Source organism: Somniosus microcephalus, unplaced genomic scaffold (assembly GCF_052327205.1).
Source record: "Somniosus microcephalus isolate GS21.2 unplaced genomic scaffold, FLI_Smic_1.0 unresolved_chr3, whole genome shotgun sequence".
Lineage (NCBI taxonomy): Eukaryota > Metazoa > Chordata > Chondrichthyes > Squaliformes > Somniosidae > Somniosus > Somniosus microcephalus.
The window spans coordinates 41,351,883-41,638,365 of NW_028225181.1; the positions used below are offsets into that span (position 1 = coordinate 41,351,883).

General features: G+C 52.5%; 2 protein-coding genes and 3 pseudogenes across 2 annotated transcripts; 2 read left to right on the forward strand and 3 right to left on the reverse strand.

Annotated features, from left to right (window-relative positions):
- Nucleotides 1–7,978: 7,978 nt before the first annotated feature.
- On the reverse strand, nt 7,979–52,709 carry LOC147091382 (putative G protein-coupled receptor 139). The gene is made up of 2 exons (XM_085976583.1): nt 52,457–52,709; nt 7,979–8,880 (listed from the first exon to the last, which is right to left on the reverse strand). The coding sequence occupies exons 1-2, from the start codon at nt 52,551–52,553 to the stop codon at nt 7,979–7,981; spliced, it is 999 nt and encodes a 332-aa protein (XP_085832709.1). The 5' UTR covers nt 52,554–52,709.
- Nucleotides 52,710–53,209: 500 nt separating this feature from the next.
- LOC147091383 (uncharacterized) lies at nt 53,210–57,666 on the reverse strand. The gene is made up of 3 exons (XM_085976584.1): nt 57,376–57,666; nt 56,689–56,874; nt 53,210–53,227 (listed from the first exon to the last, which is right to left on the reverse strand). Exons 1-3 carry the CDS (start codon nt 57,619–57,621, stop codon nt 53,210–53,212), a joined length of 450 nt encoding a protein of 149 aa, XP_085832710.1. The 5' UTR covers nt 57,622–57,666.
- A 37,498-nt stretch (nt 57,667–95,164) lies between these two features.
- LOC147091384 (uncharacterized) lies at nt 95,165–208,101 on the reverse strand (annotated as a pseudogene).
- On the forward strand, nt 207,819–207,972 carry LOC147091385 (5.8S ribosomal RNA; annotated as a pseudogene).
- A 720-nt stretch (nt 208,102–208,821) lies between the features above and the next one.
- Nucleotides 208,822–210,311, forward strand: LOC147091386 (28S ribosomal RNA; annotated as a pseudogene).
- The last annotated feature ends 76,172 nt before the right edge of the window (nt 210,312–286,483 follow it).

The window sequence follows — 286,483 nt, forward strand, 5'->3', positions numbered from 1 at the left end:
AGAAATTTACAGCACGGATGTTGGCCATTTCAACCCATCGTTTCAGCGCCAGCCAACAAAGAGCTATCCAGCCTATTCCCACTTCCCAGCTCTTGGTCCCTGCAGGTTAGAGCATCCCAAGTGCACATCCAAGTACTTTTTAAATAAGGTTAGTGTTCCTGCCGCTTCCACCCTTTCAGGCAGTGAGTTCCAACACCACAACCCTCTGGCTGAAGAAATTGTACCTCAAAAACCCTCTAAACCTTGCCCCAATTATGTTAAATCTGTGCCCCATGGTTTTTGACCACTCTGCGAAAGGAAATAAGTCATATCTATTAAATTTTTCTAAGCCCCTCATAATGTTATACACCTCAATAATACCTCCCCTCAGCCCCCTCTGCTCCAAGGAAAACAGACGCAGCATATCCTGTCTTAATAATAATCAACTTTATTGTCATTGTTAGTGCACAAGTGCAGTGCAACGAAATGTAAGTTTGCAGCTCCCGAGAGTGTACATTTTGATTAAGACATTTAACATACATTTGGCTTGTAACATAAACATAAATATAATAAAGTGCATTGACAGATGTGCAGGCTTTAGAGTTTATTAGCAGAGTTCAGTAGGATGACAGCCCTGGGAAAGAATCTGTTCCTAAATCTGGTCGTGCGAGTGCGAATGCATCTGTAGCGTCTCCCAGATGGCGGGGGGTGAACAAACTGTAGCTGGGGTGGGTGATATACCTATCAATTCAGTCCATGAAAAGCGACGAGTTAAGATAGTAACTATAGGTTTTTATTGGCTAAATAACAGAGCCCACCCTCGTGGGCTATCGGTTCCAACAAGGGAGAATACTAGCCAAGCGGTCACCTTTATACCTGGGCAAGCAGGCGGAGCCATGGGCGGAGTCAGCTGAGGTAAGCCCAGGTATAGCAGTGTGCATGGCAAGAGGTCACCTTGTGTATCGATAACAACAGTGTAAACAGTGATAACAACAGTGTAACAATAGTGAACGGTTGTGAACGGTAACAGTGGTTTACCACATTCACCCCTTGTTTAAAATTGAGTCCGGCGGGGTGAAGTGTACTACCAGTTCGTGTAGGTCAGTCTCTCAGGAGGCCTCGTAAGCCTTTCTGATCGGCGCAGCAGCGGCAGCGGTGGTGCAGGAACCGATGGTAATGCTGGTGTCTGCGTGGTCGACGAAGGCTCCTGGGGTTCTGGCATGCCGTCTACAGGAGCTGGATTTGGGGGAGTGGTGGGGGGTATCGGTGGTATCTCGGGGGTGCCCGAGGGTGCGAGGTCTCGCAAGGAGACAGTGTCCTCCCGCCCGTCTGGGTAAGCCACATAGGCGTACTGGGGGTTGGCGTGCAGGAGGTCCACTCTCTCGACCAGGGGGTCCATTTTATGGGCCCTCACATGCTTCCGCAGCAAGACGGGCCCCGGAGAAGTCAGCCATGTTGGTAGCGAGGTTCCCGTAGTCGACTTCCTGGGGAAAACAAACATTCGTTCATGGGGGGTGGCGTTAATGGCAGTGCAAAGCAGTGACTGGATGGAATGGACTGCTGCCGGGAGGACTTCCTGCCAGCGAGAGATTGGAAGGCCCTTAGACTTTAGGGCTAAGAGGACGGCCTTCCAAACTGTCGCATTTTCTCTTTCCACCTGGCCGTTCCCCCGGGGGTTGTAGCTGGTGGTCCTGCTCGCAGCAATACCTCTCGCGAGCAGGAACTGGCGAAGTTCCTCGCTCATGAAGTGTGCGCCCCGGTCGCTATGTATATAGTTCGGGAACACGAACAAGGCGAACAGGTCGTTCAGGCATTTGATGACCGTGGTACTGGTCATGTCTGGGCAGGGGATGGCAAAGGGGAAACGGGAGTACTCGTCAATAATGTTGAGGAAGTACACATCACGGTCAGAGGACGGGAGGGGCCCCTTAAAATCGATGCTCAAGCGCTCGAAGGGGCGGGTGGCCTTGATCAGGCTTGCTCTGTCCGGCCTATAGAAATGCGGTTTGCATTCGGCACAGGTTTGGCAGTTCCTGGTTATGGTCCTGACCTCCTCGATGGAGTAGGGCAGGTTGCCGGCCTTAATGAAGTGGTAAAGTCTGGTGACCCCGGGGTGGCAGAGGTCGTTGTGGAGGGTCCGTAGTCTATCAACTTGCGCGTTTGCGCAAGTACTTAGTGATAGAGCATCCGGGGGGTCGTTGAGTTAACCAGGCCGGTACAAGATATCGTAATCGTAGGTGGAGAGCTCAATTCTCCACCTCAAGATCTTGTCGTTCTTGATTTTGCCCTTCAGCTTGTTATTAAACATAAAAGCAACCGAACGCTGGTCGGTGAGGAGGGTAAATCGTTTGCCTGCCAGGTAATGACTCCAGCGTCGTACCGCCTCCACAACCACCTGGGCCTCCTTCTCGACAGACGCGTGTCGGATCTCAGGGCCCTGGAGGGTCCTTGAGAAGAAGGCAACAGGTCTCCCCGCCTGGTTAAGGGTTGCCGCTAGGGCGAAGTCGGAGGCATCGCTCTCCACTAGGAAAGGGATGGACTCATCCACAGCATGCATTGTGGCCTTCACAATGTCTCCTTTTATGAGGGAGTAGGCTGCGCCTGCTTCTGCTGTCAGCGGGAAGGAGGTGGACTTCATGAGGGGTCTGGCTTTGTCTGCATAATTCGGCACCCATTGGGCATAGTAAGCGAAGAGCCCCAGGGTTCTCTTCAGCGTCTTTGGACAGTGGGGGAGGGGAAGCTCCATGAGGGGGCGCATTCTTTCGGGGTCGGGGCCGATGACTCCGTTCTCTACTACGCAGCCAAGGATGGCCAGGCGCGCGGTATTAAACACACATTTATCCTTATTGTAAGTGAGATTCAGCCGTTGGGCCGTACGGAGGAATTTCTGCAGATTAACATCATGGTCCTGCTGGTCGCGGCCGCAGATGGTGACGTTATCTACATAAGGGAACGTGGCCTGAAGCGCGTTCTGGTCGACCATCCGGTCCATCTCCCTTTGGAAGACCGAGACTCCATTGGTGACGCCGAAGGGAACCCTAAGGAAGTGGTAGAGGCGGCCGTTCGCCTTGAAGGCGGTATACTGGCGGTCCTCAGGGCGGATAGGGAGTTGGTGATAGGCTGACTTGAGGTCGATGGTGGAGAATACCCGGTACTGTGCAATCTGGTTGACCATATCAGATATGCGGGGAAGGGGGTATGCGTCCAGTTGGGTGTACCGGTTAATGGTTTGGCTGTAGTCGATGACCAGGCGGTGTTTATCACCGGTCTTAACGACTATGACCTGGGCACGCCAGTGGCTGGTGCTCCCCTCGATGATGCCCTCCTTCAGGAGTCGCTGCACCTCAGAGCTAATAAAAGCTCTGTCCCCGGCGCTGTACCGCCTGCTCTTGGTAGCGACAGGTTTACAGTCACGGGTGACGTTAGCGAACAAGGAGGGGGCGGGACTTTGAGGGAGGAGAGGCCGCAGGTGGTACGTGGTGGGCGGTTTACAATTTGCTGGTTGTAGACTGTGAGTGGGGGGAGGGGTCCACCGTACGCCAAAGTGACACTTTGAAGGTGGCATTGGAAATCCAGCCCTAGTAGGATGGCAGCGCAGAGCTGGGGCAGGACGAGAAGTTTAAAATTTTTATATTCCGTGCCCCTAACCAACAGGGTCACTACACAGTAGCCGCTAATGTCTGTTGAATGGGACTTCGCCGCCATCGAGATCCGCTGGCGCGCTGGCCGGACAGTGAGGGAATAGCAGCTCACCATGTCTGGATGAATAAAACTCTCCGTGCTTCCGCTGTCGAACAGGCAGAACGTGGCGTGGCCGTTTACTTCGATGTCCATCATGGACTTGGGCAGATGATGCGGGAGAGCTTGGTCAAGCGTGACGGAGGCCAGTGTATGGCTGAGCGAGCTGCTGTAGTCTGCAGGCGAGGCGGTGATCGGGTCTGGAGACAGAACGGCGGCCGAGTGTGGCGAACAAAATGGCGGCGCCCATGACGCGGGTACCCACGAAGTTGGACAAAATGGCGGAGAAGATGGCCGCCCCCACAACTCACATGAGGCAATGCTGGCGTCTGTGGCCTTGATCAAAGATGGCTGCCCCCACGACCCACCTGAGGCAATGCTGGCGTCTGTGGCCTTGATCAACGATGGCCGCCCGCACAACTCACATGAGGCAATGCTGGCGTCTGTGGCTTTCCCCCTGCAGGCGTTTACAAAGTGGCCTTTCTTTTTACAGCTGGAGCAGGTCGCGTTCCTTGCAGGGCAGCGCGCCCTTTGGTGTCTCGCCTGGCCACAGAAGAAGCAGCTGGCGGCCCGATCGCGGAGGTCCGCTGCCACAGCGGGTCCCGGGGGTGGCGGTCCCGATCGATTCCGGGACACCGACGCCGTGGTGGGTCCCAGGGGTGGCAGTGCGAGGGGAATTGCGGCCGGAGTCGGGCCCGAGTCCCAGGGTCGCGCAGCACAGTACCTGGAGTACGCCTCGAGGTCCCGATGGGCCACTTCCAGAGAGCGAGCGAGGGCTGCAGTTCTATTCAAGTCGAGGTCCTTTGATTCGAGCAGTCTTTGCCGTGAGCAGTCGGACCGAAGGCCTTTCACGAAGGCATCGCGGATGTTCCCTTCAGTATTTTCTGCAGCCGTTACAGCTTTAAAGCCACAGTCCCTGCCGAGTGTTTGTAGCGCCCGTAAAAATTCATCTACAGACTCTCCTGGCTGTTGCGAGTGGGATCTTAGGAGACGTCTGGCATACATAGAATTTACAGGGCTCTGGTACTGCTCTTTCAGCAGGTGGAGGGCGTCCTCGTATGTAGCACGGTCCCGGATGAATGCAAATACTTTAGGGCTCACCTGGGCGGTCAGAACTCTTAGTTTGGATCCCGGAGGCACGCCAGATTCTCCCAGGTAGGATTCGAAACAGCTCAGCCAGTGTTCGAAGTCGAGGGCTGAGTTCGCTACCTGTGGGTTTAGATCCAGGTACGGCGGTCGGAGGGCTCGCAGTCAGGCCGGCTGCTGTGGCTGTTGTAGCTGGCCGTTTGGCTGGTCATTTGGCTGCTCCGATCCACTCATTTCAAAATTTAGCCAATAAAACTGATATACCTATCAATTCATCCAATGAAAAGCGACGTTAAGATAGTAACTATAGGTTTTTATTGGCTAAATAACAGAGCCCACCCTCGTGGGCGATCGGTTCCAATAAGGGAGAATACTAGCCAAGCGGTCACCTTTATACCTGGGCAAGCAGGCGGAGCCATGGGCGGAGTCAGCTGAGGTAAGCCCAGGTATAGCAGTGTGCATGGCAAGAGGTAACCTTGTGTATCGATAACAACAGTGTAAACAGTGATAACAACAGTGTAACAATAGTGAACGGTTGTGAACGGTAACAGTGGTTTACCACAGTGGGTACGGTCTTTGATGATGGTCAGTGACCTCCGTAGACAGCGCTTCTGGTAGATGTTCTCAATGGTCGGTAGCTGGGTGCCGGTAATGCGTTAAGCAGTTTTGACTACCCGCTGCAGGGTTTTCCATTCATAGGAGGTACAGCTGCTATACCACACTGTGATACCGTTCGTCAGGATGCTCTCTATTGTGCAGCAGTAAAAGTTAGAGAGGATCCGGCGTGACAGGTTGCTTCCCTTCAGCCTCCTTAGGAAATATAGGCTAAGAACCTCTACTCTCGGCAAAATCCTTGTAAATCTCCTTTGAATCCTCTCTAGTGCAGTCACATATTTCCTGAAAAGTGGTGACCAGAACAAATGCAGTACTCTAGCTGAGGCCTAACTCGTGTTTTATACAGTTGAAGCATAAACCCCTGCTCTTGTATTCTATGCCACGGCTAATACAGGCAAGCATTCTGTATGCCTTCTTAGCAACCTTATCTACCTGGCCTGCTCCCTTCAGGGATCTGGCGACATATACTCCAAGGTCCCTTTGTTCCACTACATTACACAGTGTCCTACCATTTAATATATATTCCCTGTCCTTGTTAGCCTTCCCCAAATGCATTACTCACACTTCTCCGGATAGAATTCCATTTGCCACTGTTCTGCCCCCCTGACCAATGTATTAAAATCTTGCTGCAGTCCACAGCTTCCTACTTCAGTATCAACCACAAAGCCGATTTTAATATCATCTCCAAACTTCTTAAGCATAACCCTTATATTCAAGTCAACATCGTTGATATATACCACAAAAAACAAGGGACGTAGTAATGAGACCTGCGGAACCCCACTGGAAACAGCCTTGCAGTCACAATAACATGCATCAGCCATTACCCTCTGGTCTCCGAGCCAGTTTTGGATCGCATGGACTTTTAACTTCCTGGCCAGTCTGCCATCTGGAAAATTATCAAAAGCCTTGCTAAAGTCTCTATACACTAAATCAAACAAACTACACTCATTTACCCTCCTTGTTACCTCCTCAAAAAATTCAATCATTTTTGTCAGACACGACCATCCCTTAACAAATCCGTGCTGAATATCGTTGATTAACCCATGCCTTTCTAAATGTTGATTTATCCTGTCCTTCAGAATTCTTTCCAATAATTTTCCCACCACTTAGGCTGACTGGCCTGTAATTACTCCATCTTTCCTTTTCTTCCATTTAAAATAAAACATTAGCAGGCCTGCAGTCCTCCGGCACCACAACTGAAGCCAGAGAGGATTGAAAAATGATTGTTAAGGCCACAACTATTTACTCTTTGGCTTCGTTTAACAGCCTGGGATCATTTTCATCCGTGCCTCGGGATTTATCCACTTTTAAATCTGCTAAGCCCCTTAATACATCCTCTCTCACTTTGCTTAGTTCATCTAATATTTCACACTCCTCCCCCGCCATAGCAATGTCTGCTTCGCCCCTCTCGTTTGTGAAAACAGACGCAAAGTATTCATTAAGAGCCATACCAACACACAGATTACCGTCATGATCCCTAATAGGCCATTCCCTTTTTTTGGTTATCCACTTACTCTTAATATATTTATATAATATCTTTGTGTTTTCCTTGATTTTACTTGCCAATAATTTTTCATGCTCGCTCTTGGCTGTCCAAATATTATTTTCAATAGCACTCCTGCAATTTCTGTATTCCTCCAAAGATTCTGGAGCATTTCGCCATTGGTATATGTCATACGCTTCCCTTTTTTTCGATATCCTATCCTGCATATCTCTAGACATCCAGGGGACGCTACATTTGTTATTCCCTCCTTTTTTCTTTAATGGCACATGTTTGCTCTGAACCCATCGGATGTTGTCCTTGAATGGCTCCCACTGCTCTGACACTGATTTACCTTCAAGTAGCTATTTGCAGTCCACTATGGCTAAATCTTTCTGTGGGGCGCGGGTGCCCCAATATTTGTGCTGTACCCCAGTGGAGTCATCTTTTTGCGGAGTGCGGCTGCCGCCACCTTTGATCGGTTCCACGGAGCTGCCATCTTTGTGCTGGCCACGGGTGCCGCCATCTGTGTGCCGGGCGCGGCTGTCACCATATTTGTGTCTGGCCTCGGAGCCGCCAACTATGTGCGGGGCCCCGGCGCCACCATCTTTGTACTGGGCGCAGTGCCGCCATCTTTGTGTTGGACCTGGGTGTCGCTATCTTTGTATGGACCCTGGAGCCACCAGCTTTGTGCCGGGCCCCGTAACCGCAATTTTTGTGCAGTTCCCGGACACACCAAATTTGTGCTGGGCGCAGGTGTCGCCTTCTTTGTGCTTGCTGCAGGGGCCACCATCTTTATGCGGGGCACCGGAGCCGCCATCTTTGTACGGGACGCCGGAGCCGCCATCATTGTGCGGAGACCCAGAGCATACATTTTTCTGCGGTGCACCTCAGCTGCCAATTTTATGCTGTGCCGCAGAGCCGACATATTTGTAAGGGGCGTGGGTGCCACCATCTTTGTGGGTGCCACGCATCCACCATCTTTCTGCGGCGCCACGGAGCCGCCATCTTTTTGATGGGCACCACAATATCAGGCCCAGTGAATTCTCAACTCTCGGGCTACAAAATCTCCGTTTCTTCTCATCCTTTAATGAATTTTACAATCAGAGTAAAGGGATATTTTCCCACATTCTTCAACTGCTCTCTGAACTTAGTCTGGGTCACGGCATAAATTCCCGTGTTTGTGCAGCAACTCAGCAGCTGCAGCATGAACCCCAGTTCCTGTACATAATTAGGTAGAATTACAGATTGATACCCCATCCAGAACATCCGGTACCATATAGAATACACCATAAACATTGCCCATAACAGGATGAAATTACTGGAGATAACAAGCAGTAAAATGATGGATTTCCTGCGGCTCTCCATCTCTGGGTCTCTGGGACTCTCCCCACTGCTGGGACCCCGGAGTCTCCTGCGGGCTCTGCTGGCCACTAAAATGTGTCTGACGGTGACAGCATTCAGCAGCAGAATCACCACAAATGGGACCCCCGGTGTGAGAATATAATGAAGGAACTCGATTGTTCCCCAGACCCGTGAAAACAGAACATCACCTGTGACATCACAAAACCAGGGGCTGTTCGCAAGCAAATACCGACCTGTGTACATAAAATACCAGAAAATGTTCTTTAAACCGCTCATCACAGTCACTGTTCCCAGAACCACAGCCGCCGTTTTCTCGGTGCAATATTTAGTTTTCAGCTTCTGGCAACAAATGGCCAGAAATCGATCAAAGGTGAAAGTGACGGTGAACCAGACAGAACAGTCTGTGGCTGCAAACAGCAGGACGGCGTGGATATTACACAAGGGTATGGACCCCACGAAATTAAACTCTTCCCAATATACAATCGGAATGTGCCTCAATATCAGGTCAATGATAACGACCAGTAGATCCGCCGCTGCCATGGCCACCAGGTAGCGAGTCACACATTTGGAGAGACCGCACTTTCCCCGAGACAGTACCACAATGGTCACTAAGTTAACTGTGAGGAATGGAAATAAACAGAAGTTGTACATCAGGCTGGGAGCAAAATCAGCAGTTTGATGGAATTCGGGCTGAAATCTGCAACTCATTACCGACATTCAATGATATAACCTAATTATTTGACCTGTGGAGCTGAATACAGCGTTTAATGTAAGTATAATTGGAAAAATTTGTTGACTCAAATGGGAATAAATACAACATAAAAGTAACAGATGTTTGATCAAGGAGAGCTAACATGATCAATCTAAATTTAGCCCAGCAGACAAAAGCACCGCCCGAGGTACCAGGGACACAAAGGGCCAGAACCTCTCAGGAAGCCTTTGTGTCCCGGGATCAGTCAGCATTTGGAGTTTTGCAATTCGCTTATGTGCCCCCATGTTAGGGGACCGCAAAATCCCGCTTGGATTCCTGCTCCTGGTTAGAATATCCATTATATTGAGAACTGAAAATGAATGCAAATGTAAAATACAGAAACTGCAAACTTGCCATTCAATAATTACAGGCAATTGTATGTAAAATGTACGGATGTAATATGACATTGCTAAGATAATACATACAAGTACAGTGCAGTTATATAATGATATAAATGGGCTGTCAGATGTGTTTTGAAGATTGAGATTACTGCATTTTTGTTCACAATTGTAGCTCATTGAAAGGAAGATTTACCAATTAACTTTGCAAATAATGGATTCTGAATTGAAGTAAACAGTGATGATTGACCAGGTAAATTCCCACTAAATGCATTTATCAGCATCCGAATCAGGCAGCTTATCCCTCAGACAAAGTGCCACCGAATGCTTTTGCAAAATATCTGAACCAAAAATGGAAGAGAATTTTCCTTGTACTTATTCAACTGTTGTTTCCAACTTGTGCATACAATATTAGACAAGAAGACATCAAAGGATGTTCTTATGCTCAGACTTTCAGTTACAATCAGCTGGAATTGTTTATCCTGAAGTGCAGCAAGAATAGAAAATAACTCTGGGTCACACTGAGAAATCCACTGGACCGTGCCAGACGGGCATGGGATCCAATGGTGAATTCAACTCAATGATTGGAAATAAATGTATTGAAATCGGGCTGAATGAACATTTTATGAGAGTATAAATTATCCGTGTAACCCTACTTTAACCTTCAGAAGCAGTGCCACTAATGCAGAACTGGAGAGGGTGGGAAAGGAGACATTGACTGGAACTGAGTGATTAACGGATATTTCAGGCATTTAAAGATGTGGATGTGATCTGCCAAGATTTGTTCCTGTGAATCTGTAAGCAACAATACCGAGCATTAGGTGAAAACAAAGGCAAAATACTGCGGTTACTGGAAAGCAGAAATTAAAAGAGAAATTTATGGAAATAATCAGCAGGTCAGGCAACATCTGTGGAGAGAGAGAAACAGCTTTAGTTTCAGGTCATTAACATTTCAACATTAGGTGAAAAGTCTCCTAAGCCAAGACAGCATTCTTCTGATCTGATGCAAATATTCAGTGTAGATAGTCGACTGAAATTCGTTAAATAAAGTGGCAACTCCAATAAATTTGCTGGAGTTGAATATAGAAAATGTGAAACTTGGTAACACGATATCAACTTCAGAATCAACAGCTGACAGCGGATGGGATCGGTAATGACAAAGAGAGAAACACAGTTAAACATGCAGGGGAAAAGTGGGTTGGTTAGCACCTCCCATTAGTGCCTTCTGGGGGCGCCAACTTGACGCTGGATACATAGCGCCCGAGCGCGGCTACTTTAGCGCCGCTCATGAAAATGGCCAGTTGTTTTGCAACGGCACTAAAGACTACCGCCACCATCTCCTGCACCCGCAGATCATTATATCATGCCCCAGACCGGATATTGAGTTGTGTCCCGTGCCTTTCCGCCTGCCACTGGGAACGACAGGTAGAGCAGAATGCTATTTAAAGGCTGCTGCTCCCTGCCTTTTCTTGTCGGCCAAATTTTTGGTACACTCAGATTGAGAGGGAGAGAGACGTCCAGAGAGTTTCGATGCTGACGGAAGGAGTTTTGGGTCCTGAACCACTTTGCAGGTTCATTTTTATTTCACCTTCCTTCTAACGATATTTTGAAGCTTCGATGGTGCTGCACTAATTTGGGGGGTCGTCGTTCAGCTTCATCTCCTGAGGCAGCAGAGGCTCAGAGAGACAGTGGCAAACGTGGCCAGAAGGAGGAGGGCCAACAGGCCTCTGCACAGGAGATCACACCCTCCCAGTGTATTCAGCGAGCAATTCTCCTCCTATATCCATTTGTCTGAGGAGCAGTGTTTCCAAAGGCTGCGCTCCAGCAAGGAGGTGGTCACTGAGCTCTGCCACCTGCTGCAACCAGATCTGCAGCCTCAGCTCAAACCAGGACGTTACTTTCGGTGGCAGTGAAGGTGACAGTTGCTCTGAATTTCAATCCAGCGGTTATTTTCAGGCTTCTACTGGGGACTTCGTGAATACGTCCCAGTTCACTCTTCGTTGTTGCACCTGGGAGGTGACAAAAGCTTTGTAGAAATGGAGACGCCAGTACATCTCTCCCCATGGCACAGGACAAACAGCATGAATGCGCATGTGGCTTTGGTAGGATCAAGGGCTTCCCCATGGTTCAGGGCGCCATTGACTGCACGTCTGTGGCATTATGGACACCTCATGGAAATGCAGAGGTCTTCTGAAAAAACAAGGGCTTCCACTCTCTGAATGTCCACAGACTGCTCATATTCGCCAGCAGTGCATGCTATCCTGGAAGCAGCCACAATGCTTATATCCTGTGGAGACCGGTGGTGCAGACCTTTTCCAACCACCGCATCAAACTATTGGATATATCCTCGTGGACAAGTGTTATGCACTCTGCACCTGGCTGATGGCGCCGCTCTATAACACCAACACGCCAGCCGTGCTGCAATACAATGAGAGCCATAGCGCCACCAGAAACCTCATAGAGCAGATGATCTTGCAACAATGGTTCCGGTGTCTCCCTCTTCATTGTTGTGAGCTGCATGCTTCATAACATTGCACTCATGAGGATCAAGCCATTGTTACCAGGGATTGGTGCAACATTGGAGGAGGATGAGGATGAAGAGGAGGTTCAGCAGCACCAATGTTGGAGGGAGGCGCAAAATGTTGCCACTGCAAGGGCCGTCCGTGAATGGCTCATACAACACCGATTCTAACCCTTACTGAGAAGATGGCTTCTGGAATGAAGAAGCACATTATTGAAAGCATCCCGCACCCGCTATTTCCGGGCAAAGCTGCAATAAGTCAAATCAGGAAAGATGTAAATTAACAATAAAAAATATTTATGTTAAGAACTCTGTCATTTATGCAGGACCGACAATTAGAAACAAACCCATCAATTCATGATCTAACAAAACTCGTACTCACAACATGGAGATTAACGGCAAAACAGTAAAAAAATATAATATCAACAACCTCGAAATTTCTCCACAAACATTCCACCGATTTATTAACACATTCTACCTTTGGGCCTTCGAGGGTGACCTGCATTCTCTGCATACTTCCTCCCTTCCCACTTTACTGCTCCTCCTAATGTGGCACCAGTGGCCACAGCAAGGCTGGCAGAAGGTGATGAAAGCTGGATCCAGAGTTTGCCTTGGAGGACGTCTCCGACCACCTCTGGGTCTGGAAGGCCCGGCTGCAGACTGCACCAAATCTGCATGGGCAGCAGCAGACTGGGCTGCCTGTGTTGCAGGCCTTGACAAGTGCAATGGGGCAGTGGCAGTGGTGGGAGGAGGAATGCTGCCAACCTGAGAGGGGACAGCACCATCCTGCTCGACCATCACACTGCCACTCCCCCAGGGCAGAACCGTAGCAGCCAGAGCAATCTGCTGGAGCACAGTGGACTGTGGGTGACCCAGTGAGGATGGCAGCAGTCAGCGATTGCATGACATCTATCTGAGACTGCATGAGACCAGTCTGAGAATGGATGGCACCAAGCAATGACACAGTTGCAGCACTAAGCCATTGCATTGAATCAGTCTATGCTGCAATGCATCCTGCCTCCTCACCCATTGCACATGACATGGCCTCTGGTTCCGCACGTTCGCCCTGCAGTTCAACCATCTTCTTCAACGAGGCAAGGATGGGTTTAAGGGTTTGCACAAGGATGACAGCTGTGCTAGCTGCGGACTCCTGCACACTCCTAGCCAGATCATCCATGCTGCCTGCCACCCTAGCCATTGCACCCATCAGATCAGTGTGTATGCTCAATGACTGTGTATTCATGGCCGTTATATCGAAGTCCTCATCTGAGTCCTGTAGCACATAACTATTGCCGCTACTCACCCACCGTTGAGATGGCTCCTGAGCTTCCCTACACCCATGACGTTGCTGCCGACCACTGGGTCCAGGAGCTTCACCCTCATCAGAGCCTAACATTCTGCTCCCTCCAGGCATGGACTGGCCCCAGTTGCTGATGTGTCATCCTCGGGACACACAGGCGGTGAGGAGCCGGCATGCTCTTCCTCCTAGACTGGCGCGGCGCTGCCACTGGCCGGCTGAGGGACAGGCTGGTCAGCTGGTGGTTCACAACCGGTCCTCCTCCGGTGCATTGCCACTCCCTTCTGTTATGAGAGAGCTTAGCCTGCAAGAAAAAGGACAGCGTGTGACTGAGTTTGCTGCCATGTGTTGGCAGATGTGCCTATCATATTTGAATAGACGTTATTGTGTGCAGCCATGGGTGTGGCAGATGTGCCTACCGTAGCTGAATAGCCGTTACTGTGTGCAGCCATGTGATTAGCAAATGAGCCTACCACAGTTGAATAGCTGTTGAAGCGTGCAGCCATGGGTTTGGCAGATGTGCCTACCATAGTTGAATAGACGTTATTATGTGCAGGCAAGATATTGGCTGATTTGCATACCATTGTTTGTTTAGCCGTTACTGTCTGCAGCCATGTGTTTAGCAGATGTGCCTACCATCGTTGAAGAGCCTTTATTGTGTGCAGCCATGAGTTTACCAGATGTGACTACCACAGGTGAATAGTCAGTATTGTGTGCAGCCATTTGTTTGGCAGATGTGTCTCCCGTAGTTGAATAGCCGTTTTTTGTGTGCAAGGTGTGGGATGTGAATGTATGTTTTATGAAGTGGCCATAGGCCTTGGGTGAGTGTTGGGCATTTGGGTTTGTGTTCCCTCTGGACACAGAGTTTACTTGAAATGGAGGGATGTAGATGTATTGAAAAGGAGGTACTCACCCTGACCACCCGAGTGAGGTCATTGAACTTCTTCAGACATTGGGTGTGGGTCCTCGGCACCAAGGCCCTCGAGGAGACGTGCTGAGCCACCTCCCTCCACACCCTTCTAACCTCCCGGGGCAATGGCCTCCTGCCACTCTAAGGGAACAGCATTGCCCATCACATTTCCACTGAGCCAAGGAGAGACACCAATGCCTCCTCACTGAAGGTCTTTCTCTGGACCTCTCCATTACTTAGAATTAATAACTGGACATAAACCCTTACTAGGAACACCAACAGCGGTGAGATGGGGATAGTACATATTTTGTTCATCATAACATATTCCTAATATCCTAAACACATCATCCCAATCCATGCCTTCCCTACTGTGAGTGACTGGTGGTCTTTTTGCTGGAGGCAGCGCACTGACTGTGTGAGGTGACACTGTGAAGGGAGCACCTTATTTAGAGCAGAAGGAAATCCCCGAGTGATGTCATTGGGCCTCACTGTAACTGATATTAATCATCATCACTGAACAAACAGACTCATGCAACCACTATCACCACAACACCTTACTGCAACACAATCTAGCTCACCTTAATGTAAACAGTTTTAAATTAAAAGTGAGCGAATACGCAATATTTCACCCGCCCATATACCTAAGAATATGAGAATTAGGAGCAGGAGTAGGCCATATGGCCCTTCAAGCCCTTCACTGAATAACATCATGGCTGATCGTCGACCTCAAATCCACATTGGCCCCAAAGCCGCTCCATCCTCATCTTCATATCCCTTGATTCCTGTAGAGGCCAAATACACTGAGAATAGAATAGAGAAGAGAAAGTTTCTCTTCCTGTATTGTTCTAAAGCTGAGAACAAAAGACGAGAAAGTGACAGAAGGAAGGAAGGAATAACGTGCTAGCTGTGGCTCAGTGGGTAGCACACTCGCCTCTGGCTTCATGAAAGTTTGTGTTCAAGTCCCACTGCAGGGACTTGTAGCACATAAATCTAGGCTGACACTCCAGTGCAGTGCTGAGGGAGTGCTGTAATGTCAGAGGTGCCATCTTTCGGATGAGACATTAAGTCAAGGCCCTGTATGTGCTCTCAGGTGGATGTAAAAGATCCCATGGCACTATTTCTAAGAGGAGTAGGTTTGTTGTCCCCGGTAGCATGGTCAATATTTATCCCACAATCAATATAACAGGAACAGCTTATCTGGTCATTGTCACATTGCTGTTTATGGGAGCTTGCTGTGCACTAACTGGCTGGCGCGTTATGTACACTGCAACAGTGATTAAAAATAAAAAAGTACTTCATTTGCTGTAAAGTGTTTTGAGATTTCAGATGGTCGTGAAAGTTGCTATATAAATACAAGTCTTTCTTTCTTAAAAGATAGAATAGTTACAACGCAGAAGGAGACAATTTGGCCCGTCGAGCACATGCCGGCTCTCTACAAGTACACTTCAGCAAGTCCCACTCCCACGCTCATTCCCCGTAGCATTGCAATATTTTTCCTGCAGGTACTTATCCAATTCCCTTTTGAAAGCCAAGATTGAATCTGCCTCCTCCACCCTTTAAGGCAGTGCATTCCAGATCCTAACCACTCGCTGCGTTAAAAAAGGTTTTTTCTTATGTCCCCTTTGGTTATTCTGCCAATCACCTTGAATCTGTGTCCCCTGATTCTTGTCCTTTCCACCAATGGGAACAGTTTATGTCTATCTACTCTGTCCAGACCCCTCATAATTTTGAACAGCTCTATCACATCTCCTCTCAAACTTCTCTGCTCTAACGATAACAACCCCATCTTCTCCCATCTATCCACGTAACTGAAGTCCCTAATCCCTGGAATCATTCTTGTAAATCTTTTCTGCTCCGTCTCTAATGCACTCAAATCCTTCGTAAGGTTCGGTGCCCAGAATTGGACACAATACTCCAGTAGAGGCAGAAACAATATTTTATACAGCTGAATCACAACTTCTTTGTTTCTGTACTCTATGCCTCTATTTATGAAGCCCATGATCCTGTATGCTTTTCTAACCACTTTCTCAACCTGCGCAACAAAATTCAACGATTTTTGCACATACACCCCCAGGTCTCTCTGCTAATGCAGCCCTTTTATAACTGTTTACTAGACATCCAAGATTTGTGTCAGCTGCAAATTTCGAAATTTTGCCCTGTACACCCAAGTCCAAGTCATTAAAATATATCAGGAAAGCAGTGGTCCTACTACGGAGAAACACCACTGTATAACTTCCTTAAATCTGGAAAACAATCGTTCAGCACAACTCTCTGTTTCCTGTCACGTAGCCAATTTCATATCCATGCTGCCACTGTCACTGTTATTCCATGGGCTTCAACTTAAAAAAACAAGTCTGAAGGCTTTCTGTTGTAATGCGAGGAGCATTCGTAATAAGGTTATTGAATTAGCTGCGCAAATAGATGTAAACGGATGTGATATAATTAGGATTATGGAGATATGGCTCCAGGGTGACCAAGACTGGGAATTCAACCTCCAGGAGTATTAAATATTCAGGAAGGACAGGCAAAAAGGAAAAGGACATGGGGAAATACTGCTGCTTAAAGAGGAGATTATCACAATAGTAAGGAAGGATATTAGCTCTGCTGATATGGAATCTGTATGGGTAGAGCTGAGAAAAACCAAGCGGCAGAAAAAGTTATTGGGAGATGCACACAGGCCCCCAAACAGTAATGCTGATGTAGAGGGTGGCATTAAACGGGAAAGTAGAGGCACGTGCAATAAGGGCACAGCAGTTTTCTACGGTGACTTTAATTTGAATATAAATTGGAATAAACAAAATAATAACAATAACGTGGAGGAGGAATTCCTATTGTGTATACGGGATGGTTTCCGGGACCCATATGTCGAGGAACCAACTAGAGATCAGGCCATCTTAGACGGGGAATTATATAATGAGAAATGATTGATTAACAATCTTGTTGTGCCAGGCCCCTTGGGGAGCAGCGTTTATAATATGATAGAATGCTTCATTACGATGGAGAGTGAAGTAGTTGACTCAGAGACTAGGGTCCTGAATTTAAATAAAGGAAAGTACGATAGTATGAGGCGCGATTTGGCTAGGATGGATTGGGGAACGTTACTTAAATGGTTGGCGGTGCATAGGCAATGGCAAACATTTAAAGATCGCATGGATGAACTACAGCATTTCTTCATGCCTGTTTGGCATAGAAATGAAACCAAAAAGGTGACTCAACAGTGGCTAACAAGGGAAATTAGGGATAGCATAATATCCAAGGAGAGGACATAGAAATTGGCAAGAAAAAGCAGCAAACCTGAGGATTGGGTGCAGTTTAGGATTCAGCAAAGGAGGACAAAGGGATTTAATAAGAGGGGGGAGAGTAATCTTGCAGTGAACATAAAAACTGACTGTAAATGCTTCTATAGATATGTGAAGAGTAAACGATTGGTGAAGTCAAGCTTAGGTCCTTTGCAGTCAGAATCAAGGGAATTTATAATGGGGAACAAAGAAATGGCTGACCAATTAAATATGTACGATGCTTGTGTCTTCACAAAGGAGTACACAAATAACCTCCCAGAGATGTTGGGGAACATAGGGTCTAATGAGAGGGAGGAACTGAATTAAATCAATATTTGTAGGGAAATGGTGTTAGGGACATTGACGGGATTGTTGGCCGACAAATCCCCAGGGCCTGATAATCTAGATTCTACGGTACTTAAGGAAGTGACCCTAGAAATAATAGATACATTGCTGGTCATCTTGCAAAATTCTATAGACACTGGAACAGTTCCCATGGATTGGAGTGTAGCTAGTGTAACCACACTAATTGAAAAAGGTGGTAGAGAGAAAACGGGGAATTATAGTAAACCGGTTAGCCTGACATCGGTAATGGGGAAGATGCTACAGTCCATTATAAAAGATGTAATAGCAGAGCACTTGGATAACAACGACAGGATCGGACAAAGTAACCATGGATTTACAAAAGGTATGTTCCTGCTGACTAATCTACTGTAAATTTTTCAGGATGTGACTGGTAGAGTAGATAATGGAGATCCAGTGGATATCATGTATTTGGACTTGCAGAAGGCTTTCGATAAGGTCCCGCATAACAGATTAGCATGCAAAGTTAAAGTACATGGGATTCGGGGTAAGGTACTGACGTGGAGAGAGAACTGGTTGGCAGACAGGAAGCAAAGATTTGGAATAAACGGGTGTTTTTTCGAGTGGCAGGCACTAACTAGTGGGGTACCGTAAGGATCGGTGCTAGAACCCCAGCTATTCACAATATATATTCATGATCTTGACTAGGGAACTAGATGTAATATCTCCAAGTTTGCAGATGACACAAAGCTGGGTGGGCACGCGTGCTGTGAGGAGGATGCAGAGAAACGCCAATATGATTGACAGATTGTGTGATTGGGCAGATGCATGGCAGATGCAGTATAATGTGCATAAATGCGAGGTTATATATTTTTGTGGCCAAAACAAGAAGGCAGATTATTATTTGAACGGCAATAGATTGGGAAAAGGGGAAGTGCAACGAATCTTGTGTGTCTTGTGCACCAGTCACTGAACGCAAGCATGCAGGTGCAGCAGACGGTTAAGAAGGCAATTGGTATGTTGGTCTTCATAGTGAGAGGATTTGTGTGCAGGAGCAATGATGTCTTGCTGCAGTTGTGCAGAGCCTTGGTTTGACCACACCTTGAGTATTGTGTGCAGTTTGGGTCGCCTTATCTGAGGAAGGATGTTCTTGCCCTGGAGGGAGTGCAGCGAAGATTCACCAGAATGAAACCTCGGATGGCAGGACTGACGTATCAAGAGAGATTGCGTCGATTAGGCTTATATTCGCTAGTGCTTAGAAGAATGAGAGGGGATCTCATTGAATCTTGTAAAATTCTAAAAGGGCGAGACAGTCTAGATGCAGGAAGTATGTTCCCGATGGCGGGAGAGTCCAGAACCAGGGATCACAGGCTAAGGATAAGGGGTAAGACATTTAGGACTGAGATGAGGATGAATTTCTTGATGGATGCATTTAGTGATGAACCTGTGAAATTCGCTACCACAGAAGGCAGCTGAGGCCAATTCAATAAATATATTTAAGAAGTAGTTAGATATATTTCTTAAGGCTAAAGGGATCAAGGGATTTGGGGAGAAAGCAGGGACAGGGTACGGAATTTGGATGATCAGCCATGGTCTCAGTAAATGGCAGAGCAGGCTCGAGGGGCCGAATGGCATACTCCTGCTCCTATCTTCTGTGTTTCGATGTTTGCTCGCAAGACATTTATGTGGCACTTTATCCACGTCTTTTTGAACTCCATGTACACGACATCAACTGCATTGCCCTCATCAACCCTCTCTGTTGAATCCTCAAAAGCCAGGATCAAGTTTGTCAAAACACGATTTGCTTTTGACAAAACAGTGCTGGATTTCTTTAATTAATCAACACTTGTCCAAGTGCCTGGTCATTTTGTTCCAGATTATTCTTTCTAAATGCTTTCCAACCATCAAGGTTAAACTGGCTGGATTATAGATGCCGGGTTTATGCTGACACCTGTTTGGAACACGGGTGTAACATTTGCAATTCTCCACACTGTACGTAAGGAAGTTTGGAAGATAATGGCCAGTACCGTCGCGGTTTCCACAATTACTTCCCGCAGCATCTGAGGATGCATCCCATCCGCTCCTGGAGACTTATTTACTTTAAGTACAGCCAGCCTTTCTATTACCTCGTCTCAATCAATTTTGATCCCATCCAGTATCTCAACTACCTCCTCTTTCCCTATGACTTTGGCAGCAGCTTCTTCCTTGGTAATGACAGAGGCAATGCATTCATTTAGTATCTCAGACATGTCCTCTGCCTCCATTCGTAGTACTCCTTTTTGGCCCTTATTCGGCCCGTTTATGCCATAAGAATACTTTTGGATTCCATTTTATATGTCAGCTGCCAATCTATTCTAATACCCGCTCTTTGTCCCTCTTATTTCATTTTTCATTTCCTCTCTGAACTTTCTATATGCAGCCTGGTTCTCACTTGTATTCTGAACTTGACATCTGTCATACGACCCATTTTTCTGCTTCCTCTTATGATCTATCTATTTCGTCATCCAGGGAGCTCTGGCTTTGGTTGCCCTACCTTTTCTCGTAGTGTGAATGTACATCGATTGTACCTGACTCATCTCTTCTTTAAAGGCAGCCAATCTTTGATTCAAATTCACACAAGCCAGTTCCGTTCTCAACCCACTGAAATTGGCCCTCCCCAATTAAGTTGTTTTACTCTAGATTGCTCCCTGTCCTTTTCCATAGTTAATCTAGACTTTATGATACTAGGATCAACGTTCTCTAAATGTTCCCTTACTGACACTTGCTTCACTTCACCTACCTCATTCCCCAGAATCAGATCCAGCAATGTCACCTCCCTCTTTGGCTGGAAATGCACCAATCAAGAAAGTTCTCTTGAACACACCTCGGAAATTCTCCCCCTCTCTGCCTTTTATAATATGAATATCCCAGTCTATATTAGGATATCTCAAGTCCTCCATTATTACTACTCTATATTTCTTCCACCTCTCCATCATTTCCCTGCAAATTTGCTCCTCTTTATACTTCCCATTCGTTGGTGGCCTATAGAATACACCCAGCTGTGTAATGGTACCTCAATTCGGATCCCAACACGTGATTACATACGGGGTACTCATGCGTAGGCCCAAAGGAAGTGCTGGTTTCGTGCATGCACTGCATATGCGCAGGAAACTGGCAATTCCGTTACGCTGGAAGAAGGGGTTAAGAGATGGAATGTGTGCGCAGGAGAGGCAGCGCATACGTATTGAACTTATGTTTCTTTTTCCAGGTTTTTCTGGGAGGTTAAGTCTGCAGGAGTTACACATTTAAAAAGCAGTTGCACGGCCTGCATTTAGAAAGGTAAGTGGTGAAATAATTAAAATTAAAACACTTTTTCTACAGGTTCATTATTTTTAATTATTTTAAAGAAAGTTAAGTTTATTTTTAGCACCGTTAGAAAATGTAATTAAGCTTTTCAAAAATGTAAATTGTTGTTTAAAATAGTTTTTCATGCAATTCATAGTTTGTTACAAAATGTGATTTTTAAAAAATTCATTTGAGGTTTTAGTGATGTTTTGGGGCGTATAGTATTCATAGGTTTGACAGCTCTTCCTTTCCAACTTATGAATGAAGCTTTCCCTGCTACCATTGGCACTCCATGGCCCACGTGATCACAGGGGAAGCATCAAACTAACTGCGCCCTTGGGATACGCAAGCACTGTGCTCCGGCAGTTGGAGGAGGCCCAGGATCGGAATCCCACGCGGGCCCACATCTCAATGGCCAGTGCGCTAGTTAATTGCAGGTCGGGGGCTTGCACCCTCGGGAAGCCTCTGACCCGAATTTCTGGGACATTGTACCTTAACTCTAACCTAATAGATTGTCTTTGACCCCTCCAGGGCATCCTCTCACTCCAGCACTAATATTCTCCTTAATCAATATGGATACCCCACTTCCTTTCTTTCCTACCCTATCTTGGCCGAACATCTTGGCCCAGAAATCCGGGTCGGGGGCTTCCCGCGGGTGCAAGCCCCCGACCTGCACTTAGCTTGCACGCTGGCCATTGAGCTGCAGGGCCCTGTGGAATTCTGATCCGGGACCTGGTCCAGCTACCAGCGCGCAGTGCTTTCGCATCACAGGGGTGCAGTTTGTTCGATGCATCCCCTGGGATCACGTGGGCCATGGCCAGCCAATCAGAGCAGGGAATGCGCCATTCTTAATTCTTCACAGGAAGTGCTGTCAAGGCTTATAAATACTACGGCCCCAAGATAGCACTAAACCTTCAAATAAATTTAAAAAAAACATCACATTTTGAAAATAAACTATAAATTACATTAAATAACTATTTAAACAATGATTTATATTTTTGAATAAAGTAATTTTATATTCTAACGGGGATAAAAATAAACTTACCTTGCTTTAAAGTATTTAAAAATAATAAACATGTGGAAAAAATGTTTTAATTTTAATTAATTCACCACTTACCTTATAAAAAGCAGGCCCTACGCCTGCTTTTTACATTTCTAAATCCTGCAGGCTTACCCTCGCTTGAAAACATGTAAAAAAAATCCTAAATTAGATGCGCACGTGCAGCCTCCCCCGCGCATGCGTTCGACCTCTCAACCTCTTCGTTCAGAGGAATGGAAATGCCGGATTCCCACACATGCGCAGTGCATGCAGGAAACTGGCACTTCCACTGGGCCCACGGGTTTGTACCCCATGCGTACTCACCCGTGGAGACCCGAATTTGTGGGCCAAGCTTATATCCAGGAATATTTAGTACCCAATCCTGCCATTTTTGAGCCAGGCCTTTGATATATCACGACATCATTTTCATATCTGGTGATTTGAGCCTGCAGCCCACCAAACTTATTTACCAGGCTTCGTGCATTTACACACATGCACTTTCACCCTATCTGACAGTGTCAGTTGTGGATCAGTAGGTAGCACACCCGCCTCTCAGTCAGATGGTTGTGGGTTCTAAGTCCCATCCAGGGACTTGAGTCCAACAACCTACGCTTAACCAGCAGTTATTTTCAGGCTTCTACTGGGGACTTAGTGAATACGTCCCAGTTCACTCTTCGTTGTTGCATCTGGGAGGTGACGAAAGCTTTGTAGAAATGGAGACGCCAGTACATCTCTCCCCATGGCACAGGATAAACAGCATGAACGCGCATGTGGCTTTGGTAGGATCAAGGGCTTCCCCATGGTTCAGGGCGCCATTGACTGCACGCCTGTGGCATTATGGACACCTCATGGAAATGCAGAGGTCTTCTGAAAAAACAAGGGCTTGCACCCTCTGAATGTCCACAGACTGCTCATACTTGCCAGCAGTGCATGCTATCCTGGAAGCAGCCACAATTCTTATATCCTGTGGAGACCGGTGGTGCAGACCTTTTCCAACCACCGCATCAAACTACTGGATGTCTCCTGGTGGACAAGTGTTATGCACTCTGCACCTGGCTGATGGCGCCGCTCTATAACACCAACACCCCAGCCGTGCTGCATTACAATGAGAGCCATAGCGCCACCAGGAACCTCATAGAGCAGATGATCTTGCAACAACGGTTCCGGTGTCTGGATCACTTAGGTGGTGCCCGAAATTACTCTCCCGTGCGAGTCTCCCTCTTCATTGTTGTGAGCTGCATGCTTCATAACATTGCACTCATGAGGATCAAGCCATTGCTACCATGGATTGGTGCAACATCGGAGGAGGAGGAGAAAGTGGGAGAGGAGGATGAGGATGAAGAGGAGGATCAGCAGCACCAATGTTGGAGGGAGGCGCAAAATGTTGCCACTGCAAGGGCCGTCCGTGAATGGCTCATAAATCACCGATTCTAACCCTTACTGAGAAGATGGCTTCTGGGATGAAGAAGCACATTATTGAAAGCATCCCGCACCCGCTATTTCCGGGCAAAGCTGCAATAAGTCAAATCAGGAAAGATGTAAATTAACAATAAAAAATATTTATGTTAAGAATTCTGTCATTTATGCAGGACCGACAATTAGAAACAAACCCATCAATTCATGATCTAACAAAACTCGTTCTCACAACATGGAGATTAACGGCAAGACAGTAAACACATATAATATCAACAACCTCGAAATTTCTCCACAAACATTCCACTGATTTATTAACACTTTCTACCTTTGGGCCTTCGAGGGTGACCTGCATTCCCTGCATACTTCCTCCCTTCCCACTTTACTGCTCCTCCTAATGTGGCACCAGTGGCGACAGCAAGGCTGGCTGAAGGTGATGAAAGCTGGATCCAGAGTTTGCCTTGAAGGACGTCTCCGACCATCTCTGGGTCTGGAAGGCCCGGCTGCAGACTGCACCAAATCTGCATGGGCAGCAGCAGACTGGGCTGCCTGTGTTGCAGGCCTTGACAAGTGCAATGGGGCAGTGGCAGTGGTGGGAGGAGGAATGCTGCCAACCTGAGAGGGGACAGGAGCATCCTGCTCAACCATCACACTGCCACTCCCCCAGGGCAGAACCGTAGCATCCAGAGCAATCTGCTGGAGCACAGTTTGCTGGACTGCTGCAGTACTGTGAGATGCCTGAGGGACTGTGGGTGACCCAGTGAGGATGGCAGCAGTCAGCGATTACGTGACATCTATCTGAGACTGCAGGAGACCAGTCTGAGAATGGATGGCACCAAGCAATAAAACCATTGCAGCTCTAAGCCATTGCATTGAATCAGCCTATGCTGCAATGAATCCTGCCTCCTCACCCATTGCACGTGACATGGCCTCTGGTTCCGCATGTTGGCCCTGCAGTTCAACCATCTTCTTCAACGAGGCAAGGATGGGTTTAAGGGTTTGCACAAGGATGACAGCTGTGCTAGCTGCGGACTCCTGCACACTCCTAGCCAGATCATCCATACTGCCTGGCACCCTAGCCATTGCACCCATCAGATCAGTGTGTATGCTCAATGACTGTGTATTCATGGCCGTTATATCGAAGTCCTCATCCGAGTCCTGTAGCACATAACTATTGCCCCTACTCACCCACCGTTGAGATGGCTCCTGAGCTTCCCTACACCCATGACGTTGCTGCCGACCACTGGGTCCAGGAGCTTCACCCTCATCAGAGCCTAACATTCTGCTCCCTCCAGGCATGGACTGGCCCCAGTTGCTGATGTGTCATCCTCGGGACACACAGGCGGTGAGGAGCCGGCATGCTCTTCCTCCTAGACTGGCACGGTGCTGCCACTGGCCGGCTGAGGGACAGGCTGGTCAGCTGGTGGTTCACAGCCTGTCCTCCTCCGGTGCATTGCCACTCCCGTCTGTTATGAGAGAGCTTAGCCTGCAAGAAAAAGGACAGCGTGTGACTGAGTTTGCTGCCATGTGTTGGCAGATGTGCCTACCATATTTGAATAGACGTTATTGTGTGCAGCCATGGGTGTGGCAGATGTGCCTACCGTAGCTGAATAGCCGTTACTGTGTGCAGCCATGTGATTAGCAAATGAGCCTACCACAGTTGAATAGCTGTTGAAGTGTGCAGCCATGGGTTTGGCAGATGTGCCTACCATCGTTGAATAGACGTTATTATGTGCAGGCATGATATTTGCTGATTTGCATACCATTGTTTGTTTAGCCGTTACTGTCTGCAGCCATGTGTTTAGCAGATGTGCCTACCATCGTTGAAGAGCCTTTATTGTGTGCAGTCATGAGTTTACCAGATGTGACTACCACAGGTGAATAGACAGTATTGTGTGCAGCCATTTGTTTGGCAGATGTGTCTCCCATAGTTGAATAGCCGTTTTTTGTGTGCAAGGTGTGGGATGTGAATGTATGTTTTATGAGGTGGCCATAGGTCTTGGATGAGTGTTGGGCATTTGGGTTTGTGTTCCCTCTGGACACAGAGTTTACTTCAAATGGAGGGATGTAGATGTATTGAAAAGGAGGTACTCACCCTAACCACCCGAGTGAGGTCATTGATCTTCTTCAGGCATTGGGTGTGGGTCCTCGGCACCAAGGCCCTCGAGGAGACGTGCTGAGCCACCTCCTTCCACACCCTTCTAACCTCCCGGGGCAATGGCCTCCTGCCACTCTAAGGGAACAGCATTGCCCATCACATTTCCACTGAGCCAAGGAGTGACACCAATGCCTCCTCACTGAAGCGCCCAGCTCTTTCTCTTGACCTCTCCATTACTTAGAATTAATAACTGGACATAAATCCTTACTAGGAACACCAACACCGGTGAGATGGGGATAGTACATATTTTGTTCATCATAACATATTCCTAATATCCTAAACACTCGTTCCCAATCCATGCCTTCCCTACTGTGAGTCGCTGGTGGTCCTTTTGCTGGAGGCAGCGCACTGACTGTGTGAGGTGACACAGTGAAGGGAGCTCCTTATATAGAGCAGAAGGAAATCCCCGAGTGATGTCATTGGGCCTCACTGTAACTGATATTAATCACTGTCATTGAACAAACAGACTCATGCAACCACTATCACCACAACACCTTACTGCAACACAATCTAGCTCACCTTATTGTAAACAGTTTTAAATTAAAAGTGAGCGAATACGCAATATTTCACCCGCCCATATACCTAAGAATATACGAATTAGGAGCAGGAGTAGGCCATACGGCCCTTCAAGCCCTTCACTGAATAACATCATGGCTGATCGTCGACCTCAAATCCACATTGGCCCCAAAGCCGCTCCATCCTCATCTTCATATCCCTTGATTCGTGTAGAGGCCAAACACACTGAGAATAGAATAGAGAAGAGAAAGTTTCTCTTCCTGTATTGTTCTAAAGCTGAGAACAAAAGACGAGAAAGTGACAGAAGGAAGGAAGGAATAACGTGTTAGCTGTGGCTCAGTGGTTAGCACACTCGCCTCTGGCTTCATGAAAGTTTGTGTTCAAGTCCCACTGCAGGGACTTGTAGCACATAAATTCTAGGCTGACACTCCAGTGCAGTGCTGAGGGAGTGCTGTAATGTCAGAGGTGCCATCTTTCGGATGAGACATTAAGTCAAGGCCCTGTATGTGCTCTCAGGTGGATGTAAAAGATCCCATGGCACTATTTCTAAGAGGAGTAGGTTAGTTATCCCCGGTAGCATGGTCAATATTTATCCCACAATCAATATAACAGGAACAGCTTATCTGGTCATTGTCACATTGCTGTTTATGGGAGCTTGCTGTGCACTAACTGGCTGGCGCGTTATGTACACTGCAACAGTGATTAAAAATACAAAAGTACTTCATTTGCTGTAAAGTGTTTTGAGATTTCAGATGGTCGTGAAAGTTGCTATATAAATACAAGTCTTTCTTTCTTAAAAGATAGAATAGTTACAACGCAGAAGGAGACAATTTGGCCCGTCGAGCACATGCCGGCTCTCTGCAAGTACACTTCAGCAAGTCCCACTCCCACGCTCATTCCCCGTAGCATTGCAATATTTTTCCTGCAGGTACTTATCCAATTCCCTTTTGAAAGCCAAGATTGAATCTGCCTCCTCCACCCTTTAAGGCAGTGCATTCCAGATCCTAACCACTCGCTGCGTTAAAAAAGGTTTTTTCTTATGTCCCCTTTGGTTATTCTGCCAATCACCTTGAATCTGTGTCCCCTGATTCTTGTCCTTTCCACCAATGGGAACAGTTTATGTCTATCTACTCTGTCCAGACCCCTCATAATTTTGAACAGCTCTATCACATCTCCTCTCAAACTTCTCTGCTCTAACGATAATAACCCCATCTTCTCCCATCTATCCACGTAACTGAAGTCCCTAATCCCTGGAATCATTCTTGTAAATCGTTTCTGCTCCGTCTCTAATGCACTCAAATCCTTCCTAAGGTTCGGTGCCCAGAATTGGACACAATACTCCAATAGAGGCAGAAACAATATTTTATACAGGTTAATCACAACTTCTTTGTTTCTGTACTCTATGCCTCTATTTATGAAGCCCATGATCCTGTATGCTTTTCTAACCACTTTCTCAAACTGCGCTACAAAATTCAACGATTTTTGCACATACACCCCCAGGTCTCTCTGCTAATGCAGCCCTTTAATAACTGTTTACTAGACATCCAAGATTTGTGTCAGCTGCAAATTTCGAAATTTTGCCCTGTACACCCAAGTCCAAGTCATTAAAATATATCAAGAAGCAATGGTCCTACTACGGAGAAACACCACTGTATAACTTCCTTAAATCTGGAAAACAATCGTTCAGCACAACTCTCTGTTTCCTGTCACGTAGCCAATTTCGTATCCATGCTGCCACTGTCACTTTTATTCCATGGGCTTCAACTTAAAAAAACAAGTCTGAAGGCTTTCTGTTGTAATGCGAGGAGCATTCGTAATAAGGTTATTGAATTAGCTGCGCAAATAGATGTAAACGGATGTGATATAATTAGAATTATGAAGATATGGCTCCAGGGTGACCAAGACTGGGAATTCAACCTCCAGGGGTATTAAATATTCAGGAAGGACAGGCAAAAAGGAAAAGGACATGGGGAAATACTGCTGCTTAAAGAGGAGATTATCACAATAGTAAGGAAGGATATTAGCTCTGCTGATATGGAATCTGTATGGGTAGAGCTGAGAAAAACCAAGCGGCAGAAAAAGTTATTGGGAGATGCATACAGGCCCCCAAACAGTAATGCTGATGTAGAGGGTGGTATTAAACGGGAAAGTAGAGGCACGTGCAATAAGGGCACAGCAGTTTTCCAGGGTGACTTTAATTTGAATATAAATTGGAATAAACAAAATAATAACAATAACGTGGAGGAGGAATTCCTATAGTGTATACGGGATGGTTTCCGGGACCCATATGTCGAGGAACCAACTAGAGATCAGGCCATCTTAGACGGGGAATTATATAATGAGAAATGATTGATTAACAATCTTGTTGTGCCAGGCCCCTTGGGGAGCAGCGTTTATAATATGATAGAATGCTTCATTACGATGGAGAGTGAAGTAGTTGACTCAGAGACTAGGGTCCTGAATTTAAATAAAGGAAAGTACGACGTTACTTAAATGGTTGGCGGTGCATAGGCAATGGCAAACATTTAAAGATCGCATGGATGAACTACAGCATTTCTTCATGCCTGTTTGGCATAGAAATGAAACCAAAAAGGTGACTCAACAGTGGCTAACAAGGGAAATTAGGGATAGCATAATATCCAAGGAGAGGACATAGAAATTGGCAAGAAAAAGCAGCAAACCTGAGGATTGGGTGCAGTTTAGGATTCAGCAAAGGAGGACAAAGGGATTTAATAAGAGGGGGGAGAGTAATCTTGCAGTGAACATAAAAACTGACTGTAAATGCTTCTATAGATATGTGAAGAGTAAACGATTGGTGAAGTCAAGCTTAGGTCCTTTGCAGTCAGAATCAAGGGAATTTATAATGGGGAACAAAGAAATGGCTGACCAATTAAATATGTACGATGCTTGTGTCTTCACAAAGGAGTACACCAATAACCTCCCAGAGATGTTGGGGAACATAGGGTCTAATGAGAGGGAGGAACTGAATTAAATCAATATTTGTAGGGAAATGGTGTTAGGGACATTGACGGGATTGTTGGCCGACAAATCCCCAGGGCCTGATAATCTACATCCTACGGTACTTAAGGAAGTGACCCTAGAAATAATAGATACATTGCTGGTAATCTTGCAAAACTCTATAGACACTGGAACAGTTCCCATGGATTGGAGTGTAGCTAGTGTAACCTCACTAATTGAAAAAGGTGGTAGAGAGAAAACGGGGAGTTATAGTAAACCGGTTAGCCTGACATCGGTAATGGGGAAGATGCTACAGTCCATTATAAAAGATGTAATAGCAGAGCACTTGGATGACAACGACAGGATCGGACAAAGTCACCATGGATTTACAAAAGGTATGTTCCTGCTGACTAATCTAATGTAAATTTTTCAGGATGTGACTGGTAGAGTAGATAATGGAGATCCAGTGGATATCATGTATTTGGACTTGCAGAAGGCTTTCGATAAGGTCCCGCATAACAGATTAGCGTGCAAAGTTAAAGTACATGGGATTCGGGGTAAGGTACTGATGTGGAGAGAGAACTGGTTGGCAGACAGGAAGCAAAGATTTGGAATAAACGGATGTTTTTTCGAGTGGCAGGCACTAACTAGTGGGGTACCGTAAGGATCGGTGCTAGAACCCCAGCTATTCACAATATATATTCATGATCTTGACTAGGGAACTAGATGTAATATCTCCAAGTTTGCAGATGACACAAAGCTGGGTGGGCACGCGTGCTGTGAGGAGGATGCAGAGAAACGCCAGTATGATTGACAGATTGTGTGATTGGGCAGATGCATGGCAGATGCAGTATAATGTGCATAAATGCGAGGTTTTACATTTTTGTGGCCAAAACAAGAAGGCAGATTATTATCTGAACGGCAATAGATTGGGAAAAGGGGAAGTGCAACGAATCTTGTGTGTCTTGTGCACCAGTCACTGAACGCAAGCATGCAGGTGCAGCAGACGGTTAAGAAGGCAATTAGTATGTTGGTCTTCATAGCGAGAGGATTTGTGTGCAGGAGCAATGATGTCTTGCTGCAGTTGTGCAGGGCCTTGGTTTGACCACACCTTGAGTATTGTGTGCAGTTTGGGTCGCCTTATCTGAGGAAGGATGTTCTTGCCCCGGAGGGAGTGCAGCGAAGATTCACCAGAATGAAACCTCGGATGGCAGGACTGACGTATCAAGAGAGATTGGGTCGATTACGCTTATATTCGCTAGTGCTTAGAAGTATGAGAGGGGATTTCATTGAATCTTTTAAAATTCTAACAGGACGAGACAGTCTAGATGCAGGAAGTATGTTCCCGATGGCGGGAGAGTCCAGAACCAGGGATCACAGGCTAAGGATAAGGGGTAAGACATTGAGGACTGAGATGAGGATGAATTTCTTGATTGGTGCATTTAGTGATGAACCTGTGAAATTCGCTACCACAGAAGGCAGCTGAGGCCAATTCAATAAATATAATTAAGAAGTAGTTGGATATATTTCTTAAGGCTAAAGGAGTCAAGGGATTTGGGGAGAAAGCAGGGACAGGGTACTGAATTTGGATGATCAGCCACGGTCTCAGTAAATGGCAGAGCAGGCTCGAGGGTCCGAATGGCCTACTCCTGCTCCTATCTTCTATGTTTGCACGCAACACATTTATGTGGCACTTTATCCACGTCTTTTTGAAGTCCATGTACACGACATCAACTGCATTGCCCTCATCAACCCTCTCTGTTGAATCATGAAAAACCTTGATCAAGTTAGTCAAAACACGATTTGATTTTGACAAAACAGTGCTGGATTTCTTTAATTAATCAACACTTGTCCAAGTGCCTGGTCATTATGTTCCAGATTATTCTTTCTAAATGCTTCCCAACCATCAAGGTTAAACTGGCTGGATTATAGATGCCGGGTTTATGCTGACAAACTGTTTGGAACACGGGTGTAACATTTGCAATTCTCCACACTGTACCTAAGGAAGTTTGGAAGATAATGGCCAGTACCTTCGCGGTTTCCACAATTACCTCCCGCATCATCTGAGGATGCATCCCATCCGCTCCTGGTGACTTATTTACTTTAAGTACAGCCAGCCTTTCTATTACCTCGTCTTAATCAATTTTGATCCCATCCAGTATCTCAACTACCTCCTCTTTCCCTATGACTTTGGCAGTAGCTTCTTCCTTGGTAATGACAGAGGCAATGTATTCATTTAGTATCTGCCTCCATTCGTAGTACTCCTTTTTGGCCCTTATTCGGCCCGTTTATGCCATAAGAATACTTTTGGATTCCATTTTATGTCAGCTGCCAATCTATTCTAATACCCGCTCTTTGTCCCTCTTATTTCATTTTTCATTTCCTCTCTGAACTTTCTATATGCAGCCTGGTTCTCACTTGTATCCTGAACTTGACATCTGTCATACGACCCATTTTTCTGCTTCCTCTTACGATCTATCTATTTTGTCATCCAGGGAGCTCTGGCTTTGGTTGCCCTACCTTTTCTCGTCGTGTGAATGTACATCGATTGTACCTGACTCATCTCTTCTGTAAAGGCAGCCGATCTTTGATTCAAATTCACACAAGCCAGTTCCGTTCTCAACCCATTGAAATTGGCCCTCCCCAATTAAGTTGTTTTACTCCAGATTGCTCCCTGTCCTTTTGCATAGTTAATCTAGACTTTATGATACTAGGATCAACGTTCTCTAAATGTTCCCTTACTGACACTTGCTTCACTTCACCTACATCATTCCCCAGAATCAGATCCAGCAATGTCACCTTCCTCTTTGGCTGGAAATGCACCAATCAAGAAAGTTCTCTTGAACACACCTCGGAAATTCTCCCCCTCTCTGCCTTTTATAATATGAATATCCCAGTCTATATTAGGATATCTCAAGTCCTCCATTATTACTACTCTATATTTCTTCCACCTCTCCATCATTTCCCTGCAAATTTGCTCCTCTTTATACTTCCCATCCGTTGGTGGCCTATAGAATACACCCAGCAATGTAATGATACCTCAATTCGGATCCCAACACGTGATTACATACGGGGTACTCATGCGTAGGCCCAAAGTAAGTGCTGGTTTCGTGCATGCACTGCACATGCGCAGGAAACTGGCAATTCCGTTACGCTGAAAGAAGGGGTTAAGAGATGGAATGTGTGCGCAGGAGAGGCAGCGCATACGTATTGAACTTACACTTTTTTTTCCAGGTTTTTCTGGGAGGCTAAGTCTCCAGGAGTTACACTTTTACAAAGCAGTTGCAAGGCCTGCATTTAGAAAGGTAAGTGGTGAAATAATTAAAATTAAAACATTTTTTCTACAGGTTCATTATTTTTAATTAATTTAAAGAAAGTTAAGTTTATTTTTAGCAACGTTAGAAAATGTAATTAAGCTTTTCAAAAATGTAAATTATTGCTTAAAATAGTTTTTCATGCAATTCATAGTTTGTTACAAAATGTGATTTTTAAAAAAATTATTTGAGGTTTTAGTGATGTTTTGGGGCTTATAGTATTTTTGGTTTGACAGCTCTTCCTGTCCAACTTATGAATGAAGCTTTCCCTGCTACCATTGGCACTCCATGGCCCACGTGATCCCAGGGGAAGCATCAAACTATCTGCGCCCTTGGGATACGCAAGCACTGCGCGCCGGCAGTTGGAGGAGGCCCAGGATCGGAATCCCACGCAGGCCCACATCTCAATGGCCAGTGCGCTAGTTAATTGCAGGTCGGGGGCTTGCACCCTCGGGAAGCCTCTGACCCGAATTTCTGGGACATTGTACATTAACTCTAACCTAATAGATTGTCTTTGACCCCTCCAGGGCATCCTCTCTCTCCAGCAGTAATATTCTCCTTAATCAATACGGATACCCCACTTCCTTTCTTTCCTACCCTATCTTGGCCGAACATCTTGGCCCAGAAATCCGGGTCGGGGGCTTCCCGCGGGTGCAAGCCCCCGACCTGCACTTAGCTTGCACGCTGGCCATTGAGCTGTAGGGCCCTGTGGAATTCTGATCCGGGACCTGGTCCAGCTACCAGCGTGCAGTGCTTTCGCATCACAGGGGTGCAGTTTGTTCAATGCATCCCCTGGGATCATGTGGGCCATGGCCAGCCAATCAGTGCAGGGAATGCGCCATTCTTAATTCTTCACAGGAAGTGCTGTCAAGACTTAAAAATACTACGGCCCCAAGATAGCACTAAACCTTCAAATAAATTTAAAAAAAACATCACATTTTGAAAATAAACTATAAATTACATTAAATAACTATTTAAACAATGATTTACATTTTTGAATAAAGTAATTTTACATTCTAACGGGGATAAAAATAAACTTACCTTGCTTTAAAGTATTTAAAAATAATAAACATGTGGAAAAAATGTTTTAATTTTAATTAATTCACCACTTACCTTGTAAAAAGCAGGCCCTACGCCTGCTTTTTACATTTCTAAATCCTGCAGGCTTACCCTCACTTGAAAACATGTAAAAAAAATCCTAAGTTAGATGCGCACGTGCAGCCTCCCCCGTGCATGCGTTCGACCTCTCAACCTCTTCGTTCAGTGTAATGGAAATGCCGGTTTCCCACACATGCGCAGTGCATGCAGGAAACTGGCACTTCCACTGGGCCCACGGGTTTGTACCCCCTGCGTACTCACCCGTGGAGACCCGAATTTGTGGGCCAAGCTTATATCCAGGAAAATTTAGTACCCAATCCTGCCATTTTTGAGCCAGACCTTTGATATATCACGACATCATTTTCATATCTGGTTATTTGAGCCTGCAGCCCACCAAACTTATTTACCAGGCTTCGTGCATTTACACACATGCACTTTCACCCTATCTGACAGTGTCAGTTGTGGATCAGTAGGTAGCACACCCGCCTCTCAGTCATATGGTTGTGGGTTCTAAGTCCCACCCAGGGACTTGAGTGCAACAATCTACGCTTACACTCCAGTGTAGTACTGAGGGAGTGCTGCACTGTTGGAGGTGCTGTCTTTCAGATGAGATGTTAAACTGAGTCCCCGTCTGCTCTCCCAAGTGGTCGTAAAAGATCCCATGGCACTAGTTCAACGAAGATTAGCGGAGATATCCCCGGTGTCCTGGCCAATATTTATCCCTCAATCAACAAAACAAAAACAGCTTATCTGATCATTATCTTATTGCTGTTTGTGGGAGCTTGCTGTGCACAAGTTGCCTGCTGCATTTGTTACGTTACAATGGTGACTACACTCCAAATGTATTCATTGGCTGCAAAACGCTTAGAGGCGTCCGTTGGTCGTGAAAGGCGTTATATAAATGTAAGTCTTTCTTATTCTATTATCTTGGACCTTACAATAGCAAAATATGCGGATTCTGGAAATCTGGAATAACAACAGAAAATGCTGGTCAGGCAGCATCTGTGGCGAGAGAAACAGAGTAATCGTTTCAGGTCTGTGACCCTTCGTCAGAACTGGAAAAATGTTAGAGATATAACAGGCTTTAAGCAGTAGTAGAGGCATGGAAACAGGGTAGGGGAGGAAATAGCTAAAGGGACGGGCTTGGGAGGCAGGAGTTGTTAAATGTTGCAAATTGGAATGGTATAATCACCAACAGCTGCCGCCTGAAAAAATAGGGGCAGAGGATATGGTCTGAAACTGTTGAACTCAAAGTTGAGTCCAGAAGGCTGCAAAATGCCTAATAGAAAGATGCGGAGCTGTTCCTCGATCTTACGTTGTAAGGGGCCCAGGGCAGAATACAGAGTGGGAGCGGAGCGCTTGTCCCTTTAATTCTCCGCTCCACGCCCACTGTGACTGCAGCTCAGGCGGCAGCTGTTGATGATTCTGCCATCCCCATTTGCAACATTTAACCACTCCTGCCTCACATCCTATCACAGACCGTCCCTTTATTATTGCCTCCCCTCCCCGCTTTCCCTGCCCCTGCTTACAATCTGTTACATCTCTAACTTTTTCCGGTTCTGATGAAGGTTCACCGACCTGAAAGGTTAACTCTGTTCCTCTCTCAACGGATGCTGCCCGACATGCTGAGTGTTTCCCTCATTTTCTGTTTCAATCTTAGGCCCTCTTGGATTCTCTTTTATGCTGACCCCACCTAACACGGTACTTTTCCTTAATCAATGGCTATCTATCTCGTCCAATCCTAGTGCACCTTGTTTCTCCTTTCTAATGCCACATCCTGGTGCCCACCCCCTGGCAGCTTATTTTAAACCCACCCCAACAGCACTAGCAAACTTCTCTGCCCCCATGAGGATATTGGACCCAGCTCTGTCTTTTCCCCTAACTATCGAATATCCTATCACTGTTGTTTGCCCGATCTTCCTCCTCCCCCATGTACAGCAGAGTCCCCAGTGGTGCCGTGGACTTGGCGCTGGATGTACTGCCCAAAGGAGCCATCGAATACTATTTAGAGAGTGAGTTGCACACAGGGGACTCCTGCATTACCTGCCTGGTCATCCTTGTCTGTCTGGCGGTCACCCATTCCCGCTTTGCCTGCACACTCTTATGCTGTGGGGTGACCACAACATGAAACGTACTATCCACGGAGCTCTCAGCCTCACGGATGCATTGCATTGATGCCAGCTGCTGCTCAAGCTCAGAAACACTTGGGAAGTGTCCTGGAGTTCCCACGTTGCACAAGATGTGCATTCCACGGGATTCAGTCGTCCTGCCATGCCGCTATTTAATAGACTATTAACTAACATAACGGAATTAAGCTCAAGGCTTTTCAACGACTTCCCTTGTGCTGACATCACTTACCTCACTCCTTGCTCTCCGGGTTCTCTGGCCTAACTTTATCTCCGGCCGCTCCTCTCGCTCTCTCCTCCTTCCCCCTCTGCTCCTATTTCATACTCTCAGCAAATTCGCAACCATAGCACTCTGCTTAGAAAGACTCCTTTCAGGATCAATCTGCGCAGACCACTGAAAAAAATGATATTCCCCACACTTATTCTCTGATTTCTTCCATACCAGTCCATCAGGATAAATAAAATAACAATAAATAAATGATCCTAAACGGCAGGATCAGTGAGATGATCCCAGTGATGGAAATAAATAACTCACCTACATGACATTTCTCCAGCCTCAATCCAGGAATTTCATTCCCAGGGCTGGCTAGGTCACACTATTCTCGCCTCAGTCTAGGAAATTCAATCCCAATTAATTCCTCTATTGCCTGAAACTAGAACAGGAACCCGAACTACATATTTCTAAAGATTGACCTTACCCAGAGAGACATGTCGTGGTGTTTGACCGAGGGGAAGAATAATTAAATGGAGCAAAGGGTTGATACCAAGGAATCAAAGGAAAATGCTTAAAATATTAACCGATGAGATAAATACCTGTAAGCACCTCAATACCCCACGAACATGCTGGAAACATTGAATTCCCTCATATTCATACTCACAGAATCATACCTATCAGTCAACATTCCCGAATCCTCCATCAGCATCCCAGGGTCTGCAGAGACACACCACAGGTAGGGCCACAGTGATACACAGTCGCGTGGGTGAGACCCTGCGAGTCCTCAACATTGCCTAATGATATAATGAAATCTCGTGGATTCCAGTCAGACAAGGGCAAGGTAACTTTCTGCTGATTACCACTAACTGTCCCTCTCTCAGCTGTTGAATCGGCAGATCTTCATGCTAAACACCAGTTGTTGGGAGCACCGAGAGAAGGAAGCGCCCAAATTATACTCTGGGTCCGAAGGGGAAAATCTCACTGTCCATCACCAAGAGCGGCGCAGAAGTAATCAAGCCCTGAAGAACACAGCTGCCAGAAGGGGATTGCGGCAGGTGTTGGGAGAATAATCATGAGAGAATAGCCTGCTTGACCTCGTCCTAGAGTCACAGTATCATACAGCACAGTAAGAGGCCCTTTGGCCCATCGCGTCCGCGCTGGCCATCAAGCCCTGTCTAATCTAATCCCATTTTCCAGCATTTGGTCCGTAGCCTTGTATGCTATGGCATTTCAATTGCTCATCCAAATGCTTCTTGAATGTTGTGAGGGTTCCTGCCTCTACCACCCTTTCAGGCAGTGAGTTCCAGATTCCAACCACCCTCTGGGTAAAAAAGCTTTTCCTCAAATCCCCTCTAAACATCCTGCCCCTTACCTTGAATCTATGCACCCTTGTTATTGACCCCTCTACTAAGGGGACAAGTTCCTTTCTATCCACCCTATCTATGGCCCTCATAATTTTGTATACCTCAATCAGGTTCCCCCCTCAGCCTTCTCTGCTCCAAGGAAAACAACCCCAGCCTGTCCAGTCTTTCTTCATAGCTGAAGCGCTCCAGCGTAGGTAACATCCTGGTAAATCTCCTCTGCACCCTCTCCAAAGCAATCGCGTCCTTCCTATAGTTTGGCGACCAGAACTGCACACAGTACTCCAGCTGTGGCCTTACCAGCGTTTTGTACAGCTCCATCATAACATCCCTGCTCTTATATTCTATGCCTCGGCTAATGAAGGCAAGAATCCCATATGCCTTTTTAACCACATTATCCACCTGCTCTGCTGCCTTCAGGGATCTATGTACATGCACACCAAGGTCCCTCTGATCCTTTGTCTTTCCTAGGGTCTTACCATTCATTGTGTATTCCCTTGCCTTGTTAGTCCGTTCAAAATGCATCACCTCACACTTTTCATGGTTAAATTCCATTTGCCACTGTTCCGCCCATCTGACCAACCCATCTATAGCATCGTGTAGCCCGAGGCTACCCGCCTCGCTATTTACCACCCCACCAATTATTGTGTCATCTGCGAACTTACTGATCATACCTTTTACATTCACATCCAAATCATTAATGTAGACCACAAACAGCAAGGGAACCAGCACCGATACCCTGCGGCACCCCACTGGACACAGGCGTCCGGTCACAAAAACAACCTTCCACCATCACCCTCTGCCTTCTGCCACTAAGCCAGTTTTGGATGCAATGTGCCAAGGCACCCTGGATCCCATGGGCACTTACCTTCCTGACCAGTCTCCTATGCGGGACTTTATCAAAAGCCTTACTGAAATCCATGTAAACCACATCCACTGCACTACCCTCATCCACACACATAGTCACCCCCTCGAAAAATTCAATCAAATTGGTCAGACATGATCTTCCCTTGACAAAGCCATGCTGGCTAGCCCGAATTAATCCCTGCCTCTCCAAGTGGTGACCAATTCTGTCCCTCAGAATTTTTTCCAATAATTTCCCAACCAGTGATGTTAGGCTCACTGGCTTGTAATTCCCTGGTTTATCCCTACTACCCTTCCTGAATAATGGTACTACGTTAGCTGTTCTCCTGTCCTCTGGCACATCCCCTGTGGCCAGAGAGGTTCTGAAAATTTGTGTCAGAGCCCCTGCAATCTCCTCCTTTGCCTCAGATAGTAGCCTGGGATACATCTCCTCCGGGCCTGGGGATTTATCCACTTTTAAGCCTGCTAAAACCGCTAATACCTCCTCCCTCTAGATGCTAATATGTTCAAGTATATCACAGTCCCCCTGCCTGATTTTTATGTCCACATCATCCTTCTCCATAGTGAACACAGATGCAAAAAATTCATTTAAAACCCCACCTACATCCTCTGGCTCTACACAAGGTTTGCCACTTTGGACCCTAATGGGCCCTACTCTTTCCCTAGTTATCCTCTTGCCCTTAATATACTTATAAAACACCTTAGGATTTTCCTTTATTTTGCTCGCCAGTGTTATTTCATGGCCCCTTCTCGCTCTCCAAATTTTTATTTTAAGTATACCCCTGCACTTTTTATACTCCACTAGGGCTTCCTCTGTCTTTAGTTCTTTGTATCTGCCAAAAGCCCCCCTTTCTTTCCTAATCCATTCTCGTATATCCCTTGAAATCCAAGGTTCCCTGGGCTTGTTGGTCACACACTTGACCTTTACGGGAACATGTTGCCATTGTACTCTTTCAATTTCCTTTCTGAAAGACTCCCATTGCTCCGATGTGGATTTTCCGTCAAGTAGCTGATCCCAGTCCACATTGGCCAGATCCTGCCTTATCATATTAAAATCTGCCTTCCCCCAATTTAGAACCCTTATGTCCGGTCCATCCTTGTCCTTTTCCATGACTACATTAAATCTCACTGAATTATGGTCACTGTCACCAAAGTGCTCACCTACTATCACTTCTACCACTTGCCCAGCCACATTCCCTAGAATTAGGTCCAGTACCGCCCCCTCTCCTGTAGGACTTTCTACATGCTGGCACAAAAAGCTCTCCTGGGTGCACTTTAAGAATTCTGCACCCTCTAAGCCTTTCACACTCTGACTGTCCCAATTAATATTGGGGAAGTTGAAATCCCCCACTATAATTACCCTAATATTTGCACACTTCTCTGAGATTTGCCTAGATATCTGTTCCTCTATCTCCCCCTGGCTGTTTGGGGGCCTATAGTACACTCCCAGCAAAGTGCTAGCCCCCTTTTTGTTTATAGGTTCAACCCATCGAAACATAGAAGATAGGAGCAGGAGTACATCATTCGGCCCCTCGAGCCTGCTCTGCACTTCAATGCGATCATGGCTGATCATCCAAACTCAGTACCCGGTCCCTGCTTTCTCCCCATACCCCTTGATCGTTTTAGCCTTAAGAAATATATCCAACTCCTTCTTGAATATATTTAATGTATTGGCCTCTACTGCCTTCTGCGGTAGAGAATTCCACAGTTTCACCACTCTCTGGGTGAAGAAATTCCTCCTAATTTCTGCCCTAAATGGCCTACCCCTTATCCTTAGTCTATGACCCCTGGTTCTCGACCCCACGACCATCGGGAACATCCTTCCTGCATCTAGTCTGTCCAGTCCTGTCAGAATTTGATAAGTTTCAATGAGATCCCCTCTCATTCTTCTAAACTCCAGCAAGTACAATCCCAATCGCCCCAATCTCTCCTCATACTTCATTCCTGCCATCCCAGGTATTAGCCTGGTGAATCTTCGCTGAACTCCTTCCATGGCAAGAACATCCTTCCTCAGATAAGGCGACCAAAACTGCACACAATACTCAAGATGTGGTCTCACCAAGGCCATTATTACTGCAGCAAGACATCCTTGTTCCTGTACTCAAATCCTCTCGCCACGGAGGCCAACATACCATTTGACTTCTTAACTGCCTGCTGCACCTGCATGCTTACTTTCAGTACTGGTGCACAAGGACACCCAGATCTCGTTGCACTTCCCCTTCTCCCAATCTATTGCCATTCAGATAATAATCTGCCTTCCTCTTTTTGCCACCAAAGTGGATAACCTCACAATTTTCCACGTTATATTGCATCTGCTATGTTTTTGCCCAATCACCAACCTGTGCAAATCATCCTGGAGTTTCTCACCATCCTCCTCACAGCAGACACGCCACGCAGCTTTGTGACATCTGCAAATTTGGAGATATTACATCTAGTTCCCTTGTCTATATCATTAATATATATTGTGAATAGCTGGACCGATCCCTGCGGCACCCCACTAGTCACTGCCTGCCACTTGGAAAAAGACCCGTTTATTCCAACTCTTTGCATTCTGTCTGCCAGCCAGTTCTCTATCCAAGTCAATACCTTTCCTCCAATCCCATTTGCCTTAACTTTACATGCTAATCTCTTATGCGGGACCTTATCAAAAGCCTTCTGAAAATCCAAATTCACCACATGCACTGGTTCTCCCTTATCTATTTTATGAGTTCCATCCTCCTCACAGCACACACGCCAACCTATGTATTTCATATGCATCTGTTCGTGATGATATTGGTATGACTGATCACTGCACAATATTTGTAGAGAATAATTCTAGCCTGCACCCTTAGGCCACCCTCCATCGTATCCTGTATCACTACAATGTTGATCAATGCGATGAAATTAGACAGAGTCAGGCGATTCCAAAACTAACAGATCAGACTATCTCAAATCTTCATATCCTGTCGTGAATGATAGTGAACAATTAAACAGTTTCCCCATAGCCCTGAAAATGTCTTCTTTTCAATTGTATATCCAATCACCTTTTGGAAGTTACAATTAAGAAAGAAAGAATTGCATTGATATAGCGCTTTTCATGATGCTGTGATGCACCAAAGCGCAAAACAGCCAAAGAAGTACGTTTGAAGTGTAATCACTGTTGTACTGTAGGAAACAAGGCAGCGAATTTGCGCACAGCAAGTTCCCACAAAAAGCAATGTGATAATGACCAGATAAACTGCTTTAGTGATGTTGATTGCGATAAATATTGTCCAGAACACCGGGGTTAACTAATCTGCTCTTCTTCGACATAATTCCATGGCATTTTTACGTTCAAATAAGAGTCAAATTGGTTTAACACCTCTTCCAAAAGACCTCGTCTCGGAAGGCAGCGTGCTCCCTCAGTACTGCCCCTCCAACACTGCAGCACTTCCTCAGTACTGCACTGCAGTCATAGCCGAGATTTGTGCACTCAAGTCGCTGGACTGGAACTTGAACCTACAAACTTCTTACTGAGAGCCGAGAGCTATGACCTGAGACTACTGAATCTGCTTCCACCAGAAGTTCAGAGTTCATTGCAGATCATAAAAACTCACTCTGCGACCTAGATTCTACTCATCTAGCCCCCGTTTCTTTTACCAGGTAACTTTTATCTGTGCCTTTTTGGTAATGACAAGGCAAGGAGTGGAAACAGTGTCTTCTTTCTTATTGTATCAAAACACCTCATCCTTTTGAACACTTCTATTCAGTCTCCCCCTCACCTTTTCTGCTATAAGGAGGAAAATCCCAGCTTCTCTCATCTTTCCACATAACTGAAATCCCTCATCCCTGGTGTCATTATGGTACATTCCCACCAGACAAGTGGCAGACGATGACCAACTCCAACAAGAGTCATAGAGTCATAGAGTCATAGGCCTAGAAATTGGGTTTTGGCGCAGCAACGGCTTTAGCGCCGGAATTAGTGCCGGAGCTAAGTCGCGCTGGTCGGGCCAAAAATTCACTACTTCTGCGCCCAAACGGCTGCCGGCGCTGCTGAAAGCTGTTAGCGCCTGAAAACTGGCGCTATGCGCTGAAATTCGGCGCTATTCCGGCGCTGCGGCGCCCGCTGCGGTGCGGCAGGTTCGGGAAGTGCAGGCCTCCTCCTTCCCTTAAGGAGGACCTGCCTGCACCCGGCCGCGGCCCGCGATAATCTTATTAAAAATGAGCCCGGCACCTCGGACAAGTGCCGGGCTTGCTTCTGTTCCGGGGGGGGGGAAGTCCGGGGAGGGAGCTGCGGCCAGGCGGGCGGCGGGAAAGCGGCCGGCCGCCGCGGGGCCTTTAATGCGCCGGCGCAAACTTGTGCAAGGCACCTCTGCCAGAACGTTGCTTGCGGCTGCCACGGGCGAGGCAGCCGCAAGTCAATTTCCCAGTTCGGGCGGGTTACTATGGCAACCGGGACGCTGCGCACACCGATGACGTCATCGGTGCCGGCGCAGCGCTACCGGTCTACCGCGGCGGAAGGGCCCCAGGCAATTTAGGCGCCGGCGCCAATTGCAGCGCTAGGCCCTCTAGCGCCGCAAAATCGGCGCTAAGGGCACTGAATTTCTAGGCCATAGAGTTTTACAGCACAGAAAGAGGCCCTTCGGCCCATCGTGTCTGCGCCGCCCATCCATCCCTGTCCAGTCTTGTCCCATTTTCCAGCATTTGGTCCATAGCCTTGTATGCAATGGCATTTCAAGTGCTCATCCAAATGCTTCTTGAATGTTGTGAGGGTTCCTGCCTCCACCACCCTTTCAGGCATTGAGTTCCACATTCCAACCACACTCTGGGTGAAAAAGTTCCTCCTCAATTCCCCTCTAAATCTCCTGCCCCTTACACTGAATCTATGCCCCCTTGTTATTGACCCCCACACTAAGGGGAAAAGTTCCTCTTCCACTTTACAGTCAATGGCATTTCCATCACTGAACCCTCCACTACTAAATGCTAGTGGTCGCCATTGAGCTGAAACTCAAATGGACCAGCCACAAAAATGCCGTGGCTACTACAGCAGGTCAGACGCTGGGTGTTCTGCTGTGAGTAACTCACGTTCTGACTCCCCAAAGCAGCTCCAAACCTACAAGGCACAAGGCACATGTTATAGATTACTGTCTGTAGACAGAAGGATGACATGTGACATGTACAAATATTAAAATTGAATGCCTGCAAAATAAGCAGCTTCTATGCAGTCATATTCACGACAAGATTAGAATCTGTGAGCGAACATTAATGGACTGATTATCTGTAAGGACAGATATGAGGGCCGAGAATATCCACGCGGAATTTCAGATCTGACACTGCCCACTTTGTGCCACTGCCAAAGAGGAATTTCTAGGTTTCTTTGTTGCAGCGTATTGTCTCTTTAAAAAGTCTCTGTCTGTCTGGTCCTGTCTCTTTACATAGCCTATGTGTCTGGTCCTGTCTCTTTACATAGCCTGTGTGTCTGGTCCTGTCTCGTTACAAAGTCTGTGTGTCTAGTCCTGTCTCTTTAAAAAACATGTGTGACCTGTCCTGCCTCCTTAAAATGTCTGTGAGTCTGGTCCTGTCTCTTTAAAAAGCCAATGTGTCTGATCCTGTCTCTTTATGAAACCTGTGTGTCTGGTCCTGCCTCGTTAAAAAGTATGTGTGTCTCGTCCTGTCTCTTTAAAAAGCCTGTGTGACTGGTCGCCTCACTTAAAAAAAACTGGTGTGAGTGGTCTTGTCTCTTTAAAAAGCTTGTGTGACTGGTTCTGTCTCTTTTAAAACACTGTGTGACTAGTCTTGTCTCTTTAAAAAGTCTGTGTGTCTGATCCTGTCTCTTTAAAAAGCGTGTGTGACTGGTCATGTCTGATTAAAAAGCCTGTGTGACCTGTCTTTTCTCTTTAAGAAGACTGTGTAACTAGCCCTGCCTCTCTAAAAGACAGTGGCCTAGATATTCGGCGGGATAGCGCCCAATTAGAGGCGTTAGAGGGCCTTGCGTCGGAATTGTAGCCGCGATCGAAATTGCGTTGGGCCCTACCATCGGCATTAGCCGGTAGCGTTGCGCCGGCACCGATGACGTCATCGGTGTGCGCAGCGTCCCGGTTGCCGTGGTAACATGGCCGGACGCCCAAATTCAGTTGCGGCCGCCTCGCCCGTGGCAGACGCAACCAACGATTGTTCAATCACAGAATCACAGAATCACAGAAACCCCACAGTGCAGATAGAGGCCATTTCGGCCCATCGAGCCTGCACCGACACATATCCCACCCGATCCTTCAATGGGATGTTGCAGCATGTAGCGCCTGCGCATTAAGGTGGAGCGGCGGCCGGCCGCTTTCCCGGTGGCCGACTGCCCGCACCTCCCTCCCCGGACTCCTCCACCACCCCCCTGCGGCACTGATGTGTGTGGCCCGCGAGCCCGGCACTTCTCCGAGGTGCCGGGCTCATTTGTCGGGCGAATCGACCGGTCAGCGGTCGGCTGCAGGCAGCTCCTCCTTAACAGAAGGAGGAGGCCTGCAGTACCCCAGACTGCCGCACCGCATCGGGTGCCACAGCGGGGGATTAGCGCCGCAAACCTGCATTCAGCGCCCATAGCGTGGCGCTGAAACCCTCCATTAGCGCCCGCAGCCGTCTGGGCGCGGGGCAGCTGAATTTTTGGCGGGCGCAGCGGCAATTATCGCGGGCGCAAAATTTCGGGCGCAAAAGCCCTGGCGGAGGCAAACCTAATTTCTAGGCCAGTGTGTCTAGTCCTGCCTTTTTATAAAGGCTGTGGCCTAGAAATTCGGTCGGCTTAGCGCCGCTTTTCAGGCACTAGAGGGCCTAGCGCCGGAGTCATGGCCAGTTTGGAAATTGAGTGGGTCCCTAAATCGGCGTTAGGCCGTTAGCGCTGCGCCGGCACCGATGACGTCATCGGTGTGCACAGCATCCCGGTTGCCATGGTAACCCGCCCGAACTCCGAAATTGACTTGCGGCCGCCTCGCCCGTGGCAGCCGCAAGCAACGTTCTGGCAGAGGTGCCTTACTGAACTTTGCGCCGGCGCATTAAAGGCCCCGCGGCGGCCGGCCGCTTTCCCGCCGGCCGCCTGGCCGCAGCTCCCTCCCCGGACTTCTCCCCCCCCCGCCGAGACAGATGCAAGCCCGGCACTTGTCCGAGGTGCCGGGCTCATTTTTAAGCAGATTTGCGCGGGCCGCGGCCGGGTGCAGGCAGCTCCTCCTTAATGGAAGGAGGAGGCCTGCACTTCCCCAGCCTGCCGCACCGCATCGGGTGCCGCAGCGCCGGAATTGCGGCGCGAAACGGCAGTTAGCGCCCTTTTCCAGGCGCTAAGACACTTCAGTAGCGCAGGCAGCCGTTTGGGCGCGGCGCCACTTAATTTTTGGCGCGCGCAGGGGACTTAGCGCCGGCACTAACTTCCGGCGCTAAAGCCCTGGCTAAGCCAAAACCCAATTTCTAGGCCTGTGTAACTAGCTCTGCCTCTTTAAAAGACAGTGGCCTAGAAATTGAGTGCCCTTAACGCCGATTTTGCGGCGCTAGTGGGCCTAGCGCTGCATTTGGCGCCGGCGACGAAATTGCCTGGGGCCCTTACGCCGCGGTAGACCGGTAGCGCTGTGCCGGCACCGATGACGTCATCGGTGTGCGCAGCGTCCCGGTTGCCATGCCGACGGGCCCCAGCGCCTCGCCCGTGACAGCCGCAACTAAGACTCTGGCAACAGAGTCTTACGAGTCTTTGCGCCAGCGCATTAAAGGCCCCGCGGCGGCCGGCCGCTTTCCCGCCGGCCGCCTGGCCGCAGCTCCCTCCCCGGACTTCCCCCCCCCCCCGGAACAGAAGCAAGCCCGGCACTTGTCCGAGGTGCCGGGCTCATTTTTTAAAAAATTTTCGCGTGCCGCGATCGGGTGCAGGCAGCTCCTCCTTAAGGGAAGGAGGAGGTCTGCACTTCCCAAGCCTGCCGCACCACATCGGGTGCCGCAGCGCCGGAATTGCGGCGCGAAACGGCAGTTAGCGCCGATTTACCGCCGCAAAGACCCTTCAGTCACGCCGGCAGCCGTTTGGGCGCGGCTCTGCTGAATTTTTGGCGCGCGCAGGAGGACTTAGTGCCGGCACTATCTTCCACCGCTAAAGCCCTGGCTAAGCCAAAACTCAATTTCTAGGCCAGTGGCCTAGAAATTGGGGCCTAGAAATTCAGTTGCCTTAGCGCCGCTTTTGAGGCGCTAGAGAGACTAGCGCCAGAGTTATGGCCAGTTTAAAAATTCCCTGGGGCCCTAAATCGGCGTTGCACCGGTAGCGCTGCGCCGGCACCGATGACGTCATCGGTGTGCGCAGCGTCCCGGTTGCCGTGGGAACCAGCCCGAACGCCGAAATTGAGTTGCGGCCGCCTCGCCCGTGGCAGCCGCAAGCAACGTTCTTTCAGAGGTGCCTTACTCCAGTTTGCATTGAAGGCCCCGCAGCGGCCGGCCACTTTCCCGCCGGCCGCCTGCCCGCAGCTCGGACAAGTGCCGGGCTTGCATCTGTTCCGGGGGGGGGGGGAATTCCGGGGAGGGAGCTGCGGGCAGGCGGCCGGCGGGAAAGCGGCCGGCCGCCGCGGGGCCTTTAATGCGCCGGCGCTAACTGCAGTAAGGCACCTCTGACAAAACGCTGGTTGCGGCTGCCATGGGCGAGGCGGCCGCAACTCAATTTCGGAGTTCGGGCGGGTTACCATGGCAACCGGGACGCTGCGCACACCGATGACGTCATCGGTGCCGGCGCAGCGCTACCGGAGCAACGCCGATTTAGGGCCCCAGGGAATTTCACTACTGGCCATAACTCCGGCGCAAGGCCCTCCAGCGTCCAAAGATGTGCAGGTTAGGTTGATTGGCTATGATAAATTGACCCTTAGTGTTAGGAGGATTAAATACGTGGGGTTACAGGATAGGGTGGGATATGTGTTGGTGTAGGGGTTACTGGGATCGGGTGGGATATGTGTCGGTGCAGGCTCGATGGGCCGAAATGGCCTCTATCTGCACTGTGGGGTTTCTGTGATTTCTGTGATTCTGTGAAATGAGGCGATAAGGCTACTGAATTTTCAGCCCAGTGTGTCTAGTCCTGCCTTTTTATAAAGACTGTAGGGCCTAGAAATTGGGTTTTGGCGCAGCGACGGCTTTAGCGCCGGAAGTTAGTGCCGGAGCTAAGTCGCGCTGGGTGGGCCAAAAATTCACTGCTTCTGCGCCCAAACGGCTGCCGGCGTTGCTGAAAGCTGTTAGCGGCTGAAAACTGGCGCTATGCGCTGAATTTCGGCGCTATTCCGGCGCTGCGGCGCCCGCTGCGGTGCGGCAGGTTCGGGAAGTGCAGGCCTCCTCCTTCCCTTAAGGAGGAGCTGCCTGCACCCGGCCGCGGCCCGCGATAATCTTTTTAAAAATGAGCCCGGCACCTCGGACAAGTGCCGGGCTTGCTTCTGTTCCGGGGGCGGTGGGGGGAAGTCCGGGGAGGGAGCTGCGGCCAGGCGGGTGGCGGCAAAGCGGCCGGCCGCCACGGGGCCTTTAATGCGCCGGCGCAACGTTCTGTAAGGCACCTCTGCCAGAACGTTGCTTGCGGCTGCCACGGGCGAGGCGGCCGCAACTCAATTTCCGAGTTCGGGCGGGTTACCATGGCAACCGGGACGCTGCGCACACCGATGACGTCATCGGTGCCGGCGCAGCGCTACCGGCCTAACGCCGATTTAGGGCCCCTGTCAATTACAAAACTGGCCATAACTTCGCCGCTAGGCCCTCTAGCGCCTCAAAAGCGGCGCTAAGGCCAGTGAATTTCTAGGCCTATGACTAGTCCTGCCTCTTTAAGAGACAGTGGGCTAGATTTTCAGTATAGACAGTTTTGGGGCGCTAACCTTAGCGCCCGCCCAAAGTTAGCGCCCGCCCCAAAGTAGCGCCCCGTTGCCGGAAATTCAGTGGCTTCGCCCTAAGAGGTTGGTGGAGCGCTAAAAGAGGCGTTCCACTACTATCTTTAGGCGCTAAGCCGGCGGTGCAGAGCGCAGCGCCCGAGCTCGGGCGCAGCGCACGGCAGACACTCTGGTGCCAGTGAGCTCTTAAAGGGGAAGGGCGCATGTGTTTTTTTAGGAGGAGGAGGAGGAGGAGGAGGAGGAGGAGGAGCAGGAGGAGGAGGAGGAGGAGGAGGAGGAGGCCGGGAACATAAATACACCGTTCACAACAACACACTGGATCCTTCCACACAACACATGCAGACTGCCGTTTAAAGTGCAGGAGGAGTGCTCTTTAATTTGCGCTCCACAGGGTGTGTTGCGTTCCATTTTACAAACGCTCTGGATGCCAGCCGCAGAATGGGGCGGTCCGACTGAAGTTTGGATTCGGGGCGGCCAAAGGGCGTTGCACGAGGATGGGACGTCATTTTCTGCTAGCGCATCTGGGCGGCCGCTAAACTTTGCGCCGGCGATAACGGGCAACTTAATTTGGGGCGGGGCGCAAACTGCGCTGCACCCGGGCGCTACATGAATAGCACCCGAAAATCACTTCTCTTAAGGCGCTAACTGCTGGCGCAAGCAACTGAAAATCTAGCCCAGTGTGTCTAGACCTGCCTTTTTATAAAGACTGTGGCCCAGAAATTCACTAGCCTTAGCGTCGCTTTTGAGGCGCTAGAGGGACTTGCGCCAGAGTTATGGCAAGTTCAAAAATTCCCTGGGGCCCTAAAGCGGCGTTGCACCGGTAGCGCTGCGCCGGCACCGATGACGTCATCGGTGTGCGCAGCGTCCCGGTTGCCATGCCGACGGGCCCCAGCGCCGAAATTCAGTTGCGGCCGCCTCGCCCGTGGCAGCCGCAACTAAGACTCTGGCAACAGAGTCCAACATGTGTTTGCGCCGGCGCATTAAAGGCCCCGCGGCGGCCGGCCACTTTCCCGCCGGCCGCCTGCCCGCAGCTCCCTCCCCAGACTTCTCCACCCCCCCCCGGAACAGATGCAAGCCCGGCACTTGTCCGAGGTGCCGGGCTCATTTTTGAAGAGATTTGCGCGGGCCGCGGCCGGGTGCAGGCAGCTCCTCCTTAACGGAAGGAGGAGGCCTGCACTTCCCGAGCCTGCCGCACCGCAGCGGGCGCCGCAGCGCCGGAATAGCGCCGCAATGCGGCGCGTTGCGCCAGTTTTCAGGCGCTAAAACCCTTCAGTAGCGCCGGCAGCCGTTTGGGCGCGGCGCTACTGAATTTTTGGCGCGCGCAAAGGGACTTAGCGCCGGCGCTAACTTCCGGCGCTAATGCCCTGGTGCAGCGCAAACTCAATTTCTAGGCCTGTATGACTAGTCCTGCCTCTTTAAAAAGCCTGGTGAATTTTTCTAGTCACTGGCTGTGGCTCCGTCCTGTTGTTAAAGTGTTCATTGCATGTAATACAATTACGAGCCAGAATGGAGCTGTTTTTTAAACAGGGGACCATGGATTTTGGGACCACAAGTGTGTTGATGGTGCAGGGTTACTGAGACTAGCTCTTTGTCACTGAAGTGAATTCACTGAGTTACGGAGAAACCTGGAAAAGTAGCGTTAAGTATTGACGCCCTCAGCCTAGAATTCCGTCATTGACTGCAGTGGAACTGAATATCAGGCGCTGCGCGTAACGGGCACACAATCCGATCCCGCCCATTTAGCACTACCGCCAGAGACGAATTTCTCGGACCTTGTCTGCAAAATCAGCAGATATCAAATGTGCTGAAGTATTCGACTAAGACGTTGTCTCTCAAATGCTTGGCTTGAACCCATTCAGAGTCATTTGTTATCATCTGAGGCAGATTGCTCCGGGGGTGGGGCGGGAGTTATAAGAGTTATATCTGGAGTTAAGTACAAGCATTTCAGTCGCATCCAAAACTCTGCTGTCCGTGCCCTAAATCGCACCAAGTCCCGTTCACCCATCATTCCTGTGATTACTGACCTACACTGGCTCTGGTCTGGCAATGCCTCGATTTTAAAATGTTCATCCTCGTGCTCAGCCCCAACTCATTGCCAAGTGTCCACTAAAGGATTTGCATCCTGAAAATGGCAAAAGTTAATTTAGTTGTGTTTATTATTTTAATGTGGTAACGTTTCACCCCCAGGGCCACAGGTGGATTTCTACAATTTACATCAATGGGACAAGTGGCACAGGGGAGGGGCTAGAATTCGTCTCTGACTCTACCACAAAACACCATCACCACCAATTTTCCGCTTCAATTCACACACTTTACAGACTTGGACATGTTTTATTCATTCAAGGAATGTGGGCGTCGCTGACAATGCCAGCATTTATTGCCCTTCCCTAATTGCCCCAGAGAACGTGGTAGTAAGCTGCCTTATAAACTAAGTGGCTTGCTAGGCCATTTCACTGGGCAGTTAAGAGTTAAACTCATTGCTCTGTGTCTGATGACAAATTTAGGCCAGACCGGGTAAGGGTAGCGGGTTTCCTTCCATAAAGGACAGTAGTGAACCAGATGTGTTTTTACAACAATCCGGTAGTTTCATGGTCACCATTCCTGCTACTAGCTTTTCATTCCAGATTTGTTTAATTAATTGAACTTAAGTTCCTCAGCTGGTGGGATTTCCACTCTTGACCATTTGTTCGGGCATCGGGTTTGCTAGTCAAGCAACATAACCACTATGCTGCCGTACCCTTCAAATATATCACTGTTCCTTCATTGTCACTGGGTCAAAAGCCTGAAATTCCTTCCATCACACTATTGTGAGAGCACCTTCACCACAGGCACTGCAGTGGCTCAAGTTGAAGGCCCACCATTTTCTCACGGCTGACTAGGGATGGGCAAGTATTACCGGCCATGACAGCATCACCCATATCCTGAGAACAAATGACAGAAATAATCAAATCAATGATCTTGTAATTCACTGATTGAACCCAGGCAAGGCCTGTGATCAGAGCAGGGCGTCATGATCCGCTAAACAAATTGTCTCACAACTTGGTTCACCAATTCAATGATTCAATGATTGTTACGGCCCATACTTTCCCAATTGCACTATGCTTTATAAAGGTATTTGCATAGTACCACATAATACCAAAATTGAAGCCCATGGGATTAAAGTGGCATTGGCAACATGGCTCGGACATTGGCTTAGAGACAGAAAGCAGAGATTGGAGGTAAACGGTTGTTTTTCAGGCGCAGTATACAAAGGTATTCCTCAGATGTCGGTGCTGGGACCATTGCTCATTTCATTTATATCAATGCCATGGACATGGGTTCACAGCACATAATTTAAAAGTTTGAAGATGACAGGAAACGCAGAAATGTTAATAAACAGTAAGAATGATAGTAACAGACCTCAGGGGGACATAGACAGACAAGTGAAATCGGCAGACACATGGCAGATACAATTTAACGCAGAGAAGTGTGAAGTGATACATGTCGATAGGAAGCAAGAGCAGAGGTAATATAAACTAAACGGTACAATTTCAAAGCGGGTGCATGATCAGATAGACCTGAGTTGTGCTTAAACAAACCTTTGAAGGTGGCAGGACAGGTAGTGATGGCTGTTAATAAATCATACGGGGGAATCAGCCCAAGTTCCTGCTGCTGATTATTTCCCGGTCAACCTAGTTTATGGAAAGAATCAGCTGAATTCTCCCCTTCTGATCTCTGCTCGGCGACTCTGTGTAATGAAGGGATATCAGTCCCGGATTAAGCTGACTGTCATTGTTCGGTTGCAACTTTGGAAAGAGTGTGTGTGTGGATTTCTAATGCGGGTGGCTTCTATCGGCTATGTTGACGCTGAAGTAACATGACTCCACTCCCACAATTTAAAAACAGCCTATAACAGGCGGCCGATGCGACACCATCCATTTCTCGCTAGCGTCGATGACAAATGACACTGAGGTCTCCGTTCATTCATAATTGGATAGTTTTCCAAACGGATATAGACAGTAAAATATCAAAGTGAGCAGCGTTCACGATACGGCAGTTAGAAACATTTACAGTAAAGGAGAGAAGGACATGAGAGAAAGTTCAATTTTGGACTGACTGAGATTCCCTCACCTGTGACAGGCAGCAAGGAATTCAATTATTTCAAAACAATGCTTGGAAATGAGTGCACTGAAAATCAAAGAAAAAATCAACTTATTGTTGGAAGATAATTCATACTTGTTTTAACATCAAACCATCCAGGAAAAGAACCATTGAGGTGATGCCGGTGGAAAGTGAGCTGGATGGTTGTGTTAGATAATGAGTGATTTTTGATTTCTAATCTCTATTGGATACACGAAGAATATTTTAATCTTAAGAAGAATACATCATGTGGGAGAAATGGTGAAATTGAAGCCGTGCCATTCATTGAATTCAGAGGAGGAAATGGGCTACTTGGTAATAATCATACGATGGAAAATTAAAGCATCGTCACCCACGGAACCAAAGAACGTCACTGAATAAAAGTAGTAGCTAGATCTACCGACTTAAACTAACAGAAACAGTATTATAGTGAAACATGCTTTATACAATAGGTAGATACAGAGTCTTACCAGGAACACCAACAGCAGCGAGCAGAGGATAGTAAATCTTCTGTGCTTTATATAGGAAAATTAATATCTGCAACTTTAATGGATATCTCTCGTGCATTCTCTTCCTCTACGTGCAGCCGCTGGTCCCTGTTAGTGCCGGAGGTGTTGCTCACACTGACACTTTGTAATGACTCATTGAATGGACTCCCTTATTAATAGAAGAAGGAAAGCCTTCAGTGACACAATTAGGTTCCATGGAGACTGACACTAATTACAGTCAATGAAATAACATTTCCAATAACACATTTCAAACCAACACGTTTTGTGTCATAACAAATGTTTAACTAGATGTGCAATTAATCTCTTTAAATCTCAGAAAATAATTTTCAAGTCTCAAGGAAAATAATTTGTAGAATGGACTTATGGAGTCCACACTAGATGAGTCACTGAGTGGGTCTGTAGGTAGAGAGGTTCCACAGAGGAGAGTCCCGGAGTGAGTATGTATTTACAAATACTTCAAAAGAGGAGTCACAAGGTGGGCGGTGCTTGCATAGACTCCACAAGGCGAGTCACATAACTGAACTGTACTTACAGGCTCTACAGATTTTAGATGCTCGGTAACGTTACTTGTGCTTATTAACTCACTGGGTGCATCTATAAATTAAATCACCATTAATCACCTGATGCAACAAAGAAAATCTGACCCAGTATATTAATTGAAACATGTCGAATAAACTTAGCAAGCAAGAATTAACTGACACCGTTAATACAAAGTCAAGTAGTTCCAATAAACTGAACCAGAATTTATAATCTAAATTAGCTCAAATAAATTGACCAAGAATTATATAAAGGAAACCAGCGCCAATAAACTGGCACAGCATCTATAAACTGGCACAGCACCAATAAACTGACCCAGCATCTATAAATTAAACAAGCTTAAATAATTTGACCCCACATCTATACACTAACAAGCACCAATAAACTGACCCAGCATCTATAAACATAATGAGCCCCAATGAACTGAACCAGCATCTATAAACTAAACTAGCTCCAATAAACTGACCCAGCGGGCTAGATTTTCAGTCGCTTGCGCCAGCAGTTAGCGCCTTAAGAGAAGTGATTTCCGGGTGCTATGCGTGTAGCGCCCGGGTGCAGCGCAGTTTGCGCCCCGCCCCAAATTAAGTTGCCCGTTAGCGCCGGCGCAAAGTTTAGCGCCCGCCCGGATGCGCGCGCAGAAAATGACGTCACATCCTCGTGCAACGCCCTTTGGCCGCCCCGATTGCAAACTTCAGTCGGACCGCCCCATTGTGCGGCGGGCGGCCGGAGCGTTTGGAAAAAGGAACGCAACACAACCAGCGCGGGCCCCGGGGGGCGCTAATTAAAGGGAACGTCCTCTCCAGTATAAAGGCCATCCTTTTTTCAGAAAACAGTCTTGTGCAACGCATTTCTGGAGACACAACAAGGAGGATAGCTAACTGGTTTCAAGCAGCAAGAGCCAGGTATTTTTGGACTCAGGCAATAGCGCTGCAAGTGGCCATTTGGAAATTAGACTGTTTGCCAGGATTTGATGGGGGCTGCATGGGGTGCCAACGCGCAGCTGCAGCGCCATGTCCGTAGGGCTCGCAGACGCATTGTGAGAGGGGCAGCCCTGGCTAGAGGCAGAGGGGGCTACAGGCGTCGGCCACGTAGGCCTTACCCAGTCAGGCTATACCGCCAGCAGCGCTCCTACCTAAACATGAGTGCCGCGCGATGTGTTAGAAGGCTCCGATTCCAAAAGGAGGTGATTGCAGAGATCTGCCACCTGCTTCGCCGAGATCTGCGGCCAAAGCTCAGGTGCAGGACGTCTCTGTCGGTGGAAGTGAAGGTGACGGTGGCATTGAACTTCTATGCCACCGGCTCCTTCCAATACGCTGCTGGGGACATAGCAAACATCTCCCAGTATGGCGCGCATCGCTGCATCTGCCACGTGACCGAAGCACTGTTCTGAAGGAGAAGCCAATTCATCTCCTTCCCCATGGCCCTCGAGAGCCAGCATCAACGCGCATTGGGATTTGCCAGACTCGGGGAATTCCCCTTGGTGCAGGGCGCCATTGACTGTACGCATGTGGCTTTGCGGGCCCCTCTGGAGCATGGCGAGCAGTATTGCAACAGGAAGGGCTACCATTCTCTGAATGTGCAGCTGGTATGTGACCACAAGCAGCGCATCATGGCAGTCAATGCCAGCTTCCCAGGCAGCAGCCACGATGCCTTTATCCTGCGGCAGAGTACTGTGCATGACATGTCCAGGCACAGCCTCCCCCAAGAGGATGGCTCATCGGGGACAAAGGCTATCCTTTGTGCAACTGGCTCATGACCCCGCTCCGCGCGCCCAGGACCGCTGCTGAAGAGGCCTACAACGAGAGCCATCAAACCACCCGCAACATCATCGAGCTAACTATTGGGGTCCTCAAGCAGTGGTTCCGCTGCCTTGATCGCTCCGGAGGAGCTCTCCAGTATTCGCCGGACCGGGTCTCCCAATTTGTGGTGGTTTGCTTCATGCTGCACAACCTGGCTATCCGCAGGAGTCAGGCACTGCCACCTGACGTTGGACCAGCACCTCAGGAGGAGGAGCAGGAGGAGCATGAGGAGGAGGAGGAGGAGGAGGAGCAGGAGTACGTTCCCAGGAGGGAGCGACCAGGGCCAAGGGCCGCACGACGCCACCTTATTACATGGTACTTCTAAGCCCCCTGTCAGGGAATGGCCAGGGGCCATGAGGGAAGATGAATGCAGCCGCTCCACAAGCCCTCAGCCGGCGAAGCCAACAAACACTAAGAAGAACAACCATGGAGACTGCATGAATAAAGATAATTTTTTATTTCACAAAAATGAAAAGCCCTTCCCACATGAATCCCCAAAAACAATAAACGGGCCCCACAAAAAGCCCAACAAACGACTCAGTCCCACAAACTGGGGAGGAGCCACTCCACCTTTATTCAAACCGGGCCTCAACGTCGGCCTAACGTAAAAAATAAGCCCTCCAAAAGCACAACCATGGGCAAAATAAAGATGGCCACCGCCATATTAAAGGAAAGCTGCCCACACCCTCTACTGAGTGGCCCGCGAGGGCGAGACCTTGGCCAGCATTTTGCCTCCCCTGCCCGGCCTGCTGCTCCTTCGCAAGCTCTGCCAAGTGGCTGTTGCGAGGCTGGGGGAAGGCGCCTGAGGCTCAGATGCCCTTCCGCCAGATGCCGCTGGGGGGTGGCCTACACGGCGTTTGGGCCTCGAGGGGCCGTCTGCTGAGTGGCGCACCTGAGCCTGGCCACCATCAGCTGCAGCCGCTTGCCCTTGATGCCCCAGAGGGGGAATGGCGGCGACGGATGGCGCAATGTGGGCCAGCTGGCGTCTGGGATGCGCTGGCTGGTGCTGTGTTGCGGTGGCACTCGGCCGGGTCCGCACTGCAGGATCCGCAGCAATCAGCCGACGGGCGGCTTGCTGGGATGGTGCAGCGCGGCGCCTGCCCTGGCGATGCCTGCCTGAGACAGCGCGTGTGGCAGCAGTGAGTGGCCCTGTGGTCCTGGTGTGCACGCGCATCACATCCGCCAGGGTCTTGACGGCATCAGTCAGCATGCGGCCACTCGCGGCAGTTGCTGCCCCGAACTCACGCACACTGGTCGCCAGCGACTCGATGGCCTCAGACATGCGTCCCACCACGCTCATGAGCTCCGTGTGGCGCCGGTCCGAGTCGTCGGCCATCTTATCCAACTTCCGCACCTCCTCCGAAGTGAAGGTGTCCGGACTGGACTCGCGACTCTCCCGCTGGGGAGGAGGGGGCCGAACTAGGGGACCCTTGCCGCATTGGTGACGGCGAGTGTGCCGAGCAGCAGCACTCCCCTCTGTTCCTTCCCCCCTTTGGGGGAAGGCCGCGGGCCACGCGCACGGCTGCTGGGTGGCTGGACGCCACTGGTCCCAGAAGCTGCATTGCCCTGCGACAGTTCCTCCAGGCACTCGTCCAGTGAGGAGGTGTCAAGCATTTCCTCCTCTCCTGCGGGACGTGACTGTTCCCCCGAAGGTCCGGCTTGCTCCTCCTCCTCCTCCTGGTCGGATGTGCTGTCACTGGCAGCTTCAGGGTCCTGGTCGTCACCAGCTGATAGCAGGAATGCACAAGAGTAGCTTCAGAGTGAGGAGACGGCGTCAGCGAGGGAGTTAGGACTGGTGGGATTCAGCGCATTGGTGGGACAGTGGCAAAGGAGGTAGCTCGGATGGGCCAGTGTGACGCGAGAGGGCCAAAAGGCGAGGTCCTTACCATTGCCGGGCAGTGGAGGGTCGGATACACTGCACGCTGTGGGGACAATCACACGGGCTCCCATGAGCACACACACGCGCTCCTCCAGCCGAGTGAGCTTCTGCAGCTTGGCGCGGCCACCCCTGGCACGGGCCTGGCGATTAAACGCTACTTTAGCCTGCAAGAGAAAGGACGGGCTGTAAGTGCGCAGTGAAGCCCTGATGTAGTGTGCACTGCCTCCCATGGTGGAATAGCTTGGACAGAGTGAAGCCCTGATGTGCTGTGCACTGCCTCCCATGCTGGAATAGCTTGGACAGAGTGAAGCCCTGATGTAGTGTCCACTGCCTCCCATGGTGGAATAGCTCGGACAGAGTGAAGCCCTGATGTACTGTACACTGCCTCCCATGGAGGAATAGCTTGGACAGAGTGAAGCCCTGATGTAATGTGCACTGCCTCCCATGGTGGAATAGCTTGGACAGAGTGAAGCCCTGATGTACTGTGCACTGCCTCCCATGGTGGAATAGCTTGGCCAAAGTGTAGAGTGCCGAATGGCCATTTGATGCTCATGACTGTCCCAATGCTGCTGGCTGAGGGCTGGCCAATAGGACTTTCAGGTCCCTTTGCCCATCATGTCAGGTGTACATGCAAGAATGAGGAGGAGACTGGAAAGGCTACTCACCTTCACAATCCTGGTCAGATCGTTGTATTTCTTACGGCATTGTTTGTGGGTCCTGGGGGCATCGCCGGTGAACGTCACCCTCTGGGCGATCTGCTTCCAGGCTTTGGTGTAGTCATGGTGGGTTGGATTCCTCCCACTCTCTGGAAACAAGATCTTGCGCCTCACATCCAGAGCTGTGACCATTATGTCCAGATCACCCTCTGAGAAGCGCAGGGCACGCTGACGGGCCTTCTCTGGCGTTGCCATGACTCCCTGGGGCTGAGCAGCAGTGTTGAGGCCTCTTTGCAAGGCTGCAGTGTGCAGGGCGTGGCAGCAGACCAATTCATCCCTTCCCCGTTTAAGAGCTGGTCGGCACCACGGGGTCTGCTGTCAGTGCAAAAATGACCGCACCCGTGCTGCACCCCGCCTGGGCGCTATCCCTCTGGACCGCCGGCTTAGCACCTAAAGGTAGGAGTGGAACGCCTCTTTTAGCGCTCCACCACTCTCTTAGGGCGAAGCCACTGAATTTCCGGCAACGGGGCGCTACTTTGGGGCGGGCACTAACTTCGGGCGGGCGCTGAGTTTAGCGCCCCAAAACTGTCTATACTGAAAATCTAGCCCAGCATTTATACTGAGACTATGCCCCGTAGTTCTAGACACTCCAGCCAGAGGAAACAACGTATCAGCATCTACCCTGTCAATCTCCTTCAGAACCTTGTCAGTTCAATGAGATCACCACTCATTCTTTTAAACTTCAGTGAATATAGACCAATTCCACACAATCCCTCATCATAGGACAGCCCTCTCATCCCAGGAAGCAATCTAGTGAACCTTCGCTTCACCACCTCCAAGGCACGTATATCTTTCCTTAGATAAGGAGAGCGAAACTGTGCACTGTACTCCAGGTATGGTCTCACCAAGGCCCTGTACACTTGTAGCAAGACTTCCTTACTCTTATACCCCAACCCACTTGCAGTGAAGACCAAAATGCCATTTGCCTTCCTTATTGCTTGCTGTACCTGCATGCTACATTTCTGTGCTCCTTGCACGAGGACATCCAAAACTCCCTGAACACAAACTTTAAAAATGTTCTTAGCATTGTAAAAATGTTTTGTTTTCCTATTCTTCCTACCAAAGTGAATAACCTCACATGTCCCTACATAGTATTCCATCTGCCACCTTAATGCCCACTCACTTAGTCGATCTATATCTCTTTCCAGACTCTGTGTTCTCCTCACAGCTTGCTGTCCCACCTAGCTTTGTATCATCAGCAAAATTGGATACATTACACTCAGACCCTTCATCGAGGTCATTAATATAGATTGTAAGTAGCTGAGGCCCCTGCACTGATCCTTGCAGCACCCCACTAGTTACAGCCTGTCAACCTGAAAAATACCTGTTTATCCCAATACTCTAATTCTGTCCGTTAAACAATCCGTTATCCATGCTATTATGTTAACCCCAACAGCATGAGCCCTAATCTTGTGTAATAACCATTGCGTGGCACCTTTTTGAATGCCTTTTGGAATTCCACATAAACTACATCCACTTGTTCCCCATTATAAACCCTGCTAGTTATATCTTCAAAGCACTGGAATAAATTTGTCAAACACGATTTCCCATTCATAAAAACTTGTTGATGCTGTCAAATCATGTTTCTAAGAGCCCTCACACTACTTTCTTATCAATGGATTTCAGCATTTTCCCGACAACTGATGTCTGCAGTTCCCTGTTTTCATTCTAGCTCCTGTCTTGGAAAGCGGTGTTACATTTGCGACCTTCCAATCTGCTGTGATCTTTCTAGAATCTAGGAAATTTTGGAAGATCAAAACCAATGCATCCACTATCTCTGCACCCACCTCTTGTAGAACTCTAGAATGTAGGCCATCAGGTCCAGGGGAGCTGTCAACTTTTAGTCCCATTAGTTTCTACGATATTTTTCTCTAATTATATGGATTTGTCATCCTCATTATACCATTGACCATTGGTCCATTGGTTCCCCACGAATTTCTGTATGCATTATTTGACTTCTACCAACTCCGGCATACGGATCCAGCATCTATAAACTTTTTTTTTGTTCACGGGTTGTGCGCATTGCTGACATGCGAATAGATGGCACATACTGCAGACATGATACGATGGTGTTGGAGGGGGTGAATGTTTAAACTGCCGGAGGGGGCACCAATTAAGCAGATGTCTGGATAGTGTCGAGATTACTGAGTTATTTGGAGCTGCATCAAGACAAGTGGAAAGAATTCCAAAACACTCAGTAATTGTGCCTTGCAGATGGTGGAAAGGCATTCGGGAGTCAGGAGGTAAGAGACTCGCTGCAGAATACCTAGCCCCTGATATGCAATTGTTGCCACAGCTATATGTGGCTGGTCCAGTTAAGTTTCTGGTCAATGGTGACCCCCATGAAGCTGATGGCGGGGGATTCAGTGATGGTAATGCCATTGAATATCAAGGGGTGGTGGTTATACTCTCGCTTGTAGGAGATAGTCATTGCCTGGCACTTCTGTGGTGTGAATGTTACCAGCCACTTATAAGCTCAAGCCTGAACGTCGTTCATGTCTTGTTGCATGTGGGCATGGACTACGTCATTATCTGAAGAGTTCGGAGTGACACTGAACACTGTGCTGTCTTCAGCGATCATCCCCATTTCTGCCCTTATGAAGGAGGGAAGTTCATTGATGAAGCAACAGAAGATCGTTGGGACCGAGGACAATGCACTGATGAACTCCTGCAGCAATGCCCTGGGATTGTGACGATTGATCTTTAACCACTACAACCATTTTCCATTGTGCTAGTTATAACTCCAGACAGAGGAGATTTTTCCCCCAGATTCCCATTGACTTCAGCTTTACTAGGGCTCTTTGATTTCGCAATCGTTCAAATGCTGCCATGATGTTCAGTGCAGTCACTCTCACCTCACCACTGGAATTCAGCTCCTTTGTCCATGTTTGTAACAAGGCTGTAATGAGGTAAGGAGCCGAAAGTTCATGGCGGAACCCAAACTGGTTATTGGTGAGTAAGTGCTGCTTGATAGGACTGTCGACGACACCTTACATCACATTGCTGATGATTGAGAGTAGACTGATGGGGCGGTAATTGGCCGTGTTGGATTTGTCCAGCTTTTTGTGGACAGCCCATACCCAGTCAGTTTTCCACATTCTCGGATATATGCCAGTATTATAGCTGTACAGGAACAGTTGCTGTTGGCGCGGCTATTTCTTGAGCGCAAGCCCACAGCACGATAGACAGAATGTTGTCTGGCACCATAGCCTTTGCTGTATCCAGTTCACTTAGCCGTATCTTGATATCACGTGGTGTGTATCGAATTGGCTAAAGACTGACTTCTGTGATGGTTGCGACCTCAGGAGTATGCCGATATGAATCATCCACTCGGCACTCCTGGCTGAAGATGATTGGAAACGCTTCAGCATTGTGTTTTACACTCGCGTACTGGGCTACACAATATTTGAGGATAGGGATCTTCATGAAGCTCCTTGCTCCCGTTAGATGTTTAATGATCCACCAACATTTGCGACTGGATGTGGCAGGAATGCAGGGCTTTGATTTGATCCATTGATTGTGAGATTGCTTAGCCCCGTCTATAGCATGCTGCTTCTGCTGTTTAGCATGCATGTAGTCCTGTGTTGCAGCTACCCCAGGTTGGAACCTAATTTGAGGTATGCCTGGTGCTGCTTCTGGCGTGCTCTTCTACACTCCTTATTGAAGCAGGGTTGGTCCCCTGGCTTGGTGGTAATGGAGGAGCGAGGGATATGCCGGGCCATGAGGCCACAGACGGAGGTGGAATACATATCTGCTGCTGATGATGATGGCCCACATCGCCTCGTGGAAGCCTAGATTTGAGCTGCTAGATCTGTTCTGAATCTATCCCATTTAGCACGGGGGTAGTACCACACAACACGGTGGAGAGTGTCCTCAGTGTGAAGGGACTTTGTCTCCACAATAAACGCAGTGGCGCCTGCTACCAATACTCTCATGGACAGAGGCATCTGTGACTGCTAGATTGGTGAAGACAAGGTCAAGAAGATTTTCCCTCATGTTGGTTCTCTCACCCCCTGTCGCAGGCCCAGACTGGCCGCTATGTCCTTCAGGACTCGGCCAGCTCGGTCAGTAGTGGTGATAACGAGCTTGCTCTTGTGGCTGGACATTGAAGTTCCACAGCCTGAATTCATTCTGTGCCCTTGCGGCCCTCAGTGCTTCTTCCAAATAGTGTTGAACATGGAGGAGTACTGATTCAGCTTCTGAGAGAGCGCGGTATGTGGTAATCTGCAGGAGGTTTCCATGCCCATGATTGACCTGAATCCATGAGTAAATGAAAGAAATGCTTTTCATTAGGAGCCATCTCGGACTATGTCAGCCTGTTGCTTCACTAGGCTATGGGAGAGCTCTCCCAATTTTGGCACAAATCCCCAGATGTTGGTGAGGAGAACTTTGCAGGTTCGACAGGGCTGGGTGTGCTGTTGTCTTGTCCGCAGCTGGTGCCAAGTTTGATGCTGGGAGGTCCGTCCAGTTTTATTCCTATTATTTTGTTTTGTAGCGGTGTATTACAACTGATTGGCTCGCTAGGTCATTTCAGAGGGCAGTTAAGATTAGTTGTAGGCAAAGACAGGCTGTTCCTAAATTGACCCAGCCAGTTCTTATCACTGACCCAGAGAGATCATACAATAACACGGAAGCTCCAACACAGAGTCAGACCGCTGCAACAACGACCCAGACAACTTTTGCACAGTTACATAGCTCCTACACAGATCCAGGCTGCGCTTATGCACGCCCAGAAAGCTACTTTTGCAGACATTGGCTGCATGTACACAGATCTAGAACCTCATATAACTACGCTGGCAGTTCTGAATTGCATCCAGACACTTCGTTCACAGACACACACGCTCCAACACAGACACAGACAATTGGGTCATAGACACAGAAGGGACCTACACAAACACAGATAGCTTATATTGGAGACAGATGGAGCTTTAGCAGCTGCTTCATAGACCTAGATGGCTCCTAATCAGAATCAGACAGACCCAAACCTCGCCCAGACAGCCCCTAAACATACTGAGAGCTCAGCTTTCCAATCGCATACAGCTCCTACACAGCCCCAGACAGGTCCAAAAGAGACCCAGACAGCTCCTACACAGACCCCGCAGCTGCAACATAGTCCCAAACATGTAATGTCACTGATCCAGACAGCTCTTGCACAGACCCATTCAGCACCTCCACACACCCAGACAGCTCCTACACAAACCCAGTAAGCGCCGACACAGAGAGATGAAGCTCCTAACCTGACCAAGTGAGATACAACCGGCCCACACGGAGCTGCAACACAGGAACAGGGAGCTCCTACACACACCCAGCAGCTGCTACACAGGTCTATTCGGCTTCCAAACAGAACCAGACTGGTCGTAGATTGACCCAGAAGGTTCCTATCAATGACCCTGAGAACTCATACTTAAATTGACCCAGGCTGTTCCTACAGAGATACACCTCCAGCAACAAAATATGTAACCTCATGGCCCGGCATATCCCTCACTCTACCAATACCAGCAAACCAGGGGACCAACCCTGTTTCAATAAGAACCATAGAAGAGCAGGCCAGGAGCAGCACCAGTCGTAACTCAAAATGAGGTTCCAACCTTGGGAGGCAGCAATGCAGGACTGCATGCATGCTAAAAAGCAGAAGCAGCATGCTATTGACATGGCTAAGCGAGGCCACAATCAGCGGATCAGATCAAAGTTCTGCAGTCCTGCCAAATCCAGTCGTGAATAATGGTGGACGATAAAACAACTAAGGGGAGGAGGGGGCTCCATGAATATCCTCATCCTCAATGATGGTAGAGCGCAGCACGTGAGTGCGAAAGACAAATCTGAAGCATTTGCAACCATCTTCAGCCAGAAGATCAGAGGGGATGATCCATATCAGCCTGCTCCTGAGGTCCCCACTATCACAGAAGCCATTCTTCAGCCAATTCGATTCAGTCCATGTGATGTCAAGAAACGGCTGCGCGCACTGGATATAGTGAAGGCTATGGACCCTGAAAACATAATTTGACTGAGGCGGGAGCAGCGAAATCCAGGCGGTCCATAGAATTATAATACTGGATTCAGATGGGAATTGTTTAATCTGGGTGGACTTTAAAATAAAAAAAACTGGATTGAGGTGGGAGCAGTGTAATGTAGGCTGCCCTGGTTATTGAATTCCTTGATTGACGAGGTAGCTGTGTAATCGAGGAGGCCCGAGAATTCACCTCCTGGATTGAGGTGGGAGCAGTACAATCTAGTTGGTCCAGAGAAAAAAATTCCTGAACTCAGATAGGAGCAGTGTAATGTAGGCCTCCCTGGCAAAGAAATTCCCGGACTGAGGCTTGGCAGTGTAATCTAGGCGGTGCAGAGATTTAAAATCCTGGAATGAAGTGGCTGCAGTATAATCTAGGCTGCCCAGGGGAAACATTCTTGGACTGAGGAGGGAACAATGTAGCCGGCCTGGGAGTGATATTCTTGGACTGAGGCAGCAACAGTGTAATCCCGGCGGTCCAGAGAATGTTTCCTGGATTGAAGCAGGAGCAATGTAATCTCGTCAGCCCAGGGAATGTAATTCCTGGATTGAGGCCAGTACAGTGTCATGTGCGATTAGGATCTTTCCATCACCGCGTTCACCTGTAAAAACCTGCCGTTTAGGAATTTTTATTGATGGCGACTATTTTTACCCTCATGATCTGGATTTGAATAAATCAGATAAAGAGAATGGGGCTAATCCAGCTTTCTTTCCTCTTTTACTCATCATGTTGTCTGTTACTTTCTCATCTTATGGTGTCAAGATTTGTTCAATACAGGAAGAAAAACTCCGTTCTAATTGTTCTCTCTTGATATTTTATGCTCGGGTGAACTATTTCACATTCACTCACTTTTAATTTAAAACTGTGTACAATATGGTTAGCTAGATTGTATTGCAGTAAAGTATTGTGATGACAGTGGGTCAATGAGTCTGTTTGTTCAATGACTGTAATTGATGCCAGTTACAGTGAGGCCTAATGATGTCACTCAGGGATTTTCCTCTGCTATAAAGAAGGAGCCTTCACTGTGTCACCTCTCACATTCCAGCACGAAGACTACCAGCGACACACTGAAGGGAAGGCATGTTTGTGCCCCCTCCCCCGCCCCTTCCTGATAATTGGCGTGAAGATTTGTGATTAAAATACTTATTTTATGAAATATGAAAAATTTACTATCCCCTCCTCGCTATTGTTGGTCTTCCGAGTAAGCATCAATGCCCAGTTATGAATTCAATAAACCTAGTTACACTTTAATATGTTGCTTGATATTTACAGTGTGTTACTCAGTTATTAATGATATTCTGTGTTTCAATTTTTTCCGTTGTCTAAATCGTATAAATGCAAATCTTTCTTTTGTTTTACTGTTGTTAATGCATGGGTTGTTGTATAAAAATACACGAACAGCCTCGCTACATTTGGTACTCCTGTTAAGGCATCTATATCTAATAACTAGTTCTGTAAATTAGGTTTAACAGATTTACTGTTCTTTTAATTTACTCTCCCACCCCAGCTGCATTCGCTGCTGTTGGTGTCCCCGGTTAGTCTCTGCATCCATCTGTTAATTCTGTAAATAATGCTTAACTGTATTTCTCTCCTTCTTCCTGTATTCTTTGTCGTTCCCCATGCATTCGGCGCCGCTGTCAGCTGCTGATTCTGAATGTGATATGGTGTTACCGAGATTGCAATATTCTATGTGGTGTTCAAGTAAAGATATTGGACTCAGGCACTTTATTTAATTAATTTCCATCTGCTATCTACACTGAACATATCTAACAGATCAAAATAATATTTTCATGGTTTAGGAGACTTAGCACCTAAAGGCAAAGGTCATCGACCTAAAACGTTAACTCTGTTTCTCCCTCTCCACAGATGCTGTCTCGCCTGCTGAGAATCTGCAACATGTTTTTGCTTTAATTTCAGATTCGCAGTCTTTTGCTTTTATATTCGTTTATTACTCGGTATGGTTATTTAAACAAAGTCATAGGAAGGAAATCCTGGCAGGTCATGTACATATCTTTAAATGGCTGAAATATCCGCTGATCATTCAGTTCCAATAATTGTCTCCTTTTCCACCAGCTCAAGTTCTGCATTATTTGCTCTGATTCTATAAGTTCTAATAGAATTACAAGGGTTATTTAGATTCTCCTAAAATGTTCATTCAGCCAGATTTCAATAGTTAGTTGCAATTATTGTTTTGAATTTACAATTGAGTCACATACCCGTCTGTGACAGTTCAGTCGATCTCTCAGTGAGAACCCGAGTGGTTCTCTATTGCATTCTGCTGTACTTCAGGAAAAACAATCCCAGCTGAGGTTAAGACAATCCTTTGATATTTTCTCGTCTAATATTCTCTGCACAAAGTTGGAAACCATCATGTGAAATACCAGGATGACTTTTATCCGTTTGTTTTCAGATACTTAACAAAAGCGTTTGGCAGCACATTGCCTGTGGGATAATTTAACTGAATTCGATGTTGAAAAATACATTTACTGAGGCATTCACTGCCAATGATAACTATTTATTATAATTCAGATTCCATTCTACGCCTAGTTGTCTTTATAACTGCAATTCACGTGTATTTATCTTAACATTGTCGTATTAGATCCGTACATATTAAATACAGTTGCCTGTAATTATTGCACGCCAGGTTTGCAGTTTCTGTATGTTGCTGTTGCAATCATTTATTGATCAATACATAAATAATGTTGAAACATAGGTCAGGAAACCAAGCGGGATTTCATCATCCCCAATACAGAGCATAGATATGATCTGCACCGCTCAAAATGCTGACTGATCCCGGGACAAGAGGTTTTCAAAGAACATAGGAACATAGGAATAGGAGTAATCCATTTAGCGCTTAAAGCCTGTTTTGACATTTAATGAGATCATGGCTGATCTGCGACCCAATTCCTATACCCGACTTTGCCCCATAGCCCTAATAACGTTGGTTAATAAAAATCTATCAATCTCAGGCTTAAAATTAACAACTAATTTATCATCAACTTCCATTTGTGGAAGAGTGTTCCAAACTTATACCACCCTTTGTGTGAGAAGTGTTTCCTGATTTCACTCCTGAAAGGTCTGGCTCGAATTTTTAGACTATGCTCCCTAGTTCTAGAATCCCCAACCAAGGCAAATAGTCTCTGCCTAGCTACCAATCTTTCCTTCTTAATATCTTGAAAACTTCGATGAGATCACCCATTAACCTTCTAAATTCTAAGGAATTCATTCCTAATTCGTGTAATTTATCCCCATAACTTAACTTTCGGAGACCGGGTGTCATTCTGGTATACATGCGCTGCACTTCCTCCAAGACAATATATCCTTCCTAATGTGTGGTGCTCAAAAATGCTCATATTACTCCAGGTGTTGTCTAACCCGGGCTTTGTATAGCTGCAGCATAACTTCTACATGATTGTATGCTCGTGCTTTAGATATAAAGGCCAGCATTCCATTAGCGTTTTTGATTATTTTCTCCACCTGTCGGTGGCATTTTAATGATCTTCATAGATGCACCCCCATCTCCTTGGACCACCACCCTTTTTAGCTTTTCACCATTTAGAAAGTACACTCTTCTATCCTTTTTTACGTACTAAATGGAAAACCTCACAATTGATAAGGTTAAAATCCATTTGCCACATCTTTGCCCATTCATTTAATCTATCGAAATCCCTTTGCAATTTCATGCATTCACCTACACTGACTACATTGCTGCCTAACTTAGTGTCATCCGCAAATTTGTTAAATTACTTTCTATGCCATCATCTACATCGTTAATAAAAACTGTAAAGAGTTGAGATCCCATCTGTTCCTGGGAATGTGTCACACTTTAGAGTCATTCTTTTATTTATTACTGTTATTTTATTGACGTTAATTTTATTGAGTCCCTGTCACTGATTCAATATTGGTTTCCTAGGGATTTCTGGCATGCTATCCTCTTCCTGTACTGTAAATACTGAAACAAATTCTGCATTCATCCTGTCTGCCATTACCTTATTATCATTGACAGTATCACTGCGTTCAGTTGTGAAGTGTTCAAAATTATCCTGACTACCCAATTTCCCTAATAGTATTGTTAAAATTATTTGTGTTGATTTTGATATCCCTTGCAAGTTTCTTTTCATACTCCCTTTTGTAGCTCTTAATATCTGTTTTGTGACACTGTGCTGTTCTTTGTATTTTTCCCATTCACCAGGATGTGGGCTATTTTTGAATTTTGATAGATTTGATCTTTTTTTTCCATGATGTCTGTAGCTTATTAGTCGTCTAGGGCTGTTGATGACAAATAGAGCTCTTGCCCCTCAGGGTTATAAGCTGGTTCTGTATCAGTTTAAATTCATTTTTGAACATCCCCACTAATTGTATGTTGATTTACCCATTAACAGGTTTGACCAGTCTACTGCGGAGAGTGTCTGATTCATCCCATTGAAGTCCACCTTACCTAAACCTAGAAACTTAGTAGCAGTTTTGCGTTTCTATTCATTGAACTCGATCATGTTATGATAACTAGTCGAAAAATGTTCCACACCGTTAGGCTGTTAAGTAAATCTGGCTCATTACTCATTACTAAATCTAACATGCCCCTTGTTGGTTACAGATCCAATTGTAACAGAACACTATCCTGGACACAATCAATAAATTCACTACATTTCTGAAATTTGCTAATCTGCTCATCCCAATCTATTCCTGAGATGTTCTGGTCCTTTGCATCACTGGTACCTCAGCAGGTGCTTTTAAGTGCTGGGCAAATGGTAGATCTATCATTTCCATTCTCAGCGAGCAAACATCTGTTACTTTCATGTATTTAATCTCATTTCATTTATTGATTAATTATTCTTACAAGAAAGATTTACAGCTTCAAAATTAACATAATTACATTATATCAATGAATATCGGTAATTAATTGCAGATTTCATCCCGAATTCTATCAAACTGTTGCTTTTGCTACTAGCCTGATGTAAAACTTCCCTGTTTATTTCCCTTGCACACATTTAAATTATTGACCATTGCGATCCTGTCTCGGGGAAAGTGCGGTCTCTCCACATGTGTCACTTGCTACCTTGTGGCCATGGCAGCGGCGGATCTACTGTTCGTTATCCTCGAACTGATATTCAGGCAGATTTCGATATCTTATAATAAATTGCTTGTTCCTGTGTATTCTATCCCCGTCTGTAATATCCACGCCATCCTGCTTTATGCAGTTCCAGACTGTTCTGTCTGTTACACTGTAACTTTCACCTTTGATCGCTTTGTGGCCATTTATTTACAGAAGCTGAAAGAAAATGACTTCAACAACAAAACGTGGGCTGTGGTTCTAAGAACAGTGATTCTGCTGAGCTGTTTAAAAAACGTTTTCTGGTATTTTATTTTGGCAGATGTATCTGGCGATGTGCTCCTCCCCTGGTTTTGTGATGTTGCAATCGATGTTCAGTATTCACCGGTCTGTGGAGCAATCGAGTTCCTTCATCATATTCTCACCCCGGGGGTCCCAATTGTTCGGATTCTGCTGCTCACTGCTGTCACAGTCAGGCACATTTTAGTGGCCAGCAGAGCCCGCAGGAGTCTCCGTGGTCCCAGCAGTGGGGAGAGTCCCAGAGACACAGAGATGGTGAGCCGAAGGAAGTCCATCATTTTAATCTTTGCTCTTTCGTGTAATTTCATCCTGTTATGATCAGTGCTTATGGTGTATACTATATATAACCAGGTGCAGCGATTGGTAGATTATTTTGCATCTCTACCTATATATTTAGCAGATTTTGGTCAAATGCACCAGCTCGTGCGTTGCTGCACAGACACTTCTATTCATGCCGTGACACAGACTAGTTTCAACAGCAGTTGATAAATGTGGGGAAATATCCCTTTAATTTAATTGTAAAATTAATTAAAGGATGAGAATACTGAAGAAGTTCCAGCATCAGAACTTAATCCTGCCTCATATTCTGTCTGACCCAGTTTCGCCTGCGGGGCCAGTCTTATAGGATAGTATAAGCACACTCACTGACATACTGTGTACATCATAATTCAGCGCCAGTGACATCATTTGAACAGTAAGTCAATCCCACTGACCTCAAAAATATAAACTCACTGACAGTGGTTACAGGTTTATATTAACGCAATTACTGACACACTCCGACCATGCTGTTATAATCAGTAAAATACGCCCCAGAACCTGTGCTCATATTTACAATGAGATTGATAGAAACCCCCTGTAAATATTAACGCAGCGCTTGTGCCAATATTAACTGAATCACAGAACACCGTGCACGCATGAAAAGACTAGCAGAGACATTCTTTGTGCAATGGCATTAGACTAACAAGCCCACAATAAATAGTAACACAGTATAGAGACATATTGCTCATAGTCGCAGACTGTCATCGGTTTCGTGTAGAAAAATCTGACACACTCTCTCTCCTGGCATGCCTCACATCACTTACCCCCTCTCTGTCTTTATCTCTCTATCTACAACTTACTCACTCTGGGTACTGGTCTGCCCCACGTCTCTGCTTCACTCACTCACTCGCCTGGCCTGCCTCACATCACTCTCTATCTATCTCTATCTCTATCTCACGCTATCTCTCTTTCACTCTGTCTCTCTCTCTCTCTCTCGCTCTCTCTCGCTCACTCTCTCTCACACCCTCAATCACATGGTCTCTCCTTCTCACTCACTGTATCTTTTATCCGCTGTGTATTGTATACACAGTAATTGCTGCAGAGATACACGGGGGCTGTTCATTTCCAGTGTTGGAGAAAGAGTGAGTTAGGGTGAGAGAAAGGGAGAGTGAAAGAAAGAAACAGGGGGCGAGAGAGAGACACAGGGGTTAAGAGATAAGGAGAGTGGATGACAGAGAGAGGCAAATAAGATGAGAAATTGAGTGAGAGAGATGGACAGACAAGGTGAGAGATAGGGTGTGTGAAACATAGGGGTTGTGAGAGTTAGAAACAGAGGTGAGTGAGGGAGAGTCAGTCAGCGAGAAATAATGATTGGGAAACAGACTGTGAGATAAGGGAAGAGATAGAGAAATACATGAGAGAGAGAGAGCGAAAGAGTAAGCGATGGAGAGAAAGGTGACAGAGACAGAGAGAATGGAAGAGAGAGAGCGAGAGATGTGGGAGAAAGACTGAGAGTGAGAACAAGGGATCAGGGAACAGCGACAGTGTCAGAAGAGAGAGAGGTATAAGCATGGTCAGAGAGACCGAGATTGAGAAATACAGGACGTAGTAAGACAGAGATTGTGATGAAGGGTCGTGGAAGTGGGCAAAGGTAGATTTGAAAAAATGCAACAGCATTTAAAAATAAAGATGAGAGCTGTATTATTTTTGTATTCCGGGTTCGTATTGTGTGTCGAACTATGCAATTAATCTTACAGTGCTGTGTTAATATCAAAATGACACGGTGTTACATCAAACACTCCCAGGACAAGTACAGCTTGGGTTAGATACAGAGTAAAGCTCCATCTACATTGTCTCATCAAACACTCCCAAGGCAGGGACAGCACTGGTTATAAACAGAGCAAAACTACCTCTACACTGTCCCCATCAAATAATCCCAGGGCAGAAAGAGCACGTGTGAAATATGGAATAAAGCTCCCTCTACACTTCCCGATCACACACTACAATGGCGGGTACAGCACGGATCAGATAGAGTGTAAAGCACTGTCTACAATGTCGCATCAAAAATCCCAGGGCAGGTAAATCACGGATTTATTACAGAGTAGAGCTCCCCACTATATTATCACATCCAACTCTCCCAGGGCAGGCACAGCACGGTTTGTTATAAAGTAAACCTCCCTCTACACTGTCCCATCAAACACTCCCAGGCCTGGTAAAGCCCGGTATACATACAGAGTGAAGCTCCCTCTAAACTGTCCCATGAAACACTCCCAGAGCAAGGAAAGCGCGGGTTAGATGCAGAGTAAAGCTCCCTTAATACTGTCCCATCAAATACAACCAGTGCAGGTCGAGCACAGATTAGATAACAAGTAAAGTTACTTTGACAGTGTCCTATTAGGCACTCCCAGGGCAGGTGCACCACGTGTTAGAATTGTAAGGTTTCTCTTGGAGATGCTTTTGTCTTTGCCTATGTATTTGATAGCCTGGCCGTTATCCTAGGCATTGGAACAATGCAAGCGGAGATGAGAAAGAATCCGACTTTTGATAAGGTAACATCAGAGCCCATGAATCTCTTGTATTTGATGTCAAGTGTTGTATGATATTAGGATAATGTTGTATGTGCAAACGTGGCAAGTAGCATGTAGAAATGCATGGTGAACATGCAACGAAGAACGGGTCTCAGACATGCTCAGTTATAGGACAACATGAAAAGGTTAATGTGGCTGAGGGAGGTGAGACACCTTTTAAAAGCACTGACACATACTCCATAGCGAAACTGACATTTTAATGAGACAATATAGAGCGACTTGCGCGTGTACCTTTCAGAGGGGTTAAATGTAAGAAGAGATTTAGATTTCGGGTTTCTACAATGCAGGGTTGCATTGCTTTGAGTTAATAATGAAATTGGGATGACTGAAAGCAAGCGGGATATGCTACATAGCAGGAATATCCATAAGATGCATAATGGGAATGATAGCCAGAGTCACGAGCCTGCTCTGCCATTCAGAATGGTCATTGCTGATTTTTTACCTCAACTCCACTTTGCTGTTCGATCCCCATATCCCTTGATTGCCTTAATATCCAAAAATCTATCGATCACTGTCTTGAATATACACAAAAGCTGAGCCTACACAATTCTCTGGGGTAGAAAATTCCAAGGATTCCCCAACCTCTGGGTGAAGAAATTTCTCCTCATCTCAGTCGTAAACGACCGATCCATTATTCTGAGATTGTGACCATTGGTTCTAGACTCCCCAGCCAAGGGGAAACATCCTTCCTGCATCTTACCTGAGAAGCCCTCAAGAATTGAGTATTTACAATGAGATCACCTCTCATTCTTCTGATCTGCAGAGGACATAGGCCTAATCTACACAATTTCTCCTCATAGAACAATCACCCCATCCCAGGAACCAGTCTGGTGAACCTGCGTTGCACTCCCTCTATGGGATGTATATCCACCCTTACGTAAGGAGAACAAAACTGTGTACAATACTCGAGTTGTGGTCTCACCAGAGCCCTATATAATTGCAGTAATTCTACTTTACTCTTATATTCAAATCCTCTTGCAAAAAAGGCGAAGGTACCATTTGCTTTCTTAATTGCTTGGTTGTACCTGCATGCTAACTTTCAGTGATTCATGTAAAAGGACAGCCACATCAATCTGAACACCAACTTTTCACAATCTCTCATCATTTAAAAATATTCTGCTTTTCTATTTTCCTACCAAAGTGGATAACTTCACATTTCTCCGTATTAACTTCCACTTGCCATGTTCTTGCCCACTCCCTTCCGCTGTCTATATTCCCTTGAAGCCTCCTTGCATCCTCCTCACAACTTACATTCCCACCTAGCTATATATCATCAGCGAACTTGGTTATATTACATTAGGGCCCCGCATCCAAATCATTGATATAGTTTGTGAATAGCTGAGGCCCAAGCAGTGATTCTTGCGGAACCCCACTAGTAAAAGCCTGCCAACCCGAAAATGTCCCGTTTATTCCAACTCTCTGCTTTTCACCCGTGAAGCAATCCTCAATCCATGCAACTATATTACACCCAATCCCATGATCCCTAATTTTGTTTAATAACCTCTTGTGTGGCATCTTATCGAATTGCTTCTGAAAATCCAAAAACAACACATCCACTGGTTCCCCCTTATCTATTCTGCTAGTTACAAACTCAAGCTACTCTAGCAGATTCGTCCAGCATGATTTCCCTTTCATAAATCCGTGAGGACTGTGCCCAATCCTATTATTAATTTATAAGGGACCTGTTATCATGTAATTCATGATAGATTCTAACATTTCCCTCCTGCCAATGTCAGGCGAACTGCTCTGTAGTTCCCATTGTTCTCTCTTCCTCTTTTCTTAAATAATAGGGTTACATTTGCTTCCTTCCAGTCAACGGGAAACATTGTAGAATCAATGGTGCTTTGGATGATGACAACCAATGTATTCACTATCTCCATATCCACATGTTTCTCAAATCCCTAAGATGTAAGCCATATGGTCGAGGGGGTTTATCAGCTTTAAGGCCTATTAATTTCTCCTGTATAATTTTCTGCTATTACTTATTTCTTTCAATCCCTCATTCTCGCTAGACCTTTGGTTCTCCATTATAGAGGGGAGGGTTTTTGCGTAATCTTCCATGAAGACAGACAGAGCGTTTGTTTAATTTCTCAGCCATTTCCTTTTTCCCCATTGTAATTTTGCCTGTCTCAGCTTGTAAGGGACCCACGTTTACTTTTGCTAATATATATCCTTTTTACATAACTAAAGAAGCATTTCCAGTCTGTTTTATTGCTCTCGTTAGTTTACCCTCATTCTAATATCTCTTTCTTAATTAATTTATTGGTCCTTGCTTAATTCAAATATCCTCCTGATCCTCAGACATACTGCCTTTATGACAACATTATAAATCTCTTCCTTCGAGCTAATACTATTTATAACTCCTCTTGTAAGTCACGGTTGTAGCACCTTTCCTGTGGCGCTTTTCTGCCTTAAAGGAATGTATATTTGTCATAAATTAAGTATTTTTAATGCGAGCCATTGCTTGTCTACCAGCTTAAAATTAAATGTAGTTTCCCAATTTACCTTAGCCAACTCGCCCCTCATACCTCCGTAGATGCTTTGTTCAGATTTAAGAATCCAGTTTCTGATTTAACTAAATTACTTTCAAACTTAGCATAAAATTATATAATATTATGGTCACTCTTTCCTAAGGGCCCCGTCACTACAATATTACTAATTAACCCTTTCTCGTTCCACAATACTAGATAAAAAATAGCCTGATTCCTATTTGCTTCCTCAACATTCAGATCTAGAAATCAATCATGCATATATTCCATGAATTCGGCCTTCACACTATTACTGCAAATTTGGTTTACCCAATCTACATGCAGATTAACAATAGTTACTGTAGTACCCTTGTTACGTATGCCCCTAATTTCCTGATTGTTACTGTGCCCTACATTACTGTCGAGGGGCCTGTAAACAGCTCCCAACAATGATTTCTGCCCCTTGCTGTTTCTCAGATACACCGAAACTGATTCCACGTCTAGAATTTCGGAGCTAAGATCATTTCTCTCTAATCGCTTGATCCCATCATTTTTTATCAGGGCTAACCCACGTCCTTTTCCATTTTGACTATCACTTCCAAAATTTAAGTATCCTGGAATATTTAGTTCCCAAACTTGGCCATCTTGCAACCACATCTCCGTAATGGCTATTATAAAAATCTATCAATTTCTATCTGTGCTATTACTTCATCTATTTTATTGTGAATGTTTTGTGCATTCAGATGCACCGCCTTTAACTTTGACTTTTTCAATTTTTCCCTGATGTAACCTTAGTCACAGATTATCTTTGTTACTCTTTCTGTCCCTTCCTGAACCACTCTGCGTATTTTAACCCAAAATTCTCCTCTGCCTTGACAGTTCGCTCACTGCTTTAATTTTTTTCCAAATCCAGAATCATCCCACATGCCCACTTCATTAGATTAAATTCCTATCTACTGCCATGGTTCTTCGCTTCGCCAGGACAATAGTCGAAGCCCGGTTTTAATTGGAGCCCTTCCCAATGGAACAGGTCCATCTTATTCCAGGTCTGGTGTCGGTGCCCCATGAGCTGAAACCCTTTCCTCTCACACCACTCTTTCACCCATGCATTTAAACCTCTAATCTGTTTGTAACTATGCCATTTTTAGCGTGGCTCAGTTAACGATTCAGAGATCATTACCTTTGAGGTTTTCCTTTTTAATTCGGAGATTAGCTCCTCGAACTCCCTCAGCAGAAACTCATTCCTGGTTCTCCCTATGTATTTGGTGCCTACGTGGACCACGGCAACTTGTTCCTCCCTCTCCCACTCCAAGTTTTCCTACTGCCACGAGGGGATGTCTTTAAATTTGGCACCATACAGGCAAAATAAACTTCGGAATTCTCGGTTGCGTCTGCAGAGAACTGTACCTATCACCCTCAATATACTGTCCCCTACCACAAATAAGTTTCCTCTCACGCCCTCAATAGAATGGCCTCCCTCATCATGGTGCCATGTTCAGCTTGCTCATCCATCCTGCAGGCTTTTCCATCATCCACACAGACAGCAATAACCTCATACGTGTTGGACAAGTGCAAAGTTTGAGGCTCATCCTGCACTGCACATGTGGTCCACTTACCCGCCTGAGTTGCAGTCACACCCTCCTGTACCTGACCAATAGCCTGACCAGTTACGCTACCTAACGTTAGGTGTGTGACTGCATCCTGGATGAAAGTGTGCATGTCACTCTCCCCATCCCTGATCTCCACAATATCTGCACCTTAGACACCAGCTCAAAAACTCTGAGCTGAAGTTCCTCAAGCTGAAGACCCTTTCTGAAAATGTGGTTGCCCAGGTCACAATGCCATCCACAACGTTCCACTCGGGTGTGCTGTAGGGTTAGTGACTGAAAGGACGGTGTAGAGGAATCTTTAATCTGACTATAATCCATTCTGTACCTGCCCTGCGAGGTTTATATGGCGGGGTACTCACGCATCTGGCCATTGGAAATGCCGGCGTTCAGCATGCACAGCGCATGCGGGGAACGCCGGCATTTCCAGTCCTCGGAACGAAGGGGTTCATAGGCACAGCGCGTGCGACTGCACAGGCAGCGCTTGCGCAGTGAACTTCGTCGATTTCATTCATGGATTCAGTGAGGGTAAGTCCTTACAAGTTACACTTGAAAAAAGCAGGTGTAAAGTTGTTCCAAGGCTGCGGAGGAAGATCTATTTTATCGTGGAGCTTCTGAAAGGCAATATTTTTGTTTGGGAAAGGGAGGGAAGTTATTTTAAGAAATTTTAAGTAAGTTTTAAAGTTTAAAATTTTTTTTTTAAACGGGTTTTCAGAACGGTAGGTAGAAGGAGCAATTGTGGCTGTGTGAATGGAATGTGAAAATGAGTGTTCTAAAATGAGTAATGTAACATTTCCAGCACTTTTAAGAAAGAAACTTTTCATCAGTAATAAGTAATTATGTATGTATGTCCGCATATATTCCTTTACGTATATGTATGTATGTTTTATATTCCTTTACTTATGTGTATGAATGTATGTTTTTAATTATGATTTTCCAATAAGTTACTTTTTCTGAAATTCATAATTAAATAATACATTCATACACATAAGTAAAGGAATATATACATAACGCGCAATGGAATATATACAGACATACATACTTTCAGAAGCTCCACGATAAGAAATATCTTCCTCCGCAGCCTCTGGAGCAACTGCACCCATGCTTTTTTCATGTGTAAGTTGTAAGGACTTGACCTCACTGAAAGCATGAATGAAAGCGGCGAATTTTACTGCGCACGCGTTCTGCCTCTGAACCCCTTCGTTCAGAGGACAGGAAATGCTGGTTTTCCCCGCATGCGCTGTGCATGCTGAAAACCGGCATTTCCTCCGGCCAGACGCGTAAGTACCCCGACCGTACTCGCGCATTTGGAAGGGAATTACTGGGCCAACATTTTACATGTCAATAAAATGAAAAATTTAACATTTGCATGATTTGCCCCCTCGCATCTGCGACTGAGGGTCCAAGGAGGTGCATTGCGCAAGAGGTCATTGTCGTACGTATCCTCACACTGTTCCCTTTCGGGAACTGTATGAAGTGGTGGAAGGATTTATGGCTGTGATTAACGCTCATTCCGTGACCGTAACCATCTTTGAACCAGCCATTAGGGTGGTTAGTCCTATGGCGTGAGGGTTTTACGGGCTCCCACAACCCATCTGAGGGGGGGCCACCCACACCCATGGACGCAAGTATCCCGCTGGATGTCCACCCAGAATTTATAGTTGGAGCTCTGAATCCACTTGCCGGGACTGTCTGGAGTGGGGTTCGAAACACTACTCCTTCTGGCCCAGTGGCGGGGATGCTTACTGCTACGCAAAAGGCCCACTCCGCACAAAAGGTGACACCCATACGTTTCCTGCGCCTTTTCCCTCCCCGTGACTGGAGCCCTATGCTGCCACTTGAAAGACCAAGCTATCATCTGCCCTTTTTGCGGCGCCTTTGACTTCTCATTACCAATGATGAGCAGGCGCTGCGCCTCCACCTCCTTGAGGAGATTGCTGAGGTCATCATCAGTTCAATTGTGAGTTCTTTTAATGTCGTGAATTGTGCTCATTCCAGCCATTTCACGTTGCTAAACGGATTGGGCCTTTGGCATAGCGGTAGGATTCCCGCCGCTGGGCCAGATCAGGGTAGGGTTTCGAACCCCGCTCCAGACAGTCCCAGCAAGTGGAGTCGGAGCTCTGGCTCTAAATTCTGGTTTGACATCCAGTGGGATATTTGCGTCCGTGGGTGTGGGTGGCCCCCCCTCCTTGTATAGCTTGTGGGAGCCCGTAAAACCCTCCGGCCATAGGACTAACCGCCCGAATGGCTGGTTCAAAGATGGTTACGGTCACGGAATGAGCGTTAATCATGGCCATAAATCCTTCCACCACTTCATACAGTTCCCCAAAGGGAAGAGTGTGAAGACACGTATGACGACGACATTGCTAAATAAATAAATGGAATTAAAAAAATTCTTTTAGGGCTTTTAAAAGTCTTTAAATTGCTTTAATTCTGTTGAAAACTACTTCAGATTCTTCAAAATAATGTAAACATTTTTAAAAGTTTATAAAAGTTACCAAAATCTTAAAAAAACTTCCAAAAACCTATTTAAACTGCTGCTTTGCATGTAAAAATGCTTAGCAGCTTGGCAGAAACATTGGGGGTGTGTCCTGTGAAACTGAGACCTCAAGGGGCGTGTCTCAGTTGCACTGCGCGCTCCAGGCTTCGCGCTGGCTGCACTCCTGGGCGGCGTGACGTCATACGTTGCCCGGGATTCTTCTTTTTGAAACACGAATTCCAGGCGTCCCTGGAGGTGATCGGCAGGAGCATCGGGTAAGTGCATATACGGGGCTTGCACGCACGGCAAGCCCCGTTCGTGAATTTCTGGCCCATTGTCTGGCGGGAAACACTTCACCAAGATAGACCTGGCGCAAGCGTACTTACAGATGGAAGTTAAGGAAGAGTCGCACCAGTATCTCACAATCAACATGCACAGGGGCTTGTATCGATATAATAGACTGGTTTTTGGAGTGGCTTCGTCTCCAGCAATTTGGCAGAGGGCCATGGAGCAGGTATTACAGGGAATTCCAAGCACTCAATGTTACTTGGACGATATCCTGATTACAGGAGATGACAATGAGGAACAACTTGCAAATTTGTAACTGGTGCTCACCAGATTGAAGGAATATGGACTTCGAGTTAATCGCCAGAAATGTGAGTTCTTTCAGAAACGGATCTCGTACTGTGGTCATGTCATTGACCAGGAGGGGCTGCACAAGTCACCTGACAAGATCGAAGCTGTTGTGAAGGCTCCCGCTCCGGAAAATGTATCCCAGTTGAGGTCGTTCCTAGGGTTGATTAACTATTACCATAAGTTTCTGCCAAATCTATCCACGGTGCTGCACCCGCTGAATGCTCTTTTGCAGAAAGAAGTACCATGGAAGTGGAGCGAGGACTGTAAGAAGGCCTTTCGCAAAAGCAAGGCATTGATCACCTCAGAGGAAGTGTTGGCTCACTTCAACCCAACGCTACCTATTCGTTTAGCTTGTGATGCTTCTCCTTATGGTATTGGAGCAGTACTCTCACACAAGTTGCCAAATGGCTTGGAAAGGCCAGTCGCATTTGCATCCAGATCATTGACCTCCACTGAGTGCAACTATGCTCACATAGATAGGGAGGCTCTCAGCCTTGTGTGGGGAGTAAAGAAGTTTAATTATTACCTGCAGGGCCAGAAGTTTACACTGCTGACAGACCACCAGCCGTTGGTATCCATTTTTAACCCTAAGAAGGGTGTTTCGGTGATGACAGCACAGAGGCTCCAGAGATGGTCCCTTTTCCTAGGGGCACATCAATATCAGATAGAATTCAAAGGTACAAAGCAGCATGGTAATGCTGATGGGCTGTCGCGCCTGCCACTACCTACTGAAGAGGAGACACCGACGGTTGACCCGGTGGAGTTATTTCACTCGACCATCATCGAATGTTTACCTGTCACCAATGCCAATATTGAAAGGGAGACTAGGAATGACCCGACACTGTCCTGGGTCTACGAATTGACAGTAAAGGGATGGCCAGCCCATGGTGATCCACTGTTACTGGCATTCTCAGCAAGACGAGAACAGCTGTCCATCTGTCAGGGAACATTGATGTATGGAACAAGGGTGATTATCCCTCCTAAGTTAAGAGAGAGAGTTCTAAAAGAACTACATGAAGGTCATCTGGGGAGAGTCAAGATGAAAAGCCTTGCTGGGGCTTATGTGTGGTGGCCGGGTATCGACCAACAGATAGAGGATCTGACGAAAAGCTGCTCTGGGTGCCAAAAAGTCCAAAATGCACCTCCAATTGCACCGCTGCATCCATGGGAATGGCCTTCAACCCCATGGCAACGTGTTCATATTGACTTTGCTGGTCCATTCATGGACTCCATGTTTTTAATTGCGGTGGACGCACATTCTAAATGGCCAGAAGTGATTAAAATGACTACCACTACCTCGGAGAAGACGATCGCGGTGCTAAGAACGATATTTGCAAGAAATGGATTGCCAGAGCAAATATGTTCAGACAACGGACCACAGTTCGTGTCAGAGGAATTCCAGAAATTCCTGAAGAAGAATGGGGTGAAACATTATTCCTCTGCCCCATATCATCCAACTATGAATGGGCTGGCCGAGAGGTTTGTACAGACGTCCAAAAAGGCAATAAAGGCCATGAGCGAAGATCAGATTCCACTGCAACACAAGGTGGACAATTTCCTACTGGCATATCGAAACGCCACCCATGCAACAACAAACCAAAGTCCTGCCATGATGTTCTATAACAGGAGGTTGCGGTCCAGGTTGGACTTGTTAAAACCAAATGTGCGGAGGGAAGTCGAAAACAAACAGTTCCAACATATCAATAACAAGCCCACTCAGAGTTTTGAAATAGGACAACCGGTGTTAGCCAGGGACTATAAAAACGTGAAATGGCAATCTGGAACAATTCGGGCCAGATAAGGACCCCTGATGTACATGGTAGATGTTGGTGAAAACGTAATGCGACGTCATGCTGACCAACTGGTGGGATCGAGAACAAGGGTCGAGCCCATGGTTACGACAGAGACAACCGTGGAGGAAGTTAGTGAACCTGAAGCATCTACCTCAGAAGTGAATATACCTGATGATGATGTCCTATCCATAGGGGATCAACTAGATGAGTCACCCCAGCAACGAGAACCAGAGACCCCTGAAAGGCGTTATCCATCTCGGATCAGGAGGCCTCCTCAGAGACTGAATCTGTGAACTGTTTTTACATGAAGTTGTGTATATATGTTATTATGTTATGTTAAATGGGGAATATATACTATTAAGCTAAAAAGGGAGGATTGTGGTGTATGTAACCGTTCCACCTTTAAGAGAACTATTTTAAGAGATGCACTACTTTATCTTGGCTGCTGTATACTGTAATACCGGTGGTGACCACACCGGTATATAAGTGCTGTGTAATGATTTATTGGGCAGTTCAGCCTGACCTTCGACTAGTAAAGACCTGTTGAATTTATTCTTGTGGTCTGTGTGCAGTGATTCTTATTAACAATTACTAGAACACACAGACTTAACAACTTTAATATGTACACACCTTAAACTTAACTAAAACTTAAACTTATGTACAGCGCCGCCCGTCCCCGGGCGGCTTGCCTAATCCTTGATTGAACTGCAGCTTGCCGCTCCTTGTGGCGGGGCTGCATTGACCTGTGGCTTGGGTTCCCCGCAGCCTTTTGCTGTCAATTGGGGACTGCGTTTTGTCAGGGATTTCCCAATTTGGCGTTTACTGAGAACGGGGGAATCAGGCCAAGGTTTTACCGGCTGAGGCATACGAGCTGACCTGTGAAGAGGTACTTTGGGCGTGGCTCCCTTAGCAAGCGGACCTTCGGTTGGGACTTTAGCCCTCATAGCCCGTGGCACTTTCACGGCTGCTGGCTTCGGCTCCCTTCCCTCAGGCTCCGCCCCTTTGGGATATGGGTAGGCTCCCTTGGCGAGTGGACCTTCGGGTGGGACTTCAGCTCTCACAGCCCGTGGCTCTTCCACGACTGTGGGCTTTGGCTCCCTCCCCTCAGGCTCCACCCCTTTGGGATTTGGGTCTGTGGTGGACGGCTCCTCCTCACCTGTCCATACAGGTGGAGGATCTCCGCCCCCAATTTCTACCTCCCCCACGCTTGAGTCGAGGATGGGACCTTCGTCCTCCAACTCCACCTCCTCCAGAATCGTGTCGAGGGCGGGGCCTTGCTGTTCAGGCTCCTCCTCGTCCGAGTCCCAGGCCAGTGGGGTAACCTCCCAGGTGGGCGGCACAGTTTCTCCCCTCAAGCAGGCTGCTGTTCCAGCTTGTGTGGTCTATGACTTATGGCACGCCTCAGGCTGAGGAACTTTACCCTCAGACCTGGCTTCGGTCTCTGGCTCTTTTGCACCCGGCTTAAACAGTTTGCACCGCTTGATGTGAAACCATTTAGTATGCCGGGGTACCTTCATTACGTGACTGGCAGGGACCGGTGGATCTTGTACCGATTCCCGTCTATCCTGGTTTGTGTCTCTCTCCCAGCGCGGACGGTCAGACCCAGGAATTTTACTTCCCGCTGGCCAACCCGTGCTGTCATTGGGTTGGCCTTGGCATCCTCTATCCCTTTCACACTCGTACCCATTCCCCAGAGACAGTTATTTCTTAGATCCACGAGGATCCTGTGTGCTACCAAGAAATCATACCCAAGGACTCCTTTTCCACCCCCACCTTCCCACCTCATCAGGGTACACTTCCACGTGGTGCGGAGTGATCCTAGATGAATGGAGAGAGGGTAGGAGAACGCGCCAGCCTGTTCTTCACCTGTGAAGCCCGATAGCATATATGGAACCCCGGTGGACAGAGGTGAGGTGGTAGGGCTATCTGTGTGGATTACGGTACACGATGCCCCCGTATCCACCAGATAGGTCCCCTTCTCCTGCTCTACCTCCATCTCCACGAGGGGTCTCCTCCATACATCATATTGCAGCGCACACAGATAGACAGGCTGCGCCAGCTCTAATCATGTGGGTACAACTGTCGGGGTTGCGGGAATGGCAGGACTGGTGGAGACTGCTATCTTCCCCTGCATGATCATAAGAGACCGCATTGTCTCTGAAACCAACTCTACCGCAGCGGGACCCATAGCTGCACCAGCTCGCTTTGCTGGGACAGGAGCTGCGGCTTGGGTTTGGGCTGGTGCTGGAGCGGCGGACTGGGCTTGGGTTTGGGCTGCGGGAGATTTCCCTTTATTATCCTTCCACGGATTTTTACAGTCCTTGCGCCAATGCCCATCCTTCCCACACCCGTAGCAATTGAGCTTGGCTTGGGCTGGGCGATTGCCCTCCTGATGCCACTCCCTCTTACTTGGGGCTGCGTGTTTTGTCTCATGCACATTTCCCTTAGAGGGAGGTGTCTCCTGACCTCTGCAATTCTTGTAAGCTACGGTGAGCTGGCGGAGCACCGTCTCCTCCGTGACACCGGGACCTTGGGGGGTCAAACCAGGATTTGGCTTGGGCCCGTATCTCTGGGAAGCTGTTACCAACCAACCAACGCGCTGGGCATCGTTCATTGCGACCCATTCCAGCATGCCAGGACAGCTGCGCTGATACACTGGCCACAGCCTTTTGGCAAATACCCGCGGGGGTTCTCCAGTTAGCTGCACAGTCCCTCCCACGCTGAGGAACGGACTACCATCATCCACTCCCAGAACTTCCAGGATCTCATCCCTGATTTCCCCATACTCTTTCTGTCCCCTCTTGCTCCCTGCTGAGAGGTACTGAAGGATTGTGCTATCCAGGGAGAAGAGCAGCATCTTTGCCTGTTCAAGATCATCACAATCATTGATGGCGGCTGTCTCCTCTATCCCCCTGAAATGCACTGAGGGATCTCCCTTCTCGGTGAGTTTTGGGAGATGGCTTATCATTGCTCTGAGTTGTTGGGCACCGTGAGGCCTCAAGAGATGGTTCACGAGGGGTCCGTTTGTGCCATCTGTGGCGTTGGGACCGAACCTCTGGTGCCGAGTGGGACACATTGGTGCCGGCTCCGGCTTCACTACCAGGGGCTGTTCCTCCTCCTGTTCCACCTCGGCTACCTTTTCTTCCACGACCTCCTTTTCTGGCCAAGCCTCACTATAGCTCGGCGGGGCTGAGGGTTCGGTGGCTGGTGTCACAACTACTCCGCAAGGAATCGGGTGTTTGGATTCCTGCAAAAAGTCAATCTGACTAGCTTTTTGGCTTACGAGGCACACCATGCATTTTGCCTTAACCAAGGCCGTTCTCAGGTCATCTATGGTCTTTTGTCAGGGGCCGTGGTCTGTGCTCTCAAACCCGTGCTCGAGGGCCAGCTTGTAAGCTGCCTTCACCTCCACGACTCTCTCCTCCTGTGCTCTTAGCTGTTGTGCGAGGCGGGCGTTTTTCTCCCATGATCTCGCTTCCTGAAGCTTTGCCTCAGTAACCTGGTGTTCCAGATACTTTATTCTAGCCTGATGTTGGCTGGCTACCACTTGGCGTTCCTGATTCAGCGCGTGAAGCGCTGTGATAAGTTTTTCCCCACCAATTGGCCTTTTCCTCTATCTCTGCTGCCTGGGTTGTGATCCTGGCTGCCTGTGCTGCAACGACTTTGTCCAGAATCTTGACTTGTTTCTTGTAACACATCAGCCACACTGCCTTCTCCACTGACTTCTTATGCTCTTTGCTCTCTGTCCACCTGATGGCTGCGTCCACCGGACGTCTATCCAGTAAGAGATCGGAAATCCACTGCTTAGTGAGATTTACCTTGCCAAAGACATAATCCACTATCCTCTCATCCATAACATTTCACCCATTCAAACCTGGGACTAAACCATTGAAATCCTGCTGCCAGTGTCCTGCCGCGTTCGCCATTTTCTGTAAGGGGTTTTCTCTCTCTGGAGATTCGCAGGTCACAGAGGTTTCTCTCTCTCAGTGGCCTCTCTCTCTCTCTCACTTTTGCACAGTAAAACCTTGAGTGGTTCGACCCACTCGCCCCTTAGATTCTAGACGCTGGACTTAGGTGCAGGAACTACAATGTAGAGAATACTCTTATAGACCAGGTTTAATGAAAACAAAATGATATTTTATTGCATAAGGAAAAACAAATCAAATGCATGCAAATAAGACGGTACATGGTAGGGAAAAACAAATCATAACAATACAGTACTAGCTACAATGGATACAGGCATTTTATACTTTACAAAAGTCATCAAGAAATGGGGAAACACACGGAACATCGAGGGACAACAACTCATGTTAATTATACCCAAAATGCTCACCCCCTTAATCCTATCTAGATCTGATTGCGAAGGGCCAGAAACATGCTCACCAGCCCAATTGGAAACGTATAGAATTTTGAAGTCTTGCGTTTTGATCCTTTCAGGCGTCCTGTCTCCACGTGGTTCATGGAGCCCCAGCGAGCTGCGCCACACCTCTCTCCTGAGGTGGAGGTCGGGGACGGCTGGACTCTGGCTGGCCTGGATGTCGGCGGGGTCGGGGATTGTGTGCTCAACTCCGGTTAGAGGAGCTTCGGGCTGGCCCCATTTCAGAAGGTTTCTTCTGTAGGTTTTAATTGTCTCTTCAACGGTCCGGGGTTGGTCGATGACCTCTCGACGATTACCGCGGGCCAGGGTCCGGACTACCTACTTGATGGCCGCCTTGTTTTCTTCTTCTTCTTCTCCGATGATGGAGCCATGCTGATCTCTTCAAAGCAGCCCCTCTCTGTCAATTTCCAGAAGCTACATGTCTTCTTTCTCTCTTTCTTTTTTTCTATCTACCCCGGGTGTCTCCCAGTTATACTTCTCAATCGAGACCTTATCTCCCACTAAATCAGGTTAGTCTTTTGTTTAAATTTTGGCGGGCTGGTTGCACAACGGGGTAGTTATAATATTTAAAATACATTCGGGACGGCCGGTAAAGGTCCATCTGTGGTCTGGAATGATTTTAATTGTTTGTAATGTCCTGTTGATGTCATTAATGGGTCCTTGATGCTCTTCTCATGAATGTGTAGCTGTTTTCCTTTGTCTGGGTAAATATTTAGATGGCCTTTATCTACAGGCCAATCTGGTTGGATCTGCATCCAATCTATATGTATATGTGTTCATGTCTGGTTTTGTTTTCTCAGAAACGGCTTCCAGAACTTACTGTGGGTTGAATCCACAAAGCTGTCTGAGGACTGCAGAAACCATTCGTAAATGTCCCAATAAGTTGGTCACGTCTGGCGGTCATTTTGAATGCTCCTTTTTCTGGGCTTCTTTTAAAACAGTCTTTAAAATCAAGGCCTCTTCTGCCATTCGACCCTTATAATACAATATTCAATTTTGCGAATCTTACACTACCGTGGCAGCCATGCTCTCTTCCAGCTTGTAGCTAACTTTAGCTCGTGATCTTGTTGTTTAAATGTCCCGGCAGACTTTTCTTCTTTATGCAGGGTCCTTTGGTTGCCTCGTCGCCAAATGTGATAAATCCAGAAAGTGGAACAAGGAACTCAAAGAGGCTAGATGTTAGAATTAACACGAGTACTTTATTAACAACTGGGAAACAAATTTACAGACAGCCTGCTTCAGCATCCTGGCATTCCACCTTGTGCTGACCTATACAGGAAGCAAACCTCTGGCCTTAGTAGCAGCATTGCCTACAGCACCACCTGGTGGATAACCTTAATAATAACATCCCAGATTACTATAGTAGGTGTACATGCAACCAGTGTCTGTGAAAGTAGCTGTCTTGTTGTAGCAGGTCCCTTTTTCTGTGTCGGACCTGTCTGGGTCTGTGTCTGAGCAGTCAGCATTTCTGTAGGACATATCTGATTAAGTGTAGCAGTTGCTGGATCTGTGTAGGTGATGCTTGACATTTGTGGGAGCTGCCTGTTTTTAGTAAAAGTGAGCTGTCTAAGTTTGTGAACGGAGCAGTCTGACCCTTTCCAGGAACTGTCTGGGCCCCTGTCTATCCCTCCTTTGTCTGTGTAGGAGGACCTGCTTCAGTACAGGTGCTCCCTGGGTCTGTGCAGAAGTGCCTCTGTCTGTGTTGCAGCTTCCTCTCTCAGTATACTAGCAGAGTGCATTTGTGCAGCAGTTGTCTGTGTCTCTGTAGGAGTTTTCTGACTTTGTGTCGGAGGTTTCTGGATCTCGAAAATGAGCTGCATGTGAATTCGTAGGAGCAGGCTGGTTCAATGTAGGAGATGTCTGCGTCTGTGTAGGAAACCCCTCTCTGTGTAGGAGGTTACCGGGTTTGTGAAGGGTCTGTCTGAGTCTGCATAAGAGCTGTCTTGGTCTGTGTAAGACCTCTCTGGGTCTGTAACTTTAGCTCTCAGCATCTGTGTTGGAGCTGTCTGGGGCTGCGTCGCAGCACCCTCTGTCTGTGTAAGATATTACCGGGTTTGTGCAGGGGCTGTCTGACGCTTTATATCAGCTTTCTTTGCCTGTATAAGAGTTGTTTGGGATTTTGACGGTAGCTGTCTAGTTCTGTGTAGCAGCTCTCAGGGACTGTGCAGGAATTGTCTGGAGCTCTGTAGGAGCTCTCTCTCTCTCTGTAGGACCTTATCAGGTTTATGTAGGGGCTCCCTGGGTCCGTGTAAGCGCTGTCTGAGTCTGTTAATGTAGCAATCTGTGTCTGCCTAGGAGCTGTCTGATTCTGTGATAGTTATTCTATGGGTCTGTATAGGAGCTGTCTGAATATCTTGCTCTTTCCTCGTCTGCCTGTCTGTTTGCCCTATCTCCCCCATCAGTGTCCCCGCTCTCTGTATCTCTCTGTATGTCTCCCCATCTGTTTTGTCCCATCTGTCTCTTTCTTTGTCTCCCGCATTTGCCTCTCTCTCTCTCTCTCTCTGCATTTCCCTGTCTGTCTTTCCCATCTTTCTCCGTACCTGTCTCTCTCTCTCTGTGTTTCCCACCAGCAGTCTCTCTGGCCGTCCTTATCCTCGATGTCTGTCACTCGCTCTGTTATCCTGTATGTCTCTCTCGCTCTGTCTCCGCAGACTGTCTCACTAGACTCTCTGTCTCTCCGGCGTCTGTCCCACCACGTCCGTCTCTCTCTCTCTGTCTCAACCCCGTCTGTTCTCTTTCTCTCTCCCCCATCATTCTACGCCGTCTGTCTCTAGGATTCCCTCTCTCTCGCTTCTGCTTCTGTCTCTCTTTCTCTGTCTTCATCTCTCTATCACTCCTTTATGTCTCTCTGTCTTGCTCTCTCTCTCCACCCCATCTGTCTCTCTTGCTCTCTCACCCCATTAGGCTCCACCACTGGTCTGTCTCTCCTTCTGTCCCATCACAGTTTGTCTCCCATGTCTGTATCCACGTCTGTCTAACTCTTTCTCTTTCTCTCCCGCATCTGTCTCACCACGTCTCTCTGTCTGCCTGTCTCTCTGTCAGTCTGCCTCTCTCTGTCGTCTGTTTGCCCCATTTGTCTCACTCTGTCTCTCTCTCTCACTCTCTCTGTCTCACCCCTAATGTCTGCCCACCATCATTCTCCCCTGCCGGTCAATCACTCCTTCTGTCACCACACCATCTGTCTTCCCCATCTGTCTCCCTGTCTCTCTATCTCTTTCTCTATCTTGTTCTCTCCCGCATCTGTCTCACCACGTCTCTCTCTCTCTCTCTGTCGCTCTGTCTGTCTGTGTGCCTCCCTCTGTCTGTCTCTCTCTCTCTGTCTCACCCCGTCTGTCTGCCCACCATTTGTCTCCCCTGCCGGTCAATCTCTCCTTATGTCCCCCCAACGGCTGTCTGCCCTTTTTGTCTCCCCTGTCTGTCTCCCCATCTGTTTCTCTCTTTCTGTTTCAAGCCCATATGATCTCTTTCTAACTGATCTGTTTCACTTCTCTCTCCCTCTCTGTCCCACTTAAGCCTGTCTTTCCTTTCTGCCCCCCTCATCGGCCTGTCCCTGTGTCATGCACAACCTGTCTCGTCCCTGTCTCTCTATTACTGTCTGTCTCACTCTCTATCTGACTCCCCACCTTTCCTCCTTGTCTGTCTCCACCCTGTCAGTTTCCCCTGTCTGTATATCTCTCTGTATCTCCATGTCTGTCTACCCCAGCCGGACTCTCTCTGTCTCTCATTGTCTACCACCTGCTTCCCCACGACAGTTTCCCTGCATCTATGTCCCCCCCATCTATTTTCGCGGCTCTCTCGCAACCATCTGTCACCACAGTTTTCGTTCTATCTCTATTGGTCTTCGCCATCAGGTTTCCCCCTTCTGTTTCCCCGCCTGTCTCCTTTGTCTGTCTCACTCTCTCTTTCTCCTCTGCATCTCTGCCTCTCACTCTGTCTCACCCCATCTCTGACCCCATCCTTTGCTTCACTCACTGTCTCCACCCGTCTGTCTCTCTCTCTGTGTCTCCCCACATCTGTCTCCCATCGGTCTCCATCCTTCAGCGGTGGCGGACCCGGGTGAAGTGGCGGCGGCAGAGGGAGGTTAAAAGTGGCGGCAGCAGCAGGTAGGCCCCACAGCAGCGGTGGACCTGGGTGAAGCGGTGGTGGTGGAGTGAGATTAAATGCAGTGGCAGCAGCAGGTAGGCCCCACAGCAGCGGCGGAGCTAGGTAAAGTGGTGGCGGCGGAGCGAGGTTAAAAGCGGCGGCAGCCGCTGCTAGGCCCCACAGTGGCAGCAGACCTGGGTGAAGCGGCGGTGGTGGAGCGAGGTTAAATGCAGTGGCAGCAGCAGGTAGGCCCCACAGCGGCAGCGGGCCTGAGTGAAGCGGCGGTGGCAGAGCGAGGTTAAAAGAGGTGGCAGCAGCAGCTAGGCCCCACAGCGGCAGCGGGCCTGGGTGAAGCGGCGGTGGTGGAACAACTGCAGTAGGCGGCAACAGCAGGTAGGCTTACCAATCTCAGAGCGGGAGAGAGAGAAGTAAAAAGTAATCGCAGTGTGACATCAGCAGAGAGCAGGTAAGGGATTTATTCGTGAGTATTGCTCTCTTTCTCCTTTTTTCCAAACTTAAACTCTGTGGTTTATAGTTTCTAAGCTCTCTGTGATGTAACGGGGACTGCTGGTAAACCAGGGCCCTTAAGCATATCATTTAACTGTAATGTAAATGGTGGTATTGATTTGTTTTAGTTTAATTTGAATTAATTAAATGGTAAGTCATGGCAGGAGAGCTCGGCCCCGTGGTATGCTCCTCCTGCACTATGTGGGAAATCAGGGGCACTACCTGTGTCACTGACGACGATGTGTGCAGGAAGTGTATCCAGCTGCAAATATTGGCAGACCGCATTGCGGCGCTGGAGCTGTGATACTAATAATAATAATAATAATCAACTTTATTGTCATTGTTAGTGCACAAGTGCAGTACAAAGAAATGCAGGCTTGTGGCTCCCGAGAGTGTACATTTAGATTAAGACATTTAAACATTCAACATACATTTGGCTTGTAATACATTAACATAAACATAACCATAATAAAGTGCATTGGCAGATGTGCAGGCTTTAGAGTTTATTTGAGGAGTTCAGTAGGATGATAGCCCTGGGAAAGAAGCTGTTCCTAAATCTGGTCATACGGGTGCGAATGCTTCTGTAGCCTCTCCCAGATGGCAGGAGGGCGAACAGACTGTGGCTGGGGTGGGTAGGGTCTTTGATGATGGACCATGACCTCCGTAAACAGCGTTTCTGGTATAGATACTGAAGCATTCATGATGCTGAGGACGTCGAGGATATCATGTTTAATCGGTTGGTCACACTGCAGGTAAAGGTTGCACAGGCAGAAAGGGAATGGGTGACCAGCAGGCAGAGTAGTAGGCACAGGCAGGTAGTGCAGGAGTCCCCTGTGGACATCCCCCTCTCAAACAGATATACCACTTCTTATACTGTTGAGGGGGGTGGCTTATCAGGGGAAAGCAGCAGCAGCCTACTTCCTGGCACCAGGGGTGGTTCTGCTGCACAGGACGGGAGGAAAAAAGAGGGGTAGAGCTATAGTATTATTGGATTCTATTGTAAGGGGAATAGATAGGCGATTCTGCGGCCGCAAACGAGACTCCAGGATGGTGTGTTGCCTCCCTGGTGCAAGGGTCAAGGATATCTCAGAGCGCTGCAGAACATTTTGTAAGGGGAGGGTGAACAGCCAGTTGTTGTGGTGCATTTAGGTACCAAAGATATAGGTTAAAAACGGGATGAGTTCCTAAAAGCTGTATATAGGGTGTTAGGATGTAAATTAAAAAATAGGACCTCAAAGGTAGTAATCTCAGGATCGCTACCAGTGCCACGTGCTAGTCAGAGTATAAATAGAAGGCTATTTCAGACGAATACATGGCTAGATGAATGGTGCAATGGGGAGGGATTCTAATTCCTGGGACATTGGAAGAGGTTCTGGGGGAGGTGGGACCAGTTCAAACCAGACGGTTTGCACCTGGGCAGGGCCTGGACCGATGTCCTAGGGGGATTGTTTGCTAGTGCTCTGGGGGAGGGTTTAAAATAAAATGGCAGGGGGTTGGGAACCTGAGCAGGGAGACAGAGGAAAAGGAAACAAGGATAGAAGCAAAAGACAGGAAGGAGAAAAACAAAAGTGTCAGGCAAGAGAAATCAAGGGTTTAAATCAAACATGGCCACAGTAAATAATAATTCTCAAAGGTCTAAGAGCTTAAAAAAACAAGCCTGAATGCTTCATGTCTTAATGTGAGGAGCATTCGTAATAAGGTGGATGAATTAGCTGCGCAAATAGAGGTAAATGAATATGATATGATTGGGATTACGGAAACATGGCTCCAGGGTGGCCAAGGTTGGGAACTCAACATCCAGGGGTATTCAATATTCAAGAAAGATAGGCAAAAAGGAAAAGGAGGTGGGGTAGCATTGCTGGTTAAAGAGGGATCAACACAATTGTAAGGAAGGATATTAGCTCTGATCATGTGCAATCTGTATGGGTAGAACTGAGAAATACCAAGGGGCAGAAAACGTTAGCGGGAGTGTTATATAGACCTCCAAACAGTAATGCAGATGTTGGGGATGGCATTAAAATGGAAATTAGAGAAGCGTGCAATAAAGGCACAGCAGTTATCATGGTTGAATTTAACCTACATATGGACTTGTCTAACCAAATTAGTAACAATACTGTGGAGGAGGAATTCCTGGATTGTATACGGGATGGTTTCCTGGACCAATATGTCGTGGAACCACATAGAGATCAGGCCATTTAGACTGGGTATTATGTAATGAGAATGGATTAATTAGCAATCTTGTTTTGCGAGGCCCCTGGGTCGGACCGATCTTAATATGATAGAATTCTTCATTAAGATGGGGAGCGAAATAGTTGACTCAGAGACTAGGGTCCTAAATTTAAATAAAGGAAACTACGATGGCATCTGGCGTGAGTTGGGTAGGCTTGATTGGAGAATGTCACTTAAAGGGTTGACGTTGGATAGACAATGGCAAACATTCAAGGATCGCATGGAAGAACTACAGAATTTGTTCATCCCAGTTTGGCATAAAAAGAAAACAAAAAAGGTGACTCAACCGTGGCTAACAAGGAAAGTTAGGGATTGCATAAGATCCAAGGAGTGGACATATAAATTGGCCAGAAAAAGCAGTAAACCTGAGGATTGGGAGCAGAATAGCATTCAACTTAGGAGGACAAATGGATTAATTAAGAAGGGAAATAGAGTATGAGAGTAAGCTTGCTTGGAACATAAAAACTGACTGCAAAAGCTTTTATAGATATGTGAAGAGAAAAAGATTGGTGAAGTCAAGCGTAGATCCCTTGCAGTCAGAATCAGGGGAATTTATAATGGGGATCAAAGAAATGGCAGACCAATTAAATACATACTTTGGTTCTGTCTTCACAAAGGAAGACACAAATAACCTCCCAATGATCTCGGGGAACATCGGGTCTAATGAAAGGGAGGAACTGAAAGAAATCAGTATTTGTAGGGAAATGGTGTTAGGGACATTGACGGGATTGAAGGCCGATAAATCCCCAGGGCCTGATAATCTACATCCTAGGGTAATTAAGGAAGTGGCCCTAGGGACAACAGATGCATTGCTGGTCATCTTCCAAAATTCGATAGACTCTGGAACAGTACCCATGGATTGGAGGGTAGCTAATGTTACCGCACTGTGCAAAAAAGGTGGTGGAGAGAAAATAGGGAATCATAGATCAGTAAGCCTGATATCGGTAGTGGGGAAAATGCTAGAGTCCATTATAAAAGATGTAATAGCAGAGCACTTGGAAAACAGTGACAGGATCGGACAAAGTCAACATGGATTTACAAAAGATAAATCTTGCTTGACTAATCTCCTAGAATTTTTTGAGGATGTATCTGGTAAAATAGATAAGGGAGAACCAGTGGATATGGTGTATTTGGAATTTCAAAATGCTTTTGATTATGTCCCGCATAAGAGATTGGCATGTAAAGTTAAGGCACATGGGATTGGGGGCAAGGTATTGACTTGGATAGAGAATTGGGTTGCAGACAGAAAGCAAAGAATTGGAATAAACGGGTCTTTTTCGGAGTGGCAGGCAGTGACTAGTGGGGTACCGCAGGGATCGGTCCTTGGGCACCAGCTATTCACAGTATATATTAATGATCTAGACAAGGGAAGTAGATGTAATATGTCCAAGTTTGCAGAAGGCACAAAGCTGGGTGGGCGTGTGTGCTGTGAGGAGGATGCAGAGAAACTCCAGTGTGAATGGTACAGGTTGGGTGATTGGGCAGAAGCATGGCAGATGCAATATAACGTGGATAAATACGAGGTTATCCACTTTGGTGTCAAAAAGAGGAAGGCAGATTATTATCTGAATGGCAATAGATTGGAAGAAGGGGAATTGCGACGAGACCTGGGTGTCTTTGTGCATCAGTCGCTGAATATAAGCATGCAGGTGCAGCAGGCGGTTAAGGAGGCAAATGGTATGTTGGCCTTTGTAGCGAGGGGGTTTGAGTACAGGAACAAGGATGTCTTGCTGCAGTTGTACAGGGCCTTGGTGAGACCACATTTTGAGTATTGTGTGCAGTTTTGGTCCCCTTATCTGAGGAAGGATGTTCTTGCCATGGAGGGATTGCAGCGAAGATTCACCAGGCTGATACCTGGGATGGCAGTAATGACGTATGAGGAGAGAATGGGTCGATTGGTCATTTACTCGCTGGAGTTTAGAAGAATGAGAGGGGATCTCATTTTAACTTATAAAATTCTGCTGGACTTGATAGCCTAGATTCAGGAAGGATGTTCCTGAAGGTCGGGGAGCCCAGAACCAGGATCATAGTCTAAAGAAAAGGGGTAAGCCATTTAAGACAGAGATCAGGTGGATTTTCATCACCAAGAATTGAAGAACCTGTGGAATTCTCTACAGCAGATGGCAGTAGAGGCCAATTCATTAAATATATTCAAGAAGGAGTTAGATATATTTCTTAAGGCTAAAGGGACCAATGGATATGGAGAGAAGTCAGGGACAGGGTACTGAATTTGGATGATCAGCCATGATCTTCCACGACTGTCTGCACCGTCTGTCTCTTTCTGTCTCTCCCTCTGTCTCACGTGTCGTCTTTCTGCCCACCATCAGTCTGTCTCTCGTTCTGTCAAGCCACCGCCTGGCAGTTCGTCTGTCTCCCCGTCTGACGCTCCATCTGTAAATCTCATTCTGTCTCAATCCAGTCTAATCTATTTCTGTCTCCCCGTCAGTCTCTTCAGTCTCTCTTTGTCTTACTTCCATCTGTCCCTCACTTCTGCCTCCTCCTGTCTGCTTCCTCCATCTTTCTCTCTGTGTCACCTACCATCTATGGTCGCCTAATCTGTCTCCATCCATCTCTCACCCCCATCAGTCTGTCTCTCCCGCCGTCCCCGAGAAGCTGCTCTCTGTCTATCCCGCACCGTATCTCTCTCTATCTGGCTACCGCAACTTACAACACTGGCAGCTACCCGACAATGTGGAAAACTGCCCAGGTATTTCAGGTCCATAAAAAGCATGACAAATCCAAACCGGCAAATGTCTATTCTCAATCATCAGCAAAGTGATTGAAGGTCTCATCGATCATCCTATAAAGTGACACTTACTCACCAATAACCTGCTCACTGATGCTCAGTTTTAGTTCTGCAAGGACCACTCGGCTTCCGGCCTCGTTTCAGCCAATGTCCAAATGTGGACAAAGGAGCTAAATTCCAGAAGTGAGGTGAGAGTGACTGCCCTTGACATTAAGGTCGCATTTGACCGAGTGTGGCATCAAGGAGCTGTAGTAAACGTGAAGTCAGTGGGATTCTGGGAGAAAATTCTCCACTGGCTGGACTCATAACTAGCACAATGGATTAAGGGTCTGGTCGTTGGAGGTCAATCCAAGACATCACTGCGGGTTTGATCATGGCAGTATCCTAGGCCAAACCATCTTCAGCTGTTACGTCAATATAAGTTTATAAATAAGGATGTTCGCTGATGGCTGCACAGTGTCGAGTATCGTTCACAACTCCTCAGATAAAGTAGCAGTCCATGCCCACATGCAACAAGACCTGGGCTGATAATTGACAGGTATCATTTCTGCCACGCAAGTACCAGGCAATGACTATCTCCAACAAATGAGAGTCTTAGCACCGCCCCTCTAGAAAGCTAAAGAGAAAAGACAAGGAAGCATTGCACGAAAGTGATGGGGTAAGGTTAACCAGTTTGTATCAGGAAGGGACAGAGCATACATACAAAAGAGTGCACTAACAAATAGGTCTGGGTAAGAAAAATGTTAATAAGACAAATAGGGCCTTCGTACAAAAAAATTGTGAGATGTCCAAAAATGTTAAAAAAGACAAATCTTACGGATTTGCATCTAAATGCATGAAGCATTCGTAATAAGTTAAACGAATTAACCAAGCAAATGCATGTAAACGGATATGATATCATTGCGATTATGGAGACAAGGCTGCAGGGTGACTAAGACCAACAGGGAGCTGAATATCCGATATTTAGGGAGGACTGGCAAAAAGGAAAAGGAGGTGGGGTGGCGTTGTTAGTAAAGGATGAAAGCAGAGCAATCGGGAGAAAGGATATTGGCTCATAAAATCAAGATGTAGAATCAGTCTGGGTGGAGCTAAGAAGCACCAAAGGGCAGAAAGCATTTGTGGGAGCTTTCTTTCGGCATACAAACAGTAGTGGTAATGTAGGGGTTGGCATCAAACAGGAAATTATAGATGCCTGTAACAAGGCTACTGTAGTAATCATGGGTGACTTTAATATACATAGAGACTGGCAAAACCAAATTAGCAAAAATACTGTGGAGGATGGATTCCTGGAGTGTGAACGAGATGGTTATTCAGACCAGTACGTTGAGGAGCCAACTAGGGAACAGGCTATCCTAGAAAAATATTAAGTAATGAGAAGGGGTTAATTAATAATGTTGTTTTGCGGGGTCCTTTAGGGAAGAGTGATCATAACATGATAGAATTCTTCAATAAGATGGAAAGTGAAGATGTCCAATCCGAAACTAGTATCCTATACCTAAGAAAAGGAAGCTACGATATGATAGATATGATAGATTCGGAAACTTCATTAAAAGGCGTGACAGTGGATAGGCAATTCCTAACATTTAAGGAACAAAAGCATGAATTGCAACAGTTATACATTCCTTTCTGGTGCAAAAACACAAAAGGAAAAGCGGCCCAACCATGGCTAACAAAATAAATTAAGGATAGTATTAGATCCAAAGTGGAGTCATAAAAAGTTGCCAGAAGTAAAAGCAAGCCTGAGTATTGGGAGCAATTTGGACTTCAGCAAAAATGGACCAAGAGATTGATTAAGCGGGGAAAAATAGAGTGTGAGAGTAAACTTGCAAGAATCATAAAAGCAGACTGTAAAATCTTCTACAAGTATGTAGAAAGAAAAAGATTATTGAAATAAAGGAAACTTAGAGTCAGAAATTGGAGAATTTATAATGGTGAACAAGGAAATGGCCGAGCAATTAAACAAATACTTTGGTTCTGTCTTCACGGAAGAGGACACAAGATTCTAGTGAGAAGGATGATTTAAAGGAAAATAGTATTCATAACAAATAGTGCTGGAGAAATTAATGGGACTGAAAGCTGATAAATCCCCAGTGTCTGATAATCTGCATTCCAGAGTACTAGAAGAGGTAGTCATGGAAATAGTGGATGCATTGATTGTCATCTTCCAAAATTCTATAGATTATGGAACAGTTCATGCAGACTGGAGGGTGGCAAAAGTAACACCAGTATTTAAAAATGGAGGGAGAGAGATAACAGTGAACTAAAGACCAGTTAGCCGAACATCAGTATTAGGGGAAATGCTAGAGTCTAATATAAAGGATGTGATAACAGGACACTTAGAAAATATCAACGGGATTAGAAATTTTTAAGGATGTAACTGCTAGAATAGATAAGGGAGAACCAGTGGCTGTGGTGTATCTGGATTTTCAGAAGGCATTTGATATAGTTCCACATAGGGGGTCAGTGTGCAAAATTAAAGCACACGTGATGGGGGTAATATAATGGCATGGATTGAAAATTGGTTAACAGAGAGGAAACAGAGAGTAGGATTAAATGGGTCTTTTTTGGTGTGGCAGGCGGTGACTAGTGGGGTACCACAGGGATCAGTGCTTGGGCCTCAGCAATTCACAATGTATGTATCAATTATTTGGATGAGGGAAACAAATGTAATATTTCCAGGTTCGCTAACGACATGAATCTAATTGGGATTGTGAGTTGTGAGGAGGATGCAAAGAGGCTTCAAGGTGAATTATACAAGTTGAGTGAGTGGGAAATACTTGGCAGATGCAGTATAACGTGGATAAATGTGATGTTATCCACTTCAGTAGGGAAATTATAAAGGCAGGGTATTATTTAAATGGTGATAGATTGGAAAATGCTGATGTACTTAGGGACCTGGCTGTCCATGTACACCAGTCACTGAAGGCAAACATGCAGGTGCAGCAAGCTGTAAGGAAGGCAAATGGTATGTTGGCCTTCATTGCAGGATTTGAGTACAGGCGCAATGATGATTTACAACAGTTATACAGGGCCTTGTTTAGACCACACCTGGAGTACTGAGTGCAGTTTTCTTTTCCTTACGTAGGTAAGAATATACTAGGAATAGAGGGAGTGCAGCGAATGTTCAACAGACTGATTCCTGGGATGGCAGGACTGACTTATGAAGAGAGATTTGGTCGACTACTCCTTTATTCACTAGAGTTTAGAAGAATGAGAGGGGATCTCATTGAAACTTGTAAAATTCTGACAGGGCTAGACAGACTGGATTCAGGGAGGATGTTTACCCTGGCTGGGGGGTCTGGAACGAGGGGTCATTATCTTAGGATGCTGGGTAGGACATTTAGGCCTGAGGTGAGGAGACATTTCTTCAGTCAGAGAGCAGTGCACCTGTCGAATTATCTACCACAGAAGGCTGTGGAGGCCAACTCACTGAATATATTTAAGAAGGAGATATATAGATTTCTAGACACAAAATGCATCAACAGATACGGGGAGAGACCGGGAATATGGTATTGAGGTAAACGATCAGCCATGATCATGTTGAATGGCGGAGTAGGCTCGAAATTCCGAAAGGCCTACTCCTGCTCCGCTGTTTCTATTCCTTCTTTCTATTTAAATTGATCGGCATAACAATCGTCGAATCTCCCATCATCAACGTCCTAGGGGTCACCATTGACCAGAAACTGAAATGAACCAGCCATATAAATACTGTGGCAAGAAGAACGGGTCAGAGATTAGGTATTCTGCGGCGAATGTCTCACCTCCTGACTCCCCAAAGCCTTTCCTCCATCTACAAGCCACAAGTAAGGAGTGTGATGGAATAACCTCCAGTTGCCTGGATGAGAGCAGCAACTCTACAGAAGCTAGACACCATCCAGGACAAAGCAGCCCACCTGATTGGCACCCCATCCAACACCTTAAACATTCACTCCCTCCACCACCGGAGTACCGTGGCTGCAGTGTGTACCATCTACAAGATGCACTGCAGCAACTCGCCAAGGCTTCATCGGCAGCACCCCCCAAATCCGCGACATCTTCCACCTAGAGAGCCAAGGACAGCAGGCGCATGGCATCACCACCAGCTCCAACTTCCCCTCCAATGAAACAGTATCCTAACTTAGAAGTATATTTCCGTTCCTTCATTGCCGCTGGGTCTAAATCCTGGAACTCCCTCAGTAAAAGCACTGTGGGGGTACCATCACCACACGGACTGCAGCGGTACAAGCAGGCGGCTCAGCACCACCTTCTTACTGGCAGTTAGTGCAGGGCAATAAAGGCTGGAATGCCAGCGACGCCCAAATCCCAGGACCAAATAAAGCCATTTTTTGTGAACCTCGATTAATGAAGTTTGATCGACATGAAACGTTGACTCTTTTGCTCTCTTCAGCTGCTTGACCTGACTTGCTGAGTATTTCCAGCATTTTCTGTTTATATTTCACACTTCCAACATCCGCAGCATTTTGCTTTTGTAGCAATGTAATCTAGGCGGCTGTAGGAAACAAAGTAATGAATTGAGGCGGGAGCAGTGAAATCGAGGCGGTCCACGAAGTGAATGTCCTAGGCTGAAACGAGGGCAGTGTAATCTACTACGCACTGGAATTTCAATTGCTGGAGTGAGGGAGAAGCAATGTTATCGACATGGCCCCGGGAAAGCTTTTCCTGGAATGAGGTGGGAGCAGTGACAAATACGCCATCTATGGAATTTAATTCCAGGAATGAGGCAGTAGCGTTGTAAGCTAGATCACCCTGAAATTACATTTTTCTACTGAGGTGGGAGCAGTGTAATCTAGGAAGATCGAGGAATTACATTCCTGGCCTGAGGCGGGAGCAGTGTAATACACGCTGTCCTCCGAATGCAATTCCTGGACTGAGGCGGGAGCAGTGCAATCCAGTTGAGCCTGAGAATTAAATTCCTGGCCTGAGGCGGGATGCAGTGTAATACACGCTGACCTCCGAATGCAATTCCTGGACTGAGGTGGGAGAAGTGAAAGCTCGGCAGCCCTGGGAATGAAATCGATGGATTGAAGCAATGTGGTCGCCCCTAGAATTGAATTTCCTGGACTGAGGCCTGAGGCAGTTTAATCTAGCCTGCCGTGGGACTAATATTCCCGTTTTGAGACTGGAGCAGTGTAATCTGGTCTGCCCTGGGAAAGAAAGCAATTCCTGGACTGAGGCGGGATAAGTGTAACCCTGGCAGCACTGGGGATGGAATTCCTGAACTGAGAGATCCCTGGACGGAAATGCTTGGACTGAGGTGGGAGCAAGTTAATATTGGCGGTCCATGGAATGAAATTACTGAGCTGAGGCAGGACCATTCCAATCTAGCCTGCCCTGGGAATTAAATTGCTGCACTGGGAGAGGAGCAGTGTAATCTCGGTGACCCTGGGAATAGGATCCTTGGAATAAGTTGGGCGCAGATTAATTTAGGTGTACCTGGGAATGAAATTCCTGAGCTGAGGCGGGAGCAGTGTAATCAATACGCTGTTGGATTGAATTTCCTGGATTGAGATGGGAGCAGCCTAATCTACTTGTCCCTGGTTGCGAAATTCATGACTGGAGGCGGGTGCAGTTGAATCTAGATGTCCTTGGATATGATATCCCTGGACTGAGGGAGGAGCATTGTATGTATGTGGCATGGGAATGGAATTCGTGGACTGAGGCGGGAGTAGACTAATCTAGGCCTTCCTGGAAGGAAATATTTGTACTGAGGTGGGAGCACTGCAAGGTAGGCCTCGCTAGGAATGGAATACCTGTACTGAGGTGGGAGCACTGCACACTTGGTGATCGTGGGAATGAAATTCTAGGATTGTGGCGGGAGCAATGTAACCTAGGCAGCCCAAGGAATGAAACCACGGAACTGAGGCGGGAGCAGTGTCATCTAGTCGGCCTGGGAATCAAATTCCTGGATTGAGGCGGGAGCAGTGTACACCTACAGGCACTGGGATACATTTCTTGGGGTGAGGCGGGAGGTGTGTAATCTAGGCTGGCCAGGGCACGAAATTCCTGGCCTGAGGTAGGAACAGTTTAATATATGCCACTCTGTGAATGAAACTGGACTAAGGCGGGAACATTGCAATATACGCGGCACTGGGAATGAAATTCTTGGCCTGAGGGTCTCGGCACTCTTTGTAATGCGGCTCCCGCTCTCGGCACTCTTTGTAATACTGCACCCGCTCTCGGCACTCTTTGTAATACTGCTCCCACTCTCGGCACTCTTTGTAATACTGCTCCCGCTCTCGGCACTCTTTGGAATGTGGCTCCCGCTCTCGGCACTCTTTGTAATACTGCTCCTGCTCTCGGCACTCTTTGTAATACTGCTCCCACTCTCGGCACACTTTGTAATGCGGCTCCCGCTCTCGACACTCTTTGTAATACTCCTCCCGCTCTCGACACTCTTTGTAATGCGGCTCCCACTCGCGGCACTCTTTGTAATGTGGCTCCCGCTCTTGGCTCTCTTTGTAATGTGGCTCCCGCTCTCGACACTCTTTGTAATGCGGCTCCCGCTCTCGGCACTCTTTGTAATGCGGCTCCCGCTCTCGACACTCTTTGTAATGTGGCTCCCACTCTCGGCACTCTTTATAATGCGGCTCCCGCTCTCGGCACTCTTTGTAATGCGGCTCCCGCTCTCGACACTCTTTGTAATGCGGCTCCCGCTCTCGGCACTCTTTGTAATGCGGCTCCCGCTCTCGACACTCTTTGTAATGCTGCTCCCGCTCTCGGCACTCTTTGTAATGCAGCTCCCGCTCTCGGCACTCTTTGTAATGTGGCTCCCGCTCTCGACACTCTTTGTAATGCGGCTCCCGCTCTCGACACTCTTTGTAATGCTGCTCCCACTCTCGGCACTCTTTGTAATGTGGCTCCCGCTCTCGGCACTCTTTGTAATGTGGCTCCCGCACTCGACACTCTTTGTAATGCGGCTCCCGCTCTCGACAGTCTTTGTAATGCTGCTCCCACTCTCGGCACTCTTTGTAATGTGGCTCCCACTCTCGGCACTCTTTGTAATGCTGCTCCCGCTCTCGACACTCTTTGTAATGTGGCTCCCACTCGCGACACTCTTTGTAATGCGGCTCCCACTCTCGACACTCTTTGTAATGTGGCTCCCGCTCTCGACACTCTTTGTAATGTGGCTCCCACTCGCGACACTCTTTGTAATGCTGCTCCCGCTCTCGACACTCTTTGTAATGCTGCTCCCGCTCTCGGCACTCTTTGTAACGCTGCTCCCGCTCTCGGCACTCTTTGTAATGTGGCTCCCGCTCTCGGCACTCTTTGTAATGTGGCTCCCGCTCTCGGCACTCTTTGTAACGCTGCTCCCGCTCTCGGCACTCTTTGTAATGTGGCTCCCGCTCTCGGCACTCTTTGTAATGCTGCTCCCGCTCTCGGCACGCTTTGTAATGCTGCTCCCGCTCTCGGCACTCTTTGTAATGTGGCTCCCGCTCTCGGCACTCTTTGTAATGCTGCTCCCGCTCTCGGCACTCTTTGTGCCGCTCCTCCCGCTCTCGGCGCTCTTTATTCCGCTGCTCCCACTCTCGACACTCTTTATTCCGCTGCTCCCGCTCTCGGCACTCTTTATTCCGCTGCTCCCGCTCTCGGCACTCTTTATTCCGCTGCTCCTGCTCTCGGCACTCTTTATTCCGCTGCTCCCGCTCTCGGCACCCTTTATTCCGCTGCTCCCACTCTCGGCACCCTTTGTTCCGCTGCTCCTGCTCTCGGCGCTCTTTGTGCTGCTGCTCCCGCTCTCGACACTCTTTGTGCTGCTGCTCCCGCTCTCAGTGCTCTTTATTCCGCTGCTCCCGCTCTCGAAACTCTTTGTGCTGCTGCTCCCGCTCTCGGCATTCTTTGTGCTGCTGCTCCCGCTCTTGGCACTCTTTGTGCTGCTGCTCCCGCTCTCGAAGCTCTTTGTGCTGCTGCTCCTGCTCTCGGTGCGCTTTTTTCCACTCCTACCGCTCTCGGTGCTCTTTATTCCGCTGCTCCCGCTGTTGGCGCTCATTATTCCCCTTCTCCCGCTCTATGCACTCTTTGTGCTGCAGCTCCCGCTCTCGGCGCTCTTTAATCCGCTGCTCCCGCTCTCGGCACTCTTTATTCCGCTGCTCCTGCTCTCGGCACTCTTTATTCTGCTGCTCCCGCTCTCGGTGCTCTTTATTCCGCTGCTCCCGCTCTCAGAGCTCTTTATTCCGCTGGTCCCGCTCTCGGCGCTCTTTATTCCACTGCTCCTGCTCTCGACACACTTTATTCCGCTTCTCCTGCTCTCGGCACTCTTTATTCCGCTACTCCCGCTCTCGGCGCTCTTTGTGCTGCTGCTCCCGCTCTCAGTGCTCTTTGTTCCGCTGCTCCCGCTCTCGGCACTCTTTGTAATGCGGCTCCCGCTCTCGACACTCTTTGTAATGCTGCTCCCGCTCTCGGCACTCTTTGTAATGTGGCTCCCGCTCTCGGCACGCTTTGTAATGTTGCTCCCGCTCTCGGCACTCTTTGTAATGCGGCTCCCACTCTTGGCACTCTTTGTAATGCGGCTTCCGCTCTCGGCGCGCTTTATTCCGCTGCTCCCACTCTCGACACTCTTTATTCCGCTGCTCCCGCTCTCGGCACTCTTTATTCCGCTGCTCCCGCTCTCGGCACTCTTTATTCCGCTGCTCCTGCTCTCGGCACTCTTTATTCCGCTGCTCCCGCTCTCGGCACTCTTTATTCCGCTGCTCCCGCTCTCGGCACACTTTATTCCGCTGCTCCCGCTCTCGGCACTCTTTATTCCGCTGCTCACACTCTCGGCACCCTTTGTTCCGCTGCTCCTGCTCTCGGCACTCTTTGTGCTGCTGCTCCCGCTCTCAACACTCTTTGTGCTGCTGCTCCCGCTCTCGCTGCTCTTTATTCCACTGCTCCCGCTCTCGAAACTCTTTGTGCTGCTGCTCCCGCTCTCGGCACTCTTTGTGCTGCTGCTCCCACTCTTGGCACTCTTTGTGCTGCTGCTCCCGCTCTCGACACTCTTTGTGCTGCTGCTCCCGCTCTCGGTGCTCTTTTTTCCACTCCTACCGCTCTCGGCGCTCTTTATTCCGCTGCTCCCGCTGTTGGCGCTCTTTATTCCCCTTCTCCCGCTCTCGGCACTCTTTGTGCTGCTGCTCCCGCTCTCGGCGCTCTTTAATCCGCTGCTCCCGCTCTCTGAACTCTTTATTCCGCTGCTCCTTCTCTCGGCACTCTTTATTCTGCTGCTCCCGCTCTCGGTGCTCTTTATTCCGCTGCTCCCGCTCTCGCCGCTCTTTATTCCTCTACTCCCGCTCTCGGCGCTCTTTATGCTGCTGCTCCCGCTCTCAGTGCTCTTTGTTCCGCTGCTCCCGCTCTCGGCACTCTTTGTAATGCGGCTCCCGCTCTCGGCGCTCTTTATTCCGCTGCTCCCGCTCTCGACACTCTTTGTGCTGCTGCTCCCGCTCTCGACACTCTTTATTCCACTTCTCCCACTCTCGACACTCTTTGTGCTGCTGCTCCCGCTCTCGACACTCTTTATTCCACTGCTCCCACTCCCGACACTCTTTGTGCCGCTGCTCCTACTCTCGGCACTCTTTGTTCCACTGCTCCCGCTCTCGACACTCTTTATTCTGCTGCTCCCACTCTCGGCGCTCTTTAATCCACTGCTCCCTCTCTCGGCGCTCTTTGTAATGCTGCGCCCGCTCTCGACACTCTTTATTCCTCTGCTCCCGCTCTCGACACTGTTTGTAATGCGGCTCCCGCTCTCGGCACTCTTTGTAATGCGGCTCCCGCTCTCGGCACTCTTTGTAATGGGGCTCCCGCTCTCGAAACTCTTTGTAATGCAGCTCCCGCTCTCGACACTCTTTGTAATGTGGCTCCCGCTCTTGGCACTCTTTGTAATGGGGCTCCCGCTCTCGACACTCTTTGTAATGCGGCTCCCGCTCTCGGCACTCTTTGTAATGCGGCTCCCGCTCTCGGCACTCTTTGTAATGGGGCTCCCGCTCTCGGCGCTCTTTGTAATGCGGCTCCCGCTCTCAGCACTCTTTGTAATGGGGCTCCCGCTCTCGACACTCTTTGTAATGCGGCTCCCGCTCTCAGCACTCTTTGTAATGCGGCTCCCGCTCTCGGCACTCTTTGTAATGTGGCTCCCGCTCTCGACACTCTTTATTCCTCTGCTCCAGCTCTCGACACTCTTTGTAATGCGGCTCCCGGTCTCGACACTCTTTGTAATGCGGCTCCCGCTCTCGACACTCTTTGTGCTGCTGCTCCCGCTCTCGGCACTCTTTGTGCTGCTACTCCCGCTCTTGACAGTCTTTGTGCTGCTGCTCCCGCCCTCGGTGCTCTTTATTCCGCTGCTCCCGCTCTCGGCGCTCTTTATTCCGCTGCTCCCGCTCTCGGCGCTCATAATTCCGCTTCTCCCGCTCTCGGCGCTCTTTATTCCACTTCTCCCGCACTCGGCACTCTTTGTGCTGCTGCTCCCGCTCTCGGCGCTCTTTATTCCACTGCTCCCGCTCTCGGCACTCTTTATTCCGCTGCTCCTGCTCTCGGCACTCTTTATTCCACTGCTCCCGCTCTCGGTGCTCTTTATTCCGCTGCTCACGCCCTCGGCGCTCTTTATTCCGCTGCTCCTGCTCTCGGCACTCTTTATTCCACTGCTCCCGCTCTCGGCGCTCTTTGTGCTGCTGCTCCCGCTCTCGGTGCTCTTTGTTCCGCTGCTCCCGCTCTCGGCACTCTTTGTAATGCGGCTCCCGCTCTCGGCGCTCTTTATTCCGCTGCTCCCACACTCGACACTCTTTGTGCTGCTGCTCCCGCTCTCGGTGCTCTTTATTCCACTGCTCCCGCTCTCGACACTCTTTGAGCTGCTGCTCCCGCTCTCGGTGCTCTTTGTTCCGCTGCTTCTGCTCTCGGCGCTCTTTGTGCCGCTGCTCCCGCTCTCGTCGCTCTTTATTCTGCTGCTCCCGCTCTCGACACTCTTTGTGCCGCTGCTCCAACTCTCGGCGCTCTTTCTTCCACTGCTCCCGCTCTCGACACTCTTTATTCCGCTGCTCCTGCTCTCGGCGCTCTTTATTCCGCTGCTCCCGCTCTCGGCACTCTTTGTAATGCGGCTCCTGCTCTCGACACTCTTTATTCCGCTGCTCCCGCTCTCGGCGCACTTTGTAATGCTGCTCTCACTCTCGACACTCTTTGTGCTGCTGCTCCCACTCTCGGTGCTCTTTATTCCGCTGCTCCCGCTCTCGACACTCTTTATTCCATTGCTCCCGCTCTCGACACTCTTTGTGCCGCTGCTCCCACTCTCGGTGCTCTTTATTCCGCTGCTCCCGCTCTCGACACTCTTTATTCCTCTGCTCCCGCTCTCGACACTCTTTATTCCGCTGCTCCTGCTCTCGGCGCTCTTTATTCCGCTGCTCCCGCTCTCGGCACTCTTTGTAATGCGGCTCCTGCTCTCGACACTCTTTATTCCGCTGCTCCCGCTCTCGGCGCACTTTGTAATGCTGCTCTCACTCTCGACACTCTTTGTGCTGCTGCTCCCACTCTCGGTGCTCTTTATTCCGCTGCTCCCGCTCTCGACACTCTTTATTCCTCTGCTCCCGCTCTCGGCACTCTTTATTCCGCTGCTCCCGCTCTCGGTGCTCTTTATTCTGCTGCTCCAGCTCTCGACACTCTTTATTCCGCTGCTCCCGCACTCGGCACTCTTTATTCCGCTGCTCCCGCTCTCGGCACTCTTTATTCCGCTGCTCCAGCTCTCGGCACTCTTTGTTCCGCTGCTCCCGCTCGCAGCACTCTTTGTAATGCGGCTCCCGCTCTCGGCACTCTTTCTGCTGCGGCTCCCGCTCTCGGTACTCTTTGTAATGCGGCTCCCGCTCTTGGCACTCTTTATTCCGCTGCTCCAGCTCTCGGCACTCTTTGTTCCGCTGCTCCTGCTCTCGGCACTCTTTATTCAGCTGCTCCTGCTCGCAGCACTCTTTGTAATGCGGCTCCCGCTCTCGGCACTCTTTCTGCTGCGGCTCCCGCTCTCGGCTCTCTTTGTTATGCGGCTCCCGCTCTCGGCACTCTTTATTCCACTGCTCCCGCTCTCGGCACCCTTTATTCCGCTGCTCCCGCTCTCGGCACTCTTTATTCCGCTGCTCCCGCTCTCGGCACTCTTTATTCCACTGCTTCCGCTCTCGGCACTCTTTATTCCGCTGCTCCTGCTCTCGGCACTCTTTATTCCGCTGCTCCCGCTCTCGGCACTCTTTATTCCGCTGCTCCCACTCTCGGCACTCTTTATTCCGCTGCTCCCGCTCTCGGCACTCTTTATTCCGCTGCTCCTGCTCTCGGCACTCTTTATTCCGCTGCTCCCTCTCTCGGCACTCTTTATTCCGCTGCTCCCACTCTCGGTACTCTTTATTACACTGCTCCCACTCTCGGCACTCTTTGTTCCGCTGCTCCTGCTCTCGGCACTCTTTGTTCCGCTGCTCCCGCTCTCAGCACTATTTGTAATGCGGCTACCGCTCTCGGCACTCTTTCTGATGCTGCTCCCGTTCTCGACACTCTTTGTGCTGCTGCTCCCGCTCTCGGTGCTCTTTATTCCGCTGCTCCCGCTCTCGAAACTCTTTGTGCTGCTACTCCCGCTATCGGCACTCTTTATGCTGCTGCTCCCGCTCTTGGCACTCTTTGTGCTGCTGCTCCCGCTCTCGACACTCTTTGTGCTGCTGCTCCCACTATCGGTGCTCTTTTTTCCACTCCTCCCGCTCTCGGCGCTCTTTATTCCGCTGCTCCCGCTCTCGACACTCTTTGTGCTGCTGCTCCCGCTCTCGACACTCTTTATTCCACTCCTCCCGCTCTCGACACTCTTTGTGCCGCTGCTCCTACACTCGGCACTCTTTGTTCCACTGCTCCCACTCTCGACAATCTTTGTGCTGCTGCTCCCACTCTCGGTGCTCTTTATACCGCTGCTCCCGCTCTCGACACTCTTTATTCCACTGCTCCCGCTCTCGACACTCTTTGTGCCGCTGCTCCTACTCTCGGCACTCTTTGTTCCACTGCACCCGCTCTCGACACTCTTTATTCCGTTGCTCCCACTCTCGGCGCTCATTAATCCGCTGCTCCCGCACTCGACACTCTTTGTAATGTAGCTCCTGCTCTCGACGCTCTTTGTAATGCGGCTCCCGCTCTCGGCACTCTTTGTAATGCGGCTCCCGCTCTCGGCACTCTTTCTAATGTGGCTCCCGCTCTCGACACTCTTTGTAATGCGGCTCCCGCTCTCGGCGCTCTTTATTCCGCTGCTCCCACTCTCGGCACTCTTTGTAATGCGGCTCCCGCTCTCGGCACTCTTTGTAATGCGGCTCCCACTCTCGGCACTCTTTGTAATGCGGCTCCCGCTCACGGCACACTTTGTAATGCGGCTCCCACTCTCGGCACTCTTTGTAATGCGGCTCCTGCTCTCGGCACTCTTTGTAATGTGGCTCCCGCTCTCGGCACTCTTTGTAATGCGGCTCCCGCTCTCGGCACACTTTGTAATGCGGCTCCCGCTCTCGGCACTCTTTGTAATGCTGCTCCCGCTCTCGACACTCTTTATTCCGCTGCTCCCGCTCTCGGTACTCTTTGTAATGCGGCTCCTGCTCTCGGCACTCTTTGTAATGTGGCTCCCGCTCTCGGCACTCTTTGTAATGCGGCTCCCGCTCTCGGCACACTTTGTAATGCGGCTCCCGCTCGCAGCACTCTTTGTAATGTGGCTCCCGCTCTCGGCACTCTTTCTGCTGCGGCTCCCGCTCTCGGTACTCTTTGTAATGCGGCTCCCGCTCTTGGCACTCTTTATTCCGCTGCTCCAGCTCTCGGCACTCTTTGTTCCGCTGCTCCTGCTCTCGGCACTCTTTATTCAGCTGCTCCCGCTCGCAGCACTCTTTGTAATGCGGCTCCCGCTCTCGGCACTCTTTCTGCTGCGGCTCCCGCTCTCGGCTCTCTTTGTAATGCGGCTCCCGCTCTCGGCACTCTTTATTCCACTGCTCCCGCTCTCGGCACCCTTTATTCCGCTGCTCCCGCTCTCGGCACTCTTTATTCCGCTGCTCCCACTCTTGGCACTCTTTGTTCCGCTGCTCCTGCTCTCGGCAATCTTTATTCCGCTGCTCCCACTCTCGACACTCTTTGTGCTGCTGCTCCCACTCTCGGTGCTCTTTATTCCGCTGCTCCCGCTCTCGACACTCTTTATTCCATTGCTCCCGCTCTCGACACTCTTTGTGCCGCTGCTCCTGCTCTCGACACTCTTTATTCCTGTGCTCCCGCTCTCGGCACTCTTTATTCCGCTGCTCCCGCTCTCGGTGCTCTTTATTCTGCTGCTCCCGCTCTCGACATTCTTTATTCCGCTGCTCCCGCTCTCGGCACTCTTTATTCCGCTGTTCCCGCTCTCGGCACTCTTTATTCCGCTGCTCCAGCTCTCGGCACTCTTTGTTCCGCTGCTCCCGCTCGCAGCACTCTTTGTAATGCGGCTCCCGCTCTCGGCACTCTTTCTGCTGCGGCTCCCGATCTCGGCACTCTTTGTAATGCGGCTCCCGCTCTTGGCACTCTTTATTCCGCTGCTCCAGCTCTCGGCACTCTTTGTTCCGCTGCTCCTGCTCTCGGCACTCTTTATTCAGCTGCTCCCGCTCGCAGCACTCTTTGTAATGCGGCTCCCGCTCTCGGCACTCTTTCTGCTGTGGCTCCCGCTCTCGGCATTCTTTGTAATGCGGCTCCCGCTCTCGGCACTCTTTATTCCGCTGCTCCCGCTCTCGGCACCCTTTATTCCGCTGCTCCCGCTCTCGGCACTCTTTATTCCGCTGCTCCCGCTCTCGGCACTCTTTATTCCACTGCTTCCGCTCTCGGCACTCTTTATTCCGCTGCTCCTGCTCTCGGCACTCTTTATTCTGCTGCTCCCGCTCTCGGCACTCTTTATTCCGCTGCTCCCACTCTCGGCACTCTTTATTCCGCTGCTCCCGCTCTCGGCACTCTTTATTCCGCTGCTCCCGCTCTCGGCACTCTTTATTCCGCTGCTCCCGCTCTCGGCACTCTTTATTCCGCTGCTCCCGCTCTCGGCACTCTTTATTACACTGCTCCCACTCTCAGCACTCTTTGTTCCGCTGCTCCTGCTCTTGGCACTCTTTGTTCCGCTGCTCCCGCTCTCAGCACTATTTGTAATGCGGCTCCCGCTCTCGGCACTCTTTCTGATGCTGCTCCCGCTCTCGACACTCTTTGTGCTGCTGCTCCCGCTCTCGGTGCTCTTTATTCCGCTGCTCCCGCTCTCGAAACTCTTTGTGCTGCTGCTCCCGCTCTCGGCACTCTTTATGCTGCTGCTCCCGCTCTTGGCACTCTTTGTGCTGCTGCTCCCGCTCTCGACACTCTTTGTGCTGCTGCTCCCACTATCGGTGCTCTTTTTTCCACTCCTCCCGCTCTCGGCGCTCTTTATTCCGCTGCTCCCGCTCTCGACACTCTTTGTGCTGCTGCTCCCGCTCTCGACACTCTTTATTCCACTCCTCCCACTCTCGACACTCTTTGTGCCGCTGCTCCTACTCTCGGCACTCTTTGTTCCACTGCTCCCGCTCTCGACGCTCTTTATTCCGTTGCTCCCACTCTCGGCGCTCTTTAATCCGCTGCTCCCGCACTCAACACTCTTTGTAATGTGGCTCCTGCTCTCGACGCTCTTTGTAATGCGGCTCCCGCTCGCAGCACTCTTTGTAATGTGGCTCCCGCTCTCGGCACTCTTTCTGCTGCGGCTCCCGCTCTCGGTACTCTTTGTAATGCGGCTCCCGCTCTTGGCACTCTTTATTCCGCTGCTCCAGCTCTCGGCACTCTTTGTTCCGCTGCTCCTGCTCTCGGCACTCTTTATTCAGCTGCTCCCGCTCGCAGCACTCTTTGTAATGCGGCTCCCGCTCTCGGCACTCTTTCTGCTGCGGCTCCCACTCTCGGCTCTCTTTGTAATGCGGCTCCCGCTCTCGGCACTCTTTATTCCACTGCTCCCGCTCTCGGCACCCTTTATTCCGCTGCTCCCGCTCTCGGCACTCTTTATTCCGCTGCTCCCGCTCTCGGCACTCTTTATTCCGCTGCTTCCGCTCTCGGCACTCTTTATTCCGCTGCTCCTGCTCTCGGCACTCTTTATTCCGCTGCTCCCGCTCTCGGCACTCTTTATTCCACTGCTCCCACTCTCGGCACTCTTTATTCCGCTGCTCCCGCTCTCGGCACTCTTTATTCCGCTGCTCCCGCTCTCGGCACTCTTTATTCCGCTGCTCCCGCTCTCGGCACTCTTTATTCCGCTGCTCCCACTCTCGGCACTCTTTATTACACTGCTCCCACTCTCGGCACTCTTTGTTCCGCTGCTCCTGCTCTCGGCACTCTTTGTTCCGCTGCTCCCGCTCTCAGCACTCTTTCTGATGCTGCTCCCGTTCTCGACACTCTTTGTGCTGCTGCTCCCGCTCTCGGTGCTCTTTATTCCGCTGCTCCCGCTCTCGAAACTCTTTGTGCTGCTACTCCCGCTATCGGCACTCTTTATGCTGCTGCTCCCGCTCTTGGCACTCTTTGTGCTGCTGCTCCCGCTCTCGACACTCTTTGTGCTGCTGCTCCCACTATCGGTGCTCTTTTTTCCACTCCTCCCGCTCTCGGCGCTCTTTATTCCGCTGCTCCCGCTCTCGACACTCTTTGTGCTGCTGCTCCCGCTCTCGACACACTTTATTCCACTCCTCCCGCTCTCGACACTCTTTGTGCCGCTGCTCCTACACTCGGCACTCTTTGTTCCACTTCTCCCACTCTCGACAATCTTTGTGCTGCTGCTCCCACTCTCGGTGCTCTTTATACCGCTGCTCCCGCTCTCGACACTCTTTATTCCACTGCTCCCGCTCTCGACACTCTTTGTGCCGCTGCTCCTACTCTCGGCACTCTTTGTTCCACTGCTCCCGCTCTCGACACTCTTTATTCCGTTGCTGCCACTCTCGGCGCTCATTAATCCGCTGCTCCCGCACTCGACACTCTTTGTAATGTAGCTCCTGCTCTCGACGCTCTTTGTAATGCGGCTCCCGCTCTCGGCACTCTTTGTAATGCGGCTCCCGCTCTCGGCACTCTTTGTAATGTGGCTCCCGCTCTCGACACTCTTTGTAATGCGGCTCCCGCTCTCGGCGCTCTTTATTCCGCTGCTCCCGCTCTCGGCACTCTTTATTCCGCTGCTCCCACTCTTGGCACTCTTTGTTCCGCTGCTCCTGCTCTCGGCACTCTTTGTAATGCGGCTCCCGCTCTCGGCACTCTTTGTAATGCTGCTCCCGCTCTCGACACTCTTTATTCCGCTGCTCCCGCTCTCGGCACTCTTTATTCCGCTGCTCCCACTCTTGGCACTCTTTGTTCCGCTGCTCCTGCTCTCGGCACTCTTTATTCCGCTGCTCCCACTCTCGACACTCTTTGTGCTGCTGCTCCCACTCTCGGTGCTCTTTATTCCGCTGCTCCCGCTCTCGACACTCTTTATTCCATTGTTCCCGCTCTCGACACTCTTTGTGCCGCTGCTCCTGCTCTCGACACTCTTTATTCCTGTGCTCCCGCTCTCGGCACTCTTTATTCCGCCGCTCCCGCTCTCGGTGCTCTTTATTCTGCTGCTCCCGCTCTCGACACTCTTTATTCCGCTGCTCCCGCTCTCGGCACACTTTATTCCGCTGCTCCCGCTCTCGGCACTCTTTATTCCGCTGCTCCAGCTCTCGGCACTCTTTGTTCCGCTGCTCCCGCTCGCAGCACTCTTTGTAATGCGGCTCCCGCTCTCGGCACTCTTTCTGCTGCGGCTCCCGCTCTCGGCACTCTTTGTTCCGCTGCTCCTGCTCTCGGCACTCTTTATTCAGCTGCTCCCGCTCGCAGCACTCTTTGTAATGCGGCTCCCGCTCTCGGCACTCTTTCTGCTGTGGCTCCCGCTCTCGGCACTCTTTGTAATGCGGCTCCCGCTCTCGGCACTCTTTATTCCGCTGCTCCCGCTCTCGGCACCCTTTATTCCGCTGCTCCCGCTCTCGGCACTCTTTATTCCGCTGCTCCCGCTCTCGGCACTCTTTATTCCGCTGCTCCCGCTCTCGGCACTCTTTATTCCGCTGCTCCTGCTCTCGGCACTCTTTATTCTGCTGCTCCCGCTCTCGGCACTCTTTATTCCGCTGCTCCCACTCTCGGCACTCTTTATTCCGCTGCTCCTGCTCTCGGCACTCTTTATTCTGCTGCTCCCGCTCTCGGCACTCTTTATTCCGCTGCTCCCACTCTCGGCACTCTTTATTCCGCTGCTCCCGCTCTCGGCACTCTTTATTCCGCTGCTCCCGCTCTCGGCACTCTTTATTCCGCTGCTCCCGCTCTCGGCACTCTTTATTCCGCTGCTCCCGCTCTCGGCACTCTTTATTACACTGCTCCCACTCTCAGCACTCTTTGTTCCGCTGCTCCTGCTCTTGGCACTCTTTGTTCCGCTGCTCCCGCTCTCAGCACTATTTGTAATGCGGCTCCCGCTCTCGGCACTCTTTCTGATGCTGCTCCCGCACTCGACACTCTTTGTGCTGCTGCACCCGCTCTCGGTGCTCTTTATTCCGCTGCTCCCGCTCTCGAAACTCTTTGTGCTGCTGCTCCCGCTCTCGGCACTCTTTATGCTGCTGCTCCCGCTCTTGGCACTCTTTGTGCTGCTGCTCCCGCTCTCGACACTCTTTGTGCTGCTGCTCCCACTATCGGTGCTCTTTTTTCCACTCCTCCCGCTCTCGGCGCTCTTTATTCCGCTGCTCCCGCTCTCGACACTCTTTGTGCTGCTGCTCCCGCTCTCGACACTCTTTATTCCACTCCTCCCGCTCTCGACACTCTTTGTGCCGCTGCTCCTACTCTCGGCACTCTTTGTTCCACTGCTCCCGCTCTCGACGCTCTTTATTCCGTTGCTCCCACTCTCGGCGCTCCTTAATCCGCTGCTCCCGCACTCGACACTCTTTGTAATGTGGCTCCTGCTCTCGACGCTCTTTGTAATGCGGCTCCCGCTCTCGGCACTCTTTGTAATGCGGCTCCCGCTCTCGGCACTCTTTGTAATGTAGCTCCCGCTCTCGACACTCTTTGTAATGCGGCTCCCGCTCTCAGCACTCTTTATTCCACTGCTCCCGCGCTCAGCACCCTTTATTCCGCTGCTCCCGCTCTCGGCACTCTTTATTCCGCTGCTCCCGCTCTCGGCACTCTTTATTCCGCTGCTCCCGCTCTCGGCACTCTTTATTCCGCTGCTCCCACTCTCGGCACTCTTTATTACACTGCTCCCACTCTCGGCACTCTTTGTTCCGCTGCTCCTGCTCTCGGCACTCTTTGTTCCGCTGCTCCCGCTCTCAGCACTATTTGTAATGCGGCTCCCGCTCTCGGCACTCTTTCTGATGCTGCTCCCGTTCTCGACACTCTTTGTGCTGCTGCTCCCGCTCTCGGTGCTCTTTATTCCGCTGCTCCCGCTCTCGAAACTCTTTGTGCTGCTACTCCCGCTATCGGCACTCTTTATGCTGCTGCTCCCGCTCTTGGCACTCTTTGTGCTGCTGCTCCCGCTCTCGACACTCTTTGTGCTGCTGCTCCCACTATCGGTGCTCTTTTTTCCACTCCTCCCGCTCTCGGCGCTCTTTATTCCGCTGCTCCCGCTCTCGACACTCTTTGTGCTGCTGCTCCCGCTCTCGACACTCTTTATTCCACTCCTCCCGCTCTCGACACTCTTTGTGCCGCTGCTCCTACACTCGGCACTCTTTGTTCCACTGCTCCCACTCTCGACAATCTTTGTGCTGCTGCTCCCACTCTCGGTGCTCTTTATACCGCTGCTCCCACTCTCGGTGCTCTTTATTCCGCTGCTCCTGCTCTCGGCACACTTTATTCTGCTGCTCCCGCTCTCGGCACTCTTTATTCCGCTGCTCCCACTCTCGGCACTCTTTATTCCGCTGCTCCCGCTCTCGGCACTCTTTATTCCGCTGCTCCCGCTCTCGGCACTCTTTATTCCGCTGCTCCCGCTCTCGGCACTCTTTATTCCGCTGCTCCCGCTCTCGGCACTCTTTATTACACTGCTCCCACTCTCAGCACTCTTTGTTCCGCTGCTCCTGCTCTTGGCACTCTTTGTTCCGCTGCTCCCGCTCTCAGCACTATTTGTAATGCGGCTCCCGCTCTCGGCACTCTTTCTGATGCTGCTCCCGCACTCGACACTCTTTGTGCTGCTGCTCCCGCTCTCGGTGCTCTTTATTCCGCTGCTCCCGCTCTCGAAACTCTTTGTGCTGCTGCTCCCGCTCTCTGCACTCTTTATGCTGCTGCTCCCGCTCTTGGCACTCTTTGTGCTGCTGCTCCCGCTCTCGACACTCTTTGTGCTGCTGCTCCCACTATCGGTGCTCTTTTTTCCACTCCTCCCGCTCTCGGCGCTCTTTATTCCGCTGCTCCCGCTCTCGACACTCTTTGTGCTGCTGCTCCCGCTCTCGACACTCTTTATTCCACTCCTCCCGCTCTCGACACTCTTTGTGCCGCTGCTCCTACTCTCGGCACTCTTTGTTCCACTGCTCCCGCTCTCGACGCTCTTTATTCCGTTGCTCCCACTCTCGGCGCTCTTTAATCCGCTGCTCCCGCACTCGACACTCTTTGTAATGTGGCTCCTGCTCTCGACGCTCTTTGTAATGCGGCTCCCGCTCTCGGCACTCTTTGTAATGCGGCTCCCGCTCTCGGCACTCTTTGTAATGTAGCTCCCGCTCTCGACACTCTTTGTAATGCGGCTCCCGCTCTCAGCACTCTTTATTCCACTGCTCCCGCTCTCGGCACCCTTTATTCCGCTGCTCCCGCTCTCGGCACTCTTTATTCCGCTGCTCCCGCTCTCGGCACTCTTTATTCCGCTGCTCCCGCTCTCGGCACTCTTTATTCCGCTGCTCCCACTCTCGGCACTCTTTATTACACTGCTCCCACTCTCGGCACTCTTTGTTCCGCTGCTCCTGCTCTCGGCACTCTTTGTTCCGCTGCTCCCGCTCTCAGCACTATTTGTAATGTGGCTCCCGCTCTCGGCACTCTTTCTGATGCTGCTCCCGTTCTCGACACTCTTTGTGCTGCTGCTCCCGCTCTCGGTGCTCTTTATTCTGCTGCTCCCGCTCTCGAAACTCTTTGTGCTGCTACTCCCGCTATCGGCACTCTTTATGCTGCTGCTCCCGCTCTTGGCACTCTTTGTGCTGCTGCTCCCGCTCTCGACACTCTTTGTGCTGCTGCTCCCACTATCGGTGCTCTTTTTTCCACTCCTCCCGCTCTCGGCGCTCTTTATTCCGCTGCTCCCGCTCTCGACACTCTTTGTGCTGCTGCTCCCGCTCTCGACACTCTTTATTCCACTCCTCCCGCTCTCGACACTCTTTGTGCCGCTGCTCCTACACTCGGCACTCTTTGTTCCACTGCTCCCACTCTCGACAATCTTTGTGCTGCTGCTCCCACTCTCGGTGCTCTTTATACCGCTGCTCCCGCTCTCGACACTCTTTATTCCACTGCTCCCGCTCTCGACACTCTTTGTGCCGCTGCTCCTACTCTCGGCACTCTTTGTTCCACTGCTCCCGCTCTCGACACTCTTTATTCCGTTGCTGCCACTCTCAGCGCTCATTAATCCGCTGCTCCCGCACTCGACACTCTTTGTAATGTAACTCCTGCTCTCGACGCTCTTTGTAATGCGGCTCCCGCTCTCGGCACTCTTTGTAATGCGGCTCCCGCTCTCGGCACTCTTTGTAATGTGGCTCCCGCTCTCGACACTCTTTGTAATGCGGCTCCCGCTCTCGGCGCTCTTTATTCCGCTGCTCCCACTCTCGGCACTCTTTGTAATGCGGCTCCCGCTCTCGGCACTCTTTGTAATGCGGCTCCCGCTCTCGGCACTCTTTGTAATGCGGCTCCCGCTCACGGCACACTTTGTAATACGGCTCCCACTCTCGGCACTCTTTGTAATGCGGCTCCTGCTCTCGGCACTCTTTGTAATGTGGCTCCCGCTCTCGGCACTCTTTGTAATGCGGCTCCCGCTCTCGGCACTCTTTGTAATGCGGCTCCCGCTCTCGGCACTCTTTGTAATGCTGCTCCCGCTCTCGACACTCTTTATTCCGCTGCTCCCACTCTCGGCACTCTTTATTCCACTGCTCCCACTCTTGGCACTCTTTGTTCCGCTGCTCCTGCTCTCGGCACTCTTTATTCCGCTGCTCCCACTCTCGACACACTTTGTGCTCCTGCTCCCACTCTCGGTGCTCTTTATTCCGCTGCTCCCGCTCTCGACACTCTTTATTCCATTGCTCCCGCTCTCGACACTCTTTGTGCCGCTGCTCCTGCTCTCGACACTCTTTATTCCTGTGCTCCCGCTCTCGGCACTCTTTATTCCGCCGCTCCCGCTCTCGGTGCTCTTTATTCTGCTGCTCCCGCTCTCGACACTCTTTATTCCGCTGCTCCCGCTCTCGGCACTCTTTATTCCGCTGCTCCCGCTCTCGGCACTCTTTTTCCGCTGCTACAGCTCTCGGCACTCTTTGTTCCGCTGCTCCCGCTCGCAGCACTCTTTGTAATGCGGCTCCCGCTCTCGGCACTCTTTCTGCTGCGGCTCCCGCTCTCGGCACTCTTTGTTCCGCTGCTCCTGCTCTCGGCACTCTTTATTCAGCTGCTCCCGCTCGCAGCACTCTTTGTAATGCGGCTCCCGCTCTCGGCACTCTTTCTGCTGTGGCTCCCGCTCTCGGCACTCTTTGTAATGCGGCTCCCGCTCTCGGCACTCTTTATTCCGCTGCTCCCGCTCTCGGCACCCTTTATTCCGCTGCTCCCGCTCTCGGCACTCTTTATTCCGCTGCTCCCGCTCTCGGCACTCTTTATTCCGCTGCTTCCGCTCTCGGCACTCTTTATTCCGCTGCTCCTGCTCTCGGCACTCTTTATTCTGCTGCTCCCGCTCTCGGCACTCTTTATTCCGCTGCTCCCACTCTCGGCACTCTTTATTCCGCTGCTCCCGCTCTCGGCACTCTTTATTCCGCTGCTCCCGCTCTCGGCACTCTTTATTCCGGTGCTCCCGCTCTCGGCACTCTTTATTCCGCTGCTCCCGCTCTCGGCACTCTTTATTACACTGCTCCCACTCTCAGCACTCTTTGTTCCGCTGCTCCTGCTCTTGGCACTCTTTGTTCCGCTGCTCCCGCTCTCAGCACTATTTGTAATGCGGCTCCCGCTCTCGGCACTCTTTCTGATGCTGCTCCCGCACTCGACACTCTTTGTGCTGCTGCTCCCGCTCTCGGTGCTCTTTATTCCGCTGCTCCCACTCTCGAAACTCTTTGTGCTGCTGCTCCCGCTCTCGGCACTCTTTATGCTGCTGCTCCCGCTCTTGGCACTCTTTGTAATGCGGCTCCCGCTCTCGGCACTCTTTGTAATGCGGCTCCCGCTCTCGGCACTCTTTGTAATGCGGCTCCCGCTCACGGCACACTTTGTAATACGGCTCCCACTCTCGGCACTCTTTGTAATGCGGCTCCTGCTCTCGGCACTCTTTGTAATGTGGCTCCCGCTCTCGGCACTCTTTGTAATGCGGCTCCCGCTCTCGGCACTCTTTGTAATGCGGCTCCCGCTCTCGGCACTCTTTGTAATGCTGCTCCCGCTCTCGACACTCTTTATTCCGCTGCTCCCACTCTCGGCACTCTTTATTCCACTGCTCCCACTCTTGGCACTCTTTGTTCCGCTGCTCCTGCTCTCGGCACTCTTTATTCCGCTGCTCCCACTCTCGACACACTTTGTGCTCCTGCTCCCACTCTCGGTGCTCTTTATTCCGCTGCTCCCGCTCTCGACACTCTTTATTCCATTGCTCCCGCTCTCGACACTCTTTGTGCCGCTGCTCCTGCTCTCGACACTCTTTATTCCTGTGCTCCCGCTCTCGGCACTCTTTATTCCGCCGCTCCCGCTCTCGGTGCTCTTTATTCTGCTGCTCCCGCTCTCGACACTCTTTATTCCGCTGCTCCCGCTCTCGGCACTCTTTATTCCGCTGCTCCCGCTCTCGGCACTCTTTTTCCGCTGCTACAGCTCTCGGCACTCTTTGTTCCGCTGCTCCCGCTCGCAGCACTCTTTGTAATGCGGCTCCCGCTCTCGGCACTCTTTCTGCTGCGGCTCCCGCTCTCGGCACTCTTTGTTCCGCTGCTCCTGCTCTCGGCACTCTTTATTCAGCTGCTCCCGCTCGCAGCACTCTTTGTAATGCGGCTCCCGCTCTCGGCACTCTTTCTGCTGTGGCTCCCGCTCTCGGCACTCTTTGTAATGCGGCTCCCGCTCTCGGCACTCTTTATTCCGCTGCTCCCGCTCTCGGCACCCTTTATTCCGCTGCTCCCGCTCTCGGCACTCTTTATTCCGCTGCTCCCGCTCTCGGCACTCTTTATTCCGCTGCTTCCGCTCTCGGCACTCTTTATTCCGCTGCTCCTGCTCTCGGCACTCTTTATTCTGCTGCTCCCGCTCTCGGCACTCTTTATTCCGCTGCTCCCACTCTCGGCACTCTTTATTCCGCTGCTCCCGCTCTCGGCACTCTTTATTCCGCTGCTCCCGCTCTCGGCACTCTTTATTCCGGTGCTCCCGCTCTCGGCACTCTTTATTCCGCTGCTCCCGCTCTCGGCACTCTTTATTACACTGCTCCCACTCTCAGCACTCTTTGTTCCGCTGCTCCTGCTCTTGGCACTCTTTGTTCCGCTGCTCCCGCTCTCAGCACTATTTGTAATGCGGCTCCCGCTCTCGGCACTCTTTCTGATGCTGCTCCCGCACTCGACACTCTTTGTGCTGCTGCTCCCGCTCTCGGTGCTCTTTATTCCGCTGCTCCCACTCTCGAAACTCTTTGTGCTGCTGCTCCCGCTCTCGGCACTCTTTATGCTGCTGCTCCCGCTCTTGGCACTCTTTGTGCTGCTGCTCCCGCTCTCGACACTCTTTGTGCTGCTGCTCCCACTATCGGTGCTCTTTTTTCCACTCCTCCCGCTCTCGGCGCTCTTTATTCCGCTGCTCCCGCTCTCGACACTCTTTGTGCTGCTGCTCCCGCTCTCGACACTCTTTATTCCACTCCTCCCGCTCTCGACACTCTTTGTGCCGCTGCTCCTACTCTCGGCACTCTTTGTTCCACTGCTCCCGCTCTCGACGCTCTTTATTCCGTTGCTCCCACTCTCGGCGCTCTTTAATCCGCTGCTCCCGCACTCGACACTCTTTGTAATGTGGCTCCTGCTCTCGACGCTCTTTGTAATGCGGCTCCCGCTCTCGGCACTCTTTGTAATGCAGCTCCCGCTCTCGGCACTCTTTGTAATGTAGCTCCCGCTCTCGACACTCTTTGTAATGCGGCTCCCGCTCTCAGCGCTCTTTATTCCGCTGCTCCCACTCTGGGCACTCTTTGTAATGCGGCACCCGCTCTCGGCACTCTTTGTAATGCGGCTCCCGCTCTCGGCACTCTTTGTAATGCGTCTCCCGCTCACGGCACACTTTGTAATGCGGCTCCCACTCTCGGCACTCTTTGTAATGCGGCTCCCGCTCTCGGCACTCTTTGTAATGCGGCTCCCACTCTCGGCACTCTTTGTAATGCTGCTCCCGCTCTCGACACTCTTTATTCCGCTGCTCCCGCTCTCGGCACTCTTTATTCCGCTGCTCCCACTCTTGGGACTCTTTGTTCCGCTGCTCCTGCTCTCGGCACTCTTTATTCCGCTGCTCCCGCTCTCGGCACTCTTTATTCCACTGCTCCAGCTCTCGGCACTCTTTGTCCCGCTGCTCCTGCTCTCGGCACTCTTTATTCAGCTGCTCCCGCTCTCGGCGCTCTTTGTAATGCGGCTCCCGCTCTCGGTGCACTTTATTCCACTGCTCCTGCTCTCGGCACTCTTTATTCAGCTGCTCCCGCTCTCGGCGCTCTTTGTAATGCGGCGCCCGCTCTCGACACTCTTTATTCCGCTGCTCCCGCTCTCTGCGCTCTTTATTCCGCTGCTCCCACTCTCGGCGCACTTTATTCCACTGCACCCGCTCTCGGCACTCTTTGTCATGCTGCTCCCGCTCTCGGCACTCTTTATTCCGCTGCTCCCGCTCTCGGCACTCTTTATTCCGCTGCTTCCGCTCTCGGCACTCTTTATTCCGCTGCTCCTGCTCTCGGCACTCTTTATTCTGCTGCTCCCGCTCTCGGCACTCTTTATTCCGCTGCTCCCACTCTCGGCACTCTTTATTCCGCTGCTCCCGCTCTCGGCACTCTTTATTCCGCTGCTCCCGCTCTCGGCACTCTTTATTCCGCTGCTCCCGCTCTCGGCACACTTTATTCCGCTGCTCCCACTCTCGGCACTCTTTATTACACTGCTCCCACTCTCGGCACTCTTTGTTCCGCTGCTCCTGCTCTCGGCACTCTTTGCTCCGCTGCTCCCGCTCTCAGCACTAATTGTAATGCGGCTCCCGCTCTCGGCACTCTTTCTGATGCTGCTCCCGTTCTCGACACTCTTTGTGCTGCTGCTCCCGCTCTCGGTGCTCTTTATTCCGCTGCTCCCGCTCTCGAAACTCTTTGTGCTGCTACTCCCGCTATCGGCACTCTTTATGCTGCTGCTCCCGCTCTTGGCACTCTTTGTTCTGCTGCTCCCGCTCTCGACACTCTTTGTGCTGCTGCTCCCACTATCGGTGCTCTTTTTTCCACTCCTCCCGCTCTCGGCGCTCTTTATTCCGCTGCTCCCGCTCTCGACACTCTTTGTGCTGCTGCTCCCGCTCTCGACACTCTTTATTCCACTCCTCCCGCTCTCGACACTCTTTGTGCCGCTGCTCCTACACTCGGCACTCTTTGTTCCACTGCTCCCACTCTCGACAATCTTTGAGCTGCTGCTCCCACTCTCGGTGCTCTTTATACCGCTGCTCCCGCTCTCGACACTCTTTATTCCACTGCTCCCGCTCTCGACACTCTTTGTGCCGCTGCTCCTACTCTCGGCACTCTTTGTTCCACTGCTCCCGCTCTCGACACTCTTTATTCCGTTGCTGCCACTCTCAGCGCTCATTAATCCGCTGCTCCCGCACTCGACACTCTTTGTAATGTAGCTCCTGCTCTCGACGCTCTTTGTAATGCGGCTCCCGCTCTCAGCACTCTTTGTAATGCGGCTCCCGCTCTCGGCACTCTTTGTAATGTGGCTCCCGCTCTCGACACTCTTTGTAATGCGGCTCCCGCTCTCGGCGCTCTTTATTCCGCTGCTCCCACTCTCGGCACTCTTTGTAATGCGGCTCCCGCTCTCGGCACTCTTTGTAATGCGGCTCCCGCTCTCGGCACTCTTTGTAATGCGGCTCCCGCTCACGGCACACTTTGTAATGCGGCTCCCACTCTCGGCACTCTTTGTAATGCGGCTCCCGCTCTCGGCACTCTTTGTAATGCGGCTCCCGCTCTCGGCACTCTTTGTAATGCGGCTCCCGCTCTCGGCACTCTTTGTAATGCTGCTCCCGCTCTCGACACTCTTTATTCCGCTGCTCCCACTCTCGGCACTCTTTATTCCACTGCTCCCACTCTTGGCACTCTTTGTTCCGCTGCTCCTGCTCTCGGCACTCTTTATTCCGCTGCTCCCACTCTCGACACACTTTGTGCTGCTGCTCCCACTCTCGGTGCTCTCTATTCCGCTGCTCCCGCTCTCGACACTCTTTATTCCATTGCTCCCGCTCTCGACACTCTTTGTGCCGCTGCTCCTGCTCTCGACACTCTTTATTCCTGTGCTCCCGCTCTCGGCACTCTTTATTCCGCCGCTCCCGCTCTCGGTGCTCTTTATTCTGCTGCTCCCGCTCTCGACACTCTTTATTCCGCTGCTCCCGCTCTCGGCACTCTTTATTCCGCTGCTCCCGCTCTCGGCACTCTTTATTCCGCTGCTACAGCTCTCGGCACTCTTTGTTCCGCTGCTCCCGCTCGCAGCACTCTTTGTAATGCGGCTCCCGCTCTCGGCACTCTTTCTGCTGCGGCTCCCGCTCTCGGCACTCTTTGTTCCGCTGCTCCTGCTCTCGGCACTCTTTATTCAGCTGCTCCCGCTCGCAGCACTCTTTGTAATGCGGCTCCCGCTCTCGGCACTCTTTCTGCTGTGGCTCCCGCTCTCGGCACTCTTTGTAATGCGGCTCCCGCTCTCGGCACTCTTTATTCCGCTGCTCCCGCTCTCGGCACCCTTTATTCCGCTGCTCCCGCTCTCGGCACTCTTTATTCCGCTGCTCCCGCTCTCGGCACTCTTTATTCCGCTGCTTCCGCTCTCGGCACTCTTTATTCCGCTGCTCCTGCTCTCGGCACTCTTTATTCTGCTGCTCCCGCTCTCGGCACTCTTTATTCCGCTGCTCCCACTCTCGGCACTCTTTATTCCGCTGCTCCCGCTCTCGGCACTCTTTATTTAGCTGCTCCCGCTCTCGGCACTCTTTATTCCGCTGCTCCCGCTCTCGGCACTCTTTATTCCGCTGCTCCCGCTCTCGGCACTCTTTATTACACTGCTCCCACTCTCAGCACTCTTTGTTCCGCTGCTCCTGCTCTTGGCACTCTTTGTTCCGCTGCTCCCGCTCTCAGCACTATTTGTAATGCGGCTCCCGCTCTCGGCACTCTTTCTGATGCTGCTCCCGCACTCGACACTCTTTGTGCTGCTGCTCCCGCTCTCGGTGCTCTTTATTCCGCTGCTCCCACTCTCGAAACTCTTTGTGCTGCTGCTCCCGCTCTCGGCACTCTTTATGCTGCTGCTCCCGCTCTTGGCACTCTTTGTGCTGCTGCTCCCGCTCTCGACACTCTTTGTGCTGCTGCTCCCATTATCGGTGCTCCTTTTTCCACTCCTCCCGCTCTCGGCGCTCTTTATTCCGCTGCTCCCGCTCTCGACACTCTTTGTGCTGCTGCTCCCGCTCTCGACACTCTTTATTCCACTCCTCCCGCTCTCGACACTCTTTGTGCCACTGCTCCTACTCTCGGCACTCTTTGTTCCACTGCTCCCGCTCTCGACGCTCTTTATTCCGTTGCTCCCACTCTCGGCGCTCTTTAATCCGCTGCTCCCGCACTCGACACTCTTTGTAATGTGGCTCCTGCTCTCGACGCTCTTTGTAATGCGGCTCCCGCTCTCGGCACTCTTTGTAATGCAGCTCCCGCTCTCGGCACTCTTTGTAATGTAGCTCCCGCTCTCGACACTCTTTGTAATGCGGCTCCCGCTCTCAGCGCTCTTTATTCCGCTGCTCCCACTCTCGGCACTCTTTGTAATGCGGCTCCCGCTCTCGGCACTCTTTGTAATGCGGCTCCCGCTCTCGGCACTCTTTGTAATGCGTCTCCCGCTCACGGCACACTTTGTAATGCGGCTCCCACTCTCGGCACTCTTTGTAATGCGGCTCCCGCTCTCGGCACTCTTTGTAATGCGGCTCCCACTCTCGGCACTCTTTGTAATGCTGCTCCCGCTCTCGACACTCTTTATTCCGCTGCTCCCGCTCTCGGCACTCTTTATTCCGCTGCTCCCACTCTTGGGACTCTTTGTTCCGCTGCTCCTGCTCTCGGCACTCTTTATTCCGCTGCTCCCGCTCTCGGCACTCTTTATTCCACTGCTCCAGCTCTCGGCACTCTTTGTTCCGCTGCTCCTGCTCTCGGCACTCTTTATTCAGCTGCTGCCGCTCTCGGCGCTCTTTGTAATGCGGCTCCCGCTCTCGACACTCTTTATTCCACTGCTCCCGCTCTCTGCGCTCTTTATTCCGCTGCTCCCACTCTCGGTGCACTTTATTCCGCTGCACCCGCTCTCGGCACTCTTTGTCATGCTGCTCCCGCTCTCGGCACTCTTTATTCCGCTGCTCCCGCTCTCGGCACTCTTTATTCCGCTGCTTCCGCTCTCGGCACTCTTTATTCCGCTGCTCCTGCTCTCGGCACTCTTTATTCTGCTGCTCCCGCTCTCGGCACTCTTTATTCCGCTGCTCCCACTCTCGGCACTCTTTATTCCGCTGCTCCCGCTCTCGGCACTCTTTATTCCGCTTCTCCCGCTCTCGGCACTCTTTATTCCGCTGCTCCCGCTCTCGGCACTCTTTATTCCGCTGCTCCCGCTCTCGGCACTCTTTATTACACTGCTCCCACTCTCGGCACTCTTTGTTCCGCTGCTCCTGCTCTTGGCACTCTTTGTTCCGCTGTTCCCGCTCTCAGCACTCTTTGTAATGCGGCTCCCGCTCTCGGCACTCTTTCTGATGCTGCTCCCGCTCTCGACACACTTTGTGCTGCTGCTCCCGCTCTCGGTGCTCTTTATTCCGCTGCTCCCGCTCTCGAAACTCTTTGTGCTGCTGCTCCCGCTCTCGGCACTCTTTATGCTGCTGCTCCCGCTCTTGGCACTCTTTGTGCTGCTGCTCCCGCTCTCGACACTCTTTGTGCTGCTGCTACCACTATCGGTGCTCTTTTTTCCACTCCTCCCGCTCTCGGCGCTCTTTATTCCGCTGCTCCCGCTCTCGACACTCTTTGTGCTGCTGCTCCCGCTCTCGACACTCTTTATTCCACTCCTCCCGCTCTCGACACTCTTTGTGCCACTGCTCCTACTCTCGGCACTCTTTGTTCCACTGCTCCCACTCTCGATGCTCTTTATTCCGTTGCTCCCACACTCGGCGCTCTTTAATCCGCTGCTCCCGCACTCGACACTCTTTGTAATGTGGCTCCTGCTCTTGACGCTCTTTGTAATGCGGCTCCCGCTCTCGGCACTCTTTGTAATGCGGCTCCCGCTCTCGGCACTCTTTGTAATGTAGCTCCCGCTCTCGACACTCTTTGTAATGCGGCTCCCGCTCTCAGCGCTCTTTATTCCGCTGCTCCCACTCTCGGCACTCTTTGTAATGCGGCTCCCGCTCTCGGCACTCTTTGTAATGCGGCTCCCGCTCACGGCACACTTTGTAATGTGGCTCCCGCTCTCAGCACTCTTTGTAATGCGGCTCCCGCTCTCGGCACTCTTTGTAATGCGGCTCCCGCTCTCGGCACTCTTTGTAATGTGGCTCCCGCTCTCGACACTCATTGTAATGCGGCTCCCACTCTCGGCACTCTTTGTAATGCGGCTCCCGCTCTCGGCACTCTTTGTAATGTGGCTCCCGCTCTCGGCACTCTTTGTAATGCGGCTCCCACTCTCGGCACTCTTTGTAATGCTGCTCCCGCTCTCGACACTCTTTATTCCGCTGCTCCCGCTCTCGGCACTCTTTATTCCGCTGCTCCCACTCTTGGGACTCTTTGTTCTGCTGCTCCTGCTCTCGGCACTCTTTATTCCGCTGCTCCCGCTCTCGGCACTCTTTATTCCACTGCTCCAGCTCTCGGCACTCTTTGTTCCGCTGCTCCTGCTCTTGGCACTCTTTATTCAGCTGCTCCCGCTCTCGGCGCTCTTTGTAATGCGGCTCCCGCTCTCGGTGCTCTTTATTCCACTGCTCCTGCTCTCAGCACTCTTTATTCAGCTGCTCCCGCTCTCGGCGCTCTTTGTAATGCGGCTCCCGCTCTCGGCGCACTTTATTCCGCTTTACCCACTCTCGGCACACTTTGTCATGCTGCTCTCGCTCTCGACACTCTTTATTCCGCTGCTCCCGCTCTCGGCACTCTTTGTTCCGCTGCTCCTGCTCTTGGCACTCTTTGTTCCGCTGTTCCCGCTCTCAGCACTCTTTGTAATGCGGCTCCCGCTCTCGGCGCACTTTATTCCGCTTTACCCACTCTCGGCACACTTTGTCATGCGGCTCCCGCTCTCGGCACTCTTTATTCCGCTGCTCCCGCTCTCGGCACTCTTTATTCCACTGCTCCCGCTCTTGGCACTCTTTGTTCCGCTGCTCCTGCTCGCAGCACTCTTTGTAATGCGGCTCCCGCTGTCGGCACTCTTTCTGCTGCGGCTTCCGCTCTCGGCGCTCTTTGTAATGCGGCTCCCACTCTCAGCACTCTTTATTCCGCTGCTCCCGCTCTCGGCACTCTTTATTCCGCTGCTCCCGCTCTCGGCACTCTTTATTCCACTGCTCCCGCTCTCGGCACTCTTTATTCCGCTGCTCCCGCTCTCGGCACTGTTTATTCCGCTGCTCCTGCTCTCGGCACTCTTTATTCCGCTGCTCCCACTCTCGGCACTCTTTATTCCGCTGCTCCCGCTCTCGGCACTCTTTATTCCGCTGCTCCTGCTCTCGGCACTCTTTATTCCGCTGCTCCCGCTCTCGGCACTCTTTATTCCGCTGCTCCCGCTCTCGGCACTCTTTATTCCGCTGCTCCCGCTCTCGGCACTCTTTATTCCGCTGCTCCCACTCTCGGCACTCTTTGTTCCACTGCTCCCGCTCTCGACACTCTTTGTGCTGCTGCTCCCGCTCTCGGTGCTCTTTATTCCGCTGCTCCCGCTCTCGAAACTCTTTGTGCTGCTGCTCCTGCTCTCGGCACTCTTTATGCTGCTGCTCCCGCTCTTGGCACTCTTTGTGCTGCTGCTCCTGCTCTCGACACTCTTTGTGCTGCTGCTCCCGCTCTCGGTGCTCTTTTTTCCACTCCTCCCGCTCTCGGCGCTCTTTATTCCGCTGCTCCCACCCTCGACACTCTTTGTGCTGCTGCTCCCGCTCTCGACACTCTTTATTCCACTCCTCCCGCTCTCAACAATCTTTGTGCTGTTGTTCCCACTCTCGGTGCTCTTTATACCGCTGCTCCCGCTCTCGACACTCTTTATTCCGTTGCTCCCACTCTTGGCGCTCTTTAATCCGCAGCTCCCGCACTCGGCGCTCTTTGTAATGCGGCTCCCGCTCTCGACACATTTTGTAATGTGGCTCCTACTCTCGACACTCTTTGTAATGCGGCTCCCGCTCTCGGCACTCTTTGTAATGTGGCTCCCGCTCTCGACACTCTTTGTAATGCTGCTCCTGCTCTCGACACTCTTTGTAATGCAGCTCCCGCTCTCGGCACTCTTTGTAATGCGGCTCCCACTCTTGGCTTGCTTTATTCCGCTGCTCCCACTCTCGGCACTCTTTGTAATGCGGCTCCCGCTCTCGGCACTCTTTGTAATGCGGCTCCCGCTCTCGGCACTCTTTGTAATGTGGCTCCCGCTCTCGGCACTCTTTGTAATGCGGCTCCCGCTCTCGGCACTCTTTGTAATGCTGCTCTCGCTCTCGGCACTCTTTGTAATGCGGCTCCCTCTCTCGACACTCTTTGTAATGTGGCTCCCGCTCTCGGCACTCTATGTAATGCGGCTCCCGCTGTCGGCACTCTTTGTAATGCGGCTCCCGCTGTCGGCACTCTTTGTAATGCGGCTCCCGCTCTCGACACTCTTTGTAATGCGGCTCCCACTCTCGGCACTCTTTGTAATGTGGCTCCCGCTCTCGTCACTCTTTATTCCACTGCTCCTGCTCTCAACACTCTTTATTCCGTTGCTCCCACTCTTGGCGCTCTTTATTCCTCTGCTCCCGCTCTCGACACTCTTTGTAATGCAGCTCCCGCTCTCGGCACTCTTTGTAATGTGGCTCCCGCTCTCGGCACTCTTTGTATTGTAGCTCCCACTCTCGGCACTCTTTGTAATGCGGCTCCCGCTCTCGGCACTCTTTGTAATGCGGCTCCCGCTCTCGGCACTCTTTGTAATGCGGCTCCCGCTCTCGACACTCTTTGAAATGCGGCTCCCGCTCTCGACACTCTTTGTAATGCGGCTCCCGCTCTCGACACTCTTTATTCCGTTGCTCCCACTCTTGGCGCTCTTTAATCCGCTGCTCCCGCTCTCGGCGCTCTTTGTAATGTGGCTCCCACTCTCGACACTCTTTGTAATGCTGCTCCCGCTCTCGACACTCTTTGTAATGGGGCTCCCGCTCTCGACACTCTTTGTAATGTGGCTCCCACTCTCGACACTCTTTGTAATGCTGCTCCCGCTCTCGGCACTCTTTGTAATGGGGCTCCCGCTCTCGGCACTCTTTGTAATGTGGCTCCCGCTCTCGGCACTCTTTGTAATGCTGCTCCCGCTCTCGACACTCTTTGTAATGGGGCTCCCGCTCTCGGCACTCTTTGTAATGTGGCTCCCGCTCTCGGCACTCTTTGTAATGCTGCTCCCGCTCTCGGCACTCTTTGTAATGAGGCTCCCGCACTCGACACTCTTTGTAATGCTGCTCCCGCTCTCGGCACTCTTTGTAATGTGGCTCCCGCTCTAGGCACTCTTTGTAATGCGGCTCCCGCTCTCGGCACACTTTGTAATGTGGCTCCCGCTCTCGACACTCTTTGTCATGCGGCTCCCGCTCTCGGCACTCTTTGTAATGCTGCTCCCACTCTCGGCACTCTTTGTAATGCTGCTCCCACTCTCAGCACTCTTTGTAATGTGGCTCCCGCTCTCGGTGCGCTTTGTAATGTGGCTCCCGCTCTCGTCACTCTTTGTAATGCGGCTCCCACTCTCGACACTCTTTGTAATGCGGCTCCCGCTCTCGACACCGTTTGTAATGCTGCTCCCGCTCTCGACACTCTTTGTAATGCGGCTCCCGCTCTCGGCACTCTTTGTAATGCTGCTCCCGCTCTCGGCACTCTTTGTAATGTGGCTCCTGCTCTCGGCACTCTTTGTAATGCGGCTCCCGCTCTCGGCGCACTTTATTCCGCTGCTCCCGCTCTCGGCACTCTTTGTAATGTGGCTCCCACTCTCGACACTCTTTGTAATGCTGCTCCCGCTCTCGACACTCTTTGTAATGGGGCTCCCGCTCTCGACACTCTTTGTAATGTGGCTCCCACTCTCGACACTCTTTGTAATGTGGCTCCCGCTCTCGGCACTCTTTGTAATGCTGCTCCCGCTCTCGGCACTCTTTGTAATGAGGCTCCCGCACTCGACACTCTTTGTAATGCTGCTCCCGCTCTCGGCACTCTTTGTAATGTGGCTCCCGCTCTCGGCACTCTTTGTAATGCGGCTCCCGCTCTCGGCACACTTTGTAATGTGGCTCCCGCTCTCGACACTCTTTGTCATGCGGCTCCCACTCTCGGCACTCTTTGTAATGCTGCTCCCACTCTCGGCACTCTTTGTAATGCTGCTCCCACTCTCGGCACTCTTTGTAATGTGGCTCCCGCTCTCGGTGCGCTTTGTAATGTGGCTCCTGCTCTCGGCACTCTTTGTAAAGCGGCTCCCGCTCTCGGCGCACTTTATTCCGCTGCTCCCGCTCTCGGCACTCTTTGTAATGCGGCTCCCGCTCTCGACACTCTTTATTCCGCTGCTCCCGCTCTCGGCACTCTTTATTCCGCTGCTCCCGCTCTCGGCACTCTTAATTCCGCTGCTCCCGCTCTCGGCACTCTTTATTCCACTGCTCCTGCTCTCGGCACTCTTTATTCCGCTGCTCCCGCTCTCGGCACTTTTTATTCCGCTGCTCCCGCTCTCGGCACTCTTTATTCCGCTGCTCCCGTGCTCGGCACTCTTTATTCCGCTGCTCCCACTCTCGGCACTCTTTGCTCCGCTGCTCCTGCTCCCGGCACTCTTTGTTCCTGCCCCCACTCTCGGCACTCTTTGTAATGCGAATCCCGCTCTCGGCACTCTTTGTGCTGCTGCTCCCGCCCTCGGCACTCTTTGTGCTGCTGCTCCCGCTCTAGGCACTCTTTGTGCTGCTGCTCCCGCTCTCGGCACTCTTTGTGCTGCTGCTCCCGCTCTCGGCACTCTTTGTGCTGCTGCTCCCGCTCTCGACACTGTTTGTGATGCTGCTCCCGCTCTCGACACTCTTTGTTCTGCTGCTCCCGCTCTCGGTGCTCTTTATTCCGCTGCTCCCGCTCTCGAAACGCTTTGTGCTGCTGCTCCCACTCTCGGCACTCTTTATTCCGCTGCTCCCGCTCTCGGCACTCTTTATTCCGCTGCTCCTGCTCTCGGCACACTTTATTCCACTGCTCCCGCTCTCGGTGCTCTTTATTCCGCTGCTCCCGCTCTCGCCGCTCTTTCTTCCGCTTTTCCTGCTCTCGGCACTCTTTATTCCGCAGCTCCCACTCTCGGTGCTCTTTATTCCGCTGGTCCCGCTCTCGGCGCTCTTTATTCTGCTGCTCCTGCTCTCGGCACTCTTTATTCTGCTACTCCCGCTCTCGGCGCTCTTTGTGCTGCTGCTCCCGCTCTCGGTGCTCTTTGTTCCGCTGCTCCCGCTCTCGGTGCTCTTTGTTCCGCTGCTCCCGCTCTCGACACTCTTTATTCCACTCCTCCCGCACTCGACACTCTTTGTGCTGCTGCTCCCACTCTCGACAATCTTTGTGCTGCTGCTCCCACTCTCGGTGCTCTTTATACCGCTGCTCCCGCTCTCGACACTCTTTATTCCACTGCTCCCGCTCTCGACACTCTTTGTGCCGCTGCTCCTACTCTCGGCACTCTTTGTTCCACTGCTCCCGCTCTCGACACTCTTTATTAAGCTGCTCCCAATCTCGGCGCTCTATAATCCGCTGCTTCCGCTCTTGGCGCCCTTTGTAATGCTGCTCCCGCTCTCGACACTCTTTACTCCGCTGCTCCCGCTCTCGACACTCTTTGTAATGCGGCTCCCGCTCTCAACACTCTTTGTAATGCGGCTCCCGCTCTCAGCACTCTTTGTAATGCTGCTCCCGCTCTCGGCACACTTTGTAATGCGGCTCCCGCTCTCGACACTCTTTGTAATGCGGCTCCCGCTCTCGGCACTCTTTGTAATGTGGCTCCCACTCTCGACACTCTTTACTCCGCTGCTCCCGCTCTCGACACTCTTTGTAATGCGGCTCCCGCTCTCAGCACTCTTTGTAATGCTGCTCCCGCTCTCGGCACACTTTGTAATGCGGCTCCCGCTCTCGACACTCCTTGTAATGCGGCTCCCGCTCTCGGCACACTTTGTAATGTGGCTCCCGCTCTCGGCACTCTTTGTAATGCGGCTCCCGCTCTCGGCGCTCTTTGTAATGCGGCTCCCGCTCTCGGCACTCTTTGTAATGCTGCTCCCGCTTTCTGCACCCTTTGTAATGCGGCTCCCACTCTCGGCGCTCTTTGTAATGCGGCTCCCGCTCTCCGCACTCTTTGTAATGCGGCTCCCGCTCTCGGCGCTCTTTATTCCGCTGCTCCCACTCTCGGCACTCTTTATTCCGCTGCTCCCGCTCTCGGCACTGTTTATTCCGCTGCTCCTGCTCTCGGCATTCTTTATTCCGCTGCTCCCACTCTCGGCACTCTTTATTCCGCTGCTCCCGCTCTCGGCACTCTTTATTCCGCTGCTCCTGCTCTCGGCACTCTTTATTCCGCTGCTCCCGCTCTCGGCACTCTTTATTCCGCTGCTCCCGCTCTCGGCTCTCTTTATTCCGCTGCTCCCGCTCTCGGCACTCTTTATTCCGCTGCTCCCGCTCTCGGCACTCTTTGTTCCGCTGCTCCCGCTCTCGACACTCTTTGTGCTGCTGCTCCCACTCTCGGTGCTTTTTATTCCGCTGCTCCCGCTCTCGAAACTCTTTGTGCTGCTGCTCCTGCTCTCGGCACTCTTTATGCTGCTGCTCCCGCTCTTGGCACTCTTTGTGCTGCTGCTCCCGCTCTCGACACTCTTTGTGCTGCTGCTCCCACTGTCGGTGCTCTTTTTTCCACTCCTCCCGCTCTCGGCGCTCTTTATTCCGCTGCTCCCGCTCTCGACACTCTTTGTGCTGCTGCTCCCGCTCTCGACACTCTTTATTCCACTCCTCCCGCTCACGACACTCTTTGTGCCGCTGCTCCTACTCTCGGCACTCCTTGTTCCACTGCTCCCACTCTCAACAATCTTTGTGCTGCTGCTCCCACTCTCGGTGCTCTTTATACCGCTGCTCCCGCTCTCGACACTCTTTATTCCACTGCTCCCGGTCTCAACACTCTTTATTCCGTTGCTCCCACACTTGGCGCTCTTTAATCCGCTGCTCCCGCTCTCGGCGCTCTTTGTAATGCTGCTCCCGCACTCGACACTCTTTATTCCTCTGCTCCCACTCTCGACACTCTTTGTAATGCGGCTCCCGCTCTCGACACATTTTGTAATGTGGCTCCTACTCTCGACACTCTTTGTAATGCGGCTCCCGCTCTCGGCACTCTTTGTAATGCGGCTCCCGCTCTCGACATTCTTTGTAATGTGGCTCCCACTCTCGACACTCTTTATTCCGCTGCTCCCGCTCTCGACACTCTTTGTAATGTGGCTCCTACTCTCGACACTCTTTGTAATGCGGCTCCCGCTCTCGGCACTCTTTGTAATGTGGCTCACGCTCTCGACACTCTTTGTAATGCTGCTCCTGCTCTCGGCACTCTTTCTAATGCGGCTCCCACTCTCGGCTTGCTTTATTCCGCTGCTCCCACTCTCGGCACTCTTTGTAATGCGGCTCCCGCTCTCGGCACTCTTTGTAATGCGGCTCCCGCTCTCGGCACTCTTTGTAATGCGGCTCCCGCTCTCGGCACTCTTTGTAATGCGGCTCCCGCTCTCAGCACTCTTTGTAATGCTGCTCCCGCTCTCGACACTCTTTGTAATGTGGCTCCCGCACTCGGCACTCTATGTAATGCGGCTCCCGCTGTCGGCACTCTTTGTAATGCGGCTCCCGCTGTCGGCACTCTTTGTAATGCGGCTCCCGCTCTCGACACTCTTTGTAATGCGGCTCCCACTCTCGACACTCTTTGTAATGCGGCTCCCACTCTCGGCACTCTTTGTAATGTGGCTCCCGCTCTCGACACTCTTTGTAATGCGGCTCCCGCTCTCGACACTCTTTATTCCACTGCTCCCGCTCTCAACACTCTTTATTCCGTTGCTCCCACTCTTGGCGCTCTTTAATCCGCTGCTCCCGCTCTCGGCGCTCTTTGTAATGCTGCTCCCGCACTCGACACTCTTTATTCCTCTGCTCCCGCTCTCGACACTCTTTGTAATGCAGCTCCCGCTCTCGGCACTCTTTGTAATGTGGCTCCCGCTCTCGGCACTCTTTGTATTGTAGCTCCCGCTCTCGGCACTCTTTGTAATGTGGCTCCCGCTCTCGGCACTCTATGTAATGTGGCTCCCGCTCTCGGCACTCTTTGTAATGTGGCTCCTGCTCTCGGCACACTTTGTAATGCGGCTCCCGCTCTCGGCACTCTTTGTAATGCGGCTCCCGCTCTCGGCACTCTTTGTAATGCGGCTCCCACTCTCGACACTCTTTGTAATGTGGCTCCCGCTCTCGACACTCTTTGTAATGCGGCTCCCGCTCTCGACACTCTTTATTCCACTGCTCCCGCTCTCAACACTCTTTATTCCGTTTCTCCCACTCATGGCGCTCTTTAATCCGCTGCTCCCGCTCTCGGCGCTCTTTGTAATGTGGCTCCAACTCTCGACACTCTTTGTAATGCTGCTCCCGCTCTCGACACTCTTTGTAATGGGGCTCCCGCTCTCGACACTCTTTGTAATGTGGCACCCACTCTCGACACTCTTTGTAATGTGGCTCCCGCTCTCGGCACTCTTTGTAATGCTGCTCCCGCTCTCGGCACTCTTTGTAATGTGGCTCCCGCTCTCGACACTCTTTGTAATGCGGCTCCCGCTCTCGGCACTCTTTGTAATGCGGCTCCCGCTCTCGGCACTCTTTGTAATGCGGCTCCCGCTCTCGACACTCTTTGTAATGCGGCTCCCGCTCTCAACTCTCTTTGTAATGCGGCTCCCGCTCTCGACACTCTTTGTAATGCGGCTCCCGCTCTCGACACTCTTTGTAATGCGGCTCCCGCTCTCGACACTCTTTGTAATGCGGCTCCCGCTCTCGGCACTCTTTGTAATGCGGCTCCCGCTCTCGGCACTCTTTGTAATGCGGCTCCCGCTCTCGGCACTCTTTGTAACGTGGCTCCCGCTCTCGGCGCTCTTTGTAATGCGGCTCCCGCTCTCGACACTCTTTGTAATGCGGCTCCCGCTCTCGGCGCCCTTTGTAATGTGGCTCCCGCTCTCGGCGCTCTTTGTAATGTGGCTCCCGCTCTCGGCGCTCTTTGTAATGCAGCTCCCGCTCTCGGCGCCCTTTGTAATGTGGCTCCCGCTCTCGGCACTCTTTGTAATGTGGCTCCCGCTCTCGGCACTCTTTGTAATGCGGCTCCCGCTCTCGGCACTCTTTGTAATGTGGCTCCCGCTCTCGGCACTCTTTGTAATGTGGCTCCCGCTCTCCGCACTCTATGTAATGCGGCTCCCGCTCTCGGCACTCTTTGTAATGTGGCTCACGCTCTCGGCACTCTTTGTATTGCGGCTCCCGCTCTCGGCACTCTTTGTAATGTGGCTCCCGCTCTCGACACTCTTTGTAATGCGGCTCCCGCGCTCGACACACTTTGTAATGCGGCTCCCGCTCTCGACACTCTTTGTAATGCGGCTCCCGCTCTCGACACTCTTTGTAATGCGGCTCCCGCTCTCGACACTCTTTGTAATGCGGCTCCCGCTCTCGACACTCTTTGTAATGCGGCTCCCGCTCTCGGCACTCTTTGTAATGCTGCTCCCGCTCTCGGCACTCTTTGTAATGCGGCTTCCGCTCTCGGCATTCTTTGTAATGTGGCTCCCGCTCTCGGCAATCTTTGTAATGCTGCTCCCACTCTCGGCACTCTTTGTAATGTGGCTCCCACTCTGGACACTCTTTGTAATGCGGCTCCCACTCTCGACACTCTTTGTAATGCGGCTTCCGCTCTCGACACTCTTTGTAATGTGGCTCCCGCTCTCGGCACACTTTGTAATGTGGCTCCAGCTCTCGACACTCTTTGTAATGCGGCTCCCGCTCTCGGCACTCTTTGTAATGCTGCTCCCGCTCTCGGCACTCTTTGTAATGCTGCTCCCACTCTCGACACTCTTTGTAATGTGGCTCCCGCTCTCGGCGCGCTTTGTAATGTGGCTCCCGCTCTCGTCACTCTTTGTAATGCGGCTCCCACTCTCGACACTCTTTGTAATGCGGCTCCCTCTCTCGACACCCTTTGTAATGCTGCTCCCGCTCTCGACACTCTTTGTAATGCGGCTCCCGCTCTCGGCACTCTTTGTAATGCTGCTCCCGCTCTCGACACTCTTTGTAATGTGGCTCCTGCTCTCGGCACTCTTTGTAATGCGGCTCCCACTCTCGGCGCACTTTATTCCGCTGCTCCCGCTCTCGGCACTCTTTGTAATGCGGCTCCCGCTCTCGACACTCTTTATTCCGCTGATCCCGCTCTCGGCACTCTTTATTCCGCTGCTCCTGCTCTCGGCACTCTTTATTCCGCTGCTCCCGCTCTCGGCACTCTTAATTCCGCTGCTCCCGCTCTCGGCACTCTTTATTCCGCTGCTCCTGCTCTCGGTACTCTTTATTCCGCTGCTCCCGCTCTCGGCACTTTTCATTCCGCTGCTCCCGTTCTCGGCACTCTTTATTCCGCTGCTCCCACGCTCGGCACTCTTTATTCCGCTGCTCCCACTCTCGGCACTCTTTGCTCCGCTTCTCCTGCTCCCGGCACTCTTTGTTCCTGCCCCCGCTCTCGGCACTCTTTGTAATGCGGCTCCCACTCTCGGCACTCTTTGTGCTGCTGCTCCCACTCTCGGCACTCTTTGTGCTGCTGCTCCCGCTCTAGGCACTCTTTGTGCTGCTGCTCCCGCTCTCGGCACTCTTTGTGCTGCTACTCCCGCTCTCGGCACTCTTTGTGCTGCTGCTCCCGCTCTCGACACTGTTTGTGATGCTGCTCCCGCTCTCGACACTCTTTGTTCTGCTGCTCCCGCTCTCGGTGCTCTTTATTCCGCTGCTCCCGCTCTCGAAACGCTTTGTGCTGCTGCTCCCACTCTCGGCACTCTTTATTCCGCTGCTCCCGCTCTCGGCACTCTTTATTCCGCTGCTCCTGCTCTCGGCACACTTTATTCCACTGCTCCCGCTCTCGGTGCTCTTTATTCCGCTGCTCCCGCTCTTGCCGCTCTTTATTCCGCTTCTCCTGCTCTCGGCACTCTTTATTCCGCAGCTCCCACTCTCCGTGCTCTTTATTCCACTGGTCCCGCTCTCGGCGCTCTTTATTCTGCTGCTCCTGCTCTCGGCACTCTTTATTCTGCTACTCCTGCTCTCGGCGCTCTTTGTGCTGCTGCTCCCGCTCTCAGTGCTCTTTGTTCCGCTGCTCCCGCTCTCGACACTCTTTGTTCCGCTGCCCCCGCTCTCGGCACTCTTTGTTCCGCTGCTCCCGCTCTCGGTGCTCTTTGTTCCGCTGCTCCCGCTCTCGACACTCTTTATTCCACTCCTCCCGCACTCGACACTCTTTGTGCCGCTGCTCCCACTCTCGACAATCTTTGTGCTGCTGCTCCCACTCTCGGTGCTCTTTATACCGCTGCTCCCGCTCTCGACACTCTTTATTCCACTGCTCCCGCTCTCGACACTCTTTGTGCCGCTGCTCCTACTCTCGGCACTCTTTGTTCCACTGCTCCCGCTCTCGGCACTCTTTATTAAGCTGCTCCCACTCTCGGCGCTCTTTAATCCGCTGCTTCCGCTCTTGGCGCCCTTTGTAATGCTGCTCCCGCTCTCGACACTCTTTACTCCGCTGCTCCCGCTCTCGACACTCTTTATTCCACTGCTCCCGCTCTCGACACTCTTTGTGCCGCTGCTCCTACTCTCGGCACTCATTGTTCCACTGCTCCCGCTCTCGAAACTCTTTATTAAGCTGCTCCCACTCTCGGCGCTCTTTAATCCGCTGCTTCCGCTCTTGGCGCCCTTTGTAATGCTGCTCCCGCTCTCGACAGTCTTTACTCTGCTGCTCCCGCTCTCGACACTCTTTGTAATGCGGCTCCCGCTCTCAACACTCTTTGTAATGCGGTTCCCGCTCTCAGCACGCTTTGTAATGCTGCTCCCGCTCTCGGCACACTTTGTAATGCAGCTCCCGCTCTCGACACTCTTTGTAATGCGGCTCCCGCTCTCAGCACTCTTTGTAATGTGGCTCCCACTCTCGACACTCCTTGTAATGCGGCTCCCGCTCTCGGCACACTTTGTAATGTGGCTCCCGCTCTCGACTCTCTTTGTAATGCGGCTCCCGCTCTCGGTACTCTTTGTAATGCGGCTCCCGCTCTCGGCACTCTTTGTAATGCTGCTCCCGCTCTCGGCACTCTTTGTAATGTGGCTCCCGCTCTCGGCGCGCTTTGTAATGTGGCTCCCGCTCTCGTCACTCTTTGTAATGCGGCTCCCACTCTCGACCCTCTTTGTAATGCTGCTACCGCTCTCGGCACTCTTTGTAATGCTGCTCCGCTCTCGGCGCTCTTTGTAATGCGGCTCCCGCTCTCGGCACTCTTTGTAATGCTGCTCCCGCTCTCGGCACCCTTTGTAATGCGGCTCCCACTCTCGGCGCTCTTTGTAATGCGGCTCCCACTCTCGGCACTCATTGTAATGCGGCTCCCGCTCTCGGCGCTCTTTATTCCGCTGCTCCCGCTCTCGGCACTCTTTATTCCGCTGCTTCTGCTCTCAGCACACTTTATTCCACTGCTCCCGCTCTCGGTGCTCTTTATTCCGCTGCTCCCGCTCTCGGCACTCTTTATTCCGCTGCTCCCGCTCTCGGCACTCTTTATTCCGCTGCTCCTGCTCTCGGCACTCTTTATTCCGCTGCTCCCGCTCTCGGCACTTTTTATTCCGCTGCTCCCGCTCTCGGCACTCTTTATTCCGCTGCTCCCGCGCTCGGCACTCTTTATTCCGCTGCTCCCACTCTCGGCACTCTTTGCTCCGCTTCTCCTGCTCCCGGCACTCTTTGTTCCTGCCCCCGCTCTCGGCACTCTTTGTAATGCGGCTCCCACTCTCGGCACTCTTTGTGCTGCTGCTCCCACTCTCGGCACTCTTTGTGCTGCTGCTCCCGCTCTAGGCACTCTTTGTGCTGCTGCTCCCGCTCTCGGCACTCTGTGTGCTGCTGCTCCCGCTCTCGGCACTCTTTGTGCTGCTGCTCCCGCTCTCGACACTTATTGTGATGCTGCTCCCGCTCTCGACACTCTTTGTAATGCTGCTCCCGCTCTCGGTGCTCTTTATTCCGCTGCTCCCGCTCTCGAAACGCTTTGTGCTGCTGCTCCCACTCTCGGCACTCTTTATTCCGCTGCTCCCGCTCTCGGCACTCTTTATTCCGCTGCTCCTGCTCTCGGCACACTTTATTCCACTGCTCCCGCTCTCGGTGCTCTTTATTCCGCTGCTCCCGCTCTTGCCGCTCTTTATTCCGCTTCTCCTGCTCTCGGCACTCTTTATTCCGCAGCTCCCACTCTCGGTGCTCTTTATTCCGCTGGTCCCGCTCTCGGCGCTCTTTATTCTGCTGCTCCTGCTCTCGGCACTCTTTATTCTGCTACTCCCGCTCTCGGCGCTCTTTGTGCTGCTGCTCCCACTCTCAGTGCTCTTTGTTCCGCTGCTCCCGCTCTCGACACTCTTTGTTCCGCTGCTCCCGCTCTCGGCACTCTTTGTTCCGCTGCTCCCGCTCTCGGTGCTCTTTGTTCCGCTGCTCCCGCTCTCGACACTCTTTATTCCACTCCTCCCGCACTCGACACTCTTTGTGCCGCTGCTCCCACTCTCGACAATCTTTGTGCTGCTGCTCCCACTCTTGGTGCTCTTTATACCGCTGCTCCCGCTCTCGACACTCTTTATTCCACTGCTCCCGCTCTCGACACTCTTTGTGCCGCTGCTCCTACTCTCGGCACTCTTTGTTCCACTGCTCCCGCTCTCGGCACTCTTTATTAAGCTGCTCCCACTCTCGGCGCTCTTTAATCCGCTGCTTCCGCTCTTGGCGCCCTTTGTAATGCTGCTCCCGCTCTCGACACTCTTTACTCCGCTGCTCCCGCTCTCGACACTCTTTATTCCACTGCTCCCGCTCTCGACACTCTTTGTGCCGCTGCTCCTACTCTCGGCACTCTTTGTTCCACTGCTCCCGCTCTCGAAACTCTTTATTAAGCTGCTCCCACTCTCGGCGCTCTTTAATCCGTTGCTTCCGCTCTTGGCGCCCTTTGTAATGCTGCTCCCGCTCTCGACACTCTTTACTCCGTTGCTCCCGCTCTCGACACTCTTTGTAATGCGGCTCCCGCTCTCAGCACTCTTTGTAATGCGGCTCCCGCTCTCGGCACACTTTGTAATGTGGCTCCCGCTCTCGACTCTCTTTGTAATGCGGCTCCCGCTCTCGGTACTCTTTGTAATGCGGCTCCCGCTCTCGGCACTCTTTGTAATGCTGCTCCCGCTCTCAGCACTCTTTGTAATGTGGCTCCCGCTCTCGGCGCGCTTTGTAATGTGGCTCCCGCTCTCGTCACTCTTTGTAATGCGGCTCCCACTCTCGACCCTCTTTGTAATGCTGCTACCGCTCTCGGCACTCTTTTTAATGCGGCTCCGCTCTCGGCGCTCTTTGTAATGCGGCTCCCGCTCTCGGCACCCTTTGTAATGCGGCTCCCACTCTCGGCGCTCTTTGTAATGCGGCTCCCACTCTCGGCACTCATTGTAATGCGGCTCCCGCTCTCGGCGCTCTTTATTCCGCTGCTCCCGCTCTCGGCACTCTTTATTCCGCTGCTCCTGCTCTCGGCACACTTTATTCCACTGCTCCCGCTCTCGGTGCTCTTTATTCCGCTGCTCCCGCTCTTGCCGCTCTTTATTCTGCTTCTCCTGCTCTCGGCACTCTTTATTCCGCAGCTCCCACTCTCGGTGCTCTTTATTCCGCTGGTCCCGCTCTCGGCGCTCTTTATTCTGCTGCTCCTGCTCTCGGCACTCTTTATTCTGCTACTCCCGCTCTCGGCGCTCTTTGTGCTGCTGCTCCCGCTCTCCGTGCTCTTTGTTCCGCTGCTCCCGCTCTCGACACTCTTTGTTCCGCTGCTCCCGCTCTCGGCACTCTTTGTTCCGCTGCTCCCGCTCTCGGTGCTCTTTGTTCCGCTGCTGCCGCTCTCGACACTCTTTATTCCACTCCTCCCGCACTCGACACTCTTTGTGCCGCTGCTCCCACTCTCGACAATCTTTGTGCTGCTGCTCCCACTCTCGGTGCTCTTTATACCGCTGCTCCCGCTCTCGACACTCTTTATTCCACTGCTCCCGCTCTCGACACTCTTTGTGCCGCTGCTCCTACTCTCGGCACTCTTTGTTCCACTGCTCCCGCTCTCGGCACTCTTTATTAAGCTGCTCCCACTCTCGGCGCTCTTTAATCCGCTGCTTCCGCTCTTGGCGCCCTTTGTAATGCTGCTCCCGCTCTCGACACTCTTTACTCCGCTGCTCCCGCTCTCGACACTCTTTATTCCACTACTCCCGCTCTCGACACTCTTTGTACCGCTGCTCCTACTCTCGGCACTCTTTGTTCCACTGCTCCCGCTCTCGAAACTCTTTATTAAGCTGCTCCCACTCTCGGCGCTCTTTAATCCGCTGCTTCCGCTCTTGGCGCCCTTTGTAATGCTGCTCCCGCTCTCGGCACTCTTTACTCCGCTGCTCCCGCTCTCGACACTCTTTGTAATGCGGCTCCCGCTCTCAACACTCTTTGTAATGCGGCTCCCGCTCTCGGCACACTTTGTAATGCAGCTCCCGCTCTCGACACTCTTTGTAATGCGGCTCCCGCTCTCAGCACTCTTTGTAATGTGGCTCCCACTCTCGACACTCCTTGTAATGCGGCTCCCGCTCTCGGCACACTTTGTAATGTGGCTCCCGCTCTCGACTCTCTTTGTAATGCGGCTCCCGCTCTCGGTACTCTTTGTAATGCGGCTCCCGCTCTCGGCACTCTTTGTAATGCTGCTCCCGCTCTCGGCACTCTTTGTAATGTGGCTCCCGCTCTCGGCGCGCTTTGTAATGTGGCTCCCGCTCTCGTCACTCTTTGTAATGCGGCTCCCACTCTCGACCCTCTTTGTAATGCTGCTACCGCTCTCGGCACTCTTTGTAATGCGGCTCCCGCTCTCGGCGCTCTTTGTAATGCTGCTCCCGCTCTCGGCACCCTTTGTAATGCGGCTCCCACTCTCGGCGCTCTTTGTAATGCGGCTCCCGCTCTCGGCACTCTTTGTAATGCGGCTCCCGCTCTCGGCGCTCTTTATTCCGCTGCTCCCGCTCTCGGCACTCTTTTTAACGCTGCTCCCGGTCTCGGCACTCTTTGTAATGCGGCTCCCGATCTCGACACTCTTTGTAATGTGGCTCCCACTCTCGGCGCGCTTTATTCCGCTGCTCCCGCTCTCGACACTCTTTGTAATGTGGCTCCCACTCTCGGCGCTCTTTATTCCGCTGCTCCCACTCTCGGCACTCTTTATTCCGCTGCTCCTGATCTCGGCACTCTTTAATCCACTGCTCCCGCTCTCGGCACTCTTTATTCCGCTGCTCCCGCTCTCGGCACTCTTTATTCCGCTGCTCCTGCTCTCGGCACTCTTTATTCCGCTGCTCCCGCTCTCGGCACTTTTTATTCCGCTGCTCCCGCTCTCGGCACTCTTTATTCCGCTGCTCCCGCGCTCGGCACTCTTTATTCCGCTGCTCCCACTCTCGGCACTCTTTGCTCCGCTGCTCCTGCTCCCGGCACTCTTTGTTCCTGCCCCCGCTCTCGGCACTCTTTGTAATGCGGCTCCCGCTCTCGGCACTCTTTGTGCTGCTGCTCCCGCTCTCGGCACTCTTTATGCTGCTGCTCCCGCTCTCGGCACTCTTTGTGCTGCTGCTCCCGCTCTCGGCACTCTTTGTGCTGCTGCTCCCGCTCTCGACACTGTTTGTGATGCTGCTCCCGCTCTCGACACTCTTTGTTCTGCTGCTCCCGCTCTCGATGCTCTTTATTCCGCTGCTCCCGCTCTCGCCGCTCTTTATTCCGCTTCTGCTGCTCTCGGCACTCTTTATTCCGCAGCTCCTGCTCTCGGTGCTCTTTATTCCGCTGGTCCCGCTCTCGGCGCTCTTTATTCTGCTGCTCCTGCTCTCGGCACTCTTTATTCCGCTACTCCCGCTCTCGGCGCTCTTTGTGCTGCTGCTCCCGCTCTCGGTGCTCTTTGTTCCGCTGCTCCCGCTCTCGGCACTCTTTGTAATGCGGCTCCCGCTCTCGGCACTCTTTGTAATGCGGCTCCCGCTCTCGGCACTCTTTGTAATGTGGCTCCCGCTCTCGGCGCTCTTTGTAATGCGGCTCCCGCTCTCGACACTCTTTGTAATGTGGCTCCCGCTCTCGGCACTCTTTGTAATGCTGCTCCCGCTCTCGACACTCTTTGTAATGCGGCTCCTGCACTCGGCACTCTTTTTAAAGTGGCTCCCGCTCTCGGCACTCTTTGTAATGCTGCTCCCGCTCTCGGCACTCTTTGTAATGAGGCTCCCGCTCTCGGCACACTTTGTAATGCAGCTCCCGCTCTCGACACTCTTTGTAATGCGGCTCCCGCTCTCAGCACTCTTTGTAATGTGGCTCCCACTCTCGACACTCCTTGTAATGCGGCTCCCGCTCTCGGCACACTTTGTAATGTGGCTCCCGCTCTCGACTCTCTTTGTAATGCGGCTCCCGCTCTCGGTACTCTTTGTAATGCGGCTCCCGCTCTCGGCACTCTTTGTAATGCTGCTCCCGCTCTCGGCACTCTTTGTAATGTGGCTCCCGCTCTCGGCGCGCTTTGTAATGTGGCTCCCGCTCTCGTCACTCTTTGTAATGCGGCTCCCACTCTCGACCCTCTTTGTAATGCTGCTACCGCTCTCGGCACTCTTTGTAATGCGGCTCCCGCTCTCGGCGCTCTTTGTAATGCGGCTCCCGCTCTCGGCACTCTTTGTAATGCTGCTCCCGCTCTCGGCACCCTTTGTAATGCGGCTCCCACTCTCGGCGCTCTTTGTAATGCGGCTCCCGCTCTCGGCACTCTTTGTAATGCGGCTCCCGCTCTCGGCGCTCTTTATTCCGCTGCTCCCGCTCTCGGCACTCTTTTTAACGCTGCTCCCGGTCTCGGCACTCTTTGTAATGCGGCTCCCGATCTCGACACTCTTTGTAATGTGGCTCCCACTCTCGGCGCGCTTTATTCCGCTGCTCCCGCTCTCGACACTCTTTGTAATGTGGCTCCCACTCTCGGCGCTCTTTATTCCGCTGCTCCCACTCTCGGCACTCTTTATTCCGCTGCTCCTGATCTCGGCACTCTTTAATCCACTGCTCCCGCTCTCGGCACTCTTTATTCCGCTGCTCCCGCTCTCGGCACTCTTTATTCCGCTGCTCCTGCTCTCGGCACTCTTTATTCCGCTGCTCCCGCTCTCGGCACTTTTTATTCCGCTGCTCCCGCTCTCGGCACTCTTTATTCCGCTGCTCCCGCGCTCGGCACTCTTTATTCCGCTGCTCCCACTCTCGGCACTCTTTGCTCCGCTGCTCCTGCTCCCGGCACTCTTTGTTCCTGCCCCCGCTCTCGGCACTCTTTGTAATGCGGCTCCCGCTCTCGGCACTCTTTGTGCTGCTGCTCCCGCTCTCGGCACTCTTTATGCTGCTGCTCCCGCTCTCGGCACTCTTTGTGCTGCTGCTCCCGCTCTCGGCACTCTTTGTGCTGCTGCTCCCGCTCTCGACACTGTTTGTGATGCTGCTCCCGCTCTCGACACTCTTTGTTCTGCTGCTCCCGCTCTCGATGCTCTTTATTCCGCTGCTCCCGCTCTCGCCGCTCTTTATTCCGCTTCTGCTGCTCTCGGCACTCTTTATTCCGCAGCTCCTGCTCTCGGTGCTCTTTATTCCGCTGGTCCCGCTCTCGGCGCTCTTTATTCTGCTGCTCCTGCTCTCGGCACTCTTTATTCCGCTACTCCCGCTCTCGGCGCTCTTTGTGCTGCTGCTCCCGCTCTCGGTGCTCTTTGTTCCGCTGCTCCCGCTCTCGGCACTCTTTGTAATGCGGCTCCCGCTCTCGGCACTCTTTGTAATGCGGCTCCCGCTCTCGGCACTCTTTGTAATGTGGCTCCCGCTCTCGGCGCTCTTTGTAATGCGGCTCCCGCTCTCGACACTCTTTGTAATGTGGCTCCCGCTCTCGGCACTCTTTGTAATGCTGCTCCCGCTCTCGACACTCTTTGTAATGCGGCTCCTGCACTCGGCACTCTTTGTAAAGTGGCTCCCGCTCTCGGCACTCTTTGTAATGCTGCTCCCGCTCTCGGCACTCTTTGTAATGCGGCTCCCGCTCTCGGCGCTCTTTGTAATGCTGCTCCCGCTCTCGGCACTCTTTGTAACGTGGCTCCCGCTCTCGGCGCTCTTTGTAATGCGGCTCCCGCTCTCGACACTCTTTGTAATGCGGCTCCCGCTCTCGGCGCCCTTTGTAATGTGGCTCCCGCTCTCGGCGCTCTTTGTAATGTGGCTCCCGCTCTCGGCGCGCTTTGTAATGCAGCTCCCGCTCTCGGCGCCCTTTGTAATGTGGCTCCCGCTCTCGGCACTCTTTGTAATGTGGCTCCCGCTCTCGGCGCTCTTTGTAATGCGGCTCCCGCTCTCGGCACTCTTTGTAATGTGGCTCCCGCTCTCGGCACTCTTTGTAATGCGGCTCCCGCTCTCGGCACTCTTTGTAATGCGGCTCCCGCTCTCGGCTCTCTTTGTAATGTGGCTCCCGCTCTCGGCACTCTTTGTAATGTGGCTCCCGCTCTCCGCACTCTATGTAATGCAGCTCCCGCTCTCGGCACTCTTTGTAATGTGGCTCCCGCTCTCGGCACTCTTTGTAATGCGGCTCCCGCTCTCGGCACTCTTTTTAATGTGGCTCCCGCTCTCGACACTCTTTGTAATGCGGCTCCCACTCTCGACACTCTTTGTAATGTGGCTCCGGCTCTCGACACTCTTTGTAATGCGGCTCCCGCTCTCGACACTCTTTGTAATGCGGCTCCCGCTCTCGGCGCTCTTTGTAATGCGGCTCCCGCTCTCGGCACTCTTTGTAATGCTGCTCCCGCTCTCGGCACTCTTTGTAATGCGGCTTCCGCTCTCGGCACTCTTTGAAATGTGGCTCCCGCTCTCGGCAGTCTTTGTAATGCTGCTCCCGCTCTCGGCACTCTTTGTAATGTGGCTCCCACTCTCGACACTCTTTGTAATGCGGCTCCCACTCTCGACACTCTTTGTAATGCGGCTCCCGCTCTCGACACTCTTTGTAATGTGGCTCCCGCTCTCGGCACACTTTGTAATGTGGCTCCCGCTCTCGACACTCTTTGTAATGCGGCTCCCGCTCTCGGCACTCTTTGTAATGCTGCTCCCACTCTCGACACTCTTTGTAATGTGGCTCCCGCTCTCGGCGCGCTTTGTAATGTGGCTCCCGCTCTCGTCACACTTTGTAATGTGGCTCCTGCTCTCGGCACTCTTTGTAATGCGGCTCCCGCTCTCGGCGCACTTTATTCCGCTGCTCCCGCTCTCGGCACTCTTTGTAATGCGGCTCCCGCTCTCGGCACTCTTTGTAATGCGGCTCCCGCTCTCGGCGCACTTTATTCCGCTTCTCCCGCTCTCGTCACTCTTTGTAATGCGGCTCCCACTCTCGACACTCTTTGTAATGCGGCTCCCGCTCTCAACACCCTTTGTAATGCTGCTCCTGCTCTCGACACTCTTTGTAATGCGGCTCCCACTCTCGGCACTCTTTGTAATGCTGCTCCCGCTCTCGGCACTCTTTGTAATGTGGCTACTGCTCTCGGCACTCTTTGTAATGCGGCTCCCGCTCTCGGCGCACTTTATTCCGCTGCTCCCGCTCTCGGCACTCTTTGTAATGCGGCTCCCGCTCTCGACACTCATTATTCCGCTGCTCCCGCTCTCGGCACTCTTTATTCCGCTGCTCCTGCTCTCGGCACTCTTTATTCCGCTGCTCCCGCTCTCGGCACTCTTAATTCCGCTGCTCCCGCTCTCGGCACTCTTTATTCCGCTGCTCCTGCTCTCGACACTCTTTATTCCGCTGCTCCCGCTCTCGGCACTCTTTATTCCGCTGCTCCTGCTCTCGGCACTCTTTATTCCGCTGCTCCCGCTCTCGGCACTCTTAATTCCGCTGCTCCCGCTCTCGGCACTCTTTATTCCGCTGCTCCTGCTCTCGGCACTCTTTTTTCCGCTGCTCCCGCTCTCGGCACTTTTTATTCCGCTGCTCCCGCTCTCGGCACTCTTTATTCCGCTGCTCCCGCGCTCGGCACTCTTTATTCCGCTGCTCCCACTCTCGGCACTCTTTGCTCCGCTGCTCCTTCTCCCGGCACTCTTTGTTCCTGCCCCCGCTCTCGGCACTCTTTGTAATGCGGCTCCCGCTCTCGGCACTCTTTGTGCTGCTGCTCCCGCTCTCGGCACTCTTTGTGCTGCTGCTCCCGCTCTAGGCACTCTTTGTGCTGCTGCTCCCGCTCTCGGCACTCTTTGTGCTGCTGCTCCCGCTCTCGGCACTCTTTGTGCTGCTGCTCCCGCTCTCGACACTGTTTGTGATGCTGCTCCCGCTCTCGACACTCTTTGTTCTGCTGCTCCCGCTCTCGGTGCTCTTTATTCCGCTGCTCCCGCTCTCGAAACGCTTTGTGCTGCTGCTCCCACTCTCGGCACTCTTTATTCCGCTGCTCCCGCTCTCGGCACTCTTTATTCCGCTGCTCCTGCTCTCGGCACACGTTATTCCACTGCTCCCGCTCTCGGTGCTCTTTATTCCGCTGCTCCCGCTCTCGCCGCTCTTTATTCCGCTTCTCCTGCTCTCGGCACTCTTTATTCCGCAGCTCCCACTCTCGGTGCTCTTTATTCCGCTGGTCCCGCTCTCGGCGCTCTTTATTCTGCTGCTCCTGCTCTCGGCACTCTTTATTCTGCTACTCCCGCTCTCGGCGCTCTCTGTGCTGCTGCTCCCGCTCTCGGTGCTCTTTGTTCCGCTGCTCCCGCACTCGACACTCTTTGTTCCGCTGCTCCCGCTCTCGGCACTCTTTGTAATGCTGCTCCCGCTCTCGGTGCTCTTTGTTCCGCTGCTCCCGCTCTCGACACTCTTTATTCCACTCCTCCCGCACTCGACACTATTTGTGCCGCTGCTCCCACTCTCGACAATCTTTGTGCTGCTGCTCCCACTCTCGGTGCTCTTTATACCGCTGCTCCCGCTCTCGACACTCTTTATTCCACTGCTCCCGCTCTCGACACTCTTTATTAAGCTGCTCCCACTCTCGGCGCTCTTTAATCCGCTGCTTCCGCTCTTGGCGCCCTTTGTAATGCTGCTCCCGCTCTCGACACTCTTTACTCCGCTGCTCCCGCTCTCGACACTCTTTGTAATGCGGCTCCCGCTCTCAACACTCTTTGAAATGCGGCTCCCGCTCTCAGCACTCTTTGTAATGCTGCTCCCGCTCTCGGCACACTTTGTAATGTGGCTCCCGCTCTCGACACTCTTTGTAATGTGGCTCCCGCTCTCGGCACTCTTTGTAATGTGGCTCCCACTCTCGACACTCCTTGTAATGCGGCTCCCGCTCTCGGCACACTTTGTAATGTGGCTCCCGCTCTCGACTCTCTTTGTAATGCGGCTCCCGCTCTCGGTACTCTTTGTAATGCGGCTCCCGCTCTCGGCACTCTTTGTAATGCTGCTCCCGCTCTCGGCACTCTTTGTAATGTGGCTCCCACTCTCGACCCTCTTTGTAATGCTGCTACCGCTCTCGGCACTCTTTGTAATGCGTCTCCCGCTCTCGGCCCTCTTTGTAATGCGGCTCCCGCTCTCGGCACTCTTTGTAATGCTGCTCCCGCTCTCGGCACCCTTTGTAATGCGGCTCCCACTCTCGGCGCTCTTTGTAATGCGGCTCCCGCTCTCGGCACTCTTTGTAATGCGGCTCCCGCTCTCGGCGCTCTTTATTCCGCTGCTCCCGCTCTCGGCACTCTTTGTAATGCGGCTCCCGCTCTCGACACTCTTTGTAATGTGGCTCCCACTCTCGGCGCTCTTCATTCCGCTGCTCCCGCTCTCGGCACTCTTTATTCCGCTGCTCCCGCTCTCGGCACTCTTTATTCCACTGCTCCTTATCTCGGCACTCTTTAATCCGCTGCTCCCGCTCTCGGCACTCTTTATTCCGCTGCTCCCGCTCTCGGCACTCTTTATTCCGCTGCTCCTGCTCTCGGCACTCTTTATTCCGCTGCTCCCGCTCTCGGCACTTTTTATTCCGCTGCTCCCACTCTCGGCACTCTTTATTCCGCTGCTCCCGCGCTCGGCACTCTTTATTCCGCTGCTCCCACTCTCGGCACTCTTTGCTCCACTGCTCCTGCTACCGGCACTCTTTGTTCCTGCCCCCGCTCTCGGCACTCTTTGTAATGCGGCTCCCGCTCTCGGCACTCTTTGTGCTGCTGCTCCCGCTCTCGGCACTCTTTGTGCTGCTGCTCCCGCTCTCGGCACTCTTTGTGCTGCTGCTCCCGCTCTCAGCACTCTTTGTGCTGCTGCTCCCTCTCTCGGCACTCTTTGTGCTGCTGCTCCCGCTCTCGACACTGTTTGTGATGCTGCTCCCGCTCTCGACACACTTTGTTCTGCTGCTCCCGCTCTCGGTGCTCTTTATTCCGCTGCTCCCGCTCTCGGCACTCTTTATTCCGCTGCTCCTGCTCTCGGCACACTTTATTCCACCGCTCCCGCTCTCAGTGCTCTTTATTCCGCTGCTCCCGCTCTCGCCGCTCTTTATTCCGCTTCTCCTGCTCTCGGCACTCTTTATTCCGCAGCTCCCGCTCTCGGTGCTCTTTATTCCACTGGTCCCGCTCTCGGCGCTCTTTATTCTGCTGCTCCTGCTCTCGGCACTCTTTATTCCGCTACTCCCGCTCTCGGCGCTCTTTGTGCTGCTGCTCCCGCTCTCGGTGCTCTTTGTTCCGCTGCTCCCGCTCTCGACACTCTTTGTTCCGCTGCTCCCGCTCTTGGCACTCTTTGTAATGCTGCTCCCGCTCTCGGTGCTCTTTGTTCCGCTGCTCCCGCTCTCGACACTCTTTATTCCACTCCTCCCGCACTCGACACTCTTTGTGCCGCTGCTCCCACTCTCGACAATCTTTGTGCTGCTGCTCCCACCCTCGGTGCTCTTTATACCGCTGCTCCCACTCTCGACACTCTTTATTCCACTGCTCCCGCTCTCGACACTCTTTGTGCCGCTGCTCCTACTCTCGGCACTCTTTGTAATGCGGCTCCCGCTCTCGGCACTCTTTGTAATGTGGCTCCCGCTCTCGGCACTCTTTGTAATGCTGCTCCCGCTCTCGACACTCTTTGTAATGCGACTCCCACTCTCGGCACTCTTTGTAATGCGGCTCCCGCTCTCGGCACTCTTTGTAATGTGGCTCCCGCTCTCGACACTCTTTGTAATGCGGCTCCCGCTCTCGGCATTCTTTGTAATGTGGCTCCCGCTCTCGACACTCTTTGTAATGTGGCTCCCGCTCTCGACACTCTTTGTAATGCGGCTCCCGCTCTCGGCATTCTTTGTAATGTGGCTCCCGCTCTCGACACTCTTTGTAATGTGGCTCCCGCTCTCGGCACTCTTTGTAATGCGGCTCCCGCTCTCGACACTCTTTGTAATGCGGCTCCCGCTCTCGACACTCTTTGTAATGCTGCTCCCGCTCTCGGCACTCTTTGTAATGTGGCTCCCGCTCTCGGCACTCTTTGTAATGCGGCTCCCGCTCTCGACACTCTTTGTAATGCGGCTCCCGCTCTCGACACTCTTTATTCCGCTGCTCCCGCTCTCTGCACTCTTTATTCCGCTGCTCCCGCTCTCGGCACTCTTTATTACACTGCTCCCACTCTCGGCACTCTTTGTTCCGCTGCTCCTGCTCTTGGCACTCTTTGTTCCGCTGCTCCCGCTCTCAGCACTATTTGTAATGCGGCTCCCGCTCTCAGCACTCTTTCTGATGCTGCTCCCGCTCTCGACACTCTTTGTGCTGCTGCTCCCACTCTCGGTGCTCTTTATTCCGCTGCTCCCGCTCTCGAAACTCTTTGTGCTGCTGCTCCCGCTCTCGGCACTCTTTATGCTGCTGCTCCCGCTCTTGGCACTCTTTGTGCTGCTGCTCCCGCTCTCGACACTCTTTGTGCTGCTGCTCCCACTATCGGTGCTCTTTTTTCCACTCCTCCCGCTCTCGGCGCTCTTTATTCCGCTGCTCCCGCTCTCGACACACTTTGTGCTGCTGCTCCCGCTCTCGACACTCTTTATTCCACTCCTCCCGCTCTCGACACTCTTTGTGCCGCTGCTCCTACTCTCGGCACTCTTTGTTCCACTGCTCCCGCTCTCGACGCTCTTTATTCCGTTGCTCCCACTCTCGGCGCTCTTTAATCCGCTGCTCCCGCACTCGACACTCTTTGTAATGTGGCTCCTGCTCTTGACGCTCTTTGTAATGCGGCTCCTGCTCTCGGCACTCTTTGTAATGCGGCTCCCGCTCTCGGCACTCTTTGTAATGTAGCTCCCGCTCTCGACACTCTTTGTAATGCGGCTCCCGCTCTCAGCTCTCTTTATTCCGCTGCTCCCACTCTCGGCACTCTTTGTAATGCGGCTCCCGCTCTCGGCACTCTTTGTAATGCGGCTCCCGCTCTCGGCACTCTTTGTAATGCGGCTCCCGCTCACGGCACACTTTGTAATGCGGCTCCCACTCTCGGCACTCTTTGTAATGCGGCTCCCGCTCTCGGCACTCTTTGTAATGTGGCTCCCGCTCTCGGCACTCTTTGTAATGCGGCTTCCACTCTCGGCACTCTTTGTAATGCTGCTCCCGCTCTCGACACTCTTTATTCCGCTGCTCCCGCTCTCGGCACTCTTTATTCCGCTGCTCCCACTCTTGGGACTCTTTGTTCCGCTGCTCCTGCTCTCGGCACTCTTTATTCCGCTGCTCCCGCTCTCGGCACTCTTTATTCCACTGCTCCGGCTCTCGGCACTCTTTGTTCCGCTGCTCCTGCTCTCGGCACTCTTTATTCAGCTGCTCCCAATCTCGGCGCTCTTTGTAATGCGGCTCCCGCTCTCGGTGCTCTTTATTCCACTGCTCCTGCTATCGGCACTCTTTATTCAGCTGCTCCCGCTCTCGGCGCTCTTTGTAATGCGGCTCCCGCTCTCGGCGCACTTTATTCCGCTGCACCCACTCTCGGCACTCTTTGTCATGCTGCTCTCGGTCTCGACACTCTTTATTCCGCTGCTCCCGCTCTCTGCGCTCTTTATTCTGCTGCTCCCACTCTCGGCGCAGTTTATTCCGCTGCACCCGCTCTCGGCACTCTTTGTCATGCTGCTCCCGCTCTCGACAGTCTTTATTCCTCTGCTCCTGCTCTCGGCACTCTTTGTGCCGCTGCTCCTGCGCTCGACTCTCTTTGTGCTGCTGCTCCCGTTCTCGAGACTCTTTATTCCACTGCTCCCACTCTCGACACTCTTTGTGCTGCTGCTGCCACTCTCGGTGCTCTTTATTCCGCTGCTCCCGCTCTCGACACTCTTTATTCCACTGCTCCCGCTCTCGACACTCTTTGTGCCGCTGCTCCTACTCTCGATACTCTTTGTTCCACTGCTCCTGCTCTCGACACTCTTTATTCCGCTGCTCCCACTCTCGGCGCTCTTTAATCTGCTGCTCCCGCTCTCGGCGCTCTTTGTAATGCTGCTCCCGCTCTCGACACTCTTTATTCCGCTGCTCCGGCTCTCGACACTCTTTATTCCACTGCTACCACTCTCGGCACTCTTTCTAATGCGGCTCCCGCTCTCGGCACTCTTTGTAATGCGGCTCCCGCCCTCGGCACTCTTTGTAATGCGGCTCCCGCTCTCGGCACTCTTTATTGCGCTGCTCCCGCTCTCGGCACTCTTTATTCCGCTGCTCCCGCTCTTGGCACTCTTTGTTCCGCTGCTCCTGCTCGCAGCACTCTTTGTAATGCGGCTCCCTCTGTCGGCACTCTTTCTGCTGCGGCTTCCGCTCTCGGCGCTCTTTGTAATGCGGCTCCCACTCTCAGCACTCTTTATTCCGCTGCTCCCGCTCTCGGCACTCTTTATTCCGCTGCTCCCGCTCTCGGCACTCTTTATTCCGCTGCTCCCACTCTCGGCACTCTTTATTCCGCTGCTCCCGCTCTCGGCACTGTTTATTCCGCTGCTCCTGCTCTCGGCACTCTTTATTCCGCTGCTCCCACTCTCGGCACTCTTTATTCCGCTGCTCCCGCGCTCGGCACTCTTTATTCCGCTGCTCCTGCTCTCGGCACTCTTTATTCCGCTGCTCCCGCTCTCGGCACTCTTTATTCCGCTGCTCCCGCTCTCGGCACTCTTTATTCCGCTGCTCCCGCTCTCGGCACTCTTTGTTCCACTGCTCCCGCTCTCGACACTCTTTGTGCTGCTGCTCCCGCTCTCGGTGCTCTTTATTCCGCTGCTCCCGCTCTCGAAACTCTTTGTGCTGCTGCTCCTGCTCGCGGCACTCTTTATGCTGCTGCTCCCGCTCTTGGCACTCTTTGTGCTGCTGCTCCTGCTCTCGACACTCTTTGTGCTGCTGCTCCCGCTCTCGGTGCTCTTTTTTCCACTCCTCCCGCTCTCGGCGCTCTTTATTCTGCTGCTCCCACCCTCGACACTCTTTGTGCTGCTGCTCCCGCTCTCGACACTCTTTATTCCACTCCTCCTGCTCTCAACAATCTTTGTGCTGCTGCTCCCACTCTCGGTGCTCTTTATACCGCTGCTCCCGCTCTCGACACTCTTTATTCCGTTGCTCCCACTCTTGGCGCTCTTTAATCCGCTGCTCCCGCACTCGGCGCTCTTTGTACTGCTGCTCCCGCACTCGACACTCTTTATTCCTCTGTTCCCAATCTCGACACTCTTTGTAATGCGGCTCCCGCTCTCGACACATTTTGTAATGCGGCTCCTACTCTCGACACTCTTTGTAATGCGGCTCCCGCTCTCGGCACTCTTTGTAATGCGGCTCCCGCTCTCGACACTCTTTGTAATGCTGCTCCCACTCTCGACACTCTTTATTCCGCTGCTCCCGCTCTCGACACTCTTTGTAATGTGGCTCCTACTCTCGACACTCTTTGTAATGCGGCTCCCGCTCTCGGCACTCTTTGTAATGTGGCTCCCGCTCTCGACACTCTTTGTAATGCTGCTCCTGCTCTCGACACCCTTTGTAATGCAGCTCCCGCTCTCGGCACTCTTTGTAATGCGGCTCCCACTCTCGGCTTGCTTTATTCCGCTGCTCCCACTCTCGGCACTCGTTGTAATGCGGCTCCCGCTCTCGGCACTCTTTGTAATGCAGCTCCCGCTCTCGGCACTCTTTGTAATGTGGCTCCCGCTCTCGGCACTCTTTGTAATGCGGCTCCCGCTCTCGGCACTCTTTGTAATGCTGCTCCCGCTCTCGGCACTCTTTGTAATGCGGCTCCCGCTCTCGACACTCTTTGTAATGTGGCTCCCGCTCTCGGCACTCTATGTAATGTGGCTCCTGCTGTCGGCACTCTTTGTAATGCGGCTCCCGCTCTCGACACTCTTTGTAATGCGGCTCCCACTCTCGGCACTCTTTGTAATGTGGCTCCCGCTCTCGACACTCTTTATTCCACTGCTCCCGCTCTCAACACTCTTTATTCCGTTGCTCCCACTCTTGGCGCTCTTTATTCCTCTGCTCCCGCTCTCGACACTCTTTGTAATGCAGCTCCCGCTCTCGGCACTCTTTGTAATGTGGCTCCCGCTCTCGGCACTCTTTGTATTGTAGCTCCCGTTCTCGGCACTCTTTGTAATGCGGCTCCCGCTCTCGGCACTCTTTGTAATGCGGCTCCCGCTCTCGGCACTCTTTGTAATGCGGCTCCCGCTCTCGACACTCTTTGTAATGCGGCTCCCGCTCTCGACACTCTTTATTCCGTTGCTCCCACTCTTGGCGCTCTTTAATCCGCTGCTCCCGCTCTCGGCGCTCTTTGTAATGTGGCTCCCACTCTCGACACTCTTTGTAATGCTGCTCCCGCTCTCGACACTCTTTGTAATGGGGCTCCCGCTCTCGACACTCTTTGTAATGTGGCTCCCACTCTCGACACTCTTTGTAATGTGGCTCCCGCTCTCGGCACTCTTTGTAATGCTGCTCCCGCTCTCGGCACTCTTTGTAATGAGGCTCCCGCACTCGACACTCTTTGTAATGCTGCTCCCGCTCTCGGCACTCTTTGTAATGTGGCTCCCGCTCTCGGCACTCTTTGTAATGCGGCTCCCGCTCTCGGCACACTTTGTAACGTGGCTCCCGCTCTCGACACTCTTTGTCATGCGGCTCCCGCTCTCGGCACTCTTTGTAATGCTGCTCCCACACTCGGCACTCTTTGTAATGCTGCTCCCACTCTCGACACTCTTTGTAATGTGGCTCCCGCGCTCGGTGCGCTTTGTAATGTGGCTCCCGCTCTCGTCACTCTTTGTAATGCGGCTCCCACTCTCGACACTCTTTGTAATGCGGCTCCCGCTCTCGACACCCTTTGTAATGCTGCTCCCGCTCTCGACACTCTTTGTAATGCGGCTCCCGCTCTCGGCACTCTTTGTAATGCTGCTCCCGCTCTCGGCACTCTTTGTAATGTGGCTCCTGCTCTCGGCACTCTTTGTAATGCGGCTCCCGCTCTCGGTGCACTTTATTCCGCTGCTCCCGCTCTCGGCACTCTTTGTAATGCGGCTCCCGCTCTCGACACTCTTTATTCCGCTGCTCCCGCTCTCGGCACTCTTTATTCCGCTGCTCCTGCTCTTGGCACTCTTTATTCCGCTGCTCCCGCTCTCGGCACTCTTAATTCCGCTGCTCCCGCTCTCGGCACTCTTTATTCCGCTGCTCCTGCTCTCGGCACTCTTTAGTCCGCTGCTCCCGCTCTCGGCACTTTTTATTCCGCTGCTCCCGCTCTCGGCACTCTTTATTCCGCTGCTCCCGCGCTCGGCACTCTTTATTCCGCTGCTCCCACTCTCGGCACTCTTTGCTCCGCTGCTCCTGCTCCCGGCACTCTTTGTTCCTGCCCCCGCTCTCGGCACTCTTTGTAATGCGGCTCCCGCTCTCGGCACTCTTTGTGCTGCTGCTCCCGCCCTCGGCACTCTTTGTGCTGCTGCTCCCGCTCTAGGCACTCTTTGTGCTGCTGCTCCCGCTCTCGGCACTCTTTGTGCTGCTGCTCCCGCTCTCGGCACTCTTTGTGCTGCTGCTCCCGCTCTCGACACTGTTTGTGATGATGCTCCCGCTCTCGACACTCTTTGTTCTGCTGCTCCCGCTCTCGGTGCTCTTTATTCCGCTGCTCCCGCTCTCGAAACGCTTTGTGCTGCTGCTCCCACTCTCGGCACTCTTTATTCCGCTGCTCCCGCTCTCGGCACTCTTTATTCCGCTGCTCCTGCTCTCGGCACACTTTATTCCACTGCTCCCGCTCTCGGTGCTCTTTATTCCACTGCTCCCGCTCTCGCCGCTCTTTCTTCCACTTTTCCTGCTCTCGGCACTCTTTATTCCGCAGCTCCCACTCTCGGTGCTCTTTATTCCGCTGGTCCCGCTCTCGGCGCTCTTTATTCTGCTGCTCCTGCTCTCGGCACTCTTTATTCTGCTACTCCCGCTCTCGGCGCTCTTTGTGCTGCTGCTCCCGCTCTCGGTGCTCTTTGTTCCGCTGCTCCCGCTCTCGGTGCTCTTTGTTCCGCTGCTCCCGCTCTCGACACTCTTTATTCCACTCCTCCCGCACTCGACACTCTTTGTGCCGCTGGTCCCACTCTCGACAATCTTTGTGCTGCTGCTCCCACTCTCGGTGCTCTTTATACCGCTGCTCCCGCTCTCGACACTCTTTATTCCACTGCTCCCGCTCTCGAAACTCTTTGTGCCGCTGCTCCTACTCTCGGCACTCTTTGTTCCACTGCTCCCGCTCTCGACACTCTTTATTAAGCTGCTCCCACTCTCGGCGCTCTTTAATCCGCTGCTTCCGCTCTTGGCGCCCTTTGTAATGCTGCTCCCGCTCTCGACACTCTTTACTCCGCTGCTCCCGCTCTTGACACTCTTTGTAATGCGGCTCCCGCTCTCAACACTCTTTGTAATGCGGCTCCCGCTCTCAGCACTCTTTATAATGTTGCTCCCGCTCTCGGCACACTTTGTAATGCGGCTCCCGCTCTCGACACTCTTTGTAATGCGGCTCCTGCTCTCGGCACTCTTTGTAATGTGGCTCCCACTCTCGACACTCCTTGTAATGCGGCTCCCGCTCTCGGCACACTTTGTAATGTGGCTCCCGCTCTCGGCACTCTTTGTAATGCGGCTCCCGCTCTCGGCGCTCTTTGTAATGCTGCTCCCGCTCTCGGCACTCTTTGTAATGCGGCTCCCGCTCTCGGCACTCTTTGTAATGCTGCTCCCGCTCTCTGCACCCTTTGTAATGCGGCTCCCACTCTCGGCGCTCTTTGTAATGCGGCTCCCGCTCTCCGCACTCTTTGTAATGCGGCTCCCGCTCTCGGCGCTCTTTATTCCGCTGCTCCCGCTCTCGGCACTCTTTATTCCGCTGCTCCCGCTCTCGGCACTGTTTATTCCGCTGCTCCTGCTCTCGGCACTCTTTATTCCGCTGCTCCCACTCTCGGCACTCTTTATTCCGCTGCTCCCGCTCTCGGCACTCTTTATTCCGCTGCTCCTGCTCTCGGCACTCTTTATTCCGCTGCTCCCGCTCTCGGCACTCTTTATTCCGCTGCTCCCGCTCTCGGCACTCTTTATTCCGCTGCTCCCGCTCTCGGCACTCTTTATTCCGCTGCTCCCACTCTCGGCACTCTTTGTTCCGCTGCTCCCGCTCTCGACACTCTTTGTGCTGTTGCTCCCGCTCTTGGTGCTTTTTATTCCGCTGCTCCCGCTCTCGAAACTCTTTGTGCTGCTGCTCCTGCTCTCGGCACTCTTTATGCTGCTGCTCCCGCTCTTGGCACTCTTTGTGCTGCTGCTCCCGCTCTCGACACTCTTTGTGCTGCTGCTCCCACTGTCGGTGCTCTTTTTTCCACTCCTCCCGCTCTCGGCGCTCTTTATTCCGCTGCTCCCGCTCTCGACACTCTTTGTGCTGCTGCTCCCGCTCTCGACACTCTTTATTCCACTCCTCCCGCTCACGACACTCTTTGTGCCGCTGCTCCTACTCTCGGCACTCCTTGTTCCACTGCTCCCACTCTCAACAATCTTTGTGCTGCTGCTCCCACTCTCGGTGCTCTTTATACCGCTGCTCCCGCTCTCGACACTCTTTATTCCACTGCTCCCGCTCTCAACACTCTTTATTCCGTTGCTCCCACACTTGGCGCTCTTTAATCCGCTGCTCCCGCTCTCGGCGGTCTTTGTAATGCTGCTCCCGCACTCGACACTCTTTATTCCTCTGCTCCCACTCTCGACACTCTTTGTAATGCGGCTCCCGCTCTCGACACATTTTGTAATGTGGCTCCTACTCTCGACACTCTTTGTAATGTGGCTCCCGCTCTCGACACTCTTTGTAATGCTGCTCCTGCTCTCGGCACTCTTTCTAATGCGGCTCCCACTCTCGGCTTGCTTTATTCCGCTGCTCCCACTCTCGGCACTCTTTGTAATGCGGCTCCCGCTCTCGGCACTCTTTGTAATGCGGCTCCCGCTCTCGGCACTCTTTGTAATGCGGCTCCCGCTCTCGGCACTCTTTGTAATGCGGCTCCCGCTCTCAGCACTCTTTGTAATGCTGCTCCCGCTCTCGGCACTCTTTGTAATGCGGCTCCCGCTCTCGACACTCTTTGTAATGTGGCTCCCGCTCTCGGCACTCTATGTAATGCGGCTGCCGCTGTCGGCACTCTTTGTAATGCGGCTCCCGCTGTCGGCACTCTTTGTAATGCGGCTCCCGCTCTCGACACTCTTTGTAATGCGGCTCCCACTCTCGGCACTCTTTGTAATGTGGCTCCCGCTCTCGACACTCTTTGTAATGCGGCTCCCGCTCTCGACACTCTTTATTCCACAACACTCTTTATTCCGTTGCTCCCACTCTTGGCGCTCTTTAATCCGCTGCTCCCGCTCTCGGCGCTCTTTGTAATGCTGCTCCCGCACTCGACACTCTTTATTCCTCTGCTCCCACTCTCGACACTCTTTGTAATGCAGCTCCCGCTCTCGGCACTCTTTGTAATGTGGCTCCCGCTCTCGGCACTCTTTGTATTGTAGCTCCCGCTCTCGGCACTCTTTGTAATGTGGCTCCCGCTCTCGGCACTCTATGTAATGTGGCTCCCGCTCTCGGCACTCTTTGTAATGTGGCTCCCGCTCTCGGCACTCTTTGTAATGCGGCTCCCGCTCTCGGCACTCTTTGTAATGCGGCTCCCGCTCTCGGCACTCTTTGTAATGCGGCTCCCACTCTCGACACTCTTTGTAATGTGGCTCCCGCTCTCGACACTCTTTGTAATGCGGCTCCCGCTCTCGACACTCTTTATTCCACTGCTCCCGCTCTCAACACTCTTTATTCCGTTTCTCCCACTCTTGGCGCTCTTTAATCCGCTGCTCCCGCTCTCGGCGCTCTTTGTAATGTGGCTCCAACTCTCGACACTCTTTGTAATGCTGCTCCCGCTCTCGACACTCTTTGTAATGGGGCTCCCGCTCTCGACACTCTTTGTAATGAGGCTCCCACTCTCGACACTCTTTGTAATGTGGCTCCCGCTCTCGGCACTCTTTGTAATGCTGCTCCCGCTCTCGGCACTCTTTGTAATGTGGCTCCCGCTCTCGACACTCTTTGTAATGCGGCTCCCGCTCTCGGCACTCTTTGTAATGTGGCTCCCGCTCTCGGCAATCTTTGTAATGCGGCTCCCGCTCTCGACACTCTTTGTAATGCGGCTCCCGCTCTCAACACTCTTTGTAATGCGGCTCCCACTCTCAACACTCTTTGTAATGCGGCTCCCGCTCTCGACACTCTTTGTAATGCGGCTCCCGCTCTCGACCCTCTTTGTAATGCGGCTCCCGCTCTCGGCACTCTTTGTAATGCGGCTCCCGCTCTCGGCACTCTTTGTAATGCGGCTCCCGCTCTCGGCACTCTTTGTAACGTGGCTCCCGCTCTCGGCGCTCTTTGTAATGCGGCTCCCGCTCTCGACACTCTTTGTAATGCGGCTCCCGCTCTCGGCACTCTTTGTAATGTGGCTCCCGCTCTCCGCACTCTATGTAATGCAGCTCCCGCTCTCGGCACTCTTTGTAATGTGGCTCCCGCTCTCGGCACTCTTTGTAATGCGGCTCCCGCTCTCGGCACTCTTTGTAATGTGGCTCCCGCTCTCGACACTCTTTGTAATGCGGCTCCCGCTCTCGGCACTCTTTGTAATGCGGCTCCCGCTCTCGACACTCTTTGTAATGCGGCTCCCGCTCTCGACACTCTTTGTAATGCGGCTCCCGCTCTCGACACTCTTTGTAATGCGGCTCCCACTCTCGACACTCTTTGTAATGCTGCTCCCGCTCTCGACACTCTTTGTAATGTGGCTCCCACTCTCGACACTCTTTGTTATGTTGCTCCCACTCTCGACACTCTTTGTAATGCGGCTCCCGCTCTCGGCACTCTTTGTCATGCGGCTCCCGCTCTCGGCACTCTTTGTAATGCGGCTCCCGCTCTCGGCGCCCTTTGTAATGTGGCTCCCGCTCTCGGCGCTCTTTGTAATGTGGCTCCCACTCTCGACACTCTTTGTAATGCGGCTCCCGCTCTCGACACCCTTTGTAATGCTGCTCCCGCTCTCGACACTCTTTGTAATGCGGCTCCCACTCTCGGCACTCTTTGTAATGCTGCTCCCGCTCTCGGCACTCTTTGTAATGTGGCTCCTGCTCTCGGCACTCTTTGTAATGCGGCTCCCGCTCTCGGTGCACTTTATTCCGCTGCTCCCGCTCTCGGCACTCTTTGTAATGCGGCTCCCGCTCTCGACACTCTTTATTCCGCTGCTCCCGCTCTCGGCACTCTTTATTCCGCTGCTCCTGCTCTTGGCACTCTTTATTCCGCTGCTCCCGCTCTCGGCACTCTTAATTCCGCTGCTCCCGCTCTCGGCACTCTTTATTCCGCTGCTCCTGCTCTCGGCACTCTTTAGTCCGCTGCTCCCGCTCTCGGCACTTTTTATTCCGCTGCTCCCGCTCTCGGCACTCTTTATTCCGCTGCTCCCGCGCTCGGCACTCTTTATTCCGCTGCTCCCACTCTCGGCACTCTTTGCTCCGCTGCTCCTGCTCCCGCCACTCTTTGTTCCTGCCCCCGCTCTCGGCACTCTTTGTAATGCGGCTCCCGCTCTCGGCACTCTTTGTGCTGCTGCTCCCGCCCTCGGCACTCTTTGTGCTGCTGCTCCCGCTCTAGGCACTCTTTGTGCTGCTGCTCCCGCTCTCGGCACTCTTTGTGCTGCTGCTCCCGCTCTCGGCACTCTTTGTGCTGCTGCTCCCGCTCTCGACACTGTTTGTGATGATGCTCCCGCTCTCGACACTCTTTGTTCTGCTGCTCCCGCTCTCGGTGCTCTTTATTCCGCTGCTCCCGCTCTCGAAACGCTTTGTGCTGCTGCTCCCACTCTCGGCACTCTTTATTCCGCTGCTCCCGCTCTCGGCACTCTTTATTCCGCTGCTCCTGCTCTCGGCACACTTTATTCCACTGCTCCCGCTCTCGGTGCTCTTTATTCCACTGCTCCCGCTCTCGCCGCTCTTTCTTCCGCTTTTCCTGCTCTCGGCACTCTTTATTCCGCAGCTCCCACTCTCGGTGCTCTTTATTCCGCTGGTCCCGCTCTCGGCGCTCTTTATTCTGCTGCTCCTGCTCTCGGCACTCTTTATTCTGCTACTCCCGCTCTCGGCGCTCTTTGTGCTGCTGCTCCCGCTCTCGGTGCTCTTTGTTCCGCTGCTCCCGCTCTCGGTGCTCTTTGTTCCGCTGCTCCCGCTCTCGACACTCTTTATTCCACTCCTCCCGCACTCGACACTCTTTGTGCCGCTGGTCCCACTCTCGACAATCTTTGTGCTGCTGCTCCCACTCTCGGTGCTCTTTATACCGCTGCTCCCGCTCTCGACACTCTTTATTCCACTGCTCCCGCTCTCGAAACTCTTTGTGCCGCTGCTCCTACTCTCGGCACTCTTTGCTCCACTGCTCCCGCTCTCGACACTCTTTATTAAGCTGCTCCCACTCTCGGCGCTCTTTAATCCGCTGCTTCCGCTCTTGGCGCCCTTTGTAATGCTGCTCCCGCTCTCGACACTCTTTACTCCGCTGCTCCCGCTCTTGACACTCTTTGTAATGCGGCTCCCGCTCTCAACACTCTTTGTAATGCGGCTCCCGCTCTCAGCACTCTTTGTAATGCTGCTCCCGCTCTCGGCACACTTTGTAATGCGGCTCCCGCTCTCGACACTCTTTGTAATGCGGCTCCTGCTCTCGGCACTCTTTGTAATGTGGCTCCCACTCTCGACACTCCTTGTAATGCGGCTCCCGCTCTCGGCACACTTTGTAATGTGGCTCCCGCTCTCGGCACTCTTTGTAATGCGGCTCCCGCTCTCGGCGCTCTTTGTAATGCTGCTCCCGCTCTCGGCACTCTTTGTAATGCGGCTCCCGCTCTCGGCACTCTTTGTAATGCTGCTCCCGCTCTCTGCACCCTTTGTAATGCGGCTCCCACTCTCGGCGCTCTTTGTAATGCGGCTCCCGCTCTCCGCACTCTTTGTAATGCGGCTCCCGCTCTCGGCGCTCTTTATTCCGCTGCTCCCGCTCTCGGCACTCTTTATTCCGCTGCTCCCGCTCTCGGCACTGTTTATTCCGCTGCTCCTGCTCTCGGCACTCTTTATTCCGCTGCTCCCACTCTCGGCACTCTTTATTCCGCTGCTCCCGCTCTCGGCACTCTTTATTCCGCTGCTCCTGCTCTCGGCACTCTTTATTCCGCTGCTCCCGCTCTCGGCACTCTTTATTCCGCTGCTCCCGCTCTCGGCACTCTTTATTCCGCTGCTCCCGCTCTCGGCACTCTTTATTCCGCTGCTCCCACTCTCGGCACTCTTTGTTCCGCTGCTCCCGCTCTCGACACTCTTTGTGCTGTTGCTCCCGCTCTTGGTGCTTTTTATTCCGCTGCTCCCGCTCTCGAAACTCTTTGTGCTGCTGCTCCTGCTCTCGGCACTCTTTATGCTGCTGCTCCCGCTCTTGGCACTCTTTGTGCTGCTGCTCCCGCTCTCGACACTCTTTGTGCTGCTGCTCCCACTGTCGGTGCTCTTTTTTCCACTCCTCCCGCTCTCGGCGCTCTTTATTCCGCTGCTCCCGCTCTCGACACTCTTTGTGCTGCTGCTCCCGCTCTCGACACTCTTTATTCCACTCCTCCCGCTCACGACACTCTTTGTGCCGCTGCTCCTACTCTCGGCACTCCTTGTTCCACTGCTCCCACTCTCAACAATCTTTGTGCTGCTGCTCCCACTCTCGGTGCTCTTTATACCGCTGCTCCCGCTCTCGACACTCTTTATTCCACTGCTCCCGCTCTCAACACTCTTTATTCCGTTGCTCCCACACTTGGCGCTCTTTAATCCGCTGCTCCCGCTCTCGGCGGTCTTTGTAATGCTGCTCCCGCACTCGACACTCTTTATTCCTCTGCTCCCACTCTCGACACTCTTTGTAATGCGGCTCCCGCTCTCGACACAATTTGTAATGTGGCTCCTACTCTCGACACTCTTTGTAATGTGGCTCCCGCTCTCGACACTCTTTGTAATGCTGCTCCTGCTCTCGGCACTCTTTCTAATGCGGCTCCCACTCTCGGCTTGCTTTATTCCGCTGCTCCCACTCTCGGCACTCTTTGTAATGCGGCTCCCGCTCTCGGCACTCTTTGTAATGCGGCTCCCGCTCTCGGCACTCTTTGTAATGCGGCTCCCGCTCTCGGCACTCTTTGTAATGCGGCTCCCGCTCTCAGCACTCTTTGTAATGCTGCTCCCGCTCTCGGCACTTTTTGTAATGCGGCTCCCGCTCTCGACACTCTTTGTAATGTGGCTCCCGCTCTCGGCACTCTATGTAATGCGGCTCCCGCTGTCGGCACTCTTTGTAATGCGGCTCCCGCTCTCGACACTCTTTGTAATGCGGCTCCCACTCTCGGCACTCTTTGTAATGTGGCTCCCGCTCTCGACACTCTTTGTAATGCGGCTCCCGCTCTCGACACTCTTTATTCCACAACACTCTTTATTCCGTTGCTCCCACTCTTGGCGCTCTTTAATCCGCTGCTCCCGCTCTCGGCGCTCTTTGTAATGCTGCTCCCGCACGCGACACTCTTTATTCCTCTGCTCCCACTCTCGACACTCTTTGTAATGCAGCTCCCGCTCTCGGCACTCTTTGTAATGTGGCTCCCGCTCTCGGCACTCTTTGTATTGTAGCTCCCGCTCTCGGCACTCTTTGTAATGTGGCTCCCGCTCTCGGCACTCTATGTAATGTGGCTCCCGCTCTCGGCACTCTTTGTAATGTGGCTCCCGCTCTCGGCACTCTTTGTAATGCGGCTCCCGCTCTCGGCACTCTTTGTAATGCGGCTCCCGCTCTCGGCACTCTTTGTAATGCGGCTCCCACTCTCGACACTCTTTGTAATGTGGCTCCCGCTCTCGACACTCTTTGTAATGCGGCTCCCGCTCTCGACACTCTTTATTCCACTGCTCCCGCTCTCAACACTCTTTATTCCGTTTCTCCCACTCTTGGCGCTCTTTAATCCGCTGCTCCCGCTCTCGGCGCTCTTTGTAATGTGGCTCCAACTCTCGACACTCTTTGTAATGCTGCTCCCGCTCTCGACACTCTTTGTAATGGGGCTCCCGCTCTCGACACTCTTTGTAATGCGGCTCCCGCTCTCGACACTCTTTGTAATGTGGCTCCCGCTCTCGGCACTCTTTGTAATGCTGCTCCCGCTCTCGGCACTCTTTGTAATGTGGCTCCCGCTCTCGACACTCTTTGTAATGCGGCTCCCGCTCTCGGCACTCTTTGTAATGTGGCTCCCGCTCTCGGCAATCTTTGTAATGCGGCTCCCGCTCTCGACACTCTTTGTAATGCGGCTCCCGCTCTCAACACTCTTTGTAATGCGGCTCCCGCTCTCGACACTCTTTGTAATGCGGCTCCCGCTCTCGACACTCTTTGTAATGCGGCTCCCGCTCTCGACCCTCTTTGTAATGCGGCTCCCGCTCTCGGCACTCTTTGTAATGCGGCTCCCGCTCTCGGCACTCTTTGTAATGCGGCTCCCGCTCTCGGCACTCTTTGTAACGTGGCTCCCGCTCTCGGCGCTCTTTGTAATGCGGCTCCCGCTCTCGACACTCTTTGTAATGCGGCTCCCGCTCTCGGCACTCTTTGTAATGCGGCTCCCGCTCTCGGCACTCTTTGTAATGTGGCTCCCGCTCTCGGCACTCTTTGTAATGCGGCTCCCGCTCTCGACACTCTTTGTAATGCGGCTCCCGCTCTCGGCACTCTTTGTAATGCGGCTCCCGCTCTCGGCACTCTTTGTAATGCGGCTCCCGCTCTCGGCACTCTTTGTAACGTGGCTCCCGCTCTCGGCGCTCTTTGTAATGCGGCTCCCGCTCTCGACACTCTTTGTAATGCGGCTCCCGCTCTCGGCGCCCTTTGTAATGTGGCTCCCGCTCTCGGCGCTCTTTGTAATGTGGCTCCCGCTCTCGGCGCTCTTTGTAATGCGGCTCCCACTCTCGGCGCCCTTTGTAATGTGGCTATCGCTCTCGGCTTGCTTTATTCCGCTGCTCCCACTCTCGGCACTCTTTGTAATGTGGCTCCCGCTCTCGGCACTCTTTGTAATGCGGCTCCCGCTCTCGGCACTCTTTGTAATGCGGCTCCCGCTCTCGGCACTCTTTGTAATGTGGCTCCCGCTCTCGGCACTCTTTGTAATGTGGCTCCCGCTCTCCGCACTCTATGTAATGCGGCTCCCGCTCTCGGCACTCTTTGTAATGTGGCTCCCGCTCTCGGCACTCTTTGTATTGCGGCTCCCGCTCTCGGCACTCTTTGTAATGTGGCTCCCGCTCTCGACACTCTTTGTAATGCGGCTCCCGCTCTCTACACTCTTTGTAATGCGGCTCCCGCTCTCGACACTCTTTGTAATGTGGCTCCCGCTCTCGACACTCTTTGTAATGCGGCTCCCGCTCTCGACACTCTTTGTAATGCGGCTCCCGCTCTCGGCACTCTTTGTAATGCTGCTCCCGCTCTCGGCACTCTTTGTAATGCGGCTTCCGCTCTCGGCACTCTTTGTAATGTGGCTCCCGCTCTCGGCACTCTTTGTAATGCTGCTCCCGCTCTCGGCACTCTTTGTAATGTGCCTCCCACTCTCGACACTCTTTGTAATGCGGCTCCCACTCTCGACACTCTTTGTAATGCGGCTTCCGCTCTCGACACTCTTTGTAATGTGGCTCCCGCTCTCGGCACACTTTGTAATGTGGCTCCCGCTCTCGACACTCTTTGTAATGAGGCTCCCGCTCTCGGCACTCTTTGTAATGCTGCTCCCGCTCTCGGCACTCTTTGTAATGCGGCTCCCGCTCTCGACACTCTTTGTAATGCGGCTCCCGCTCTCGGCACTCTTTGTAATGCGGCTCCCGCTCTCGGCACTCTTTGTAATGTGGCTCCCGCTCTCGGCACTCTTTGTAATGCGGCTCCCGCTCTCGACACTCTTTGTAATGCGGCTCCCGCTCTCGGCACTCTTTGTAACGTGGCTCCCGCTCTCGGCGCTCTTTGTAATGCGGCTCCCGCTCTCGGCGCTCTTTGTAATGCGGCTCCCGCTCTCGACACTCTTTGTAATGCGGCTCCCGCTCTCGGCACTCTTTGTAATGCGGCTCCCGCTCTCGGCACTCTTTGTAATGTGGCTCCCGCTCTCGGCACTCTTTGTAATGCGGCTCCCGCTCTCGACACTCTTTGTAATGCGGCTCCCGCTCTCGGCACTCTTTGTAATGCGGCTCCCGCTCTCGGCACTCTTTGTAATGCGGCTCCCGCTCTCGGCACTCTTTGTAACGTGGCTCCCGCTCTCGGCGCTCTTTGTAATGCGGCTCCCGCTCTCGACACTCTTTGTAATGCGGCTCCCGCTCTCGGCGCCCTTTGTAATGTGGCTCCCGCTCTCGGCGCTCTTTGTAATGTGGCTCCCGCTCTCGGCGCTCTTTGTAATGCGGCTCCCACTCTCGGCGCCCTTTGTAATGTGGCTATCGCTCTCGGCTTGCTTTATTCCGCTGCTCCCACTCTCGGCACTCTTTGTAATGTGGCTCCCGCTCTCGGCACTCTTTGTAATGCGGCTCCCGCTCTCGGCACTCTTTGTAATGCGGCTCCCGCTCTCGGCACTCTTTGTAATGTGGCTCCCGCTCTCGGCACTCTTTGTAATGTGGCTCCCGCTCTCCGCACTCTATGTAATGCGGCTCCCGCTCTCGGCACTCTTTGTAATGTGGCTCCCGCTCTCGGCACTCTTTGTATTGCGGCTCCCGCTCTCGGCACTCTTTGTAATGTGGCTCCCGCTCTCGACACTCTTTGTAATGCGGCTCCCGCTCTCTACACTCTTTGTAATGCGGCTCCCGCTCTCGACACTCTTTGTAATGTGGCTCCCGCTCTCGACACTCTTTGTAATGCGGCTCCCGCTCTCGACACTCTTTGTAATGCGGCTCCCGCTCTCGGCACTCTTTGTAATGCTGCTCCCGCTCTCGGCACTCTTTGTAATGCGGCTTCCGCTCTCGGCACTCTTTGTAATGTGGCTCCCGCTCTCGGCACTCTTTGTAATGCTGCTCCCGCTCTCGGCACTCTTTGTAATGTGCCTCCCACTCTCGACACTCTTTGTAATGCGGCTCCCACTCTCGACACTCTTTGTAATGCGGCTTCCGCTCTCGACACTCTTTGTAATGTGGCTCCCGCTCTCGGCACACTTTGTAATGTGGCTCCCGCTCTCGACACTCTTTGTAATGAGGCTCCCGCTCTCTGCACTCTTTGTAATGCTGCTCCCGCTCTCGGCACTCTTTGTAATGCTGCTCCCACTCTCGACACGCTTTGTAATGTGGCTCCCGCTCTCAGCGCGCTTTGTAATGTGGCTCCCGCTCTCGTCACTCTTTGTAATGCGGCTCCCACTCTCGACACTCTTTGTAATGCGGCTCCCGCTCTCGACACCCTTTGTAATGCTGCTCCCGCTCTCGACACTCTTTGTAATGCGGCTCCCGCTCTCGGCACTCTTTGTAATGCTGCTCCCGCTCTCGGCACTCTTTGTAATGCGGCTCCCGCTCTCGGCGCACTTTATTCCACTGCTCCCGCTCTCGGCACTCTTTGTAATGCGGCTCCCGCTCTCGACACTCTTTATTCCGCTGCTCCCGCTCTCGGCACTCTTTATTCCGCTGCTCCTGCTCTCGGCACTCTTTATTCCGCTGCTCCCGCTCTCGGCACTCTTAATTCCGCTGCTCCCGCTCTCGGCACTCTTTATTCCACTGCTCCTGCTCTCGGCACTCTTTATTCCGCTGCTCCCGCTCTCGGCACTTTTTATTCCGCTGCTCCCGCTCTCGGCACTCTTTATTCTGCTGCTCCCGCGCTCGGCACTCTTTATTCCGCTGCTCCCACTCTCGGCACTCTTTGCTCCGCTTCTCCTGCTCCTGGCACTCTTTGTTCCTGCCCCCGCTCTCGGCACTCTTTGTAATGCGGCTCCCGCTCTCTGCACTCTTTGTGCTGCTGCTCCCGCTCTCGGCACTCTTTGTGCTGCTGCTCCCGCTCTAGGCACTCTTTGTGCTGCTGCTCCCGCTCTCGGCACTCTTTGTGCTGCTGCTCCCGCTCTCGGCACTCTTTGTGCTGCTGCTCCCGCTCTCGACACTGTTTGTGATGCTGCTCCCGCTCTCGACACTCTTTGTTCTGCTGCTCCCGCTCTCGGTGCTCTTTATTCCGCTGCTCCCGCTCTCGAAACGCTTTGTGCTGCTGCTCCCACTCTCGGCACTCTTTATTCCGCTGCTCCCGCTCTCGGCACTCTTTATTCCACTGCTCCCGCTCTCGACACTCTTTGTTAAGCTGCTCCCACTCTCGGCGCTCTTTAATCCGCTGCTTCCGCTCTTGGCGCCCTTTGTAATGCTGCTCCCGCTCTCGACACTCTTTACTCCGCTGCTCCCGCTCTCGACACTCTTTATTCCACTGCTCCCGCTCTCGACACTCTTTGTGCCGCTGCTCCTACTCTCGGCACTCTTTGTTCCACTGCTCCCGCTCTCGAAACTCTTTATTAAGCTGCTCCCACTCTCGGCGCTCTTTAATCCGCTGCTTCCGCTCTTGGCGCCCTTTGTAATGCTGCTCCCGCTCTCGACACTCTTTACTCCGCTGCTCCCGCTCTCGACACTCTTTGTAATGCGGCTCCCGCTCTCAACACTCTTTGTAATGCGGCTCCCGCTCTCAGCACTCTTTGTAATGCTGCTCCCGCTCTCGGCACACTTTGTAATGCAGCTCCCGCTCTCGACACTCTTTGTAATGAGGCTCCGGCTCTCAGCACTCTTTGTAATGTGGCTCCCACTCTCGACACTCCTTGAAATGCGGCTCCCGCTCTCGGCACACTTTGTAATGCGGCTCCCGCTCTCGGCGCTCTTTATTCCGCTGCTCCCGCTCTCGGCACTCTTTTTAACGCTGCTCCCGGTCTCGGCACTTTTTGTAATGCGGCTCCCGATCTCGACACTCTTTGTAATGTGGCTCCCACTCTCGGCGCGCTTTATTCTGCTGCTCCCGCTCTCGACACTCTTTGTAATGTGGCTCCCACTCTCGGCGCTCTTCATTCCGCTGCTCCCGCTCTCGGCACTCTTTATTCCGCTGCTCCCGCTCTCGGCACTCTTTATTCCGCTGCTCCTGATCTCGGCACTCTTTAATCCACTGCTCCCGCTCTCGGCACTCTTTATTCCGCTGCTCCCGCTCTCGGCACTCTTTATTCCGCTGCTCCCGCTCTCGGCACTCTTTATTCTGCTGCTCCCGCGCTCGGCACTCTTTATTCCGCTGCTCCCACTCTCGGCACTCTTTGCTCCGCTGCTCCTGCTCCCGGCACTCTTTGTTCCTGCCCCCGCTCTCGGCACTCTTTGTAATGCGGCTCCCGCTCTCGGCACTCTTTGTGCTGCTGCTCCCGCTCTCGGCACTCTTTATGCTGCTGCTCCCGCTCTCGGCACTCTTTGTGCTGCTGCTCCCGCTCTCGGCACTCTTTGTGCTGCTGCTCCCGCTCTCGGCAATCTTTGTGCTGCTGCTCCCGCTCTCGACACTGTTTGTGATGATGCTCCCGCTCTCGACACTCTTTGTTCTGCTGCTCCCGCTCTCGATGCTCTTTATTCCGCTGCTCCCGCTCTCGGCACTCTTTATTCCGCTGCTCCTGCTCTCGGCACACTTTATTCCACCGCTCCTGCTCTCGGTGCTCTTTATTCCGCTGCTCCCGCTCTCGCCGCTCTTTATTCCGCTTCTCCTGCTCTCGGCACTCTTTATTCCGCAGCTCCCGCTCTCGGTGCTCTTTATTCCGCTGGTCCCGCTCTCGGCGCTCTTTATTCTGCTGCTCCTGCTCTCGGCACTCTTTATTCCGCTACTCCCGCTCTCGGCGCTCTTTGTGCTGCTGCTCCCGCTCTCGGTGCTCTTTGTTCCGCTGCTCCCGCTCTCGGCACTCTTTGTAATGCGGCTCCCGCTCTCGGCACTCTTTGTAATGCGGCTCCCGCTCTCGGCACTCTTTGTAATGTGGCTCCCGCTCTCGGCGCTCTTTGTAATGCGGCTCCCGCTCTCGACACTCTTTGTAATGTGGCTCCCGCTCTCGGCACTCTTTGTAATGCTGCTCCCGCTCTCGACACTCTTTGTAATGTGGCTCCCGCTCTCGGCACTCTTTGTAAAGCGGCTCCCGCTCTCGGCACTCTTTGTAATGCTGCTCCCGCTCTCGGCACTCTTTGTAATGCGGCTCCCGCTCTCGGCGCTCTTTGTAATGCTGCTCCCGCTCTCGGCACTCTTTGTAACGTGGCTCCCGCTCTCGGCGCTCTTTGTAATGCGGCTCCCGCTCTCGACACTCTTTATAATGTGGCTCCCGCTCTCGGCGCTCTTTGTAATGCGGCTCCCGCTCTCGGCGCACTTTGTTATGTGGCTCCCGCACTCGACACTCTTTGTAATGCGGCTCCTGCTCTCGGCACTCTTTGTAATGCTGCTCCCACTCTCGACACTCTTTGTAATGTGGCTCCCGCTCTCGGCGCTCTTTGTAATGCGGCTCCCGCTCTCGGCGCTCTTTGTAATGCGGCTCCCGCTCTCGGCGCCCTTTGTAATGTGGCTCCCGCTCTCGGCACTCTTTATAATGTGGCTCCCGCTCTCAGCGCTCTTTGTAATGCGGCTCCCGCTCTCGGCACTCTTTCTAATGTGGCTCCCGCTCTCGGCACTCTTTGTAATGCGGCTCCCGCTCTCGGCACTCTTTGTAATGCGGCTCCCGCTCTCGGCACTCTTTGTAATGTGGCTCCCGCTCTCGGCACTCTTTGTAATGTGGCTCCCGCTCTCCGCACTCTTTGTAATGTGGCTCCCACTCTCGGCACTCTTTGTAATGTGGCTCCCGCTCTCGGCACTCTTTGTAATGCGGCTCCCGCTCTCGGCACTCTTTGTAATGTGGCTCCCGCTCTCGACACTCTTTGTAATGCGGCTCCCACTCTCGACACTCTTTGTAATGTGGCTCCGGCTCTCGACACTCTTTGTAATGCGGCTCCCACTCTCGACACTCTTTGTAATGCGGCTCCCGCTCTCGACACTCTTTGTAATGCGGCTCCCGCTCTCGGCGCTCTTTGTAATGCGGCTCCCCCTCTCGGCACTCTTTGTAATGCTGCTCCCGCTCTCGGCACTCTTTGTAATGCGGCTTCCGCTCTCGGCACTCTTTGTAATGTGGCTCCCGCACTCGGCACTCTTTGTAATGCTGCTCCCGCTCTCGGCACTCTTTGTAATGTGGCTCCCACTCTCGACACTCTTTGTAATGCGGCTCCCACTCTCGACACTCTTTGTAATGCGGCTCCCGCTCTCGACACTCTTTGTAATGTGTCTCCCGCTCTCGGCACACTTTGTTATGTGGCTCCCGCACTCGACACTCTTTGTAATGCGGCTCCTGCTCTCGGCACTCTTTGTAATGCTGCTCCCACTCTCGACACTCTTTGTAATGTGGCTCCCGCTCTCGGCGCGCTTTGTAATGTGGCTCCCGCTCTCGGCACTCTTTGTAATGCGGCTCCCACACTCGACACTCTTTGTAATGCTGCTCCAGCTCTCGACACTCTTTGTAATGTGGCTCCCGCTCTCGGCACTCTTTGTAATGCTGCTCCCGCTCTCGGCACTCTTTGTAATGTGGCTCCTGCTCTCGGCACTCTTTGTAATGCGGCTCCCGCTCTCGGCGCACTTTATTCCGCTGCTCCCGCTCTCGGCACTCTTTGTAATGCGGCTCCCGCTCTCGGCACTCTTTGTAATGTGGCTCCCGCTCTCGGCACTCTTTGTAATGTGGCTCCCGCTCTCCGCACTCTATGTGATGCGGCTCCCGCTCTCGGCACTCTTTGTAATGTGGCTCCCGCTCTCGACACTCTTTGTAATGCGGCTCCCGCTCTCGACACTCTTTGTAATGCGGCTCCCGCTCTCGACACTCTTTGTAATGCGGCTCCCGCTCTCGGCGCTCTTTGAAATGCGGCTCCCGCTCTCGGCACTCTTTGTAATGCTGCTCCCGCTCTCGACACTCTTTGTAATGTGGCTCCCGCTCTCGGCGCGCTTTGTAATGTGGCTCCCGCTCTCGTCACTCGTTGTAATGCGGCTCCCACTCTCGACACTCTTTGTAATGCGGCTCCCTCTCTCGACACCCTTTGTAATGCTGCTCCTGCTCTCGACACTCTTTGTAATGCGGCTCCCACTCTCGGCACTCTTTGTAATGCTGCTCCTGCTCTCGGCACTCTTTGTAATGTGGCTACTGCTCTCGGCACTCTTTGTAATGCGGCTCCCGCTCTCGGCGCACTTTATTCCGCTGCTCCCGCTCTCGGCACTCTTTGTAATGCGGCTCCCGCTCTCGACACTCTTTATTCCGCTGCTCCCGCTCTCGGCACTCTTTATTCCGCTGCTCCTGCTCTCGGCACTCTTTATTCCGCTGCTCCCGCTCTCGGCACTCTTAATTCCGCTGCTCCCGCTCTCGGCACTCTTTATTCCGCTGCTCCTGCTCTCGACACTCTTTATTCCGCTGCTCCCGCTCTCGGCACTCTTTATTCCGCTGCTCCTGCTCTCGGCACTCTTTATTCCGCTGCTCTCGCTCTCGGCACTCTTAATTCCGCTGCTCCCGCTCTCGGCACTCTTTATTCCGCTGCTCCTGCTCTCGGCACTCTTTATTCCGCTGCTCCCGCTCTCGGCACTTTTTATTCCGCTGCTCCCGCTCTCGGCACTCTTTATTCCGCTGCTCCCGCGCTCGGCACTCTTTATTCCGCTGCTCCCACTCTCGGCACTCTTTGCTCCGCTGCTCCTTCTCCCGGCACTCTTTGTTACTTCCCCCACTCTTGGCACTCTTTGTAATGCGGCTCCCACTCTCGGCACTCTTTGTGCTGCTGCTCCCGCTCTCGGCACTCTTTGTGCTGCTGTTCCCGCTCTAGGCACTCTTTGTGCTGCTGCTCCCGCTCTCGGCACTCTTTGTGCTGCTGCTCCCGCTCTCGGCACTCTTTGTGCTGCTGCTCCCGCTCTCGACACTGTTTGTGATGCTGCTCCCGCTCTCGACACTCTTTGTTCTGCTGCTCCCGCTCTCGGTGCTCTTTATTCCGCTGCTCCCGCTCTCGAAACGCTTTGTGCTGCTGCTCCCACTCTCGGCACTCTTTATTCCGCTGCTCCCGCTCTCGGCACTCTTTATTCCGCTGCTCCTGCTCTCGGCACACTTTATTCCACTGCTCCCGCTCTCGGTGCTCTTTATTCCGCTGCTCCCGCTCTCGCCGCTCTTTATTCCGCTTCTCCTGCTCTCGGCACTCTTTATTCCGCAGCTCCCACTCTCGGTGCTCTTTATTCCACTGGTCCCGCTCTCGGCGCTCTTTATTCTGCTGCTCCTGCTCTCGGCACTCTTTATTCTGCTACTCCCGCTCTCGGCGCTCTCTGTGCTGCTGCTCCCGCTCCCGGTGCTCTTTGTTCCGCTGCTCCCGCACTCGACACTCTTTGTTCTGCTGCTCCCGCTCTCGGCACTCTTTGTAATGCTGCTCCCGCTCTCGGTGCTCTTTGTTCCGCTGCTCCCGCTCTCGACACTCTTTATTCCACTCCTCCTGCACTCGACGCTATTTGTGCCGCTGCTCCCACTCTCGACAATCTTTGTGCTGCTGCTCCCACTCTCGGTGCTCTTTATACCGCTGCTCCCGCTCTCGACACTCTTTATTCCACTGCTCCCGCTCTCGACACTCTTTATTAAGCTGCTCCCACTCTCGGCGCTCTTTAATCCGCTGCTTCCGCTCTTGGCGCCCTTTGTAATGCTGCTCCCGCTCTCGACACTCTTTACTCCGCTGCTCCCGCTCTCAACACTCTTTGTAATGCGGCTCCCGCTCTCAGCACTCTTTGTAATGCTGCTCCCGCTCTCGGCACACTTTGTAATGCGGCTCCCGCTCTCGACACTCTTTGTAATGTGGCTCCCGCTCTCGGCACTCTTTGTAATGTGGCTCCCACTCTCGACACTCCTTGTAATGCGGCTCCCGCTCTCGGCACACTTTGTAATGTGGCTCCCGCTCTCGACTCTCTTTGTAATGCGGCTCCCGCTCTCGGTACTCTTTGTAATGCGGCTCCCGCTCTCGGCACTCTTTGTAATGCTGCTCCCGCTCTCGGCACTCTTTGTAATGTGGCTCCCGCTCTCGGCGCGCTTTGTAATGTGGCTCCCGCTCTCGTCACTCTTTGTAATGCGGCTCCCACTCTCGACCCTCTTTGTAATGCTGCTACCGCTCTCGGCACTCTTTGTAATGCGGCTCCCGCTCTCGGCGCTCTTTGTAATGCGGCTCCCGCTCTCGGCACTCTTTGTAATGCTGCTCCCGCTCTCGGCACCCTTTGTAATGCGGCTCCCACTCTCGGCGCTCTTTGTAATGCGGCTCCCGCTCTCGGCACTCTTTGTAATGCGGCTCCCGCTCTCGGCGCTCTTTATTCCGCTGCTCCCGCTCTCGGCACTCTTTGTAATGCGGCTTCCGATCTCGACACTCTTTGTAATGTGGCTCCCACTCTCGGCGCGCTTTATTCCGCTGCTCCCGCTCTCGACACTCTTTGTAATGTGGCTCCCACTCTCGGCGCTCTTCATTCCGCTGCTCCCGCTCTCGGCACTCTTTATTCCGCTGCTCCCGCTCTCGGCACTCTTTATTCCACTGCTCCTGATCTCGGCACTCTTTAATCCGCTGCTCCCGCTCTCGGCACTCTTTATTCCGCTGCTCCCACTCTCGGCACTCTTTATTCCGCTGCTCCTGCTCTCGGCACTCTTTATTCCGCTGCTCCCGCTCTCGGCACTTTTTATTCCGCTGCTCCCACTCTCGGCACTCTTTATTCCGCTGCTCCCGCGCTCGGCACTCTTTATTCCGCTGCTCCCACTCTCGGCACTCTTTGCTCCGCTGCTCCTGCTCCCAGCACTCTTTGTTCCTGCCCCCGCTCTCGGCACTCTTTGTAATGCGGCTCCCGCTCTCGGCACTCTTTGAGCTGCTGCTCCCGCTCTCGGCACTCTTTGTGCTGCTGCTCCCGCTCTCGGCACTCTTTGTGCTGCTGCTCCCGCTCTCAGCACTCTTTGTGCTGCTGCTCCCTCTCTCGGCACTCTTTGTGCTGCTGCTCCCACTCTCGACACTGTTTGTGATGCTGCTCCCGCTCTCGACACTCTTTGTTCTGCTGCTCCCGCTCTCGGTGCTCTTTATTCCGCTGCTCCCACTCTCGGCACTCTTTATTCCGCTGCTCCCGCTCTCAGCACACTTTATTCCACCGCTCCCGCTCTCGGTGCTCTTTATTCCGCTGCTCCCGCTCTCGCCGCTCTTTATTCCGCTTCTCCTGCTCTCGGCACTCTTTATTCCGCAGCTCCCGCTCTCGGTGCTCTTTATTCCACTGGTCCCGCTCTCGGCGCTCTTTATTCTGCTGCTCCTGCTCTCGGCACTCTTTATTCCGCTACTCCCGCTCTCGGCGCTCTTTGTGCTGCTGCTCCCGCTCTCGGTGCTCTTTGTTCCGCTGCTCCCGCTCTCGACACTCTTTGTTCCGCTGCTCCCGCTGTTGGCACTCTTTGTAATGCTGCTCCCGCTCTCGGTGCTCTTTGTTCCGCTGCTCCCGCTCTCGACACTTTTTATTCCACTCCTCCCGCACTCGACACTCTTTGTGCCGCTGCTCCCACTCTCGACAATCTTTGTGCTGCTGCTCCCACTCTCGGTGCTCTTTATACCGCTGCTCCCGCTCTCGACACTCTTTATTCCACTGCTCCCGCTCTCGACACTCTTTGTGCCGCTGCTCCTACTCTCGGCACTCTTTGTTCCACTGCTCCCGCTTTCGACACTCTTTATTAAGCTGCTCCCACTCTCTGCGCTCTTTAATCCGCTGCTTCCGCTCTTGGCGCCCTTTGTAATGCTGCTCCCGCTCTCGACACTCTTTACTGCGCTGCTCCCGCTCTCGACACTCTTTGTAATGCGGCTCCCGCTCTCAACACTCTTTGTAATGCGGCTGCCGCTCTCGGCACTCTTTGTAATGCTGCTCCCGCTCTCGGCACTCTTTGTAATGCTGCTCCCGCTCTCGGCACTCTTTGTAATGCGGCTCCCGCTCTCGGCACTCTTTGTAATGTGGCTCCCGCTCTCGGCGCTCTTTGTAATGCGGCTCCCGCTCTCGACACTCTTTGTAATGTGGCTCCCGCTCTCGACACTCTTTGTAATGCGGCTCCCGCTCTCGGCACTCTTTGTAATGCGGCTCCCACTCTCGGCACTCTTTGTAATGCTGCTCCCTCTCTCGGCACTCTTTGTAATGTGGCTCCCACTCTCGGCACTCTTTGTAATGCGACTCCCGCTCTCGACACTCTTTGTAATGTGGCTCCCGCTCTCGGCACTCTTTGTAATGCTGCTCCCACTCTCGACACTCTTTGTAATGCTGCTCCCGCTCTCGACACTCTTTGTAATGTGGCTCCCGCTCTCGACATTCTTTGTAATGTGGCTCCCGCTCTCGACACTCTTTGTAATGCTGCTCCCGCTCTCGACACTCTTTGTAATGTGGCTCCCGCTCTCGACATTCTTTGTAATGTGGCTCCCGCTCTCGACACTCTTTGTAATGCTGCTCCCGCTCTCGACACTCTTTGTAATGCTGCTCCCGCTCTCGACACTCTTTGTAATGTGGCTCCCGCTCTCGACATTCTTTGTAATGTGGCTCCCGCTCTCGACACTCTTTGTAATGCTGCTCCCGCTCTCGACACTCTTTGTAATGTGGCTCCCGCTCTCGACATTCTTTGTAATGTGGCTCCCACTCTCGACACTCTTTGTGCCGCTGCTCCTACTCTCGGCACTCTTTGTTCCACTGCTCCCGCTTTCGACACTCTTTATTAAGCTGCTCCCACTCTCTGCGCTCTTTAATCCGCTGCTTCCGCTCTTGGCGCCCTTTGTAATGCTGCTCCCGCTCTCGACACTCTTTGTAATGCGGCTCCCGCTCTCAACACTCTTTGTAATGCGGCTGCCGCTCTCGGCACTCTTTGTAATGCTGCTCCCGCTCTCGGCACTCTTTGTAATGCTGCTCCCGCTCTCGGCACTCTTTGTAATGCGGCTCCCGCTCTCGGCACTCTTTGTAATGTGGCTCCCGCTCTCGGCGCTCTTTGTAATGCGGCTCCCGCTCTCGACACTCTTTGTAATGTGGCTCCCGCTCTCGACACTCTTTGTAATGCGGCTCCCGCTCTCGGCACTCTTTGTAATGCGGCTCCCACTCTCGGCACTCTTTGTAATGCTGCTCCCGCTCTCGGCACTCTTTGTAATGTGGCTCCCACTCTCGGCACTCTTTGTAATGCGACTCCCGCTCTCGACACTCTTTGTAATGTGGCTCCCGCTCTCGGCACTCTTTGTAATGCTGCTCCCACTCTCGACACTCTTTGTAATGCTGCTCCCGCTCTCGACACTCTTTGTAATGTGGCTCCCGCTCTCGACATTCTTTGTAATGTGGCTCCCGCTCTCGACACTCTTTGTAATGCTGCTCCCGCTCTCGACACTCTTTGTAATGTGGCTCCCGCTCTCGACATTCTTTGTAATGTGGCTCCCACTCTCGACACTCTTTGTAATGCTGCTCCCGCTCTCGGCACTCTTTGTAATGTGGCTCCCGCTCTCGACACTCTTTGTAATGTGGCTTCCACTCTCGGCACTCTTTGTAATGTGGCTCCCGCTCTCGACACTCTTTGTAATGCTGCTCCCGCTCTCGGCACTCTTTGTAATGCTGCTACCGCTCTCGGCGCTCTTTGTAATGCGGCTCCCGCTCTCGACACTCTTTGTAATGTGGCTCCCGCTCTCGACACTCTTTTTAATCTGGCTCCCGCTCTCGACACTCTTTGTTCCGCTGCTCCCGCTCTCGGCACTCTTTGTAATGCGGCTCCCGCTCTCGGCACTCTTTGTGCTGCTGCTCCCGCTCTCGACACTCTTTATTCCACTCCTCCCGCGCTCGACCATCTTTGTGCCGCTGCTCCTACTCTCGGCACTCTTTGTTCCACTGCTCCCGCTCTCGACACACTTTATTAAGCTGCTCCCACTCTCGGCGCTCTTTAATCCGCTGCTTCCGCTCTTGGCGCTCTTTGTAATGCTGCTCCCGCTTTCGACACTTTATTCCTCTGCTCCCGCTCTCGACACTCTTTATTCCGCTGCTCCCGCTCTCGACACTATTTGTAATGCGGCTCCCACTCTCGACACTCTTTGTAATGCTGCTCCCGCTCTCGGCACTCTTTGTAATGTGGCTCCCGCTCTCGACACTCTTTTTAATGCGGCTCCCGCTCTCGGCAGTCTTTGTAATGTGGCTCCCGCTCTCGACACTCTTTATTCCGCTGCTCCCGCTCTCGACTCTCTTTGTAATGCGGCTCCCGCTCTCGGCACTCTTTGTGCTGCTGCTCCCGCTCTCGACACTCTTTATTCCACTCCTCCCGCGCTCGACCATCTTTGTGCCGCTGCTCCTACTCTCGGCACTCTTTGTTCCACTGCTCCCACTCTCGACACACTTTATTAAGCTGCTCCCACTCTCGGCGCTCTTTAATCCGCTGCTTCCGCTCTTGGCGCTCTTTGTAATGCTGCTCCCGCTTTCGACACTTTATTCCTCTGCTCCCACTCTCGACACTCTTTATTCCGCTGCTCCCGCTCTCGACACTATTTGTAATGCGGCTCCCACTCTCGACACTCTTTGTAATGCTGCTCCCGCTCTCGGCACTCTTTGTAATGTGGCTCCCGCTCTCGACACTCTTTTTAATGCGGCTCCCGCTCTCGGCAGTCTTTGTAATGTGGCTCCCGCTCTCGACACTCTTTATTCCGCTGCTCCAGCTCTCGACTCTCTTTGTAATGCGGCTCCCGCTCTCGGCACTCTTTGTAATGTGGCTCCCGCTCTCGACACTCTTTGTGATGCGGCTCCCGCTCTCGACACTCTTTGTGATGCGGCTCCCGCTCTCGGCACTCTTTGTAATGTGGCTCCCGCTCTCGGCACTCTTTTTAATGTGGCTCCCGCTCTCGACACTCTTTGTAATGCTGCTCCCGCTCTTGGCACTCTTTGTAACGCTGCTGCCGCTCTCGACACTCTTTGTAATGCTGCTCACGCTCTCGACACTCTTTGCAATGCGGTTCCCGCTCTCGACACTCTTTGTAATGCTGCTCCCGCTCTCGACACTCTTTGCAATGCGGCTCCCGCTCTCGGCACTCTTTGTAATGCGGCTCCCGCTCTCGGCACTCTTTGTAATGTGGCTCCCGCTCTCGGCACTCTTTGTAATGTGGCTCCCGCTCTCGGCGCTCTTTGTAATGTGGCTCCCGCTCTCGACACTCTTTGTAATGTGGCTCCCGCTCTCGACACTCTTTGGAATGCGGCTCCCGCACTCGGCACTCTTTATAATGTGGCTCCCGCTCTCGGCACTCTTTGTAATGCGGCTCCCGCTCTCGGAACTCTTTATTCCACTGCTCCCGCTCTCGGCACTCTTTATTCCACTGCTCCCACTCTCGGCACTCTTTATTCCGCTGCTCCCACTCTTGGCACTCTTTGTTCCGCTGCTCCTACTCTCGGCACTCTTTGTTCCGCTGCTCCCGCGCTCGGCACTCTTTGTAATGCGGCTCCCACTCTCGGCACTCTTTGTAATGCGGCTCCCACTCTCGACACTCTTTGTGCTGCTGCTCCCGCTCTCGGCACTCTTTGTAATGCGGCTCCCGCTCTCGACACTCTTTGTAATGCGGCTCCCGCTCTCGGCACTCTTTGTAATGCGGCTACCGCTCTCGACCCTCTTTATTCCGCTGCTCCCGCTCTCGGTGCTCTTTATTCCGCTGCTCCCGCTCTCGGCACTCTTTATTCCGCTGCCCCTGCTCTCGGCACTCTTTATTCCGCTGCTCCCGCCCTTGGCACTCTTTATTCCACTGCTCCCGCTCTCGGCACTCTTTATTCCGCTGCTCCTGCTCTCGGCACTCTTTATTCCACTGCTCCCGCTCTCGGCACTTTTTATTCCGCTGCTCCCGCTCTCGGCACTCTTTATTCCGCTGCTCCCGCGCTCAGCACTCTTTATTCCGCTGCTCCCACTCTCGGCACTCTTTGCTCCGCTGCTCCTGCTCTCGGCACTCTTTGTTCCGCTGCTCCCGCTCTCGGCACTCTTTGTAATGCGGCTCCCGCTCTCGGCACTCTTTGTGCTGCTGCTCCCGCTCTCGGCACTCTTTGTGCTGCTGCTCCTGCTCTCGGCACTCTTTATTCCGCTGCTCCCGCTCTCGGCACTCTTTATTCCGCTGCTCCTGCTCTCAGCACACTTTATTCCGCTGCTCCCGCTCTCGGTGCTCTTTATTCCGCTGCTCCCGCTCTCGCCGCAACTTTATTCCGCTTCTCCTGCTCTCGGTGCTCTTTATTCCGCTGCTCCCGCTCTCAGCGCTCTTTATTCCGCTGCTCCTGCTCTCGGCACTCTTTATTCCGCTACTCCCGCTCTCGGCGCTCTTTGTGCTGCTGCTCCCGCTCTCGGCACTCTTTGTAATGCGGCTCCCGCTCTCGGCACTCTTTGTGCTGCTGCTCCCGCTCTCGACACTCTTTATTTCACTCCTCCCGCTCTCGGCACTCTTTGTTCCGCTGCTCCCACTCTCGACAATCTTTGTGCTGCTGCTTCCACTCTCGGTGCTCTTTATACCGCTGCTCCCGCTCTCGACACTCTTTAATCCACTGCTCCCGCTCTCGATACTCTTTGTGCCGCTGCTCCTACTCTCGGCACTCTTTGTTCCACTGCTCCCGCTCTCGACACTCTTTATACCGCTGCTCCCACTCTCAGCGGTCTTTAATCCGCTGCTTCTGCTCTTGGCGCTCTTTGTAATGCTGCTCCCGCTCTCGACACTCTTTATTCCGCTGCTCCCGCTCTCAACACTCTTTGAAATGCGGCTCCCGCTCTCGGCACTCTTTGTAATGTGGCTCCCGCTCTCGGCACTCTTTGTAATGCTGCTCCCGCTCTCGACACTCTTTGTAATGCGACTCCCACTCTCGGCACTCTTTGTAATGCGGCTCCCGCTCTCGGCACTCTTTGTAATGTGGCTCCTGCTCTCGGCACTCTTTGTAATGCTGCTCCCGCTCTCGACACTCTTTGTAATGCGACTCCCACTCTCGGCACTCTTTGTAATGCGGCTCCCGCTCTCGGCACTCTTTGTAATGTGGCTCCCGCTCTCGACACTCTTTGTAATGCGGCTCCCGCTCTCGGCATTCTTTGTAATGCGGCTCCCGCTCTCGACACTCTTTGTAATGCGGCTCCCGCTCTCGACACTCTTTGTAATGCTGCTCCCGCTCTCGGCACTCTTTGTAATGTGGCTCCCGCTCTCGACACTCTTTGTAATGGGGCTCCCGCTCTCGGCACTCTTTGTAATGCGGCTCCCACTCTCGGCACTCTTTGTAATGCGGCTCCCGCTCTCGGCACTCTTTGTAATGTGGCTCCCGCTCTCGACACTCTTTGTAATGTGGCTCCCACACTCGGCACTCTTTGTAATGCGGCTCCCGCTCTTGGCACTCTTTGTAATGTGGCTCCCGCTCTCGACACTCTTTGTAATGGGGCTCCCGCTCTCGGCACTCTTTGTAATGCGGCTCCCGCTCTCGACACTCTTTGTAATGCGGCTCCCGCTCTCGACACTCTATGTAATGTGGCTCCCGCTCTCGGCACTCTTTGTAATGTGGCTCCCGCTCTCGGCACTCTTTGTAATGTGGCTCCCACACTCGACACTCTTTGTAATGCTGCTCCCGCTCTCGACACTCTTTGTAATGCTGCTCCCACACTCGACACTCTTTGTAATGCTGCTCCCGCTCTCGGCACTCTTTGTAATGCGGCTCCCGCTCTCGGCACTCTTTGTTATGTGGCTCCCGCTCTCGACACTCTTTGTAATGCGGCTCCCGCTCTCGACACTCTTTGTAATGCGGCTCCCGTTCTCGACACTCTTTGTAATGCGGCTCCCGCTCTCGGCATTTTTTGTAACGCTGCTCCCGCTCTCGGCACTCTTTGTAATGCGGCTCCCGCTCTCGATACTCTTTGTAATGCTGCTCCCGCTCTCGACACTCTTTGTAATCTGGCTCCCGCTCTCGACACTCTTTGAAATGTGGCTCCCACTCTCGAAACTCTTTGTAATGTGGCTCCCCCTCTCGGCACTCTTTGTAATGTGGCTCCCACTCTCGACACTCTTTGTAATGTGGCTCCCACTCTCGACACTCTTTGTAATGTGGCTCCCGCTCTCGGCACTCTTTGTAATGCGGCTCCCACTCTCGACACTCTTTGTAATGTGGCTCCCGCTCTCGGCTCTCTTTGTAACGCTGCTCCCGGTCTCAGCACTCTTTGTAATGTGGCTCCCACTCTCGGCACTCTTTGTAACGCTGCTCCCAGTCTCGGCACTCTTTGTAATGTGGCTCCCGCTCTCGACACTCTTTGTAATGTGGCTCCCGCTCTCGACACTCTTTGTAATGTGGCTCCCGCTCTCGGCACTCTTTGTAATGAGGCTCCCGCTCTCGGCACTCTTTGTTCCGCTGCTCCCGCTCTTGGCACTCTTTGTAATGCTGCTCCCGCTCTCGGTGCTCTTTGTTCCGCTGCTCCCGCTCTCGACAGTTTTTATTCCACTCCTCCCGCACTCGACACTCTTTGTGCCGCTGCTCCCACTCTCGACAATCTTTGTGCTGCTGCTCCCACTCTCGGTGCTCTTTATACCGCTGCTCCCGCTCTCGACACTCTTTATTCCACTGCTCCCGCTCTCGACACTCTTTGTGCCGCTGATCCTACTCTCGGCACTCTTTGTTCCACTGCTCCCGCTTTCGACACACTTTATTAAGCTGCTCCCACTCTCTGCGCACTTTAATCCGCTGCTTCCGCTCTTGGCGCCCTTTGTAATGCTGCTCCCGCTCTCGACACTCTTTACTGCGCTGCTCCCGCTCTCGACACTCTTTGTAATGCGGCTCCCGCTCTCAACACTCTTTGTAATGCGGCTGCCGCTCTCGGCACTCTTTGTAATGCTGCTCCCGCTCTCGGCACTCTTTGTAATGCTGCTCCCGCTCTCGGCACTCTTTGTAATGCGGCTCCCGCTCTCGGCACTCTTTGTAATGTGGCTCCCGCTCTCGGCGCTCTTTGTAATGCGGCTCCCGCTCTCGACACTCTTTGTAATGTGGCTCCCGCTCTCGACACTCTTTGTAATGCGGCTCCCGCTCTCGGCACTCTTTGTAATGCGGCTCCCGTTCTCGGCACTCTTTGTAATGCTGCTCCCGCTCTCGGCACTCTTTGTAATGTGGCTCCCACTCTCGGCACTCTTTGTAATGCGACTCCCGCTCTCGACACTCTTTGTAATGTGGCTCCCGCTCTCGGCACTCTTTGTAATGCTGCTCCCACTCTCGACACTCTTTGTAATGCTGCTCCCGCTCTCGACACTCTTTGTAATGTGGCTCCCGCTCTCGACATTCTTTGTAATGTGGCTCCCGCTCTCGACACTCTTTGTAATGCTGCTCCCGCTCTCGACACTCTTTGTAATGTGGCTCCCGCTCTCGACATTCTTTGTAATGTGGCTCCCACTCTCGACACTCTTTGTAATGCTGCTCCCGCTCTCGGCACTCTTTGTAATGTGGCTCCCGCTCTCGACACTCTTTGTAATGTGGCTCCCACTCTCGGCACTCTTTGTAATGTGGCTCCCGCTCTCGACACTCTTTGTAATGCTGCTCCCGCTCTCGGCACTCTTTGTAATGCTGCTACCGCTCTCGGCGCTCTTTGTAATGTGGCTCCCGCTCTCGACACTCTTTGTAATGTGGCTCCCGCTCTCGATACTCTTTTTAATCTGGCTCCCGCTCTCGACACTCTTTGTTCCGCTGCTCCCGCTCTCGGCACTCTTTGTAATGCGGCTCCCGCTCTCGGCACTCTTTGTGCTGCTGCTCCCGCTCTCGACACTCTTTATTCCACTCCTCCCGCGCTCGACCATCTTTGTGCCGCTGCTCCTACTCTCGGCACTCTTTGTTCCACTGCTCCCGCTCTCGACACACTTTATTAAGCTGCTCCCACTCTCGGCGCTCTTTAATCCGCTGCTTCCGCTCTTGGCGCTCTTTGTAATGCTGCTCCCGCTTTCGACACTTTAATCCTCTGCTCCCGCTCTCGACACTCTTTATTCCGCTGCTCCCGCTCTCGACACTATTTGTAATGCGGCTCCCACTCTCGACACTCTTTGTAATGCTGCTCCCGCTCTCGGCACTCTTTGTAATGTGGCTCCCGCTCTCGACACTCTTTTTAATGCGGCTCCCGCTCTCGGCAGTCTTTGTAATGTGGCTCCCGCTCTCGACACTCTTTATTCCGCTGCTCCCGCTCTCGACTCTCTTTGTAATGCGGCTCCCGCTCTCGGCACTCTTTGTAATGTGGCTCCCGCTCTCGACACTCTTTGTGATGCGGCTCCCGCTCTCGACACTCTTTGTAATGTGGCTCCCTCTCTCGGTGCTCTTTGTAATGGGGCTCCCGCTCTCGGCACTCTTTGTAATGTGGCTCCCGCTCTCGGCACTCTTTTTAATGTGGCTCCCGCTCTCGACACTCTTTGTAATGCTGCTCCCGCTCTCGGCACTCTTTGTAACGCTGCTGCCGCTCTCGACACTCTTTGTAATGCTGCTCCCGCTCTCGACACTCTTTGCAATGCGGTTCCCGCTCTCGACACTCTTTGTAACGCTGCTCCCGCTCTCGACACTCTTTGCAATGCGGCTCCCGCTCTCGGCACTCTTTGTAATGCGGCTCCCGCTCTCGGCACTCTTTGTAATGTGGCTCCCGCTCTCGGCACTCTTTGTAATGTGGCTCCCGCTCTCGGCGCTCTTTGTAATGTGGCTCCCGCTCTCGACACTCTTTGTAATGTGGCTCCCGCTCTCGACACTCTTTGGAATGCGGCTCCCGCACTCGGCACTCTTTATAATGTGGCTCCCGCTCTCGGCACTCTTTGTAATGCGGCTCCCACTCTCGGAACTCTTTATTCCACTGCTCCCGCTCTCGGCACTCTTTATTCCACTGCTCCCGCTCTCGGCACTCTTTATTCCGCTGCTCCCACTCTTGGCACTCTTTGTTCCGCTGCTCCTACTCTCGGCACTCTTTGTTCCGCTGCTCCCGCGCTCGGCACTCTTTGTAATGCGGCTCCCACTCTCGGCACTCTTTGTAATGCGGCTCCCACTCTCGACACTCTTTGTGCTGCTGCTCCCGCTCTCGGCACTCTTTGTAATGCGGCTCCCGCTCTCGACACTCTTTGTAATGCGGCTCCCGCTCTCGGCACTCTTTGTAATGTGGCTACCGCTCTCGACCCTCTTTATTCCGCTGCTCCCGCTCTCGGTGCTCTTTATTCCGCTGCTCCCGCTCTCGGCACTCTTTATTCCGCTGCCCCTGCTCTCGGCACTCTTTATTCCGCTGCTCCCGCCCTTGGCACTCTTTATTCCACTGCTCCCGCTCTCGGCACTCTTTATTCCGCTGCTCCTGCTCTCGGCACTCTTTATTCCACTGCTCCCGCTCTCGGCACTTTTTATTCCGCTGCTCCCGCTCTCGGCACTCTTTATTCCGCTGCTCCCGCGCTCGGCACTCTTTATTCCGCTGCTCCCACTCTCGGCACTCTTTGCTCCGCTGCTCCTGCTCTCGGCACTCTTTGTTCCGCTGCTCCCGCTCTCGGCACTCTTTGTAATGCGGCTCCCGCTCTCGGCACTCTTTGTGCTGCTGCTCCCGCTCTCGGCACTCTTTGTGCTGCTGCTCCTGCTCTCGGCACTCTTTATTCCGCTGCTCCCGCTCTCGGCACTCTTTATTCCGCTGCTCCTGCTCTCGGCACACTTTATTCCGCTGCTCCCGCTCTCGGTGCTCTTTATTCCGCTGCTCCCGCTCTCGCCGCAACTTTATTCCGCTTCTCCTGCTCTCGGTGCTCTTTATTCCGCTGCTCCCGCTCTCAGCGCTCTTTATTCCGCTGCTCCTGCTCTCGGCACTCTTTATTCCGCTACTCCCACTCTCGGCGCTCTTTGTGCTGCTGCTCCCGCTCTCGGCACTCTTTGTAATGCGGCTCCCGCTCTCGGCACTCTTTGTGCTGCTGCTCCCGCTCTCGACACTCTTTATTTCACTCCTCCCGCTCTCGGCACTCTTTGTTCCGCTGCTCCCACTCTCGACAATCTTTGTGCTGCTGCTTCCACTCTCGGTGCTCTTTATACCGCTGCTCCCGCTCTCGACACTCTTTAATCCACTGCTCCCGCTCTCGATACTCTTTGTGCCGCTGCTCCTACTCTCGGCACTCTTTGTTCCACTGCTCCCGCTCTCGACACTCTTTATACCGCTGCTCCTACTCTCAGCGGTCTTTAATCCGCTGCTTCTGCTCTTGGCGCTCTTTGTAATGCTGCTCCCGCTCTCGACACTCTTTATTCCGCTGCTCCCGCTCTCAACACTCTTTGAAATGCGGCTCCCGCTCTCGGCACTCTTTATAATGTGGCTCCCGCTCTCGGCACTCTTTGTAATGCTGCTCCCGCTCTCGACACTCTTTGTAATGCGACTCCCACTCTCGGCACTCTTTGTAATGCGGCTCCCGCTCTCGGCACTCTTTGTAATGTGGCTCCCGCTCTCGGCACTCTTTGTAATGCTGCTCCCGCTCTCGACACTCTTTGTAATGCGACTCCCACTCTCGGCACTCTTTGTAATGCGGCTCCCGCTCTCGGCACTCTTTGTAATGTGGCTCCCGCTCTCGACACTCTTTGTAATGCGGCTCCCGCTCTCGGCACTCTTTGTAATGTGGCTCCCGCTCTCGGCACTCTTTGTAATGTGGCTCCCGCTCTCGGCACTCTTTGTAATGTGGCTCCCGCTCTCGGCACTCTTTTTAATGCTGCTCCCGCTCTCCACACTCTTTGTAATGCGGCTCCCGCTCTCGACACTCTTTGTAATGCTGCTCCCGCTCTCGGCACTCTTTGTAATGCGGCTCCCGCTCTCGACACTCTTTGTAATGTGGCTCCCGCTCTCGACACTCTTTGTAATGTGGCTCCCGCTCTCGGCACTCTTTTTAATGCGGCTCCCGCTCTCCACACTCTTTGTAATGCGGCTCCCGCTCTCGACACTCTTTGTAATGCTGCTCCCGCTCTCGGCACTCTTTGTAATGTGGCTCCCGCTCTCGACACTCTTTGTAATGGGGCTCCCGCTCTCGGCACTCTTTGTAATGCGGCTCCCACTCTCGGCACTCTTTGTAATGCGGCTCCCGCTCTCGGCACTCTTTGTAATGTGGCTCCCGCTCTCGACACTCTTTGTAATGTGGCTCCCACACTCGGCACTCTTTGTAATGCGGCTCCCGCTCTTGGCACTCTTTGTAATGTGGCTCCCGGTCTCGACACTCTTTGTAATGGGGCTCCCGCTCTCGGCACTCTTTGTAATGCGGCTCCCGCTCTCGACACTCTTTGTAATGTGGCTCCCGCTCTCGACACTCTATGTAATGTGGCTCCCGCTCTCGGCACTCTTTGTAATGTGGCTCCCGCTCTCGGCACTCTTTGTAATGTGGCTCCCACACTCGACACTCTTTGTAATGCTGCTCCCGCTCTCGACACTCTTTGTAATGCTGCTCCCACACTCGACACTCTTTGTAATGCTGCTCCCGCTCTCGGCACTCTTTGTAATGCGGCTCCCGCTCTCGGCACTCTTTGTTATGTGGCTCCCGCTCTCGACACTCTTTGTAATGCGGCTCCCGCTCTCGACACTCTTTGTAATGCGGCTCCCGTTCTCGACACTCTTTGTAATGCGGCTCCCGCTCTCGGCATTCTTTGTAACGCTGCTCCCGCTCTCGGCACTCTTTGTAATGCGGCTCCCGCTCTCGATACTCTTTGTAATGCTGCTGCCGCTCTCGACACTCTTTGTAATCTGGCTCCCGCTCTCGACACTCTTTGAAATGTGGCTCCCACTCTCGACACTCTTTGAAATGTGGCTCCCCCTCTCGGCACTCTTTGTAATGTGGCTCCCACTCTCGACACTCTTTGTAATGTGGCTCCCACTCTCGACACTCTTTGTAATGTGGCTCCCGCTCTCGGCACTCTTTGTAATGCGGCTCCCACTCTCGACACTCTTTGTAATGTGGCTCCCGCTCTCGGCTCTCTTTGTAACGCTGCTCCCGGTCTCGGCACTCTTTGTAATGTGGCTCCCGCTCTCGGCACTCTTTGTAACGCTGCTCCCAGTCTCGGCACTCTTTGTAATGTGGCTCCCGCTCTCGACACTCTTTGTAATGTGGCTCCCGCTCTCGACACTCTTTGTAATGTGGCTCCCGCTCTCGGCACTCTTTGTAATGCGGCTCCCGCTCTCGGCACTCTTTGTAATGCGGCTCCCGCTCTCGGCACTCTTTGTAATGCGGCTCCCGCTCTCGACACTCTTTGTAATGTGGCTCCCACTCTCGACACTCTTTGTAATGCGGCTCCCGCTCTCGACACTCTTTGTAATGCGGCTACCGCGCTCGGCACTCTTTGTAATGTGGCTCCCGCTCTCGGCACTCTTTGTAATGCGGCTCCCGCTCTTGGCACTCTTTGTAATGCGGCTCCCGCTCTTGGCACTCTTTGTAATGTGGCTCCCACTCTCGACACTCTTTGTAATGCGGCTCCCGCTCTCGACACACTTTGTAATGTGGCTCCCACTCTCGACACTCCTTGTAATGCGGCTCCCGCTCTCGGCACTCTTTGTAATGTGGCTCCCTCTCTCGGCACTCTTTGTAATGTGGCTCCCACTCTCGACACTTTTTGTAATGCGGCTCCCGCTCTCGGCACTCTTTGTAATGTGGCTCCCACTCTCGACACTCTTTGTAATGCGGCTCCCGCTCTCGACACTCTTTGTAATGTGGCTCCCGCTCTCGGCACTCTTTGTAATGCGGCTCCCGCTCTCGGCACTCTTTGTAATGCGGCTCCCGCTCTCGGCACTCTTTGTAATGCGGCTCCCGCTCTCGACACTCTTTGTAATGCGGCTCCCGCTCTCGGCTCTCTTTGTAATGTGGCTCCCACTCTCGACACTCTTTGTAATGCGGCTCCCGCTCTCGACACTCTTTGTAATGCGGCTCCCGCTCTTGGCACTCTTTGTAATGTGGCTCCCGCTCTCGGCACTCTTTGTAATGCGGCTCCCGCTCTCGACACTCTTTGTAATGCGGCTCCCGCTCTCGACACTCTTTGTAATGCGGCTCCCACTCTCGGCACTCTTTGTAATGCGGCTCCCGCTCTCGGCACTCTTTGTAATGCGGCTCCCACTCTCGACACTCTTTGTGCTGCTACTCCCGCTCTCGACACTCTTTGTGCTGCGGCTCCCGCTCTCGGTGCTCTTTATTCCGCTGCTTCCGCTCTCGGCGATCTTTATTCCGCTGCTCCTGCTCTCGGCGCTCTTTATTCCGCTTCTCCCACTCTTGGCGCTCTTTGTTCCACTTCTCCCGCTCTCGGCACTCTTTGTGCTGCTGCTCCCGCTCTCGGCGCTCTTTAATCCACTGCTCCCGCTCTCAGCACTCTTTATTCCGCTGCTCCTGCTCTCGGCACTCTTTATTCCGCTGCTCCCGCTCTCGGTGCTCTTTATTCCGCTGCTCCCACTCTCGGCGCTCTTTATTCCGCTGCTCCTGCTCTCAGCACTCTTTATTCCGCTGCTCCCGCTCTCGGCGCTCCTTGTGCTGCGGCTCCCACTCTCGGTGCTCTTTGTTCCGCTGCTCCCGCTCTTGGCACTCTTTGTAATGCGGCTCCCGCTCTCGGCGCTCTTTATTCCGCTGCTCCCACTCTCGACACTCTTTGTGCTGCTGCTCCTGCTCTCGGTGCTCTTTATTCCACTGCTTCCGCTCTCGGCGCTCTTTGTGCCGCTGCTCCCGCTCTCGTCGCTCTTTATTCCACTGCTCCCGCTCTCGACACTCTTTATTCCGCTGCTCCCGCTCTCGGCGCTCTTTGTTCCACTGCTCCCGCTCTCGACACTCTTTATACCGCTGCTCCCGCTCTCGGCGCTCTTTATTCCGCTGCTCCCGCTCTTGGCGCACTTTGTCATGCTTCTCTCGCTCTCGACACTCTTTATTCCGCTGCTCCCACTCTCGGCACTCTTTATACCGCTGCTCCCGCTCTCGGCGCTCTTTATTCCGCTGCTCCCGCTCTCGGCACTCTTTATTCCGCTGCTCCCGCTCTCGGCGCACTTTGTAATGCGGCTCCTGCTCTCGACACTCTTAATTCCGCTGCTCCCGCTCTCTGCGCTCTTTATTCTGCTGCTCCCGCTCTCGACACTCTTTATTCCGCTGCTCCCGCTCTCTGCGCTCTTTATTCCGCTTCTCCCGCTCTCGGCGCACTTTGTAATGCGGCTCCTGCTCTCGACACTCTTTATTCCGCTGCTCCCACTTTCGGCGCTCTTTATTCTGCTGCACCCGCTCTCGGAACTCTTTATTCCTCTGCTCCTGCTCTCGGCACACTTTGTGCCGCTGCACCCGCTCTCGGCACTCTTTATTCCACTGCTCCCACTCTCGACAATCTTTATTCCACTGCTCCTATTCTCGGTGCTCTTTATTCTGCTGCTGCCGCTCTCGACAATCTTTATTCTGCTGCTCCCGCTCTCGGCACTCTTTATTCCGCTGCTCCAGCTCTCGGCACTCTTTGTTCCGCTGCTCCCGCTCTCGGCAATCTTTATTCCGTTGCTCCAGCTCTCGGCACTCTTTGTTCCGCTGCTCCTGCTCTCGGCACTCTTTATTCAGCTGCTCCCGCTCTCGACACTCTTTGTAATGCGGCTCCCACTCTCGACACTCTTTGTAATGCGGCTCCCGCTCTCGGCACTCTTTGTAATGTGGCTCCCGCTCTCGGCACTCTTTGTAATGTGGCTCCCGCTCTCGACACTCTTTGTAATTCGGCTCCCACTCTCGACACTCTTTGTAATGTGGCTCCCGCTCTCGGCACTCTTTGTAATGTGGCTCCCGCTCTCGGCACTCTTTGTAATGTGGCTCCCGCTCTCGACACTCTTTGTAATGCGGCTCCCACTCTCGACACTCTTTGTAATGGGGCTCCCGCTCTCGGCACTCTTTGTAATGCGGCTCCAGCTCTCGGCACTCTTTGTAATGTGGCTCCCGCTCTCGGCACTCTTTGTAATGCTGCTCCCGCTCTCGACACTCTTTGTAATGCGGCTCCCACTCTCAGCACTCTTTGTAATGTGGCTCCCGCTCTCGGCACTCTTTGTAATGTGGCTCCCGCTCTCGGCACTCTTTGTAATGCGGCTCCTGCTCTCGGCACTCTTTGTAACGCGGCTCCCGCTCTCGGCGCTCTTTGTAATGCTGCTCCCGCTCTCGACACTCTTTGTAATGCTGCTCCCGCTCTCGACACTCTTTGTAATGCGGCTCCCGCTCTCAGCACTCTTTGTAATGTGGCTCCCGCTCTCGGCACACTTTGTAATGTGGCTCCCGCTCTCGGCACTCTTTGTAATGCTGCTCCCGCTCTCGGCACTCTTTGTAATGCGGCTCCCGCACTCGGCACTCTTTGTAACGCGGCTCCCGCTCTCGGCACTCTTTGGAATGCGGCTCCCCCTCTCGGCACTCTTTGTAACGCGGCTCCCGCTCTCGGCACTCTTTGTAATGCGACTCCCGCTCTCAGCACTCTTTGTAATGTGGCTCCCGCTCTCAGCACTCTTTGTAATGTGGCTCCCGCTCTCGGCACTCTTTGTAATGCGGCTCCCACTCTCGGCACTCTTTGTAATACGACTCCCGCTCTCGGCACTCTTTGTAATGCGGCTCCTGCTCTCGGCACTCTTTATTCCGCTGCACCCGCTCTCGGCACTCTTTGTTCCGCTGCACCCGCTCTCGGCACACTTTGTCATGCTGCTCCCGCTCTCGACACTCTTTATTCCTCTGCTCCTGCTCTCGGCACACTTTATTCCGCTGCTCCCGCTCTCGACACACTTTATTCCGCTGCTCCCGCTCTCTGCACTCTTTATTCCGCTGCACCTGCTCTCGGCGCACTTTGTAATGCAGCTCCTGCTCTCGGCACTCTTTATTCCGCTGCACCCGCACTCGGCACTCTTTGTTCCGCTGCACCCGCTCTCGGCACTCTTTGTCATGCTGCTCCCGCTCTCGACACTCTTTATTCCTCTGCTCCTGCTCTCGGCACACTTTATTCCGCTGCTCCCGCTCTCGACACACTTTATTCCGCTGCTCCCTCTCTCTGCACTCTTTATTCCGCTGCTCCCGCTCTTGGCGCACTTTGTAATGCGGCTCCTGCTCTCGGCACTCTTTATTCCGCTGCACCCGCTCTCGGCACTCTTTGTTCCGCTGCACCCGCTCTCGGCACTCTTTGTCATGCTCCTCCCGCTCTCGACACTCTTTATTCCTCTGCTCCTGCTCTCGGCACACTTTGTGCCACTGCACCCACTCTCGGCACTCTTTATTCCACTGCTCCCACTCTCGACAATCTTTATTCCACTGCTCCCGCTCTCGGCACTCTTTGTAATGCGGCTCCCGCTCTCGGCACTCTTTGTAATGCGGCTCCCACTCTCGGTGCTCTTTATTCTGCTGCTCCCGCTCTCGACACTCTTTATTCCGCTGCTCCCACTCTCGGCACTCTTTATTCCGCTGCTCCAGCTCTCGGCACTCTTTGTTCCGCTGCTCCTGCTCTCGGCACTCTTTATTCCGCTGCTCCCGATCTCGGCAATCTTTATTCCGTTGCTCCAGCTCTCAGCACTCTTTCTTCCGCTGCTCCTGCTCTCGGCACTCTTTATTCAGCTGCTCCCGCTCTCGACACTCTTTGTAATGTGGCTCCCGCTCTCGGCACTCTTTGTAATGAGGCTCCCGCTCTCGGCACTCTTTGTAATGTGGCTCCCGCTCTCGGCACTCGTTGTAATGCGGCTCCCGCTCTCGGCACTCTTTGTAATGCGGCTCCCGCTCTCGGCACTCTTTGTAATGCGGCTCCCGCTCTCGGCACTCTTTGTAACGCGGCTCCCGCTCTCGGCACTCTTTGTAATGCGGCTCCCGCTCTCGGCACTCTTTGTAATGCGGCTCCCACTCTCGGCACTCTTTGTAATACGACTCCCACTCTCGGCACTCTTTGTAATGCGGCTCCTGCTCTCGGCACTCTTTATTCCGCTGCACCCGCTCTCGGCACTCTTTGTTCCGCTGCACCCGCTCTCGGCACACTTTGTCATGCTGCTCCCGCTCTCGACACTCTTTATTCCTCTGCTCCTGCTCTCGGCACACTTTATTCCGCTGCTCCCGCTCTCGACACACTTTATTCCGCTGCTCCCGCTCTCTGCACTCTTTATTCCGCTGCTCCTGCTCTCGGCGCACTTTGTAATGCAGCTCCTGCTCTCGGCACTCTTTATTCCGCTGCACCCGCTCTCGGCACTCTTTGTTCCGCTGCACCCGCTCTCGGCACTCTTTGTCATGCTGCTCCCGCTCTCGACACTCTTTATTCCTCTGCTCCTGCTCTCGGCACACTTTGTGCCGCTGCACCCGCTCTCGGCACTCTTTATTCCACTGCTCCCACTCTCGACAATCTTTATTCCACTGCTCCCGCTCTCGGCACTCTTTGTAATGCGGCTCCCGCTCTCGGCACTCTTTGTAATGCGGCTCCCGCTCTCGGTGCTCTTTATTCTGCTGCTCCCGCTCTCGACACTCTTTATTCCGCTGCTCCCGCTCTCGGCACTCTTTATTCCGCTGCTCCAGCTCTCGGCACTCTTTGTTCCGCTGCTCCTGCTCTCGGCACTCTTTATTCCGCTGCTCCCGCTCTCGGCAATCTTTATTCCGTTGCTCCAGCTCTCGGCACTCTTTGTTCCGCTGCTCCTGCTCTCGGCACTCTTTGTTCCGCTGCTCCTGCTCTCGGCACTCTTTATTCAGCTGCTCCCGCTCTCGACACTCTTTGTAATGCGGCTCCCGCTCTCGGCACTCTTTGTAATGCGGCTCCCGCTCTCGGCACTCTTTGTAATGCGGCTCCCGCTCTCGACACTCTTTGTAATGTGGCTCCCGCTCTCGGCACTCGTTGTAATGCGGCTCCCGCTCTCGGCACTCTTTGTAATGCGGCTCCCGCTCTCGGCACTCTTTGTAATGCGGCTCCCGCTCTCGGCACTCTTTGTAACGCGGCTCCCGCTCTCGGCACTCTTTGTAATGCGGCTCCCGCTCTCGGCACTCTTTGTAATGCTGCTCCCACTCTCGGCACTCTTTGTAATGCGGCTCCCACTCTCGGCACTCTTTGTAATGCTGCTCCCGCTCTCGGCACTCTTTGTAATGTGGCTCCCGCTCTCGACACTCTTTGTAATGCGGCTCCCGCTCTCGGCACTCTTTGTAATGTGGCTCCCGCTCTCGGCACTCTTTGTAATGCGGCTCCCGCTCTCGGCACTCTTTGTAATGCGGCTACCGCTCTCGACACTCTTTGTAATGCGGCTCCCGCTCTCGGCACTCTTTGTAATGCGGCTACCGCTCTCGGCACTCTTTGTAATGCGGCTCCCGCTCTCGGCACTCTTTGTAATGCGGCTCCCACTCTCGGCACTCTTTGTAATGCGGCTACCGCTCTCGGCACTCTTTATTCCGCTGCTCCCACTCTCGACACTCTTTGTGCTGCTGCTCCTGCTCTCGGTGCTCATTATTCCACTGCTTCCGCTCTCGGCGCACTTTGTGCCGCTGCTCCCACTCTCGTCGCTCTTTATTCCGCTGCTCCCGCTCTCGACACTATTTATTCCGCTGCTCTCGCTCTCGGCACTCTTTGTTCCACTGCTCCCGCTCTCGACACTCTTTATACCGCTGCTCCCGCTCTCGGCGCTCTTTATTCCGCTGCTCCCACTCTCGGCACTCTTTGTTCCACTGCTCCCGCTCTCGACACTCTTTATACCGCTGCTCCCGCTCTCGACACTCTTTATTCCGCTGCTCCCACTCTCGGCACTCTTTATACCGCTGCTCCCGCTCTCGGCGCTCTTTATTCCACTGCTCCCGCTCTCGGCACTCTTTGTAATGCGGCTCCTGCACTCGACACTCTTTATTCCGCTGCTCCCGCTCTCGACACTCTTTATTCCGCTGCTCCCGCTCTCGACACTCTTTATTCCGCTGCTCCCGCTCTCTGCGCTCTTTATTCCGCTGCTCCCGCTCTCGGCGCACTTTGTAATGCGGCTCCTGCTCTCGACACTCTTTATTCCGCTGCTTCCGCTCTCTGCGCTCTTTATTCCGCTGCTGCCGCTCTCGACACTCTTTATTCCGCTGCTCCCGCTCTCGACACTCTTTATTCTGCTGCTCCCGCTCTCTGCGCTCTTTATTCCGCTGCTCCCGCTCTCGGCGCACTTTGTAATGCGGCTCCTGCTCTCGGCACTCTTTATTCCGCTGCACCCACTCTCGGCACTCTTTGTTCCGCTGCACCTGCTCTCGGCACTCTTTGTCATGCTGCTCCCGCTCTCGACACTCTTTATTCCTCTGCTCCTGCTCTCGGCACACTTTGTGCCGCTGCACCCGCTCTCGGCACTCTTTATTCCACTGCTCCCACTCTCGACAATCTTTATTCCACTGCTCCTACTCTCGGCACTCTTTGTTCCACTGCTCCCGCTCTCGGCACTCTTTGTAATGCGGCTCCCGCTCTCGGCACTCTTTGTAATGCGGCTCCCGCTCTCGGTGCTCTTTATTCTGCTGCTCCCGCTCTCGACACTCTTTATTCTGCTGCTCCCGCTCTCGGCACTCTTTATTCCGCTGCTCCAGCTCTCGGCACTCTTTGTTCTGCTGCTCCTGCTCTCGGCACTCTTTATTCCGCTGCTCCCGCTCTCGGCAATCTTTATTCCGTTGCTCCAGCTCTCGGCACTCTTTGTTCCGCTGCTCCTGCTCTCGGCACTCTTTATTCAGCTGCTCCCGCTCTCGACACTCTTTGTAATGCGTCTCCCGCTCTCGGCACTCTTTGTAATGCGGCTCCCGCTCTCGGCACTCTTTGTAATGCGGCTCCCGCTCTCGACACTCTTTGTAATGTGGCTCCCGCTCTCGGCACTCGTTGTAATGCGGCTCCCGCTCTCGGCACTCTTTGTAATGCGGCTCCCGCTCTCGGCACTCTTTGTAATGCGGCTCCCGCTCTCGGCACTCTTTGTAATGTGGCTCCCGCTCTCGGCACTCTTTGTATTGCGGCTCCCGCTCTCGGCACTCTTTGTAATGCGGCTCCCGCTCTCGGCACTCTTTGTAACGCGGCTCCCACTCTCGGCCTTCTTTGTAATGCGGCTCCCACTCTCGGCACTCTTTGTAATGCTGCTCCCGCTCTCGGCACTCTTTGTAATGTGGCTCCCGCTCTCGACACTCTTTGTAATGCGGCTCCCGCTCTCGGCACTCTTTGTAATGTGGCTCCCGCTCTCGGCACTCTTTGTAATGCGGCTCCCGCTCTCGGCACTCTTTGTAATGCGGCTACCGCTCTCGACACTCTTTGTAATGCGGCTCCCACTCTCGGCACTCTTTGTAATGCGGCTACCGCTCTCGGCACTCTTTGTAATGCGGCTACCGCTCTCGGCACTCTTTGAAATGCGGCTCCCGCTCTCGGCACTCTTTGTAATGCGGCTCCCGCTCTCGGCACTCTTTGTAATGCGGCTACCGCTCTCGGCGCTCTTTATTCCACTGCCCCCACTCTCGACACTCTTTGTGCTGCTGCTCCTGCTCTCGGTGCTCATTATTCCACTGCTTCCGCTCTCGGCGCTCTTTGTGCCGCTGCTCCCGCTCTCGTCGCTCTTTATTCCGCTGCTCCCGCTCTCGACAATCTTTATACCGCTGCTCTCGCTCCTGACACTCTTTATTCCGCTGCTCCCACTCTCGGCACTCTTTATACCGCTGCTCCCGCTCTCGGCGCTCTTTATTCCGCTGCTCCCGCTCTCGGCACTCTTTGTAATGCGGCTCCTGCTCTCGACACTCTTTATTCCGCTGCTCCCGCTCTTGACACTCTTTATTCCACTGCTCCCGCTCTCGACACTCTTTATTCCGCTGCTCCCGCTCTCTGCGCTCTTTATTCCGCTGCTCCCGCTCTCGGCGCACTTTGTAATGCGGCTCCTGCTCTCGACACTCTTTATTCCGCTGCTCCCGCTCTCTGCGCTCTTTATTCCGCTGCTCCCGCTCTCGACACTCTTTATTCCGCTGCTCCCGCTCTCGACACTCTTTATTCCGCTGCTCCCGCTCTCTGCGCTCGTTATTCTGCTGCTCCAGCTCTCGGCGCACTTTGTAATGCGGCTCCTGCGCTCGGCACTCTTTATTGTGCTGCACCCGCTCTCGGCACTCTTTGTTCCGCTGCACCCGCTCTCGTCACTCTTTCTCATGCTGCTCCCACTCTCGACACTCTTTATTCCTCTGCTCCTGCTCTCGGCACACTTTGTGCCGCTGCACCCGCTCTCGGCACTCTTTATTCCACTGCTCCCACTCTCGACAATCTTTATTCCACTGCTCCTACTCTCGGCACTCTTTGTTCCACTGCTCCCGCTCTCGGCACTCTTTGTAATGCGGCTCCCGCTCTCGGCACTCTTTGTAATGCGGCTCCCGCTCTCGGTGCTCTTTATTCTGCTGCTCCCGCTCTCGACACTCTTTATTCTGCTGCGCCCGCTCTCGGCACTCTTTATTCCGCTGCTCCAGCTCTCGGCACTCTTTGTTCCGCTGCTCCTGCTCTCGGCACTCTTTATTCCGCTGCTCCCGCTCTCGGCAATCTTTATTCCGTTGCTCCAGCTCTCGGCACTCTTTGTTCCGCTGCTCCTGCTCTCGGCACTCTTTATTCAGCTGCTCCCGCTCTCGAAACTCTTTATTCCGCTGCTCCCGCTCTCGGTGCTCTTTATTCTGCTGCTCCCGCTCTCGACACTCTTTATTCCGCTGCTCCCACTTTTGGCACTCTTTATTCCGCTGCTCCCGCTCTCGGTGCTCTTTATTCTGCTGCTCCCGCTCTCGACACTCTTTATTCCGCTGCTCCCGCTCTCGAAACTCTTTATTCCACTGCTCCCGCTCTCGGTGCTCTTTATTCTGCTGCTCCCGCTCTCGACACTCTTTATTCCGCTGCTCCCGCTCTCGAAACTCTTTATTCCGCTGCTCCCACTCTCGACACTCTTTATTCCGCTGCTCCAGCGCTCGGCACTCTTTGTTCCGCTGCTCCCGCTCTCGACACTCTTTGTAATGTGGCTCCCACTCTCGACACTCTTTGTAATGCGGCTCCCGCTCTCGGCACTCTTTGTAATGCGGCTCCCGCTCTCGGCACTCTTTGTAATGCGGCTCCCGCACTCGGCACTCTTTATTCCGTTGCTCCCGCTCTCGGCACTCATTATTCAGCTGCTCCCACTCTCGACACTCTTTGTAATGAGGCTCCCGCTCTCGACACTCTTTGTAATGCGGCTCCCGCTCTCGGCACTCTTTGTAATGTGGCTCCCACTCTCGGCACTCTTTGTAATGTGGCTCCCTCTCTCGACACTCTTTGTAATGCGGCTCCCGCTCTCGACACTCTTTGTAATGTGGCTCCCGCTCTCGGCACTCGTTGTAATGCGGCTCCCGCTCTCGGCACTCTTTGTAATGCGGCTCCCGCTCTCGGCACTCTTTGTAATGCGGCTCCCGCTCTCGGCACTCTTTGTAACGCGGCTCCCGCTCTCGGCACTCTTTGTAATGCGGCTCCCACTCTCGGCACTCTTTGTAATGCTGCTCCCACTCTCGGCACTCTTTGTAATGCGGCTCCCACTCTCGGCACTCTTTGTAATGCTGCTCCCGCTCTCGGCACTCTTTGTAATGTGGCTCCCGCTCTCGACACTCTTTGTAATGCGGCTCCCGCTCTCGGCACTCTTTGTAATGTGGCTCCCGCTCTCGGCACTCTTTGTAATGCGGCTCCCGCTCTCGGCACTCTTTGTAATGCGGCTACCGCTCTCGACACTCTTTGTAATGCGGCTCCCGCTCTCGGCACTCTTTGTAATGCGGCTACTGCTCTCGGCACTCTTTGTAATGCGGCTACCGCTCTCGGCACTCTTTGTAATGCGGCTCCCGCTCTCGGCACTCTTTGTAATGCGGCTCCCGCTCTCGGCACTCTTTGTAATGCGGCTACCGCTCTCGGCGCTCTTTATTCCGCTGCTCCCACTCTCGACACTCTTTGTGCTGCTGCTCCTGCTCTCGGTGCTCATTATTCCACTGCTTCCGCTCTCGGCGCACTTTGTGCCGCTGCTCCCACTCTCGTCGCTCTTTATTCCGCTGCTCCCGCTCTCGACACTATTTATTCCGCTGCTCTCGCTCTCGGCACTCTTTGTTCCACTGCTCCCGCTCTCGACACTCTTTATACCGCTGCTCCCGCTCTCGGCGCTCTTTATTCCGCTGCTCCCGCTCTCGGCACTCTTTGTTCCACTGCTCCCGCTCTCGACACTCTTTATACCGCTGCTCCCGCTCTCGACACTCTTTATTCCGCTGCTCCCACTCTCGGCACTCTTTATACCGCTGCTCCCGCTCTCGGCGCTCTTTATTCCGCTGCTCCCGCTCTCGGCACTCTTTGTAATGCGGCTCCTGCACTCGACACTCTTTATTCCGCTGCTCCCGCTCTCGACACTCTTTATTCCGCTGCTCCCGCTCTCGACACTCTTTATTCCGCTGCTCCCGCTCTCTGCGCTCTTTATTCCGCTGCTCCCGCTCTCGGCGCACTTTGTAATGCGGCTCCTGCTCTCGACACTCTTTATTCCGCTGCTTCCGCTCTCTGCGCTCTTTATTCCGCTGCTGCCGCTCTCGACACTCTTTATTCCGCTGCTCCCGCTCTCGACACTCTTTATTCTGCTGCTCCCGCTCTCTGCGCTCTTTATTCCGCTGCTCCCGCTCTCGGCGCACTTTGTAATGCGGCTCCTGCTCTCGGCACTCTTTATTCCGCTGCTCCCACTCTCGGCACTCTTTGTTCCGCTGCACCTGCTCTCGGCACTCTTTATCATGCTGCTCCCGCTCTCGACACTCTTTATTCCTCTGCTCCTGCTCTCGGCACACTTTGTGCCGCTGCACCCGCTCTCGGCACTCTTTATTCCACTGCTCCCACTCTCGACAATCTTTATTCCACTGCTCCTACTCTCGGCACTCTTTGTTCCACTGCTCCCGCTCTCGGCACTCTTTGTAATGCGGCTCCCGCTCTCGGCACTCTTTGTAATGCGGCTCCCGCTCTCGGTGCTCTTTATTCTGCTGCTCCCGCTCTCGACACTCTTTATTCTGCTGCTCCCGCTCTCGGCACTCTTTATTCCGCTGCTCCAGCTCTCGGCACTCTTTGTTCCGCTGCTCCTGCTCTCGGCACTCTTTATTCCGCTGCTCCCGCTCTCGGCAATCTTTATTCCGTTGCTCCAGCTCTCGGCACTCTTTGTTCCGCTGCTCCTGCTCTCGGCACTCTTTATTCAGCTGCTCCCGCTCTCGACACTCTTTGTAATGCGTCTCCCGCTCTCGGCACTCTTTGTAATGCGGCTCCCGCTCTCGGCACTCTTTGTAATGCGGCTCCCGCTCTCGACACTCTTTGTAATGTGGCTCCCGCTCTCGGCACTCGTTGTAATGCGGCTCCCGCTCTCGGCACTCTTTGTAATGCGGCTGCCGCTCTCGGCACTCTTTGTAATGCGGCTCCCGCTCTCGGCACTCTTTGTAATGTGGCTCCCGCTCTCGGCACTCTTTGTAATGCGGCTCCCGCTCTCGGCACTCTTTGTAATGCGGCTCCCGCTCTCGGCACTCTTTGTAACGCGGCTCCCACTCTCGGCCTTCTTTGTAATGCGGCTCCCACTCTCGGCACTCTTTGTAATGCTGCTCCCGCTCTCGGCACTCTTTGTAATGTGGCTCCCGCTCTCGACACTCTTTGTAATGCGGCTCCCGCTCTCGGCACTCTTTGTAATGTGGCTCCCGCTCTCGGCACTCTTTGTAATGCGGCTCCCGCTCTCGGCACTCTTTGTAATGCGGCTACCGCTCTCGACACTCTTTGTAATGCGGCTCCCGCTCTCGGCACTCTTTGTAATGCGGCTACCGCTCTCGGCACTCTTTGTAATGCGGCTACCGCTCTCGGCACTCTTTGTAATGCGGCTCCCGCTCTCGGCACTCTTTGTAATGCGGCTCCCGCTCTCGGCACTCTTTGTAATGCGGCTACCGCTCTCGGCGCTCTTTATTCCACTGCCCCCACTCTCGACACTCTTTGTGCTGCTGCTCCTGCTCTCGGTGCTCATTATTCCACTGCTTCCGCTCTCGGCGCTCTTTGTGCCGCTGCTCCCGCTCTCGTCGCTCTTTATTCCGCTGCTCCCGCTCTCGACAATCTTTATACCGCTGCTCTCGCTCCTGACACTCTTTATTCCGCTGCTCCCACTCTCGGCACTCTTTATACCGCTGCTCCCGCTCTCGGCGCTCTTTATTCCGCTGCTCCCGCTCTCGGCACTCTTTGTAATGCGGCTCCTGCTCTCGACACTCTTTATTCCGCTGCTCCCGCTCTTGACACTCTTTATTCCACTGCTCCCGCTCTCGACACTCTTTATTCCGCTGCTCCCGCTCTCTGCGCTCTTTATTCCGCTGCTCCCGCTCTCGGCGCACTTTGTAATGCGGCTCCTGCTCTCGACACTCTTTATTCCGCTGCTCCCGCTCTCTGCGCTCTTTATTCCGCTGCTCCCGCTCTCGACACTCTTTATTCCGCTGCTCCCGCTCTCGACACTCTTTATTCCGCTGCTCCCGCTCTCTGCGCTCTTTATTCCGCTGCTCCAGCTCTCGGCGCACTTTGTAATGCGGCTCCTGCGCTCGGCACTCTTTATTGCGCTGCACCCGCTCTCGGCACTCTTTGTTCCGCTGCACCCGCTCTCGTCACTCTTTCTCATGCTGCTCCCACTCTCGACACTCTTTATTCCTCTGCTCCTGCTCTCGGCACACTTTGTGCCGCTGCACCCGCTCTCGGCACTCTTTATTCCACTGCTCCCACTCTCGACAATCTTTATTCCACTGCTCCTACTCTCGGCACTCTTTGTTCCACTGCTCCCGCTCTCGGCACTCTTTGTAATGCGGCTCCCGCTCTCGGCACTCTTTGTAATGCGGCTCCCGCTCTCGGTGCTCTTTATTCTGCTGCTCCCGCTCTCGACACTCTTTATTCTGCTGCGCCCGCTCTCGGCACTCTTTATTCCGCTGCTCCAGCTCTCGGCACTCTTTGTTCCGCTGCTCCTGCTCTCGGCACTCTTTATTCCGCTGCTCCCGCTCTCGGCAATCTTTATTCCGTTGCTCCAGCTCTCGGCACTCTTTGTTCCGCTGCTCCTGCTCTCGGCACTCTTTATTCAGCTGCTCCCGCTCTCGAAACTCTTTATTCCGCTGCTCCCGCTCTCGGTGCTCTTTATTCTGCTGCTCCCGCTCTCGACACTCTTTATTCCGCTGCTCCCACTTTTGGCACTCTTTATTCCGCTGCTCCCGCTCTCGGTGCTCTTTATTCTGCTGCTCCCGCTCTCGATACTCTTTATTCCGCTGCTCCCGCTCTCGAAACTCTTTATTCCACTGCTCCCGCTCTCGGTGCTCTTTATTCTGCTGCTCCCGCTCTCGACACTCTTTATTCCGCTGCTCCCGCTCTCGAAACTCTTTATTCCGCTGCTCCCACTCTCGACACTCTTTATTCCGCTGCTCCAGCGCTCGGCACTCTTTGTTCCGCTGCTCCCGCTCTCGACACTCTTTGTAATGTGGCTCCCGCTCTCGACACTCTTTGTAATGCGGCTCCCGCTCTCGGCACTCTTTGTAATGCGGCTCCCGCTCTCGGCACTCTTTGTAATGCGGCTCCCGCACTCGGCACTCTTTATTCCGTTGCTCCCGCTCTCGGCACTCATTATTCAGCTGCTCCCACTCTCGACACTCTTTGTAATGAGGCTCCCGCTCTCGACACTCTTTGTAATGCGGCTCCCGCTCTCGGCACTCTTTGTAATGTGGCTCCCACTCTCGGCACTCTTTGTAATGTGGCTCCCTCTCTCGACACTCTTTGTAATGCGGCTCCCGCTCTCGGCACTCTTTGTAATGTGGCTCCCGCTCTTGGCACTCTTTGTAATGTGGCTCCCGCTCTCAGCACTCTTTGTAATGTGGCTCCCGCTCTCGACACTCTTTGTAATGCGGCTCCCGCTCTCGACACTCTTTGTAATGTGGCTCCCGCTCTCGGCACTCTTTGTAATGCGGCTCCCACTCTCGGCACTCTTTGTAATGCTGCTCCCGCTCTCGGCACTCTTTGTAATGCGTCTCCCGCTCTCGGCACTCTTTGTAATGTGGCTCCCGCTCTCGACACTCTTTGTAATGCGGCTCCCGCTCTCGGCACTCTTTGTAACGTGGCTCCCGCTCTCGACACTCTTTGTAATGCGATTCCCGCTCTCGACACTCTTTGTAATGTGGCTCCCACTCTCGACACTCTTTGTAATGCTGCTCCCGCTCTCGGCACTCTTTGTAATGCGGCTCCCGCTCTCGGCACTCTTTGTAATGTGGCTCCCGCTCTCGGCACTCTTTGAAATGTGGCTCCCGCTCTCGGCACTCTTTGTAATGTGGCTCCCGCTCTTGGCACTCTTTGTAATGCGGCTCCCACTCTCAACACTCTTTGTAACGTGGCTCCCGCTCTCGACACTCTTTGTAATGCGATTCCCGCTCTCGACACTCTTTGTAATGTGGCTCCCACTCTCGACACTCTTTGTAATGCGGCTCCCACTCTCGACACTCATTGTAATGTGGCTCCCGCTCTCGGCACTCTTTGTAATGCGGCTCCCGCTCTCGACACTCTTTGTAACGTGGCTCCCGCTCTTGACACTCTTTGTAATGCGGTTCCCGCTCTCGACACTCTTTGTAACGTGGCTCCCGCTCTCGACACTCTTTGTAATGTGGCTCCCGCTCTCGACACTCTTTGTAATGTGGCTCCCGCTCTCGGCACTCTTTGTAATGTGGCTCCCGCTCTCGGCACTCTTTGTAATGTGGCTCCCGCTCTAGGCACTCTTTGTAATGCGGCTCCCGCTCTCAACACTCTTTGTAACGTGGCTCCCGCTCTCGACACTCTTTGTAATGTGGCTCCCGCTCTCGACACTCTTTGTAATGCTGCTCCCGCTCTCGGCACTCTTTGTAATGCTGCTCCCGCTCTCGGCACTCTTTGTAATGTGGCTCCCACTCTCGACACTCTTTGTAATGCTGCTCCCGCTCTCGACACTCTTTGTAATGCTGCTCCCGCTCTCGGCACTCTTTGTAATGTGGCTCCCGCTCTCGACGCTCTTTGTAATGCTGCTCCCGCTCTCGACACTCTTTGTAATGCTGCTCCCCCTCTCGGCACTCTTTGTAATCTGGCTCCCGCTCTCGACACTCTTTGTAATGTGGCTCCCGCTCTCGGCGCTCTTTGTAATGCGGCTCCCGCTCTCGACACTCTTTGTGCTGCTGCTCCCGCTCTCGGCACTCTTTGTAATGCTGCTCCCGCTCTCGGCACTCTTTGTAATGTGGCTCCCGCTCTCGACACTCTTTGTAATGTGGCTCCCGCTCTCGGCGCTCTTTGTAATGCGGCTCCCGCTCTCAGCACTCTTTGTGCTGCTGCTCCCGCTCTCGGTGCTCTTTATTCCTCTGCTCCCGCTCTCGGCACTCTTTGTGCTGCTGCTCCCGCTCTCGACACTCTTTGTGCTGCTGCTCCCGCTCTCGACACTCTTTGTGCTGCTGCTCCAGCTCTCGGTGCTCTTTATTCCACTGCTCCCACTCTCGGCGCTCTTTATTCCGCTGCTCCCACTCTCGGCGCTCTTTATTCCGCTGCTCCCGCTCTCGGTGCTCTTTATTCTGCTGCTCCCGCTCTCGGCGCTCTTTATTCCGCTGCTCCTGCTCTCGGCACTCTTTATTCCGCTGCTCCCGCCCTCGGCGCTCTTTGTGCTGCTGCTCCCGCTCTCGGTGCCCTATGTTCCGCTGCTCCCGCTCTCGGCCCTCTTTGTAATGCGGCTCCCGCTCTCGGCGCTCTTTATTCTGCTGCTCCCGCTCTCGACACTCTTTGTGCTGTTGCTCCCGCTCTTGGTGCTCTTTGTTCCGCTGCTTCCGCTCTCGGCGCTCTTTGTGCCACTGCTCCCGCCCTCGACACTCTTTGTGCTGCTGCTCCCGCTCTCGGTGCTCTTTGTTCCGGTGCTTCCGCTCTCGGCGCTCTTTGTGCCGCTGCTCCCGCTCTCGGCGCTCTTTATTCCACTGCTCCCGCTCTCGACACTCTTTGTGCCGCTGCTCCTACTCTCGGCGCTCTTTGTCCCACTGCTCCCGCTCTTGGCGCTCTTTATTCCGCTGCTCCCGCTCTCGGCACTCTTTGTAATGCGGCTCCTGCTCTCGACACTCTTTATTCCGCTGCTCCCGCTCTCTGCGCTCTTTATTCCACTGCTCCCGCTCTCGGCGATCTTTGTTCCGCTGCACCCACTCTCGGTGCTCTTTGTCATGCTGCTCCCGCTCTCGACACTCTTTATTCCACTGCTCCTGCTCTCGGCACTCTTTGTGCCGCTGCTCCCGCTCTCGACACTTTTTACTCCTCTGCTCCTGCTCTCGGCACTCTTTGTGCCACTGCTCCCGGTGACGGCGCTCTTTATACCACTGCTCCCATTCTCGGCACTCTTTATACCTCTGCTACCGCTCTCAGCGCTCTTTATACCACTACTCCCGCTCTTGGCACTCTTTGTGCCACATCTTCATGTCTCGGCGCTATTTATACTGCTGCTCCTGCTCTCGGCGCCTTTAAACTGCTGCTCCTGCTCTCGGCGCACTTTGTAATGCTGCTCCTGCTCTCGGCGCCCTTTATATGGCTGCTCCCATTCTCGACGCTCTTTTTCGAGAAGCCTAGCTCTGGGAGGAATTGGTTTGTGATGAGTTGATGTGTGTGGACTGGGTGCTGGAGGGCTGGCTGCGGGAGGACTGTGTGGGAGGACTAGGCGTGGGAGGACTAGGTGTGTGTGGACTAGGTTTGGGAGGATCGGTTGTGGGAGGACTAATTTTGGGAGGAATGGTTGTGCGAGGGCTAGGTGTGGGAGGACAAGATGTTGGAGAAGCAGTTACGGGAGGACTAGGTATGGTAGGGATAAGTGTTGTAGAAAGATTTGTGGGAGGACTAGGTGTGGGAGGACTAGATATGGGACGACTGGGTGTGGGAGCACTAGGTGTGGGATTACTAGGTGTGGGTGGTCTAGCTGTGGGAGGACAGTTGTTAGAGGTCTAGGTATGGGAAGAGTAGTTGTGGGAGGACTTGTTCTGGGAAGACTGGTTTTGGGAGACGAGGTGCTGGATAACTAGGTGTTGGAGGATTGCTGCTGGAGGACCAGGTGTGGGAGAATTATGACCATGACCCGCGGAGCAGCTTCCAGGAAACCAAAGCCTTTGGGTTCCGGGGGGACTATGGTTGCTAAGCTGAATCTTAAAGTAATTGATGGAAGGACTCCACCAGTAATGGAGGCTGCAGCTTAATTTGACTCAACACAGAAAACCTCACCCGACCCGGACACGGAAATGATTGACAGATTGATAGCACTTTCTTGATTCTGTGGGTGGTGCATGGCCGTTCTCTCTGGGTGCAGTGATTTGTCTGTTTAAATCCTAAAATGAACGAGATTACTTCATGTTAAATAGTTATGCGACCCCCGAGTGGTCTGCGTCCAATTTCTTAGTGGGACAAGTGGCGTGTAGCCACACAAGACTGAGCAATAACAGATTATAGTCACAGAGTTAAAACGGCACAGAAGGCGGCCATTCCGCCCATCGAGTTTGTGCCGGCTCTCTGCAGAGCAATCCAGTCAGTCTCATTCCCCCGCTCTATCCCCAGAGCCCTGCCAGTTTATTTCACTCAAGTGCCTATCCAGTCTCACCTTGAAAACATTGAGTGTCTTAGCTTACATCACTTCCATTGGCAGGGAGTTCCAGGTCCTCAACTCTCACTGCATAAAAATGTTTTTCCTCACATCCCCCCTGTATCTCTTGGCCAAACCCTTAAATCTGTGTCCCCTAGTCCTTGTACCAGCAACTAGTGGGCACAGCCTTTCCTCTAACCTATCCATCCCGTCATAATCTTGCACATCTCTATCAAACACACCTCAACCTCCATTTCTCCAATGAAAGCAATTCCAGTTTCTCCAAACTCTCCATGTAGCCAAATACCCTTAGATGCCCTTAGATGTACAGGGCTGCAAATGCACTAATCGGAATAGATCAGTGTATGCCGACCCTACACCACCAGGTGGGGGGTAACCTGTTGAACGACATTCATGATAGGGATTGGGAATTGCAATTATTTTTCATGAATGAAGAATTCCGAGGAAGTGCGGATAGTAAGCTCGCATTGATTAAGCCCCTGCCCTTTGTAGATATCACCAGTTGCTGCTACCGATTGGATGGTTTAGGGAGGCCCTCGATCGGCTCCGCCGTAGTCGGCGACAGCCTTGGTGGAGAACTGAGAGGGCGCTCAAATTTGACTATCTAGAGGAATTAAAAGTCGTAACAAGGTTTCCGTAAGTGAACCTGTGAAAAGATCATTATCAATCTGAAAAACTCGCCGAACTCACATGAACAGGCAGTCGGACCAGCTCGGCCCAGGAAATAAATGCTTACGAGCGGTCAGGGAGAGTTGGATTTAACAACCACTAGAGAGATAGAGTTGTCCTGGCTTGACAACGAAAGCCTTGCCCTCATCTTCTGCTGCCTACTAGAGCCTCCACACTGCACGCCCCGCTGCTGATTGGCCCTGAATGTCCTTGGTCTGCTGCCCTACTTTCAACTTCTGTCTCGTCCAGTCTGTGCCCATCTTCCATGAGCCGCTCTCTCTCTCTCTCTCTCTCTGCTACTGAAGCTCCCCAATTCTCATCAGAACCGGCAAACAATGGACTTGCACCCGTCTTGCAGCATCACACTGCAGTCGAATTGAGGAGAGCTTCTGGGGGCTCGGGTGCTGCCAGGCGGCTCGACACCGGGACCTCAGATAATGGCCACTGTGAGCTCTGCAGTGATTGAACCGGTGATGCAGGCCTGGCTTTCTTCCCCCACGTAGTGACACTTTGGCTGCTCTAGTCACTCTCCATTTACCGGTACCTGGACGATCGCCCTCCATCTTCCGCAAGCTGATGCTGTCGAAGGGGCGGGTGGCCATTTAAAGACGGGGTGATGGGTGTCCTTTTGTAGGTGTCGAGAGCTTCAGCAGCAAGTAAACTTTCGAGAGAATATATCTGCAGCCCGGCAGATTTCTACCCCAGCGGCTGTGTCATGCGTCGCCTTGTACCCCAGTCTGATTTTTTTTTGCGCTCTTCTCCACCTGCCCACAATGGTGGTAACAGGGACCCTGACTCTGTTGGCCGTGGTGCATGTCGGCCGCTGGGCTCAGGCGTTTACCCAACTCGTGTCACCTCACGAGCGCCCTGACTGCAATATCTCGGTGAATCCGTTGTCATTTGATGAGCGGCTGATACACCTCCCGGCCTTCCAGGCTGGTGCTCCCGCTCAAGAGAGAGAAGCATTAGGTGCTCTGGGGAAGCAGCAAGCCGAAAAAATATACAATTCAAAGTGGTGGATCCCTCCGCTCGAGCGTCGATGGAGAACACAGGTAGCTGCAAGAATTAACGTGAATTGCAGGGCACATTGATCACCGATACTTTGAATAAACTTTGCAGTCCTGGGTTCCTCTTGGGGCTATGGCTGCCTGAGGATTGCTTGACAATCAATCGTACTCGCCTTACCATCGGGTGAGGTTGGAGCCTGTCTGCAGTGTCGCAGAAGTTGTTCCTCTTTATCCTCCTAAATGCAGACCTGGAGTACCAACCCTCGGAGAGTTTGAACATTGTCCTTTTCTGGGCATATCTGTTTGGCGTTGCCTCAGTGAATGTTGGCACAGTCGGGACGAGCCTTGCCAGCACGGCTGTCGCTGGGTTGCAAAACCATTGGCTGACATCGGTGCTGGGACTGGTGCGCCTCGCCACGGCATCCCTTTGGGCAGAGTTGTCTCTCTGGTGTTAGAGAGCAAAGAGCAATAGTTGGCTGGTGAAATTTGGCAGAGAGAGGTGGTCATCTTTAGCCAGAGTTAGTGGTTTGGAGCGAGGATAGCTTGACGTAGCGATGGAATTGCCGTGCTGTGTTGCTTTTGTGTGCATTTGGTGGGGGTTTGCCAAGAGACCCTGCCATGTCCTGTGTTGCCCTGGACCTCAGTGTCTTTCCACACGTTGCCCGTTTGGCTCTAGCATTCTTGCCAGCTGCCGAGCGTGTGCCTAGTCAGTCCAGTATGTCTCGCCACCATTCCTGCTGCCTGGTTTCCCTCCCACACTCCACACACTGCCCAGCCACTGCTCCCTGCCATATCTCCAATGCGCTGGTCCCTCTGGCTCTTTTCTTAATCGGGACTCTGGAATGGTGTGAGCCAAGTACTGGGCTCCAGTGCGCACGTTTACATCTACTTGTGCTAACCTGGCTGGTCGGTCGGTTTTGAGGATGAAGTGCAGGACGTTAAACTGGAGGTGGTGGCCATTGCCCACTATGTACCTTTGATCTCACATCAGACGTGACAATCCGCTGAATTTAAGCATATTACTAAGCAGAGCAAAACAAACTAGCAATGATTCCCCTAGCAACTGCGTGCGTGCTGGTACCCGAAAGATGGTGAACTATGCCTGGGCAGGGCAGAGGAGAGTAAACTCTGTTGGAGGGCCGCAGCGGTCTTGACAGGAAAATCATTCATCCGACCTGGGTTTAGGGGCGGAACTCTAATCGAACCATCTAGTATCTGGAACCCTCGGAAGTTTCCCTCAGGGTGGCATGGTGGCATAGTGGTTAGCACTGTTGCCTCACAGCGCCAGGGACCCGGGTTCGAATCCGGCCTCGGGTGACTGTCTGTGTGGAGTTTGCACATTCTCCCCGTGTTTGCGTGGGTTTCCTCTGGGTGCTCCGGTTTCCTCCCACAGTACAAAGATGTGCAGGTTAGGATGATTGGCTATGATAAATTGACCCTTAGTGTTAGGGGGATTAAATACGTGGGGTTACAGGGATAGGGTGGGACATGTGTTGGTGTAGGGGTTACGGGGATCGGGTGGGATATGTGTCGGTGCAGGCTCGATGGGCCGAAATGGCCTCTATCTGCACTGTGGGGTTTCTGTGATCTGTGATCTGTGGTAGCTGGTGTTCGTCCACACGTAGCTTTATCCAGAAAAGCGAATGATTAGAGTTCTTGGGTCCAAAACGATCTCAAGCTATTCTCAAACTTTAAATGGTTAAGACGCCGGATTGCTGCATGGAGTTGGGCGTGGAATGCGAGTGTCTAGTGGGGCACTTATGGTAAGCAGAACTGGTGCTGCGGGAGGAATGGGACGCTGGGTTAAGGCACCCAATCCAGATACTCATCAGACCCCACAAAATGTGTTGGTTGCTAAAGGCAGCAGGCTGGTGGCCATGGAAGTCGGAATCAGCTAAGCAGTGTGTAAGAACCCACCAGCCGAATCAGCTGGCCCTGAAAATGGATGGCTCTGGAGCGTCAGGCCCATACCCAGCCGTCGCAGACATTGGAGGGCCCGCGGGGGCAAGGCCACGATGAGTAGCAGGTGCAGATCTTTGTGGTAGTAGCAAATATTCAAACGAGAACTTTGATGGCGGAAGTGTAGAAGGGTTCCAAGTGCACAGCAGTTGAACAAGGGTCAGTCAGTCCTAATAGAGAGGCAAACACCGTTCTGATGGCCTGCATTGCCCTCCACCGATCGAAAGGGTGTCGCATCCAGATCCTCGAATCCAGAGCGGCGGAGACGGCTGCCTCAATGCCTCCAGTGTGGTGATGCAGACGATGCTGGAGAAGTAGGTGGCAGCCCTGGGGAGAGTTTTCTGTTATTTCTGAAGGGTAGGCGGCCCTGGAATGGGTTTGGCCCAGGAGAGGGGCCCGTGCCTTGGAAAGCGTCACAGTTCTGTTGGTGAGCTCGCGCTGGCCCTTGAAAATCCGGGGGTAATGGTGTAAATCTCGTGCTGGGCCATACCCATATATGCAGCAGGTCTCCAATGTGAACAGCCTTTGGCAGGTTAGAACAATGTAGGTAAGGTAAGTCGGCAGGTCAGATCCATAACTTCAGAATAAGGATTGTCTCTAAGGGCTGGATCGATAGGGCTGGGTTGTAAAGCGAGGCTGGGCACTTGCTGCAGCTGGACCAGGCACCACCCTCCAGGGCGGTGGTGACTCTGGACATGCATGTGCCCTTCCTGTGGATTGCCCCAGCTGCAGTTCCCTTCAATTGCTCATTGCTTGCTTTTACAGACCAAATAGCGATCGTCAGCGACTCCTTGAGGCAGGAACACTAACCACATTTAAAAACTACTTGGCTGTGCACTTGGGATACTCCAACCTGCAGTGCTAGGGACCAAGAGCTGGGAAGAGGGATTAGGCTGATTGGCTCTGTGTTGTTCAGCATGGACACGATGGGCAGAAGTGGCCTCCTTCCGTGCTGAAACTTTCAGTCATACTATGATTCTGTGATCTGTCATCATCGTGTCTGCCTCCCTGCATTTGTCCACACCCCGTCTGTGTCTCTGTCTGTCTGTCTCGCTCTGTGTCCATCATCTGTCTCTGCCCGATCTGTCTCTCTCTCATTCCTTCCAACAGGCGTCAACCTTCTGTCTCTGCACATGTCTCCCCATCTGTCTCCCCCATCTGTCTCTGCACATGTCTCCCCATCTGTCTCCCCATCTGTCTCCCCATCTGTCTCTGCACATGTCTCCCCATCTGTCTCCCCATCTGTCTCACCATCTGTCTCCCCATCTGTCTCACCATCTGTCTCAACATCTGTCTCCCCATCTGTCTCCCCATCTGTCTCCCCCATCTGTCTTCCCATCTGTCTCCCCATCTGTCTCCCCATCTGTCTCACCATCTGTCTCAACATCTGTCTCCCCATCTGTCTCCCCATCTGTCTCCCCCATCTGTCTTCCCATCTGTCTCCCCATCTGTCTCCCCATCTGTCTCCCCATCTGTCTCCCCATCTGTCTCCCCCATCTGTCTCCCCATCTGTCTCCCCATCTGCCTCCCCATCTGTCTCCCCCACCTGTCTCCCCATCTGTCTCCCCATCTGTCTCGCCATCTGTCTCCCCATCTGTCTCCCCATCTGTCTCCCCATCTGTCTCCCCATCTGTCTCAACAACTGTCTCCCCATCTGTCTCCCCATCTGTCTCCCCATCTGTCTCCCACACCTGTCTCCCCATCTGTCTCCCCATCTGTCTCCCCATCTGTCTCGCCATCTGTCTCGCCATCTGTCTCCCCATCTGTCTCGCCATCTGTCTCCCCAGCTGTCTCGCCATTTGTCTCCCCATATGTCTCGCCATCTGTCTCTCCATCTGTCTCCCCATCTGTCTCCCCATCTGTCTCCCCATCTGTCTCAACATCTCTCTCCCCATCTGTCTCCCCATCTGTCTTCCCATCTGTCTCCCCATCTGTCTCCCCATCTGTCTCCCTCATCTGTCTCCCCATCTGTCTCCCCCATCTGTCTCCCCCATCTGTCTCCCCATCTGTCTCCCCATCTGTCTCCCCATCTGTCTCCCCATCTGTCTCCCCATCTGTCTCCCCATCTGTCTCCCCCATCTGTCTCCCCATCTGTCTCCCCCATCTGTCTCCCGATCTGTCTCCCGATCTGACTCCCCATCTGTCTCCCCATCTGTCTCCCCATCTGTCTCCCCATCTGTCTCCCCCATCTGTCTCCCCATCTGTCTCCCCATCTGTCTCCCCATCTGTCTCCCCATCTGTCTCCCCATCTGTCTCCCCCATCTGTCTCCCCATCTGTCTCCCCATCTGTCTCCCCCATCTGTCTCCCCATCTGTCTCACCCATCTGTCTCCCCATCTGTCTCCCCATCTGTCTCCCCATCTGTCTCCCCATCTGTCTCCCCCACCTGTCTCCCCATCTGGCTCCCCATCTGTCTCCCCATCTGTCTCCCCATCTGTCTCCCCCATCTGTCTCCCCCATCTGTCTTCCCCATCTGTCTCCCCATCTGTCTCCCCATCTGTCTCCCCATCTGTCTCCCCCATCTGTCTCCTCGGCTGTCTCCCCGTCTGTCTGTCTCCCCCGTCTGTCTCCCCCGTCTGTCTCCCCCGTCTGTCTCCCCGTCTGTCTCCCCATCTGTCTCCCCATCTGTCTCCCCATCTGTCTCCCCCATCTGTCTCCCCATCTGTCTCCCCCATCTGTCTCCCCCATCTGTCTCCCCATCTGTCTCCCCATCTGTCTCCCCATCTGTTTCCCCAAAAGTCTCCCCCATCTGTCTCCCCATCTGTCTCCCCATCTGTCTCCCCATCTGTCTCCCCATCTGTCTCGCCATCTGTCTCCCCATCTGTCTCCCCCATCTGTCTCCCCATCTGTCTCCCCCATCTGTCTCCCGATCTGTCTCCCGAACTGTCTCCCCATCTGTCTCCCCCATCTGTCTCCCCGTCTGTCTCCCCGTCTGTCTCCCCGTCTGTCTCCCCGTCTGTCTCCCCCGTCTGTCTCCCCGTCTGTCTACCCCGTCTGTCTGTCTCCCCCGTCTGTCTCCCCCGTCTGCGTCCCCATCTGTCTCCCCATCTGTTTCCCCATCTGTCTCCCCATCTGTCTCCCCATCTGTCTCCCCATCTGCCTCCCCCATCTGCCTCCCCATCTTTCTCCCCATCTGTCTCCCCCATCTGTCTCCCCCATCTGTCTCCCCATCTGTCTCCCCATCTGTCTCCCCCATCTGTCTCCCCATCTGTCTCCCCATCTGTCTCCCCATCTGTCTCCCCATCTGTCTCCCCCATCTGTCTCCCCATCTGTCTCCCCATCTGTCTCCCCTTCTGTCTCCCCATCTGTCTCGCCATCTGTCTCCCCATCTGTCTCCCCCATCTGTCTCCCCATCTGTCTCCCCCATCTGTCTCCCGATCTGTCTCCCGATCTGTGTCCCCATCTGTCTCCCCATCTGTCTCCCCATCTGTCTCCCCATCTGTCTCCCCCATCTGTCTCCCCATCTGTCTCCCCATCTGTCTCCCCATCTGTCTCCCCATCTGTCTCCCCCAGCTGTCTCCCCATCTGTCTCCCCATCTGTCTCCCCATCTGTCTCCCCATCTGTCTCCCCCATCTGTCTCCCCATCTGTCTCCCCATCTGTCTCCCCATCTGTCTCCCCCATCTGTCTCCCCATCTGTCTCCCCATCTGTCTCCCCATCTGTCTCCCCCACCTGTCTCCCCATCTGTCTCCCCATCTGTCTCGCCATCTGTCTCCCCATCTGTCTCGCCATCTGTCTCCCCATCTGCCTCGCCATCTGTCTCGCCATCTGTCTCGCCATCTGTCTCCCCATCTGTCTCCCCATCTGTCTCCCCATCTGTCTCCCCATCTGTCTCAACAACTGTCTCCCCATCTGTCTCCCCATCTGTCTCCCCATCTGTCTCCCACACCTGTCTCCCCATCTGTCTCCCCATCTGTCTCCCCATCTGTCTCGCCATCTGTCTCGCCATCTGTCTCCCCATCTGTCTCGCCATCTGTCTCCCCAGCTGTCTCGCCATTTGTCTCCCCATATGTCTCGCCATCTGTCTCTCCATCTGTCTCCCCATCTGTCTCCCCATCTGTCTCCCCATCTGTCTCAACATCTGTCTCAACAACTGTCTCCCCATCTGTCTCCCCATCTGTCTCCCCATCTGTCTCCCACACCTGTCTCCCCATCTGTCTCCCCATCTGTCTCCCCATCTGTCTCGCCATCTGTCTCGCCATCTGTCTCCCCATCTGTCTCGCCATCTGTCTCCCCAGCTGTCTCGCCATTTGTCTCCCCATATGTCTCGCCATCTGTCTCTCCATCTGTCTCCCCATCTGTCTCCCCATCTGTCTCCCCATCTGTCTCAACATCTCTCTCCCCATCTGTCTCCCCATCTGTCTCCCCATCTGTCTCCCCATCTGTCTCCCCATCTGTCTCCCTCATCTGTCTCCCCATCTGTCTCCCCCATCTGTCTCCCCCATCTGTCTCCCCCATCTGTCTCCCCATCTGTCTCCCCATCTGTCTCCCCATCTGTCTCCCCATCTGTCTCCCCATCTGTCTCCCCATCTGTCTCCCCCATCTGTCTCCCCATCTGTCTCCCCCATCTGTCTCCCGATCTGTCTCCCGATCTGACTCCCCATCTGTCTCCCCATCTGTCTCCCCATCTGTCTCCCCATCTGTCTCCCCCATCTGTCTCCCCATCTGTCTCCCCCATCTGTCTCCCCATCTGTCTACCCATCTGTCTCCCCATCTGTCTCCCCCATCTGTCTCCCCATCTGTCTCCCCATCTGTCTCCCCATCTGTCTCCCCATCTGTCTCCCCCATCTGTCTCCCCATCTGTCTCCCCATCTGTCTCCCCCATCTGTCTCCCCGTCTGTCTCCCCGTCTGTCTCCCCGTCTGCCTCCCCGTCTGTCTCCCCCGTCTGTCTCCCCGTCTGTCTCCCCCGTCTGTCTGTCTCCCCCGTCTGTCTCCCCCGTCTGCCTCCCCCATCTGTCTCCCCATCTCTTTCCCCATCTGTCTCCCCATCTGTCTCCCCCATCTGTCTCCCCATCTGTCTCCCCATCTGTCTCCCCATCTGTATCCCCCATCTGTCTCCCCATCTGTCTCCCCATTTGTCTCCCCATCTGTCTCCCCATCTGTCTCTCCATCTGTCTCCCCCATCTGCCTCCCCCATCTGTCTCCCCATCTGTCTCCCCATCTGTCTCCCCATCTGTCTCCCCATCTGTCTCCCCATCTGTCTCCCCATCTGTCTCCCCCATCTGTCTCCCCATCTGTCTCCCCATCTGTCTCCCCATCTGTCTCCCCCATCTGTCTCCCCATCTGTCTCACCCATCTGTCTCCCCATCTGTCTCCCCATCTGTCTCCCCATCTGTCTCCCCATCTGTCTCCCCCACCTGTCTCCCCATCTGGCTCCCCATCTGTCTCACCATCTGTCTCCCCATCTGTCTCCCCCATCTGTCTCCCCCATCTGTCTTCCCCATCTGTCTCCCCATCTGTCTCCCCATCTGTCTCCCCATCTGTCTCCCCCATCTGTCTCCTCGGCTGTCTCCCCGTCTGTCTGTCTCCCCCGTCTGTCTCACCCGTCTGTCTCCCCCGTCTGTCTCCCCCGTCTGTCTCCCCATCTGTCTCCCCATCTGTCTCCCCATCTGTCTCCCCCATCTGTCTCCCCATCTGTCTCCCCCATCTGTCTCCCCCATCTGTCTCCCCATCTGTCTCCCCATCTGTCTCCCCATCTGTTTCCCCAAAAGTCTCCCCCATCTGTCTCCCCATCTGTCTCCCCATCTGTCTCCCCATCTGTCTCCCCATCTGTCTCGCCATCTGTCTCCCCATCTGTCTCCCCCATCTGTCTCCCCATCTGTCTCCCCCATCTGTCTCCCGATCTGTCTCCCGACCTGTCTCCCCATCTGTCTCCCCCATCTGTCTCCCCGTCTGTCTCCCCATCTGTCTCCCCGTCTGCCTCCCCGTCTGTCTCCCCCGTCTGTCTCCCCGTCTGTCTACCCCGTCTGTCTGTCTCCCCCGTCTGTCTCCCCCGTCTGCGTCCCCATCTGTCTCCCCATCTGTTTCCCCATCTGTCTCCCCATCTGTCTCCCCCACCTGTCTCCCCATCTGTCTCCCCATCTGTCTCGCCATCTGTCTCCCCATCTGTCTCCCCATCTGTCTCCCCATCTGTCCCCCCATCTGCCTCCCCCATCTGTCTCCCCATCTGTCTCCCCATTTGTCTCCCCATCTGTCTCCCCATCTCTCTCCCCCATCTGTCTCCCCATCTGTCTCCCCATCTGTCTCCCCATCTGTCTCCCCCATCTGTCTCCCCATCTGTCTCCCCCACCTGTCTCCCCATCTGTCTCCCCATCTGTCTCCCCATCTGTCTCCCCATCTGTCTCCCCATCTGTCTCCCCCATCTGTCTCCCCCAGCTGTCTCCCCATCTGTCTCCCCATCTGTCTCCCCCATCTGTCTCCCCGGCTGTCTCCCCCATCTGTCTGTCTCCCCCGTCTGTCTCCCCCGTCTGTCTCCCCCGTCTGTCTCCCCATCTGTCTCCCCATCTGTCTCCCCATCTGTCTCCCCCATCTGTCTTCCCCATCTGTCTCCCCCATCTGTCTCCCCATCTGTCTCCCCATCTGTCTCCCCATCTGTCTCCCCATCTGTCTCCCCCATCTGTCTCCCCATCTGTCTCCCCATCTGTCTCCCCTTCTGTCTCCCCATCTGTCTCGCCATCTGTCTCCCCATCTGTCTCCCCCATCTGTCTCCCCATCTGTCTCCCCCATCTGTCTCCCGATCTGTCTCCCGATCTGTGTCCCCATCTGTCTCCCCATCTGTCTCCCCATCTGTCTCCCCATCTGTCTCCCCCATCTGTCTCCCCATCTGTCTCCCCCATCTGTCTCCCCATCTGTCTCCCCATCTGTCTCCCCATCTGTCTCCCCCAGCTGTCTCCCCATCTGTCTCCCCATCTGTCTCCCCATCTGACTCCCCATCTGTCTCCCCCATCAGTCTCCCCATCTGTCTCCCCATCTGTCTCCCCATCTGTCTCCCCCATCTGTCTCCCCATCTGTCTCCCCATCTGTCTCCCCATCTGTCTCCCCCACCTGTCTCCCCATCTGTCTCCCCATCTGTCTCGCCATCTGTCTCCCCATCTGTCTCGCCATCTGTCTCCCCATCTGCCTCGCCATCTGTCTCGCCATCTGTCTCGCCATCTGTCTCCCCATCTGTCTCCCCATCTGTCTCCCCATCTGTCTCCCCATCTGTCTCAACAACTGTCTCCCCATCTGTCTCCCCATCTGTCTCCCCATCTGTCTCCCACACCTGTCTCCCCATCTGTCTCCCCATCTGTCTCCCCATCTGTCTCGCCATCTGTCTCGCCATCTGTCTCCCCATCTGTCTCGCCATCTGTCTCCCCAGCTGTCTCGCCATTTGTCTCCCCATATGTCTCGCCATCTGTCTCTCCATCTGTCTCCCCATCTGTCTCCCCATCTGTCTCCCCATCTGTCTCAACATCTCTCTCCCCATCTGTCTCCCCATCTGTCTCCCCATCTGTCTCCCCATCTGTCTCCCCATCTGTCTCCCTCATCTGTCTCCCCATCTGTCTCCCCCATCTGTCTCCCCCATCTGTCTGGCCCATCTGTCTCCCCATCTGTCTCCCCATCTGTCTCCCCATCTGTCTCCCCATCTGTCTCCCCATCTGTCTCCCCATCTGTCTCCCCCATCTGTCTCCCCATCTGTCTCCCCCATCTGTCTCCCGATCTGTCTCCCGATCTGACTCCCCATCTGTCTCCCCATCTGTCTCCCCATCTGTCTCCCCATCTGTCTCCCCCATCTGTCTCCCCATCTGTCTCCCCCATCTGTCTCCCCATCTGTCTACACATCTGTCTCCCCATCTGTCTCCCCCATCTGTCTCCCCATCTGTCTCCCCATCTGTCTCCCCATCTGTCTCCCCATCTGTCTCCCCCATCTGTCTCCCCCATCTGTCTCCCCATCTGTCTCCCCATCTGTCTCCCCCATCTGCCTCCCCGTCTGTCTCCCCGTCTGTCTCCCCGTCTGCCTCCCCGTCTGTCTCCCCCGTCTGTCTCCCCGTCTGTCTCCCCCGTCTGTCTGTCTCCCCCGTCTGTCTCCCCCGTCTGCCTCCCCATCTGTCTCCCCATCTCTTTCCCCATCTGTCTCCCCATCTGTCTCCCCATCTGTCTCCCCATCTGTCTCCCCATCTGTATCCCCCATCTGTCTCCCCCATCTGTCTCCCCATTTGTCTCCCCATCTGTCTCCCCATCTGTCTCCCCATCTGTCTCCCCCATCTGCCTCCCCCATCTGTCTCCCCATCTGTCTCCCCATCTGTCTCCCCATCTGTCTCCCCATCTGTCTCCCCATCTGTCTCCCCCATCTGTCTCCCCATCTGTCTCCCCATCTGTCTCCCCATCTGTCTCCCCCATCTGTCTCCCCATCTGTCTCACCCATCTGTCTCCCCATCTGTCTCCCCATCTGTCTCCCCATCTGTCTCCCCATCTGTCTCCCCCACCTGTCTCCCCATCTGGCTCCCCATCTGTCTCCCCATCTGTCTCACCATCTGTCTCCCCCATCTTTCTCCCCCATCTGTCTTCCCGATCTGTCTCCCCATCTGTCTCCCCATCTGTCTCCCCATCTGTCTCCCCCATCTGTCTCCGCGGCTGTCTCCCCCGTCTGTCTGTCTCCCCCGTCTGTCTCCCCCGTCTGTCTCCCCCGTCTGTATCCCCCGTCTGTCTCCCCATCTGTCTCCCCATCTGTCTCCCCATCTGTCTCCCCCATCTGTCTCCCCATCTGTCTCCCCCATCTGTCTCCCCCATCTGTCTCCCCATCTGTCTCCCCATCTGTCTCCCCATCTGTCTCCCCAAAAGTCTCCCCCATCTGTCTCCCCATCTGTCTCCCCATCTGTCTCCCCATCTGTCTCCCCATCTGTCTCGCCATCTGTCTCCCCATCTGTCTCCCCCATCTGTCTCCCCATCTGTCTCCCCCATCTGTCTCCCGATTTGTCTCCTGACCTGTCTCCCCATCTGTCTCCCCCATCTGTCTCCCCGTCTGTCTCCCCGTCTGTCTCCCCGTCTGTCTCCCCGTCTGTCTCCCCCTTCTGTCTCCCCGTCTGTCTACCCCGTCTGTCTGTCTCCCCCGTCTGTCTCCCCCGTCTGCGTCCCCATCTGTCTCCCCATCTGCTTCCCCATCTGTCTCCCCATCTGTCTCCCCATCTGTCTCCCCATCTGTCTCCCCATCTGTCTCCCCCATCTGTCTCCCCATCTGTCTCCCCATCTGTCTCCCCATCTGTCTCCCCATCTGTCTCCCCCATCTGTCTCCCCATCTGTCTCCCCATCTGTCTCCCCATCTGTCTCCCCCATCTGTCTCCCCATCTGTCTCCCCCACCTGTCTCCCCATCTGTCTCCCCATCTGTCTCCCCATCTGTCTCCCCCATCTGTCTCCCCCAGCTGTCTCCCCATCTGTCTCCCCATCTGTCTCCCCCATCTGTCTCCCCGGCTGTCTCCCCCATCTGTCTGTCTCCCCCGTCTGTCTCCCCCGTCTGTCTCCCCCGTCTGTCTCCCCATCTGTCTCCCCATCTGTCTCCCCATCTGTCTCCCCCATCTGTCTTCCCCATCTGTCTCCCCCATCTGTCTCCCCATCTGTCTCCCCATCTGTCTCCCCATCTGTCTCCCCATCTGTCTCCCCCATCTGTCTCCCCATCTGTCTCCCCATCTGTCTCCCCTTCTGTCTCCCCATCTGTCTCGCCATCTGTCTCCCCATCTGTCTCCCCCATCTGTCTCCCCATCTGTCTCCCCATCTGTCTCCCCATCTGTCTCCCGATCTGTCTCCCGATCTGTGTCCCCATCTGTCTCCCCATCTGTCTCCCCATCTGTCTCCCCATCTGTCTCCCCCATCTGTCTCCCCATCTGTCTCCCCCATCTGTCTCCCCCATCTGTCTCCCCATCTGTCTCCCCATCTGTCTCCCCCAGCTGTCTCCCCATCTGTCTCCCCATCTGTCTCCCCATCTGTCTCCCCATCTGTCTCCCCCATCTGTCTCCCCATCTGTCTCCCCATCTGTCTCCACAATCTGTCTCCCCGTCTGTCTCCCCGTCTGTCTCCCCTCTGTCTCCCCGTCTGTCTCCCCCGTCTGTCTCCCCATCTGTCTCCCCCGTCTCTCTGTCTCCCCCGTCTGTCTCCCCCGTCTGCCTCACCATCTGTCTCCCCATCTGTTTCCCCATCTGTCTCCCCATCTGTCTCCCCCATCTGTCTCCCCATCTGTCTCCCCACCTGTCTCCCCATCTGTCTCCCCATCTGTCTCCCCCATCTGTCTTCCCCATCTGTCTCCCCATCTGTCTCCCCATCTGTCTCCCCATCTGTCTCCCCATCTGTCTCCCCCATCTGCCTCCCCCATCTATCTCCCCATCTGTCTCCCCATCTGTCTCCCCCATCTGTCTCCCCCATCTGTCTCCCCATCTGTCTCCCCATCTGTCTCCCCCATCTGTCTCCCCCATCTGTCTCCCCATCTGTCTCCCCATCTGTCTCCCCCATCTGTCTCCCCATCTGTCTCACCCATCTGTCTCCCCATCTGTCTCCCCATCTGTCTCCCCATCTGTCTCCCCCATCTGTCTCCCCATCTGTCTCCCCCACCTGTCTCCCCATCTGTCTCCCCATCTGTCTCCCCATCTGTCTCCCCATCTGTCTCCCCCATCTTTCTCCCCCATCTGTCTCCCCCATCTGTCTGCCCATCTGTCTCCCCATCTGTCTCCCCATCTGTCTCCCTGGCTGTCTCCCCCGTCTGTCTGTCTCCCCCATCTGTCTCCCCCGTCTGTCTCCCCCGTCTGTCTCCCCCGTCTGTCTCCCCATCTGTCTCCCCATCTGTCTCCCCATCTGTCTCCCCCATCTGTCTCCCCATCTGTCTCCCCCATCTGTCTCCCCATCTGTCTCCCCATCTGTCTCCCCATCTGTCTCCCCATCTGTCTCCCCCATCTGTCTCCCCATCTGTCTCCCCATCTGTCTCCTCATCTGTCTCCCCATCTGTCTCGCCATCTGTCTCCCCATCTGTCTCCCCCATCTGTCTCCCCATCTGTCTCCGCCATCTATCTCCCGATCTGTCTCCCGATCTGTCTCCCCATCTGTCTCCCCATCTGTCTCCCCATCTGTCTCCCCCATCTGTCTCCCCATCTGTCTCCCCCATCTGTCTCCCCCATCTGTCTCCCCATCTGTCTCCCCATCTGTCTCCCCCATCTGTCTCCCCATCTGTCTCCCCATCTGTCTCCCCATCTGTCTCCCCATCTGTCTCCCCCATCTGTCTCCCCATCTGTCTCCCCATCTGTCTCCCCCATCTGTCTCCCCGTCTGTCTCCCCGTCTGTCTCCCCGTCTGTCTCCCCGTCTGTGTCCCCCATCTGTCTCCCCGTCTGTCTCCCCCGTCTGTCTGTCTCCCCCGTCTGTCTCCCCCGTCTGCCTCCCCCATCTGTCTCCCCATCTGTTTCCCCATCTGTCTCCCCATCTGTCTCCCCCATCTCTCTCACCATCTGTCTCCCCATCTGTCTCCCCATCTGTCTCCCCATCTGTCTCCCCCATCTGTCTCCCCCATCTGTCTCCCCATCTGTCTCCCCATCTGTCTGCCCATCTGTCTCCCCATCTGTCTCCCCCATCTGCCTCCCCCATCTGTCTCCCCATCTGTCTCCCCATCTGTCTCCCCCATCTATCTCCCCCATCTGTCTCCCCATCTGTCTCCCCATCTGTCTCCCCCATCTGTCTCCCCCATCTGTCTCCCCATCTATCTCCCCATCTGCCTCCCCATCTGTCTCACCCATCTGTCTCCCCATCTGTCTCCCCATCTGTCTCCCCATCTGTCTCCCCCATCTGTCTCCCCATCCGTCTCCCCCACCTGTCTCCCCATCTGTCTCCTCATCAGTCTCCCCATCTGTCTCCCCATCTGTCTCCCCCATCTGTCTCCCCCATCTGTCTCCCCCATCTGTCTCCCCATCTGTCTCCCTATCTGTCTCCCCATCTGTCTCCCCCATCTGTCTCCCCGGCTGTCTCCCCCGTCTGTCTGTCTCCCCCGTCTGTCTCCCCCGTCTGTCTCCCCCGTCTGTCTCCCCCGTCTGTCTCCCCATCTGCCTCCCCATCTGTCTCCCCATCTATCTCCCCCATCTGTCTCCCCCATCTGTTCCCCCATCTGTCTCCCCCATCTGTCTCCCCATTTGTCTCCCCATCTGTCTCCCCATCTGTCTCCCCCATCTGTCTCCCCATCTGTCTCCCCATCTGTCTCCCCATCTGTCTCCCCGTCTGTCTCGCCATCTGTCTCCCCATCTGTCTCCCCCATCTGTCTCCCCATCTGTCTCCCCCATCTGTCTCCCCATCTGTCTCCTCCATCTGTCTCCCCATCTGTCTCCCCATCTGTCTCCCCATCTGTCTCCCCCATCTGTCTCCCTCTTTTGTCTCCCCATCTGTCTCCCCATCTGTCTCCCCATCTGTCTCCCGACCTGTCTCCCGATCTGTCTCCCCATCTGTCTCCCCATCTGTCTCCCCCATCTGTCTCCCCATCTGTCTCCCCATCTGTCTCCCCATCTGTCTCCCCATCTGTCTCCCCCATCTGTCTCCCCATCTGTCTCCCCCATCTGTTTCCCCCATCTGTTTCCCCCATCTGTCTCCCCATCTGTCTCCCCATCTGTCTCCCCATCTGTCTCCCCATCTGTCTCCATCAGTTTCTCACCGCCCCATCCTTCTCCAACCTGAATCTATCTGTCACTCTGTCGCTCTTATATGTCTCTCACACACTGACTCTGTCTCTCGCACCTATCTGTGCATCTGTCTTCCCTGCATCTAATATCTCCCTGCATCTATATCCTCCATCTATCTATTTCCCTCTCTTCACCATCAGGCTTCCCCCTCATGTCTCCCCCGTCTGTCTTCCCCGGCTGTGTCCCCCATCTGTCTCCTCACCGTCTGTCTCACTCCGTTTCCACCCTGCTTGTCTCTCTCTTTATCGCTATCTGTCTCGTTCTGTCTCCTTTCCATCTGTCTCCACCTTCTGCCTCCTCCTGTCTGTCCTCCCTGTTTGTCTCCCCCGTCTGTCTCTCTCTGCCTCACCCACCATCTTCCTCCCACAGTGTGGCACCATGCAGCTCCCACGACCCGGTCTGTCACTCTCGCTCTGTCTCCCACCTGATGGTCTTTCTCACCATGCCGCACCCCGGGTTTTTCTTCTCACCATCTTTCTCTCTCTGTGTCTCTCCTCTGTCTCTCTCTGTCACCCACCATCTGCTTCCCTGTCTGTGTCCTACTGTCTGCCTCTCTCTCTGTCTCCAACTCAAATGCTTGTCTCTCTTTCTCTCCATCTGCCTCCCCATCTGTCTCCCTCTGTCACCTCCATCTGTCTCCATTCCATCAGACTCACCCGTCTACGTTCTTCCGTCTGCTTCCTCCAATCTGTCGCTCTCCAGTCTGTCTACATCCATCTCTCTCCCCGTCAGTGTGTATCCCCCCTAACTGTCTGTCACTCGCTCTCACTCTCTCTGTCTCCCCCATTCTCTCTCCTCTCCTCCTCTCTCCCCTCCCTGTTTTCTCACTCTGTCTGCCCTCAGCCGAACCCTGCATTTGTCTCCACCCATTAATACCCCAAGTATTTCTCTCTCTCTGCCTCCCACTTCGGTTTCTCTCTCTGTCTGCCCCGGTCTATCACCTCCTAGTCTCTCTCCCCCAACTGTCTATCTCTCTGACCCCTTCGCCAGCTTTCTGCATCTTTCTCCACGACGTCTGTTTCCCCGTCTGTCTCTCTCTCTGTATGCCTACGTCTGTCTTCTCGTCTGTCACCAACAATCCATGTCCCTCTCTATCTCATTCTGTCTGTTTTGTGACATATGTCTCGCTCTGTCTCCCCCGTCTGTCTCCCCATTTGTTACTAATCTCACTCTCGCACTACAACCCCTTCAATTGCCTTCCCCTCTCAAAATCATGTATGACTATTTATCTGTTTCCCACAATTATGTGTCTCTCTGTCTCGCTCTCTCTGTATCCATGGTCTGTCTATCCACTGTCTGTCTGTCTATTTGCATCCTCATCTCTCTCTCTCTCTCTCTGTTTCTCCCCACCATCTGTCTCACTCTCTGTCTCCACCCTGTCTCTCTTTCTCTCTATGTCACCCCACATCTGTCTCCCTGTCTGCCTCCCAGTCCGTCTCTCTCTCTCTCTCTCTCTTTGTCTCACTCCATATCTCTCCATGGTATGTTCTCGCACCATCTGTCTGTCTATGTTGCTCCTCTGTAGCGCACTATCTCTCACACACACTCTGTATCCGCACATCAGTCTCCCCTTCTTTCTCTCTTGAGATTTCCCCCATCTGTCTCTCTCTCTCTTTCTCCCCAATCCACATCACTGCCGTCTGTCTCCCCTGTCTCTCTCTCTCTCTCTCTCTCTCTCTGCCTCACTCTCTGTCTCTCTCTCTCTCTCTCTCTCTCCCTGCCTCTCTCTCTCTCTCTCTCTCTGCCTCACTCACTCTCTCTCTCTCTCTCTCTGCCTCACTCTCTCTCTCTCACTCTCCATCTCCCCCTCTGGCTGTCGTCCCGTCTGACTCACGTCACTTTTTCAGTCCCCCACATTCGTCTCTCTCTATCTCTCTCTGTCTACCCCCATCTATCTCCATCAGTCTCTTAGCCCCCCATCTGACTCTCAATCTGTCTTCCCCATATTTCTCACACTCTGTCTCCTCAGTCTATCTCCCACGTCTATCTCCCCCGTCTTTCTCCCCTTATTGTCTTCCCATAAGTCTCGCTCGTATATCTCCACCATCTGTCTCCCCAGCCTCTCTTCGCCATCTGTCTCGCCTGTCATCTCCCCATCAGTCTCTCTCACCTTCTATCCCCCCCAGTCTGTCACCTGAGTCTGTCTCCCCTAAGTGACTCCAACTACCTCCCCTGTTTGTTTTCACAGTCTGTCTGTTTCATGCACTTGTCTCACCTCGTCTGTCGCCCTCTATCTGTAACACCCCACCATCTGTCTCTCTCTCTCTGTCTGAACCCCGTCTGTTCTCTTTCTTACTTCCCCCGTCTGTCTCCCCATCTGTCTCTCACGGTGTCACCCACCATGTGTCTCCCCCCAATCTGTCTCCATCAGTCCCTCACCCCGTTGCTCCCCGGGTCTGTTGGTTTCTCTCTATCTCACACTGTATATCTCTCTCTCAGTCATGCAGCATCTGCCTCCCGCACCCGCACCTTCCACCGCCGCAGATTTCTCTCTCTCTCTCTCTCTGTCTCATCCATCTGCCTGACCATCTGTCACTCTCTCTGTCACCCGCCATCTGCCTCCCAGATCTGTCTCCCTCTCTGTCTCGTCACATCCATCCCCCCATCTGTCTCTCTCTCTCCATGTCCACCCGTCTCTCTCTCTGTCACCCCTATCTGTCTACCACGTCTGTCTCTCAGTCTTTCCACCCGGTGTCTCTCACTCTCTTTCTCCCCATCTTTCCCCCAACGTCTGTCTCCCCCATCTGACTCCACTCCGCCTGTCTCCCTTCTGCCTGCCGCCCATCTGTCTCTCCCTGTGTCTCCCGATCTGTATCCTCTCCACGACTCAAGGAGTCAGAGAGATTTACAGACAGGGGAGACAGTTGCCAGGGAGATGGTCTGGCGTAGACAGCACGAGAAATAGACGGGGGAGAGACATGGGTGAAGAAAGAGGGATTCGATAGGAGATAGAGATAGAGAGAGAGAGAGAGAATGATGAGGGTGAGACAGACGAGAGGGTGGGGATGAAGCGATTAACGGAGACACACGGGGGGAGACAGACAGTGTCTTTCAGAGAGATAGAAGAGCATACAAAGAGCGAGAAACAGGAGTGCCAGAGAGAGACAGACAGACAAGGAGACAAATACATATTTTGGGATACAGGGAGAGCGTCAGACTGGGTGCGAGCGGGATGAATGGAGATAGACGGGGTGGAGAGACAGACGGTGGGTGTCAGTGAGTGAGGGAGAGAGTGACAGATAGGGGAGACAGATGGGGCTAAACAGAAAGACAGACAGGTGGGGGAGACTGATGGAGAGGAGACAGATGGGGGACAGGGAGAGAGAGAGATGGGGAGACAGACGGGGTGGTAGATAGATAGAGAGAGAGAGATGGGGAGACAGACGGGGTGGTAGATAGATAGAGAGAGAGAGATGGGGAGACAGACGGGGTGGTAGATAGAGAGAGAGAGATGGGGAGACAGACGGGGTGGTAGATAGATAGAGAGAGAGAGATGGGGAGACAGACGGGGTGGTAGATAGATAGAGAGAGAGAGATGGGGAGACAGACGGGGTGGTAGATAGAGAGAGAGAGATGGGGAGACAGACGGGGTGGTAGATAGATAGAGAGAGAGAGATGGGGAGACAGACGGGTGGTAGATAGATAGAGAGAGAGAGATGGGGAGACAGACGGAGAGGAGGCAGATCGGGCGACAGAGAAAGAGACTGACGGGACGACAGCAAGAGAGAAACTGATGGTTGGTGTGATAGAGAGAGACGGAGTAGGAGGGAACGGCTGTGAGACAGACGCGGGGATACAGAGAGAATCAGAGGTGGGAAACAGATAGCTAGAGACGGGGAGACTGATTGATATACTGATTGGGGGAAGCACAGAGAGATAGACAGGGCACTGATGGTGGTGAGGAAGATGGAGTAGACACACGATTCATACAGAGAGAGTGCGAGACAGATGGGTAGTGAGAGAGAGAGAGAGAGAGAGAGAGATGGAGGAGAGGCAGATGGGTAGGAGAGAGATGCGGGGACAAAGAGAGAGAGAGAGAGATGGAGGAGAGGCAGATGGGTTGGAGAGAGATGCGGGGACAAAGAGAGAGAGAGAGAGAAGGGAGGCGACAAAGCGACAGAGATTGAGAGAGGCGTGAGACCGACGGGCTTAGACAGAGAGAGAAACAGAGACCAGGGATGAAACAGACAGGTTTAGGCAGGCAGGGGAGACAGAACGAGACAGATGGGGGAAACAGATGGCTGTGACAGAGAGAGTGACAGATCATGTTGCGGTCAGCGGGGGAGAAAGAGTGGGAGAGACAGAGAGAGAGATACACACGGGTGGAGGCAGAGAAAGACAAACAGACGGGGGGAGACAGAAGGTACGGCCGACAGGCTGTGGGGATACAGCCAGGGTCAGACAGAAAGTGAGACAGATGGGTATTGAAAGAGATAGAGACATACGGCGTGAAGATAGAAAGAAAGCTGGGGGGAGACAGATGTGGAGACAACATGGGGAAGATAGGTCGAGACAGAAAGAGACAGATGCTGGGTAGACGAATGGAGAGACAGGCGGGAGGAGACAGACAGGTGGAGGCAAATAAAGAGACATATGGAGGTGACAGAAGGAGTTACTTACAGCGTGGGAGCGACGTATAGCAAGGATACACATGGGGCAGAGAGAAAAAGAAAGATGGGGATAGAAAAGTGGAGAAAGATGGTTATAGAAAAATGGGGAGATGGACAGGGAGGCAGAGAGGGAGAGAGATGGGGAGACAGAGATTAAGAATGACTGGGACACAGATGGTGAGACAGTGAGAGAGAGAGACAGGAACGACAGATTAAGATACAGACGGGGGAGACTGTCAGCAGGGAGATGGATGGGGAAGACCCAGAGAGAGACAGATGGGTGTGGGAGATGGGTTGAGAGCGAGTTACAGTGGGAGCCAGAGAGAGAGAGAGAGAGCAAGAGATAGATGAGGCTGAGTCAGACGGGGGTGACGGAGATAGAGACAGGCAGGAGTGATGCTGGGAGAGCAAGAGAGACAGGTGATCGGCGACAGACTGGAAAGACAGGAACAGAGACAAATAGCGAGGGAGACAGATAGAGAGAGAGAGATGGGGAGGCAGACATGGTTTGACTGATGTGGTGTAGTAGTGCACAGAGAGATAGAGAGAGGGAGAGAGATGGTCGGTGACAGACCGGGAAGAGAGGAAGAGAGACAGACAGCGGGGTGAGAGGCCAGGTTGGGACCGGCGGGGTGTGGTGGGAGTCAGTGAGAGAGAGAGAGAGAGAGAGAGAGAGAGAGCGGGAATGAGAAGGGGAGAGACAGACAGACAGACAGACACGGGGAGTCAGATGGGGGATTCAGTGGGAGAGACAGACTGGGGGCATACATTGAAAAGGATAGGGGTCTGTAGGCAATGGGGGAGACAGACCGGAAAGAAAGAGAGAGCAAGATAGAGGTGGAGACAGGGAGAGAAAGACAGCAGAGACAGAGAGTGAGAGAGAGAGAGGGACTGGGAGGCAGACGGGCCAATGGAGAGAGAGAAATAGATTGGAGACAGGGAGAGAATGACAGGGAGCCTCAGACAGAGGAGGTAGAGAGAGAGACAGATGACAGAGAGACAGACGGGCATAGAAAAGAGTATATATAAATTATATGAAAGTATATTTATACACTTAGGGATACATCTGTTTATACACTGTATGGATAGATCTGTATTTTTGTGTACAAACATGAATGTTTTTTGATGCTTTGGCAACATAAGATGTAACTTGTCATGCCAATAAAGCGATTTGAATTGAATTGTATTGAATTGAGAGACAGACCGGGTGGAGACAGAGAAAGAGAGAGTGAGGCAGGCGGTGAGACAAAGGGTGAGAGAGACCGATGGGGGAGACAGACGGTAGGAGAGAAAGGGGGAGACAGTGAAAGGGACAGCTGGTGGGAAGACAGAGAGTGATAGACGGAGGAGACCGGGGGTTAGACAGAGGAGGGAGACAGAAACTGGGGGACAGAGGGAAACACAGACGGCGGAAGATGGAGAGAGACAGTCAGAATGGAATTAGACTCTGGTGGGGGAGAAACAGAGAGAGACAGATATGAGGAGAGAGACTGAAGGAGAAAGTAAGAAAACATTCGGGAGACAGACGGGGCAGATAAATTGGGGAGAGAGAGAGAGAGAGAGAAAGAGAGAGACAGGAGAAATGGATGGAGACGGATGTCAGGGAGACGGATGGGACAGAGACAGAGAGAGAGAGAGTGAGAGAGAAAGTGAAAGAGAGAGAGAGAGAGAAACAAGATGACACAGAGAGATAGAGAGAGAGAGAGAGAGTCTTGAAGGTAATGTAGACAGGGGAATCAGACGGGGAAGAGAGAGGGACAGACAGGGGGAAGACATTGAAAGAGACAGGCGGGAGGGAAAGAAAGGGGGAGGCAGTGAGGGGCGTGACATAAGAAGAGGGACAGAGACAGATGGTGGGCAACAGAGAGAGAGAGAAGGGGACAGATGGGTGATGGAGGCAGACCGGGAGGCAGAGGGGAGAGACAGAGGGGAGAGACAGAGAGAGTGAGAGAGAGAATCAGATGCGGAGTCAAAGAGAAAGTGATACGGGGGAGACACAGGTCGAGGCAGGGCAAGGCAGATGGGGAGACAGACCAGGCAGAAAAGGATAGAGAGAGAGAGAGAAAGAGAGTGAGAGAGATGTGGAGACAGAGAGTGAGAGACAGAGAGAAATGGAGGGAAGGAACATTGGGGATAATTAGAGAGGGGTCCAGACGGGGAAGACAGAGCAAAGGAGAAAGGGACAGATGATTGGAGACAGACTGCCGGGAGACAGGCGAGGAAGACAGGAATACAGACAGTTGGGGAGAGACTGAGATAGGGACAGACGTGGGGGAGAAAGGTGGTGAGAAAAAGACGTGGAGCCAAATGGGGTGAGAGAGTTAAAGACAGACAAGAGGAGACAAGAGAGAGACAGACGGGGGGAGACAGAAAGAAAGAGGAACAGACGGGGCGGGGTTGACAGATGGCGGGGATAGAAATATGCTAGACAGAGAAAATGTCAGAAGAGGGAGGGAGAAGCGGAAACAGATGGTTTTAAACTGATGGAGGAGAAAGACAGGTTGAGGCAGACAGGGAGGCAGAGATGGAGACAGACGGGCAAACAACTGGGAGGAGACAGAGAGAGAGAGTGAGAGAGAGAGAGAAAGAGAGCGAGAGAGATAGAGAGACAGATGGGGAGGCAGAGAGAGAGAAAGTTTGGGAGACAGATGGGGAGACAAAGGGAGACAGACAGGGAAGGCAGAGATTGGGAGACGGAGAAAGAATCGTCAGGGTGATGGACGGGGGGAGGCCTAGAGAGGGAGAGTCGGACCCAGGGAAAGACACTGGTGGATTGAGAGAGGGTGATGCGTTGGGAGCCAGAGAGTGTGCAACAGATGTGTGTGAGACAGACCGTGTGTGTGGCGGGGGAGAGATGAATGGAGACACACGGGGGGAGACAGAGAGAGAGACGGATCCGAAGTGAGACACGCATAGAGAGAGAGAGAGTGATGTGGTGGGAGACAGGGAGAGAGAGGCAGGTGAGGGTGAGACAGACCGGGGTGTGGGGCGGGGTGGTGATGAATGGACACACTCTAGGGGAGGCAGAAGTTGTGTCACAGAGAGAGATTGAGACAGATGGGGAGACAGACGACAGGGAGACAGACGGGGCAAAGACAGAGAGAGAGAGGCAGACGGCATGGACACAGTGAAAGAGACAGTCTGTAAGGTGACAGACGGGGAGACAGAAAAATATAGACTGAGGGATAGGGAGCAAAAGACGGGGGTGATGGACAGGGGCACGGAAAGAGAGAGACAGACAGGGGGATACAGACAGGGGAGACAGACGTGGGGAGATTTAGCGAGAGGGAAAGGGAGATGGAATGAGACAGAGAGAGACAGACGGGGGAAACAGACGAGGTGGTCAGATGGGGAAGAGATAGGCATAGGGGAAAGACAGAGAGAGAGGAATGGGGCGAGACAGACATGGGAGTCACATAGAGAGAGACACGGCAGTAGACAGACACAGTGAGACACATGGGGGAGTTTGAGATAGGGAGACAGACACGGGGAGCAGGCGGGGAAGACACAGAGAAAGACAGACCTGGGAACCCGAGTGCGATATAGAAGTTGGGGGTCAGATGGCAGTGAAATGGGAGGAGATAGAGAGACAAAGATAGGAGAACAGAAACGAATTGAGATAGACGGGAGGGGGCGGTGAGATGGTGGACAGTGGGTTCGTAACCGAGAGAGCGAGAGATGGGGAAGTTAAACGGGGAGGACAGAGACTGGGGAGACAGAGAGAGAGAGAGAGACCAGGGGAGGGAGGGGAGAGACCGACCAAGGAAACAGGAAGAGCGACTGGTAACGGGGAGATCAACCATCATCCCAAAACTGACCAACTCTCCATCACTTAATTCAGCCTATGCAAATGGCCCAGTTCCCAGAATCTTACAAGGCAGTCATTATCTATCTGAAAAGATGCAAACTGTCCCAGCAACCAGAATCTGACCAATTGACCATCACCTAAACAAATGCAGGTGAACTGACCCCTGATCCAGAAACTGACCAATTGACCATCAGCTAACCCAACACATGTAAACTGACCCGAACCAAGAAACTGAACAATTGACCATGTCCAAACCGAACATGTGTAAACTGAACCCACCCGCATAAATTGACCAATGAAAAACAACTAGCTCAGCACATGTGAGTTGACCCAGTTCCCTGAAGCTGACCGAGTGTCTGTCACTCAAGCCTGCCCATGTATTTGGTACAGTTCCCAAAAACTGACCAGGTGGCCATTACCTATCCAAAATATGTAATGAGACCAATCAGCTACAAACTGACCAATTGACTGTTGTATCTATGCGTTAATGTGTTCAATCAAGCATGTAGATACGTCGAATTAAATCAGAGTCAGGCAGACAGGCTTCACAGAAATCACAGAAACCCCACAGTGCAGTTAGAGGCCATTTTGGCCCATCGAGCCTGCACCGACACATATCCCACCCGACCCCTGTAACCCCTACACCAACACATATCCCACCCTATCCCCGTAACCCCACGTATTTAATCCCCCTAACACTAAGGGTCAATTTATCATAGCCAATCATCCTAACCCGCAGATCTTTGGACTGTGGGAGGAAACCGGAGCAAACCCATTCAAACACGGGGAGAATGTGCAAACTCCACACAGACAGTCACCCGAGGCCAGATTCGAACCCGGGTCCCTGGCGCTGTGAGTGCAACAGTGCTAACCACTATGCCACCGTGCTGCCCCTTATAGTTTATAGCTGTGACCTTTACTTTATTGGTAAAATGGCTGACTGCCGCTTTCCCGGGTAATTCCCATAATGCAATGCACATTACATTACTGTATTAACTGGTGTTAAGATTGTGCATATTATATTACCGGATTGACTGGTTTCAAACTCGCAATCAATACACGACATCCCCCTTTTCCTTGGAAACAAACTTGCAGTTTAGAAACAGTTGCTTACAATAACACTGCATAACTTATTTGGTTTATAAACTTTTTACAAACTTATGTCATACCACACAACTAAATAATTCCCATGTTTAAACATTTAACATCACCCATGCAGTTCTCGCACAGTTTATGTTGTGACATAATCAGACAGTCTTTGGGGTTTTCTTTTAACCCTTTGAGGTCTGGCTGTATTGGGTATGTCTGACATTTTGGTGTCAGTGGGTATTGCCTGTGTCACAGTGGTATGTGTGTCAGGGTCTACTATACTGTCCTCAGTCCCTTGTGTTTCCTCCTGTTCATGGAGAGTCTCCTTTGGTCCATTGGTTCTGTATTTCTTCAGAAACGTAGTGTTTCTCGAGTAGCGTGCTCCATCTGGAGATTCTACTACCACTTGACTCCCTGTTTTACTCAAAACTTTGTGCAGTGTGGCATTAAAAGCAGTGGTAAACTTGTCCTGCCGTACCAGCACCGTGTCACCAACTTCCACCTCTGAGTATTGTGTTCTCCGCTGTTCATCTGCGTACAGTTTGGACTTGCCTTTTTGTTCTGCATCCCGGTCACGTACTTCCATGTCTGCGCACGACTCTGTGATGTCTGGCAGCTGTCCTCTCATTTTCCGTTTAAAGAGCAGCTCTGCCGGGCTCTTTCCTGTCGTGGCATGGTCAATGCTCCTGTACACAGTCACATATTTTCTAAGTTCACGTTTCCAATCTAGTCCTTCTGACTGAGCAATTCTGATTCTCTTCATCAGCGATGCATTCTGCCGCTCGACTTCTCCGTTAGCCTGAGCCCATTTTGTTGTCATTTTCAGGTGTTTGATCCCGTTGTTTTCACAGTATTCTTTGTTTAATTCAGATCTGAACTGGGGACCTTTATCACATTTGCAGGTGATTGGCAAACCATGACGGCTGAAAATTGACTCTGAACTATCAATAACCTTCTCTGTTGTTGTGGAGGTCATCATGTCGTATTCATAGTAGTGACTATAATAATCAACTACCACAAGAATGGAGTGGTTGGATGGCAAGGGTCCAAGTAAGTCTATAGCTACATCCTGCCAGGGGCCCTCCGGTAATGGTGTTGGTTTCAATGGTTCAGGTGGGTCGGGTCTGGCTACTATCTGACAGCCGTGGCACGCTTTACAGTGTTTATCAGCTGCCTTGTCCATGCCAGGCCACCAAACCTTAGTTCTGAGATGTTGCTTTGTTCCAACTATTCCCAAGTGTCCTTCATGTGCTAACACCAGGGCTCATGCGTGTAACACTGTGGGTAGCACGATGCATGTTCCCCGAAGAACTAGGTACCACACTACGCACAGCTCATTTGCAATTGCTGCATAATCTTTACAGTTCTCAAAATGTCCATTTGTGATTGCCTTCCATACCTCAATCAGCTCTGGGTCAGTAGCAGAGGCTTCCTCCACCTCTCTAGTAGTGAATGCTTTTGGTGTCGCACTCACAGCTACAAATCTCACGTATTCATCTGAGCCATGAGAATGTCTCTCCTGTTTTGCTGTCTCCCCCAGCAATCGTGACAGTGGATCTGCAATGTTTTGCTTGCCTGGAATGTGTTTCACCTTAAAATCGTACGGCTGTAATCTAAGTACCCATCTCCCTATACGGGCACAGGGTTTAGAGTGTGGGCCGTATATCACTTGCAATGGCTTATGGTCAGTTACGAAGTTAAATTTTCAGCCATACACATATGGATGCAGCCTTTCACAAGCCCATACAAGAGCTAAGGCCTCTCTCTCTGTTTGAGAGCATTTCCTCTCACAGTCTGTTAAACTACGACTTACATAGCATATGGGCACCTTTTGTCCCTGTTGGTTCTGAACTAGTACTGCGCCTAAACCTACAGGACTGGCATCTGCTATCACCTTGGTTGGTGCATCCTCATCAAAATAAGCTAAAGTGCCGGCACTGGCCAACTCTTCCTTGAGTGCACTGAATGACTGTCTCTGTTGTGATCCAAATTGAAATGGTGTATCTTTTCTCATCAGGCGTCACAGTGGCTCTGATAGCGTTGCAAACTGCGGGATGATCTGCTACTGTACCCAACGAGTCCCAAGAAACTCCTCACCTCTGTAGCATTCTCTGGTTCCCGAGCTTCTGCCACTGCTTGCACTCTCTCTGCTGTTGGTCCAATGCCCTTTTCAGACAACAGGATTCCCATGAAAATCAATCGGTCCATGCTGCATTGGCACATCTCTGAGTTTAGTGGCAATCCACTTTCCATTAGTCTGGTCATGACAGCGTGCAGGCATCTGTCGTGCGTTTCCTGGTCATGTGCATGCACGATAATGTCGTCTGAGATGTTTTCAACACCCTCTATTCCAGCTAAGGCATTAGCTATCTCGTGCTGGTATTGCTCACTAGCTGAAGATACACCGAATATCAGCCTCTTGTACCTGTATACTCCGTATTGTACTGCAAACGTTGTGATTTCTCGTGACTCAGGGGTCAGTTCTAGCTGGTGATAACCCCATTTCAGGTCTAGCTTACTAAATACCATTGAGCCGTTCATACCTCGGAGTATCTCATCAACGGTAGGAATTGGATATCGTTCCCTCATTATTGCCTGGTTTGCTCGTCTCATATCTAGGCATAACCTTACATCCTTATCCGCTTTTGGTACAATAACCACAGGATTTACCCATGGGGTGGGACCAGTTAAAGGTTCGATAATGTCCATGCCCCTCAATTGTTTTATTTTGGCCTCTACTGCCCCCCTTAAGTTGAATGGTATACGCCTGAATGGCTGGGCCACAGGATTCTCTTGTGGGTCGATATAAAAACTGATCTGTTTTGTGCTCAACCTTCCTACTCCCTGGAACACCTTTGGATACCGCTGTTCTAGTAGCTGTCTTACATCTACCACAGCTGAGACATCTGCGCCTATTTTTAAAACTCCCACTTTCATGGCTGTCTCCCTTCCTAGCAACGTCTCTCCATGGCCTTTAACCACAATGAACTCTGCCTGCTCAGTTCTCTTACCTATTGTAATCCCACATGTGAATACACCTTTAACTGACAGTGGTCGGCTAGAAGCATAAGAGAATAAGTTTCTCTCTGTCTTAGGGACATGTGACTGACAGTTAATGTGTCCTGACTTTAATCCTTCCCATGTATTCTCATCTATCACATTATTAGTTGCACCCGAATCAATTAACATTCTCAGGTTTACTCCCCCCACACAAAAGGTAAGTCTCTCTGTCACGTTATTTCCAGTAACAGCAAATGCACAGTTATTTTGTTCCTCTACATTGTTCACACTGTATTTCTTTGTACCCTTTGTGCAGCATACTTTGGAGAAATTATCCTTTCCCTTGCACCGCGTGCTCGGCATTTCGGATCCCTGCCCATGTGGTCTGTGTGTCCACATCTGTAACATTTCCTTTCGTTGCTATCGCCATTTCCCTTTGGTTTCTCTGTCGAGCTTTTCACATAATACCCTCTTTTCTGTGTAACACGACGAACAGTATCTGTCTCCGCCTTCTCTGTACATGACATGGCTGACATCTGCTCCTCGACGTTTTCCCATTGTGAGGCCAATTGTAACGTGCGGGCGAGCGTTAGACCATGCCCTTCCTCTAGCAATTTCCTCCGCACATAGGCTGACGTGCACCTACTCAGGGTAGCGTCTCTTATTTGATTATCTGCAACTCCCCCAAAACCACAGTCTTTAGCAGCCTGCCACAAGAGAGTAGCAAATTGTTGCACAGTCTCACCTGTCTTCTGGGACAACTTATGAAAAGTCTGTCTAGCAAATGTTGCATTGACCTGGGGCACGACGTAGTAATTCAAAGCACTAACCGCCGCCATGTAGTCGGCTGGCTCTCGTGTTTCTGGTAGAGTGGAAAAGATATCCTGGGCATCTGGTCCTGCTAGGTGTAGAAGTAGAGCTCTTCTCCTCTGCTTTGTGGCAGCTGTAGAGGTATCGTCGATAATGAGTCCTTTGCCATTGGCATAAAGCTCAAAAGACGTTAACCACCTTGTCCATCTTGGACCCAACGTGGCTGGCTTGGCGACACATGCAAAATTTTGAATGGCGGTCTTCTCCATCCTAGCTAACTAAAACTTGGGCAACTACCTATTTAAAAATGATTCCATTCGTTATCCTCGTCGCCAATGTTGTATCTATGCTTTAATGCATTCAATCAAGCATGTAGATACGTCGAATTAAATCAGAGTCAGGCAGACAGGCTTCTAACTGTGACCTTTACTTTATTGGTAAAATGGCTGACTGACGCATTCCCGGGTAATTCCCATAATACAATGCACATCACATTACCGTATTAAGTGGTGTTAAACTCGCAATCAATACACGACATTGACCATCACCTAACCAGTACATGTAAACAGCCCTATCACCCAGAAACTGACCAATTCACTATTAGCTAACTGGGCACATGCAAACTGACCCCTCACCAAGAGACTGAAAAAATGACATGTAGGGGTTCACAAAATCCCCTCAGCCCATGAAGATCGGGAAATATTAATCCACATCGTGGACGAAGATTTTGTGTGATTTAAGTTGTCTCTGGGTTGGACAATGTTTTAAAACATGCTGAGAACCGCAAAAGGCTGCGTTAAGGAGCCCGTGAGCTAAGCAGCACTTGGACACTGGAATCAAATGACTTTGTGAAAATCACGCACTTTAAGATAGTACTTTTTATTTTAATAAAGAGATGTACTCTTAAGTTATGAACCTCATGGAAACAGAATTTTCAGCAGGATTAGCATTTGAATGGAGCCTGAGCTGTCAGTCACCCTGTGGTATGTGGGAGGGTCTGGTAGCCTACAGCTGCTTGTTTACACTGGGGAGTAGCCCGTTTGAATCTGCCAATCAAAGGTAGTTCGGAAAGCCCCTCCCTGCAGGGACAATCGATTTGTTTACAGAAACTGCTACAAGGATGTTTGCACAAGGATTAACCACTTGAGGCTGCAGTCTCAGTTGACCACAGACAATGGGTTTCTGTTTACATAGTAATACAACTCCATTCAAACCCATCTGGATGGATGAAGTCACATTCAAACCATTGCAGTTTTATTGACAGCCATCACAGACAATGGACACATTTAAACAGCAACTTTATTCAAACCCATCCCAGATAAGTGGACGGTTTGGATCCCTTTTGTTTTAGCCCAGAAACTTCTGGATCTGGGCGGGAACATTTCGGACCCAATATTGGGGTATAAGAGATAACTTCTCAGAGGCATCTCTCTCTCTCTCACTTGCCTCCGTGTGCCCTCTACAGCGTGGAGTCTGTCTGAAGAAGTTAAACACCAGCAGTTTATTTTTAAAACACTGGGGTGTTTCTTTACTTCAGGACAGTGAAGATCTTGTGGGGCACGGAGCTGGCATTGCAGTGGTGAGCATATATTTTTCTGGCCTTCCACAAGGCAACTTAGGATAGGCTTAAGTGTGGGAGTAAAGTGGGGATTTCTTTAGAATTGTATTTTAGTCGATTTCCCTCGTTTGTGTCTGTGTTTCCTCCCCTATTTGCGTAAGACAGTGTTGCACCTAGCAGGGTAGTGCTATAGTCAACACTGAGTCCGGTATTTAAAACTGTATTAAAACGTGTAGCTGTTTTAGAATACTGTACTTGAAACTATATTTAAAGGAATGTTGCATCAAGCTGTAGAGCTGGTGAATGCTGTTCACTAAGTAGGGAGCCCTCTAGTGGACTCCAAGTGTACTGCATTTAAGCAAAATGTTTTACTTTGATCGTGTGGTGTAGTTTCTTAGTTTTAATAAAATTCGACTGTCTTGCATCCAGACCATTTGTCCATTTTTAATATATCATTAATTATAAGTTCCTTCAGTCAGAACTGGAAGGAGGAGTTTAGCGATTCGAAACCGCTGATTGGAATTGGTCACAGGTAAAGGCAAAGGCTGCCTGACCAGGTAAATTACCGTAAACCAGGTAAAGGATGCCCCCTACAAATTGGCGACCGCGGCAGGACTGGAGGCAGTTTTTGATATGATAAGTGGTCTGGATCTGGAGAAAGCATCAGCTCTTGCTTTTTTTGCTTTTAGTCTGAGGGTAGCCTTGCAGAAGTTAGCGGCAGCTTGTAAGCTGACCTATTATAGTATAGCTGGCTGGGTTAAGAAGGGTGTAATGAGTGTGTGGGAGGAGGTTACAGAGGCCCAGAATCGGGAGTCAGAGTTTGAAAAATGCCAGGCGGAGGTAGAACGCCTCATAAGAGAGGTGAATGAGGCCAGAGATCGTAGGATGAGGGTGCGGGAAGAAAATGCACGCCTCACACTAGAGTTCATGAAGTGCCAGGCAGAGATAGAACACCTTGTGCAGGAAGTCACAGAGGCTAGGGACAGTGTGATAAGGCTGCAGGAGGAAAACGCACACCTCACCCAAGAAGCCAGAGAGGGCAAAAGCCACGTGAGGCATAAGATAGAGTTCCTAAAGTACCCTATGATATCCCACAGCTCAGAGGCCTGGTGAAACATATTTCCCTGCTCTCCGAAAAGGGAGACCCCTCAGGGCACTTCCAAGGGATAGAACAGGCAGCCTGTGTTAACGGCTGTGATGATGAAGAGAAAGCCAAAATGTTGCTTTTCTCTGTAGAAAGTAAGCTCTCTCAGACCCTTTCAGATGAGGCTAAGAGAGGGCAGAAGGTTTTTGAGGACCGAAAGGAGGAAATACTGGAAGCCATGGTTGCGAACGACGGCAGTCCATTCGATCGCATAGGGAAAACACTGCCAAAGGAAGGGGAGACCCCACAGGCATTTGCAGACAGGCTGTGGCCAGTCTACAACAGCGTGTGTACAGGGGGGCAAAATAGGGCACACCTGAACCAGCGGCAGTGGACCCAATGGCTTCGCTGCCTGGTGTCCAATTGCCTGCCCCAGATAAAAGCAAAGGCTGATACTTGGTTTGAACACCGAGACCCCCGAGCAACCGAAGACACTGTAATCCGGCAGCTCACGGTAGCATATAGGAATGGTAGGAATAGTGGGACCCCTCACCAAAAGGGTAAGGTCCACGAGGTTAAAGTTGGGGCTCAATACAAGAAAGAGTGGCGCCAGGAGGGGAGCCATCCCTCCCAGAACAAGATCACTTGTTACAGGTGCGGGGAGGAGGGCCACTGGTGCAAGGATTGTGAAAAGCCCGGGAGAGACGATAAAGCCAGGAACCCCCCCCCGCCCCAACTCAGAAGGCAGAGAGATAAACTCCTCCCGATACAGTCGAGTCCGTCATGGAGGTGATAAAATCTTTCCTCAGGGCCAATCAGGAAAAGGTAGCAGTCATCAGTGGTGCTGCAGCCCCCTCGCCCACCTCTGCCTCCCCACAATGACTGGCCGATATACTGGCCAAGTAGGGTGCATGTGCAGGCATGTGCAGCACGGTGGCATAGTGGTTAGCACTGTTGCCTCACAGCGCCAGGGACCCGGGTTCGAATCCGGCCTCGGGCTACTGTCTGTGTGGAGTTTGCACATTCTCCCCGTGTTTGCGTGGGTTTTCTCCGGGTGCTCCGGTTTCCTCCCACAGTCCAAAGATGTGCGGGTTAGGTTGATTGGCTATGATAAATTGACCCTTAGTGTTAGGGGGATTAAATACGTGGGGTTACGGGGATAGGGTGGGATATGTGTCGGTGCAGGCTCGATGGGCTGAAATGGCCTCTATCTGCATTGTGGGGTTTCTGTGATTCTGTGATTCTGTGACCCATATGAGTCCGGGCCTGTGGCAGCAATTACAGGCAGGGATGGGACACAGGGAAAATCAGGAAAATTGTATAAATCTGACCATACAATTTCAAGTTCACAGGCTGTAAAGACAGGCGCTGTGGCTTGTTTCAAGGGAAAAGTTGTCCGTCCCACCAATTGGGACTCTTCCCCGCCCCAGTGGGACCTAAGTTTTGGCCAAAGTTTAAATTTGAACCAGTTATCTAGTTCAGAAACAGAGAAACAGCAGTCTGAGAGTAGAAATCTGCAGGCTGCTGCGAGTTCATTCACAGAAAATCGCTTGGGAAGCTCCAGGGAGGAGCCACCCTGTGAAGAGACTGCCTGCGCAGGTGTAGTCGCTGGTCTGGAGACAGGAATTCCCCAGTCTTTTGAACAGGAGGTTCACACAGGCGCAGTCGCACGCCTGAGGGGAGAGGTTTCCCAACACTGGGTTCACGCAGGAGCAGTTCCCCAGCCCGTGACCCCAGTGGCTCCTCTTCAGTTTTCCCACATAGGCGCAGTTGCCTTTTGAAGACAGAGGCTTCACAGCCCCTGCCGTGGGACTCTGGGGAGGAGGTTTGCGCAGGCGCAGTCGCCTGTTTGAATACAGAGGCTTCACAGCCCCTGCCGTGGGACTCCAGGGAGGAGGTTCACGCAGCCACAGTCGCCTGTTCAAAGGCACAAGCTTCCCAGCCCGCTTCTAGAGTGGTTCCCCCTATGGTGTGGGACTCTGGGGAGGAAGGGATAGCAATTCCTCTTGCAGGGGACATATGGAAGGAGCTGGGACCAGATTTTGGACCTGGAGAGGAAGATTTTCAGCCACCAGCAGCGGATGGTGAGGGGATACCTGCCACCGTTCAGGAGTGGGTAGGGAAACGGAGACAAACCCGGAGTACTGGCAGGCTGCCAGGTATATTAAACAGTGCGGGCTGTTTGCATCAGGGGGAGAAGGTTCCCAGCCAGCTAGAGCTGTGACCCAGGCTCAGGGACCATCAGCCCAAGTTTCCCCCACAGAGACGCCCCTCAGAAGGTCTCAGCGGGTCCCCAAGCCCAAGATAAGATGGTCACCAGGGTATCTGCCACAAAGAGCAATCTCCCAAGCCCGTGAGGAAACAGAGCACAGAGGTCCCCAACTAGCAGCCATAAGCTGCCAGGGACCGGAGGCAGGAGGCAGTCCAGCTTCGCTGCAGGCAGCAGTAATCTGCGACAGTGACACCAGAGATGAGCCTGGCCATCTGGAGATGGGCGGCATTTGTATTATAGCTTTGTGTTAAGTTGCCAATATTTATAGCTTGCTTTTAAAGGAAAATTTTAAGTTTAGAATGTAACTAGTAGTTTTGAGTTTAAGTTTAAAGTTTAATTTTATAAGTGTGCCAAATGTTTGTATTTTGGTCCAAGGTCGAGGGACCCGACCATGTCTCCACCTAAGGCAGCAGGTCAGTGAGAGACCTGGTTGCATGTCCTTTTAAGTTCTTTTGCAGGAGAGTGGACAAAGGAGCAGCCCTGTTCGCTCAGCCCGAGCTGGGCATCGAATGAAGATATGGATACAGAGTGTTGGGGATCACCTCGCCACTGGACAAATCCAGGAGGAGACCCCGCAGCGACCTTCGGGAGAAACCGGACAGGTGGAAGATATGGCCCCAGCTGGGTGGGGCATGGCCCCAACCCAGCACTATCCTGATCGAATTTCACTTGCAGGAGACCTCGCTATTGAGGAGTCATTGTGGGGAAGTGCGGGTACCTTGTCAGATAGGGACACGCTCCCCGGGAGTGGGTGGTGATGGCCCGGGAAAGATTGTGAAAGGGAGGGGGAGACCCAAGAGTCATGTGGGTGCATTTGGGGAAGGGAGGAAATCACCCGGGGCCCACGGGCAAAGTTGGAGTGTAAGTGTGGCTGGGAAGGATGAGTGGGTGGCCAGATCTGGGATCCAAGTTTGAGTGTGGGGCCAGTGGGAGCCGTTACACAGGCACCCATCATTTTCTCCAGCCAGTCGAGGGAAGATGGGAGGGGGAGGGACTGGGAGTCACGATCCCATACTCTCCAGTCACGGTCTGTGAAACTTGAGGGGTACCCCCCTCCACAAAGGGACAAGAGAACGGCTCGGGGCTGGCGGATCAGGCTGTTCTGTAAAATCCATTCTGTATGTTTTAAAAGTTTAAGACCATTAAAGGGGGGGTGGAAGGAATATTAACTGCCTGGGTGGGACGAGCAATACCCACTCAAATTTCGCAACCCATCATTGGCACGTGATGGTCGGGGTTTATTTCAGCATTTTGCTTCAAATGTTTCAGCACTTTGTATCAAATGTTTAATGAAGATTTTTGTCTTTTGTTTTACAGTTCCAAGTGCTGCAGAGGCATAGGACACTCTCCGTGCTTGGAATCATTTTGATTACATTGTATAACCAAGATTGCAATATTTTGTAATATGTTATAATGTAACAAGTGGTGCAGGGGTATGAGACCCCTTAATGTAACATTTTGTAATTGATGTATCTGTAGATGCCTACCGTTACACGGTTTTTCTTGGATTTGAGAGGAATAGACCGGTTGGCTAATCAGTGATAGGTAGCTATAGGTAAATACAGGGGATGGTTGTTTGTCGGGGGTCAGAAAATGTTGCTCACTTCTGCAAGAGGATACTACAAGCAAGTTGGAAGTATCCAAGGGAGGAATGAAGGGGTTCGCAAAATCCCCTCAGTCCCCGACGATCAGGAAATATTAATCCAGATCGTGGACGAAGACTTTGTTTGATTTAAATTGTCCCTGGGTTGGACAATGTTTTAAAACATGCCCAGAACCGTGAAAGGCTACGTTAAGGAGCCCGTGAGCTAAGCAGCACTTGGACACCGGAATCAAAGGACTTTGTGAAAATCGCACACTTTCAGATAGTACATTTTATTAAAAATAAAGAGATGTACTCTTGAGTTTTGAACCTCATGGAAACAGAATGTTCAGCAGGAAAAGGGACAGACAGGCCATTAGCATTTGAATGGAGCCCGAGCTGTCAGTCACCCTGTAGTATGTGGGAGGGTCCAGTAGCCTACAGCTGCTTGTTTACACTGGTGAGTAGCCCATTTGAATCTGCCATTCAAAGGCAGTTCGGAAAGCCTCTCCCTGCAGGGACAATTAATTTGTTTACTGAAACTGCTACAAGGATGTTTGCACAAGGAGTAACCACTTGAGACTGCAGTCTCAGTTGACCACAGACAATGGGTTTCTGTTTACATAGTAATACAACTCCATTCAAACCCATCAGGATGGATGAAGTCACATTCAAACCACTGCAGTTTTAATGACAACCATCACAGACAATGGACACATTTCAACTGCAACTTTATTCAAACCCATCCCAGACAAGTGGACAGTTTGGATCCCTTTTGTTTTAGCCCAGAAACTTCTGGATCTGGGCGGGAACATTTCAAACCCAAAATTGCGGTATAAGAGATAGCTTCTCTGAGGCATCTCTCTCTCTCTCACTTGCCTCCGTGTGCCCTCTACAGCGTGGAGTCTGTCTGAAGAAGTTAAACACCAGCAGTTTATTTTTAAAACACTGGGGTGTTTCTTTACTTCAGCACAGTGAAGATCTTGTGGGGCACGGAGCTGGCATTGCAGTGGTGAGCATATATTTTTCTGGCCTTCCACAAGGCAACTTAGGATAGGCTTAAGGGTGGGAGTAAAGTGGGGATTTCGTTAGAATTGTATTTCCGTCGATTTCCCTCATTTGTGTCCATTTTTCCTCATCTATTTGAGTAAGACAGTGTTGCACCTAGCAGGGTAGTGCTATAGTGCACACTGAGTCGCGTATTTAAAACTGTATTAAAAGGTGTAGCTGTTTTAGAGTACTGTACTTGAAACTGTATTTAAAGGAATGTTGCATCAAGCTGCAGAGCTGGTGAACGCTGTTCACTAAGTAGGGAGCCCTCTAGTGGACATCAAGTGTACTGCGTTTAAGCAAAACTGTTTTACTTTGATCGTGTGGTGTCGTTTCTTAGTTTAAAAAAAATTCAACTTTCTTGCATCCAGACCATTTGTCCATTTTTAATATATCATTAATTATAAGTTCCTCTAGTCAGAACTGGAAGGAGGGGTTTAGATTCAAAACCGCTGATTGGAATTAGTCACAGATAAAGGCAAAGGCTGCCTGACCAGGTAAATTACCGTAAACCAGGTAAAGGATGCCCCCCTACAGCACATCTCCTAATCGAACATGTGTAAACTGATCATGTACCCATAAATTGTCCAAATGAGCATTACCCCACCCAACAGATGCAAAGTGGCCCAGAAACCGTAAACAGATTAAGAAACTATTAGCTTGTAGGAATTAACGAATTGCTACGAATAACGGAGATTGAGACAAGAGAACAATTAAACAAGTCTTTACTCAATGGAGATGCCACGAGGACTGCCTGGGCAGCCCCGTGGTTTGCGACGTGACATCATCACATTTCCCCTCTTTTTCCAACACTCTTAAAGGGGCCGTGCATGCAATCTCTATATACAAAACACAGTAATGTCTAACACAATGATACAGGTTTAGACTGGTGTTAGAACATCGTTAAAGAGAATTATATACAGTTAGCCAGAGTCATTCAGTGGTTCTGCCACATGCGCCACCCCAGATTTTGCTTTAACGGACAAAGTCAAACGGTGAGGGGGTCTGACGAGCCTGTCAGAATGACTCCTGTACTCTCATGGCGGAGGCTGCTGGGTGGCTGGCGGTCTTGCGGGTGGTCGAACTTGGTCTGCCGTAACGACGATGGGTGGCGGACCCCGTCTTGGCGGTTGCGCTGTCTCGACAGGGCGGTTGAGGTCTAAATGTGCTGGTTTTAAGCGGTGGACCGAAATGTGGTCCGGTTTACCACCAACATCTGCCGTGAAGGGTTTGTCCCCTGCTTCCAACACGTAGAAGGGACCGGTATATGGGGCCTTGAGTGGATCCCTATGTGCGTCATGGCGAATAAAAACGTATTCAGCCTTGTGAAGCTCCGTGGGAACGTGTGACCTCTGCAGCCCGTGGTGCGAAGTGGGCACCGGTGCGAAACATCTGGCCGCCTCTTGGTGACTAGCAAGCTGGGCAGATGTGGACCATGGCTCCGTCGATGTTCGTAGGAAGTCCCCTGGGACTCGCAGCGGCTGACCATACACAAGCTCCGCTGATGAAGAGTGAAGGTCTTCTTTGGGGGCCGTGCGAACGCCCAACAGGACCCACGGTAGCTTGTCTGCCCATCCAGCGTCCTGGAGGCTGGCCCTCAGGGCAGCTTTCATTGACCGCTGGAAGCGTTCGCAGAGGCCATTCGCCTGTGGGTGGTAGGCTGTGGTGCGGTGTAATTTGACACCGAGCCCTTGGGCCACTGCATTCCAGAGTTCGGATGAAAACTGCGGTCCCCTGTCCGACGAAGTATCTGCAGGTACTCCGAAACGGGCGATCCAGGTGGAAATGAACACCCTGGCCACGTCCGCCGAAGTAGTGGATGACAGGGGGAACGATTCTGGCCATCTGGTGGTGCGGTCAACCATGGTTAGGATGTGTTAAAAACCATGGGAGGGTGGGAGCGGTCCTACCAGGTCCACGTTGACGTGGTCAAAACTGTGCTCTGGAACTGTGAAGGTGGCCAACGGAGCTTTGATGTGGCGCTGTACCTTGGCCTTTTGGCAGACCACGCAGGTGTTGGCCCAGTAGCAGACATCTTTATGCATTCCATGCCATACAAATTTTGCTGACATCAGTTTCTGAGAGGCCTTCATTCCTGGGTGTGACAACCCATGTATGGCGTCGAACACTTTGCTGCACCAGACGACTGGCAGGACAGGGCGAGGATCCTGTATGGAGACGTCACACAACAGCGCGGTACCTGCCAAATGGAAGTTGATGTCGGCCAACTGGAGGCCAGTGATGGCCGTTCTGTAAGCTTGGTCTTCCAGGTCTGAGGCTTGGTCCGCTGCCATGAGGGCGTAGTCGATGCCCAAATGAACCGTATTGACGATCGCGTGGGAGAGGCATTCTGCCTCCAGGTTGTCCTTACCGGCCACATGCTGTATATCCGTGGTGAATTCAGATATGTAGGTCAGCTGACACTGCTGTCGGGCTGACCACGGTTCGGCGGTCTTGGCCATTGCAAAGGTTAGCGGCTTATGGTCCACAAAGGCGGTGAAAGGACGTCCTTCCAGAAGGAACCGAAAATGGCGGATGGCCAGAAAAAGGGCGAGCAACTCCCGGTCGAACGTGCTGTATGCTCTCTCGTTCTGCCATAGTTGACGGCTGAAGAGTGGCAATGGCTGCCACGTCCCATTCACCCACTGCTGTTGCACGGCACTGATGGCGTAGTCTGACGTGGCTCCTGGCAGCGGGTGCGCCAGCATAGTCGCGTTGGCTAAGGCGCTTTTGGTGTCGCAGAACGCTCGGGCCATGTCATCCGTCCAGTCTACTGGGTTCTTGCCAGTCTTGCCCTTGAGGGCCTTGTACAGGGGCTGCATGAGTAGAGCCGCCTTAGGCACGAAACGGTGGTAAATGTATACCAGGCCTAGGAATTCCTGCAGGGCTTTTATGTTCTGCGGGCGTGGAAAGGATGTCACCACCTCTACCTTCGAAGGTAAAGGAACCGCTCCCTCTGAGGTGATGCGATGCCCCAGGAAGTCAATTTGGTGCAGGCCAAACTGACACTTGGCTGGGTTGATAATCAGGCCGTGTTGGCTGAGGCGTCGAAAAAGGGTGCGTAGGTGACAGGTATGTTCTTCCTTAGTAGGACTGGCAATTGGATATCTTCCAGATAGACGAAGAGTAACTTGAGGTCCCGCAGCACGGAGTCCATCAGGCGTTGGAAAGCCTGGGTGGCGTTCTTTAAACCAAACGGCATTCATAAAAACTCGAAGAGGCCGAATGGGGTGACGACTGCGGTCTTCTGGATGTCTTGTGGATGAACTGGGACCTGGTGGTAGCCCCGGACGAGGTCAACTTTAGAGAACACGGTGTTCCCTGCCAAATGGGCAGAAAAATCCTGGATATGGGGGATCAGGTACCGATCAGGAGCGGTGGCATCATTTAGGCGTCGATAGTCGCCGCATGGCCGCCATCCACTGCCAGGCTTCGGAACGATATGGAGGGGTGAAGACCAGGGACTATTCGACCGGCGAATAATCCCTAACCATTCCATGTTTGTGAACTCCACCTTTGCGACCGCCAGCTAGCCATGTTCCAGGCATCGGGCCCGCGCGTAGACTGGGGGGCTGTTGGTGGTGCTGTGGTGTTCCACACCATGTTTCGTGGCTGTGGAGGAGAACGTGGGACTTGTCAGGTCGGGGAATTCGCTGAGCAGGCGAGCGAACTCATCAGGAGTCGGGAACGCACAGGAGACGGTGCATTTCATAGTGTTACTGCGGTAACACGGAAGAGAATTAAAGGTTGCTGCGTTGATCAGCTGCCAGTTCCTAACATCGACCAGGTGGCTGTTGGCGCACAGGAAATCCGCGCCGAGGAGGGGCTGGGAAACTTTGTCCGTAACAAACTCCCTGTGAAAACGATGCCCCCCGAGGCACAACTCCACTCGCCATCTGCCGAAGGTCCGAATTGTTCCGCCATTGGCCACTTCAATGGTGGAGCAGTGATTCCCCGTCTGCACATCGAGGGCGGACGCGGGTAAAATGCTGCACTGCGCTCCGGTGTCGCACAGAAAACGACGAACGGAGAGAGTATCACATTCCTCGGTGGTCGCAGTGTCAGTTGTTGTTTTTTTGGGGGGAAAACTGCACGGAGGGCGGCAACGCTTCGCCTTCGCACCGAACTGAGCGTGGTAGAAACACAGCCCAGCAGGCTGACGAGCTGGGGCGGCGCCTACGGGGGATGGGTGCCTCGTGGCAGCGCAGTGCTGCCGAGTTACTGCGAAAATTTTGTTGGACTCTGCAGCGAGTGTTGTGCAGTCTTCAATTTCAGATCTGGCCACGGCAGCTTGTACCTGTTCAGGCAGTTGGCTGAGTAAAATCTCACGGAATAGGAAACATTCCCGTTCTGAGCCCAGGAGTCCCCAAGCCCGGGCATAGCGAGTAATCGACGGGCGCGCTCCGATTTTGTGAGCCCGGAAACCTGCAGTAACCGCGCTTTGAGGGTTTCATACTTGCGCTCCGTTGGAGGGTTTTCGAGGAGGCTGATGATCCAAGAGGTGGCAGAGTTGTCGAGTGCAGAGACCACATAAAGGAACTTGGTCTGATCCGCATCGATGTTCCTCAGGGCGAACTGGGCCTCGACCTGAATGAACCACGAGGGCGCTTGCTGCTCCCAGAACTGCGGTAGCTTTAATGAAACGACGTTTGGTTCCATGCGGTGCTCTTCTTTTGTGAAAACGTTCACAAAAACGGGGTCACCAATGTAGGAATTAACGAATTCCTACAAATAACGGAGATCGACACAAGAGAACAATCAAACAGGTCTTTACTCAACGGAAATGCCATGAGGACCGCCTGGGCAGCCCTGTGGTTTGCGATGTGACGTCATCGCGTTTGCCCGCGTTTTCCCGTGCTCTTAAAGGGGCCACGCCCCGTAAATGCAAACTCTATATACAAAACACAGTAATGTCTAACACAATGGTACAGGTTTAGGCTGGTGTTAGAACATTGTTAAAGAGAATTATATACAGTTAGCCAGAGTCATTCAGTGGCTCTGCCACAAGCTAACCCAGTGTGATACTGAGCACCACACAGAGCAGGGTGCTCCCACGATCATTCCATGGCCTGTGGCGTGTTAGCTGCTCTCACCCGGTGTGGTACTGAGCACCACACTGAGCAGGATGGGCCCAGGATCATTTCATGGCCTGTGGTGTGTTAGCTGCTCTCACCCGGTGTGGTACTGAGCACCACACAGAGCAGGGTGGGCCCAGGAACATTCCGTAGCCTGTGGCATGTTAAGAAGAAGAGCTGATAACCCCCAGTGTGGTACTGAGCCCCACACTGAGCAGGATGTGCCCAGGATCATTCCTCGGCCTGTGGTGGGTTAGCTGATCCCACCCAGTGAGCTACTGAACACCAAACTGAGCAGAATAAGCCCAGGTCATTCCCCGGCCTGTGGTGTGTTTCCTGACCTCACCCGGTGTGGTATTGTTCCCCACACAGAGCAGGAAAGCACCAGGCTCCTTTTGCGGCCTGTGCTGTGTCAGTTAATCTCATTTGCTGAGGGACTGAGCCCCACACACAGAGGATGAAGGGGCCAGGTTCAATTCCCGGCCTGTGTTAATTCTGCTGCTCTTATTTGGTGATGAACTGAGCTACACTCACAGAGCAGGGATGGCCAAGGCTCTGTTAACAGATCTGAACTGGTGCAGTGTTCAACCTCACAGAACAGGAATGACGCAGGATCTATCCCGGCCTGTCCTGTGTCAGCTGATCTCCCCTGTGTAGTACGGAGTCGCACTCAGAGCAAGAAGAAAGCAGCGTCCATCCCCGGCCTGTGCTGAGTGAACTGCTGCCACCCAGTGTGGTACAGAGCCTAATACACACTGCAGGATAGGCCCCTCATCATCCCAGGCCTGTCGTGTGTTAGCTGATATGAACCAGTCTGGGGCAATGTCCCACAAAGTGCAGGATGGGCCGTGGCTCCATTCCCTGCCTGTGGTATGTCAGTAGATTCTCATTTGATGAGGCACTGAGGCTCCCATACAGCGTAGGATGTGCCCAGGCACTGGTTCCGGCATGTGGAACGTTATTTGTTCTCATTCAGAGAGTGCTCAGTCCCACACAGGTTATGAAGGGACTAGGCTCCATTCCCTGTCCTGCGGTGTTTTACCTGATCTCACCCGGTGTGATACTGAGTACCACACGCAGAGCAGGATGCACCCAGGCTCTATTTGCGCCCTTGGTATGTCTGATATTCTCATTCGGGGAGGAACTGATCCCCACTCAAAGAGCAGGATGGGCCTAGCCTCCATTCGTGGCCTGTGGTATGTCAGTTGTTCTCATTCAGTGAGGTACTCCGCCCCACACACAGAGCAGGATGGGCCTTGTATTGATTTCTTGGTGGGTTCAATGACGAGACATTTATGAAAGAGAACGGCCTAGAAATTCAGTATAGCCACTTTTGGGGCGGTAAAGTCGGGCGGCCGCTAAAGTTTGCGCCCAGCGCAAAGCCGAGGCCACTTCGCCGATATTCAGTAACATCGCCCTAAGAGGTTGCTGCAGCGCTAAATCTGGCAATGCACGACTATCTTTAGGCGCTAAGCCGGCTGTGCTGAGTGATACCGCCGAGGCCGGGCGCAGCGCAGGTGCGATGATTTCTTCATTGACTGCAGACACGCTGGCGCCGGCCATCTCTTAAAGGGGGAAGGGTCGATTTGTTTGGCTGCCACGCCCTGGACACTGCAGCACTCCTCCTAGGCCTGGCACTGCTGCTGAAACTCTTTGCTGGCCAGGACGATGCAGAAGCCCCGGGAGAGAGCGCTGCGCGTCAGCGAAGGGGACCTGAGGGTACTGGTTGGCGCAGTGGGGTGAAGACGCCATGTTTTGTTTCCAGACAGTGGCAAGAAGCCGGTGCCCAGCGTCTACCGCAAAGCCTGGAGTGAGGTCTCCAACAGGGTGACATCCAACAGTGTGGTTGCCAGGAATCCTGTACAATGCAGGAAAAAATTCAACGACCTCACTCGGATTGTCAGGGTGAGTACCCTTTCCAGTGTCCTCCTCATCCTTGCATGTGCACCTCACTTTATGGGCAAAGGGACCTGAAAGCCCTAATGGCCAGCCCTCATCCAGCAGCTATGGGACTGGCATGAACATCAATTGCACATTCTGCACTTAACACACTGTCCAAGCTATTCGACCATGGGAGGCAGTGCAGACAAGATCAGGGCTGCACACTGTCCAAGCTATTCGACCATGGGAGGCAGTGCAGACAAGATCAGGGCTGCACACCGTACTTAGAGGCCGTCCTTTCTCTTGCAGGCCAAGCTGGCTACCAACAAGCGTAGCCAGATTGCGACCGGGGCAGCCGACCTCAGCACCAAGAGCTCACCGACCTAGACCAGCGCGTGGAGCGCATCATGGGAGTCCGTGTGATTGGCCCCGTTGCCACTGGAGATGCCGACCCTGTTCTGGGCACCAATGGTAAGGACATCACCTTTTGGACCTCTCTCGTTGCACTTGCGCATCAGATCAACATCCTTTGCCACTGTCCGACCAATGCGGTGAATGGCACCTCTCATGCCTCCCTCGCTGACGCCCTGTCCTCACTGTAAAGCTACTCTTGTGCCTTCCTGCTTTCAGATGGTGACTCGCCAGGTGAGGAGGAGGTCCCTGAAGCTGCCAGTGACAGCCCCTTGGAGGAGGAGGAGGAGGAAGCCGGCACATCAGTGGCACCCTCAGCCGCGCCAGCCCATGGCGATGTATGGGACATGTCTTCCCTGGAGGGGAGCCTGGGGGAAGGGATGAAAGACAGTCCAGTTCCTGGGCCCAGCGGCCTGCAGCAACGCGCAAGGGGTGGGGAAGCTCGGCGGCCTTCTCCCCAGAGGGTGAGTGCGGCCTCCAGTCCTGCGACGGTCAGCGCAGAGGAGGTGCGCCTCCTGGAGGAAATGGCCGTTGACTCGGAGCGCAGGCACACGGAGCTCATGGGGGTAGTGGCACGGATGCCTGACTCCATACAGTCACTGGCTCGGAGTGTGGAGGCATTCGGGGCAGCACAGTCGGCGAGTACCCAAGTGCTCAGTCGTGCCGTCCAGTCACTGGCTGGTCTTATGTGGTCACAGACCAGGGCAACACGGGCACTAAGTCATGCCACACTGGCTGCATCAGCCAGGCATCGCCAGGTCACCCGCTGTGCTGCAGCAGCCCAGCGGGCTGTCCTTCAGCAGGTTGCTGCGCATGCTGCAGTGCTGGCCCGGGCGACTGCCACTGTATCAGGTGACCAGCGAGTGCCTGCCATCAGCCAGCTTGCCCCCATTCCTGCAGCCGACACTGCCACTCCACCAGTGCAGCTGCCACCAGCTGCTGGACACACTGATGCCGCCCAGCCACAGCTGCAGCAGTCACCAGCCAGCCCCTCGAGGGCCAGAGCTCGTGCAGGCCGCCCATCAAGAGCATCTGCCGTCTCGCCATGTGCCCCTCAGGAGCCTTCCCCCAGCCTTGCTGCAGCCACTGGGCTCCAATTGAGGAGGAAAAGCAGGCCGGGCAGGGGCCGCACAAGTATGCGCAAGGCATCGCCCTCGCGGGCCAAAAAGTAGAAGGTGTGGGCAAATGTTATGTTTTTATGAAGGCCGAGGATGTTGTGTTTGTTTTTTACGAAGGCCGAGGATGACGGTCATTTTTGTTTCACTGTTTTGTTAATCCTCTCCAGGTTGTGGGAGCGAGTTATGTGTCTGACTGTTTTTGGGGGGTTTTGTCTGTTTTTGTTTGTCATGTGGGAAGGGCACAGAGCTTGTGCAATAAACAATTTTCTTCATTCAGATTGTCCATGTTTGAAATTTGAAGTTTTTGCTGCCTTGACCGGCTGAGGGCTTGCGGAGCGGCTGCATTCATGTTCTTTCATTGGCACAAGCCATTCCCTGAGAGGGGGCCTAGAACCTACATTCAATAAGCCGCAGACGGGCGGCCCTTGCACCTTGTGCCGCCCTCCTGTGCTGGTCCTCCTCCTCCTGAGGTGGTGCTCCAATCTGTGGTGGCAGTGCCTGAGTCCTGCGGATAGCCAGGTTGTGCAGCATGCAGCAAACGACCACGAAATGGGAGACTCGCTCCGGCGAATACTGCAGGGCTCTGCTGGAACGATCCAGACAGCGGAACCGTTGCTTCAGGACGCCAATCGTTTGTTCGATGATGTTCCTGGTCGCTTGATGGCTCTCGTTGTATGCCTCTTCAGCAGGGGTCCTGGGCGCGCGGAGCGGGGTCATGAGCCAGGTACACAAAGGATAGCCTTTGTCCCCGATAAGCCATTCTCTTGGGTGAGGCTGTGCCTGGAACATGTCAGCCACAGTAGTCTGTCGCAGGATAAAGCATCGTGGCTGCTGCCTGGAAAGCGGGCATTGACAGCTAGGATGAGCTGCCTGTGGTCACACACGAGCTGTACGTTGAGGGAATGGTAGCCCTTCCGGTTGTGGTAATCCTCGGCATTCTCCACAGGTGCCCGCAAAGCCACATGCATGCAGTCAATGGCGCCCTGCACCATGGGGAAGCCCGCTATTCTTGCAAATCCCATTGCACGCTGCTGCTGCTTGTCCAGGGTCATGGGGAAGGAGATGAACTGACGTCTCCTTCTGAAAAGGGCGTTGGTCACCTGGCGGATGCATCAATGCACGGTGAACTGGCAGATTTTAGCAATGTCCCCAGCAGCGGATTGGAAGGAGCCGGTGGCATAGAAGTTGAGAGCCACCGTCACCTTCACTGCCACCGACAGAGACGTCCTGCACCTCAGCTGTGGCTGCAGATCTCTCTGAAGCAGCTGGCAGATCTCTGTGACCACCTCCCTTCTGAATCGCAGCCTCCTAACACACTGCTCATCAGACATGTGGAGATAGGAGAACTGCTGGCGGTATACCCTGGGTGGGTAAGGCCTCCCATGCCGATGCCAGTTGCCCCCTCTCGGTCTAGCCAGGGCTGCCACTCTCTCACGGCGTCTGTGAGCCCTTTGGATATAATGCGGAAAGCCATCGTCGACACCCATTGCAGCCCCCATAATATGCTGGCAAACAATGAGATATCAATGAAGGCAAAGACAATTGCAAAGCTGTGGCCTGAAGCCAGAAGTACCTGTCCTAGTGTTGGGCCAAAGCAGTAAGCTCTCTACCTTGGTCTCTCTCCAAATATCCGTTTCACAAGAATGAGTGCTGCAAAATGGCAGCCTTTTATAGTGCAGGGGAAGTGCCCTTTAATTTGCGCTCCCCGCGGCCCGCTTCGGCTGAGCACCGTTCCATTCAGCAGTCGCTAGGGCTGCCCAGCGCACAATGGGCCGGCACGACTGAAGATCCGGTTGGGGGTGCACAAAGGGCGTTGCACGAGGAAATGACGTCATGATCTGCGCGCGCAGCTGAGCGTGCGCAAAGACTATGCGCCGGCGCTACATGTCTACTGAAGTTGGGGCGAGGCGCAGACCGTGCTGCGCCAGGGTGCTAAGCGCCTAGCACTCGACATCTACTCCTCCTAAGGCGCTAACGGCTGGCACAACCAACTGAATTTCTAGCCCAATGTCTTTTAATCTAAAGCTTGTTCAACTCTTTTAACAGCATTTACAGGAGACATTATGCTAGTGATGCATCTAGAACGAAACTGAAACTAAACCCAACTCCCTTGCTTTTCTCGGTCACATGCCCTCTGCTGGTCAGGCACAAGCAATCAATACATGCAAACATGCTGGTAAGGCATCATAATCAAACAGGCAAATACCATCTCTATTTGCTGATATCATTACATCTCCTTTTCTTAAAACAAAAGTATTTTACTTTTAACTAACAACATGTTTTCTTTGTATTAATCTGCATTTTAACTGTAACACTTAATGAACTTACATTATCATTATCATGATCAAGGTTTTTTAACCTTGCTTTGTGTGTTCACATGAAATATGTCAATACACTAGAACTTGAAGAAAGACTAAGATAACATTACTTCCTTCTATAACAATAGTCCTTAAATTTGCTCAATGAGTCTCTCAGGAGGCTTCACGTGTCTTGAGGATTTTCTGATTGATTGTCCTTGAATCTGAGTTGTTGCCTCAGATGATGGATTCTCAGCTGTGTGATCAGGTTGTTCAACAGTATCAGTCTCTTGACCTGCTGTGGCTGGTCCCATGAGAAGATCTCGACGATTTCTTCTCAGAACAGCACCCTCATCTGTCTGAATGGTGTATGATCTTGGTTGAACTTCACTCAGGACAGTTCCCTTCTGAGTCCATGTGTTTGCTTTGTCTTTGAACCTTACTTGGTCACCAGTGTGGAGTTCAGGTAGGTGTTGTGTGCCTCTGTCATAGTAGTACTTTTGCTTTTCTTTCTGTTGTTCTTTGAACTTCCTCACTTCCTCTCCCTCTTTTGTTTTCAGGAGGTTCTCCGGGATGGGTAGGTTTGACCTTAGCCGACGTCCCATAAGGAGTTGGGCTGGTGACTTACCACACTCGAGCGGCGTTGTGCGGTATACAAGCATGCTCTGGTAGAAGTCTGTTCTGTCACCCCGAACTGGCATTTCTCTCTATTCAGCTTCAGGTTTGTTTTCCTTGTTGCTTCCGGCACTTTTTTCAGTCTCTCGTCATGCTCAGTTCTCGTGGTTCCCCATACTATGATGTCATCCATTGATGTATCAACTCCCTCCAGGTGCTCATAGATCATATGGAGAGTCTTGTGATACACTTCAGGAGCTGAGGCAATGCCAAATGGTAACCTTAGAAATCTGTATCTGCCAAATGGACTGTTGAACGTGCACAGTCTTGAACTTGCCTCGTCCAGCTTCATCTGCCAAAATCCTGATGATGCATCTAACTTGCTGAAATACTTTGCATTTGCAAACTGTGCCATGATTTCCTCACGTGTAGGAAGCTTGAAGTGCTCTCTCTTTATTGCTCTGTTTAGATCTCTTGGATCCAGGCAAATTCTGAGCTTTCCATTCTTTTTGTCCACTATGACGAGTGAACTCACCCACTCAGTTGGCTCATCTATCTTCTGAATCACGTTCAGGCTTTCCATCCTGTCCAACTCTGCCTTCAGTTGCTTTTGAAGAGCAAACGGGACTTTTCTGCATGGATGTATGACCGGTGTCACACTTTTATCTACTCTGATCGTGTGTTCTCCTGGAATGCAGCCTAGACCCTTAAATAGGTCGTTGTACTCTTTCATGAGTTCACCATAGACTGTCTCTCCTTTGCTTTCCACAAGGAGGACTCTCTTTACCAGGTTCAGTTTCTCACAGGCTTTTAAACCTAGTATGGCTTGCACATCCTTTGGCACCACGATTAATGCTAGCATGTGCTCTCTGTCCTTGTGTGTTACTTTGACAATGCATCTTCCTTTCACTGGTATATCAGTACCTGAGTATCCTGTCACTTTCACTTTTATTCCATGTATCTTTGGTCTGGGTCTAATTTTCTTAAAATCAGTCTCTGATATCACATTAACTTGTGCTCCAGTATCCAATTTAAATGGAATGTGTATGTCATTCACTTTTAGTGTCAACATCCAGTCTCTTTCATCTTTTTTGTTTTCAGACACAACATCTACATAGAACTCCTCTATCTCTCTTTCATCTACTGTATGGACCTTGCTTTGTTGCACTTGGTTCTTACAGCAACGGGCATAATGGTTGTTTTTGTTGCAACTATTGCATGTTTTACCATATGCTGGACACTTTCTTGGTGTATGCTGTGTACCGCATCGACGACATGACTTTCGATTGTCTCTTTTATTTTCGTTCGCTGGCCACGCCTCTTTTATCACATTGGCGCTCTTTTTGTTAAACGGTTTGTGTCCGTTCATTCTCACTGCATCCACGTTGCAGCTAATGTCACTGAACAGCTCCTTTGCCTGCAACTTCACAGTCTCTGTAGCCCTAAACAGTGCTATGGCTTTTCCCAGGTCTAGATCTTGCTCTCTTAGCAGTCTTTCCCTTAGACCATTATCTGGAATACCACACACCAGTCTGTCTTTTATCAGCGAGTCTGTCAGTCCCCCAAATTCACACGATTTGCTTCTGTTTCTCAGTTCAGTCACATACTGATCAATAGTCTCACCCGTTTTCTGTACACATGTGAAAAATCTGTGCCTCTCAAATGTCACGTTACGTTTAGGTATGCAGTAGGCCTCAAACTGTTCCATTATTTTATCTAGCTTCATTTTGTCTCCATCAGCAGCGAATGTGAAGTTATTATACACCTCCAGCGCTTCATCACCCACGACATGTAAGAACAGTGACGATTTCCTTTTATTACTTTTCTCATCAGCTCCAATTGCTGATAAATACAACCCCACACGTTGTTTGAACCTTCTCCAATTTTCAGCCACGTTACCTGTCAACTGAAGCTTCGCCGGTGGGAGTAAACCTTCCATTTTTCACTTCGTTAGCTATTCTCTAATGGTAAGTAACGATGTTCTCTTTTGGCTTGCTAATTTGTGGAGAGCTGATTTAACTTCAGATTTTTTCTCTTCATCTCTTTCAGCCACTTCTGACACCATGTATTGATTTCTTGGTGGGTTCAATGACGAGACATTTATGAAAGAGAATGTCTTTTAATCTAAAGCTTGTTCAACTCTTTTAACAGCATTTACAGGAGACATTATGCTAGTGATGCATCTGGAATGAAACTGAAACTAAACCCAACTGCCTTGCTTGTCTCGGTCACATGCCCTCTGCTGGTCAGGCACAAGCAATCAATACATGCAAACATGCTGGTAAGGCATCATAATCAAACAGGCAAATACCATCTCTATTTGCTGATATCATTACAGGCCTAGCCTCCATTCTTGGCCTGTGGTATGTCAGTTGTTCTCATTCAGTGAGGTACTCCGCCCCACACACAGATCAGGATGGGCCCAGGCTCCATTCTTGGCCTGTGGTATGTCAGTTGTTCTCATTCAGTGAGGTACTCCGCCCCACACACAGAGCAGGATGGGCCCAGGCTCAATTCTTGGCCTGTGGCATGTCAGTTGTTCTCATTCAGTGAGGTACTCCGCCCCACACACAGATCAGGATGGGCCAAGGCTCCATTCTTGGCCTGTGGTATGTCAGTTGTTCTCATTCAGTGAGGTACTGCGCCACACACACAGAGCAGGATGGGCCAAGGCTCCATTCTTGGCCTGTGGCATGTCTGATATTCTCATTCAGTGAGGTATTCCGCCCCACACACAGATCAGGATGGGCCAAGGCTCCATTCCCGGCCTCTGCTGAGTGAACTGCTCTCACTCGGTGTATGTTGTGTCTGTTATTCTCATTCGGTGTGGTACTGAGACCCACACAGAGCAAATTGCCCCACCCAGCCTTCATTCTCGACCTGTTTTATGTCAGTTGTTCTCATTCGATGAGGTACTAAGCCCCACACACAGGGCAGGAAGAACCCAGTGTGGTACTGAGCCCCACATAGTGCAGTTTAGGCCCAGGATCATTTCCCGGACTGTGTTGGTTTAGCAGATCACACCCAGTGTGGTACTGATCCAACACAGAGCAGGTTGGGCCCAGGCTCTTTCCATGGACTGTGATGTGTTAGCTGATTCTAGCCAGTGTAGTAATGACCCCCACAATGAGCAGGATGGGCTCAGTATCATCCCAGCCCTGTGGTGTGTTATCTGAGCACACCCTGGATCCAAAACTGGTTTAGTGGCAGGAGGAAGAGGGTGATGGTCGAAGGTTGTTTTTGTGAGTGGAAGCCTGTGTCCAGTGGTGTACCACAGGGATCGGTGCTGGGTGCCTTGCTGTTTGTAGTGTACATTAATGATTTAGATATGAATGTAGGAGGTATGGTCAGTAAGTTCGCAGATGACACGAAAATTGGTGGAGTGGTAAATAGCGAGAAGGGAAGCCTCAGGCTACAGGACAATATAGATGGGTTGGCTACATGGGCAGAACAGTGGCAAATGCAATTTAACGCTGAAAAGAGTGAGGTGATGCATTTTGAGAGGACTCACAAGGCAAGGTAATAAACAATGAATGATAGGTCCCTAGGAAGGACAGATGATCAGAGGGACCTTGGTCTGCATGTACATAAATCCCTGAAGGCAGCAGGATAGGTAGATAAGTTGATTAAAAAGGCATATGGGATGCTTGCCTTCATTAGACGAGGCATAGAATATAAGAGCAGGGACGTTAGGATGGAGCTGTACAAAATGCTACTTAGGCCACAGCTGGAATACTGTGTGCAGTTCTTGTCGCCACACTATAGAAAGGATGTGATTGCATTGGAGAGGGTGCAGAGGAGATTGACCAGGATGTTACCTGGGCTGGAGCGCTTCAGCTATGAAGAGAGACTGGACAGGCTGGGGTTGTTTTCCTTGGAGCAGAGAAGGCTGAGGGGGACCTGATTGAGGTTTACATAATTATGATGGGCTTAGATAGGGTAGATAGAAAGGAACATTTCCCCTTAGTAGAGCGGTCAATAACCAGGGGGCACAGTTTCTAGGTAAGTGGCAGGAGGTTTTGAGGGGATTTGAGGAAAAACGTTTTTCACCCAGAGGGTGGTTGGAATCTGGAACTCACTGCCTGAAAGAGTGGAAGAGGCAGGAACCCTCACAACATTCAAGAAGCATTTAGATGAGCACTTGAAACGCCATAGCATACAAGGCTACGGACCAAGTGCTGGAAAATGGGATTAGAATAGACAGGACTTGATGGCCGGCGCAAACACGATGGGCCGAAGGGCCTCCTTCTGTGCTGTATAGCTTATGACACTATGACTAGGACCCAGATTGGTACTGATTTCCACACAGAGCAGGATTGGCTATGACTCCATTCCCGGCCTGTGGTATGTCAGTTGATTCTCATTTGATGAGGGACTGAGTCCCACACACAGAGCAGGATGAGCACAGGCTCCATTCCCGGCCAGTAGTATGTCATTTGATTCTCATTTGATGAGGTACTGAGATCCACACACAGAGCAGGATGTGCCCAGTCAGCAGGCCAGGCATGTGGTATGTTAGTTGTTCTCATTCAGAGAGGCCTCAGCTCCACACAGAGCAGGAAGGGCTAAGGCTCCATTCCGAGGCTGTGTTATGTTAGTTGTTCTCATTCGGTCAGTTACTAAGCCCCACACATAGAAAAGAAAGGGCCCAGGCTCCATTCACGGCCTGTGGTATGTCTGTTATTCTGATTCGCTGAGTTACCGAGCCTCACACACAGCGAAGGATGTACTCAGGCACCATTCCCGTCCTGTGGTATGTAAGTTTTACTCATTCAGAGAGGGCTGAGCCCCACACAGAGCAGGAAGTGTCCAGGCTCCATTCCCAGCCTGCGGTATGTTAGTTGCTTTCACTTGGTCAGATACTGAGACACAGACATTGAGAAGAAAGGGCCTAGGACTCAATTCCGAACTGTGGCATGTCTGTTATTCTCATTCCTTAGGTACTGAGCTCCACACAGTGCAGTAAGGGACGGGATCATTCCGGGGCTATGGTGTGTCTTTTGTTCACAGTCGGTGAAGTACTAGGCCCCACACACAGAGCAGGAAGGGCCCGTGCTCCATTTGCGACCTCTGGTATATCAGATATTCTCATTCGGTGAGGCACTGGGCCCCAAAAACAGAGCAGGAATGGCTGAGGCTCTATTGCCGGCCTGTGGTGTGTCAGTTATTCTCATTCGGTAAGGTACTGAGCCCCACACACAGAGCAGGAATGGCCCAGTCTCTATTACCGGCCTGTGGTGTGTCAGTTATTCTCATTCGATGAGGTACTGAGCCCCAAAAACAGAGCAGGAATGGCCCAGGCTCTATTACCGGCCTGTGGTGTGTCAGTTATTCTCATTCGATGAGGGACTGAGTCCCACACACAGTGCAGGAATGACCCAGGCTCTATTACCGGCCTGTGGTGTGTCAGTAATTCTCATTCGGTGAGGTACTGAGTCCCACACACAGAGCGGGAATGGCCCAGGCTCTATTACCGGCCTGTGGTGTGTCAGTTATTCTCATTCGATGAGGTACTGAGCCTCACACACAGAGCAGGAATCGCCCAGGTACTCTAACCGGCCTGTGGTGTGTCAGTATTTCTCATTCGATGACGTATTGAGCCCCACACACAGAGCAGGAATGGCCCAGGCTCTATTACCGGCCTGTGGTGTGTAAGTTATTCTCATTCGGTGAGGTACTGAGCCCCACACACAGAGCAGGAATGGCCCAGGCTCTATTACCGGCCTGTGGTGTGTCAGTTATTCTCATTCGATGAGGTACTGAGCCCCACTCCCATAGCAGGAATGGCCCAGGCTCCATTACTGTCCTGTGGGCTGTCAGTTATTCTCACTCGATGAGGTACTGAGTCCCATACACAGAGCACGAATGGCCCAGGCTCGATTACCGGACTGTGGTGTGTCAGTTATTCTCATTCGATGAGGTACTGAGCCCCACACACAGAGCAGGAATGGCCCAGGCTCTATTACCGGCCTGTGGTATGTCAGTTATTCTCATTCGGTGAGGCACTGAACCCCACACAGAGCAGGAATGGCCCAGGCTCTATTACCGTCCTGTGGTATGTCAGTTTTTCTCATTCGATGAGGTACTGAGCCCCACACACAGAGCAGGAATGGCCCAGGCTCTATTACCAGCCTGTGGTGTGTCAGTTACTCTCATTCGATGAGGTAATGAGCCCCACACACAGAGCAGGAGTGGCCCAGGCTCTATTACCGGCCTGTACTGTGTCAGTTATTCTCATTCGGTAAGGTACTGAGCCCCACACACAGAGCAGGAATGGCCCAGGCTCTATTACCAGCCTGTACTGTGTCAGTTATTCTCATTCGGTAAGGTACTGAGTCCCACACACAGAGCAGGAATGGCCCAGGCTCTATTACCGGCCTGTGGTGTGTCAGTTATTCTCATTCGATGAGGTACTGAGCCCCACACACAGAGCTGGAATGGCCCAGGCTCTATTACCGGCCTGTGGTGTGTCAGCTATTCTCATTCGGTGAGGTACTGAGTCCCACACACAGAGCAGGAATGGCCCAGGCTCTATTACCGGTCTGTACTGTGTCAGTTATTCTCATTCGGTAAGGTACTGAGTCCCACACACAGAGCAGGAATGGCCCAGGCTCTATTACCGGCCTGTGGTGTGTCAGTTATTCTCATTCGATGAGGTACTGATCCCCACACACAGAGCAGGAATGGCCCAGGCTCTATTACCGGCCTGTGGTGTGTCAGTTATTCTCATTTGGTGAGGTACTGAGTCCCACACACCGAGCAGGAATGGCCCAGGCTCTATTACCGGCCTGTGGTGTGTCAGTTATTCTCATTCGGTGAGGTACTGAGTCCCACACACAGAGCAGGAATGGCCCAGGCTCTATTACCGGCCTGTGGTGTGTCAGTTATTCTCATTCGGTGAGGTACTGAGCCCCACACACAGAGCAGGAATGGCCCAGGCTCTATTACCGGCCTGTGGTGGGTCAGTTATTCTCATTCGATGAGGTACTGAGCCCCACACACAGAGGAGGAATGGCCCAGGCTCTATTACTGGCCTGTGGTGTGTCAGCTATTCTCATTCGGTGAGGTACTGAGTCCCACACACAGAGCAGGAATGGCCCAGGCTCTATTACCGGCGTGTGGTATGTCTGTTATTCTCATTCCGTGAGGCAGTGAGCCCCACACACAGAGCAGGAATGACCCAGGCTCTATTACCGGCCTGTGGTCACAGAAATCACAGAAACCTCACAGTCCTGATAGAGGCCATTTCGGCCCATCGAGCCTGCACCGACACATATCCCACCCGATCCCTGTAACCCCTACATCAACACATATCCCACCCTATCCCCGTAACCCCACGTATTTAATCTCCCCTAACACGAAGGGTCAATTTTTATCATAGCCAATCAACCTAACCCACACATCTTTGGACTATGGGAGGAAACCAGAGCACACGGAGCAAACCCACGCAAACACGGGGAGAATGTGCAAACTCCACACAGACAATCACCCAAGGCCGGATACAAACCCGGGTCCCTGGCGCTGTGAGGCAACAGTGCTAACCACTATGCCACAATGGTGCGTCTGTTATTCTCATTCGATGAGCTACTGAGCCCCAGACACAGAGCAGGAATGGCTCAGGCTCTATTACCGGCCTGTGGTGTGTCAGTTATTCTCATTCGGTGAGGCACTGAGTCCCACACACAGAGCAGGAATGGCTCAGGCTCTATTACCGGCCTGTGGTGTGTCAGTTATTCTCATTCGGGGAGGTAGTGAGCCCCACACACAGAGCAGGAATGACCCAGGCTCTATTACCGGCCTGTGGTGTGTCAGTTATTCTCATTCGATGAGGTACTGAACGCCAAACACAGAGCAGGAATGGCCCAGGCTCTATTACCGGCCTGTGGTGTGTCAGTTATTCTCATTCGATGAGGTACTGAGTCCCACACACAGAGCAGGAATGGCCCAGACTCTATTACCGGCCTGTGGTGTGTCAGTTATTCTCATTCGATGAGGAACTGAGCCCCACACACAGAGCAGGAATGGCCCATGCTCAATTCCCGGCCTGTGGTGTGTCAGTTATTCTCATTCGATGAGGAACTGAGCCGCACACACAGAGCGGGAATGGCCCAGGCTCTATTACCGGCCTTTGTTGTGTCAGTTATTCTCATTCGGTGAGGTAGTGAGCCGCTCACACAGAGCAGGAATGGCCCAGGCTCTATTTCCGGCCTGTGGTGTATCTGTTATTCTCATTCGGTGAGGTACTGAGCCCCAAAAACAGAGCAGGAATGGCCCAGGCTCTATTACCGGCCTGTGGTGTGTCAGCTATTCTCATTCGGTGAGGTACTGGGCCCCACACACAGAGCAGGAATGGCCCAGGCTCTATTACCGGCCTGTGGTGTGTCAGTTATTCTCATTCGATGAGGTACTGAGTCCCACACACAGAGCAGGAATGGCCCAGGCTCTATTACCGGCCTCTGGTGTGTCAGTTATTCTCATTCGGTGAGGTGGTGAGACGCTCACACAGAGCCGGAATGGCCCAGGCTCTATTACCGGCCTGTGTTGTGTCAGTTATTCTCATTCGGTGAGGTACTGAGCCCCAAACAGAGAGCAGGAATGGCCCAGGCTCTATTACCGGCCTGTGGTATGTCCGTTATTCTCATTCGATGAGGTACTGAGCCCCACACACAGAGCACGAATGGCCCAGGCTCTATTACCGGCCTGTGGTGTGTCAGTTATTCTCATTCGATGAGGTACTGAGCCCCACACACAGAGCAGGAATGGCCCAGGCTCTATTACCGGCCTGCGGTCTGTCAGCTATTCTCATTCGGTGAGGTACTGAGCCCCACACACAGAGCAGGAATGGCCCAGGCTCTATTACCGGCATGTGGTGTGTCAGTTATTCTCATTCGATGAGGTACTGAGTCCCACACAGAGCAGGAATGGCCCAGGCTCTATTGCCGGCCTGTGGTGTGTCAGTTATTCTAATTCGATGAGGTACTGAGTCCCACACAAAGAGCAGGAATGGCCCAGGCTCTATTACCGGCCTGTGTTGTGTCAGTGATTCTCATTCGGTGAGGTACTGAGTCCCACACGCAGAGCAGGAATGGCCCAGGCTCTATTACCGGACTGTGGTGTGACAGTTATTCTCATTCGGTGAGGTACTGAGCCCGACACACAGAGCAGGAATGGCCCAGGCTCTATTTCCGGCCTGTTGTGTGTCAGTTATTCTCATTCGATGAGGTACTGAGTCCCACACACAGAGCAGGAATGGCCCAGGCTCTATTACCGGCCTGTGGTGTGTCAGTTATTCTCATTCGGTGAGGTACTGAGACCCACACACAGAACAGGAATGGCCCAGGCTCTATTACCGGCCTGTGGTGTGTCAGTTATTCTCATTCGGTGAGGTACTGAGTCCCACACACAGAGCAGGAGTGGCCCAGGCTCTATTACCGGCCTGTGGTGTGTCAGTTATTCTCATTCGGTGAGGGACTGAGCTCCACACACAGAGCAGGAATGGCCCAGGCTCTATTACCGGCATGTGTTGTGTCAGTTATTCTCATTCGGTGAGGTAGTGAGCCGCTCACACAGAGCAGGAATGGCCCAGGCTCTATTACCGGCCTGTGGTGTGTCAGTTATTCTCATTCGGTGAGGTACTGAGCCCCACACACAGAGCAGGAATGGCCCAGGCTATATTACCGGCCTGTGGTGTGTCAGCTATTCTCATTCGGTGAGGTACTGAGCCCCACACACAGAGCAGGAATGGCCCAGGCTCTATTTCCGGCCTGTGGTGTGTCAGTTATTCTCATTCGATGAGGTACTGAGCCCCACACACAGAGCAGGAATGGCCCAGGCTCTATTACCGGCCTGTGGTGTGTCAGTTATTCTCATTTGGTGAGGTACTGAGTCCCAAACACAGAGCAGGAATGGCCAAGGCTCTATTACCGGCCTGTACTGTGTCAGTTATTCTCATTCGGTAAGGTACTGAGTCCCACACACAGAGCAGGAATGGCCCAGGCTCTATTAGCGGCCTGTGGTGTGTCAGTTATTCTCATTCGATGAGGTACTGAGCCCCACACACAGAGCAGGAATGGCCCAGTCTCTATTACCGGCCTGTGGTGTGTCAGTTATTCTCATTCGATGAGGCACTGTGTCCCACACACAGAGCAGGAATGGCCCAGGCTCTATTACCGGCCTGTGGTGTGTCAGTTATTCTCATTTGGTGATGTACTGAGTCCCACACACCGAGCAGGAATGGCCCAGGCACCATTACCGGCCTGTGGTGTGTCAGTTATTCTCATTCGGTGAGGTACTGAATCCCACACACCGAGCAGGAATGGCCCAGGCTCTATTACCGGCCTGTGGTGTGTCAGTTATTCTCATTCGGTGAGGTACTGAGCCCCACACAGAGAGCAGGAATGACCCAAGCTCTATTACCGGCCTGTGGTGTGTCAGTTATTCTCATTCGGTGAGGTACTGAATCCCACACACAGAGCAGGAATGGCCCAGGCTCTATTACCGGCCTGTGGTGTGTCAGTTATTCTCATTCGATGAGGTACTGAGCCCCACACACAGAGGAGGAATGGCCCAGGCTCTATTAACGGCCTGTGGTGTGTCAGCTATTCTCATTCGGTGAGGTACTGAGTCCCACACACAGAGCAGGAATGGCCCAGGCTCTATTACCGGCCTGTGGTGTGTCTGTTATTCTCATTCGGTGAGGCACTGAGCCCCACACACAGAGCAGGAATGGCCCAGGCTCTATTCCCGGCCTGTGGTGTGTCAGTTATTCTCATTCGATGAGGTACTGAGTCCCACACACAGAGCAGGAATGGCCTAGGCACTATTACCGGCCTGTGGTGTGTCAGTTATTCTCATTCGGTGAGGCAGTGATCCCCACACACAGAGCAGGAATGACCCAGGCTCTATTACCGGCCTGTGGTCACAGAAATCACAGAAACCTCACAGTCCTGATAGAGGCCATTTCGGCCCATCGAGCCTGCACCGACACATATCCCACCCGATCCCTGTAACCCCTACATCAACACATATCCCACCCTATCCCCGTAACCCCACGTATTTAATCTCCCCTAACACGAAGGGTCAATTTTTATCATAGCCAATCAACCTAACCCACACATCTTTGGACTATGGGAGGAAACCGGTGCACCCGGAGCAAACCCACGCAAACACGGGGAGAATGTGCAAACTCCACACAGACAATCACCCGAGGCCGAATACAAACCCGGGTCCCTGGCGCTGTGAGGCAACAGTGCTAACCACTATGCCACCATGGTGCGTCAGTTATTCTCATTTGATGAGGTACTGAGTCCCACACACAGAGCAGGAATGGCCCAGACTCTATTACCGGCCTGTGGTGTGTCAGTTATTCTCATTCGATGAGGAACTGAGCCCCACACACAGAGCAGGAATGGCCCATGCTCTATTCCCGGCCTGTGGTGTGTCAGTTATTCTCATTCGATGAGGAACTGAGCCCCACACACAGAGCGGGAATGGCCCAGGCTCTATTACCGGCCTGTGGTGTGTCAGTTATTCTCATTCGGTGAGGTACTGAGCCCCACACACAGAGCAGCAATGGCCCAGGCTCTATTACCGGCCTGTGTTGTGTCAGTTATTCTCATTCGGTGAGGTCGTGAGCCGCTCACACAGAGCAGGAATGGCCCTGGCTCTATTACCGGCCTGTGGTGTGTCAGTTATTCTCATTCGATGAGGAACTGAGCCCCACACACAGAGCAGGAATGGCCCAGGTACACTAACCGGCCTGTGGTGTATCAGTTATTCTCATTCGGTGAGGTACTGAGCCCCAAACACAGAGCAGGAATGGCCCAGGCTCTATTACCGGCCTCTGGTGTGTCAGCTATTCTCATTCGGTGAGGTACTGAGCCCCACACACAGAGCAGGAATGGCCCAGGCTCTATTACCGGCCTGTGGTGTGTCAGTTATTCTCATTCGATGAGGTACTGAGTCCCACACACAGAGCAGGAATGGCCCAGGCTCTATTACCGGCCTGTGGTGTGTCAGTTATTCTCATTCGGTGAAGTGGTGAGCCGCTCACACAGAGCAGGAATGGCCCAGGCTCTATTACCAGCCTGTGTTGTGTCAGTTATTCTCATTCGGTGAGGTACTGAGCCCCAAACACAGAGCAGGAATGGCCCAGGCTCTATTACCGGCCTGTGGTATGTCCGTTATTCTCATTCGATGAGGTACTGAGCCCCACACACAGAGCACAAATGGCCCAGGCTCTATTACCGGCCTGTGGTGTGTCAGTTATTCTCATTCGATGAGGTACTGAGCCCCACACACAGAGCAGGAATGGCCCAGGCTCTATTACCGGCCTGCGGTCTGTCAGCTATACTCATTCGGTGAGGTACTGAGCCCCACACACAGAGCAGGAATGGCCCAGGCTCTATTACCGGCCTGTGGTGTGTCAGTTATTCTCATTCGATGAGGTACTGAGTCCCACACAGAGCAGGAATGGCCCAGGCTCTATTGCCGGCCTGTGGTGTGTCAGTTATTCTAATTCGATGAGGTACTGAGTCCCACACAAAGAGCAGGAATGGCCCAGGCTCTATTACCGGCCTGTGTTGTGTCAGTGATTCTCATTCGGTGAGGTACTGAGCCCCACACAGAGCAGGAATGGCCCAGGCTATATTACCGGCCTGTGGTGTGTCAGTTATTCTCATTCGATGAGGTACTGAGTCCCACACGCAGAGCAGGAATGGCCCAGGCTCTATTACAGGCCTGTGGTGTGACAGTTATTCTCATTCGGTGAGGTACTGAGCCCCACACACAGAGCAGGAATGGCCCAGGCTCTATTACCGGCCTGTGGTGTGTCAGTTATTCTCATTCGGTGAGGTACTGAGACCCACACACAGAGCAGGAATGGCCCAGGCTATATTACCGGCCTGTGGTGTGTCAGCTATTCTCATTCGGTGAGGTACTGAGCCCCACACACAGAGCAGGAATGGCCCAGGCTCTATCACCGGCCTGTGGTGTGTCAGTTATTCTCATTCGATGAGGAACTCAGCCCCACACACAGAGCAGGAATGGCCCAGGTACTCTCACCGGCCTGCGGTGTGTCAGTTATTCTCATTCGGTGAGGTACTGAGACCCAAACACAGAGCAGGAATGGCCCAGGCTCTATTACCGGCCTGTGGTGTGTCAGCTATTCTCATTCGGTGAGGTACTGAGCCCCACACACAGAGCAGGAATGGCCCAGGCTCTATTACCGGCCTGTGGTGTGTCAGTTATTCTCATTCGATGAGGTACTGAGTCCCACACACAGAGCAGGAATGGCCCAGGCTCTATTACCGGCCTGTGGTGTGTCAGTTATTCTCATTCGATGAGGTACTGAGTCCCACACAGAGAGCAGAATAGCCCAGGCTCTATTACCGGAATGTGGTGTGTCAGCTATTCTCATTCGATGAGGTACTGAGCCCCACACACAGAGCAGGAATGGCCCAGGCTCTATTACCGGCCTGTGGTGTGTCAGTTATTCTCATTCGGTGAGGTAGTGAGTCCCACACACAGAGCAGGAATGGCCCAGGCTCTATTACCGGCCTGTGGTGTGTCAGTTATTCTCATTCGATGAGGAACTGAGTCCCACACACAGAGCAGGAATGGCCCAGGCTCTATTACCGGCCTGTGGTGCGTCAGTTATTCTCATTCGGTGAGGTACTGAGCCCCACATACAGAGCAGGAAAGGCCCAGGCTCTATTACCGGCCTGTGGTGTGTCAGTTATTCTCATTCGGTGAGGTACGGAGCCCCACACACAGAGCAGGAATGGCCCAGGCTCTATTACCGGCCTGTACTGTGTCAGTTATTCTCATTCGGTGAGGTACTGAGTCCCACACACAGAGCAGGAATGGCCCAGGCTCTATTACCGGCCTGTGGTGTGTCAGTTATTCTCATTCAGTGAGGTACTGAGCCCCACACACAGAGCAGGAATGGCCCAGGCTCTATTACCGGCCTGTGGTTTGTCAGTTATTCTCATTCGATGAGGTACTGAGCCCCACACACAGAGCAGGAATGGCCCAGGCTCTATTACCGGCCTGTGGTGTGTCAGTTATTCTCATTCGATGAGATACTGAGCCCCACACACAGAGCAGGAATGGACCAGGCTCTATTACATGCCTGTGGTGTGTCAGTTATTCTCATTCGATGAGGTACTGAGCCCCACACACAGAGCAGGAATGGCCCAGGCTCTATTACCGGCCTGTGGTGTGTCAGTTATTCTCATTCGGTGAGGTACTGAGTCCCACACACAGAGCAGGAATGGCCCAGGCTCTATTACCGGCCTGTGGTGTGTCAGTTATTCTCATTCGATGAGGAACTGAGCCCCACACACAGAGCAGGAATGGCCCAGGCTCTATTACCGGCCTGTGGTGTGTCAGCTATTCTCATTCGATGAGGTACTGAGCCCCACACACAGAGCATGAATGGCCCAGGCTCTATTACCGGCCTGTGGTGTGTCAGTTATTCTCATTCGATGAGGTACTGAGTCCCACACACAGAGCAGGAATGGCCCAGGCTCTATTACCGGCCTATGGCGTGTTAGTTATTCTCATTCGGTGAGGTACTGAGCCCCACACACAGATCAGGAATGGCCCAGGCTCTATTACCGGCCTGTGGTGTGTCAGTTATTCTCATTCGATGAGATACTGAGTCCCACACAAAGAGCAGGAATGGCCCAGGCTCTATTACCGGCCTGTGGTGTGTCAGTTATTCTCACTCGATGAGGTACTGAGTCCCACACAAAGAGCAGGAATGGCCCAGGCTCTATTACCAGCCTGTGGTGTGTCAGTTATTCTCATTCGGTGAGGTACTGAGCCCCACACACAGAACAGGAATGGCCCAGGCTCTATTACCGGCCTGTGGTGTGTCAGTCATTCTCATTCGGTGAGGTACTGAGTCCCACACACAGAGCAGGAATGGCCCAGGCTCTATTACCGGCCTGTGGTGTGTGAGCTATTCTCATTCGGTGAGGTACTGAGCCCCACACACAGAGCAGGAATGGCCCAGGCTCTATTACCGGCCTGTGGTGTGTCAGTTATTCTCATTCGATGAGGAACTGAGTCCCACACACAGAGCAGGAATGGCCAAGGCACTATTACCGGCCTGTGGTGTGTCAGTTATTCTCATTCGGTGAGGCAGTGATCCCCACACACAGAGCAGGAATGACCCAGGCTCTATTACCGGCCTGTGGTCACAGAAATCACAGAAACCTCACAGTCCTGATAGAGGCCATTTCGGCCCATCGAGCCTGCACCGACACATATCCCACCCGATCCCTGTAACCCCTACATCAACACATATCCCACCCTATCCCCGTAACCCCACGTATTTAATCTCCCCTAACACGAAGGGTCAATTTTTATCATAGCCAATCAACCTAACCCACACATCTTTGGACTATGGGAGGAAACCGGTGCACCCGGAGCAAACCCACGCAAACACGGGGAGAATGTGCAAACTCCACACAGACAATCACCCGAGGCCGAATACAAACCCGGGTCCCTGGCGCTGTGAGGCAACAGTGCTAACCACTATGCCACCATGGTGCGTCAGTTATTCTCATTTGATGAGGTACTGAGTCCCACACACAGAGCAGGAATGGCCCAGACTCTATTACCGGCCTGTGGTGTGTCAGTTATTCTCATTCGATGAGGAACTGAGCCCCACACACAGAGCAGGAATGGCCCATGCTCTATTCCCGGCCTGTGGTGTGTCAGTTATTCTCATTCGATGAGGAACTGAGCCCCACACACAGAGCGGGAATGGCCCAGGCTCTATTACCGGCCTGTGGTGTGTCAGTTATTCTCATTCGGTGAGGTACTGAGCCCCACACACAGAGCAGCAATGGCCCAGGCTCTATTACCGGCCTGTGTTGTGTCAGTTATTCTCATTCGGTGAGGTCGTGAGCCGCTCACACAGAGCAGGAATGGCCCTGGCTCTATTACCGGCCTGTGGTGTGTCAGTTATTCTCATTCGATGAGGAACTGAGCCCCACACACAGAGCAGGAATGGCCCAGGTACACTAACCGGCCTGTGGTGTATCAGTTATTCTCATTCGGTGAGGTACTGAGCCCCAAACACAGAGCAGGAATGGCCCAGGCTCTATTACCGGCCTCTGGTGTGTCAGCTATTCTCATTCGGTGAGGTACTGAGCCCCACACACAGAGCAGGAATGGCCCAGGCTCTATTACCGGCCTGTGGTGTGTCAGTTATTCTCATTCGATGAGGTACTGAGTCCCACACACAGAGCAGGAATGGCCCAGGCTCTATTACCGGCCTGTGGTGTGTCAGTTATTCTCATTCGGTGAAGTGGTGAGCCGCTCACACAGAGCAGGAATGGCCCAGGCTCTATTACCAGCCTGTGTTGTGTCAGTTATTCTCATTCGGTGAGGTACTGAGCCCCAAACACAGAGCAGGAATGGCCCAGGCTCTATTACCGGCCTGTGGTATGTCCGTTATTCTCATTCGATGAGGTACTGAGCCCCACACACAGAGCACAAATGGCCCAGGCTCTATTACCGGCCTGTGGTGTGTCAGTTATTCTCATTCGATGAGGTACTGAGCCCCACACACAGAGCAGGAATGGCCCAGGCTCTATTACCGGCCTGCGGTCTGTCAGCTATACTCATTCGGTGAGGTACTGAGCCCCACACACAGAGCAGGAATGGCCCAGGCTCTATTACCGGCCTGTGGTGTGTCAGTTATTCTCATTCGATGAGGTACTGAGTCCCACACAGAGCAGGAATGGCCCAGGCTCTATTGCCGGCCTGTGGTGTGTCAGTTATTCTAATTCGATGAGGTACTGAGTCCCACACAAAGAGCAGGAATGGCCCAGGCTCTATTACCGGCCTGTGTTGTGTCAGTGATTCTCATTCGGTGAGGTACTGAGCCCCACACAGAGCAGGAATGGCCCAGGCTATATTACCGGCCTGTGGTGTGTCAGTTATTCTCATTCGATGAGGTACTGAGTCCCACACGCAGAGCAGGAATGGCCCAGGCTCTATTACAGGCCTGTGGTGTGACAGTTATTCTCATTCGGTGAGGTACTGAGCCCCACACACAGAGCAGGAATGGCCCAGGCTCTATTACCGGCCTGTGGTGTGTCAGTTATTCTCATTCGGTGAGGTACTGAGACCCACACACAGAGCAGGAATGGCCCAGGCTATATTACCGGCCTGTGGTGTGTCAGCTATTCTCATTCGGTGAGGTACTGAGCCCCACACACAGAGCAGGAATGGCCCAGGCTCTATCACCGGCCTGTGGTGTGTCAGTTATTCTCATTCGATGAGGAACTCAGCCCCACACACAGAGCAGGAATGGCCCAGGTACTCTCACCGGCCTGCGGTGTGTCAGTTATTCTCATTCGGTGAGGTACTGAGACCCAAACACAGAGCAGGAATGGCCCAGGCTCTATTACCGGCCTGTGGTGTGTCAGCTATTCTCATTCGGTGAGGTACTGAGCCCCACACACAGAGCAGGAATGGCCCAGGCTCTATTACCGGCCTGTGGTGTGTCAGTTATTCTCATTCGATGAGGTACTGAGTCCCACACACAGAGCAGGAATGGCCCAGGCTCTATTACCGGCCTGTGGTGTGTCAGTTATTCTCATTCGATGAGGTACTGAGTCCCACACAGAGAGCAGAATAGCCCAGGCTCTATTACCGGAATGTGGTGTGTCAGCTATTCTCATTCGATGAGGTACTGAGCCCCACACACAGAGCAGGAATGGCCCAGGCTCTATTACCGGCCTGTGGTGTGTCAGTTATTCTCATTCGGTGAGGTAGTGAGTCCCACACACAGAGCAGGAATGGCCCAGGCTCTATTACCGGCCTGTGGTGTGTCAGTTATTCTCATTCGATGAGGAACTGAGTCCCACACACAGAGCAGGAATGGCCCAGGCTCTATTACCGGCCTGTGGTGCGTCAGTTATTCTCATTCGGTGAGGTACTGAGCCCCACATACAGAGCAGGAATGGCCCAGGCTCTATTACCGGCCTGTGGTGTGTCAGTTATTCTCATTCGGTGAGGTACGGAGCCCCACACACAGAGCAGGAATGGCCCAGGCTCTATTACCGGCCTGTACTGTGTCAGTTATTCTCATTCGGTGAGGTACTGAGTCCCACACACAGAGCAGGAATGGCCCAGGCTCTATTACCGGCCTGTGGTGTGTCAGTTATTCTCATTCAGTGAGGTACTGAGCCCCACACACAGAGCAGGAATGGCCCAGGCTCTATTACCGGCCTGTGGTTTGTCAGTTATTCTCATTCGATGAGGTACTGAGCCCCACACACAGAGCAGGAATGGCCCAGGCTCTATTACCGGCCTGTGGTGTGTCAGTTATTCTCATTCGATGAGATACTGAGCCCCACACACAGAGCAGGAATGGACCAGGCTCTATTACATGCCTGTGGTGTGTCAGTTATTCTCATTCGATGAGGTACTGAGCCCCACACACAGAGCAGGAATGGCCCAGGCTCTATTACCGGCCTGTGGTGTGTCAGTTATTCTCATTCGGTGAGGTACTGAGTCCCACACACAGAGCAGGAATGGCCCAGGCTCTATTACCGGCCTGTGGTGTGTCAGTTATTCTCATTCGATGAGGAACTGAGCCCCACACACAGAGCAGGAATGGCCCAGGCTCTATTACCGGCCTGTGGTGTGTCAGCTATTCTCATTCGATGAGGTACTGAGCCCCACACACAGAGCATGAATGGCCCAGGCTCTATTACCGGCCTGTGGTGTGTCAGTTATTCTCATTCGATGAGGTACTGAGTCCCACACACAGAGCAGGAATGGCCCAGGCTCTATTACCGGCCTATGGCGTGTTAGTTATTCTCATTCGGTGAGGTACTGAGCCCCACACACAGATCAGGAATGGCCCAGGCTCTATTACCGGCCTGTGGTGTGTCAGTTATTCTCATTCGATGAGATACTGAGTCCCACACAAAGAGCAGGAATGGCCCAGGCTCTATTACCGGCCTGTGGTGTGTCAGTTATTCTCACTCGATGAGGTACTGAGTCCCACACAAAGAGCAGGAATGGCCCAGGCTCTATTACCAGCCTGTGGTGTGTCAGTTATTCTCATTCGGTGAGGTACTGAGCCCCACACACAGAACAGGAATGGCCCAGGCTCTATTACCGGCCTGTGGTGTGTCAGTCATTCTCATTCGGTGAGGTACTGAGTCCCACACACAGAGCAGGAATGGCCCAGGCTCTATTACCGGCCTGTGGTGTGTGAGCTATTCTCATTCGGTGAGGTACTGAGCCCCACACACAGAGCAGGAATGGCCCAGGCTCTATTACCGGCCTGTGGTGTGTCAGTTATTCTCATTCGATGAGGAACTGAGTCCCACACACAGAGCAGGAATGGCCAAGGCTCTATTACCGGCCTGTGGTGTGTCAGTTATTCTCATTCGATGAGGAACTGAGCCCCACACACAGAGCAGGAATGGCCCAGGCTCTATTACCGGCCAGTGGTGTGTCAGTTATTCTCATTCTGTGAGGTACTGAGCCCCACACACAGAGCAGGAATGGCCCAGGCTCTATTACTGGCCTGTGGTGTGTCAGTTATTCTCATTTGATGAGGTACTGAGCCCCACACACAGAGCAGGAATGGCCCAGGCTCTATTACTGGCCTGTGGTGTGTCAGTTATTCTCATTCGGTGAGGTACTGAGCCCCACACACAGAGCAGGAATGGCCCAGGCTCTATTATCGGCCTGTGGTGTGTCAGTAATTCTCATTCGGTGAGGTACTGAGCCCCACACACAGAGCATGAATGGCCCAGGCTCTATTACCGGCCTGTGGTGTGTCAGTTATTCTCATTCGATGAGGTACTGAGTCCCACACACAGAGCAGGAATGGCCCAGGCTCTATTACTGGCCTGTGGTGTGTCAGTTATTCTCATTCGGTCAGGTCATGAGCCCCACACACAGAGCAGGAATGGCCCAGGCTCTATTACCGGCCTGTGGTGTGTCAGTTATTCTCATTCGATGAGGAACTGAGCCCCACACACAGAGCAGGAATGGCCCAGGCTCTATTACCGGCCTGTGGTGTGTCAGTTATTATCATTCTGTGAGGTACTGAGTCCCACACACAGAGCAGGAATGGCCCAGGCTCTATTACTGGCCTGTGGGCTCTCAGTTATTCTCACTCGGTGAGGTACTGAGTGCCACACACAGAGCACGAATGACCCAGGCTCTATTACCTGCCTGTGGCGTGTCAGTTATTCTCATTCGGTGAGGTACTGAGCCCCACACAGAGAGCAGGAATGGCCCAGGCTCTGTTACCGGCCTGTGGTGTGTCAGTTATTCTCATTCGGTGAGGTACTGAGCCCCACACACAGAGCAGGAATGGCCCAGGCTCTATTACCGGCCTGTGGTGTGTCAGTTATTCTCATTCGATGAGGTACTGAGCCCCACACAGGGAGCAGGAATGGCCCAGGCTCTATTACCGGCCTGTGGTGTGTCAGTTATTCTCATTCGGTGAGGTACTGAGCCCCACACACAGAGCAGGAATGGCCCAGGCTCTATTACCGGCCTGTGGTGTGTCAGTTATTCTCATTCGATGAGGTACTGAGCACCACACACAGAGCAGGAATGGCCCAGGCTCTATTACCGGACTGTGGTGTGTCAGTTACTCTCATTCGGTGAGGTACTGAGCCCCACACACAGAGCAGGAATGGCCCAGGCTCTATTACCGGCCTGTGGTGTGTCAGTTATTCTCATTCGTTGAGGTACTGAGCCCCACACACAGTGCAGGAATGGCCCAGGCTCTATTACCGGACTGTGGTGTGTCAGTTACTCTCATTCGGTGAGGTACTGAGCCCCACACACAGAGCAGGAATGGCCCAGGCTCTATTACCGGCCTGTGGTGTGTCAGTTATTCTCATTCGATGAGGTACTGAGTCCCACACACAGAGCAGGAATGGCCCAGGCTCTAATACTGGCCTGTGGTATGTCAGTTATTCTCATTCGATGAGGTTCTGAGCCCCATACACAGAGCAGGAATGGCCCAGGCTATATTACCGGCCTGTGGTGTGTCAGTTATTCTCATTCGGTGAGGTACTGAGTCCCACACACAGAGCAGGAATGGCCCAGGCTCTATTACCGGCCTGTGGTGTGTCAGTTATTCTCATTCGGTGAGGTACTGAGCCCCAAACACACAGCAGGAATGGCCCAGGCTCTATTACCGGACTGTGGTGTGTCAGTTATTCTCATTCGGTGAGGTACTGAGCCCCAAACACACAGCAGGAATGGCCCAGGCTCTATTACCGGCCTGTGGTGTGTCAGTTATTCTCATTCGGTGAAGTACTGAGTCCCACACACAGAGCAGGAATGGCCCAGGCTCTATTACCGGCCTGTGGTGTGTCAGTTATTCTCATTCGGTGAGGTACTGAGTCCCACACACAGAGCAGGAATGGCCCAGGCTCTATTACCGGCCTGTGGTTTGTCAGTTATTCTCATTCGATGAGGTACTGAGCCCCACACACAGAGCAGGAATGGCCCAGGCTCTATTACCGGCCTGTGGTGTGTCAGTTATTCTCATTCGTTGAGGTACTGAGTCCCACACACAGAGCAGCAATGGCCCAGGCTCTATTACCGGCCTGTGGTGTGTCAGTTATTCTCATTCGGTGAGGTACTGAGTCCCACACACAGAGCAGGAATGGCCCAGGTACTCTAACCGGCCTGTGGTGTGTCAGTTATTCTCATTCGGTGAGGTACTGTGCCCCAAACACAGAGCAGGAATTGCCCAGGCTCTATTACCGGCCTGTGGTGTGTCAGTTATTCTCATTCGGTGAGGTTCTGTGCCCCAAACACCGAGCAGGAATGGCCCAGGCTCTATTACCGGCCTGTGGTGTGTCAGTTATTCTCATTCGGTGAGGTACTGAGCTCCAAACACAGAGCAGAAATGGTCCAGTCTCTATTACCAGCCTGTGGTGTGTCACTTATTCTCATTCGGTGAGGTACTGAGCCCCAAACACAGAGCAGGAATGGCCCAGGCTCTATTCCCGGCCTGTACTCTGTCAGTTATTCTCATTCGGTGAGGTACTGAGTCCCACACACAGAGCAGGAATGGCCCAGGCTCTATTACCGGCCTGTGGTGTGTCAGTTATTCTCATTCAGTGAGGTACTGAGCCCCACACACAGAGCAGGAATGGCCCAGGCTCTATTACCGGACTGTGGTTTGTCAGTTATTCTCATTCGATGAGGTACTGAGCCCCACACACAGAGCAGGAATGGCCCAGGCTCTATTACCGGCCTGTGGTGTGTCAGTTATTCTCATTCGATGAGGTACTGAGCCCCACACACAGAGCAGGAATGGCCCAGGCTCTATTACCGGCCTGTGGTGTGTCAGTTATTCTCATTCGATGAGGTACTGAGCCCCACACACAGAGCAGGAATGGCCCAGGCTCTATTACCGGCCTGTGGTGTGTCAGTTATTCTCATTCGGTGAGGTACTGAGTCCCACACACAGAGCAGGAATGGCCCAGGCTCTATTACCGGCCTGTGGTGTGTCAGTTATTCTCATTCGATGAGGAACTGAGCCCCACACACAGAGCAGGAATGGCCCAGGCTCTATTACCGGCCTGTGGTGTGTCAGCTATTCTCATTCGATGAGGTACTGAGCCCCACACACAGAGCATGAATGGCCCAGGCTCTATTAGCGGCCTGTGGTGTGTCAGTTATTCTCATTCGATGAGGAACTGAGCCCCACACACAGAGCAGGAATGGCCCAGGTACACTAACCGGCCTGTGGTGTATCAGTTATTCTCATTCGGTGAGGTACTGAGCCCCAAACACAGAGCAGGAATGGCCCAGGCTCTATTACCGGCCTCTGGTGTGTCAGCTATTCTCATTCGGTGAGGTACTGAGCCCCACACACAGAGCAGGAATGGCCCAGGCTCTATTACCGGCCTGTGGTGTGTCAGTTATTCTCATTCGATGAGGTATTGAGTCCCACACACAGAGCAGGAATGGCCCAGGCTCTATTACCGGCCTGTGGTGTGTCAGTTATTCTCATTCGGTGAGGTGGTGAGCCGCTCACACAGAGCAGGAATGGCCCAGGCTCTATTACCGGCCTGTGTTGTGTCAGTTATTCTCATTCGGTGAGGTACTGAGCCCCAAACACAGAGCAGGAATGGCCCAGGCTCTATTACCGGCCTGTGGTATGTCCGTTATTCTCATTCGATGAGGTACTGAGCCCCACACACAGAGCACAAATGGCCCAGGCTCTATTACCGGCCTGTGGTGTGTCAGTTATTCTCATTCGATGAGGTACTGAGCCCCACACACAGAGCAGGAATGGCCCAGGCTCTATTACCGGCCTGCGGTCTGTCAGCTATTCTCATTCGGTGAGGTACTGAGCCCCACACACAGAGCAGGAATGGCCCAGGCTCTATTACCGGCCTGTGGTGTGACAGTTATTCTCATTCGATGAGGTACTGAGTCCCACACAGAGCAGGAATGGCCCAGGCTCTATTGCCGGCCTGTGGTGTGTCAGTTATTCTAATTCGATGAGGTACTGAGTCCCACACAAAGAGCAGGAATGGCCCAGGCTCTATTACCGGCCTGTGTTGTGTCAGTGATTCTCATTCGGTGAGGTACTGAGCCCCACACAGAGCAGGAATGGCCCAGGCTATATTACCGGCCTGTGGTGTGTCAGTTATTCTCATTCGATGAGGTACTGAGTCCCACACGCAGAGCAGGAATGGCCCAGGCTCTATTACAGGCCTGTGGTGTGACAGTTATTCTCATTCGGTGAGGTACTGAGCCCCACACACAGAGCAGGAATGGCCCAGGCTCTATTTCCGGCCTGTTGTGTGTCAGTTATTCTCATTCGATGAGGTACTGAGTCCCACACACAGAGCAGGAATGGCCCAGGCTCTATTACCGGCCTGTGGTGTGTCAGTTATTCTCATTCGATGAGGTACTGAGCCCCACACATAGAGCAGGAATGGCCCAGGCTCTATTACCGGCCTGTGGTGTGTCAGTTATTCTCATTCGGTGAGGTACTGAGCTCCACACACAGAGCAGGAATGGCCCAGGCTCTATTACCGGCCTGTGTTGTGTCAGTTATTCTCATTCGGTGAGGTAGTGAGCCGCTCACACAGAGCAGGAATGGCCCAGGCTCTATTACCGGCCTGTGGTGTGTCAGTTATTCTCATTCGGTGAGGTACTGAGACCCACACACAGAGCAGGAATGGCCCAGGCTATATTACCGGCCTGTGGTGTGTCAGCTATTCTCATTCGGTGAGGTACTGAGCCCCACACACAGAGCAGGAATGGCCCAGGCTCTATCACCGGCCTGTGGTGTGTCAGTTATTCTCATTCGATGAGGAACTCAGCCCCACACACAGAGCAGGAATGGCCCAGGTACTCTAACCGGCCTGCGGTGTGTCAGTTATTCTCATTCGGTGAGGTACTGAGCCCCAAACACAGAGCAGGAATGGCCCAGGCTCTATTACCGGCCTGTGGTGTGTCAGCTATTCTCATTCGGTGAGGTACTGAGCCCCACACACAGAGCAGGAATGGCCCAGGCTCTATTACCGGCCTGTGGTGTGTCAGTTATTCTCATTCGATGAGGTACTGAGTCCCACACACAGAGCAGGAATGGCCCAGGCTCTATTACCGGCCTGTGGTGTGTCAGTTATTCTCATTCGATGAGGTACTGAGTCCCACACAGAGAGCAGAATAGCCCAGGCTCTATTACCGGAATGTGGTGTGTCAGCTATTCTCATTCGATGAGGTACTGAGCCCCACACACAGAGCAGGAATGGCCCAGGCTCTATTACCGGCCTGTGGTGTGTCAGTTATTCTCATTCGGTGAGGTAGTGAGTCCCACACACAGAGCAGGAATGGCCCAGGCTCTATTACCGGCCTGTGGTGTGTCAGTTATTCTCATTCGATGAGGAACTGAGTCCCACACACAGAGCAGGAATGGCCCAGGCTCTATTACCGGCCTGTGGTGCGTCAGTTATTCTCATTCGGTGAGGTACTGAGCCCCACATACAGAGCAGGAATGGCCCAGGCTCTATTACCGGCCTGTGGTGTGTCAGTTATTCTCATTCGGTGAGGTACTGAGCCCCACACACAGAGCAGGAATGGCCCAGGCTCTATTACCGGCCTGTACTGTGTCAGTTATTCTCATTCGGTGAGGTACTGAGTCCCACACACAGAGCAGGAATGGCCCAGGCTCTATTACCGGCCTGTGGTGTGTCAGTTATTCTCATTCAGTGAGGTACTGAGCCCCACACACAGAGCAGGAATGGCCCAGGCTCTATTACCGGCCTGTGGTTTGTCAGTTATTCTCATTCGATGAGGTACTGAGCCCCACACACAGAGCAGGAATGGCCCAGGCTCTATTACCGGCCTGTGGTGTGTCAGTTATTCTCATTCGATGAGGTACTGAGCCCCACACACAGAGCAGGAATGGACCAGGCTCTATTACCGGCCTGTGGTGTGTCAGTTATTCTCATTCGATGAGGTACTGAGCCCCACACACAGAGCAGGAATGGCCCATGCTCTATTACCGGCCTGTGGTGTGTCAGTTATTCTCATTCGGTGAGGTACTGAGTCCCACACACAGAGCAGGAATGGCCCAGGCTCTATTACCGGCCTGTGGTGTGTCAGTTATTCTCATTCGATGAGGAACTGAGCCCCACACACAGAGCAGGAATGGCCCAGGCTCTATTACCGGCCTGTGGTGTGTCAGCTATTCTCATTCGATGAGGTACTGAGCCCCACACACAGAGCATGAATGGCCCAGGCTCTATTACCGGCCTGTGGTGTGTCAGTTATTCTCATTCGATGAGGTACTGAGTCCCACACACAGAGCAGGAATGGCCCAGGCTCTATTACCGGCCTATGGCGTGTTAGTTATTCTCATTCGGTGAGGTACTGAGCCCCACACACAGATCAGGAATGGCCCAGGCTCTATTACCGGCCTGTGGTGTGTCAGTTATTCTCATTCGATGAGATACTGAGTCCCACACAAAGAGCAGGAATGGCCCAGGCTCTATTACCGGCCTGTGGTGTGTCAGTTATTCTCACTCGATGAGGTACTGAGTCCCACACAAAGAGCAGGAATGGCCCAGGCTCTATTACCGGCCTGTGGTGTGTCAGTTATTCTCATTCGGTGAGGTACTGAGCCCCACACACAGAACAGGAATGGCCCAGGCTCTATTAACGGCCTGTGGTGTGTCAGTCATTCTCATTCGGTGAGGTACTGAGTCCCACACACAGAGCAGGAATGGCCCAGGCTCTATTACCGGCCTGTGGTGTGTGAGCTATTCTCATTCGGTGAGGTACTGAGCCCCACACACAGAGCAGGAATGGCCCAGGCTCTATTACCGGCCTGTGGTGTGTCAGTTATTCTCATTCGATGAGGAACTGAGTCCCACACACAGAGCAGGAATGGCCAGGGCTCTATTACCGGCCTGTGGTGTGTCAGTTATTCTCATTCGATGAGGAACTGAGCCCCACACACAGAGCAGGAATGGCCCAGGCTCTATTACCGGCCAGTGGTGTGTCAGTTATTCTCATTCTGTGAGGTACTGAGTCCCACACACAGAGCATGAATGGCCCAGGCTCTATTACCGGCCTGTGGTGTGTCAGTTATTCTCATTCGATGAGGTACTGAGCCCCACACAAAGAGCAGGAATGGCCCAGGCTCTATTACTGGCCTGTGGTGTGTCAGTTATTCTCATTCGATGAGGTACTGAGCCCCACACACAGAGCAGGAATGGCCCAGGCTCTATTACTGGCCTGTGGTGTGTCAGTTATTCTCATTCGGTGAGGTACTGAGCCCCACACACAGAGCAGGAATGGCCCAGGCTCTATTATCGGCCTGTGGTGTGTCAGTAATTATCATTCGGTGAGGTACTGAGCCCCACACACAGAGCATGAATGGCCCAGACTCTATTACCGGCCTGTGGTGTGTCAGTTATTCTCATTCGATGAGGTACTGAGTCCCACAAACAGAGCAGGAATGGCCCAGGCTCTATTACTGGCCTGTGGTGTGTCAGTTATTCTCATTCGGTCAGGTCATGAGCCCCACACACAGAGCAGGAATGGCCCAGGCTCTATTACCGGCCTGTGGTGTGTCAGTTATTCTCATTCGATGAGGAACTGAGCCCCACACACAGAGCAGGAATGGCCCAGGCTCTATTACCGGCCTGTGGTGTGTCAGTTATTCTCATTCTGTGAGGTACTGAGTCCCACACACAGAGCAGGAATGGCCCAGGCTCTATTACTGGCCTGTGGGCTCTCAGTTATTCTCACTCGATGAGGTACTGAGTGCCACACACAGAGCACGAATGACCCAGGCTCTATTACCTGCCTGTGGTGTGTCAGTTATTCTCATTCGGTGAGGTACTGAGCCCCACACAGAGAGCAGGAATGGCCCAGGCTCTGTTACCGGCCTGTGGTGTGTCAGTTATTCTCATTCGGTGAGGTACTGAGCCCCACACACAGAGCAGGAATGGCCCAGGCTCTATTACCGGCCTGTGGTGTGTCAGTTATTCTCATTCGATGAGGTACTGAGCCCCACACAGGGAGCAGGAATGGCCCAGGCTCTATTACCGGCCTGTGGTGTGTCAGTTATTCTCATTCGGTGAGGTACTGAGCCCCACACACAGAGCAGGAATGGCCCAGGCTCTATTACCGGCCTGTGGTGTGTCAGTTATTCTCATTCGATGAGGTACTGAGCACCACACACAGAGCAGGAATGGCCCAGGCTCTATTACCGGACTGTGGTGTGTCAGTTACTCTCATTCGGTGAGGTACTGAGCCCCACACACAGAGCAGGAATGGCCCAGGCTCTATTACCGGCCTGTGGTGTGTCAGTTATTCTCATTCGTTGAGGTACTGAGCCCCACACACAGAGCAGGAATGGCCCAGGCTCTATTACCGGACTGTGGTGTGTCAGTTACTCTCATTCGGTGAGGTACTGAGCCCCACACACAGAGCAGGAATGGCCCAGGCTCTATTACCGGCCTGTGGTGTGTCAGTTATTCTCTTTCGATGAGGTACTGAGTCCCACACACAGAGCAGGAATGGCCCAGGCTCTAATACCGGCCTGTGGTATGTCAGTTATTCTCATTCGATGAGGTTCTGAGCCCCATACACAGAGCAGGAATGGCCCAGGCTATATTACCGGCCTGTGGTGTGTCAGTTATTCTCATTCGGTGAGGTACTGAGTCCCACACACAGAGCAGGAATGGCCCAGGCTCTATTACCGGCCTGTGGTGTGTCAGTTATTCTCATTCGGTGAGGTACTCAGCCCCAAACACACAGCAGGAATGGCCCAGGCTCTATTACCGGACTGTGGTGTGTCAGTTATTCTCATTCGATGAGGTACTGAGCCCCAAACACACAGCAGGAATGGCCCAGGCTCTATTACCGGCCTGTGGTGTGTCAGTTATTCTCATTCGGTGAAGTACTGAGTCCCACACACAGAGCAGGAATGGCCCAGGCTCTATTACCGGCCTGTGGTGTGTCAGTTATTCTCATTCGGTGAGGTACTGAGTCCCACACACAGAGCAGGAATGGCCCAGGCTCTATTACCGGCCTGTGGTTTGTCAGTTATTCTCATTCGATGAGGTACTGAGCCCCACACACAGAGCAGGAATGGCCCAGGCTCTATTACCGGCCTGTGGTGTGTCAGTTATTCTCATTCGTTGAGGTACTGAGTCCCACACACAGAGCAGCAATGGCCCAGGCTCTATTACCGGCCTGTGGTGTGTCAGTTATTCTCATTCGGTGAGGTACTGAGTCCCACACACAGAGCAGGAATGGCCCAGGTACTCTAACCGGCCTGTGGTGTGTCAGTTATTCTCATTCGGTGAGGTACTGTGCCCCAAACACAGAGCAGGAATGGCCCAGGCTCTATTACCGGCCTGTGGTGTGTCAGTTATTCTCATTCGGTGAGGTTCTGTGCCCCAAACACCGAGCAGGAATGGCCCAGGCTCTATTACCGGCCTGTGGTGTGTCAGTTATTCTCATTCGGTGAGGTACTGAGCTCCAAACACAGAGCAGAAATGGTCCAGTCTCTATTACCAGCCTGTGGTGTGTCACTTATTCTCATTCGGTGAGGTACTGAGCCCCAAACACAGGGCAGGAATGGCCCAGGCTCTATTACCGGCCTGTACTGTGTCAGTTATTCTCATTCGGTGAGGTACTGAGTCCCACACACAGAGCAGGAATGGCACAGGCTCTATTACCGGCCTGTGGTGTGTCAGTTATTCTCATTCAGTGAGGTACTGAGCCCCACACACAGAGCAGGAATGGCCCAGGCTCTATTACCGGCCTGTGGTTTGTCAGTTATTCTCATTCGATGAGGTACTGAGCCCCACACACAGAGCAGGAATGGCCCAGGTTCTATTACCGGCCTGTGGTGTGTCAGTTATTCTCATTCGATGAGGTACTGAGCCCCACACACAGAGCAGGAATGGACCAGGCTCTATTACCGGCCTGTGGTGTGTCAGTTATTCTCATTCGATGAGGTACTGAGCCCCACACACAGAGCAGGAATGGCCCAGGCTCTATTACCGGCCTGTGGTGTGTCAGTTATTCTCATTCGGTGAGGTACTGAGTCCCACACACAGAGCAGGAATGGCCCAGGCTCTATTACCGGCCTGTGGTGTGTCAGTTATTCTCATTCGATGAGGAACTGAGCCCCACACACAGAGCAGGAATGGCCCAGGCTCTATTACCGGCCTGTGGTGTGTCAGCTATTCTCATTCGATGAGGTACTGAGCCCCACACACAGAGCATGAATGGCCCAGGCTCTATTACCGGCCTGTGGTGTGTCAGTTATTCTCATTCTATGAGGTACTGAGTCCCACACACAGAGCAGGAATGGCCCAGGCTCTATTACCGGCCTATGGCGTGTTAGTTATTCTCATTCGGTGAGGTACTGAGCCCCACACACAGATCAGGAATGGCCCAGGCTCTATTACCGGCCTGTGGTGTGTCAGTTATTCTCATTCGATGAGATACTGAGTCCCACACAAAGAGCAGGAATGGCCCAGGCTCTATTACCGGCCTGTGGTGTGTCAGTTATTCTCATTCGATGAGGTACTGAGCCCCACACACAGAGCAGGAAAGGCCCAGGCTCTATTACCGGCCTGTGGTGTGTCAGTTATTCTCACTCGATGAGGTACTGAGTTCCACACAAAGAGCAGGAATGGCCCAGGCTCTATTACCGGCCTGTGGTGTGTCAGTTATTCTCATTCGGTGAGGTACTGAGCCCCACACACAGAACAGGAATGGCCCAGGCTCTATTACCGGCCTGTGGTGTGTCAGTCATTCTCATTCGGTGAGGTACTGAGTCCCACACACAGAGCAGGAATGGCCCAGGCTCTATTACCGGCCTGTGGTGTGTGAGCTATTCTCATTCGGTGAGGTACTGAGCCCCACACACAGAGCAGGAATGGCCCAGGCTCTATTACCGGCCTGTGGTGTGTCAGTTATTCTCATTCGATGAGGAACTGAGTCCCACACACAGAGCAGGAATGGCCCAGGCTCTATTACCGGCCTGTGGTGTGTCAGTTATTCTCATTCGATGAGGAACTGAGCCCCACACACAGAGCAGGAATGGCCCAGGCTCTATTACCGGCCAGTGGTGTGTCAGTTATTCTCATTCGATGAGGTACTGAGCCCCACACACAGAGCAGGAATGGCCCAGGCTCTATTACTGGCCTGTGGTGTGTCAGTTATTCTCATTCGGTGAGGTACTGAGACCCACACACAGAGCAGGAATGGCCCAGGCTCTATTATCGGCCTGTGGTGTGTCAGTAATTCTCATTCGGTGAGGTACTGAGCCCCACACACAGAGCATGAATGGCCCAGGCTCTATTACCGGCCTGTGGTGTGTCAGTTATTCTCATTCGATGAGGTACTGAGTCCCACACACAGAGCAGGAATGGCCCAGGCTCTATTACTGGCCTGTGGTGTGTCAGTTATTCTCATTCGGTCAGGTCATGAGCCCCACACACAGAGCAGGAATGGCCCAGGCTCTATTACCGGCCTGTGGTGTGTCAGTTATTCTCATTCGATGAGGAACTGAGCCCCACACACAGAGCAGGAATGGCCCAGGCTCTATTACCGGCCTGTGGCGTGTCAGTTATTCTCATTCTGTGAGGTACTGAGTCCCACACACAGAGCAGGAATGGCCCAGGCTCTATTACTGGCCTGTGGGCTCTCAGTTATTCTCACTCGATGAGGTACTGAGTGCCACACACAGAGCACGAATGACCCAGGCTCTATTACCGGCCTGTGGTGTGTCAGTTATTCTCATTCGGTGAGGTACTGAGCCCCACACAGAGAGCAGGAATGGCCCAGGCTCTGTTACCGGCCTGTGGTGTGTCAGTTATTCTCATTCGGTGAGGTACTGAGCACCACACACAGAGCAGGAATGGCCCAGGCTCTATTACCGGCCTGTGGTGTGTCAGTTATTCTCATTCGATGAGGTACTGAGCCCCACACAGGGAGCAGGAATGGCCCAGGCTCTATTACCGGCCTGTGGTGTGTCAGTTATTCTCATTCGGTGAGGTACTGAGCCCCACACACAGAGCAGGAATGGCCCAGGCTCTATTACCGGCCTGTGGTGTGTCAGTTATTCTCATTCGATGAGGTACTGAGCACCACACACAGAGCAGGAATGGCCCAGGCTCTATTACCGGACTGTGGTGTGTCAGTTACTCTCATTCGGTGAGGTACTGAGCCCCACACACAGAGCAGGAATGGCCCAGG

Excerpts from the sequence above, each read along its gene's own strand:
- LOC147091382 (XM_085976583.1), bottom strand. The coding sequence starts at position 52,553 with ATGCACGAGAGATATCCATTAAAGTTGCAGATATTAATTTTCCTATAT. Across the intron at positions 8,881-52,456 it reads CGCTGCTGTTGGTGTTCCTG|TTAACTTAGTGACCATTGTG; the intron begins GTAAGACTCTGT and ends CATTCCTCACAG.
- LOC147091383 (XM_085976584.1), bottom strand. The coding sequence starts at position 57,621 with ATGGCAACGCCAGAGAAGGCCCGTCAGCGTGCCCTGCGCTTCTCAGAG. Across the intron at positions 56,875-57,375 it reads ATCTGACCAGGATTGTGAAG|GCTAAAGTAGCGTTTAATCG; the intron begins GTGAGTAGCCTT and ends TTTCTCTTGCAG.